General features: G+C 41.6%; 8 protein-coding genes, 2 long non-coding RNA genes and 1 pseudogene across 24 annotated transcripts; 7 read left to right on the top strand and 4 right to left on the bottom strand.

Moving 5' to 3' along the window:
* The first annotated feature begins 7,908 nt into the window (after positions 1-7,908).
* tfap2b (transcription factor AP-2 beta) lies at positions 7,909-18,756 on the top strand. 6 transcript variants are annotated; one of them, XM_076084158.1, is made up of 8 exons: positions 7,909-7,956; positions 10,192-10,644; positions 12,036-12,090; positions 12,427-12,458; positions 13,141-13,343; positions 13,691-13,809; positions 14,774-14,915; positions 18,468-18,756. In XM_076084158.1, exons 1-8 carry the CDS (start codon positions 7,909-7,911, stop codon positions 18,754-18,756), a joined length of 1,341 nt encoding a protein of 446 aa, XP_075940273.1. The 6 variants fall into 6 exon arrangements, with proteins under 6 accessions (XP_075940273.1, XP_075940275.1, XP_075940276.1 ...); XM_076084162.1 differs by lacking the exon at positions 7,909-7,956 and adding an exon at positions 9,850-9,876; XM_076084160.1 differs by lacking the exon at positions 12,427-12,458 and having other exon boundaries at positions 12,036-12,091; positions 13,113-13,343.
* A 50,516-nt stretch (positions 18,757-69,272) lies between these two features.
* Positions 69,273-72,957, bottom strand: LOC142941676 (uncharacterized). 5 transcript variants are annotated; one of them, XR_012951523.1, is made up of 4 exons: positions 71,635-72,957; positions 70,820-71,494; positions 70,655-70,701; positions 69,273-70,400 (listed from the first exon to the last, which is right to left on the bottom strand). It is a non-coding gene; the product is annotated as an uncharacterized LOC142941676 (long non-coding RNA). The 5 variants fall into 5 exon arrangements; XR_012951524.1 differs by having other exon boundaries at positions 70,820-70,937; positions 71,195-72,956; XR_012951525.1 differs by having other exon boundaries at positions 70,655-70,698; positions 70,820-70,937; positions 71,195-72,953.
* map3k5 (mitogen-activated protein kinase kinase kinase 5) lies at positions 71,833-134,193 on the top strand. Its single transcript, XM_076083689.1, has 30 exons — positions 71,833-72,742; positions 87,036-87,175; positions 89,530-89,553; positions 95,045-95,238; positions 98,077-98,245; positions 99,773-99,879; positions 107,246-107,416; positions 108,898-109,010; positions 110,168-110,327; positions 111,185-111,338; positions 111,499-111,606; positions 112,321-112,373; positions 114,229-114,324; positions 115,436-115,517; positions 116,676-116,809; positions 119,449-119,576; positions 120,097-120,233; positions 121,323-121,428; positions 123,252-123,409; positions 125,004-125,181; positions 126,101-126,118; positions 126,676-126,853; positions 127,737-127,905; positions 128,017-128,202; positions 129,190-129,295; positions 129,863-130,106; positions 130,240-130,352; positions 131,054-131,175; positions 131,411-131,487; positions 132,799-134,193. Exons 1-30 carry the CDS (start codon positions 72,319-72,321, stop codon positions 132,857-132,859), a joined length of 4,110 nt encoding a protein of 1,369 aa, XP_075939804.1. The 5' UTR covers positions 71,833-72,318; the 3' UTR covers positions 132,860-134,193.
* A 4,038-nt stretch (positions 134,194-138,231) lies between these two features.
* Positions 138,232-144,546, top strand: lrp11 (low density lipoprotein receptor-related protein 11). The gene is made up of 9 exons (XM_076083738.1): positions 138,232-139,286; positions 140,199-140,356; positions 141,302-141,443; positions 141,668-141,793; positions 141,900-142,085; positions 142,985-143,152; positions 143,258-143,314; positions 143,405-143,497; positions 143,588-144,546. Exons 1-9 carry the CDS (start codon positions 138,722-138,724, stop codon positions 143,740-143,742), a joined length of 1,650 nt encoding a protein of 549 aa, XP_075939853.1. The 5' UTR covers positions 138,232-138,721; the 3' UTR covers positions 143,743-144,546.
* Positions 144,547-145,040: 494 nt separating this feature from the next.
* Positions 145,041-150,959, bottom strand: pcmt (protein-L-isoaspartate (D-aspartate) O-methyltransferase). Of its 2 annotated transcripts, none has more exons than XR_012951530.1 (8): positions 150,802-150,959; positions 148,488-148,592; positions 148,364-148,395; positions 148,160-148,264; positions 147,891-148,011; positions 146,902-146,987; positions 146,460-146,697; positions 145,041-145,979 (listed from the first exon to the last, which is right to left on the bottom strand). XR_012951530.1 is itself a non-coding variant. In XM_076083740.1 (8 exons), exons 1-8 carry the CDS (start codon positions 150,854-150,856, stop codon positions 145,967-145,969), a joined length of 687 nt encoding a protein of 228 aa, XP_075939855.1. In that variant the 5' UTR covers positions 150,857-150,959; the 3' UTR covers positions 145,041-145,966. The 2 variants fall into 2 exon arrangements, 1 of the variants encoding a protein (XP_075939855.1); XM_076083740.1 differs by having other exon boundaries at positions 146,528-146,697.
* nup43 (nucleoporin 43) lies at positions 150,403-155,419 on the top strand. The gene is made up of 8 exons (XM_076083739.1): positions 150,403-152,006; positions 152,387-152,509; positions 152,728-152,805; positions 153,412-153,574; positions 153,724-153,859; positions 153,957-154,108; positions 154,225-154,341; positions 155,020-155,419. Exons 1-8 carry the CDS (start codon positions 151,887-151,889, stop codon positions 155,247-155,249), a joined length of 1,119 nt encoding a protein of 372 aa, XP_075939854.1. The 5' UTR covers positions 150,403-151,886; the 3' UTR covers positions 155,250-155,419.
* An 858-nt stretch (positions 155,420-156,277) lies between these two features.
* lats1 (large tumor suppressor kinase 1) lies at positions 156,278-164,550 on the top strand. Of its 5 annotated transcripts, XM_076083735.1 has the most exons (9): positions 156,281-156,443; positions 156,865-156,936; positions 157,038-157,471; positions 157,836-157,956; positions 158,576-160,005; positions 160,539-161,121; positions 161,933-162,115; positions 162,226-162,332; positions 162,410-164,550. In XM_076083735.1, the coding sequence occupies exons 3-9, from the start codon at positions 157,124-157,126 to the stop codon at positions 162,920-162,922; spliced, it is 3,285 nt and encodes a 1,094-aa protein (XP_075939850.1). In that variant the 5' UTR covers positions 156,281-156,443; positions 156,865-156,936; positions 157,038-157,123; the 3' UTR covers positions 162,923-164,550. The 5 variants fall into 5 exon arrangements, 4 of the variants coding, with proteins under 4 accessions (XP_075939852.1, XP_075939850.1, XP_075939849.1 ...); XM_076083734.1 differs by lacking the exon at positions 156,865-156,936; XM_076083736.1 differs by lacking the exon at positions 156,865-156,936 and having other exon boundaries at positions 157,839-157,956.
* Positions 164,551-166,250: 1,700 nt separating this feature from the next.
* On the bottom strand, positions 166,251-180,061 carry rab10 (RAB10, member RAS oncogene family). Its single transcript, XM_076083742.1, has 6 exons — positions 179,350-180,061; positions 174,587-174,647; positions 171,273-171,411; positions 169,109-169,198; positions 167,619-167,720; positions 166,251-167,371 (listed from the first exon to the last, which is right to left on the bottom strand). The coding sequence occupies exons 1-6, from the start codon at positions 179,474-179,476 to the stop codon at positions 167,285-167,287; spliced, it is 606 nt and encodes a 201-aa protein (XP_075939857.1). The 5' UTR covers positions 179,477-180,061; the 3' UTR covers positions 166,251-167,284.
* A 5,576-nt stretch (positions 180,062-185,637) lies between these two features.
* Positions 185,638-210,827, top strand: kif3ca (kinesin family member 3Ca). The gene is made up of 8 exons (XM_076083793.1): positions 185,638-187,527; positions 201,004-201,105; positions 202,012-202,134; positions 204,184-204,302; positions 205,043-205,159; positions 205,505-205,616; positions 207,031-207,176; positions 208,093-210,827. Exons 1-8 carry the CDS (start codon positions 186,112-186,114, stop codon positions 208,178-208,180), a joined length of 2,223 nt encoding a protein of 740 aa, XP_075939908.1. The 5' UTR covers positions 185,638-186,111; the 3' UTR covers positions 208,181-210,827.
* LOC142941753 (uncharacterized) lies at positions 192,582-194,539 on the top strand. Its single transcript, XR_012951535.1, has 2 exons — positions 192,582-192,641; positions 192,871-194,539. It is a non-coding gene; the product is annotated as an uncharacterized LOC142941753 (long non-coding RNA).
* A 3,668-nt stretch (positions 210,828-214,495) lies between the features above and the next one.
* Positions 214,496-217,791, bottom strand: LOC142941749 (toll-like receptor 5; annotated as a pseudogene).
* Between the last annotated feature and the right edge of the window lie 2,920 nt (positions 217,792-220,711).

Below are 220,711 nucleotides of genomic sequence, written 5' to 3' on the forward strand. Positions count from 1 at the left end.
GTATGTGTGTGTGTGTGTGTGTGAGTGAGTGTGTGTGTGTGTTTATCTGCGTGTGTCATGACAAGGAGAAGCCTCGCCATGGAGACGGATGTGACTCATCCAAGACTTTTATTTGTTTATTTATTGATTCTGAAAACAGGAAGTAAACATGGACACGCTGACATCACAGTTTTCCAGGACAGGGGTGGTATCTGCCGATACAACATAACACACATCACACACACATTTCAAGGGCTTTGGGCAATTTGATCTCAATCCAGCTAATTCAGGTATGAATTTTCTGCAACAAACACAAATATGAAACAAGAAATGATTAAGAGTAATCTCTGTCATTGCCACGCAAAGTTCTAGTTTTGTTTAAATTCTCAGTCGACTAAATTTCAATGATCTCACTTTCCAAACATCTTCAATAGATCAAATTACAAAGACCCTGACCCAAGCCCTTGTACACACACACACACACACACACACACACACACACACACACACCTGTTCCCGAGAGAGCACTTGAACCCCCCTTCCCCCAAGCAGACGTATTTTAATATTTACACCGTACAATCAGTGCCATAGCAACCAGTGTGTTTACCATGTGGGATGTGAGACTGACACCACTGCCTGGGCTAGGCTGTGGTCTGTGAATGTGTGAGTGTGTGTGTCTGTGTGTGGAAGAGAGAGAGAGAGAGAGAGAGAGAGAGAGAGAGAGAGAGAGAGAGAAGGGGTCCACCTCAGCCATTTTGTAAAAGGTGACTTTGCGGTTGCCGTCGTTAACTCATCCCTGTGCATGTCTATCTTTGTACACTCCCCAGATCGCAAGTTTAGCCGACACAAGTTCTCTGAGTCGCCCATGAACATTTGTAAAGATATATATAAATATTTAAATTACTTTTCTTGTAGGCTTTCAACTATATATATGTTAAATCCCTACCTTCTAACAATGCTGGTGTTCAATAAAGACAGTTGCTACGTGTTCTACTATTTACTCTGGTTTTATGATGTGCTACACACACACACACGACACACACACACACACACACACACAAACCATGTGTAAACATACAGAAGGTGGCAAAAAGAGCAAGCAGAGACTCAAAAGAGGCAGTACAGATCAAAGCTAGCGAGTGTGAATCATCCATATGAGTTCACAGTCTTCAAATTATAAAAAAGTCAGAGTTCCTCTCTAATGTTGTGAAAAAAGGCTATACCTGCAGAATAGTTCAAAAGCCTCCTTTGTGTGCGCCGGCATCTGTGTGTTTTCTTCCAGTTTGAGCGACTTCTGTCAGGTTTTCTGCTTGTGAAAAAAAAAAAAAAATGTAATGATAAAACAGAGAGAGCAGCAGCTGCCTGCTGGCGTCTCCATCCGGGCTCTGTGGGTTCTGTTTACTCTTTATTATTCTAGTCATTTAAAAGGAGGTCACGTTCACTGCATAACACCACAATACATAATCAGACAGGATGCATTTACAGTGACGCCTGCGCCGGTTTGTCAGCCTGAATCAATGCAAGTCGGAGCCCCAGGTGGAGAAGTAATAGCTGTAGAGACGGGGATATAAAGGGCGGAGGTGACATGGGTGCAGAATGCCAGTGCATTCCCACTCTATGCTGTTATTGTCTGGGCTGGTTTTTGACAGATGGTGTTATCTCACACACACACACACACACACACACACACGCAGTCAATGTTTTACGACGCTGGGACAAAGCTGCACCATTGATAATGCATTTCAAAATGGCAAAAAGAATGCATGATGGCAAAATGGTAATTAACAGGGGTTTAGTTTTTTGTTTCTACAGCAATGTATTATTGCACAAGAGTACAACTACCTGCAGTGCATCTTTTAATACACTCTGAACAATGCTTCCAACCAATGTAATAAAAAAACACAAGGGATCAAAGCAAAGCTGCAACAGTTAAAACCACTTTATTTTCCAACTTGGTGTTTCTTTATCACATTCAGGTTCTTCTACAAGGAGCAGAGGAGCGGCCTCTCGTCGTTTTACTCATTGGAACATTTTCATCCAAAATCATCTCTTAAAATCAAACGTATCATCTTAATATCCGACACCTATTGCTCCTGAGCTCGGTGCAGGTCTGGAAACACTTCGTGAAGCCACATTGAAGAAAATGGAGCCAGGAGGTTGACCGAAATGTCTACAGTCTGTAACGACAGGAAGTCCAATACGATGTGAACTTTTTTGGGGCTATACGAAAGGAAATGTTGAGTTGAGTTCTGGGCTTTTTGTCTGGCAGTTGCTAAGCTACAGAATGATATACACGTAGGCAGATCCTATTTTGCGTTTGTTTATAAAAACGACACGCTTTAATCACACTTTAGTCTCGGCTGCTGAGAGGAGAACTTCAATCGGTGGCTGATGTGGAAGATTCAGCCTCATATATAATCAAACTCATGTATCGCTGTGAGTGAAGATGTAACAGAGTGATGTGTGTGAAGCAAAGCAGCTCTCTAAATTGGCTCTTTGATGGTTGCTGCATCTCACTGGAGGGAACCAGCAACAACAAATAAGCGTGAACATACATACTGTGTACACCCACCCACCCACACACACACACACACACACACACAGACAGGGCTGCACATATGCAAACATACCACTCAGAGAAAGTAACTTAATCACACTTTTGTTTGTCATTACTGGATGATAAACATGTAATCCTTGTGAAAGACGTCTCTGTTGACCCCGGCATCAAAATAATAAGCAGCTTGATCAAAACGAGCTGGAAAATGAAATCGATGCATCGCCTGCGCTTGAGTTTCTGTAAATTGACAAACGGACAAGAATGAATCAGAAGTTTGACATCAGCCGCGCATAATGTGACGGGGCGGTCGATGCATTATTCACACATGGGCTATTGATTGGATCACAATGCGGCGCTCTGTTATCACTGCGTTAACAGTGCAACGTTCTCCTATTCAGCCTTCAGTGTGCAATGTTTGTGATGGATCTAATTAAATGTTTGCATCATTATAGTGCAGTGCTGATGTTCTCTTCACGTGGAAGTAAGTTTCAACATCCAGAACACACTAAAGCTAGAAAATGCACATCTTCAACCCAGAGATGCACGCAACGAATTCTGCCATTTGTGTAGAAGTGAATTGAACAGTCTGAGGCCTCAGAGGGACTATAGCTCCTGCTGACTGAGCCCCACGGTCACGAACACCAAACTCTGCCAACTTCTAAGCCCCGTCTCTCCAGTCTCTCTCCTCTGAAGCTGTAACCCTCCTTCTCCCCTGCTTCTCTGCTAAAACCTCTTCCTCCTCTGTCCTGATCCCCGTTCAGTCCCAGGAACATTCAAGGCCTTCTTCTGCTCAGCTGCCGTCCCGACTGTCCCCATCACTCCCCGTCAACCCACACATCCACATGAGCTACTACTACTACTACTACAGCTGAAACAGGAACACCCTATTCTCCCTTTAGTGATTAGCAACCTCTGCTGCTTCCATCTGTTGGATCCTGAGAAAGAATTGGATGTGGAAGCCACAGTTATATTTAATGCTGATGGAGTTTGGTGGAGGCATTGGTGTGAATACAAGACTTGTCTCAGGCTTTAAAGACGCAACGCTGCTATTTTGTTGTTGAATGCACAGTTAAGACTCTTAAAACACTCAACAGTCTGCCGACGTTGACACACTGATTAAAAACCTGTCTATTGTGTTTCCCTCTGTCGTATTGGAGGAAGTCTGTAAATGTCTACTAGCCAGCCCTTTTCACAGCAAGCATTTTTGACTCGGAGGAAAAGGAAAAGCACAGGTGTTACTAATTACATTAACGATGGTTCTGTTCTGTTCAAATAAGCCTGGTTAAAGAGCCAGCATGCACAACAGCAGGACCCTGAAACGGAAGTCAGCCAAATGGAAGTCAGCCATCGTTTATTTTATTATTTACACCTGTGGTCTTCCTGCTGTGACGTGTCAAATTGTCTGCTGTGAAAAAAAGGCCTATTTTAAATTTCAACATTTTTTTTATTTTATCATTTTATACAAATATTTTCTGCTGAATTTTCTTTGAGTCATCCCATTACCCATTACTCTCAATAAAAGATTTTGGTGAAACTATTCCAAACTATCAAATCAATGCTGAGCTCGGGTCTCCACGTCCTTGGCTTTCATCTCTCTTTTTTTTCCCGTGGTGTTCTAGTGCGACCTAGTGGTCACCAGCCAGAACTGCAGCTGCATAACTCCAGCACACAGCGTGACACCGTTTCGACTGGATAGGGTTAGAAATAGGATCCTGATGAACATATAGGAGGAATTAACATCCTAAGATGTTAACAAATTTGTAACAAAAGGTGCATTAATAAATGCAGGTTTGCATAAAACCCACATGAGCTTAAAATACATCACAAACACATAAAAACCAGAACCAAATGCTGCATGTATTACTTCAAACAATAAAAAACGGTCAGAAAATGAAGACATTAAAGTAATTATACTTACAATCTAAATTTCTACAATCCAATTGCATAAATCATTGGCAAAATAAGTGATTTTAATACAGAACAAATCAGACTAAACCCTCCATTGCTTCCCAGTTAAGACAGTAACGTAGCAAACTTCAACATAAACTGACCAGCCATTCCAATTTCCTCTACATTGAAAAGTTGCAGAGTTTTGTCGACCCACAAGGAGCAGGATCATGAAGATGTGCACTAAAAAAATCAATTTAGAATTTGTAAAAATCTTTAGTGTTTAATAATTTAGTGTGAGTAATTTTCCCATCACAGATTACTCTACTGTTTTCCAGCCTTGTATTCATTCATGTTACCTTGCACACTAATTTTTTCCTGTACAATGAAAGCCTATATTGTGTCGCACTGGGTAAATCGAATGGAATTGCATGAAAGTGAATGTCGGCGTTATGGCATAAAGAGTGTCTTGTTGCACTTGACCCTGAGCAACAGCAAAGAACTGGACAGGTGAGATCAAAAATACAACAACACTCGGAAAAGGGTGGTTGTATTTTTGAAAAGCCAGTCAAAGTGGAAAAAATAAAAAATGAATGTGTGTCTTTTGTAGTGATGGCTGCAAACAAAAGGCAGGGAGCCGATAGAGCGGTATTAGTGTGACACGTGTGTGTAATGTATGCTGATACATCGTGTGTCAAAGCCCTGCAGGACAACAACCACAACCACGCCTCCAGACTTCCAGACTGTCAGGACATCTGTCATCGCTGACAGTCATATGCCCTGCCATGTGTGTGTGTGTGTGTGTGTGTGTGTGTGTGTGTGTGTGTGTGTGTGTGTGTGTGTGTGTGTGTGTGTGTGACAGAAAGACAGAGAGAGAAAAAGGATGGGTGGATCTTTTGGCAGCGGGTCATTCCAGAGAACATGGGAACAGCCGTGCTTCTTAAACATTCATGTCTGGTATCCTCAGTGGCACTTTTTGTTTTTGTTGTCAAAGGAGCTGAACCACGGCAGCCATGTCAGATAAAACAAGTGTGCAGACAGTATAAGAGCACGGAAACGTGTATGAGACTCTGTTCAGACTTTCAAACCTTATTTTGCCACCTGAGCTGGCGCAGCTCATTCTCAAGAACTACAAAACCAAATATGTAATTCCTGACATCCTGTCATTTTCTGGTCTAGTCCAGTTTGACTCAAGTGCGCTGACACACACACACACACACACACACCCTCACACAAATGTGAATTCCCTCCTTAAAAGGTCTATTCTTTTTACTGTAAATATCATGAATAACATTGACTTTACAGTGCCTTTTCTTTCATTTAAAACTACTTAATTAAAATAAGAGGGTTTTACCCTTTTAATCAACTTTGCTGAGGCCTTTTGAGGAACAATGGGACAAGATGACAATCATTTCACAGAATACTGGCAGTTCTGATGGATGTATGCATGTCTGCTCTTATGACACTAGGGGGAGCAGTTTACACACACTTGGATAAAGTCTCACAGGGAAGAATTGGGGGGTGGTTGTATGGGAGAACTTAAGTAGGACAGAATGTGTTTGTTTCTTTTTTTAAGTCAATTTAACTGTGACACTGTGTGCTGTTTATTTCCTGTTGTGTGAGACTGAGGAGAGGGTACAAGTGCAGCAGGTCAAAGGAATCCAGTCGTTATGGAACCAACAACCCTGGTCAATGTGATGGTACACTTCATTAAGAAAGTAGGTAAATCACAGAAAGATTCTTAAGCATTGAAACAAACTGGGGCTGAATTATTAGGGAAAAAAATATGTATGACTCAGATTTGTCCAGCTTTGTTGTCCTTGTCCCAGGCCGTTATTTTTACTTCTGTGTTGAGTGAGATGCAAAAATTAAATTCAGGTTAAATTCCTTCTATGTGCATACTTGGCCAATAAAGCTGCTTCTGATAAGAATTAAAGTCTATCTCATGGAGTACAAACTCTATATGATAAATGTGTGATAAAAGTGATGTCATGTTATATAACTGGACGATAACAAAATTGTATTGCCACAAAGATATTGACAACATCCCTATTTTGCACATTTTTTTCAGCATCTCTGACAACATATATTTTAAAATAATTTAATTCAATTTTTATGATTTAGTGGAATAAACAGGTGTTTAAATTATTTGGATTTCCAATGTGTTCATAAATATCATAGCATATTAATATTGCCTTAATACAATATTCACAATATGATGCAATGTGATGTGATGACAAACCAGTGATATGTTTTGATGCTGAACCCTCACATTCAACCAAGCATTGGCTAATGGCTTGTGGTTGTTCCTCCATATAGCACAGCTGGCCTGTATAACATAAACAGTGTAAGATATTTTCGTCAACAGAGCAGTGTTGGTTGGTATACTGTGATCACACTCACATAAGTCCATAGGTGTATACTGAAATCCCACCATTCTGTAATATTACTCCAACTACTGTTTTGGTTAACAATTCCTAACTTGGCACCCTTTACCAAAGTCCTGCTGTAATGTAGTAGTAGTAGTATCATGCAAGACAAGTGAACAATCTGAGCACATTCCTTATCATAACAATGCAAGCAAATACACACACAGATGACAAATCAAAAGGAAAAACATAAACAGATGAGCAGAAAAAAAGAAAGCACAGACTTTCACAGAAGGCACAAGGGAGTCACTGAACGCTGTTCATCCCTCCGGTAAAAATAAACAGAATTAAATCTATATGCCGAGGAGGATTGAAGCTGTTTTTTGAAGGCTTGTGGTGGCCCAATGCTTTTATTATTGGTTTGGTTCATGGATAACATTATATATAACCTGTTTATATTATACAACATTGGCAGGAATATGTTTTGTTGTCTTTGGGGTTCACAGAGTCCACCAGCCTTTATCGATGTCTGACATTAAGAAGTAGAAGATAGGAACTATATCATTGATATATTTGTTTGCTTTAATTGGTCACCTGTGTAGAAATAATGCTGATGTCCCATCACTGTAGCAACTGTAATGACTATACATTCACTTGCAGTCTTTGCTTCCCCTTGTTCAGAAAACAAAAATCTGACATTGTGAGAAGAATTTGCCAAACCTTTTGGAATCACAGTGAACTTAAGTCACCCTTCTCTATATGTTTTACCATAGTGTACAACGGCCTCCACGAAAGGGTTTTGCTAACTGGTTGTGCTTTTATTTTGGAAATTTCCGAGACACACGATACATAAAACATGTGTTCTTTGTATCTATTTGCTGCTGTCAGCCCGCCCTATAGCTCTTCTTAACAGTACTGGAAGTCTTCACAGGGGTTCCCCATTCACAAAGCCTGGCTGACTTTACAGAGGGCGGGGGGAGGAAGAGAGGAAGGGAGAGAGCGAGGGAGAGAGAGAGGGAGAGAGAGAGAGAGAGAGAGAGAGAGAGAGCGAGGGAGAGTTGAGACATCCCTTCCTCACTTGGCTGCATTCGGTTTACCGACACCGGAGAAGCGACCATGCTGTGGAAACTAGTTGAGAATGTCAAGTATGAAGATATTTATGAGGTAACGTTGCCGTCCATGTGTTTGTGGTCTTCCGGACTTATTAGAGATGCCGCTTTTGGGGAGTAATGAAGTGTTGAGTTAAGTGGTGTTCAGGAGGCTCTAGGCCTGTTATTCTGTGATGTGGTGACTGAATATGAATTGGAGGACATTGCGCTGTACATCACAAGATATTTCACTCGTTTACGCTCGAATGTTTCAAAGTGTTTGTTATATATTTGTGTTGTGTTTTCGGCTGTGGTCGGGTCCACTCGCGTTTCAGATCATAAGGTAAACGGGGAGGAAAAAATGACAGTGGATATAGACGATTTTTTATTTCACCTTTTCCAGAATGTACACATATGGCATATATCTTGAATATGGCATTACGTCTTTTGTGCAAAATTATGTTCAAAAGTAACATAAAACTTTAATTAAAAATATATATATTTTAGCTCCATACATATCTCTATAATGATATTTAGAAAAAGACCAGTGATGTTGCAAAAAAAATAGTCGAATTACAAATGAATATTTGAAAATACAGCAAAAGAAGAAGAAAATAAGTGAGAACCGCTGGGTCAGAGGAGGAGGGTGGTGATGTGTCGGAAGTATGTAAATCGTTTGGCTGTCATCCCAGAACAATCATTTTTACAAAAACGAGCGAGGAGAAGGGGAGAAATACCGCCGCGCGCGGGGGTGAAACACTGCTCCGGCTCGCGCTGAATGGGGGCTCGAGCACAAAGCCAATGAAGAAAAGGCAGCTCGCGAGGCCCCTCGGCTCAGCCCGGTGGGAAACCCTCGTCTCGTGCCGCACATGGCTTTTCTCCCACGGCGCGAGGGAGGGGGAGGCAATAATGTTGTTAAACAAGTCATCCAAGAGAGGCGAAGAGGGACCACTATAGTCTACGATATAAAGTTTAATCGCTTCTTTTGACTCGTGACACAGTTCACGCGAACCCCCTTTGCTCCCCGCGGTGTCTCGGGTGGGTTTTTCAGCAGGCCAATAATAGGCAGCTGCAACACTTCATGAGCCACCATTTAGTCAGTGTGTAATCTTCAGTGTGCCAGTGTTATTGCAAGGCTGAAGTTTAGCTCAAATATATTTTGGTGACACCGTAATAGGATGTGTTCAATCTTGGTGTCCGTGCGTAAAAGTAAACTGCTTGACTTTGGTGGAAGCCTTCTCCACAACGTCTTGCATTGGCACGAGGCTGAGTGTGCCCTTGACCCTGGTGGGAAAAGAGTGACCCGATGAGCTTTACATGACCCCATGTTCATATTGTTATCCACCACATTGACTTATGTTGGGTTTTAGTATGTTTGCGCAGAAACGGTTTGCGCAAAAGTGTCTCCAAGAATGAGTGTCTTCCTTGCGTCAGATTTTGCCGAAGAGCCCCAAAGTGAGCTTTTTTTGGTGATGGGGAATTCCTCACTGGTCTGGTCACCTTGTTCTCTTTCTCCTGCGAGAGAGAGAGAGAGAGAGAGAGAGAGAGAGAGAGAGAGAGAGAGAGAGAGAGAGAGAGAGAGAGAGAGAGAGATAGAGAGAGTGTCCTCTCTCTATCTCCTGCTGTTCGCGCGTCGTTTCGGCTCTCCACGGAATTTCAACGTCACTCACGGTTACGCGAGAGGCTTCACGCTCCATGTGCCGCCAGTCCCCTGCCTGGCGCACATTAATATTCCTGTAAGTCTCAGTCATGAATAACAATTACACCGTATACCGGGGGTAGAGGCGGACGCTCTCGGTGCTCACACTCAGAGCGGCGGCAGCTCCGGGCGGAAGAAGGTTCATCATGGAGCTGTAGACCAGGCCGCGCCTGCAGATACGAACGTGCTGCTTTTACCTGGAATTAGTTTTGGCTATCTCGGGCCAACACTATCTTTACCATACTGCTGATACCAACAGAGGGTTTACAAATGTTAGTTCACTCCTACTCCACTGCGGTGAGTTTCCTTTCCTCACAATGTATATCAGAATTTGTTTGCGCAAATGGTGAAGCCGTAGACATTGCTTGGAGGTTTTCGTTCTGGGTCATTTTCAATCAGGCTATAACCTTTTTTTCTTCCAGGCTCCTCTAAGGCATTGGACCTCCTGAACAAAACAAAACAGTTAGGCTACTTTGGCTACATCACCAGGGGCAATACACTAATAAATGCACCGTGGTCCTATACAGGCCTCCGTGTGTTTTTATTTCGTTAAAATGTGATTCCAATAGCAAGGAGTTGATTTGTTCTATTCTTCTCTGCACCCTCTTCAAGGACCGGCATGACGGTGTCTCGAGCCACAGCTCGCGCTTGTCCCAGCTGGGCTCGGTATCGCATGCGGGACCCTACTCCAGCGCGCCGCCGCTGTCTCATGCGCCATCCTCGGACTTCCAGCCTCCGTACTTTCCGCCACCATACCAGCCGCTCGCTCACTACCAGAGCCAGGACCCGTACTCCCACGTCAGCGATCCGTATTCCCTGAACTCCCTGCACCAGAGCCAGCAGAGCGCATGGGGGGCGCGGCAGCGGCAGGACGCCGGGGAGCGGATGGACAGCTCGGCTCTGCTGGCGCAACCGCGTGTCTCGCTGCCTCAGCTGTCCGGGCTGGACCCACGGCGGGACTACGGTGTGCGGCGGCCAGACGTGCTGCTGCACTCCGCTCACCCGGGACTGGAATCCGGTATGGGCGACGGACTACTGGGGCTGCACGGTATGGAGGATATTCAGGTGAGTCAAAGATCACAGCTGAGATTTAAGTGAGTTAAGGTGCATGTAGCACATTTTCCTGCTCCAGTTATGATGTTGTTTTCTTAAATGTATTTATTTTAAATATTGAGATCACTTTATCCGAGAAAGGTAAACAGTCTGTTGGACAAAATGGGGAATATGGCACTGCAATTCTATTCAAATGTATTGTGTTTAATCTCAGATATAAAAGGCGATTAATTAATTGTAATTATAAATGTAACAATTTACAGTAAAGCACTTTTATGTTTGACTAAAACGAACATGTTTACTCCAGGTATATAAAACATTTTCCATGTAAGTTTTGAAAAACCACAACGAAATTAAAATAAAAGGATAAATGACGAAAATGACAAATAGAATGAGAAAAATTGCAGTGTAAGAAACGGATTGGTAATATCTGACAGTAGTCTTCTTCATTGTCTCCTTGCCTTTTAGAGTTAAGGTCAGTGAACTCACAGCAGCTCCCTCAGGGCTGGACTCTCACAGCAGCTGTAGCCTGAACACAAATGGCCCAAAGCTAAACAAACTGTCTTCAGAGAGCTCAGACATCTTCTTTGATGAGAGGATGCTGATATGTGGAATAATTCACTTATCCATAATTGCTGCATGGAGCTCAAATGTTGCTTCAAAGAATTCAAGTTCACCTCCCTTCACTGACATAATGGTTAATTAAAACAGCAAATCCTGGAGAAGATGTTGCAATATTTGATCAACTTTGATAATAAAATAGCCTTTGTGTTTTTTTACCTTTCTAAAAAAATGTATTTTATGAATAATTATGGTTTACTCTATTTATTATTATTATTTTTCAAATTTGTATTACTACTATTATTATTATTATTATGATACACATGCTAATTGTATTGTTGTGATTGAATTCATAGAATTCGAAGGCTGTCATTTTTGTTTTGTTTTTTGCTGCCATGTACAAAAAAGAGCTGGTGAAATAGATTTTATAGTCAGCTGTGTGGGATTTCATCTTCCCCTCGTTTCCCCTCAGGGCACAACCATCACGAATTGTTAGCCATTTAACCTCCACATTAGATTCTCATTTCTGGCTTTCCTTATTTGTGTCATACATTTATTAACCCCATTTAAATTCTTTCTCTGTTTTTTACGAGCGTGAAACAACAGCAGGGTCTATTCAATGAGGCATTTATTGAGATTGATTAATGGGGCTTTCCATTTGTGAGAGTAGATTCTTCTAGCCTATATGAGTCTCAACTCAGACCTGAAATGAATCCTGCAGGATTTTGTAAAAAAAAAAAAAATAAAGTTTCACATGCTCTTTATGGGTTATTATTACTGTGTGGATCTGCTTGTTTAAAGCAGAATATAATGATTTGTATTATTTATCTTGCTTTTAACAGACCATTGACGACACCAACGGAACGAACATCCTGGATCAATCAGTAATTAAGAAAGGTAACACTCTCTCTCTCACACACACACACACACACACACACACACACACACGTCTGTCTGTCTTCTCAGTGGCACTGCCCTCATATATTGTTGCTTTACTCCTTGTTATATAATGTATTTTTATAAATTATGATATGATTATATTATTATTTATATGTAAAAAAAAAAAAAAAGGCACGACTTGGATCTAAACTGGACCCTATACGCGAGACATCTCCATGGTTTGGTTCTGTTAAAGGTCGCTCCCCGGTCCAAGCAGGCGCACATTGTTTTTCGGGTGTCCGGGATGAGGAGTTCGAGGCCGGGTTAACGATCCCGGTATATTGACTACAGCAGGCAGTGTGTCGCTGACAGGCTGCCATGCTCCCGCCCTGATGATGTGCGGTGATTTAGTTACGGGATGTTGAGTGACTGAGCTCCCCGCGGGGCATTTAAGCCGCTGATGTAATAAATGGCACCGCTCACGGAGATCTCGTGAGCTCGTTTAGAGCTAATCTGCGGTATTATCCCCCGTGGAGCCATCAAAAAAAAACTCACACTGGCCCCTACGCATGCATGCACGGGACTAGCTGGCTTTTTTCTTTTCTTTTCTTTTTTTTTCTTACGCCATTAGCGCGAGCATTAACACGCGGGATGAAGCAGCATCCAGTGCTGCTGGTGGGAATTAAACCGGCCGTGGAGAAAAGACTGGGAGGTGGTTAATGCGATTGCGAGAGCGCGAGCCAATCAACAATCGATAATATTGTAATGAGAATGTCGCGCGACATTAAATAACAACAAATGCCCGGCGCGTGCAGCGCTTCATTAGGCCAGGGCCGCCCTCAGAGCGCGCGTGGTGTTATACGTTGAAGTAAAGTTTGACAGAAGAGATTTAAAACTTAAGTGGATGCAGGCACTTGTGTATATATATATATATATATATATATATATATATATATATATATATATATATATATATATACATATATAATAAAACAAAGCGTGTTATGTAAGAGAAGCACTCACATCGCATCTCTGACCTTCCCTCTTTCAGTTCCCATGCCACACAAGAACATGGGCTCTCTGATGCTCGGCAAGGACGGGCTGATGGGCGGAATCACCGTGAACATAAACGAGGTGTTCTGCTCGGTACCGGGCCGCCTGTCGCTGCTCAGCTCCACCTCCAAGTACAAAGTGACCGTAGGGGAGGTGCAGAGGAGGCTGTCCCCGCCCGAGTGCCTCAACGCCTCCTTGTTGGGGGGCGTGTTGAGAAGGTAGGACTTCCGCCTCGGAGCATGCTGACGCAGGAATAACTCTCTGGGTGTATGAAAAAGCTTGTGGCCCTGGGATCTATTAATTAAATCCTGAGCTGTGTGAAAAAGGCCCTTTGTATCTGTGCCATTTACCTCACATAGATTCTACTTAACATTACAATCTCTGGAGACAAACTGGAGCACAGGTTGACGCCTGAAGTTCAAACTCTGAAGCGAATGTTGGCAAGTTATTAATATAATAACTGTGAGAGGATTGTTGTAGTATAATGCATTTTTTAAAATTCTAAATATACATGCCTACTTTTTTAATATGCAATGTACATTAATTCGTTTTCCTTTTTCTACAGAGCAAAGTCCAAAAACGGTGGGAAATGTCTGAGAGAAAAGCTGGAGAAGATTGGACTCAATTTACCTGCTGGAAGACGCAAAGCTGCCAATGTCACATTACTAACATCTCTTGTAGAAGGTGATTGATGTGCTGTTTTTTATTTTTAACTCCATAAATATAGAAACTGCAGGAATATACTCTTTACCCGGATATAGACTAATTGGGGAAGTTGTGGCTCTAAAAACCAAAAATGTTCTCCACTCAATATGACAATAACAATAAGCACAGCTATACTGCAAAGGTCACAACCAACAAATGACAATGACCCTGTATTCATAAAGTGACTGCTATAATATCAGGAAAATAAATACTCAATGTTGAAGAGTGGAGAGAGGAGGACTAGGGTTATTAGATTTAATAAAATGGTTAATTAATTGATTAAAGGCTACAGGTTGGGCCTAGCCGGTTGTATGGCAGCAATTTGGCTATTTTCAATGTAGGCCTTGTTTCTCACACATGTAGCCCACTATAATATTCCTCATAATCTGGTGATTTCAATTAAGACAACCAGGTAATATATATAGGGAGACTTATTTCTTTCTAAATTTTAAAATGTATAGTTCAATTATTGGTATTCACACCCAGGATTTGCTCATCTGCTCAGAAAGTCATGAAGCTACTTCAAGCATGCTAACTTATCAGACATTTCAATTTTGGGATTTGTTTTTTACTACATCTAAATTTGTGTGTTATGGTCACCCTTGCCTCAAAAGCGTCATCATTTTTAAAAGAAATTGACGAACTAGCTAATAAGCACCTGTCTTTAATTTTCACAATTAAATACAGGGATAAATGTACCACTTTCTTTTGTTTTTGCGCTACCTGAGAGGACGGCAGCGGAGGGGAAATAGTGCGTAAAGGGTTAACGCTTCCGTTGGAACAGCTATTTGCATATACAGAAAATAAGCGGATCAAAGCACATTAATTAGTTCTTTATAAAAACAGACACAAATAAACACGTGTAAGGGTTTTGTGAAGCGGGGTTATTGTTTGTCTGCGCCACATTTCCATCGACTCTAACCGCTCCTGTGCCGTCCCCAAGGTGAAGCGGTCCACCTGGCCCGGGATTTCGGTTACATCTGCGAGACGGAGTTCCCCACCAAAGCCGTGAGCGAGTACCTCAACCGGCAGCACGCGGACCCCAACGAGATGCACACGCGGAAAAACATGCTGCTGGCGACGAAGTGAGTTTGATGGACCGTTTGATTGGATTCTGCCCCCTTATAATCTTTATAGGATGTTGTCTGTCATAGAATATATAATACACGTCTGCAGAGAGATACCGGTGGTAATGACATTATACCCCACGAGTAGCAATAATTGAAATGAGCAATATAGAGATTTAGACATGTTCAACCAGAGCACAGCATCATGGGGAATAAAAAGTCAGAGCCCTGATACGTTATGTCTGTCAGCACAGAGGAGCAAAGTGCTTGGTAACAACAAAAACATCCAGTCCAGCTCAAGATACTTCCACTTCAGACTGTCCTAATGCAGCAGATGTTCTCCCATTTAAATGTCCCAAAGATGCACATCAGTACATTCATGGCTCAGTATCTCCCTGTTGAGACAAGGTTTACAGTTCCAGGGTGCCATGTGGAAACATTTCGTCGCTGTTGAATTGAATTACATAACTGCCACACACACACACACACACACAAACACACACACACACACACACACACACACACACACACACACACACACACACACACACACACACACACACACACACACACACAGGGTGAAACACAGGACATTCGTCTTCTGTTAGTTACATTTCTGATAAATGAAATTATTGTGAAATGAAATCCTCCCATTTTCCCGGGGCCTCTGTGGCTCCTCTTTAAGAACCCTGAGGGGGGCAAACCTCTCCTATATCCTCTGCTCTGTACTCTCTAGCACACACAGTCCATTTTGCCACACTGAACATGGCATTGACATTTAAAAAGGGAGAGTGAGATTTTCTTAACGAAACACATCTGACTCGATATGGATCTAACCTGTAATGTAAATGGCTGATTGGAAAATTGGCCCACTTAAAAACGAGGGCAGTTAAATTCAATCCAACCGTTTAAGAAATGAGCAGGAATCCGCATTAAAAGTCATGAATGGTATAGTGACTAAACAAAAGTGGCAAGGCATTCATTTTCACCACCTGAATAACCTTTAGCTCAAGAATACATGAACCTTATTTGAAGCGGGACACTTTAATGTGGCCTGTATCAGCTCACAGACATTATTAAATACCAGCTCTGAGGATGCTAGTGTATGCTTGACCTCTGCTTCTGCTCTTAGAAGCGATCCATTTTACCGGTTCTCCTCGTAAAGTTACTTATATTAATCCATTTTTATGGCCGTTAAACTGTGGAATTGAATCCAGGATCTTCTGATTACTTTTTAGCAAGCGAGCAACATAGATTTTCTTGAAAGGAACCAGGGCAAGGAGAGGTGATGTGGATTTATAAATGCGGATTAAATCACAGAATTACTTTGGACTATTTTTACTAAGACCAAAAAGAAGAAGAAAAAAGCCATTTGCCAATTAATGTGCGGTCCTGTTCCATGTCCATTTATTCCCCTGAATGAGTTTTCTAGATGAAAAGGTTGCAAGCAGAGCTGCAAACTATCTGACAAAGATCCCTTCAGGAAGCTTGTATTTTTAGCTTGCATAAACAGTGCTGTCTGCTGGCCTGCACTGCATAAACCATCTGCCTGTGTGTGTGTGTGTGTGTGTGTGTGTGTGTGTGTGTGTCTGTATGTGCATCCCAATGTACTCAGTATGTACGGTGTGTTTGGTGGTGGATGTTTGATGCTCAGATTCAAACCTGTTCCAATACTGTGTGTCGGTGCTGCCTCTTAGAAATTCATTATTTAGCAGTGAAGTGTTTCAAGTCGTCAGAAAACAACAGCGAGAGCCTTGAGTGTAGCCCGCGGTGGCGGCTTCTCCTCTCTACTCCCCTAACCCCAGCTGGGCTCGGCCTGCGCAGCCTGTCACTCATTTGCTGGAGCTCTGCCCTTAGGCCGCACACAGGGTGTGTGTCTATGTGTGTGTGTGTGTGTGTGTGTGTGTGTGTGCATGTGGGCGTGCAAGTACAAATTTGAGAGAGAGGTCTCTTGAATATGTAATGTGGGGCCTAAAACCAGAGCAGGATTTTGCTGAAATTTAACAAGGAGAACAAGGTGAAGACGTGGTTTTACCGTTTCATTTTTCCCATGTGAAGAATGAAGATCCACTCGATGACCTCTCGTCTCAAATTACATATATTAGCAGTTAGAGATCGGCTCTTAAGGTGGAGGCCTCAAACCAACAACATTCCTGCTCTAAAATGAGTTCAGTTTTACTTCAGTTTCCAGAAATCACTGGCTAGTGTTTTCGTACAATGTTATGTGCTAATTATTGGCTTTTCGTATTTCTGGGAGCATTTAAAGTATTGTGGTACGGTATTTTTTGTCATTCTTGAGGAAATTTGTCCAACATGAATGGTATGATGTTATATTGAGTCAGTGTTTCAGGTTGAGAGGGTGTCCAGTGGAGTCAGGAAGAGAAACACTTGTCCAAAGCATCAACAATAAAACATATGTCAGGCCTTCAGAATAAAAGATAAAGCTTTGTATTAGATTTTCACAAAAGAAAGGTATAAACTTCCTGCAGAAGACATGTTTTATGGGGAAGTAAAAACTCTGTGCTTTTAAATGAGAGAACTCCTGCTCTCTCGGTGCTGCCACTGTCCAGGTAACAGCATACAGTAGCAGCTGATTTCACTGACATATTTTTGGAAATCACATTACTTCAACAAAAGGGGGAAAGAAGGTTTGCTCCACTGTGTTGCAAAAGTAGTTTCTTAAATCTTCATAGTTACACAGCATACAAGAATACAGTTCTGGGTGAATCCCTTCTGTCGTTTCTTTGTCCCCCCACTAAACTACTGCGACCATCATTTTACAGGAGCTGTGCGCATTAAGCACTTTTTGGTTTGCACAATTGGTAGCCAACACGACACAATTTCCAATCCTAACACACTGTAACACTACTGACACCACAATTGTTTTTTTGAATCTGCTCTTCGAGTTGTTTTTCCACAAGACATGAAGTCCTAAAATAAAAATAAATAGGAGAGATACACCAAATGCAGTGTTGAGTGAATGTGCTTCTTTTTCCTCAGTGCAGTTAAAGCATTAAAGAAGTGTGAGATCTGTACCTGCTCTGCTGTCAGATTTTCTTTGATAGATTCTATTCAGTTTCAGGTATTATTGCAGGAACATCTGCTGCTAATGCAACTAAAACTAATATTACTCACTGTCTTACTTCGTTTTACCACAGAGGCATCTCAAAGGTGTTGCCGGTGGTTGATTTGGGTGCATTTCCTGAGTGTTTAAGTTGGGCAGAGCTTGCACAAGCTGAATACTGTTTTGCTGACTGGGTCCGTATTGATAGTGATTTTAGTACTAAATGAATATTGGTTACTTATTGTACTCTGATACAATCACAAATGCTTCTTTTTTTTCTGCAGTGAAGCTGCAAGTTAAACAGTTATTAGTTTTCAGGGAATTTGCTGATGACATTTAAAATCAGTAGAAAAGATCTTTGGAATGTTTGGAAAACACTAAAATGACAGATACTGAACACTGCCATCGAATGTCGACCAGCAGTGGCATTACTATTTTGGGGAAACCCTAAGACGAGGCATGACTTCCCTCCTGACGTCTTGTGTCTTCTCCCCCCCCCCCCGCAGACAGCTGTGTAAGGAGTTCACAGACATGCTGGCCCAGGATAGGACTCCCCTGGGCAACTCCAGGCCCAGCCCCATCCTGGAGCCCGGCATCCAGAGCTGCCTCTCCCACTTCTCCTTCATCACGCACGGCTTCGGCTCGCCCGCCATCTGCGCCGCGCTCACCACCCTCCAGAACTACCTCACCGAGGCTCTCAAAGGACTCGACAAGATGTTTCTCAACAACCCTCCCAACAACCGGCACGGGGACGGCGGCAACAAGGCCGACAAAGAGGAGAAGCAGCGGAAATGAAGCTGGGGAGGTCGACGACGGAGAGCCAAACGGGAGGCAGACACACAGACAGAGGCGTCAACACCGTTAACTTCTAGCTTTACACCACTGCCACTGACCTGCCACACACAGGGCTGAGGTGGAGGAGGAGGAGGAGGAGGAGGAATGCTTGGTGGAGAGGAGAAAAAGGAAGAGGAAGACACCTGTGGGCCAGTGTCAGAGAGCACAGAGGGATGTTTCATCTGTGTTACGTTCTTTTCATTCCCCTGAGGACATGATGGTTACTGTGTTACATCCATTACGCTCCCCCTGCCTGCATCCTGTGAGACTGAGATGCTGTGAGCAGCCAACAAACAACATTGTGTGTGTGTGTGTGTGTGTGTGTGTGTGTGCCTGAGTGTGTCTGTGTGTGTGTGTCTGTGTGTGTGTGTGTGTGTGTGTGTATGTGCTTGTGTTTGTCCTCACGCAGAAAAAGCATTGTGGGTATGAAGATTGGGTGATGAGCATTCTATCTGTGAAACAGGTTTGTCTGGTGACTTAACAAGGAGGGAGGGTGTTAATTTATGTGTGTACATATTTATTTATATTAATTTAAATGGATGGTTGTGTAAATAGGTGCACCAGCTATTTTGGAGTAGCCCTATTTATCTGTGATTTGACCTTTTGTGAGCCGGCGGGGGTGCAGGACTCATCCAGTGTTTTTTTTCTGTTCTTCTAGAGCTGTTGTCATGGTGCTGATGATGGGTAGACATGCTTCTAATTGTCCAGTGATTTCATTTCTATCACATTGATAATAAACCATGTGTTTTATTATGTGAGGTGTGCAGCCTGCGCCTTTTCTCCGCCAGAGTCCCACTACGGTTAGGGGGTCAGACTAAAACATGGTATTCATTGGCTGATCTGGGGGATTAAAAAGGAAATGCAACTTTCTGAATGACTGAAATTGGAGTTCAACCTTAAGACTGATGGTTTTATTGATTGTGATATTCAATGTAGCGGTTCAAATTCACAGGCCGGGCATTGTCATTCTGATTTAAATGAAATGTGAGTTCGAGTTTTAACAACCGCTGTCTGTTCATCACAACATAAATGTCTTACTGGTTTAGGTACCAGTGTAAAAAAAAACATTAAAAAAAACATTAAGATTTAATAAATGGGCCAACAGCAGCATTGAAGAAAACCATAAAATTTAATTTCACTTTTCATTTTGACTAATTATTCATTACAGGAGACGGTGCATTTCAATCCATAACAAAAGCAAAATTAAGAATTAGTATTTACTATATTCATTATTAAAATCAACTCAGCATAACCATACGCCTTAAATAGATAACAATCCCTTAATAATAAGCCCTCAATCTTCCCAAATGGAGGAAATTATCTGGAAGCTGTAAAAAATGTCTTTGATTCCAATGTATGTAACCCCACCAGCAAACACAGAATTGGAGTCACATTGATACACTGAATAGAACTAATTCAGAGTCGTTAACGTTATTTGAAAAGGCTTGTTTACCTTAATAATGTTTGCAAGAACAAGAGTAAAACAACCCTCATGATGTTCGGAGTATTTTCCATGTTTAATAAAGCAAAATGCTTTAGTTATAAGACTTCACCATGCACAATTGTTTGTGGGGTAAAAAATGGCTAAATGGTCCTTTAAATTGACCTATTTTTTGTAAATGATGACATGGAGATTTAAGATATAACCTAACACAATTGTTAACGAATTTATGTCATATAGTCCAAGATTCAAATTCAAAGTAATACGAATAAAAGTAAGAATAATGTTTTCATATTTTGCTTTGTGCGGTTTAAATATCAGTAGTCTGGACTCTATATTGCAAAGCCTCTGAAATGAACGCACGCACGCAAACACTCTCACTCACACAACACACGCGCACACACACACACACACACACACACACACACACACACACACCATGATGGATTCTGCCTTATTCCAGGGAGATAATTGGCTGTATTTTCTGGCCAGCGAGGCCCTCGTTTCAGAGAGGCTTCCGCGTGCGCGCAGGGGGAATAGAATCGTGCCTCGCGGGCCCGCTTCTGCGGTGGGGAGCTACCGCCGGTGTGCTAATGACGGGAGAGCGCGAGAGACACACAGATACAAAGTAGAGAGAGACGGAGAAAGAAAGCTAATGAGAAAAAGAGAGACGGAGAGAAAGAAAATAGCGAGCTTGAGAGGAGGAGAGAGAGAGAGGGGAAGAGTGTCCCGCGGGCTCAGTGTGACCCGTGGAGTGGAACGCCGCGTGACGCAGGTGCAGAGTTCAGCACCCGCATGTCCGCGAGCGATTCTCGCTCAACAAAGACAGGAAGCTGCTGAGCATCAGTGGTTACAACAACGACAGGTTGGCTGGAACTATAAACAAACAAGCCAAAGAAAACAAAACAGCAAACACGGAAGAGAAACACGACGTTTTAACTAATGAACCGAGGCAGCCTCCCTTCATCAAGAGGACGAGTGTCGATTTTAAACTTTACAAAGGCACTCAATGTAAAACTACAGAACGGAATTGTAATGTTAGTTTATACTTGTGTTGGCTTAATTGACTGAAATGTGTCAATGACTTCTTAAAACATATGTTAAAGACACGAATATATACAAAGCTCTTCTTGTTTAGGAATCCCAAACAAAATATTTAGCTAATACACACCCAAAAACCTGTAGCCTGTAGGTCTCAGTGTCATTGAGCTGCAGTGAAAATATTTATATATATGAATAAATAAACTCATAAGGACAAAATCACCAGAGGGCTAACAATTTAACAATTGTTAGTGGTGCACTGATCCATGCTGGGTGATAAGAACAATTATGGACGGGGTGTGGAAGACTCTAGTATTGCCATCTAAAAAGGGTCAGAACAAAATAGCTAATCATGAAATCACAGTAAAGCTCAATAAAATGATAATAATCTATATTTTAGTATTAGATTTAAAAAGTAAATTAATCAATGGGAAAAATCCCCCCCTTCTGAACTAATGCAGTGAACCTAGCGGTGGATGTTTTGGTTGCCTTGCTGCAAAAACAATTTCCTCTTGTTGGACAATAATGATCTTATGTGAACTGAACTGAATTAACAGGCCGAAAGGTGTCTCTTCGGACTGTTCACTTGTTCGTGAACAATTTTTTCTCTCCTCAAACTAGAACCCAAACAAATAACTAAAATCGGTTGTGCAGGTCTTGTTCCTTTTGCCAACAAGGTTATGTTTTGAGCCTCAGGACTCTTGAAAATGCTTCATTGTCAAGTCAAGACTCCAACAACTTCATGTTGTTGACAAATGAGTCCAAGAACATGTAAATATCATAAATTAGAGTAATATTATTATATACAGGCTATCAACAATTTACTTTAATTGGAAGGCTAATGAGAAGTTTACCAATTTATTTTCAAAAAGTCAAAAATATTGCAAGTACGGCTTGGAATATGCAGAGAAATATAAAAAAAAAATTTGTTGTAAACAAAAAAAATTGGAAATATCTATTATATATCTTATATATTTAATGTTGACTTTAGGCTAATAGGTCTATTTGTGTAGTGCAGGTAACAGTTAAAGTGCAGAGCTTTTAAAAGGTTGTCATTGTGCTGAGTCTACAACACACAGTCACACAACACATACTGTAACTGAATGGAATTTGCTGGAGGATTTAGATTTTTTCAAACATGATTTGTCTTATTTGCAACATGCAGTAAGGCTTTACTGATATTTAGTCATAAAAAATATTCTTCAAAGACAAGTCAAGCTGGTGGTACATTTAACCAGCTCATGATAATAATAAGACCCTATTCAGAGTTAACTTGTGCTTTATAGATTCAGTTTTCTAAATAGTTGTTTGCACCTGAAGTCAATGGAGATGTTTACAAAACCTTAGCATTGAGCAGTTGCATTCTCAAAGTTGCGTGTAATGTTTCTACCCCCGGAAGGATGTGTACAATAATATGAAAACTTACAAACTTGGAGCTTGTCAATGCGTTGCAAAGGTTCCAGAAATCAATGCAAGCTACAGGAAGTTCCAAACCTCATCTAAAACTATACGGAAAACAAAAACAAACCTTATGTGTGGGTAACACTGCTCAGGAATGCTTCAATGCTTCATCTGCTCACCTCACAAAATCCTGCAAACTTTCATTTGAACAAATACAAGTCAATATGAACACAGAAAGTTCAAACTGATAATATAAAATTCCAGGCTAACACATGTCACTTGAGCTTTCTGACGCAATTATCCAAAGAGAAACCAAACGTCTGGTGCAGGGTCAGCAGAAAAGGTGAGGGCGGGTTCGGCCCCTGGAGGACCCACTGCTATAGACCGTAACGGTGAGCCATGATGGAATACCTTTGGATTATTACAGGTGTGCCTTTTAAAGTGGTATGACGTTATTTCCTCTTTTTTTGGGGGGTTTACATAACTCGTGCAAAATGTCTGCACTGCTCTGCAATGACCAAAGTTTGAGTTTTTGTGGGTCCAACGTGGCTACACGCTGATCACGCTAAAACACATCACTTCCTGTGCACCATGCAGGGGAAGATACCAGTGTTGGTTCAGGAGCTGGATATGATGTGAACCGCTCGTGTTTGATGAATTGGGCGATCATGGGAAGCAAATTTTACTTTTATGAAAGCGTCACAGGCTGTTACTTTAATGAGAGGACCGGTGGAAGGTAATCCGTTGATGAACATGGACTGAGCTTATGAACACATTGGTAATATTTGATCTACGCAGTATGAGAGCAGCACTGACAGTCTTTGCTATATGCAGTTATGTCTGCATCTCTGTCAGTCTGTCTGTCCTCTTGCCAGGAAGTGAGAGAGCAGGCCCCCATCAGCAAAGCCCCTCAGCGTTCTGTCACGCAATGGGCTGTAAAAATGCTTATCCAACACACACACGCACGCACGCACGCACACACACGCACACTCTCACACACACACACACACACACACACACACACAGGTTATCCAGCATGCAGACAGCAGAGTGCCGGTCGGGAGTAATTCCAGCTCGGGGCACTGTGCTCCAGGCAAGGCAGGCGCGTGCTGGATATTTCATTATTCATTAATTTACTGTTTAACAAATCCTGTCATTACTGAGCCTGAGCCGAGTTCACACACACACACACACACACACACACACACATAGACACATACGCACACACACACACAAAACACACACTCGCAGCAGCGGGTGTCAGGCGTGGCAAATCGGCCTGTTTGATCCCGGCCTTCTCAACAAACGGGGAGAGAGCCATGAATAATAAGAAACGCGAAGCCTCGCCGGAACGAGGGAGCGTGACACTGTCTCACAAAAAGCCCTTTAGCATGGAGCAAAGCTCCGCCGGGGCCTCACCGAGGGCCCAGGGTTCATTATATGAAAAGACAAAACAAACAGTTGGCACAACCATGATCGATGTGAAAGGCAAAGCTCCCACACACACACACACACAAAAGGCGAGCGGGAATCAGTCATGTTTGACAAAAGACGCCGCACAGTTTCCCCTCTGCACATGGAGGAGTCTAGCATGGCTGCTGTTTACTATTTTCACTCCCGAGTCCACTAATGGGATCAGGATTAAAGCTGTGAATATGTGTTTTTGGCTCATCCATCCCCTGGTGTTTGGCTCAAATCCCTACAAAAACAAAGGGGTAATACTTGAGTTTCCCATAAAACAGTTGAATATACAGAGCGATGAACTCAGACACGAGAATAATGACTTATGCTTTCCCTTTTCAGTAGTTCACTTAATTAATTAACAGAGGAAGCCTCGAGGCTACAAATATTCATTATTTCACAGGAAGAAAAACATGTATCATAAATATTATAATGATATATTTGTGTTTTACAAATACATTTTATTCTAAATCACTCTGTAGCCAAACCCCAGCATGTCAGACCTCATGGTTTGTGGCTGGAGAATGTGGAGAAAGGTGACCAGAGACCTGCAGTAACGCAAATGGTTAAAGCCTCCGAGTCGTGGCGCTGAGTGCTACAGAGGAAGAATAAAGCCGGCGTTCCGTGGAGAAACGACTCTCCTTCTTGATCCGCTGGCCCTCAAGTATGTCGCGGTCTGTGGGTGGCCACGGACTTGATGTCATTAACATGTGACATATGTAGAGCTGACCGGGAGTGGCTGGAGGCCGGTGTTTGTCTCCGCCTGTGTTCTTGTGTCTATACAGGGCCAGGCAGGCTGAGTCTGGGCTTTGTCAGCAGTCGAGCAGCCGAGCCACTGTCTGCTGCCGTTGATAGTGAGCACGTTTATCAGTATGCATGACGGACAGTGTGCATGAATGTGTGTTCGCTGGTAGCTTAGGGCAGGAGGAGGAGGCACGTGTGTGTGTGTGTGTGTGTGTGTGTGTGGGTCTTGGATGTTGATGTGTGGGCAGGGACACGGGCAGTCCGGGTCCCTTAAGGTTGGACTGAAGACGCTGAGTTGAAGTGACACAGCTGCTGCTGCTGCTGCTGCTGCTGATGCTGATGCTGAGGCTGAGGCGAGGCCGCCTCTCCAGGCGGGTCAAGGTTGCACAGAGGAGAATACACTTCTGCCACATGGCGTCTCGCGCTCACTTACACACTGAGACACCCGCGTACAATCTCAGGAATACAAAGCAATGCTCTCTTAGCCACCAAGGTCAAAAACGTCTAGTTGCGTGCTCCTGCTATAAGGAGATCTCCATGTGTTTGTACGCTGCATCTTAACAGGTTATAGTCTGCCTTCTTAAGATGTCTAAAGTGTGCAAATAATTTGAATATTGCCATGTTATCAACTCAGTGTTGACTGATGCTTCCTGATGCCTTGCTGTTATCGTGTGGCCTCTTACTTGGCTTTTGCATCTGCTCAGATTTGTTTGGCATTTTTGGATAATACGCTTATTTGTGTTCTTGCCAAGAGCTACTTGAGAAGATCCATACCACACTTATATTTGTCCGTAAAATATGACGCTACAGACAGGAGAGGGTTAGCTTAACATAAAGACTGGAAACAAGTGGAAACAGCTAGCCTAGGTAAAAGTGTCACACCGATAGATCAGATCAGCAAACTGCTCACATGCAGAGGATTCTATGTTTTCACTGCAACCAAAACACAATCGTAGACTTAACTGGTGCGCCAGTGCAGAGGCGTCTGAAATAACAGCTCCCACAAAGTTTCTACACATCGTCATTTTGTGACCTAACATCTTGCTCGAACTTTTTTTCACAGTTATATAATATCGTATTGTGATGTAGTGCTTGTTAGGGTTGACCTTGGAATTCAACGCCTCTTACACTCCACCACGGGTATGAAATCAGCTGCTAGTGATTAGCTGGAAAGAAAACAGGGATATGAGGGAACACCGGCAGAAGTTCGATCTCAATCCAAAGAGACAAATCAATGCAGGTATCAGCTACAGAGAAGGCGTGCATGAGAAATGATTGGTGGAAGGCTGGGGTTTTTGAAGATTACTATGTGTACACCACCACTACTGAACTCTGCTTGTGTCTGCGTGCATTATTAACTCACCCGTTTACTCAACTCCCAACAAACACACACACACACACACACACATATATCTACACGGCCCTTTGAGAGTCAGTTGTTATTAGCTGTGTTTATTGTTGAAGGCGTGCTTGGGTCATACCACTTACAGACACACAAAGACCTGTGAATGGGAAGAGGCATGTCACAGTGGGAGGTCAGACATGAGACAAGAGCATCGATTGCAGACGTAAATTTCAAGTCAGAGGAGAGACAAACACTTTGGCCAAAGCAGATACATTTTCAAAGTGGGTCAATCCAGAGGCAACTAATGATGCTATTAGCGTTAATCAAAAGTATTTGTTTGCCTCTTTTCAGTGAGCATTTTTAGCTGCACTTCATTGCTTGACCCTGTTGTAGCATTAAATCCTACCGGTGTCATCAATTGATTTACATTCAATAGCGACATTTGCACAGATCTTCTTAATCCTTCTTTTTAGACAACAGAAACTGAGTGCAAAGCAGTCATTGGAAACTGTGTGGGAAAGGTCAGGCACTTTCAAAAAAAGCTATGTGGCAGGTGATTGGATGAACCATCTGTCAACCATACTCGTACCGAAGAGTGTCGGGAGAAGAGCAAAAATAACTTTTCCATCGAGAAAAGCTTTCAGTTTCGTTATTTTCACCAAACAATCTTCTCAAAGCATCACAGCTTGCACATGGCATGTTGTATTCTTCATCTACTCTCGTTTGCTATACGGGACAGGGACGGAAAGTGTCTGAGTATGTGTACAATTTACAGCATTAGTTCTCTCAGAATCTCTTTCATATCCAAGCATTTTGGTATTTTTTGAGAAATATCCCCAATCAAATTGATATCTAATTGGAAATTGAATTGATTCTGGAAATCAGTGGCGATACCCACCACTACTCCACTGACCTTAGGGTCAAAGACTGCAGCAGATCCTTACATTGTGCTCTAGAAGGAAGCCTCTAATCTGCTGAAAATAAAAGAGTCAAAGTCTTTGGTAGAATTGTAATGCTAGTATTAAGTATTATTATCGGCATCAGCAAGTATTCAAATGTAAGTACTTGTACTTGGTCTGATGTTGTTGCATCTCTAATCTAAGTCTGCCCGGTCTCTTTGTTGCCTTCCGAATTGTCCTGGCTGCTTGGACCCCTGTATACCTGCTTGCAGATCTAGTTATGTCAAAATTAACTTTGTGTTCTAATTTCAGGCAACAGGCAAAACACCATCCTAATGCGTGTGTATCTGTTAAATGTGAATGCATTGCAAACACAACAGGTGTGATCAAAGATAAAATGAGGGAGGATGATGATGTGTTTTCAGAAGAGGATGATGAGGGAGATAACAGACAAACCGTATTATCTGTTTGTTACAGGTATAATAGAAATTCGGCTTTAGCTCACAGACTGTGTGAGACAGTGAGGGAGGGAGGGGGAGAGATAGAGAGAGAGAAATGTCCTCAGGGCGATAGAGGTCTCTGTTCAGTGTCTGAACAAAATGCCTAGTCTGAGTGAGCAAGGCCATGAACTAACCTCCACCCCTACAGCATCCAGCCCGCCCTCATAACACCTCCAACACTCCGCATGTATGACGTATATGTAGGGCAGTTTGTTTGAATACATATTTAATCAAGAATACTAGCAACCACTCTGTTTAAGCAGAAGGTTTTATTATTATTATGAATATAAATATTGACAATACTTTTTTTTTCAAAAGTAAAACAAGAACAGGATTTACTTATAAAGAATATTTTTGAAAGCGGGAAATCTATTTTTTACGATTACAACTTGCACCTCAAAGAAGAAGAAAATCGATGTTAAGTGCACTTAACATCCATTTTGTTCATGAAAAACTCTTCCGCGTTGTCTAAAAACATGGGACAAATCATTATGTTTACTCACAAGCTAATAGTGAAAAAGTTGAGATCTAATATAGGATTTGAAGTCCTGTGGAGTTGACAGCAGGTCAGTGAGGTTTAAAGGAATAGTACAACGTTTTTGGAACGTTGGATGAGAAGATTGATACCACTCTGTATACCAAATATGAAGCTTGAGTCAGTAACAGGTTAGCAAGCAATCAATGCAATGCACGGAGCTCTACAATGGTAAAAGATTTGAGTGCTGTTAGGAATGTCACGATACCAGAAATGTATAACTTGATACTAATCCCAGTACAATTCTACAATTTTCAAAACTAATTTGATGCCATATGGCAGAAAACATAAACAAAACAATAAATCTCATGTACTTCAACATACACTCTTTTATTACCGTTTGCATACAGGTTATGTTTAGAGGTTAAAAAAAAAATCAAAATTGACACATATGAACACATCATGATAACGTTAGAGTTCACTTTTGCCGAAAACTCATTTTTACTGAATTGAGCCTGAACGCGCCTGTTCATTTTAGTTGATCGAGCTAACAGCTAATGTTAACCAGCTCTGGTCTTGCTGAGTTTAACATTGATGTGTTGTTAACGATGTCGCAATATCAGGGAAAACATAGTGTGCATCCCCTGGACGTGTCGAAGTGAGGCGTCCCAAACACATTCTCTATCATCGTCAGGACGACATTGGTTACTGTAGAAAAACACGTTTTTTTAACGTTGGCATCGACTTGCTACCGAAGTAGCAGTTCTCGTGACATCCCTATCTGCAGTTCACTTTCGCTCAACAAACAATTGAAAGTGTTCTGGAAGCAATCGGCCTGTTAGGAACAGTGACACATTCTAAACGGGCGCTGCAGTAGTAAAAAAAAAAAGACAATCAAGATGTGGCGGTCAATGTTGAAATCTTGGCGAGCCGCTACAAATAAATGAATGTATAGGAAACACTGGGAACGTAAATTCTGGATGGAGATCTGTTCAGCTGCTTAAGTCCCAAAAATACAAATTTGACTTTGGAAAACCCATATCAGTTGAACCAACTGTGTGTCTGTGAGTGAGTGTGTACGAGAAAGGGACAAGGAGACAAAGGGGACGCTGTAGTGGCCGGTGGGCTGCTTAGTTTGAACGTCAGCAGCAGGGCTTTTCTTGATGCTGAACCAAGAGGACAGGAGGAGGCCCGACCATGACGCTCATCACATCTGAAGCCCCCATCTGTACTGGTGTCTCCCCACCAGTCAACTAGCCAACACACACACACACACACACACCAACACACATGGCTCTAATGTCTTCTGACAGTGCTCACATTCAGTTAGGCCCCACAGTGCTTGTGCATGTCACTGACCATAAACAAAGCATACACTCCTCTACAGGAGACACACCATAGGACACGGGGCGTGGATACCCGAGAAATACCACAAGACAGGGGTGTGGGGAGTGTGTGTTGCAGAAAGTGTGTGAGATGCCTTTGATGGGTGCATATATGAGAAGCTTCTAGGGAAGGAGAACAGATGCCTGCAGGTCATGTCATATCTCGGACATTAGGGCAAAGTGTAGGCTCTATGATTTCTGCGATGTGGAAAACACGGAGGGAATCGCGGCCTTTGTTGATAAACAAAAATCAGCTGTCAAACGTGGAATATCGTGGAATTTGCTAAAGTGACTAACAGGGTCGCCTGTTAGCCATCCAAAAGGATGGATTGTGTTTTTTAACTGTATTGAATCACTCACAGAATTCAGAAAACTGTAAACGGAAAACACGGAATATGGAAAAAATAGAAAATAGATTTCTATGGATTTGTTTGGGTGCTGGATGAAGCCAAATCATCACCTTAACCTGCATTTCTGTTTGTTTGGTCGTGGTTTGTTTTCCAGTACAAATATATATAAATAAAATAAACAAAAATAAATAAACACAGAAATTCCCTTAATAGACCACCAGATTAAAGGTTAAAATATAAGTTCATAAATATTCTTATAATTATAAACCATGGCTGATTTGGAGGCTCTGTAGAAATGTAAGGTACCAAAGACATCCCTTATTTCCATGAGAAAGAAAACAGGAGAATGCCAAACACTAGTTCCAATGTTCCCACATATTTATTCAGCCATTTCGCATCCCGAGATCTTCATCAGATATGTGTTCGCCGTTGTAATTATGCAGCTAGATACAATTTCTCATGTAGATAATGTGCATCTCTCCTCTAGTTCAAAAGTTATGAAAAAAACGATTTTCATCCTGTTCAGAACAAAATATTGACACACACACACACACACACACTCCCCTGGAGTCGTTTCTCATATTTTTAGCAACTGTCAAAAATTATTACTTTAGGTTTTGCTGTTGTGTTTTGGGTAGATGCGCTTCCAGTGTGGGTCCCTGGAGAAAAAGTTTGAATCCCACTGTGCCAGCTCTTTGGCTGCTGGCTGCTTAGCGAATGGAAACGCAGTCAGACGTTCCCACCAGAGAAACTGTGCTGTTTACAGACTGTTTTAAAGCGATTCGACTTCTACTAAGCGATACACGGCGGAGTGTGACAGGAAAGACGGCAGAGAGCGAAGACGGCGTAAACAAAAGATCCAAGGGGATGTGAACCAACAGCATCATGTCGGTGACACGTACCCTTAGATCAATTATTCAGACCAACAAGTCCTCACACCTCAACGACAGAGTATATCAATTTGTCATTGCGTTCTAAGACGCACCTGTAGTTAACTTACGGTAAAGTTTAGGCAACTAAGACGACTTGGTTATGGTTTCGGAGAGATCACCTTCATCATTTATAGAAGCAAACAATGACTGTGGAGACGGGACGCAAAACCCCGGGCTGTGTTGTAAACAACACTGAAAATAGCACTGTGTCAGAGCACTCGCATACAGGGCTTCACGGGTCTGGTGAGAAGATGAAGGAGGATCCAGGACGTCCCGTTTAAGTGATGCATCATTAACCTTCAAGGCTTACAGGGCTGCCATGATTAGTCGGCGTAATCAATGACAGTTGCGCTGAAAATGCATCAATATTGAAATCAACAAATGTTTTTATAAAAGCAGTTTATGATATTAATAATAATGAAAATGACACTAAACTTTATTAACAAATCACTTTTCAAAACAAAGTTGCAAAGTGCTTTATATGGTTAAACCAAGATTAAAACATTTCAGGAGTCAGAGGGCTTACATTTATAAAGTCTTTCTTGAAAAGATCATTTTTAAAGCAAAGAAATGATTATACTTGCACGGAGCACCACATCCTTTCTGCAGCAACAGTGCACTCCCATTTTGATGTCAGATGTCCACTCCATGGCTTATATCAGTGTGAAAAGGGAAACAAAAATGGGCCTTAGATAACCGAGACAATTCTTGGACTCATTGCGGCACTGTTTCAAAACTGCTCTACCTCACATGAAATGTGTGGTAACATCCTGCAGCACTAATGGAGGAGATACTTTTCTAGTGGCTACCACTACAGCTGGTTTTAGGTTACTTTACCACTCAGTGTGCACACACACACACACACACACACACACACACACACACACACACACACACACACTCGCACACACAACTAACAGATTGGGCATGATTGGCAGCTCTGACCTGAATGTGCACATGGCCCTTCACCCCCCCCCCCCCCCCCCCAAGCTACAAACAAGCAAGCAAGCATGCAAAGATGCACAAACGCACACACACAGCTATACACAATGATGCACATATATTCTTGCATGTAAGCATTCATATGCCCAATAGAGAATTACAGGAATGAGTCCCTAAAATCCAAAAATGAGGTTAGAATTTTTGCACTTCTGGTTCCTTCCTCTCAATGTTTTTGATTAGATGCCTGGAATGAGGTCTGTGGTTAACACGAGCTTAAGCAGTTTTAACGTTTTCTTCAACGACATGAAATGTGTCTGTAAATACCCCACTCTTATTGGGAATAATTGACAACAAGTCTCCAGACTAACTTTTTTCACCGCTCCAAAAAGCCAGTGTAAACTGTCAAATATTCTAAATGTTATCTTCTTACACTGTAATTGTCATCTGTACTGGTTTATTGCATAAAAACAGACAATTCAAATGATTAGTGAAGTAATGATTGTATTTTTATTTAACTATTTGCTTTGATTAAAAAATAATCTTGGCATTAGTGGTTTTAATAATGTATTAAAAGCTGCTTAGCGAGCCAATACAACCTCCGTCATCGTTAGCTGTGAGCTCTGTTATAAGCAGGACTGTCCTCGGGAGAGACACCGAGCTGTTGGCAGACGAGCCGGTCACTGAGCTTTATGTCTTCCTTCCTCAATGCTGAAGATCTTCCCACACACGCTGTGACATTGCTCCATGTGCTGCTGTGTTGCGACTAAATTCAATCGTAAGTATAAAAAGTAAAGTTAACATTAAAAGCACTCTTTTTGTGTCGATTTGAATCGGTCCCTGTGGACCAAAGTGGTCGTGCTTTAGAAAACCTTCATCAAATGATGAAATAGTGCATTTGTTGGGGACTATTTTCAGGTGTGGATGTATACACATTTTGGTGCTTATGGCGAGTAATAGTCTAAATAAACTGCAGTGTGTGTGTGTGTGTGTGTCTTCATTGTAATGAAGGAGCATGTCACCCAGTTATTTGTTGACGATTTAAAGAAAGCATAATCAGACAGATCCTTTATTCACGTTTACATACTGCATATGGCCACGCCACATCAGGGTTGAGGATTGTTGTTTCCTCACGGCTCTTCCCTAAATGACCCACAGGCGAGTCACAGTGAATGTTAACAAGAGGGATACCAGCCGCTTCCAGCACTGAGCCTCAAGTCGCCCGCTGGAGCCAACAGTGGGCGAAAATTCATCCCTGCTCATGTAATCATTCTGACTTCAGTGTGGTAGATCTGAGGGGTTGTTCTTATGACCTGCAGGGCTTCAGAGGAACTACAGTAGCTTGTTAGGATCATGTGAACTGGAGGGATGAGGAAGTATTTTTATTTTTTTGTAATAAGTTCTTTCCAATAGAGAGAATATCTGCTCTGTCCTTGATGACTTTATGGTTAAACTTCAGCTTCAAGTTTCAAGAAAATGCTTGAATATCTTCTTTTTTTTTTTAAATGAGCACTTTTATTACCACATACAAATTTAGGGGATTTGAAGGGGAGCAGATGCAAACATTCACACTGTGTAACCCTGTTATGTTTGGCAAAAGCTGAGAAAATTACTGCCTCATTATCCTGAAATTACTTTTTAATTTGAATGAATTGACTTAGGCATAAAAATATTACATACCATGTTGCGACTGTGTCACGCAAAGCAGTGATAAAGTGTAATAAAGCAGAAGTGCCCTATTTCGAAGTTTTAAAAAAACTGTTTAGTGTGGGTCTGCAAGCACACGCACACACACGCACACACGCACACACACACACTTTGCACACTCTGATAGCAAAGGCGGAGCAGAGAGTAGCAAAGCAGAAAGCGAGAGGAGGGCTCACCATCTTCTGCGTTAAGCCTGGCTGACTAATTCTTGCTGCTAATTTGCGTTTGGTTAATTAACTAATTACTGAGGATGTCTGAGGGCGAGGCTGTCTGTCAGCCTGTATCAGTAATTATTTTCATCGTTTTAATTAGACTCACACACTCCTAGACTCAATTTCTCCCCTCCTGCCACACACCCGCACACATTCTAGAATAAGTAAACAGCCTTGACAACAGTATGGAGACCCTCTGACGTCTATATCTGGTCCGCTGATGTTTAAGATATGAGTTTAAAGATAATTTACATTTACAACATTATTTAGAAAGAGGAGGTTTTTTTTTTACTGACTTGCTGTTAGGATGTTATCAATATCATTAATACACTTCAGGGACCTCCCACTGGAGAGGGACAGTTTTAGGTTTATCCCACATCATTGCCTCGCTGTGTGGTGCAGTTTACTTTAGGTTTAAAGGAATAGTTCGGCATTTGGGGAAATACGTTTATTTGCTTTCTTGCAGAGAGTTTGATGAGGAGATTGATACCACTCTCACAGTGTTTGTTCATTCAATAGGAAACCAATAGCCAGTTAGCTTAGCATAAAGACTTGAAACAGGGGGAAACAGCTAGCCTGGCTCTGTCAGAACCTTCACCTGTAAAGCTCACTAATAAACACGTTGTATATTATTTGTTTAATCCGTACAAAAATATCTAAAAATAACAACTTGCGGTGTTACAGGGGGTTATGTCTGGGACTATTTTTTATCTGGGTGGAGGGATTTCCTGGAGTCTTGTTGTACTGTAAGGTGATATTACCAAACAAATATGAGAATGGCATCAGTCTTCACATCTCATTTTTGTTAAGAAAGAAAATAAGCGTATTTTCCAAAATGTAGAACTATTCCTTCAAATTGTTGGTTTTGATGATACTAAAAAAAACTGCTCACGTTCTCAAAGTTATCTTAGCACAGTTTCAGAGAGATATTAGAAAAAAAGAACGCAAGTTGCTGCACAGCATGCTCCTTAAGTTAGAGGTGAGAGGTGAAATATGATCCAGGAAGTCGAGTTTGAGTGATACATTCTTTGGTTTGAAGGTTTATCAGGCAGCACAACATTTTATAGTCCCCGCCGAGAACGCCTCGTCTTGGCAAGTCTTTTTCAAATTTGACAGCTGGCTCTGATGTCTCCGTAGTAGTTAAACATGAATTCTAATTTGTTTTGGTTGTATCTAACGAGCAGTCTTTGGTCTAAGATTCTATTATTTGTTCTGAGGTGGTGAGGTCAGCAAGTAAGCTGCTGTTCCAATTGCAGAATGACCGCTCTGCGTCCTCCCGTCCTTGCGAAGTTGGACTCCCGAGCTGAACTTGCCAAGTCCAAACTCCAGAGTACACAAGTACGTACTTGGCGTATTTGGTATTGAGAAAGGCCCGTAGTGGGGCTAAATAGGCCTAGTAGGCAAAAGGTTAATGTCCGTCTGACCACAGCCTAAGGAGAATTTGAGTTTCCTGTTATGGTCTCAATGTCGTTTCACTAATAGTCCTCCGATCTACATGACAAAAGGTCATAGGTGTTTCTGATCTGCAACCTCAAGCACGGTGAAAGATCATGGTTCATATACCAACATCACTTCTACCATTGCAACAGAATGAGCTCATAGGTGGTTTTATGAGATTGAACAAACAATAAGGGCCGTCACTTCGTCTGTTTCAGAGGCTTTTCCAACCTGATAGGAATCACGCCGTGGGGGAAACAGGGGCGCAGGGTTTCCTATCATTTAAAGATCTGTGGAATAGAAAAAACAGTGCTTGTAGTTAAAGCACATGTGCAGAAATCTAGCTGTAAAAAAGATTATACATCCTAACTGAGCGATATAGAATATGAATAATAATGTAAAATCCTGAAAAAATAAGTCTTTGAGAGGATATTCTTTCCTGTAAAGCTCTAACTTTGCTCATTGCTTTGCTGTTCAAATTTAATTGATTCCTTTTCTTTAAGGTATTTTTTGAGGCTTCAATGCCAGAATAAGATGCCTCATCAGCTTTCTGTCGGGTCAGACCCAGGCATGGAGAGAGAGAGAGAGAGAGAGAGAGAGAGAGAGAGAGAGAGAGAGAGAGAGAGTTGTAAATAGTGAGCAGATCTCTGGCAGAGCGGCCGCACAGCAGATTTCATACCAAGAAGCCAACTTTAGTAAACAGGCAGAACTAATGAGGACACTGAACACACACACACACACACACGCACACACACATGCAGACATCCACACCCACATCCACACACACAACTTAGTGTCTGAGCATTTGGAGGCCCCGAGGCCCCGGGGCCAGAGCAGCCCAGATACCTGATGGGAGCAGGGACATCAAAGCTGCAGGATTAGAGAGAGGAGAGAGGAGAGAGCGCCGCAGGGAGGAAATGCTAACTTATTATCCGCTTCCCAGCTAATCCTGTTATCTACAGAATATAGCTGTGTTTAACCCCCCTACACACCTCCCTCCGACAACACACACACACACACACACAAGGTGTACACACACAGAATTCAGTGTTTCTGGGGTTCGACAGCCTCCCAGAGCGCCCCCTGGTTCTACAATGAACCCCCAAAAGCCATCTGGTTATGTATCTTAGTTTAAGATGATACGTGCAGTTGAACCTTCACCACATGTTCAAGTCCCAGTCCTCCTCTTAGATCCTTCGTTAGTTAGGCCAATAATGTCGTCCTGAAGACCACTTGAGTTTTGGGGGGCACTCAGGTGATGTAACGCGCCCTCAGGCAGACATATTGGAGGTCCACAAATCAGGGTTGCCCCCAGGCTAAGTGCGGCGCCCAAGCTGAATATGACTTAGTTGCCCCAATCCACTTTAATTTGTGCTCCAACATTCACAAACCAGATTCAATACAGAATTCTCCTTTTGAAAAAGTCACCATTTACCTAAAATGCTGATTCCAAATAACTGAAAATCTTTTAAATTTGAAAAGAATTGAAAGAAATGGAAGTTGCTTGCCTGATAAAAGTAGAACACGTGAAACAAATCTAATGTGGATTCATGTTTGACAGATATTAGGTCGGACTGATCACATATTGTCACAGACTCCTTGACTGTGGTCAAACACTGACAATAAGAAATGTACATGGTTGGAGATGCTCTCCAAACCCTTTCAGACAGGTCGACCAGCTTGCTGGTTGACAGTGTATTGATGTCCAATTTCATCCCTTGAGAGATGTATTAATGCTCACTTTGTCTACTTCTTAAAAGAAATTGTCTCGCACACAAACAGCGAGTTGTGACTGCTTCACAGAGGCGTTGTAGTCTCACATTTTATAAAAACAGGATACAGATTATGATGTTTACAGCTTTGTTTACCTTGTAATTCATACTTAATGAAAGTGCCATGAATGTTAATCTGTACCAATGAATGCTTTTCATTTGAAAATGCTAAAGTCGTTTCACCTGCACTGAAATAACAGAAATGGTTCATTTCTGGGGGCTTTGTGTCTTACGACTGATGAAAGGGTTAAAATGACAGGCTTACTTGTTCTTGTCATCAGTTGCCAGGCTGGCTAGTAGTGTTGCAACGGATCCTAAAACTCACAGATCGTGTCACAGATCGGATCACCACAAAAGTAAAAAACGGAGCAAATATAACTGTTAGAGATCCCTGATCACGTTTTGTTGCCGCCAATACAAAATTGCCGATCATCGATGATCCATATTGGCAGATACAGATCCCTTTGTTGTTTGATTGTAGCAGCTGGTCTACCAGGCTCCATCCGTCCCAAAAATTATTTCAACCACTTCGACAGTCAGTGTAAACCATCAACAATTCTAAATGTTATCCGTTTACGTTGTTATAGTCATCTATAGTGGGTTTTTTCTTCATAAATGCACAATTTAAATGATTAGGAAATAAAATACTGTATTTTAATTGATTAATACAAATCTTGTCATAAGTAGTTTTAATGCTGTATTATAAGCTGCTTAGAGCTCGGGTAAACATGTTATAATTCATCTCTAATATCTATTTACGTTGTTGTAAAACATTCCTTCAAACAACTGGAGTTATTCAAGTTTCTCACCAACATTACATTTTACGAGATTACATGTGAACACATCATGATAACGTTATAATTTACCTTCACCCAATACTCATTTTCACTGAACGCATCATAATGTAACCAAACGGAGCCTTCCTTCGTTGGCGTGGTGCTGCCATCGTTACAGTTCTCCTCCTGTTGATTTAAACACAGATTGGTTCTTTACAATGTAACATTATCAGAGATTGGCGACAAGAAAAAGCATAAATGTCCTGATGGCATATTTTACTGAACGATCGTCATTTATTTCACACTGTGACGGTTAACCTTAAACTGTGTAATTACTCCGTGGTCCACATGCGTGCTGTACCGTGATGGATGATCCGTACGGGTCAAGGGTCGACAGTGGGCCGTTACACTGCTAGTTAAAACTATTTAAATTACCTTAAACTATATTTTTTGATTGACCCTAATGGTGGTCATTAAATATAAGTCAAATATCTGTCAAATGTAGTTTTAGATCCTTGTCTTTGTCAGATCTTTGCTTTTTTGGGGGGCCTACTACTAGCTTTCATGTATTTGCAATATACAGAATGGACTTTATTTAAGTATAAATGCTGTAGGCAGATACCAATATTAAAGGACCAATATTGCTAATGCTACTAATGCTGAAGAGGAGGAATATCAATTGATTCATTGTTTCATATGTAATTGATACTTTGATTCATTAGACAATGTATTCATGAATTGAAGACTTTTATTCATTCCTAAAGAACTACATGAAACGTACACCTGTTTTACAAGGTTTAAGTTGCACTCTGTTCACTCATCACATATCTGCATTCAGTAGCTCTACAGAGACAGTTTACACTTTAGCGTTCACATATGTCAGACTTTTGGATAATGGGCAAGAAATTCATTATATTTCTGACAGCATGTAGGCAGCATATGGACCGCTAATCCTCCCCGATTAAGCTGCAATAAATTGTGCTATGACAGATGATAAGCTGGCAAACAAACCAACTTTTGATCGTGGATCTTTACCGGCGTCAATGTTAGCCAATCACGAAATGCAAATATAACACAACAAAATCTTATTGTACGACCCCGACGCGGCCGCATGAAGGCAAAGGTGTAACGCTGAATTGTCCTGCACATTCATTTACTGTTTACTTCGAGGCATAATTAGCTCGTTTTCCTTTCTGACCATAACACCTGTAAAATAAAATTAGGAATAACAAAAGAGAGCGGAGGGGGAAGTTGAAAGAGAACATTCCTTGCATGTAATGTTTGTGTGAACAGAAGTGGTAAAAGAATGTGGTGCGCTAATACATGTAGATGAAGTGAAATTGTCATTAGGCTAATCAGCACTAAACTAATTGGGAGTCATGGACCCTCCTATCTGCTAATTCTAACCCTAAACCCCAGCCCATATCTGCAAGCAAATAGAGGAAGAGAGAGAGGAAGAAAAGTGGAGGGAAAGAGCTGAAAATGAGAGTGAGGTAAGAAGAGGAAGAGAGAGATGAAGCCTAATTAAGAGTGCTGGGATTTATGCAAATGAGACGGTGCTGATATGGTAATCAGAGCCTGCAGGGCCGTAACAGGCTGTGTGTGTGCGTGTGAATGCGTGTGTGTGTGTGTGTGTATCTAAGAGGCTGACAGCTGGCTGTGAGGAAGGTCAGAGCCAATCAGGCTCTTACTCTAATGCACACTGCCCTCTGGCCACTCTACCATCTCACTGTGCTCGCTCTCTCTCTTTCTTGGTGTCTCTCTACCCCTCGCTGTTATCCTAACCCTTTCCACTCATTCCCTCTCTCCCTCTCTTTTTCTTTACATTTCACTGGTTGCCTGTCTCGATGCATCTTGACGCCGCACACAAACTCGCACACAACAATTGTTTTCACACATTTACTGACAATTGGACCTTAACACACATTTGCCACTTCTATCCCGCCTCATTCTATGTGATGAATATGTATGTATGTGTTATTAGACACGTTATCATTAAGTTATGGTCTTTTTAAGACAATATTCTGTCTTTGGGTTTCCCCGACTACAGCTGTCACTTTGTCAAAAAAATGTGGTTTGAACAAATCTGAAATCAAATACATAATTACTTCAAATTAATTTGCATGCAAACCAGGCCTCATCGTTACTTACTCATTGTCATTACTTACGCCAAAGACATTCTTTGTCACTTACCACTCATACGATTTCGGTGACATGTCGATTAGTTGATGTAACCGATAGATCTGTAAAACTGAGTTTCGCTACAAATAAAATACAAAAAAAATCACACTAAAGCACCACTTTAAGTCTTGTGATTACCAGAAATGTGTTCATTCATTTCTTGGAAATCATTCAGCATGAAAAAAAGCATAAAAAACGACTAATCGACTAAAGAAATCGTAGGCATCCCCAGATGGTTTCGTGTCACAATGAACAGCTCAGCACAGCTCGCTAGTCTTCTTCATTTTGGCTTATTACTTTTTGAATATAAAGTGGCAGCCCTAATCAGCATGATATTGATACTGCGACCACTAAAAATCATCTGTGTGTGGGCTGTATAGATCAACGGCTCCATGCTTCCACTTCAGCAACTATTGCAATGGCTGATGCTCGGCCAATAGCATTGCAGGAAAGCTACTAAAGAAAGAAAGCCAAGTGATGAGTAGACTTGCTAACTGTGGCTGTTTTTATATAGAGAAGAGGTAGAATTTAGAGTTAGCTACCTAGAGTATGATGAAGATGGTAAAAAAGAGGAGAATTTCCACAGTTAAAAAAAAAAGCGCTGTTGAAATTGTTCCAAATAAACTAAGCTAACTAGATTAGCAATATTCATGTGATGACCTCTTTGTTTCACTGTGAATGCCAAATGATCTAATACATGATAAAAAAGACCTTCCAGACCTCTGAATTACTGCAGACATCTCAATTTATTCAGCGATCCAAATAGGTGCCTGGTGTTGTTACCATCGTCATCTTCCTACATAGCTAGCTAGCTACATCTATGAAATATAGCGACAGAAAATAGCCACAAAAATGGCGACAAGCGTGGATGAGAAAAGTAGGGGTTTCACTGTGGCTTTAAATTAGCTAGTGATAGGGTGACCATGTTTTAAAACCCCCAAACCAAGACGTTCATGAATGTGTGCACCTCGGGTGTAATTTCAGTGCTCTGCACACCTATGGAGTATATTACCACCAGTAAAATGTAACGAAAGGATTGCATTGGTGTAATAGAACATATTTATCAATCGTCGTATAGCTTTTAAAACTAAACACAAGGTGTTTCACAGTGTGAGCAGGCTTCCGGCTCAACGGTCCCAGTCTCTGCCAGCTATTACATATTGCTATCTTGCCGTCTTTAATACGATCTTTTATGTCAGCATTTCCACCGTGCGCTACCGAAAAAATGTGAGCTACCCCTGCAAGCGTGTGCAGAACAAAGCATTTTGTTGCCGGGTACTTCACGAAGCCTTCCTGGAGCTCTTTATGTAGAAAGGACCGACTTTCGGCGTGACAGGCTCAGTTAGAAAGAGCTGCAAGCGTCATAGCAACAGCCTTTGACGAAGACACATTGAGTGATTGAGTCGCAAATCTGTGTTTAATTCAGACGGGTGGTGCAGTGTTTTTATATCGGGTTAGGTGATAACGACTGGGACAGAACATGATCAATGTCTATGTAAGTATGGAAAACTGAAAGCCTCTAATACTTTCATTATTATTTTAGTAAATAATGTAATGAAAACCGGGACAGGTTGGTAGTGACGGACATTTTAGTTTTACAGATATTTTTCAGTACACGCGGAAGTGATACTACGAAATAAAATAACCCTCACACCTCCCAACAAGAAAGATGATAATGGGAACACTATGTCAGACTGAAAGAATGACATTAAACTGAATGGCAATTTGTTCTGTTCATCAGGCTTACCTGGGCGCATGGATGACTTTGAAAGTGTCATCACTTAACAGGTGGGTCTATTTAAAGAACAACCTCTTCAGTACTGTGACTTTAAAGCAGATCCCTCCCTCAGCAGTCAGTCTCTTCAGATGACAGTGTACTGTAGGATTTCTGGACCTCACAAGTGGAATGAAACGCGGGGCTTCTTGATAATTGTTAAATGCATATGTGCACGAACACACACACACACACACACACACACACACATAAACGCAACCCAGGGCCATGTGGCCATATCAACACATCTGAGTGTAATCCAGTTAACAGAGTATCCCAAATGACTAAATTAATCAGAGAAATACTATCTGGTCCATCTCTCTGTGCTGCTTTGATGTGCGCACACACACACACACACACACAAAAACACACACATGCTCGTGTCGTGTACACACACACACACACACACACAAAGATACACATATAGAGGAGGAATTAGTGTGGAACATTGGACGAACTGAGAAATTACTTTACCTGCTCTGATAATAAGGCCTCAAACCCACGGAGGGGCCTGTGAGATACTATCATGAAACCGGCATCCCCGGGGGCATGGAAACACACACACACACACACACACACACACACTGCTGTATACATGGGAGTGAGAGAGATCAAAAAGATGCATTGATTCCCGACTCCAGATGGAATACAATAGATCATAACAGGGGTTCTGTTGCACCTGTGAAGCACACGTCTTCAACAGTGACATCACTCCTAATTGACGATTTTGCTTTGTAGATAGAGTGGAGGATATTGTGCTTCTAACAGAGCTCTGACTTCCTTATCCTCTTTCCTCCAGATGCTGCAGCTGCCAACGGCAGAACAAAGGTGTCTTGATTCTGCCACGTATAGTTTTGTAATGTTGGAAAGACAGAAACATGCTGCGATAATAATAATATGACATTTTATTGCATGCTGTAATTAACGTATGATAATAATTAACGTAGTAATGATAATGAATCAGCAGTAAATAACAAACATGGATTTCTTTATCTCTCGTACAAAATGTAGGCAGATTTTATGTCACCAACCAGTACATGGATGGGACTTATACTTTTAATTACATGAAAGAGTTCCAGTGTCCTGGTGGTGAAAAGGAGAATCTCAGTTTCACATGCTTTGAACGTTGCTTCAGAGGTGGTTCCCATCTTGCCAGTGAGCATTTCTGGTACCTACAGTATCACTGTGTAGCATATCTTTTTTTTTGGTTTTCCTGCATTGATTAAAAAGGAGCATGTTAGCAGAACCAGGCGGCTTTGAGCTAAACCAATGCTCACGAGCAGAACCCTCCATTAAAATAATGAAAGCAATAAAAGCAACAACAACAACAACAATAATAAAACCTTTGGAAAACATTTCATAAACCATCAGCAGCCAATTAGAGGAGCCGGCACAGGCTGTGCTGTGCTTTGTGTGTGTGTGTGTGTGTGTGTGTATATGTGTGTGTGTGTGTGTGTGTGTGTGTGTTGGGTATTAGAGCGTTACAGCGCCCAGCCCGGCTGTGCCCTGCAGGCCCGACCTTCTAATCATTATCTGTCTGTCTTATTACGCTCCAAACCGGGCCACTCTTAAATAAAATATGCAAAGGTTTCTTAAATGATGACCCGAGGCTGCGCGCGCCGCCGCTGCTCTACATGCTGTTAATCTGAGAAATGCAAATTCCCTTCATCTCGCACTCGCCTTTATTAACTTTTTTGAATTTAAAATTCCACGAACAATGAGTTCTGTCAGCTTCTGAAATGATATTTTCTCTCCTCTTTTTATGTGCGCACGGAAGCGAGTTTAGAGCATGAAATTACCAGGGGAAATATGAGCGGTTTCATCTCTCCCGCACAATTTAATTGGCTGCTTTGCAATTATTAGTTTTTGCTGCTAAAGTTTTTTTTTTTTTACTTTACTGTTTCCTTAAAGTGGCAGCTCACAACAGTGTTTTATTTTTCAATGTGTACATGTGTGTGTGTGTGTGTGTGTGTGTGTGTGTGTGTGTGTGTGTGTGTGTGTGTGTGTGTGTGTGTGTGTGTGTGTGTGTGCGCCTGCAATTCCACCGCCAACCGTTAGTCGGCTGCTCTGATTGGATGGCTGATTTCATGTCATTTGCACAGTGATTTGATATTCAGATTTCAAATTCAGTGATGTTGTGAGAGGATCAGGAAAACTCTTTGGCAGATGAAAATCCGATGTATACATACATAGATAGGATACTCCACTTTATGATGCACAACATGTTTTACATCATCCGTCTTTTCCTGAATTCAATAAAATACATTTTGTCGTTCTTGACCTGCAGATTTCACACACAGAAGGATGTTTAATCCTCACTTTTTTTTTTATTATGCACCTCTCTTCTCCTTCCTGTTCTGTGTCCATATGTTCTCCATAACATTATTCGCCCTGCCTCTATCCCTCTGTCATTCACCTTTCTCCCGTCTCTTTCTTCCTCTCACAGGATCAAACGCAGCTCCAGGTGAGCGGGAGCTTCTGACTTAACTTCTTCAGACTGTCAGAGCAATGTCTTGATTTGTTCATCGCTTGGTTTGTTCATATTATAAACCTTTTGTGGTGGGTTGTGTTGAATTCCACTGAAATGTATTGCTCTTCTGTAAGGGGCTAAGGCAGACGTAGCGTAATGCTACAGCATTTTAAAACCATGAGGCTATGATTCGGTTCATGGACGCTTTAGCAAAGTTTGTCTACCATTTCCTACTTTCCTTCTGTCAACCATGACAGCTTTTCCTAAACTTAACCAAGTGACTTTTGTGCCTGTGCATGTGATGTGTAGCAATCACTCAATCTTAGAGTTGCACTGAATTCCGTATGGAGCTCCTTTAAACTTGCATTAACTGATTATTTAGTTCACTTGGGGGCAGCGCAACAAGCCGTAAAAACAACACTGACGTATCGACTAAAGTAAGCTGCCTATTTAAACATCCAGCAAACACACAGGCAGCCTTATCATTCATTTGTCATCATGATTTTGGACAGTTTTAGGCCTGTTTTAGCTCTCTTTTGGTCTCCACCAACTCCTGAGGGCATCTTCGCTTCAGCGGCTAAATGCTACATTATGTTCACCAGCTAGTCGTTAACTTTGTCCGTCTGCTGAGCAGGTATACGTGTACAACAGGTTTACTAAACAACTGACTCTTGGAAACGAGGTAGATAAAAGCAATGAGAGTGAATCAAAACAATATTTATAATGTGGCCAAAAAAACAAAACAATCTGAAAGACATTTAAAAAAAAAAAACATAGAGCTGAGAGAAACTGTAGAGCTGGTGATTATTCGGTGTTCATGTATCTGTACGTCACAGGCGACTTCTCTCACATCATGTACAATAATAATTTGATCTGTGTTGATGTAAAAAATATTGATCAGTGCATCTTCAACCCACAACAAAGGCAGTAAAGAAAACGACAACGGGCTTTGGAGAAACAATTTGTGAATCAGTCTCATTTCCAAACTTAAACATTGTGACAATGTTCCTGTGAGTGGCATAGAAATGTCAGGATAATATGTGTCCATAAAATATGTCAAATGAAACATTTAATTTGCCCTAAAAATAGCATTGTCTTTCTCGCTCATCCTATCCTCCACCTCACACCGTCTTCTTCCTCTCCATCTCCTCCTCTGGTCTCTTCCCCCCTGCTTGGCAGCTGAGAGTAATGGACGAGGTTATGAGTGTGTGGAGGCTTCAATTGCTTCACAGGAATAATGACTCTGAACTAATGTTGATTAGAAAGAAATAAGACGCAAATATAACGAGGGCTCGCGCCTCATTCCCCTTAATCACCGTCCTTATTTACCTCTCTGCCAGAGTGCTCGATCTCAGCTCAGCTTCAAGGAAGGAGCCAGGATGGGATCAGGAACAAGAAAACCACGGGAAATATGTAAAATAGTACGTTGGAAAATATATAATTTATAATATAACATATATTTGTGTAATATTTATTTTAGCCAGATGAGATCAAGCATATTCTGTCAGCTGTTTTTATCAAATCCTATGTCCTAAAAATGAGCGGCGTCTGGTTTTTGATCAGTTTTTTGGGGTTAGCATTTTTGGTGAAAGTGTTTTTAAATTTCCTCTTTGGTGCCAATGAAGGACTTAGACTGGTAGGAAGTGATTTTTACATCTAACCCTGACAATTATCAAATTATCAAATTTAAGAAAGCTCCTCCAGAGCCACACTAGATATTATTTTGTCAGGTGTGGAGCTAGAGCTAGCAGACAATTAGCTTAGCTTAGCTTAGCGTAAGGACTGGAAGCAGGAGGAAAAAGCTGGCCTGGCTAGTAAGAGATTTCTAAGATTTTCTAAAGAGACCGCAAATGAGTGTTAAACAAAAATGTTAGATGTGTAACGTACATAATGCTGCAGCCCACGTGGACTTAGAAGACCTACAAATATATATATTGTTGCAAAGGGGACACATTTTTCACATGACATTGTCCCCTGTCCCATGCTCTACAAATAAAATCAGTCTCACAAAAGGTTGCCTTCTTAAAACACAGTTCTTGTTTCTAATCATTCAAATCATTAAAAGGTGTAACACTTAAATCATCACTTTGTTTAAGTGTGCATATCCACTGTACTGCACTACATACAGGATAACCAGGTGACACTACTATCAGTTGCTTTTTGTGTTTTTGTCAGTGCCTTGTGGTCTGAGTAATACTACCCCATACATGGCTTTATGATCTTGAAATTTTGGCGATTCAAATGGAGTAACAGAGAGAGAGGATTTATTTACATGTGAGATTTTGCTGCTCTCACCACTTGTGGTTATCGTCATACCATTGAAAATGAGAGATTTGTTTTCTAAGAATACGACGCAAATTCCAGGTTAAGTAAAAGGGTCGAAGGGTTAATTGTGTTGTTTGATTTCAATTCTCTGAATCACAAACCCAGAGTTTTAGCTAATTGAGTTCAAGATAAAACAGCAGCATTCATATCAACTACCCCTGAGTGATAGAAGGAGAAGATGATGAACATTGTTTTAAAACAAGCCCTGAACTTAAACTCCGAGCACTGTACAGTTCAGTCTCTCTCCATGTTCCCAAAAGACGTGTAAACAAAGCCCACACCTCCTCTGTACCGAGTTGTAGTTTCACTCTACGAACATCGTTTCATTCTCCCTGTAACACCCCCACAATTACAGCATTTCTCCGCTCTCATCAAACTCTTTCTATTGTCCTTGGCGCACAACTGCTGTACTTCAAAGTACTTTTACCACCACCACCACCCTCCTCCTCCTCCTCCTCCTCCTCTTTCTTCCCCACAATGCATTTAGTTTTGCCGTCAGTGTTCGGTTAAAGAACTTCCACGCTGCTTTCAGACATGCAGAAGATGCTGACGCTGTTTCGTTGCAGCAACACAAAGCAATGCTTTGTTTTCAAATACAGTAGAGAGAGGATAAATATGATTTTAAGCATAATTATGCTACATTTTAGAAATCTTAAAATCATCTGTGAACAATCAACGGTGGCAATGTTGCAGATGTCGCCACGGAAACAAATTAACGAGCTGGTGGGGAGGATGCGTGCGTCTGTGATGGATTGTTGTGATGCCGGTTGGAGGAGCAATTGATTAGGCCCGCCGGATCATTGCCAGCAGCGCAGTGCATTGTGGGTGATGGGGGGTGGGGGTATTGGGGTGCACATTGACGCCTGCACACAAACACACAGATTTATCTATCCTGTGATATTGTTGGTATTGAATAATTCAATGATTTTATCAGCCCCAACCACAACAAATGACTTAATTATGCTAATCTGAGCCAGAAACTCACAGAGAGAGGTGTGTGTGTGTGTGTGTGTGTGTGTGTGTGTGTGTGTGTGTGTGAGTGTGAGTGTGTGTGTGTGAGTGTGTGTGTGTGTGTGTGTGTGTCTGCAGGATTGACAGGAGCCTACAGCTTCAGCACCGAAACGCTGATCTGGAATTTCACATCCTTATCCCGAAAGCCCTAGGACACACACGCACATGTACACACACACACGTGCACACACACACACACATGCACACTGCCCGAAGAGCCACCGGGCGATTAGCACTACTCTACCTAGAGTCTTTTGATTTGCATAGCAAGTCAGATGGAATTCATATCAGTGTGCAGCAAGTGCGACACACACACACACACACACAGGGCGTGTGGAAAGTGAACACAAAGCAGTTGTGAGTGCGTCGCTGGCTCCTCAGTGACGTTATAATTCAGTATGATGGACTGTCTGTGTCTGCAGTGTATCACCCAGGGCATCACACACACACACACACACACACCTGTGGTCGACACACAGTGACAACATGAAGATGAACACCAGTTTTTAACAGCATTGCATCTTTCTCAGACGGCCCACATCGGTGATAGAGAGCTGAAGTCGGGTCATTGTGAGGAAAGTTCAGTCGCTTGTTTTGAAACTCAACACAGATACCAATTACTTGAATCAGCTGTTGCCAATAGCTGATATTGGCTCCCCTAAAAGGCCTTTAGATCATCAGAGCTCTAAATAACTCCACGGAAACCCAAGTTAGTTTGTGTTTAACTTTACGGGACGAAGTGACTCACCTGTCAGTCGAACAGCAGATAAAATCTGTACTTATGGACAGGTTTTTTATCTTTACAGGGGTCGTTTTGTCCCCAGTACTGTGTGTTTGCTTATTTGTCGGTTTGTTAGCAGGACAAAATCATCATTATAGATCACAATGTAATCTGGTGGTTAGCTGCTGCTGGTCAAGCAACAAGTGACTTGTTTTGAGTCTAGGAGAGGAGGAAGTATTGTAGACTTGGGATTTTTTTTGCAACTTTCAGTGCAAAAAAAAACACTGCGAAAGGAGTTTGTCACCTCTCTGACTTCTGGAGCTGGATTTTTCATCTGAACTAAGCCCCCAGGAAGAGCATTGGGCTTTGAAGCCAATTTTCGTAGTGGCCAAACCGTGGAATTACAATTTCCAGGTCCGTCACGTGATGCCATTTGGCCCAAAAGGACTTTTTCCCCTTCGACTTACATTGTGAAATAGACGTCTGTAGCGGAATATATTTTTTAAGTAAATCAACACCCAAGTATGAACACACAAATAGCCCCTTTTAAATCATTAGGTCCCAAAAGTTTTAAAATGCTCCAATTGCCGAATCCAGAGTTATTTTTCTCCCTCCGCTCATGCCAGCGAGCCGTAGCTGAGCGGCTGGGAGGCGGGGTTAAAGGAAGCGCTAGTGCGCTTGCTCTATGGGCCTATAGATGTGGATGATCCGGGTAATTTTATACCTGGCAGTCGAGCCATTTTGGCTTCATGCGCCACTGAACAACTTTTAATGTGAATGAACTGTGTTCTACCTCCAACGCTGTAGTTGTCTCTATAGACCCATGCCTGAACAGCAGTAAGTCTCTTAATGTCCATCTGTGAAGGTCTCCAAACTCCAAACACTGTGGTATCCGCATCGATGTCCATTTCTCAAACACTTTTGTATTTTTTTTCTCATGAACTGCTGTAGTTAACTTTAATTAAAAAATATATATCTTCTTGTTGATGACCTTAGGTGTCTTCCTACGCACCTGACGACCTACAGGTGTGCAAAAGGTTGAGAAATGAGAAACAAACGTGAAGGTTGTATTGTTCTCCTGTCAAAGTTCCAGCGTTCCCTCAGTCCAGTACATCGTATAGCAGCACAGCCTAGACACAAACATTACATTTGATGGAGGCCATGAACAGTTTTATGGAAAACAGCTGTGTTGAATCTGTTCCAGCCCCCTTTTCTCTTTTTTTTTCACCTCATGAATGAAATTTCCCATGTTGCACTGCTCCAGGCTCTGGCACATAGGAGGTAAAGCGCTCTCTGTCTTTCTCTCTTTGTTTAATGCCTTCAAACACCTTATTGCCGTTCGTCAATTACTGACACACATTTTGGCAACAAACACAGCATTAATTGAAACATTTAATTAGCATTAAAACCAGTAGTAATTAACACCTTTTCTCCAGCGCTCTCTGAGCCGGGCTCAAATTCTATTAAGGCTCTAAGCAGCTCACCATTTCCCTGCTCTGCACTGACTTTTCGTAGCATCCACAGATGTGTGTGTGTGTGGGTGGGTGTGTGTGTGTGTGTGTGTGTGTGTTTATGTGTGTGCACACTCAGGGCCCCAGGTAAGGAGCCTCCGTGAGGAGTCGAGCACCAAGGCCAGGCCTGCTGGGTGCCCAGGGGAGAAGAAGAAGAAAGGCGGTTGAGGAGGGAGGCGAAGGCGAAGTGAGAAGAAGAAAGAAAAAAATGAGGGAGCAGGTCAAGATGGGAGGGAGGGGAGTGCATGGAAGAGGGATGAGAGAGAAATAAGGTGGGAGGCAAAGGAAAGGCATGAATGAGGGAGGGAGGAGAGAGGGAGCGACAGAAGGATTAAAAGGAGGAGGGGGAGGGCTGGTGAGCGAGTGAAGAAGAGGAGGGGCGTGTGAAAAGACAGCGAGAAAGAAATGAAGCAGAGCGTTTGAACACATACACACCATGAGGATTAACCAACAATCGTGTGTGTGTGTGTGTGTGTGTGCGCGCAAGTGTTTTACATACAGTTTGTGTTTGCACATACTTGTGTGTGTGTTCTGGTGTGTGTGAGGCCTACTTGGAGCCAAAGCAGGGGCCTGGATTAGTTGCGTTTGCCAGGGCTGGGGGGCAGGATTAGCAGGCCGGGCTGCTGTCTGACGCCGCTCTGCCACCACTAATGGCATTATTAATAGGCAGCTAAAAAATTCATTAAAAAATCTATTAAAAATAAATGTGTTTTACATAAGACTTTGCCCCAGGTAGAAGGAAGGCAGGAGGGAGAGAAAAAGGGGGAGAAACAGAATGGGCGATTGTTAGCTTTGAGGTCAGCTGAATATCACAGTTCAGCCTCAGCAAAGAGAGGTAAACACACCAGCACACGTCTGAGTGGAGACATGCTGGATGTGGGATAAAGAGGCTAAACCAACACGACCGGCATCTCCGCTCCGCTCACACACACGTCTGCGGAGCTGACGTCGAACGTCCACGAGACTCAAAGTGCACGTTAAACACACGTCTGCAGCAGCTGCTGCTCGCCGTCAGTGTTCCTGTCAAATGCTCAGACAACAGATTGTGGGGGGAAAAGTGAGAAAATAAAATGTTTTCAGTCCACTGGAAATGTAACAACGCCAATACAAGCCTGAAACATAGACTAATGTCCAAGCTGACCATTTACACTTCTATATAAATAAAAGAGTTTTGGCTGGGTTGATTAAAGGGAGAAAATTATGTTTACAATTTACTTCTATCTACTTCTTAAGAAAGACTAAAAGCAGCTTCTTTATTTTTTTTAAACCTACAAATTTATTTATATTATTGCTATTCAAATAAACGATTGGCACGCTGAGCTCACATTCACACACTGTGGTGCTCCAAAAATATTGTCTGTATCAACGTATTTAAACTGATTAGCCTCCTCTTATGAGTGAAATGGTCAGGGGTTATTATCTGAGAGGGAGAGACGAGGGGGAGGAGGTTAAAGGTGAGGAGGTTCTGCTTTGTGTGCGCCCTGGGGACATTTAACCAAATCAGATTAACAACAATAGCTGTGTCTAAACACACACACACACAGATCTAAAAGAGTAGGCATAGGGGCCAGTTAACACATCACAGCTGCCGGGTTAAAACGGTTATCTTTGCATTGTACTTTTTTTTTCAGGAATTGTTTTTAATTCCATGGTGCACGTTGGATTCAATTTTCTAAAACTGTACGAACATTGCCCTTTTTTGGTTGGACATTCTTCATCAGGGAAATGGCCAACATGACAAAGAAGAAGGTAGAGGCATAAATAAATAAATATACACTCAATACATTTCGACAGATGGCGACAGCATTGGCGAACTCTTTACAACCTCTTCCCCCACTTCAAGAGATTGGCACACAACCACACTTGACACGCACATGTTGCATGAAAAAGGCAAGGACAACACAGCGTAAATCATGAGAAACAGCACAAGTGATGTGTTTCCTTATAGCAATCGGTTCGAGCACGAGTTTCCCTAAAACAGTGGGAGGAGCACCAGCGTAGGGAGTGATGAGTGCTGTTATAATCCGCTACCTGCTTTAGCCTGCTTCCAGGCCTCTGAATCACCACCCATACATCAGATTTGTCAGTCTGGTTGTTGTTCTCATTGACGGCTTGTTCTCCAGTTGGAAAAATAACTCAATCAATGTCCAATCAGAGATTTGTCAGAGACCTGTGCAAGAGCAACAGAAATGGCAGCAAGCATTGCGAGATGAGCACCATCTTGCAAAAACATATTACAATGTTACAAACACCAACTACTCTTAGCAACCACTACTGCAGCTTTGGTAACAACTGAAAATGACTGCGGAGGATAACCAGCCTCATTATATGAAATCAGAACCTAAATTTGTCTGATGTTAGTTGAGAGGTTTCTGAAGCTGGATATTTTTACTGATCCATGACACGAAATCTCAGAGATTTTGCGCTACTTTGGGCTAGAATTGCACTTGGCCTCACATCATCCATCAAATGCTTGTTGGGTAGATATCACGAGGTGATTAAGAATATGTCGGCAAAGGGAATCTGAATCGGAGTCGGAAAAAAAGTCAAACGCAACTTACCGAATTTGTGCGAGGAAGGGCAGAAAGTAAGAGGCAGGAAGGAGCACCTCCCGCTGTGCCGAGAAAAAGACAGCAAAAAGTCAGCAACATTCACACTCAAAGCAAACATCAAACATCATCAAACACACAGAATGAGACACTTTGATCTGCCTGGCTCCACAGGAAGCCAGCATCTTTAGAAAATCCTCCAAATGTAAATTAATTTACTACAGAAAGAGATCCCGAGGCACTGGTGTGCAACCGAACAGCAGACATCAGAGGGTTAAACCCAAACTCTGCAGCTCAGCCCACAGAGACGGTTCAGCCCTGCTGACTTTATCTTAACTCTGAGCCATGCATGTTGGTCCCCCCCCCCCCCCCACCCCACCCCACACAGCCAAACCAACACGCATGACAACATTTCACATTACTCCTCGGTGAGTCTCCAAACACACGGGGAATCTGTCTGCTGTCTCAGCTAATCATTACTGGCATCGGAGGAAACACTGTTTGTCTACAGCGGGCCTCGTTTACAGCCCTTTTCTGAGCGCTAAATTGGATGAGAATTCAGGAAGACTTGTTCTGCAGCCTTTTAGCCGACGCCATCTCGTAGTGTTGTATTTCACGATAAGTGTTCAAACAAAGGATTTTGATAGCCATGAAAGAAAAGGCCTCCATTGAGCATGAAACAGAAATTACCAGTTGGGCCACCAGGCAGGCATGCTATTATTTGATGGCACGCTATGCACTGTGCGCACACGTCTTTCCATTTATTGGAGGGTGGTAACCAACAGTACGCCTATATTCATTGATTTTTTTGTTTTTTTATTCAGGCCACTTTGGGGCAGCAGGAAAAGCTGATAAGTTAGCAAACATTTCCTTATCCACACATTCAGAAGACATTAGCATTCATTTGGAATCCAAATGGAAACCTTCATTGGTTGAGCTTTAATACTCCTTCCCCTTCTGTTTTCTACGACCCTAGCTCATCTGCTTTCTAAGTTTTGTTTTAATTAGTTAAAAAGATGTGTTTAGTTTATTATTTACTGTAGTTATGTTGTTACTACTACATGTTAACCACAGGTCATTGTGCGTTTCTGCAAGCGTACGAGGGTGAACATGTTGTATCAGAAACATCATCGTTTAAAGTTGGCAGAAAAGTACAATGCCAACATTTTTCTGGCCACTGGGTTGTACTACACGAAACAGCAATATAATGATATTTAAAAAAGAAAAAACAGGGATGAAATGGCTGGAAACAAGAGGAGGCAACAGATCAGAGCAGAGTTACAGACAAAACAGCATCACTTCACGTCACATCACCTCCAGCATGCTGAGGAATGCTCGGCATGTCGTCTAAACATCCTTCAGGTCACGGTCAGGTGTGAGCTTATCCTCTGCTGACTGACATGCTTGTCTTTGCCCTGTCAGTGTAGAATAGCTGGTAAATGTGAGAGCAGGACTCTGTCTCTCTCTCCTATACCTCTCCTTCACACCGAAAGACACGCCGCGGCCCCTCGCTCCCTCCAACCTGCCTCGAGGTCCTATAATCTTTTTACAATGTGTTGAAACAGAGCAATAAATCTGTTAGCTTACAATCTAATTTCCCTGGCCTTTTCCAGAAATCCTCATAAACTTTTGGCGCCCCCATTAACGGCCCTATTGAATCAGAGCGCTTAATCTGCTTCCAGGTGAGGGGTCAGAAAATGAATGCTTTGAGATCCATCACGCTGACGGGAGCAGAGAAAACTGGGCGAGGGAGAGCGCTGGGGAAAAGGGCAGCATCTCTTCCTCATAGGTCAATAGCAGCCAAGAGAGTCAGTCATTCACTTTCTCCCTCAGCGACGCTCTCATTTTCCATTTAATATGGACATCCAATTAATGTGAGCACGTCTGGGGCGGCTCGGATCCCCGTGAATTATGGCCCATCATCCCCCTAGTTATGGCGGGAGGAGAAGAGAGGAAGAGAGGAGAGAAAGAGAGGAGAGTAGGTAAGGAGATGAGGAAAGGAATGTAATCAAGGATACGAGGAGTGGAAAAGAATAAAACAGAAGGAGGAGAGGAAAGGAGGAAAGGACATGAGGAAAGAAGAATTATAAGGAGAGGAAGTTTAAGAAGTTTAATGAGCTTAAAAGAAATAAAGAACAGAAGAGAGGAAATGATGGAAAAGTGAGAAAGAGGGAAAAGTAAATGAGGGTGGAAAAGAAAAACAAGACGAGAGGAGAGGAGAGGAGAGCCTTTCCAGAATTAGAGATAATCGATTGGTTGTTGGGGCAGCAATGGCTACCTCTGATTGGCTGCTAGGAGGAAGGGCCAGATTAGATTTTAAAGTCGAGCGACAGACACCTGAGCTGTGTGTGTGCATGCATGTGTGTGTGTGTGTGCTTGCTTGCGTGTGTGCGTGTGTGTCCAAACAGCATTACACCAGGGCCTGTGATATTAAACCTGGACAGCAGCACCTTATTGTCGCAGCAACACGGATTTATCATTGTACCTCATTATCCAATTAACACCATGTGGACCTGCGGCTAAACACACACACGGACACACGCACACACTGGACTTTCCTCTGTGTGTGTGTGTGTATGTGTGTGTTTTAATATGTGGGTTTCAACAAAACTTTTAGCTCTGCTGCCAGCTGCAAATACATTAAACTTTCCCTTTTTGAAATTCATGACACAGAAACAAGACTCCAGGTCATTAGCAGGCAGGGCTTAAGTTTTGTGCTCACTAGTCACTGTGACTAGTCAAAGTAGACTTTGAAAGAGACTAGCCAATCAGCATTTTCACAAACCACAATTTTTGTTGTTGGGAAATTACGTTTTAGTTGACTATGGTGTGCTCGAACTATTGTAAATTTACAACCCTTTTTAAAGATAAATGACGACTGTAAACACCCAGATCAAGACATAATAAGTGTAACACTAGTCCTCACATATTCAGCTCTGATAAGGTTGTGTGTACCACACCGCAGTGTTGTAGCAGACCAGCCATCTTCGCCCGTTTAGTCACAATGCTGCCAGTGTGACGAATGTCAATTTCATTTTCTTTTATGGATTCAACTTTTAAATTGTTTGTTCCAACCACAAAAATGACCTCCTTCACAATTTCCCTGTCGTACATCCAATAATCGGTGCAGTATATGATTTTCTTGGCTGGATACATTTTTCTTTTTTTTTCTTTCTCTACACTTTGTTTTCAGTTTCATCATCAGGTTTTCTGTCCTGTGTTGCCTTCCCTCTGGGTTTCGTTATACACCTGTTATGTGCCGCCACATCGTAGCGGATACATCTCCACACGTGCATCTTGTTCAGGTTGTCGGTCACTGGCGCCCACGGAAATAAGTCTAACGCGAATGGACCGATAATGAGCAAACAGTGTGTGCGGGAAGAGCTCATGGGAGTTGAAGGATCGTAGAGTCAGCAATGATTTTATTATTTCAGATGCATTTTAAGAGACTACAATAGAATACATGTTTATAATATGAGACGCCGCAGCCAAATTCTACTAATTCTACGGCGGGTGCTAAAGTCTAGCCCAATTATTTTAAAGCTTTAGAGCTCCAAACAGTATTACAGTATTCCACTGATTGTATTCAAGAGGCCTGCAAACACAAATTCTCACACTCAACGCACACATCCGGTCCTCATAGCCGCTTGGCACGCAGGGCTCAAAGTGGACGGATTGAAACCGTAAGTGGTGAACAGAGAATGAAAAGAAAACAAACTAATAAAGAGCATATCAAAACATGGGTCACACTGTATTTCCCCAGATTTGGAAAGGTTTCAAACTAAATGAAAAAAATGTGCTTTTCATTAAATGCTAATATCTGAGAGGAGCTCTGCAGACTCTCTAGCTGATTGCGTCTCTGCTCACAAATAGATATGTCCCTGACTTTGGTTGAAAATACAAGAGTTATTGCAAGGATACACACAGTATCCCAGCGTAGAGCCCTCTAAATCCTGATGTCAGATGTTTTATTATTAAAACTCTGAAGCATTCGGCCCCACTCTTTGCGGTTCTCGGAGGCTCAAAAAGTGAGAGAAAGAGAGCGATAGGAAAGGCTGGAGTCATTCACAATGCCGGATACAACAGACACACATCTTAACTGATCAACTAAACACCAATGGATATGAGCTCTCAACAGACTGCTGTGAAAAGACAATCCCAAACAAAAATGAAATGCATCTCTTGAAGTCCGTTACACTTTACACTTTATTCCATGAGAGGCAGACAGGAAATAAGAAAAGAGAAGGGGATGAGTTCCCAGACATTCCTCACATTGCTGCAATGTGGTATGCATTTTGCATCACCACCGCCTTGCACATCATTTTCAAGATTGCAGAACATCCAGCTGTAAGAAGAATAATCCAGCCGGTTGGATGTTAGTGTCCTTGTGGTAAGTAGTACAGATTAGATCTATATTACATTATATCCATCACTGTCACTGTGGAAATTCTGAATGGTAAGTGCTCAAGTGGAAACAGCTTTAAAGATATGACCCTTTTACAGCAAACGCTATCAAGAATGTGCACGTGCATGGTGGCAGCGGAGGCAACGTTTTGCCCCAGCCAGCCAGAGGAGCGAGCTTAAAATATTCAATTAAAACAGCATCAAAATGTCTGGTTGTTGCATGTTTGGTTGTCAGAATCGATATTCCAACAGCGGACTTGAATTCAGACAGGATTAGTTTAAGAGCAACAGGTGTTTCAGTTTAACGAGTGGCCGTGTTAACTGGGGACACGATAGCCGTAGATAATAAACACAGATTAGTACGTATTTCAAATTGATTGAAGGCTTTGACAAGGACGCCTACATGTTCCCGTGTCCGTCACGATGAACAACATCACACGCCTTCGGTTAACACGGTCACTCGTAACACCGAAACACGGCAGCGTCTGTGGCTGCAAGCTATTTAATGTGTTGACTGCCACTGGACTGAGGACACAAATACTAAATGTTTGTGTTTTTAGCAACTTTTTCAAAACATAATACACTCTGAGTCTCTGACTCTACGTCCTGCTATTTAATGTTCTGTACATGACCACAGATAATGTAATTGTCAGCATTAGTGACTTGGATGCTCGTAATTTCTTGCGGGTGTGACGTTACCCGCTAGGTTTCTCCTCTAAATAGTATCTGGCCAGTAAATATTGGGCAACTTACTAATGTATTCTACACACTCACCAATAGTACAGAGATCGGCAAGTCGGTCACCATTTGTCAAAGTCAACTTGTTTAGGTTGCATTCACGATATTTCACAGCCGGACAAGCCTTTGCACTCCGCCGTACTTTTGCCAAACTTATAAAAACGCATCAGTGAGCCACACCGTTCCTTCATTATCATAGGCATAGGCACCCGGTGTGACTCAATCTGCCATACGTGTTAAATACTCACCAGAGGACTAGATGTGTATTGATCCACGGCTGAAAATAGACCCAAACAAATACACTATTCACTCCTGTTTGAGTAACCTTTTTCTGTGCCCAGTGAAGACATTATTGAGCCATTTTCTTTAACATTTAGCATTTAACAGCAATTCAAAAAACCTTCCTGTGCTTTATTTAAACACGACATCGCAGTAGAGCTTGTCGGACAAAATTGCGTGGATCCAGGTCAACCTGCAGGGTACGAGATGTAGTTCAGCAATGTGAAAGACTCCTGGGAGATAGCTGTGGCCGTAAATCTGAACGCTCATAAGTGGTCTCCTCGCTGTCCTCCATGTTCTTGCTCGGGTTTTCTCCCACAGACTGAAAACATACAGTTTTGGTTGACTTGTGACTCTGAACTGCCCCTAGGTGTGAACGTGAGTGTGAATGGTTGTCTCTCTGTGGATGTGTCAGCCCTGTGATGAACTGGCGACCTGTCCGTGGTGTATGCCGCCTCTCACCAAACGTCTACTAGGATCGGCCTCAGTCTCCCAAAGGATAAGCGGGTATAGCTAATGGATGGGTTGGATCTTTATTCAGGCTTAACTGCTTCAGAGAGCTGCGTTCAGGATGTGTAAAACCTATCTCAGCTTGTAATTCTTTGCATCATTAGACTATGGCTGTGGTCGAAAAGTCTTTTCTGCTGAAGAAGGTTCCTAACTGAGTGAAGTATCCAGAAGTATCGAAGTGGCCGCCATGATAAGAGCTGTTCAAATTCTCTAACCGCTTCTTTTCTTATCTCCTTTCGCGTATAGGGAATAAGGAAATAAGATAATGCCGCCGCACAGCGCTCCATTGGGCCGTCAAAACAAACAAACGATATGCCTATCTTGCACAGATTGAACAATTATTTTCATACAGTCATCTACTAATGGGATTCATGTCGATAAATATGAGTGGACAGTGACAACCATTTCGGTCACTGAAGGGGCTCTTTAAATAACGTGCATTATAGATGTTATCTATAGATGTTATCAGAAATGACTGGGCGAAGTGCAAGATGTGCTAATGTTACCATGCCAGAACCACGTTAGTAACGTTCGTGGTTGCATCATAATTACGTAATAGGGAAAGTGGAGTCGGATTCACTGAGCACCGCTGTTGTCTTTTCCTAAATCCTTGTGAATCCTTCTTCACATCTTTCCTTGACCTCATGACGTTTTCCATCGAGGTCAAGGAGAAGTGGCTAGGAAAAGATGTGAGGAGGTAGTTTTTTGACTTTTCAACCGTAGCCTATATTTTAAAGCTGTTTCTCTTACATACCTGTACTCCCTACAACAACGCCGGCAAATACAAAGTCATGTCTTCCTCAAGGGAAAGGAAGAAGTGCAGTTTCAATCAACTGCACTGTAGATATTCAAGGAACCACAACACTGTGTAAAATCCTCCAACTCAAGTGATTTCATACTTGTCTTTTGTTGTCTCATGTTCATTTGCAATCAAAGGTTACGTGATAAAAGTCAGGCCAGCTATGAGCCATGTCCATACTTTTGATACATTTAAAGTTCTGATTGTTACTCTCGAAAAGGTGATTAAAAAGAAGAAGAAAAGATAATTAAATCACATTAAAAATAAGTTTTTCTGTGCATAATGATTGCTGAAGAATTCTGGCCTTGGAGGAAGCTGGATGGGACTACAGTTGAGACTGTTGAGCGTGTGTGTATGTGTGTGTGTGTGTGTGTGTGTGTGTGTGTGTGTGTGTGTGTGTGTGTGTGTGTGTGTGTGTGTGTGTGTGTGTGTGTGTTGACAGTGTGGTTCTGCACGGCATCGTAGCAGTGTTTTTAAAGGCCTAATGTTTCCTGACATCTCACAGTTTAAGTATCATAGAGGCAGAATGATCGCCCCTGGCTAGCGGGAAAGAGACTGCCTGAGGCCTTTCGCTCTGGGCAAGAGTGTGTGTGCGTGAGTGTGTAAGTCAGTTTGTGTGTGTGTGTGTGTGTGTGTGTGTGTGTGTGTGTGTGTGTGTGTGTGTGGTGAAACAGCCTTTCAACATGCAATATTCTCTGTGTCATCAGCTTGAACAGCTAAACAGGGTGTTCAAGGGAGAGGGGAGGATGAAGACAGGAGGAGGGAGGGTAAAAAAAAGAGAGAGAGACGAAGATGGAGGGAGAAAGCTCTCACGGCCAACACACAGCATTGCAGCGCCGGACTCCTCTTTTAATGAAGGAGGAAATGAAGACGAGGGATGAAGGAAGAAGAAGAAAGAGGAGGGAAATCCTTGTGTTAAGTCGACTCTTATTATCTTATTATACTTCCCTCTCTTTTCCCCTCACACTGTCTTTCTTCCAGTGTGTGTGTGTGTGCTGTGATCTCCATTAGGAGAGAGAGAGAGAGAGAGAGAGAGAGAGAGAGAGAGATGCAGTGTTAAAAACCCAGTTTGTTGTAGTTCCTAAAAAAATCAAGAGGATTTATAATATTCCATGCTAAATTATTCAAGTGTTTAAGGCTCAGAAGTTTGAGCAAATTGCTGCTTATTTCTGCCTTTCTTCCTGTTTTAAGTGCAGAAGGCAGAGTGGTAACGATGTTCACCGCCGGGCCTGAAGCGAGCTACTGTGGGCCTGGACTTGAGGTCTGATCTCGTCTTATTAGCACTCCTGTATTCCATTTTAACGTTCTTAAAGGGTTAAGATCTCCAGCTCCGATAAACAGGCAATTAACACCAGACCAAAGTGTTGCTCTACAGATTATCACAATGCAATTAGTGCTAAAGAAAAATAAGGCTCTTTGGTATTCTAAATGTCAATGTAGGTAAAAGCTGACAGTGTGGCTAATGGAAACACAAAGCAATACCTTACAGATGTGTTATTAGGACACAGCTGCAGTGTTTTTTTGGCCTGTAGCTGCTCGCGTACGGCAGAAAGTGAGAGAGGAATAAGGAGGGTCGGGGTACAGTAGTGTATAATGGTGTCTAGTGTGAGTCCACACAACAGATGAAGTCATTTCACACTCGTCTGTGAATGAAATGAGAGCCTGGCGATACCATCTCCCCTCGCGCCCGCTCTCTGCCAGCAGAGCTTTTGATCTTCCCGAGCGGCGCTGAAATGATCTTCTGTCCGAGTTTTCTTTTTTTCTTCTTCTTTTTTTTTCTTTTTTTTTTTACAGCGAATCAGTGCCGGACAATTCTCTCCCTCTGTCTCCATTTTCTGTCTCGTTCTGAAAAAGCAGCCGAGCCAATAGTTCAAAGCTGGAGCCCAGATGAGATGAGCACCACTCGCGTGGAATTACATTAAGGCCTGACTGTCCCATGTGCCGGCACGCAAGACATCAGAAAGAGAAGGGAATATTTTTCATGTCTTGAAGATGACCATATAAAGGGCTGAGAGAGTGTTCCTGCAACACCCAAATCACTGTGGCATTAAGCCGCATCCTCGTCGACTGTACTGTGATCAGGTGGAGCAAAAACAAATCTAGGCAGGTGATCAGAGACCACATTAACATAAGAGAGCAGAAGACATCTGTTTCCACTGCACACACAGCAACAACAGCAACAGAAGAGAGTCAAATAAAAAGGCACCAGAGAAGGTTTTAATAGACGCATTTACTGTGAGTGCATCTGCATATCTGTATAAATTTGATTCTGCTTTGAGCAGGATCAGCTGAACGTGTCCAATCAAAACTCCTTAAGCAGCTGCTGGAGTGTTTCTGCAGTCAGAGTACAGCCAGTGACCGTACGGATGTTAGCATTAGCTAGCTAGCCGTATGTATCGTTGCATCTGTGTGTGTGGAGTGTGACACCTCAAACTCTGATTGATCTCTGATCTCTCCTTTCTTTCTTGTCGCCGCAATTTCATGAATTGGAGTCATAAAGCCTCGGTGGTTGACCAGATTTTTTGTTGTTGAAACATTATTAACTCTGCCTCGATTCGGACCACACATGCAAACTGACGCTCCCTGACGTATCTCATTTTAAGTTAATTTGGCAACTTGCTAGCATGCGGTCATTATTCACACAGTGTGTTTCTGGCCACCTGATGAATGTGAGTCCAATATTCACTCCGCTTCAAGCTCTGTTTTGGTCTCCACCAACTCCTGAGGGAAACATCTCTTCAGCTGCTAAATGCTCCCACTGTGTTCGCTGGCTAGCCACTAGCTGTGTCTGTCTGCATTTCTTTTGTGCTGAGCAAAGCAGGTAACGTAGAGTGGGATTTGAAAATCTGCTTTATGGCGACTGGGTTTTACTGTCATTGCGCTGCAACATTTCTATTGGTTATGATAAGATGAAGCCACATGGCTGAAAATAAGTCTAACCTGGCAAACTGCCGAAAGAAAGTGAGTACACTCAACATATTTCCTGATGAAGTTTCATTGCAGGAAAAGTGTAAACTGTAATAGATGTTAAGACAGTAGGGACTACAACTTATCCATCCACTTTTCTTTTCTGTTGTCACAGAGGTTGGTTAACCTGAAGGTTTGTTTAAAATCTGTATGATCATCTGACAGTTTGTTGCACCTGTTGAACTTGTTTTTTAGATCTGTGATTGTAATGAGGACCAAAACTACAACCTAATATAACCGAAGAACACAAACCGTAATCAACCGTATTCTCGTTCAATTTAGGGGTTAGTGAGTCAATGTAAAGTTCTAACGAGGAGGAAGAGAATTAACCAACACACTCACACACACACACACAGAAATACACACTTCCTATGTTCACATGGAGTGAAAGCAACACGCAGGGAGGGAGAGTTGAGCCATGAATCATGACTATTATCATTAGGTTAAGCACCAACCAACCCCAAAGGCAGTGAAAGCCTCTGTGGAGAAACGGCACTCTAAATGAGCCTGATTATTATTATTGTCCTCCAAATGAGAGTGATTAGTATTGATGTCTAAATGAGCGCTGAGGTTATTATTGCCCCCGATTATTATTATTATTATTATTTTTGTGGCGGCGTTATGAGAAGCGGTGCAGCCTCGCTCATCTCTCTGCTTCATTCACTTTTAATTCCACAGGCTGCCTCTTTTACCGACAGCAGTGCCACATGGCCGCTGTGTGACACACACACACACACACACAAATCTAATAAGAACATACAGAACAGTCACACTCACATGTTTACACACTGGTGTTGCATTCATATAGACACACATATACATATCCTCATACAGATCGAGTCTTAGACACTTTTATTGATGCGTATACACACACGTGTGCTCCGAAATACCCGCTCTGACCTGGAGGGATGCACGCGGCGAAGCGGCGACGTCTGATGGAGCAGATGGAGGCAATACCTGAAACAGAATAAATAAATCATCATTACATCTGGATGGAAAACAGATCTGAGGGACCAGCTGAAAAGAACGCCGCCGCATATGTTAATTCAGTTAACATGATGGACGTGAGGGGCCCGTCATCCCCATTGGAGCTAATTGTTGCAGCTAATGTGGGAGTAAACATGGCTGCTTTGGTCCATTTCAGTTCTGGAAATGTGTTGTTCTAGTTTATTGTTCTAAAAACGTTTTAAAGATGAGTACAACCTTCCAAATGTTGAACATTTTTCTGCTTTTGATTCATTCTTGAAGGTGAATTTGGAGTTCGGAATTTTGTTTAGAGTTTAGATCACAATTAGGCCTGTCTGTGTGAACGGAAGTGTGTTTGTCTGTGTTTGTGTGTAACGTGTGTGTGTGTGTGTGTCAGGACAGCTGTCAGATTACTTCGCTGATTGGCCAATATGACAGGCATCAAAAAGCGCCGTGGGAGGAGAAGGAGGGAGGCGGGCTACCCAGCTGTCAATCACTGCCAGTCACAAGTCCAGCTCAGCCAACAAAGCATCACCTGGGCTCCGACACACACACACACACACACACCACCTTTTGAAGCCCACATGTACAAACATAATCCATAAATCTCCATGCATACATCCCGACGTACACAATACCACATTCACACATAAGAAAAAAAAAGCCACCGACTCCATATCATCGTCACACGCACACACCAGTCGTCAGTCTTCACACAGACAGGCATTCAGTTTGACAGAGTAATTATGACGTCCTACTCTGAAGGGGCCCTGGGCTGAAAGGTGAGAGTTATCGATCCCGCACAGGAGGAAATTTATCAATGTCCAAACGCTCAGCTCTGACAGGAACCCAATCCACTTAGAGCGCAATGTTCAAACTGTTCAGGGCCGGCTCAGAAAACACACCTCTGCTCGGTTCAGAGGAGGAGCTGCAGGTTGGGATGAAGGCCCGGTGATGGGTCGGAGAGGTCGGAGGGTAACGTCCGATCTGTTATACAAGACTTACTTTGTGGTTGTTTTTACCCTCCAAATTAAAGGACAAAATAAGTTGTTTGTCCCTGTCTGATCTGACACCACCATTAATTTGCCTGTGGCTTCCAAAACAGTTACAAATCAGTTCTGAACAATACATCTGTTTCATGATGAGACAACGCTGTCGTGTTTAGGTTTGGCCACAGAAACAGCTTGGTTAGGTTTAGGGAAAGATCGTGATTGGGGTTAAAATATGTACTTAAGATCAATCGTAGCCATACATCCGTGTTACAGTTACAGTCTTTTTCTTATGAAAACTACGCCCTCTCAAGTGTGTCCACTGCTAACTCAAAACCTATGTCTACTTAGATTACTCTCAGTGCAGGATTACTTCCATTGAAGAACACCTGGTTCTTTGTCTCATTTTTGATGGATTGCTCCTTGTAATGTTTTAGATTTCTTTTCCTTTCTTTAAGGTTGGAAGTCTCGATACTGTTCACTACATAAATATCTGATTGATATGGATGAAGAAACTGCATAGGAAACTAGAATGACTGTAGAATTTTGATATGTTTTAGGGACTGTTCATGAATATGTTGTTGCCCAATCAAAGTGTCCTCCAGTTAATGGGGCTATTAGTCTATAATATCGCCTATTAGGGGCTATACTGAACTGTTTGGGTGATTATTCAGAGACATAAATCATAACACAAATCCAAAAATGTTATAGCCACACTAAAACACAAAATGCATCACAAACAGCAGCTAAAAAATTGGTTCGGTTTCAACACTGGGTCACAAAAACTCCCTGAATCTGTTGTGTCCCATTTGTACAGTCCAGGTCCTAATAATCAAATATACTATAAAACCTACATTAACACAAATCTATGCAAGAGAGTGTAGTTTTGTCATGGATTTGTCAAACTGTTCCTGTTGTACAACCTCCCCTCATTGTGTTCAGAAAGTGGACTTTCTTCTTATGCCATGTAAATTACCAAGGGAGTGATGTTAATGTAATTACATAAAACACAGATTCAATTTCTATTTTCATTTAATGCATTTAAAATCACTTGTTTGCTCCCTGTGTTTTCCTCTCTCACAGCCTGAGCTCCGGCTCTGCTGTATCTGGTGTTGCGCTGAAAGCTTGTGTCAAAATATTTAAACTGTTTTCAGAAACTCACTGCACTCGTGTTGGTCGGAGTCGGTAGCATTTATCTTTGACTGACAGATCAAGGCATTAGAGTGTGGCTTACCGCAGCTTGAGAAGCAGTGATTTCGATATCAAGCTTGTAGCAGACTGGAATTCCTACGACGGGAAAACTCTCTCTGATTTTAAACCAGGGACACGCACTGTACCTCACAGAAACACATGACCTGGAGTTTCAGTTAAAAGTATGACATAAATGTAAATATGACAAGATTCTCTGTGGATGAGAACAAGAACTTCCACAGGTTTTTAGAAATGTTTTGGTGGTATTGTGGCATTTGATCCCATAAGAGAACACCTAAATCACATTCACATTTATGTTAATGTCAATGCCTTAAACTCAAGCCGCACAACATTTAAAACTTGCTGTAATAGCATAGTTTATGTCTGTGATATATGAAATAATACATCACAAGCTTTAAGCCAGCTGAGCTGTGAACTATAAAAAAACGGACAGAAAGGGTTGAAGAGCATTAACTGAATGTTTTAGACTGCAGAGGTTGCAGCTGTAAAGGTGGAAAGACGGCATGGTGAGAGTACATGGAGGTATAGTAGGTTAGGGAGTGTGATGACATACAATACACGTGGAAAAAAACGTAGGAACTCTAGTTTTCTAAATGCTAACAAACCTCCAAATGCTGAAAGTCTCTTATCTGCTGATGAAGATCATGTGCTGTGATCTTCATCAGCGTCTATGTCTCAGAATACAGGTGGTAATGTGGATACATGTAGTAAATCCCAGGGACTTATTTTCAGCTTTTTGCACGTAGCAAAAGAGCTTTATTGAGCTATTACAGTGACTCGCGGTAAAGTAATCAACACCATTAAATCAATGTCAAAATGTAGCATCGGTAGTTTTTTCGGTGTCTTCTTTGCATCATGCTGAAGATGAGGATTTTACAGTGATTTTATTTGGTGTACTTATTTGCATGCAGATAAGAGTTGGCGTATTTTCACTCCACATCAGAAAGCGTTCAAAAAGGGGCTTTTTTTTATTTCCTTGAAACCATTTTAGCAATTTTCTGGATCATAAAGAAACAGATCGTTCCCTCCATTTATAGTAGTTTGGTCAATATTTCTGTCAGAAGACTGCTTTCAAAATGAGATGAGAAAGGCCCCTCGACTGAAACGTCAGCGAAAAAGTACAGTGAAAAATACATCCATTAGGGAGTGTGTGTGTGTGTGTGTGTGAGTGTGTGTGTGTGTGTGTGTGTGTGTGTGTGTGTGTGTGTGAGAGAGCACTCTTTACAAAGTTTTGATCCTATGCACCACAAGGGTGCACACATAGTGCTCTTTGTATGTGTGTGTTGTTTGTCTTCCCGCTCATCAACTCCACCATCATACTAACCGAGCACCTGTGGACATCTGCCTACAGCCCGAGGCGATGTCCGCACCTTCATTTTTCTCAGACAATGAGTGGAATCATTTCCCCCTCACACAGACCTCTCCATCATTATTGACGCGGAATTATTGATCAGGACCCCGGCCGGTAAATTACAACCTATTAGTCAAACTCTTTTCCCCCCAGTTTTGAAAAGACCAAAGAGCGAGCGGTTTGATGGAGTGAGATTATGGAGAAGCTCTGCCATCTGCGGGGGGCGGTTTACGTTGCTGACTGCCGTTCTGTATTCGGGGAAAAATTCCTGTTTTTCTCCCGTTGAGGAGATTTAATAGGTGAATGCAGATTAAACAGCAGACAAACGCGCACTCACCCGGCCCATTCCTCAAGGTGCCACTGCCACAGAATCAACATTAGTTCAAGGAAGCCGAGGTTCCAGGTGAAATCTACAACATTGAAGTTAGAGAGCACACAAGCTGCCTCGCTTAATTTTTCTCCTTTATTTTTTTTTTTGATGTTTTGCCCAAGGCCTATCCTACTAAAGAGAAGTAATTTGGCTTATCTTATCCCAGAGACCTAGCAGCTGCTTTTTATTCTTTTTTGTGAGGTCTTTTTTCTCATTTAGTCCAACAAAGATTGTCCTCATAGATTGACCTTCTCTGTGCCTGCAGGCCGTTGCCCTCATGCCAGTAACTAGATAACACACTCTATCAGAGATTTGAGAAAATCATTGGGAAAGCAGTGGGGCTGATAGTGGCATCAATCCTAACCTGACACCAGGCTGGGTCAACCATTTATCTCTCCACACCGCCTCTGGTCACAACAGCGGCCATCTTGCTCTGCTACATCCTTCTTTAATAACCTTGGCCACGTCTCTTTGCAGACTGAGAGGATAAGGCGCCACGGCACTCCTAGCGCCTCGCCTGATCGCCGGTGTTTTTTTTGTTTGGATTTTGCCCGTGCAAATCACATTCAAACACCATGTGTGTTTCAGATCAACAAGATTCTCAGATAAAGCAAACACACGCGCACACACAAGATGTGTCTAACAAGAGGGCCAAAGCGCACAAACTCGTTAGCGTAGGAGTTAATGGTGACTCCACTGTCATTAATTCCCCATGGTGTTTGACTTAAATGCTTCTATATTGGTGGAGTGAGAGATTCCCAGAGGCCTCCTAGTGCTGAGATCATTGTTTTTCACTTACTAACAATGAACTTATGATCAGAGCGCTGCGAGGCTTTTAAAAAATACCCCGCAGGATCATTACAGGCCCTGTGTGTGTTTGTGTGTGTGTGTGTGTGTGTGTGTGTGCATGTGTGTGTGTGTGTGATGCCAATGAGGCCGGCAGAGCAGCAGTGTGTCCAGGGCTCATCTCGGTGCTCTGTGGCGCAGCCAGGATGAGAGGGGAGGTTAAATGGGGCGTCATCAATCTCAATGAAGTGCAATTATTTTCTCACTTATTAATCATTGCAGGCTAATAGCTAGTGGCAAAGCCGGGCGCGCCATTTGTCAAACTTAGCAGATTTCTGTAATTTTGTTTCCCCGTTTCCCTCTAATGTTTGTGTAGACTTTGGCAGATATCTATGGAGGGCTGCAATAAGTCTGTGCCTCCAAGTATCTATCTCCTACCTGCACGGCAGAACTAACCGAACTTCTTGCTGTTTCTCCGTGTGAGTGATTCCCTCCATTTCAGAGCTGAGTGACTATTTCATGGTCTGTGGCAGAGCAGAATGGAAAGCTTTATTTGCTGGGTGCAGCATGGACGGCCTATTGGTGGTTAACTACACTGAAACCCGAACAAACTTCACCCATTGTGCAATACTGTTGGTTGTTTGCATGTAATTCTGCTATATACGATGTTCATGCATTTACATTTTATGAGACACTGTAAACATTCTGAAGGAAGAACCAAAACGTTTTCTAGACTGAGCAGCAGCACTGCTATTTGGCACCTGGCATTCATAAGAAAGGTAATTATGTGCACTTAAATCAAACAAGAGCCAGTTGGAACAATTCCTAATTAGGTCGTAGTGATGTCACAGTGTACTGACCACACCCTGGAGTACACCTCTACATCAGTTCAACTGCTGTAACGTTTCTCTTTAAAACACAAATGAACTTTTTTATATTAACAATGATTGTGTGATACACAGAAAATGAGCGTCCGACTGCAGTTCACTGGAGCATTTTAGCATCTTTCAGCTCATTGTTTTGGTTAAATTGCCCAAAGTTTTACTGCTTTTAACACCAAACGGTAAACGGAGAAAATTAGGAGTTCGCTTTTGAACATTCGGCAACTAAAGAGCCACGTGTTTCCTCAGGAGTTGGTAGAGACCAAAAAAAGGATAAAAGCAGAGTGAATACATTCACCAGGTGGCCAGAAAAACTTTAAATGAATCTTAATGTCGCTCTGTGTTTGCTTCATGTGTAATTAAACAACTGCTTACTAACATAATCTTTATCTTCCACCCATAGTTAGCGGCACAGGCCACGGAACTTTAAGCTTGGTGATTGGAAGTTTCTTGCCAAAATGCACCTTGGGAGTTGAAGTTATCTACCACAAAGATGTTATGTACACAAGCTTGTAACCTTTTTTAAATTTTCATCAAAGAACCAGATATTATCTTAAACTGTCTCAATATTTTGTACTTATGATTTAACATTGTGACAATTGAGCAAACTTGATCTGGTGAGCAAGGAATTATCAGTGGTCTAATGTACATTTACTCAAGTAAAGTACAAGTATGATACAACACACTACTTGGAAATTTCCATTTTATGCTACTTATACATCTTCATGACTACATTTGTGAGGCAGATATTGTACTTTTAATGGTGCCACAGTACATGTATCTGCAAGCTAGTTAAATAGATTCTTGTCAATCCAACTAAAAAAATGACTTAAAATGAAAGAAAATCTAAAATAGTCTCTCACAAATAGGTTGGAGTGGTTTACCTATTTATTTATTTTGCTAGTTACTCCATAGATTAATATTTTACATACAAACTGTATTATGATCAGCTTATAAACCACGATACATTGTTAAAGAATAAACTACCAACAGCATGGAAAAATAGTTTCAAAATACAATGCATCTGTGAAAAATATAGTATAATATATTATAAAAAATAACACTGACAGTGGACAGTCAGCATAACAAGTACATGTTGCTTTGAAAACTTGGCATACTTCTTTGGAACTCTCGACTTATACTTGTAAATGAATATCTTTAAATTGTATAGAGAGTTCTACTTTGTGTAGATAATTCTAATTATTATAGGATCTGGATACGTCCTCCACCACTGGTAATTATGGCCAAAATAATCTTTAAAAAATTACGCTATAATTCAAGTGTATAGGTCACTGCAAACGCCTTGTCAGTAGTCTTTGTATTCTGTAATACCTTTTAATATGAAAAAGCTTCAGGAGAAACTCTTCCTGCCTGCAGCCAGAAACTTCCTGGGGCTGGACTGCAGGATGCGGAGGCTCAGCAGCTCAGAGGCTCTGTGGCTCTGTGTGCCAGATGTGTCACGCAGGGTTGGCTGGAAGAGGCAAGACGACTTGTAGTGTCTATAGTCGTCGTTTTCCCTGTTCCCCTGTTTGGTTTTCCTGATGTTTTCATATCTTAATTGTTTCTTATTAATGCAGTGAAGTCAGAAATGTTCACCAGCAGCATTTTTCCATTAGTATATGCTCACGTCAGACAGATGTGTCTCTGTGTGAATGAGCAAGGCTGCATGATGTGAATACAATTTAGATTTTCATATAAAAATGTAAATATTAATTGTATTCAGCGATGTGTAATTTGACTCGCAATAATGTGACCTCAGCGTTCACAGCACTTGATTTGAGTGCCAATAAGAAGAAGACAAAGTGATGCATAAACAGTTTGGGTGGGATCATCTGTAATTTGCCCACAGCTACACGATGAAGAGCAGACAGATGTGTTTAAAGGCAGTGAAATAACACAGCCCTGTGGATGTGTCTGGTTTGGCATCCTTCTCATCCAGAGCTGTCGGTGCTGGGTGAAAACTCGTGGATGAATGTGTGGTCCATGAGGGACATCTAGTGGCAAACAAAGGGAAAAACACATTCTGTCATTATGCATTCAATCTATTAGTATTTATTTTACTATTATTATTCTTTCTCCGAAGGTTGAAATTGCTTTAAAACACTACCCTGATGCTAAAGCTGTCACACTTTCACATATATTAACTCCATTTGCCTTTGATATTTGAGTTAACATTTGTCAATTAAAGCAACAAAGACTAAAAATAATAATAATCAACCTACAATATTGAATTAAAAGTCAGTCTCACCAACACATTTGTAGATTCCACTGTAGCACACTCATGTTGAAGACCTGCTTTAACATGAATAATTAATATGAATGTTGTCCGTTATATACACTTGCACCATTATGTATTGCAGCTGTATACAGTATAGTGGACACTAATTGTCAATAATAATAATAAAGTACCTACTGCAGGTATCTGCTGCTTGCATCTATGTCAAAGAGTTTTGAAGACCGTCTCCTCGTGATGAAAAGTCAGGTGAAAGTCCATCACTTTAACTCTGAGTGGTCGAACACTGGCCTCCTCTCTTGAAGTTCGGACAAACAGTTGTGAAATAGTTTGAGCTATTGAATCCGAGAAGTAGTAAAGTGGCTTTTCTCAAGAATCCATAATCAACAGTCCCCCTCTTATTGAACTATTCAACAAGCAGAGGGAACCACGTACCTCATCTAAATCCATCCATACATACCCGCTGTATATTCTAAATGTGATGTTTGTTACAAGACAATAAAAATTGTTCTTTTCTCCTGTGGACCAAGAGTAGCCTTCTCCTCATGTACTGACCTGTAATGTCAAGTCTTTACCACGGGAGGGCCCCCTTGTGTCAGCAGAGAAAGGGACCACCAGGCCGCAACAGGTGACAAAGAATTGATACAGAAGATCGTTTCGAGATGAATTAATGAGACTTAATGCAATATTTGTCAAAGCTGCGTTGCTTTTGCAGACTGCATGGACGATGACGTTTCACATCTGAATGATGATCATTGCCCAAATGTACCTTGTAATCTGGTTGGATCACAAGATGAATGGACGAAACAACGCAATTAGTTTGCAACATAAATGAAATGCTTCCAGCTCACAGCCCTGATAAAAAAAAAAAAAAGATGAATGTTAGATAAAGAGACGTTTTCTCCTTTCGACTCTCTCATACATTTCACGGTGTTTATCACATCAGCTGATCAATTGGTGATTTAACTATTTCCAATTTTGACGAATTAGCATACACATCAATCGTGTCGATTTCGGGCAAACTGCTCCTTTCTCCTGAAAGCGCACCACTCCACACATATGGTCTTTCGTGTGTGCCCGCCCTGCTCCGCCGGGCTCCGACTGTTGTCTCTCCGCCCAGTGCGTGAGCCTGGAAGATAACAGTGGAAACTGGGCAGGGTCTCGCCTGCACATATGAAAGCAGCCTCTGTGTGCGCGCGCGCAGTGTGCACTTTCTCTTACGAGAGCTGACACGCCGCCGCGAGCCTTTAACTGCGCTTAACTTCGTTTCGGTGTGACACCGCGGATACCGACGGTGTTGTTCAACTTTGGGAAGTATGTGGGTCTTGTTGTGAGAGCCGAGCAGGAATGCGCGACATTTGGCTGGTTTTAGTTTCTTCTTTTCTCTTCTCGGACCAGTGTCGTGACTTCGGACAAACCTGCGGGCGTGTAACAGCGTTAACTGGGTGTTGCATGTGAGCGGTGCACTCAACAGTAAACATGCAGCATGATGTGTAGTGGCGCCGCTGCCTCTGACAGACCGTTCGCCTGCGTCGAAGCGGAGTAGCTTGCACGTCTCGCCTGTGCGGAGGCTCCATGGGCCACCGCCGTGCGTAACGCTGGCTCTCCATGGAGGACTGGCGGAGAAGCCGTTCATCGCAACCCACTCTTTGAGACAGCGAGACGTGACCCGTGATACCATGATGAGTCAAGACCAGGACGGGATATCCTTACCGGTGCCCTGCTTCGGAGTTTGTCCCAGCAGGGAGAGCATCCGCAGCGAAAGCAGCAGCAGCGGCGGTGGTGGCGGCGTCTCCGGTGTCCCCGCAGCCGGGGCTTTCTGGCATGACTCGGTGGTCTGCAGCGAGGGGCTCGGCCCGACCCCGGTGGGCGATCCGATGGACGGCGGGGGCTTGCTCTCCGCGGGGAAGTCGTGCAAAAGCAGGCCGGTGACGGTGGCCTATGTGGTGAACGGAGAGGCGAGCCAGCAGAACAACGCCGAGAGCATGGCCCTGCAGTGCCTGAAGGACGCCTGCGAGACGGCGGGCAGCAAGCTGGAGACTCTGAACTTTGGCAAACTGGACTTTGGGGAGACCACGGTGCTGGATAGCTTCTACAATGCAGGTGAGTGAAGAAAGAAAAGTTGCAAAACTGCCAACTCATCGTAGGTGTAGTAAATGTTGATCCTAAATGCTGCCTGTTGGGATTTGTATCCATATTTAAAATGCATCGCATCTGCTCTCCACTGTAAGCATTAGGGTATAAGGTCAACAGTCCCTAGTGAGAGTCAGTCACCCCTGAAGTGTCATTACCTCACAAGGATGCTCGCCTCTCTTTCAAACTAGTCTCAGGGGTCAAAGGTCACGCCTTTGCTGTATCACCTCTTTTCTGGGGGAACCGCTTGCCTGCAGGACAGGTTGCTCTGAGCTCCTTTAAAGGCAACACACAGCTCTGCGTGTCAGGGCTTGAGGCTGCAGCCTTCATGTCCCAGTTATTTCCACACTGTGCTGAACAAAGCTGGAACTCATTGAGCGACAGAACATTATTGGGGTTGTTTTGATTTACTCCACAAATGTGGTGATTGCTCTAGTTCCCCTCCACGCGTAGTTTCCTCCTTCCATTGTGCACCTCCAGTATCGTGCCGGAGTGTCATGGGCTGAGCCATGAGGCTGGACTTTCCACTGGAATCTACGAGCAGAGAGACAAACTTGAACCCTCTGACTGAAGGCACTTTCCCCTTCTCTTATTCATGTTGTGCGTGTAGTCGTTGGCTCCTAATGCCACTGGAAATGTTCAGTTGTATTAAAAACACTGAACAAAAACTCTTTTGGAAAGCACACCTTCCAGGGATTGTGGTCCAATAAGAAGCAGCTGTAATGTACGGGATGTACAGGGCTGGTCGGAGTGTTGAGGAGCCAGGGACTGCAGCCAGTGTTTGCATTTCACTCGCATGCTGTATTTGGGATCAGGATTTGTTCAGCAGGTGTTGCAGAAATAGACGTGGCTAGTCCAGATGCAAGACTGGTACCAGGAAGCACAATGCCTTTTTAAATAAGAAGGAATGCAATGAGACCAATGGGTTTCATCAAACTGATAGGGTCATTGAATCAAACTCTATGTAGCAACTTAATAAGGAGCCTTAATACAACTCAAAATGTTACTAGAAAACAAACCTGATACAGACTTACCTGAGAAGACTATTATCCAACACACAGCTGCCACAACCTGGCAACCCAAAGTGTGTTATTATAAGTGGCTTATAACGGGTCTATAAAGTGGAACTATTAAGTGCAACCTAAAAATGTAACAACCAAATGTAGCTTAAACAATTTGTCAATTCATCCGGTAGTATTTGTTTGATGATCAGTTATTCATTTCACTCCCCTTTCAGCTTCTCAAATCTACAGATTTTCAGTTTTCTTAATATTTTTTGGTTTAAGGACTGTTTGCTGCACAGAACATGTAACATGAAGATGTCCAGTTGCGTCAGAGAAATTGTATTGAAACACTATAGGAATGGAGAAGCTGACAGCAAAGGTGGTGAAGACTTTAACTCCCATGATCCTACACTTCTAGCGCTACATCTCCAAACTCCACCTTGTGTTATTGCTTTGATTGCAACATGAAATTACATACTGTGCGTTTAATGCGTTTTGATGAGAAACTTATTTACAAGTTGTCGGAAAATACTGTGAATATAGAGAAAAAAAACAAATTCAAAATTCCTTAAAATACATTAGAATAATTAGAATATAGGCTTATTGATACAAAACTAAAATACAGTTACACTTTTGTCATACAAATTATGAACAAAACGTTTTTATTTTACCCACATTGAACCATCAGAGTCCTTCATAATTCTGTGACACCAGGCAGATCTATGGTTTCAGGCTTGTTGCTGGTCATAACATCACGTTATTAGTTGTGCAAACACACCCAGCTCTCTCTTCCTTTTGTTTTTTATGTGGTTGTCTCCCTCTGAACTACTGTGGAATTTTCCCATAAATTCACATGGGAGGGCAGAGGCATTTTCCCAGAATCAGTCTGCTCTATCTGTTCCAACACACACTGCTTCATCCTCTTCCTGCACGAGTGTGTACCAGAGATGAAGGCCAGACAACAACAACCTTTAAACAATGAGCTCAGAGCCCGACTGAAACTATGTCCATTTGGAACGATGATTTGCCAGATTCAAATAGAAGCTGCTCCCGACTGTCCTTAAATGTCCTCCTCACATGATACCGTGGACAAAGAGGACATTTGGCTGAGAGTTGGCAGAGGCTGATTGTCAAGCCTGCGGGCCACAGTTCTCAGGAAATGGTAGGAAAGAATGTAGATGCAAAATGTTTGCCAACAATGACTAACCCTTTGTTATCATGGGGGGGGGGGGGTTTTGTTCCTTACAGCCCAGTTATTGATCACAGATTCTGCTCCTGGGGGTCATTGATCAGGTGGAGTGTGAACTTGTGTCTAAGTGTGTTTCACTCAGAGCTTGATCACGTTATTGACTGAGACCCGTCAATAGTGATGTGGTTTAAAAAAAAAAAAAAACACATCAAAAGTAGAGGACAGTTCATGCTCTGGTTTAAAACCATGAAAAGAAGAGAATCATCAGCAAAAAAGTGTACATTTGGTTAACAGGAGGCCTTCAAATTCAGATTATTTATTATTATTAATGAATCTCCTATTTATCGGTTTTTATTGCCAAATGTCAGTCACAATATTCCAGAGCCCAGCATGACGTCTTCTAATGTCTTTGTCCCAACAACAGTCCAAAGCACAAACATGATCAATTTAAAATGATATAAACCAAAGAAGATGACTAAATTCTCATATTTGAGACACTGGAATGATTGAATCTTTGGCGTTAATGCTTTCTAAATGATTTAGTAGGCAACTCATTGTCTGCACATCGACTAATTGACTAATTGTTTCAGCACGAACGCATAAAAAGAAATGCAGTATGTTAGCAGTGACAGTCATTGACTCGCATCATGTGTCTGCACGGCTTTCTGTCCCTCTTAGGCCTCCTGTAGGAATGCAAGCATGTTGTGTAGTGTCAGCGACAGTCTGACGGTGATAATCAGTGAATCAACTTCTCTTCATCCACCTGCGGATAATTCAGTTTAGCTGCATGTTTCCAGTACTCGCAAAGTGGGTTTAAACAAAATAAAAATAAAATGTTTTGTGGGTCCTAAAACGTGGGTTGACTCCTCTGTCTGGCCTGATTCACTGTGAGTCAGCCTATAACTGCAGAACCCCAAAGCTAACCTTTTGTTGAGCATTGACCACACGCATTCACCGAGTCAGCAAAGTGCATGATGCCTTAGTGCGATTTAAAAAAAAAAAAAAAAAAAAAAAAAATGCATCAGTCTGCTTCTGTTAAACTGGCCTGATGTCATTGTGAAGTGCAGGGGGAGAAGCTGAATCATCGTCCACCTCTTTAAGTTTTGTCGAGCAGTTCAAAGGTCTGTTTGGGTTGGAGTACAAGTGAGCCAATCGTCAGCCTTTGTAGGGGGCAATAGAATAATGGTGGTGATGTAATCTAATGGCGCCAGTCCCAGAATCCCAAAATGTTGTGTCCAAACAAATATGGCAACAAATGTAGCTGTAGATGTTGCAGCAATCACAACCACACTGTGTATATTGAAGGTATTTGTCCAGAGGTGTTTTTTGCTGTTTTATTTTTGGGGGGTTAGTTAAATGAATTGGCCCGCCTGGTACTTGAGACAAAGAGTCAGCAGCATTCAGAGAATATAAGAGATCTTCTTCCTTTGATCACATTGATGGAGGATTGAGTAAGATAAGCTGAGAGGTTTTTGATTTGATTGATGACTGTGTGACTCGTACATTGACGTACTAAAGCGGTTCGGTGGCTTGCTCAATATCTTCACATTACTTTGATCGACATGATGACATAATGACAATCTACAATGCACGTTGTCATCATGATAGAACATCCAGCCAAAGCAACAACTCATTTCTTCTTTTTCCTGAAATATGAAAAAAAAAAAAAATCCCTGATGAGATGGTTGCTAATGCTTTTGATTTTTGATAGCCACCGCAACAAATGCTGGTGTGCTGTTCTCGGTGCGATAAAAGCACGGAGCTCCTTCACTTCCCTGAAGAAGGTCCTGGGATAGACCCAAACAGGGCCGTGTTGTAAACTTGCACAGCAGGTCAGGTCCTACTATGTTCAGTGTCAACACCGCAGGGCGTCGGCTGACAGCTTCTTCTTAAGAGCGTCTCGGGGTTCACCGGCGTAAGATTGTACACTCAGCTTCCCGAATGGGAGGCGGCTCTGCTCTGAAATCCCGTCAACTGAGCTGGCCCTCCGCTAAGTTGTTTATCCTCCCTCCTGTTTACTTTGTATGCTTGGCTGCTCGTCAGAGGTGAGAGAGCACAAGGTCAGAGGGATTCAGCCCACGGGCCACTCACTGGCGTCTGGAGAGGAAAAGCGACCTCACCTCGTTGGTAGAGGTGTAGACTGCTGGCACAAGTTGTTGTCATGCCGATATTTCTCAACAGGAAGTGTAGTCGGCTTGTTCTTCTTTCATTGCTGTTGTGAAATCCACATTACAATTGAAGCCTGACGGCGATAAAACACTCAGTCATATCGCATCAGGGTTGTTTTGCTTTGTCATCTTTGTATGCGCTGCAGACCAATAGCAATAATCTCAATATGCAGTATTTCACCATTAAACAGACTGCTAAGACTGTAAGTGCAGTATAAACCCCAGAGTAAATCTCTTCAGTGCTCCTCGGACAAATGACAGGAGGTGGGGAGGCGGTGTGTTAAAGCTGCCTTTCAGGTCTTAGCGGGAGTTCATTTCAGGTGAGAGGCAGCAGGAGCGTGCACCCGGCGTCTTTAGAAGGCAGTGGAGGGTGAGAGAGTGGCTCGTATATCAGCACTATGATAAGGAGCCAGGAAGCAGTCAGTGCCTCTACCTACACCCAAATATCAGAGGGACTAGTCTGTTGTGTGGGAAGCATATCTGGAACGGTATCGTGCAGTGATATGTGCAAGATGAGGAACATTTAAGTACAATCGCTTTGATTTAAAGGGGAAAAAGTTAGATAATAGAGCTGAAAGCCTATCACCGAGCCTCGCGCAAGAGCCACTTGTGTGAACGAGTTTGTGCGAGTGATTTAGAAGAACTTGCCGCAATCACCAATTTTCTCTGTATTATTGGGGCGTTAATTATGCTAATTTACAATTTTCATGACCGCACGCTCATTTAGACGGAGGTGGTACCAGCCCACCATACAAAAAGAAAAATTGAAAGTTAAGATAAGAATACGAAAACGTTCTGCGTGAGGCGGACTCTTTCTGAGGTAGAACAACTGTTACTAGGTTGTTTTCTCCTCCCACATGCATGTAATCCACTGTTCTCAGTCACTCAGAGACTCTACAGCATCTAGTAACAAGATTTGTAACCAGGCTCCGGTTCACAGAGGTGGTGTTACTCATCAGTACTCTCTTGTCACGTACGCAGCTTTGGGCTGGTTTGTTTCACTGTTTGGATTCTGCAAATGCACCGCAAAGGTCACAGAGTGAAGCTGATGCAAAACGGTGTTTTTATTTAATCAAACTAAAACATGGGTGGTTGTGGGAAGGAGGCAAAAGGTGTTCCGAATTTGACTATACAAACTACGAGTTGAAGGCGTTTTCTTAAGGTTCTCTGTCAGCAGCAGACTTTCCTTGTGGTTTTCTTCTCATACTTAGTTACTCTACTGTCGGCTGCCAACAAGCAAGAGTCGAGGGATCACAAAAGTCACATTGTCTGGGAAAAGTGCTTCAAAACCTCAGCAGGCATTTGCAACAGTTCTAGGAATCAAAAATACTAAGAAATCCTGTGAGGAGATCTTTATCAGCTGGTGTGTGTGATGTGTCTGCTGTTTCGGATGCAAAACGCTCAGCGCTGCTTTATTTCAATGCAACATTTTGCAAACAGGCACAGCAGTACCTCAATCGTATCATGTGAGGTAATCGAGATAAGGAAACATTGTTTAAATACAAATCCCTCTTGTTTCAGCGAATTCTGCAAATGAAGGCGGCAAGTCGGGGCAACATCAGCACAAGTTTCTCGCAGCGCGTTTGTCAGCCGCGGATGAATTCACATTCTGTTCTCAGCTCTTTCCCCCCTTGGGGCCATGGCACTGCAGTTTGTAAAATATCTCAGTGTGTGTGTGAAAAGGCAACAAAGTGGAGCAGAGGTAAAAAAAAAAAAAAGGGGGAAAAAAGTCTGCCAGGAGAGCATTGCAACTGGAGGGTCTCATTTCCTGCATCGAGGTGTTTTCAGGGTCTTTCATTTCAAGCACACTTGTGTCTAGAAATAGAGGGAGCATTAATCTCTCTGCAGGGCAGGGCATCTGAACGACAGAATAACCATTGTCTGGTATTTCACATACTATCCTCTGGGAGTAGAGACATATTTGTAAACAGAAGCGCTCAGTTAAAAGACTTGTATGCTGCTTTTCTTCCAATCCCAGGGTTGTGCCTCCACTGGCTGTTTAACACCATGTAGCTCAACCTGGTTTGGAATTTATTCTAGATGTTATCTCAAGATATTAGTTTTGTTCCAGGCCTACCTGAATGCATTTTTAGTCCGAGTTTATATTTGTTTGCTACCATTTCTTCTGTGTAGTTTTAAATGCGCCACCTTGTTTTTACCTGAAATTGTTGTAACACTAGTTTCTGTTGACATTTCCAGAGCAGGTTGGCAAAATGCCTCATCTTGAAAAGGTTAGCAGGAATCTGATAGTGTGTGTCTGACATTCCTGCTTTCCCAGGAAATGTAAAAGCCGTTACCCTGCAGAGCTGTTTCTTAGGAACAAGTCTCAGATCTCATGTCTTTTAGAGCAAGTCACAAGTATTTACAAGCAAACTGAAGTCATGGCGCAACACTCTCTGTTGCAGTCTTTTAGCAGGTCAACGCTCAATATTTGAATGCTTCAAGTCAACTCTCAAATTCTTATAATGGTGACATAAATCCAAGTCCAACTCAAAGGTTACCCTGGTTACTTTTGTCACCGCTGGTGGCACTATGGAGCTATATTTTGTTTATCGGGACCCTGTTGAGTTTATATCTCACGCTCTACCTGCACGGTCCTGGGTGGATGCAGCTGACATGACACGGGGGGGGGGAGGGGATATATATACTGATTTACTGTGTCAGTAACAGACCGAGGAACATGGCAGTATGCCAGCAAAAAGCAGGAATTTACATGTAAAAAAAACGCTTTTCAAATGTTTTATGAGGACTGAAAAGCATTCAACGTGTTGGTAAAGCTTTAAGGATACACGCAATGCATTTTGATGAGAAGCGCTGACTGTAAACATAGCTGTGGTTCTTTACAAGACAACTCCACAGGGTAACCTTTTTAGTCTGTCTTGAGTCCAAGTGTCCGCGTGTCGCTGCGACCTTACAGCAGTGAGACATCATCCGTGGCACGAGTACAAGAAGCAATAGCGGTGCAGCTGCCACGACGCACGGGAACACAACGACCATCTTCTGCCGTTTCTGGAAATTTGGCAGAGAATTTGAACGTTCTACACCAGAAGGTTCCTTTTTCTTTTTGTTTTCTAAGGGGAGGAAAAGGAGTTCTCGGGTGGGGGAAATGATTTCCAGTGGAGCTTGGAGACAGTAATTACACTGTCTGTTTTTGTCCTCCGTGTGGGCCGAGCTTCAGGGAAATCCACCCGCTGCACTCGGCTCCACTAACACGAGCCTCGTTCCCTCCTTTCCCTTTTAACGATAAGGGGAAAAAACTCTGATGGGTTTCACTCACATCTGTTCCAGTTGTTTCCTCGCCGAGTCTCCATGGTTACATCTTTTGTGTAGTCGTTGCAGTATGTAAGGGATTGTGACACGTGCTTCATTTACTCACGTTACTGTACCTGTCCTTACATGCTCTGAGTCAAACACAATTAAACTGCAGGACATCACAGCTGGCTGAGTGACCAATGTAAACAGTGCTGTCGGAGACTTTTAGTATTAATTGCAAACATTTAGTCCTGCTCTTACCCTGCAATGGAAACGGATTGTTTAAAATATGCTGTGGTCCTGTGTGAGTGGTGGACTATTGTTACACTGAAGGAAAAATGAATTACAAGCAATGCCACTCAAGCTTCGACTGCCGTGTCATTACATCTGCAACTTGGTGGTATTGTTAGTTTCAAATAGTTTCTTAGTTCTAGTACTTAGTGGACTTAGTAGGTTTTGCAGACAATACTTTTTTACATTATTTAAACGTTACGTTTTCATCAGGCAAGACTAATCAAAACCAGTGAGTCCTAAATACATCTGTGATAACATATTCTAAACTAAAGGTGTAGAGGTTAGAATATATGATCACAGAAGTGTGGATGGTGAACGCAGTTCTCAGTGTTGTTTAAAGCTGAAGGCTGTCGGGGAGCGACTGCTTACATTTCTCAAACAGCCCACACCCATTAAAATATATTTCCTCGTGTCCAAATGTATGCTCTCCGTTTGGCTCCGAGAAAGACACTTTTGAGATAATCCATATCCACTTGAACTGCTGCGATTACAATATTGAGCAGATCCCCCTCCTCCAAAAAAAAAAAAAAAAAAAAAAGTATGTGTGGAGGCACTCTGGGGACGGCTGAGAAGAATCTAATAATAAGAGGAGCCCGGAGACACCAGAACAATTCATGCAGCTCTCCAAACGCCCTTTGCATGCCTCCCTCCTCCTCCGCTGGGCCTGAGGAACCTGCAGCGGCAGGCCGAGAGCTGCTGGAAGCCAAATAGTGTGCAGGAGTATTGAATTATTCTCCTCCTCTGCTTTGTGCAGTATAGGCGATTGAATCAATTTTAGTTTTGGTCAACAGTGGCGGGTCCAACCGTAGGAGGTGTAGCAGGATTATCGGGGCATCGCTATGCATGTGTTGGTCTTCCCCCCCAATGTGTCTTATCCCTCCCTGGTATAGATTGTTTTTTTTATTGGTACTCATATCAGGTGATTGTGATGAATGCAGCAGCTGAAGTGAGCACATGTGATCAGGTGACGGGGGGCCTGTTAAAAGGGTGTCTGGGTGACTCAAGTTTCTCCTCTACCGGCTTTACGCATCCTTCTGTCAACACTATGTTGGCAGGTCTGCTGTTACACTGGCAGGCCCTCATCTCTGCTGTGGAATCGGTAAACAGTCACAAACATCTGAGCGCTCTCTCCAGAAAACATTCTGATGCTCTGCTGTTGGGGGGGAAAAAAGGCAAAATCATAGTCACTGTCTGTGTGACATTTACCATTTCTGTGCTGTTTTTTTTCTCTTCTCCTTGAATTCAAGATTATTGTCGTTGATGTGGAGGGAAACTTAGCGTGACACTGTTGGCGGAACAGAAAACACATTTTGATTATACCGTGTCATTGCTAGACAAGTGTGACATTTGAGTGAGTTCCAACATGTCTACAGTGCCTTGAATTGTAAAGCATTTCCTCCTTTGGTTTGTTTAGTCAAATGTATAGGATCATGTTCTCAGTGCTAACAAATGCATTGCAGTTTATTAGGACTGAGCGTAATATGAACTTTTGAACGTTTGTTCTATGAGTAGATAAATATTTAACTAGGGCTGCAAATAACAATTATTTTCATTACTGATTAATCCATTGTTTTTCTTTCGAGATTAATCATTTTAAAACACCAGAAAATACTAACGAAAAATGCCCACCACAGTTTCCCAAACCCAGTTACCCAAAGGTAACAATTGTATTGAAATTCTTGTGTTTTTTTGGACCAGCAGTCCAAAACACAGCACACAGCACACAAAGTACAGCTGAGGCTGATGGGATTGGGAATTAAAGCGGCCATTCAATTATTCCTTTCAACCTTGACAAGGGCAGCGCAGAACAGACCCACTCCTTCTGTTCTTACCTTTCAAAATAAAAGCCCAGGACATGTACACTGTTATATACAACAGTTTACCTCAGACAGAGTGCCAGGTGCTGCTCTGGTTCAATAGTTTGTGCTAGTTGGTCTTCTGCCTGCACGGATCTATTCAAACCTTTTATCGTCAAAGTGTCACAAATCACTGGCGGTACAAACATTTTTTGACGCAAAATATTCCATGGCGAGTATCGGGTTTATAAAGGCCTCTTACTGTAGTTCACAGCTAATCTCTATGTTTGGGCTCAGATAAGATAAGAGCTAGCTGCTCGCTCTACTACTGCTGCTAGGATTTAAAGTAAAATCTGTCTTTGTAGTGAAAGCCGAACATCCTGTCGGGGAAATGACGGATGAAAGTGGTTCCGTATGACTACCACTGTATTCAGCTTTGTGTTAACGTCGGGGATGTGTTCATACTTTCCCGGTTTTATACTATTATAGTTCAGTACGTTTGCATCCAGCCTCAAACACACACTCCTCACTGACGATATCATACGCCACTAGCCAAGTGTTCTCAGCTCTCAGGGGGCTTTGTTATGAGAACAAAGCACTTATGAGAACTAATTGCTCCTTGCGAGTCTCCCGGCAGAACAAGACTCACTTGTGTCATGCGCCTTTTTTTTTTTTCTTCTTCTTTTTTTCCTACGTGCACAGAGCTGTGTTTCTTATTCATCACTAATATTAGCCCTGCCCTATACGACAGCAAACATTGGCTCAGACGCATTCCTGTAAAGCAGGTGAGGATTCCAAGAAGAGCAATGCAAAATGAATCCACCCAAGTCATCGCTGCATTTCAAAAAGAAAACACGGCTGCAACCCTTTTATTTTTCCGTCAGCTGTGTGTTACACTGCAGCCTTTAAATGGCCTGTTTGCATTCAAATATCGCTGAGATGTAATATTGATGGGGTCTCCCGCCAGCAGAGAAATGAGACAAGCTTATCTTTTATTCATCAGTCAACCCCACACTGTCTGAATGTTGACATTCAGCAACTTCGGTGCATAAAGTAAGAGCACTGAGGGAGCTAAACAGCCTTTTATTCTGTGTTCACTCAGATTTATTTATGGTGCACAGAGTATTTCTCTACTTTTAAGTCCACTGAACTCCAATGAAATAATCCGCGTAATGACACAGGAGATGTCTGAACATCCAATGAATGCCGCGCGTGCTCGTGGAGACACCATTCATATTCAATCATTAAATGCGTCATAGATATGGAAGTAACAAGTGGTTGTTAAGTAGGGATCAGTGAGTGAGGATTAAGGTGTACTTTCCCCTCTCCGCCTTATACGTCAGAAAGTGAAACCTAACATGCACTCAATCACAGAGCAGGCGTCCTGATGTGAAGATGCTGGCCGCTCATCCGGAGAGCGAGAACCCTCTTGGTATTCTGCATCACTGCACGGAGCCGCAGAGCTTGAAATCCCTGACATCCTGTCCTGTGCCTATAAAAAGAAAAAAGTGAGGCTGTTCTCTAAAGCTTGTGTGGAGGGAGGGGTTGATGACGAGAACCTTTTTGAAGGCCAGCAACAAGTACATGCTTCCCGGATGAATTTGCATGTGCTGATGATGAGTGCGGGGAGCTGCGTGGCCCCTCATCACTGACGAAAGCCCTCCACGGCTGCAAAGAGCCAGCCTCTGATAGGCTGCTCTCTGCAGTGTCGTGTTGGCATGCGGACACGGAGCCGCTGAATTACAGTAGCTGTTTAATTGTTTACCGTGTATAGTTATGAGCGTTCACGTGGTCGCTTTGAGTAACTCGTTCTGATGGTCTTGGTAGTATTATAGGAGCTTTGCCTGCATGTTGTGATCTGCCCTTTTTACGCTCAGAGTCTGTTTTTAAAGCTGCATTGATACATTTTGTTTTGGAAAGGTAACTCTTGAGGGATTTATCTGGCTCTTTAGTTGCTAAATGCTCCTCTATGTTGACGTTGTCTGTTTTTTGGCACTGGGGAGATGGTGTACAGTGTTTGTGTTTTTGTTTCTTTCTGAACACAGCTGCTTGTGTGACCTGTAGTGATCCTAACAACAGCAGCGAGACTGAATAAATCAATATTGGTGAGGACAATTGTTGATAGGACCATGTTCCTACCGTCCATATGCAAACCTGCATCCTTAATTATTGCCTCAAGTCTTAATGGATGCAAGATGCATTATTGTCCGTCCAATGTCAGGAGCGCCTTGAATTGCATCCGGTACAAACATCCACTTGGACTCCAGGATGAACTGGTTACACTTTGTTGGTCAAAGGTCAAAGTCACTCTGACCTCACAGGCCACGACTCAGGAATAATTATGCTAATTATGACAATTTCACACAAATTGGCGTAAGCATACAACGGCGATGTGGTAATTGTCGTTTTGTTTTGTTCTGAAATATTTTATTATTCTGATCAAAAACTGAAATCTTGAATGCTTTCAGTTTCAAGTCAAGTAGAGTCAAGCCTCCGTTTTAATAAGTCAGGATTCAAAGCAGTCAAGTTATTCTCACGCCCTCATTTTTGTGACTTAAATTGTGACTTTTTTAAGATGGTCTAAGGGTAGAGTGTGTTTCATGTTGTAAAGATTGTAAATTTGACCTGACTGATTCAGAAATACTGTTAACTGTATGTTGGTTAACCATCCAGCATCTGTTGTATTTCGAAAAGAAGCTTCAATGACGATGGCAAACTTTGCTCTATTTTTCACTTGTCATGCTTCCATCTTGTTTTATTGTTTTACTGTAATTCAGCGGCTCCGTGTCCGCATGCCAACACAACACTGCAACCTTAACCTGATAACACCTGATTATGATTCTCCTGTTCAAAACTACCAAAGGGAATCGGAGACTCTTGCATATTGTGCCTTTTTTGTCCCATTGACTCCAGATGACTGACTGAATATGTCAGTGCTTCTCTCCGGTGGTTGTCCACCAGCTCCAGCCTATAGCTTGAAACAACACCTCAGGGGTAAAAAGATTAAGTCGGGCTGGTTCAGAGGTTCTCTGTTCTTTAGCTCCATGTCATTTGTTTGTTGACACAAGGAGGTAGACAGAAGTGGAAACAGATGAAAAACCAGGCCGCGGCGTTATCTCTGTGAGCTCGTCTTGTCGTTACTGCAGTGCAGCCACCAGGCTGATGTGTTTTTGTTGTTATCAGTGCCTCAGGGACAGCGTGTACCACCTCACTTCATGTGTGGGCCTCCATAACAGTCAAGCTCATGCCTTTTAAATGCAAGAATTGAGGGATGTTACGCTTTTGGCAGGGTCACATGGCATTTGTACGTTCTGGTTCAGTTCGACAGCATGCTTATGAATGAGCTCGTTGGCAAGGCAGTGCTCTGTTATGCTAGTGTAAGCACTTGGTTCAAGGCTGGGAACTCTCCGCCCCCTCACCAGAAGCTATTGTCCCTGCCGGGTTGAGTGACACATTGCAATATTTACTCCCATTGACCTATTGATCCAGATCACATGCCTGGGTCCAGCTGGAGTCGCTGTGGTGTTGAGTGTATTTGTATTCGTAGAATGGAGATGAAAAGGACGAGTCAGACCACCTTCCGTCAAACCTGTTTTTCAAGAGCAGGCTTCTGAATTGGCTCCACTTGGTCCTCTTGACACCAGAATCTATAGCTGACAGCAGACTGCTCTGAGCTATACAGCCTGTAACAATCTGTAGAGTGAAATACCGACACACACACACTCATGATGTGGCTTTATACGTATCTGTCCATTAACCTTTGACCTCAGAGCTGGGTCTCTCTCTCCCACAACGATACAGAGCAGTCGATGTTGGCTTAAATGAAAGCCTGGTGTCAAGTGTTCGTCACGTCTAGCTCCGATATGATGCAGGTTTTACATGTATTATTTAGGTGATTAATTGATTTAATTTACCGATTTCTGCATTATTTAGTCCGTCAGTTAATTAAAATTGTCTGTTTGAAATGTATTTTTTTTCCTTCTGTCTACTAACCAATTAATTGAAAAAAATAGTTTCCGCATTATTACACTGATTGTTCAGGAGGAGCACTGAAGTAGCGGTGACTCACTTTATACCTGAGCTCATTCTAAGATGGATCGCTAAAAGCCGATCTCTTACTGAAGCAACGACACTGTTTACTTTTCCATTTGTCCACACACAAAAAAATGTGTTGCTCTTGCATTGGTCTTGATGTCGTGACCCTCGGGTTAGGTAAGAGCTTCGAGAGAGCTATATCAGGCTAATATTTAGCAATTATTGGCATGGAAATGGCCAAATTTAACGAAAGCAGCCCCAAGTATACACTTTAAGGCGTGTAAGGCTTTTGCTCTTGGGTTACATCTCAATTCCGCAGCATACAATAGTATTTTAGACAATATTGTGCTTCCGTTTTAGTGGTCAAAACCAGAAGAGTGGTTTTCGAGTGAGATGTTCCAACAGTCACATGTGTGTGTAAATACTTTTGTGTACATATAGGTACAGCTACAAAAGTGTTAACCATTTGATGACCTCTTTAAATGAAATCAGAGGGCTACACTGACACCTGTCTCTTACCACCAGACATAGCTGTGGTGGAGATGACGGATGCCTTCCGCCAGCCCTCGCTCTTCTACCACCTGGGAGTCCGAGAGAGCTTCAGCATGGCCAACAACATCATCCTGTACTGCGACACCAACTCCGACTCCCTCCACTCTCTGCAGGTACAGTCAGCCGTCGACGCAAAAAACCGAATACAGGACAAACCCGCCAAGCAGTCGCTGCGGTTCACAAAGGTGGTGATTGAAGGCTATATTTAGGAGGAGGCAGGGGATTGAGAGAAATGAGATTTGGTGGCAGCAGCAGCTCATGAATGTGTCAATAATTTGATGGGAGGAAATGTATTTATGATCCATTTGGAAGCCAGTGATTGCGACTCATTTAGTCGAAAATGAGCAGAAAATTCAGGTGAAAGTAGAATTTATGGGAAAAGACTGTTTTCTGTTCATCAATTAGTGATCAACCACTTTTTAAAATGGTAATTTTCTGCAGTCTTTATATGTTGTTTTGCAATTCAGTGGTGTGTCTTTAGGTGGTACTTTTTAATCTCCACCAAGGAGGTTTTGATTTCAGTCCTGATTGTATGAACGCTGAAACATTTCAAAGCATATTACAGTTACAGATTTCAATAATGTTTGGTGGGAAGTTAAGTCATGGCCCAAAAAACAGGTGTAGCAGGCATTGGTCTCGGTTTTGAAGGATTACTCATCACTGAAAGACCTTTTCGTACTGCACTTGCAGATAGAAAATTCAATTTCTAAACATGTTCATTTTTTAACACATTTACGGCATTGGTGGAGGTGCTCAGCCGTGGCGATGATCATTACTCATGTTATCAAGTTCTTTTAGTGGAGGTGGGCTGCGTCCTTCTCTAATGAAGACCACCTCCGCTAACTTCATAAAAGATGACGCACTGTTATGAAATAAACCACAACCGTCAGAGGCACTGCTCTGTTATAGCAATCTCTAAAGGAGAGTAACACATCTTTAGTCATATCAAAATGTCAGATTGTTCGCACCCAGACAAATTTTGGCTGAGTCAAAACATATGGCAGCAGTGTGACTCTCGTAGCTCCTGTGTGGCAGACAAGATGTAGTTCACACTGTCTGAGGCCAAAGCTGAGCATATTTTAAACCTCCTGCTGTAGGCGACTTGTGGCAGAGGAACACTGAAGCCTTTATTGTAGGTATTTAGTGCAGTGAGAGGAGTCTTATGGCGACCGCAATCCAGTGCCAGCAACCTCACTGTGCAGTCAACATGTAGTACTGTACAGCCTTCAGTGGAGATTAACATGACATTATAAACCGAATGCACAGTCTCTGCTCTATTATTTCAGTATTTTATGTTGGTCAAATTGCTTCAGATGGCCTGCCCGAATGCAGACTGGTACCTAACAGGAGTTCCTGTGGTCTGCTGTGGTACCCGACCGCCTCAGTAGGCTGGCTGCTCTCCACCCTGCCTGAAAAGACCACTTTTCTCTGGTGGTTTCCTCTTAACTCTATCAGGCTGCTAAATTGTTTCAATGGGTGCGGTTTAAACGTCAGGAGATATCTTTAAATACTGGCGCTCTTTCTTTTTTTTAAAAATACATTAAGGCCTACAAAGGCCTTTTTGTACACAGTGTACCCGTTCTGGTCATGCTTCTTTCTCAATGAATTTAAGGCATGCAAACTTGTCAACTGTTGGGCGAAATTCGCTTTTATGTGCAACTGATTCAGCGGCGAGAATGACAATATAACAAGTGTCTGATTAAGTTAGTTAAGGTAGTAATGTTTTTAAGGTTGTTCCTCTACGGTTTATTTTGGACTTGCAGTCATGACAAATTGCACGCTTTAAGTCCTCTTATCTCATGCTGAAGAACTTCCACACAGACAAAGTGTGGTTGTGACGTTGATGTCTGTGCCGCTGTGTTCCAAAGCAAAACTATCATGTGGCACGTGTGTGTAAATATGATACTGATCGGGCGGTCAACGCTCGTTGCCAATCAGCTGAAGTGTTGCCGATTGCCAATCAGTTTCCATTGGCAGCCGATTGATCGGTGGATCTCTACTGGCAATCTCTCTAACCCTATAGTTAGTTCATTTCAAATACAGGTTAAAGCCTGCAAGGATTGTTTAAAGACGGGTAAAATGGATGCATTTCAGTGGCCGAATATCTGACTTTCTGCCAGACATAAGACCTCAGTATGCCTCAAACCAACTACATCAGTTTTCTTTATTGTAAACAATCCTCATAAAACATTTGCAAAACTTACATTGCTACATACAGCTTGTGGTCTCTGTTTTTATTTGTGTATGCCTACACTTTGTGCATTAAGGGCGCCAACTGTTACTACATAATGTGTGTTATAGTGTCACAGCTTTTAACCAGAAACAGATATCATCAAGCGGCCAAACTTCCAAAAAGCCAGTCATTTTAATAAATGCTATTGTCACAATTATGATGTCTGAATTTCAGTGGAACTCAGAGAAATTTTCTTGTGGAAATTCTAATTGTATTTTTATCTTTTTCTTTCAGGAGATAATTTGCCACAAGAACACTGTAAGTACACAAAGCAATCTTCTTTTGCCCCCCGCCTTTGCCTTTCACACATTAATCACACATGGCTCACACATCACACATCCTTTGTGCTGCAAAGAATATGTTTCTTTACAACGTGCAGGCAGCACAGTGTCTAACATCTTATGTTTATCTCCTTGGTGTGATAAAGGTTTTCTCTTTTGCAACCCACTGTTATTCAGACGCTGTGATAAATGTTTCACAGAATGTAAAACGACAACATCGCTTCCATATCAATGTTTTTCTCTTACGGCAGCTGTTGTAGGAGCTATAGTGACTGCATGGGCTTGATCTTCATAAAAAGGCTCCAGCGTTTTGAAAATTTCACTTGCAAAAACTGCAGCATTCAAATGAGGTGCTGCATTAAAGCTAAGGAAATCCTGTTCTTTTCTGACTAACGTCATGTCGTTCCTAACAATCTCCTGTCAATCTCAAGGTAGCCACGCCCTAAAGCGTACCCTGCTTTATCGTCTATTTTGCTCTAAATGGGACTATAATTTACTAAATGAACATCAGGCTGTATTGAAGAAAACTAGTGACTGAGATTAGGGATGGACGATGCAGGCTGATACTGAGTACTGATCCGATACCAGTGTTTAATTAATTAAACTTGAATTAAAATTTAAAATATGGTATGCCTCACTGTGTGGGAGTGACGGGGATCATTCTTTGATGTGTAAGGAAACATCAGGCTTGATTTAGCCCTTGCTTTCCTAACTTTGTAAAACAAAATGTAACAAAGAAATATATAGATACAAATTTACTGAATTGGTATTTATCAAAATAATGATATCCGTTCCCAAATCGGCCTATTGTCTCCGATTGCCAATACAGCTGTTTGACGGACCGATATCCGATATTATTATCTGTATCGGTGCATCTCTAATGATACCATAAACTCATGTTTACAATGTTTACTAAGGTATTAAATCAAGAAGTAGGGTCATTTTCTCATAGACGTCTATACAATCAGACTTCTTTTTGAAACCAGAGGAGTCGCCCCCTGATGGCCATGTGAAAGAATGCAAGTTTAAGGCACTTACGCATTGACTTCACTTTTCAGACCCGGAGTCTGTCGCCTGGTAAAGATTAATTCAAAAATAATCCCTCTCAATCATCACTTTTGACCCACTAGAAGTGTGTGGTGGTGTCTGTATTTCACAGAGAATTTGCCTTCTGCCTGTATTTTCTCTTTTCCTCTTATTTTGCTGTATTCGGGACGTCTATGGGCGTTACCCCCAGCCAATAACAGCACGATGGGTGTGTATCCCGTTCAACTCGTCAAATACTGCCACTTCGTCACGGTCTTCTACTCCTGATAGCTGCACAGAACCACAAGGCACTCTTTAACGTCTGTATTGTTACATCGCTGTGTGTTTTCATTTGCTTTAGTGTTTCCCCTCTCCTCTCTCCCTCCCCCCCTGCTGTGTGCTGACTGCCGCTATTGGTGTCCGTTTGACCAAGAGCAGGGGTGGGGCCACACACGGAGCCGAAAGGCGTGCGCTTCGGCTGCATTCATTCAAAATCCGGCAACGCTGCATCGGTTGTGCGGAGATGTAATAATTATTTCTTTTGGCAGTTTAAATCATAAAATGTAATTTGTTTCCCCAAACCCGAGGGGATGTCATCAGATTGCAGTCCACATCTCAAAATAACTTAATTTACAGTGATGGAAAACAGAGAAAAGCAGCCAATCCTCTCATTTGAGAAGCTGGTAGTAACAAATAATTTACATCTCTGCTTGACAGATACCGTATCAGATTAATTTAATCATCAACATTTTTGTTGATTGATTTTCTGTTACTTTTTGAGCATTCGACTAATTGAGCTCTAGAACCAATTATGAGACAGAATCTGGAGTCCACGTTCAGGGCTGAGATGAAAGGCTTAGCTGTCCTAAGTGGCTTTTTAGAGAGGAAGGAGGTAGCGCTGCGCTGCATGAAACGCACTGATCCCTGACACTGACTGGTACCGTGTGAGGAGAGCTGATTATCACTCAGAGAGAGTGAACTCACTGTTCTCACCTATGTGCACTCACTGTCTCTGTTCTCTCTCTGTCTTGCTCATATTAGGGCTCTTCAATGCCCTTTACTCTGGTGCATGTGCTCTGAGCTCGCCCTCTGTGCTGGTGATAGTGCACTTCAAGTGTAATAACAGCACATTTTTTTACATTTTACATCCCTTTGGAGGTATTGTAGCAGATTTTTCTGCATGTGTCATGATTAACAATAGTTGTAACTCAGTTCTAATCAACTTTTATTCCCATGGAAGCACTTAAACCTTTATTTATCATATTCATACGCGACAGCAAACCTCCTCTCTGGTAACATCAGCACCTGCCTCCTGCAAGACACAACTCAAAGCATGACATTTCAGCCTGCTGTAGTCTCTGAAGTTAAACATTTCATTCAAACTTTACATTTAACCCTTAAAATTAGAACCCTCATCTTTTCTGTGAGCAACCTCATATGTAGACACTTATTTATAAGCTAGAGAGTAGGCAGTACAGGTACAGGAAACTACGAAAATGCCAGTCATCCTAAACCCTGCTCCACTTTGTTACTGTTGCAAGGTCTTGCACATTCATCTCATGTCTACATAGATGATGTAGTGCTAAAAGACCTCCAGGGCAAAACAGTCACCCTCCTCAGTTGATGATCCGTGTATAAGAGATGTAAATACTTTGTACCATTGTAGCCTACTTCTGTTGCAGGGTAACGCTGGTTAGCCATATTATTATAGTGCAGTATTCCAGATGAAGATGTAATTTAAATGTTATCAAATGCATACTAAACATACTTAGAAAGCATCACAGAGGTTAGATTTGGCCTATGTTGTTTTCAGTAGTAAGTCACTTTTGCAAGAGAAAAAGACAAAAGTTTGGAAAACTTAACACTATCCAACAAGTTTGGCTGTTGTTGGCTGCAGTTTAAAGTTCCCTATTCCAGATGAGCAAGACACAAATACTCTCAACTGATATAGTCGCATCTTTGTACCCATGGACCTGAACAGAAACTTTTCAAATTTCTAACCTGTAATCCCACCGAGTAATGTAAACATAGCACAAAAAGTAAGAAAATTTGTGTTTGGTAGATTATTTTTTTGTTGTAACAATGCTTCTTGGCAACAAATCTTATACCGTTGGAAAGCCTGTTTATTTCCGTTTTAAATGGTGCCACATTTGTAAGGAACATACATTTGTGGGATGAGCAGCAGAGCTGAGTATGTGGGTTGCGCCCATAAAGAATTGGCCAAATCTTCTCTCTGTTTATCCTCTGCTGTTACAAAAGCATGTGTTGCTAATTGCATTTAACTACCATGATTGTGGAAATCCAGGTAATTCCCCTCTGTTGGTGTATATCCAATACAAACTCTGGGAGCTTTAGGCCTGGATGGAGGTGACCATGAGCGGTTACTTCCTCAATGGGTTAATGACTGTCGGAGCCGACATGTATATTAACGGCTCACATCAATTTGTGGTCGGCTCTTTGTGTGTCTCTGTGAAGGTGAGTGAGTAAGCGTGCAGCTCCAATCCTCCTGTTACTGCAAATGGACAGATGGACCATCAGCGAGGCTAACGCACCAGATGACTCACTCTCAGTCACATTCCCAGTGACAGCCAGTGCTGTCACATGTGTTTCACTCGGCAACTGACAGACTTGAATACCTGTAAGCGACTCGCGGCGGTTAGCTTCGATTGACCTGCAGCAGCTCTGAAATAAGCATCGGCCCGTGAAAACAAACCTGTCATGTGATCCCCATGACAGCATGGACCACACAGAGGAGCTAAACATAGCGGATTTTCCGCTTTTCATGATTTTGCAACCTGTCTGGTGACACCTAACAGAAAAGGGGGTCACAGGTTTATTGATGAAAGGCATGCACCGCCACTGCAGCAGCCGCTGATGTCATGAACGGCTGTTGCCCTGGAGGAAGTAGTTATCTGCGGATGGCTTTCATTGCTTCAAACGCCGCACCTTCCTTTCAGTTCCTTTTCTTTCCGTTGGCAGCGAGAGCAGCAGCAGTGTGTTTTCTCAAAGAGGCTGCATGAAAAGCTAAAACCATGACAGAATATTAAAGTCGTCAGGATGCAGCTGGGTAGCAGCCCAACCGCCTTCAGACGCTCTCATGTTGTGTTTCACCACACATCTGACATTCTGGGAATAGCTCTCCTTGAAAATGCCTCGGCTGTTTCTTGAGGATGTCGAAAGTGGATTTCCTGCCTCTCTCTCTCTGTCTCTCTTTCTCTCTGTGCTGCAAACACCACATCCACGTGTTTCCTCCTTGTTTATTCAGCAGTGTAAGGCCACCGCAACAGAAGCGTCACGACCGCTGCTGGAGAATAATGTCAAATTAAAACAAATACAGACACAGGATACAGAAAATCTTCCTCCAGACAAAACACAGATGTCAAGAATTGGAGCTAAGTAAATAAAGAACACGTTTAGTGCAAGTACAACTGCAGCTAAAACTGAAACAGACATGAAACAAAATTGCTCCTGCATGCCGCAGCTGCAGCAAAAAAACAGGTTAGAGATTTGTGCTAGGTGAGCAGCAAAGACTTCTGGTTCTGCTTGATTTTCATGAGCACTAAATGGAATTAGAAAGTGCACGGCTGTAATTGTTTGTGGTTGCAAGAAAGCAGCTCCCGATGGGACTGTCGGCACTGATGCAGATCTCTGCTCCCGGCTGCTGCCTGTGTAGACTGGTTCAGTGAAGACAACGCAACACAAAGACTATTGTCTGCGAGGACAGATCAGAGCCGAACGCTCGTATTGTTACCTGAAACTGTCTCAAACAGGGGAAACAGTGCAGACTTCCTCCAGGCAATCTGCTTCCTCCCCGTAAAATGTAATGTTTTACTGTAATCGGTTGTAAAGAGCCTTTGTTAAATAGATGAGGTCATATTTGAATGAAGGTTTGTATTTACTGTAAATGCACGCGTTGTACTGTAAGGACACTTTTTTTAACTGCTTTTACGATACATTATACTCTTAAGTTTGGTTATTAATAGGACAAGAATGGACTTTTGAATTTTAAGCCAACACGGACGAGAAGTCCAATAAGTGCTTGAGAAAATGGAAATTAAAAGTTCTATGACAACGGGCAATTCCAGCTGCAGAGGAAGTTGGTGTGATGTGATCAAAAGTTGCAGAAGAGCTGGTAAATGGACCTTGTGGTTAGACTGTCAAGACAACTCAAAATGTATCGTAGTGTCAACATACTATGTCTATGGAAGACGTGAAGATTCAAATACAGATGTTATATAAAGATACTGATTGTAGTTTTATCCTTTTTGGGTCACATTAAATCTAATTATCTTTTGGTTTCTCCAAATAATACACACACATTTGGCTAAAATATTGCTGATGCCTCCTTCACACCAAACCCACAATGTTATTCAAAAAGAGTCCTCTGATGCTTACATATGCCATTAGCTAATTCCCCAAAACTTTGTCTCTTGCAACAACAGACGTGCTCCGCCAACTACACCTTCATCCCGTACATGGTGACGCCCCACAACAAGGTGTACTGCTGTGAGGGCAGCCTGATGAAGGGCCTGACGGAGCTGATGCAGCCCAGCTTTGAGATGCTGCTGGGGCCCATCTGCATGCCACTGCTCGACCGCTTCATCCAGGTGCTCAAAGTGTCACAGGCAAACTCACAGTAAGTATACTGAAGACCTGACGGCGGTTGGACCGGGCGAAAGACTACACAGTCATAATTACCATCCCGCTTCAAAAATACTATTGATGCTGTCCATCATCATGACCAAAAGATGCTACATGAACAAGGATGCTAAACAATATGAATAGCCTGTTGTTGAAGGCGGTGCTGCTCTACAAAGGCAGAGACCGGTTACTACACGAGCAGTGAAATTGAGAAACAGTTTTAAGTTTTCAAGCTATCTTGAAACGGGTGTAAAAGGTTGTAATGCCTTAATTTTATGCATGTTTAGGCAGATTACAAAGCTACATATAGACCTAAAAGAATAGATACTGCCTTTGTGTAATCTTCAGCATAAAACGCAGTATCTATCTACAAACACAATGTACATGTATCTCTGCTTTGCCAATAGTAATATAGTAATATATTGAAATCAATAACAAATAAATCAACAATTTAATACCCTGAAATATGTGATTTAAAGGTTACTTGGTCACGCCAAATCACATAAATTCCAAAAGCCAAGAAGGTAGTTAGCATTACTGCTATTCTGCTGAGCTAGTGTTAGCAGGAGTTAAGCTAGCTGGGTTTGTTGCCCATTATGATTGAGCTACTGTCTTAAATAGCGACGTGGAATAACATACTGAATTGTGTTGGTTCACTGTGTTATGTTGGTCACTGATCACAGTGGTAACGTTGGCTTTACCTAAGGATAGCTAGCGATATCTCACCTGCTTAAGCTAAGTTAGCTGTCTCGTTTTCGTGTTACAATTTCACATGCTGTTTTTGAGGAAGTTGTACATTTCTACGCCATAAAATTCACTTTTGACCAAATACACAGTGGTTACTGCATTCTGGCTTTGAAGGGCTGAATATGATTAGGTTATTTCCCTGAGAACCTGAAAATGATAATGAACATGAATTTTCAGGTACCGTAAACTGTTGAAGGAAACACTTTAGTATTTAGAGCAAAGCAATGTGATTGAGGATGAGGAAGCAAAAGAAAACAATGTAACTATTTTCAGCTATGTCTGCTAACAAGAAGTTCCTCTGAAGGAAATGTACTGTAATAAGGGCCATATGAGGTTATATGGTAAAACAATGTTCAACTGGTTTCATTGTATAAATGCAATCTGAGGTGTCTGTACATTCAGATCGTGTTCATATTTGAGTCGCACTGTGACCGTTTCTCTTTTTGTTTTATTATCCCACTCCTACTATTTTCACTTGCTGTAATTATTTTTCATGTAGTGCATCCCTCAACCTTGACTTGCGTGGTTGTGATCTACTTTTTTAAACATTTTACACCACCTCAGTTGCTGGGGTAATATTTAAGGCTTTCCTGCCAACAGGCGATGCAGCAGCCAGTTGGCTCTCGCTCGGCTCCAGGAATAGTGACTCAGGTTTTTACAGGCACAAAAGAAAAATCATGCGCTTTGATAAAGCTTCTGTCTCCTGGAGACCAGCATGCATGAAGTTAAAACCATTGAGCAAAGCAGACGCGTTTTCAGCTCAGCAATCACAGGTATCAGAGTAGAATGAATTCTGTACATTGTGTGAAGGAGCATGACTGCTATTTATAATAAACTATCGAGTATAGATTTAATTTAGTCTGTTATGGCACTGAGACATGTGCTACCTTTACATGTCTTTACTGTTTGCTGATGCCATGTATTTGGCTGACATTGGCCTTTTTAAAGGTCAATGTTGCCTTGGTCTAATATAATGGAGGTTTCATTTTAAGCTTATTTAATTTTAGTCAGCTCAATCACATGGAACAAATTTATTCTGGTAACAAAGTGAGTCATTATTTGGCTTTCACTCCCCGCAAGGATACACATGACAGAAAAGAGTGGGGAGAGATAATAATCTGCAGCAGATGATCAATGTTACATGGATCTTTGGAAAATTGTTGATACTAGTGCCGAGTTTTACCACCAATACCAAAACTCTGTTTTCAATGGTTGATTTTAAAGGATATACGGTTTTCTCTCCCACTCGGCGTACACAAACAGAGGCACGCACCTGTATTAACGGGACTATTCAGCAGCAATCTAACATCCCCATAAATTACATTAATCTAACCACAAAAACAGAAATTAATTTATTATCATTTTTCTATGGTGAGGTAATCATAAAATATGACATTTCAAAATCATTTAAAAACCTAATTTGATGAAAGCCATGTGTATTCGTGAATGAAGATCCAACAAATGGCCCTTTTGAAAAGCCGCATTACATGCTGTAAACTTACATTAAAAGGGTTTCTACTCATCATTTGCGGTGTATTCAAAAATATCAAAGAGCATATGAGAAGAGAGTATCCAGTTTTGTGTTTGTAAATAACGCTGCTTTCAGTTCATTGTCTGAATTTAATGCTTTCCTCCACAAAGTGCAGTGAAACTAATATCAGGAGTTATCTGCAGGTTTATGATGCCCCGCCTCAGCCGATCACAATAATGATCCATGAAAATGATCCATGAAAATATATTTAGTAAAATTATTGTTTCAAATGACTTTACTGGAAGTGGAAATATTTAAACACATTCATGAAATAATTCCTCTGAAAAACTCATTTAAGACGAGCGGAAAGTAGCTCCTCTCTCTAGAGAGCGATCTGAAATTATGGAAAGCAGGAAATTAATTCAAACACTGAACATGTTAGACTTGCCCCTCAAGGAGATATAAACTATCTAATTTGGTTAGTATGGTTTACAGAAAGGCCGAAAATTACACATTGAACTCACTTTGAATAATGGAAACTGGAGTGGTTTTTAGATGTATTTCTTAATCATAACTCATAAACTCCTCTCTCCTACGTATCTTCTTGTCTCACAGCCAGTATTTCCGAGAGACGATCCTGAATGAGATCCGAAAGGCTCGGGAGCTGTACACTGGCATGGAGCTGACTGCCGAGCTGAGCCGCATCCAACAGCGCCTGGACAACGTGGAGTGCCTTTCGGTCGACATCGTCATCAACCTGCTGCTGACATACAGGGACATCCAGGTACACCTGCTCTGTGTAGCCTCTCTAAACATCAGCATGTTGTTGTCATGTGTCAAATGAAGTCTGCTGCCTCAGGATAATTTAACAATTTGGATAATTAGTGGAGACAGTTGGTAGTTGTTGCTTCCTGTTGTTTAACTGAAGATAATAGGCACATAGGGAGAGAATTTTATTAATTTGAAGGCAAAGCAAAGCTTCTTCTTGTTCTGTGCCATAAAGCAATCCTGCCTTTGTGCTGTAGAACAATCCCTTAGTTTTCCTGCCACCGTAGAGACAGCCCATTGCTCTATAGAGGATCAAAGAGACGTCTTTACATCAGAGGGTTCTTATAGTTAAAACCCCCACAAAAAGAATAGAGGAAAACATGCAAATGCCCAAGAAATGAGGACACAGTCCTTGTTAATAAGTCTCTAAATTGAATAAAGGTCCACAACTAACGATTACTTTCTCTATTGACGATTCTGTTATTTATTTTCATGATGAATCTGTTAATTATTGGGCTTCTAAAATGTCACAGATAAACAAAATAGTTGCTGATTGATCAATTTAAAATCTTTATCAGACTTTCGGAGGCTAACATTAACATCACAAAATGTCTAAAGATTGTGTTTACATGCAAATTGTTGCTCAATTTCAATCTGCATTAAAAAAAAAAGTCACTGAACCAATCAGGATGCACCGCTCATCAACGGATTGAAACCTTGCCATAACCCTGATTTTCCACCCTGAGAGCACGACTCTTTAGAGAAGGACATGCAAAAACGTCCAGCCCAGCAACCCAAAAAGTTTCTAGGATAAACTATGAAGGTATATCAGACATCCATCTAACACCCCAGATGCACCTCTTAAGTTCCAACAAATTGCCAACTAAGTACAGATGATCTGTGACTGCTGCTCGTGTCCCTGACCTTGGCAGAGGAAGGCACTGTACGAACCTACTGTACAAGCTAGAGAGAGGTGACTGCCTCAGCATCAATCTGTCAACGTCATCCCTTTTACGAGTGCCGCTTCCTCAAACGGGGGCCATCGCGGACCGCCTGTGGAGAGCTCCAGGCGAAGCTTTTGGTCTGCCCGTATTAAATCTGCCGCTCTTTCCGCTCTTTGGTGTCTGCATTGCGATGGCACTCGCCGGCCAAATCGTCCCACTCACCATATAGGCAGCGCTCGGCCTCATGAATCATTCATTAGAACAACAAGCATTGAGGACGTGCTGAATTATTCAACATGCTTTGGGTACAGTGACTATTTAGGCAAGTAGTAGCAGCAACAAAAATATGATGAAGGGGCCTCTCAACTATTGAAGTGCTTCTGGTGTTAAGCAGCCAGTTGGGAATCAGACAGAGTGAATGAAAAGACATCAGAAACTCTCCCTCCGGCCTCAAAGCAGCTCAATACCTTCATGAGTTGCAGCGTGTGTTTGGAGGACATTTGGTGCAGAGATACTTGGACAACAGTCCCACAATGCTTAGCAATCAGTAGGAAATGGGACAGGAAAGCTCACCAGTGTGCTCCTCACTTATCGTCCAGGATTATGAGTCCATCGTGAAGCTGGTGGAGACTCTGGAGAAGCTGCCGACCTTTGACCCCATGGCCCATCCACATGTGAAGTTCCACTACGCCTTTGCACTGAATCGGTAAGATACACCTGGTGACACTAACGCTGCACATGGAGACACACTCTGATACACTTGATGCACACATTCAGTTTGACAGCTTTTTATGTATTTATTTATTTATTGGGGATATTTTGGTTTGGGTGGAAGTGCTTTGATTTTGTGTCTCTTGACATGTGAACGTTGTAGTGTGACTTATTGACAATAAAGCTAAAAAAAAGAGACTTTTTGATGAGCGTACTCGGGTGACATCAACACGTATAAGTGAGGGAATTCTCACTGCCGTCTTTAGGACATCCCTAAGCTCTTCTGTCCATCTTCTCAGTTCTTCACAGTCATTTTTATGCTTTTGCACAGCCTAGTTACTTTGTATTTTTAGATGTTGTGTATATGTATTTATTAATGTGTTTATTACCAGAATTTCACATTGTTTTTAAGCTTAAAGCCTTTGATTGCTTTGGCTTTGTGTATTATATGTTGACCAGAGTGGCAAGCTGCTGCTGACAATTGTCCTTGTAGGAGTAAATTAAGTTAAATAGACTTGATTCAATTATTTGTCATAGTCATGGAAAATGCTTTCTGGTTGGTCAGTTGAAACAGCACAGACACACCTTTAAACAAAGATCGGTCCACAGTTAGAACCTCCGTTCTATATTTCAATCAGGAGAGACAAGTAAATGATTAGTAGTTAACATTTGTTATGACAGATGAGTCGCTCAAGAGTTACGCGGAAATTGTTTGGCGCTTGAACTCGACAAGGAGATTTGTGATCGCGTTGTGATTGAGGAGTCCAGACACTGGTGGTGGTGGCTGGAGGTTCTGCTGGAGCTGCTGATGGAGTACTGCATCTGTGAAGATGGATGGTGCTGGGGAGGAGGAGGGTCGCATGAAACAGCAGCAGGAAGCTGGAGGCGGGGATGCGGCACATTTAAGAGGAGACAGCGGCAAGCTGATAGGCTAACGAAGAGGGTGTGACTCTGCGCTATTAGCCGGGAACGGCCAGCTGTTGAACAGCTGATGGAGTCTATGACTCTGCCAGTGACAGCCGGAATAGAGAATGTGCTGCTAGTTAGGGAGCAGTATGAGAGAAAAGCATACGAGCATGAGCGTGCAGGGATAGTCTTCCTGTCTGAACTTGTGCTAGCGCTTCATTTGTACACAGGGTACATTAAACTGCAGGTTACCACAGAAAGAAAACTTTCCAACAAATAGCTCTTGCTGAAACTGCCCTGACCATGAGTTCAACTACTACTTTGCTGTACCGAACTGTACCAAACAAAGATGTAAGACTTCAACACTGATTGCCTTTTAGATCTAGTTCAAAATATGTTGGCGCCTTTGACCGACCCTTAAGCGTTCAGCTAAAATCTTTACCTATGTAATATATTTATCTTTTTTTTAATGTCTTTTTAAATGGTTTCTAATGAGTTAATACAATTTTTTATGTTTTCTGATGTATTTGTAAAGCACTTTTAATTGGCTTAGGTTTAAAATGTGCTTTCAATGTTTTCACAGCAATATGAAATAGATATAAGAAAGGGAATTATGAGGTGTTTAGTTCCTAACACATAAGTAGCTCTAAAAAGCTAATGCCATGTTTTTGTTTTGTTTTTAACCAAAGCAAGTATTTGATAAAAAACACAACAAAGTAATTCATAATCATGTGAATTGTGTGTTTTTAAACAAATAACCACTTTACATGGCAATAACGAAGTAAAAGCATTTATAATTTTTGACGGTGTACACTGACATCAGGACGGTTGACATTATTTTTCGGGACGGCGGTGAATGAAGTTGGTCTGGACCCTTTCGATAAACAATAGTTCTTCGAAAGAAAATCGTCATGCATAATAATCCAAATCGTGAGGTCAGACTTCGAAAAAAGTAGGAATCGGCCAAGAAAATTGCATTCAGTGAATCTCTGATTGTGGATTAAGATTTGAACACAATCCATCTTGTAGTCCCATTTGTATGTACTCCTAACACAATGATACACTATGAGATGTCAGAAAACTTCTTCTTCATCTCCGCCTGGTCCTGTTATTTCCAAGTATCAAGACAGCGCATGGTCTATTGCCTACATATACATTTATCAACCAACCAGTTAATCTTGGGTTTATACGTTTGTTTTTGAGAGGGTTTCATAAGCAGCAGTGGTGAGAGAATTTTCCTCAAAGCTCCAGTTAAATATAAAAAAAAAAAAAATGTTGAAGTTACAAGCAGCAACAAATTCAGTGATATTATTAGTAGCATGTGTGCTGCTACTTTGCTCAGGAAAAAGACAGATGTACACAGGGAGGTTTTGACTGCCTGTTTCTCACCAGCTGCCTTTCTTGTAAACTTCCTGCGGTTTTCGTGGTGCGACGGCCTCAAACGGCAATAACGCATGCTGTTCTTTAATTTGGCAGCAATTGGAAAATGCTTCTGCAGGGCGCCGAGATGTGTTTTCGCTCTTACTGTCTGGCAGATTACCAGGATGTGATACTGTGTTTACGCGCTCCAGTGATTGTCAGACAGATTCATGTGATAAGTGTTAATGACAGAAGACACTCCCTCAGTTTAGTTGAGAACAGGACGCGATGAGTCGAGACAAACAGCTGTGGGAGGTCTCTACTGTGCCAGCTTACCTATTCATTACAGTACGATTAGGCACTATAACTACAATAGCGCTGACATGCGATTGTTGTGCAATGTGTTCTGATGATTTTTTTTTTTTAACAATCTTAATTTTGCCCACCTATGATTTGATTAGTTTGATGTTTTTTTTTGATGCACTGTAATACTTTTAAAAATTATTTATAATTAATACTAGTTGTCAGGATAAAATCTAAATGAATGCATTATATCTTTTGGAATCCACAGAAATGCATGCAATATTATTGCTTCCATATTCTGGGTCTGAGAAGGCAATATGACAATATACCTTGGGGTGATATTAATTCCTCTTAGCAATAAAAGATTTCTAAAGATGTTTTCATATCATGTATGCCATAGTAAACTACTATATATCCTTTATTAGACAAACAGACAATTCCATTTGGTTGTTTTGTTCAGTTTCTCCATTGGTTTTCCAGAATAAGCACTTATTTATATTAGTAGGGAAAAATATATTGAAATATTGTAAGCGCTGTCCTATCTTTTCTCTGCCTCTGACCCACTTAGATGCCCTTATTATAACCTCCGTTGCCATAGTAAAAAAACGTGTGGCATTATTTAAGATTTTTTTTATCCATGTTGCCCTCTTCTAGTGGGCAGTTTAGTGTTCCCCTTTTCCATCTTAAAAAGTGTGTAATTTTTGACATTTAACCGGTGAAATAATGATATTGAGGATTTTAATTTTATCTTTATATAACCAGATAAGTCAATTAATAACCAGTTCTCATTTTAAATGACGACTTGGCCAAAAAGGCAGCAACAGGAAGCACGTCATAATAAACGATGAAACATGGAAACATTTCAATCGTACAAAAATAACAACATCATAATGTGTAACATATATATAAAAGACAAACGGTGTTCCTGGTGAAGCAAACTCAGAAACAGTTGCAGTGATCACAGACTATTGTTTGTAATGAGTTATTGGAGGAGGGTAACGGAATGAGGGTGTGGAGTTTTAGCTTCTTTTGCAACTTCCAGTCGCTTGCAGCAGCAAACTGGAACGAGAAACGGCCGAAGGCGGTGCAGACTCGTGGAATGACTATGTTTATGAAATTGCTAGAGCGTAAATTGTGGTTACTGTTGAAGATGAGTAGAGAGCGGCGACAGGTGGGGGTTCTACCAATGACAGTTTTACAGATAACTGATACCAGTGGATTAATCTGCATCTATGGAGTGATGGCCAGTTGACTAGAGAGCACAGGCTGCAGTGATGAGTGTTGAAAGGAGCACCGGTGACAGAATGGTACATGACATCCAGTTTATTGAGAAGATTGTTTTGGAGGCGGACCTGTAGATTACGTCACCATAGTCTAAGGATTGAATACAAAATGACTGATGTGTCACAGCAGTCTTCAAAAAGCCGCTCCTGTCATAAGTTAATGGTACGTTGTAAGAGACTGCACAATAGAGTGATGGGATAGAAAAATCGTTCTCTTTTGAGTTCCGAACCAGAAGACATTTTCCGCTTCAAGTGGACTTTTATAAATCATCAGTTCCCAGTCCCGACCCAGCAGCGTGCAGCCCTCACCGAGCCCTGAGATTATCAATAGTGCGCCTTAACAAACGCGTGATGAGCGGTCTTAAGTTGGTGCTCTGCCTCTAATTGAATCTCTCAGGTTGAAGTATGTGTGCGTGTGGACTAATTGGCTTCAGCCTCATGTCTGCAGCAGGGCGGCCCCGGGGCGTGTGAGCGCTGCCGGGCTCCTGACAGCAGCGAGGGAAGAATCTGCTCCATCCAAATACCAGTCAGCACTCTGGGGAGAAGAAAGGGAGAAATAGCTCCATGCATTAGGAGAGAGAGCGGGGGTCTCGTCTCCCCGAGCGCTCTTCCCCTCTGGACGGTCTCCATGGCAATAGCTGTCAGCTCATATGTTTTATTTAGCTTTCACGCTCTGGAGAGGAGCCACGTTTTGTTTGCATCACACGTTGGTGCCTGTGTGTGTGAGACTTCGTCCTCGCAACGCCACGCATTTCTTTCTGAAGTCTGTGTTTTGACACGTTCATTAACTCGAGAACAAAGCCTTTGTCGAAATTTCATCCCCCGAGAACAAAAATTTGCCCTCACGGAATAGAGATTGTGAAGCACTTTGCTGCTTAAATTAACATAATAATGAGGATATTCCTGAAGATATAAGGGACCTTAGTTGATATAAATACCCTACGTGTTATATAATAAAACAAGTATGAAGACAAGCATGTACAAATGTGGTAATCATCTTAAGTAATGCTCTCCTTATCCTAACCGATTAATATATCATGGCCATCAAGGATTGATGCATAGCGGCTCATCTCATTGCTGTGGTGCCTCTGCGCTGCAATACAGAGTTCCCCTGTGATTTAAATAGCAGGTCCAGTAATGTGACATGTTCTGTTGATTACACTCTAGTTAGTTTAGCTGTCGTTTTCAGGGTAATATTTCAGGCTTGAGTTTTGACTCGGACACGGACTTCACAGCCATTGTGGTCCACTGCAGGAAAGCCTCTCAACCTCAGCCTCAAGTCACTTATTTAAACACCTGTTTTGCTCAGATCAACGATAGTCTCGGCCTCATGGTTTCCTGGTTCTTGGAGTTCTGACAAGTGCTTGGACCAGGTTTTAGCTGTGTCCAGATTTAGTTGTGTTTTAGTTTTATTAGTAGACTACTAATCCATTGTGACTCCCCGATATATATCCATTACGATATTCCCTGTCTTGTATTTGCTCCCTTCTAAATGTCTTTCATTCATTACAGTCCAGTTAAAGTGTCTGGACGGTACGGTGTGCTGTTTGGTAGATTGAACATGTTGTTCGAAGCCATTGATTGGACCCTCGTTGATATATAAATGAGGAACATTATAAACACCTCAGAGTCTAGCGCAGTACGAGTCAATGGGCGCTAAGACCAAAAAACAGCCTCCAAAAGGACCATAAAGTTGAATCAACGTCGTTTCAACAAAACTGAACATTATAGCCTTCATTCAGGTGAGATTTATTGCATCTTGTAATTCACTTAGTTAGGTGTACCTCATAAACTGACAGCTGGGTGAGTCAGCCCATTTTATTTATTGAAAATGGCGAGAGAGAAAATAAATAGATTGTGAGTCAATCAAATTTAACAATAACAATTAATTTGATGTATTGGTTTTGTTTATTGTCCAACCCTGTTGCTCATGCTACACTCCCAGCTCTGTTTTGTTTTTTCTAATACTGCAGAAGCATTAATCACATCTTTCCTGCACACTGAGGGATCAGAACAGGAAATATAAAAGCTTTCATGGAAACAAAACATTCATGTATTTCAATTAATGAACACCTCGAGAGCTTGCAGTTCATTTTTTAGATTGGTTTTTCATTGTAGAGCCTCCATTATTTCAGGTTAGTTATAACAGAACCATCCGCACCTGAATGATCCACTGGAGGCTCACAGTACTAAATACAAGTGGAGATTCTGTGAGTGAACCCAGTGACCTCTGTAATTTAAGTCGGGCTCTGAATGGCCGCCTCTGTGCCGGGTGTCACTTCCCTACAACAATGGTTGTGCAACTCTTCTCTAGCTACAAACACACACATACATAATTATGTGCTCACACGTACTCCACGCACACACATACGCCCTGCTGCTATTGCTAATTTTGATTGATTTGATTGTTCAAAGGGTCTTGTGCACTATATACACTGTATAGGCCTACACGTAATTATGTTATACAAATTGTATTCTTTATGCCATCATGCAGTATTTTAATGCTTTATCTCTGTGATTTTGTATGTTATATTTTATTTTCTTCAAAAAGAAACCCCCTGATTTTACACATGAAAGTGTGTTCACGGGTCTTGTGGAGTCATATTGCCTAAATTTGTATAAAGCCTGTTGTGGCTTCATGGAATCTGATATTTGATTCTAGTGTCGGTCCGGGCTGAACACTACAAGTTAGAAAATGAAACAACTCTGGGGGGTGTGGACTGAGAAAGAAGTGAGTTTACTCATCTCTCCTTGAAGCTAGCGGCTTGAGGCTACATTAGCCCCCTAAACCTCCTGTAGGCAGTTGCATTGTGGGTAATGTAGGAGCCAGGTTTTGACAAGGAAGAAGAATGTGCGGAATAAAAAGACAACATCTCTGGTTCTGTTGCATCGATTTGAAACCTTTTTTTTAACTTGATATAGGAGTGAAATGCTGAATCAGAGGAGAACTCTTTTAAGGTATCCTGTCCCCGTATTCTGGTGTCGGAAAGAAGAATTCTTGAATGCATAAGACTAAATCTAAATTTGGGTCATGAGCAAATTATGCCAAATAGGGATGTACTCGTATATTAAGTGTTTGGGAGTAGTATTGGTTGACGTTTGTGCTCTAAATGGGGGAAGGCGTGCCACCTGTTACTCCCTTCATGATTTGTGGAAAGTGCTTATATGTCCTAACCCAAAAATAGAAAGCAATGTTAAATGGTGAAGTGTTTAAACCAGCCCTTTGAAATGTAATTGATGATCTTTAGAAAATTAGCCTATTGTCATATTTATATGGTGTAAATACAACTAATGTCACCTTTTAAATACTGAGAGTAATCCACCATTTACCAGTGAACTTCCATAAATTTGAAGGACTTGCAAGAGAAATATAAAAAATAAAAAAAGGAATGGCTTCAATTGATGTAGCAGAGGTTAAGATGTCCTGACACCCAAGTGTTTTTTGCTTCATTGCTACACACTCCGTTTACATCCTCCCTGACTTTGCATGTTGTGTGTTTGTGAGTGTAGGAGGAACCTGCCGGGCGACAGACAGAAGGCTCTGGACATAATGCTGCCGCTGGTGGAGGGCGAGGAGCAGGTAGCCTCGGACATCTACTGCCTGGTGGGACGGATCTACAAGGACATGTTCCTGGAGTCCCACTTCACTGACACACCGAGCAGAGACAGCGGCATACAATGGTGAGAGAGGATGTCAGGGGGCTCCTCCGGACGCTGAGTCACATATATTATATTGCTAGCAGAAATGTTTCGAAGGGCAAGACGCATGATAGATGTCTCACTGGATCGTCGCACCACAGGATTGAGAGTTTACTGTGAATGGTGCTGTGAATAACAGACTATGATAGCTGTTATCATGAAGGTAAAACCCTTTGTCAAGTCAGGAGAGACACCAAGAAGAAAAACCAAGAGCATTTAAGAGTTACGCTGACAAAGATAGCTATGATTAAAGTCATATGGTGTTAAAAGGTCTGCCTTGCGTCCGCAGTACGGGCTCCAAGAGGAAATGGTGATATGGTAATATTTCCGTGGCTCCTACTGCCAATCAAGCCTCATTTGGAAGATCTTGTGTCTGGAATAAATAGTACGGGTGCAACGTTTCCCTTTTCTAACAGCCTTAATCCCTTTTCACTAAAAGTGGATGCCTCGTTTGAAGGTTTTTCTTGCTAATGCACCGCTCCACAATACTGACGACAGTGCAGCTCTTATTGATTTCTTAAAAAGGAAGAACATCGTCGGGTAACAGAAGATGTCAACATACAAACACTGTTGCTTCAAAGATCAATGTAGGTATTACACTGAGAAGTGTTGAAAGATAATGATCAATACATCAAGCTTCTATAAAGGGAATACATTTTCTTATCATTTCTTTTTTTAGATTCTATCATTAAAATGAATGCTCATATTAGATGCGTCAGTCAATCGAGCAAGTTGTTCATACATTTACTGTCTGTATAGAAGTCCTTTAAAGGTGCTAATGTCCTGTGTTTTTTGGAGAGTGATTTTAAGTTCAGTCCAGATCTAAACCTTGTTCAGACCTTGTGATAATGACGCTGGATGTTCACAGAATGAGCGCTGTGAACTTGCAGGATGTGCTTGTTGCTAATGAGTCAGCAGAGAGTGAGATGTATGTGGAGGGTTTCCAGCACCTTGTTGAATCCGGGAAGGCTGTTCTGATTCAAATCAAGGTGTTACTTGGTACTATCTTGTGAGTATGTTGTTCATTTGTCAGTCATTTTGAGGATATGATATACGACGGAAGTTAATAACAGAGCAGAAATATTAAAAGGAGGATGCTGGTTGCCTTTATCTGGCAATTGCTCTCAGTCGATTGAAGAAGCTGCCTGCGTTATCGAGCTCCCATCTGGCTATTTTTCTCAGTTCCATGTCACAAATTGGCAGAGGCTCCTAATGGCATTCACACCCCTTCCCTCAGCACAACAGATTGCTCATTAAACAAATGAGAATTCCGAGGGTTCTCTCAGTGGCGGTTTGCTGTTCTGTGGTCCCAACTCAATATGGTTGTGATTGTTTTTGTAACTTGGAGTGTCTCAGGAGGCCGGGGAGCCCAATGAAGCCATCCGTTATCTCCGACGTGCAAGGGTTTGGAATGACGCATTTATTATTATATATTGAAGTCATTTCTTTTATTCTGCGATCAGGTTTAAAAAGGGCTTTGAGTCGGAGCCAACACTACACTCTGGGATCAACTATGCTGTTCTACTCCTGGCAGCCGGACACCAGTTTGACACATCTTTTGAACTTCGCAAAGTGGGTGAGTGGATGCGACATTGGATATCTCTCTTTGCTCTGCAACAGCAGATATTTGAAAAAGGTAGAAAATTAGCTGAGGAAAGTTTCTATTTTATGATTTGTATCTGCAGGTTAAAGCTGCACTTGTGAATATTTTTATACAGGCAAAAAATATTTTGTTATCACTCTACGGAGTGTTTTAATGTCTTTCAGCTCATAGTTTTGCGTTTTAAGGATCGCAACTTCACCGTTACGGCTCAGTCTCGACACTCTCATCAACCCAACTGAAACAGGCTGCCTGCTGCTGCCTGTGTTAGCTGACCCGTTGCTATTTTCGTATGCATATTCGGCAGACACATTAGCATACATTTGTAGCTGTGTTTCTGTCTGCCTGACAAATGTCCAGTATTCAATATTGCTTTGATTTGGTCTCCAACAACTAAGGGGGTAAATGCGTGGCTATTAAGTAGCTACCAGATCAACTATGTTCCATAAACTGTGTAGTTTGTTGCTGGGATAGGTAGCATAGAATTGTGTTTTAGAGCTGAAAGATCTGTCTGCTGCAGCTGAACACTGTGCTATGAGAGCTGTTAGAGTGAACAATGAACTGAAAGACTCTATAAAGCTCCACAGAACTGAGGGGAACTGCAGAGTTTGATGATAATACTCTGCGTGCATCACTACCTGCAACCTCTGTCCTATTACACTTAGTCATTTGATCCAGTGTATTATAAACAATATTGATTATTGCTGCTTTGATGAAGAAAGTTTAGATCATACGTATAGTGGCTTTCTTCCTGTTGAGCCCTTGTTCCCAATCCCATGGGTCTGCTCTGGAATCTGAGACTCGGAGGAGCACAGGAATGTGGGAAACGGAGCAAGTAGTCCTGGGAATCAGCCTGCAGCTCCCTAAATTAGCCCCACCCTGAGTCCCTCTGGACCCTGCTCTCCCCCTACACTAATCCCCGTGACCCCCACCTGCCTCTCCAAATGGCTGGTTACTGCAGCAGGAAGTGTAGCAGCAGAAACCAAAACCATTACTACAATTATATATAAACATATACAATAAACATGTTTTGAGCACTTTCTTACAGTCTCCCCTCAGCTGTCTTGTCCTTTTTCAAGGGGAGTGCAAAAATGATCTCCCTATTGTATTAAATACTCTTTCCTGTTTTCCAGGAGTGAAGCTGAGCAGCCTGTTGGGGAAAAAAGGCAGCCTGGACAAGCTGCAGACCTACTGGGACGTGGGCTTCTTCCTGGGCGCCAGCATCCTGGCCTGCGACAACACCAGGGTCATCCAGGCCTCAGAGAAACTCTTCAAACTCAGAGCCCCCATCTGGTGAGAACGCGGCGGATAAGCCGCTCACAGATTAGCATGCCGAAAAAAAACACATTTTAGACATCCGCATCCATCGTCGACGGCGCTAGTGTCAACGTGATCGGAAACTGTGTAGCTCAGCTTTCCCTTGAAACCACAGTGGCATCTGTGGCCATCGTGCAAGCTTTACATGGATTTTGATGAATATATCAGCCTGGTGTGTTTGTGAAGAGTTTAAAATGTATTACAACGCAAATCAACAGAAAACACAGCTTGGAACAGGCAGCTTGACAAGATTACTACTATGAAAAACGGCTTCTTCTTAGTTAGCCATGGCCAGCACCTTTTTATTAACTTTAAACAAAAAAAAACTTTAACCTAACCTGCCAGTGTGGAGGTCTTGGTGTGCATTCATGGCAAAATGGGAAAAATAAAGTCCAAAATCAACCTTTAATCCTTCAACATTTTTATGTGACTGTATCAGTTGTACAACATGTGGAGGAGTGGAGGAGTACAGTAAACAGTCTGCAGCTCCTTTTTTTTGCAGTGCTTAAGAGCCTGCTGTTCTTTGTTTGTGTCTGTGCTGTGAAAAGTCTTTAAGTTGACATTAATGTCATAAAGAGAAATGAGTCCCAGCATGGAAACTCATCATATGGTATTGTTTGTTTCTGTGATCCTTCTTGATCTATGCTCATGGGTTTAAAAACAATATAATACAAATGCAAGTTATCTGCCAGTAAGTTATTTTCTTTGCAGATGTTTTCCTGATGATAAATGGGACGTCAGTTAAGTTTTGTGTGACTCTGACATTTGGTTCCATATTTTTCTGGGCTCATTCATTGTTTTTTCTTTTATTCTCTCTCTCTGGTTGGTTTCAGGTATCTGTGCTCACTGGTGGAGACCATCTTGATCTACCAACAGTTTAAGAAACCTGGCGTGGAGCAGCCGGCCCCCAAGCAGGAGCTGGTGGACTTCTGGATGGACTTTCTGGTGGAGGCCACCAAGAAAGACGTCTCCTCTGTCCGATTTCCTGTAGGTGACTTTAGCTCAAATGCAGCTCTCACAAAGTGTGTCTCAGGTTTAATATGCATATTAAAGCAAGCAAACACAAACAACAAAAGACTATGCATGCTCAGCAAACTTTAATTGGTTAAATAAAGGGAATCGTACAACATGTCTATCTCTTTTCCAGGTGTTGATATTAGAACCCACTAAAGTGTACCAGCCTTCGTATTTGTCCATAAACAAAGACGTGGATGACAATACGGTGTCTATCTGGCATGTTGCTCCTGATGACAAGGTGGGTGTTCAACATTTATATCATCCAGCAACTCTGACAGTCAAATTTTTGCAATTTTTTGGGGGCAAATATACATGAAAGCAGATATAAAAGGCTATCAGTTAACTCTGACTACTTTGAAAGTTTAATTATTATCATACCGCCCACAGAAAATGCTTGTTTCTGATTGGCTGGCATGCATTGCTTCACCACATACATGCTCTGTATCATGCTGAAAGTAACAGAAACAATACTGATGCATCATATAATTGCTTAAACTAATTAATAAGTTAATCAAAGATACTAATCACGTTTGCCAACAGAAGATAACAGATGGAGGATGATGTTAGTTTTTCTGTTTTGTTATCACTGCGATAATGGGCTCTTGTTTGTTATCATGAAGACCTTTGCGTCTGCTTAGTGATTGATTTATTGTAGTACATTATTGCTTACCTACAAGGCAGCACGTAAATAAAAGTGGTTGCTCATCATAAATTGATCCTGTTCAACCTGCTACATCAACTACACTGACTTCATGTTTTCATTTTATGCATGTGCTGTAGCCAATGTAATAATAAAATGCTAATGTCTATTGTATTACTCTAAGGTCAATCAACATATTTTAGATAATGATACTATTCTCATGCTGAAATCAATCTGTTACGTTCAGTCGGCGTATTGATTGATATAACCTCTCACAGGAGCTGATGTTATTTGTTTTGATCTCTCCTAAAGCAAAAGGGGATCCACGAGTGGAACTTCAGCGCCACATCAGTACGAGGTGTCAGGTCAGTGTCTGCTGCCTTTAATGACACACTGATATCACAGCTGAGTGATGTGACAACGACCTCGCGCCTGTCTCCAGAGGGGGATCGGTTTAAATTTAGGTTGGAGGAAAAGTGTTTGGCTCCACTCCGTATCCAAAAGTTACCAGACAAATGTATTGAGTAATTCCTGCTGTTGAGAGGGATTTCACGATTATTTTAAACCTATACCGCCATTGTGTTTGTGTTGTGTTTTCTCATCGCTCAAGTGTGTCAACATTGGCATGTATCAATTGCAAAAATATCTTTTTTTAAATTAAGGGATCACCAAAGTTATTGCAATGAATCCTCTGGGAACCATGAATGTCTGTACCAAATGTTTAAATGTTCTGACAATACAACGAATAGTTGTTGAGATATGTTAGTCTGGACCAAAGTGGGGGATCAACAACATGGCTACAAATATTCCAACTAAAGTCCAACTCGAGTAATGTTTTCATTAAAGGGACAGTGTCTGGAATTTGGTTGCATCTAGTGGTGAGGTTGCAGATTGCAACCGACTGAACACCCCTCCGCTCACTCCTCTCTTCCCAAGACTGCGGTAACGTGAGCGCATGGGTGCAAAACCTGGGCCAGAGGCCATCCTTACTGAAACAACAATACTTTAGGAGCAACAGAAGTCAGATGGTGGATGGCTGTACCACGGTTTTGCACTCTGTGGCTCACATTACCGCAGTTTCACTAGCATGTCAGAGAGCTGCAGGTAACGTAGTAACGCTAAAGGCTCTCTCTAGAGCCAGTGTTTAGTTAGTTCTTAGTTTTAGCTGATTATAGACTAATAATAATAAACATAATTAAATATCATATTCCATTTCTGCTAATGGATCCCCTGAAATGCTACATACTGGCCCTTTAATGTGAAACTAATGTCTATAATGTTTGAATATAGAACTAACATTGTTCCAAGATATAAATATATATCTGTATCAGTATATATAATATACCAAATTAAAATAAGTGTTGAATGCTAGATTTAACAATAGAAAAAATAAAATACAAACAAATATCTGGATCTGTTGCTAACTGTAACTATAAAGATCGTGGTTAGGGCCCAACATGTATGTTCAGAGTTATCTAAGCATGCACAAAATGTTATAAAAAGCATTTTATTAAATGCATGCAAAGTGCAGATTTGAGTGCTCCATTAATAACACAGACAGTCTACCATGGACAGTTTTCATGATGTCTCTCTCTCTGCGTCTCCTTTTCCACGGTCCTCAAAGGAATTCAGCGTCAGATCAGTGGAGGGCTCTGCTCACATGTTGCTAGGGAACGACTCATTCTCTGTGCCCACTCAGCCTGCAGACAGTCAGCAGGACACAATAGCTCTGTGCACAGCAATACGACCACACACACGCACACGCAGTCTCTTCGTAGTCCGAATAGGCAGTTCTGGCCTTGGCAGGCGTACAAAAAATTGGAACACGGGCTCATACGAGCGGATACATGTGTCCTTTTAGCTGTTGAATGGAAGCTCTCCATCTTTTGTGCAGAAATTCTGCATCATTTTATTGGACAATCTGCAAAACAAGTTTTGTGTTTGTTCCAGATGTTGTCCAGAAACAAACTCTCAAACTCATAACACTGCATATTTACTGAGTCTATCGTTGTATTGTTATTACATCCTGCATGTGTCACAAGTACTGGGGTTTATATTTTGATAGAGTGGCCATCCACATGTAGTGACAAACGATCTTTTATTTCATAGCCAGAGATTTTATGGCTGATGTCACAAGTCCAGTGAAAGGCTTCATTCATTCATGTCATGTCTGCTCTCATGGGATAGTCGTCGAACTAACTGTGATCCGTCTCTCCTCAGCATCTCCAAGTTTGACGAGCGCAGTGCCTTCCTCTACGTGCTCCACAATGCAGAGGACTTCCAGATCTACTTCTGTACAGAGATGCACTGTAAAAGGTCTGTTCTCCGTCTCTGCTGAATGCTCAAATATACTGTAAGTCAGATGTCACTGTAGCCCTTTCTAGTAATGCAGTCATAATTGAATGGCTTTATTAATGGTTAAGCTTTATAGATCAGTTATAAGCCATTTATTAGAACAACCTTTGGGTTGCCAGGTTGTGAAAAATCTCTATGGCTACTTATCTTCAGGAAAATAACCGCAGAGGATCAGGACCAAAATACATTTGTCAACAACGTATTAAGCATTTATTAAAGGCACAATGAGTAGGAATTTCCTGAAGAAAAAAAACAATGTATAGACCACCCACTGCAGTGAGTTAAGCTCTTCTTAACTCAGCAGTTCAGGCGCTCCTGTCAGCTCTAAAGTCAGGTGGGAAGTATCGCGCCTCTGCGTCGCCACAAGCGCACCTTGTTTCATTTCGACACCATCGTGTTCCTCGCTAGCACTGAGTGTTCAGACTTGTGACTCTCACAGTGAGTCATGCCGGCTGTTGTTGTGATGCTACACTCCTTTTTAATTCTGAGGAAGAAGCAATGGCGGTGGGAAGGGGGAGGGGTGAGGAGAGGGAGGAGGGGAGAAATAGGTGATGGAGAAAGGAAGAGATCCTGTCGGATTGTGCATGTGCATGATTGGCATGTGCGCATGCATGAGCACACGTGTATCACAGAACACCAGCAGGCCTGCCGTGTGCGACAGCGTGACGAGACAACGTGCTCGTTGAACAGCTTGTGTTCAGTGAGAGCGGCAGAGGTCGTATGTATGTATCTGTGTGGGAGGTGTGCATGCAAACATACTGTAACCCTTTGTGGATGAGACCACCAGCAACAGTAAATACTGCCACTTAATCACAATATGTACTCATTGAATGTCAGACAACATGTGCAAATTCTACAATAAACAGAGAAATGTTGTTCAAGAACGTGAACACTATGAATCCTCCAGCTTTTCACCTGGTGTCCCTACAACCACACAGTCAAAGAGCTCAAAATCAGTACTCATTTACTCGTTTATTTAGAATCCAGTGTCTAAATACTCATAGACTCCACTGTTTATTTCTATGTTGAGTATGATCTCTACTTTTGCATTGACGAAGCTTTTCTTTGGCAGATTCTGCGATCTGGTCAACAGCATAGCAGAGGAGGCCTGGAAAGGTCCAGAGGAGGGAGACTGTGACAGCGACGCTTTAGAGGTGAGAGGACTGAAGACTAGATTCACTTCTATGTTGGCTCAGATAGTAGCCCTGTAAACTTTGATTATATTTATATAAATATTTTTGTAGCCATAAAGTGCATCAAAAAAGTCCTTCCTATAGTTTACTTACTGGTGCACCTGCACTAGAGCCAGAGGTATATTTCAAACAAATATGATTTTTGGCCCACAGTTCCTTTTTTCTGTCCATATATTTAATGTAATAAAGCCTTAAATGAAGAGGCAGTAAAGCCTCATACACAACAAAGCTTCAGCAAAAATACATAACCTTCACTAATTATACAGTACTTTTCACTGCATGTGTGCCATGAAACGATTTACCCGTTTGTTTTTGTACGTTGTTTTCTTACATCCTGTTGTGCTTCTGCAGTGCACTTTGCCTACTTTTTATATGTCACAGGAAATATGATGTTATTGTGGTGTTTCCATCAAAAAGAATTGAATGGCTGACTGAAAGAACAAATGAATTGACCACAAAACCGTCTTTGACAGCTAATTAGCTTTGGGCACGCTCCTTTTTAGTGCCAGCTAACCGGCTATTTTTCATGCTTCCATCAAAAGACAAAGAAAGGAAGAATTTCAATAATGTATTTCCCTCGCTTTTCATAACATAATGTCTTAACAATATTCTGTTTTTAGCTTGTATGAACTCAGGATTTGAATCTAGCTTTTTTTAAATTCAGTTCATCACAATTTGCATTATAATAACTGGATTGCAGCTGCAGACCCTGAGAACATGAACAGTAACCTTGCTTGTGTGCTTTGTATGCTTTGACAGTACAGAGCAGGCACCTGCCTCTGGAAAAGAACAGCTAATTACCTCATAACGCTGCCGCACCCTTTTCTTGACTACCTGGCTTGGCACAGATCAAATGTCGAACAGGTTTCGCTCAGGAACTCGTTCTGTATCTGTGTTTGATGCAACATAAGCATCTCTGAGCTGCAATTCACTGTTGGTTTGTCTTTAGCCTTAACATCAACTGTCTTTTTAACACAATCTTCACTCGCTATAAAGTTCACTATATAGTGAGTGATGTCGGACACAGCTGATAAGGTAACTCTCCTACAGGCACAGTGATGAGAAATGATCCGGTCTTTATAGTGACTGTTGCATGTTTGTCGCCCTTTGTCTCCACAGTACGACTACGAGTACGATGAGCATGGAGACAGGGTGGTTCTGGGAAAAGGCACATTTGGTGTGGTGTACGCGGGCCGAGACCTCAGCAACCAGGTTCGACTGGCCATCAAAGAAATACCAGAGAGAGACAGCAGGTGAGTCTGGCCAGGGATTTCTCTGGGAAAGGTCTCCATGTTCTCTTGTATTTGTTCTCTGAAGGTTTCACACTCTTGTTACCACAGAATAATAACATTTGTAAGGACTCTGTGAAATTCCAGTGACATAATGAAATCGCGCTCATGTAAAGTATGTATAGTCATGTGATTTACTTGCAGGTACAAGCACAATTTTTTTGCCTCGCTAGTAGTCAGTCAGTCTTTTAGTAAGACTTTACAAGGATATTCGTGGTCCCCTGAGGACAAATTTGAATGTTTACTGTCTCTGTAATCCTTCATCTGACACCGCAAATAGGTCAAAGTTTTCCCTCAATCAGTGTTTTGGTCCATGACAAGTTATCTATTGTGTTTAACAAACATGTTCCTATCTTCATAAGATAAATTCTTCAAATTCTGAATTGTTTATATTCCTGTTTGACAGCACGTGGCAGCTACGGATGGTTATATAATGTGAAACCAGTGGCAGAAATATGTATTGCGTCACCCACATGCTCGAGTCTAAACAACATGGGGAATCTCTCCTGGAAACATTGTTTCATGGTGCTACTAGTCCTCTAAACTACCCAGGTTACCTTTAAGTTATCTGTAAATATTCAAGGTCCCCAGAGGATGGATCCTAGTATTTTTGGTGACCCACAGACCAAAATGCCATATTTGCACACAAGCTGTTTCCTAATCTAATTAGCAGATTGACATGGAATTCATGTTCAGAAGAGGATAAACGAAGGATGCTAATTTAGAAGTGTTTGTCTCACCAACTCTTTTTAACTGAACATTAATTGTTAACAGACTAAAATGCACTTTGCAATTGTTTGTTACCCATTAGAGAAATTACCAACACAACAAATGTTCCTTTTTTCATGTCAGCAGACCGTTTGTAAACTGCTTTTTATTCAGAAATTGCAATATGTCGACATGAATGGGGCTAGTCTGTTGACTATAACCCGCAGTCAACAGACTAGCTCGGAGAAGCACGTCTGATTGCCCGTCAGTCCATCAGGAGGATTCATATTCAGTGAGAGGGAGTTGTCTCTCATATAAGAGTCCACCTTATAGCCTATTCTTCTTTAACTATGCAACTTTTTTACATTTTTAAGAATGTAGAATTTTTAATAATATATATATTTTTAACTCTTTTTTTTTTAATTATGTTGATCTGATTAATCAGTCAAAATTCGTATTGTCTGCTAAAGGTGAAATGGTTAATCAGCATCCTGAAGACAAACTCTTTAGATCTGAAGCCACCCTCAGGACATACTTTTATTTATTATCCTCTGCAGAGATTAAATTACAGCGTTTATTTAAACAGGTGTCTGAGTTGTCAATGCCTCTTTTCAGCTCTGCTGTTAAGCATCATTAATAAAAGTGCTGCTTTTCTCTGACTGAGGGTGTGACGCGCAGATCAGCAGTGTTCCCCGGTGGTTTACGGCTTTCAGCGTTCTGGTATCCACTTGAGTGACTGGTTAGTGCAGAGCTGTGGAGGCAACCTCCCAATGTCTCTGCTTAAAGCGCCTGTCTACTCATAGCTCTATACTCATCTCGAACTCTCGCATACTGGATGATTGCACTGCCACACTTTGTTCCACTAATCACTTCAGCAAGTCAGCGGGGCGCTCTGCTGCAAAGAATGTGGAGGATTTCGTAAATAATTCAGAAGTGGATTGAAATCTCAAGACAGGCAGAGAGAGAGGGAGAGAGAGAGAGAGAGAGAGAGGGTGTGATTCATGCAGAGAGCAGAATGTGAAAAGAAATTGCTGGTAGGCATGTTTTCAGTGTACCGATATTCCTTTTGTTCTGGTTAGATATCAGGATCGCAGTTTTTCTGCTTTATACTTTTTGCTTTTGGCATCTGAGCTTTATCCATCCCGTTTACCTGTCACCTCAAGGAAAAGACACAGAGACAACGACATCTCAATAAGTCTTCTTTCTCTACTGCGTAATGCACACTAAGACCATCAATCAATTCATTGTCAGGTTGAGATAGTTAAGGATTCATTTTCATCTAGGTTAGTGCTGAATAAATCAGTTGATCAACAGAAAAATGTACCTGCAACAATTTTGATCATTAAATTATCATTTCAGTCATTGTATAAGCACAAAAAACACCAGGGACCTTTGGAACAAGGCCGTTCGATTTAACCTTGAAAGTATCTAGTTATTGATTGATCATGAAAATAAATTGTTGGTTGCTGATAACTTCATTTAGATTTTTGTTTTCTATTAGCTATTAAAGTTAAATACTTAATCATCAAAATTTGTAATCTAAATAAAGTCATGTAATTTCAGTACTTTTTACATTTTCATTTTGAGGGGTATAACGTCACTTCAGTAACTTCACTATACACTAAAATGGGTGGAACAATTATTGAATGAAATCAGATTTTTTAATACATCTTCAACTAAATCTGTGACCTTTGAACTTCAACCAACAGGAAACCTCCAAAATCCCACAAAAGGGGAGATAAAGAACCGCTAACATCTGTATCTGTAGGCACAAAATATAGAAAAAGAATACCGTTTATTATTGAGTGTTCAGTAAACTCTACAGTATTGAACCATCTTCACTACCTTTCCAACCACAAACACAACACTGTAACATAATGTTTTTTTTAATACAGGTACTCTCAGCCGCTCCACGAGGAGATCTCTCTTCACAAGCACTTAAAGCACAAGAACATCGTCCAGTACCTCGGGTCCATCAGCGAGAACGGCTTCATAAAGATCTTCATGGAGCAGGTGCCTGGAGGTGAGACCTGCTGTTTCTGTTATGTTCTTATAAAGAGGAACTGAAAGATGGAATAGTTTCAAGCAAGAGATGCACACTATTGAAAGCATGAAATGAAAGGACAGGATGCTCATCAGGCTGCATATTCTCAAGTATCATGTTAAAGAAATTCTTCAAGTGGCTGTTCTTGCTTATCTTTTATTTGTTTTTCTTTTATTCTCTATTCTTACCTGAATAATGATAGATTTTACCAAAAATAATACATCTGCACTGAACTAAATTGTCTGAGAACAGATTTCCACAGTTCCAAAAAAGTCGAGCAACAACCAAAGAATTACCTGAAACATCTTGTGAAACATTTTTTATCCAAAAGAACAACATTTACACTCATCACTGAAACTGTTTCATAAATAAATGCATTGAAAGTGGAGTTTGTACGTGATTTAACAGAAGAATTGAGGACTTATCAGAACTGTTGTGCTGATCACAGGTCAGAATGGGTGTGTTGATTATTGCTGCTCTTTGTCCCGTGGCCTCCAAGGGAGTCTGTCGGCACTGCTGAGGTCCAAATGGGGCCCTCTGAAAAACAACGAGCACACCATCGGTTTCTACACGCGGCAGATCTTGGAGGGACTCAAATACCTGCACGACAACCAGATAGCACACAGAGACATCAAGGTGACCAAACAGAAGAAGACACTATTGTGCAATTAATGTAATAATTAGTTTATCATCTTTGTTGCATCTTTGGCTTCTTGGAGGCTTATTTTCACAAAGGAATCATTTAGAAAATTAAGAAAAACATAGTTGCGCTTAAGCCACATTCAAATGTATTATTAGTTGTTTACATTTTGCGAGGATGGTGACCAAGGCTGCATGTTGAGGCTTCTTTCAGGAACCAGTTAGTTAGTTGGTTAGTTAGTTAGTTAGTTAGTTAGTTAGTTAGTTAGTTAAGGAGAATATAGTGCACCACCTACAGAAACCTGAGCTTTGTCAACAAGAAATCCAGAGGGAAAGATGTCAGTGCTCTCCAGATGCCACACTGTTTGATTGACAGGTTTTGGCTCTGCAGTAACATCAGAGAACTTGTGTCACTTCAGCGAATGCAAACAGAAAAATAAAGTTGTAAAGGGAGCTCCCCAGTGGGCAGTTCCTCTCAGGGAATCCCCAGAACAGTTTGGTCTGAAAAGGCCTAATGACGTTGAAAGTAAACTGATTTAAAATGTGTACTTGTTAAACCCTTCACTGTTTGTTTGTGCTCTGTAAACTCGTTCCCTGTGACAGTCTAGGAACGCTACATTTGCTTTGGTGTGAATGCATTCCAGGAGCGTCCCAGCTGCTCGCAGCATTTTCGCATTTTCTTTCGACCTCTTCAACTACAACAGTTATCCTGCCATCCCTATTTTACTTATGTAACCCCCCCCCCCCCCCCCCCCCCCTCGCTGTTTTATCTCAGTTATGACAAACCAACACTGATAACACTTCCATCACATACAGTCATTAAGGTCAGCAGCCTCTTCCCCCATGCGTCCACCTGATTCGACGACACGGTCATATAAGCATCATTAGCTTCCCGTAAATGTTAATCTCTTTGTTTTGGCTGGGATGTCGGCCTCCTCCACCCACGCAGCCTGTTCGTTGTAACCTGCTCTTTGTCACTTTTCAAGGATTTGCAATCAGCACCTCACATAATCTCGATGGCATCATGGGATTTCAGGGAGGCGAATGGGTGCATCTGTTCTCACGGATGTCTTTTTCAATCCGCAGGGCGACAATGTTCTCATCAACACTTACAGCGGTGTTCTGAAGATATCAGATTTTGGCACATCCAAGAGGTTGGCTGGGATCAACCCCTGCACTGAGACTTTCACAGGTACGCTCTGACCCCATTACTTCTTGCTCACACAAACCCTGGAGAATGCCTTAAGATGTCTGTTCTCTAATAAATCCCCATTTCCTTGAACCAACAAGGAAATAAAGTTTGCTCAGTAGTGGCCATGAATAACGCTGAGCAGTGAGGTAACCCCACACCGCTAATACTTGTCTTTCAGAGCGGTAATCCGGTCTCCGCTCTTTGACCAGTAAGTGATATCACTGAGAATAGCTGGCTGTTGCTGTTCACTTTGGCACAAGTCTGCAGGCAGGTTTGCGCCCGTGTGATGTCGACACCACGGCAGCCAATTGCGGCTCAGTTTAACCTCTTAGATAAGAGCATCTGGCAGCTGATTGGAACAGACAGGGACTTACCCTGAATGGTGGAGCGCTTTCAGGAAACTGGGCTACTCCTTTTTATAAACCAGGTCGGCTATAAATGCGTCCCCGCCTGTTTTTAGCTCCGTACACGAGCTCCTAAAAGCAGCAAACATCGCCCAGCAGGCTATTATTAGAACAAAAGAGTCCTTTCAGTGGGGAGCTGAAAATGCTACTTTGGACTGAGCTGTGATTAACTGATGACACACAGAGAGAGAGGCTCTTTGCTGTTGCTCATAGACCATAAGCCCTGGTTAAAAGCTCATGTAACTTGATTGGTCATTTGCAAGAATTGTGTCTTCACCTCAGGACAGAGGCAACTTATAATTAGATTTACTGCAAGCTATTCTTGGCACTTACATCAGGGTCTGTCATTTGCTGTTGAGGTCACCTTCACCACTTTTGTGTATGAAACATTTTGTGGCCTTGAAAATGTATTCAAGACACGATCCTGAGCAGATAACTGCAATGCCTATTTGATCTTTAGTTTTATACATGGAGATGTTAAAATGCAAACAAAGAGCCAAAGGGTATGTATTTCGCCAGAAGCAGACACTTTTGCTTCTGCTGTTGACACTTGTAGACTCGTATGCATGAAATCAACATTAGTTTGCTCTTCCTGCACATTGCTGAAAAGGTCACAGTCTGTGATTTATTCAATTATTTACTTATTTATTAGTTCCATTTGTCGGTTATTTGATCAAAAGCAGCAGCAAGGTCGGAATTGGATCATATAAATCATAAGAATCATAACAGATGACACCTAAACACGACCGTAAAGCAGTAGTTCGACGTTTTTGGAAGCAACACTAATTTGCTTTCTTGTTGAGAGTTAAATGAGATGATTGTTCCTCGCTGAAGTTTGTCTGCTCGTTACGAAGCTGCAGCCAGTTGCTTTATCTTAGCATAGAGAGACTGGAAATGGGGGAAACAGCTAATCTGGCTGATTGCAGTTTCAAGGAATACTTTGACATTTTGGGTAATATGATTATTTGCTTGATTGCCGAGAGATAGAAGAAAAGATCAATATCACTCTCTTTTTTTGTCCAGCTGGTACCAACCTGGTGCCAGGAGGCTATTAGCTTAGAGAGCTTTTTAAAATCCGTACCGAGACTGAAATGAAGTCGTCAATTCGTCACCTCTTACAAAGGGTTATGAACTACTTCTTAGCCAAGAGCAGTTGCCAGGAACCCAGTAGAGACTCCAGGGACTTATCGGGTTCAGCGACCGGAGCCTCAGCAAGAAAGTAAATAAATATTTCTCAAAAATGGGAAGCATGAGAGATCGGAAAGTGACAACAATTAATTAATAAAACCAACACATCCAGATCCAAATCAAGCAACTAATTATAAAATGTCTTTTTAGCCATCCCTGCTCAAGCTCTGACACCCCACCCAGCATATACACCATGACTGAATATCTATGTATTTCTGCTTGTTTGTCCAGGCACACTGCAGTACATGGCTCCGGAAATCATTGACACGGGTCCTCGAGGATATGGCAAGCCAGCGGACATCTGGTCTCTGGGCTGCACCATCATAGAGATGGCAACTGGGAAACCACCTTTCTATGAACTGGGAGAGCCGCAGGCTGCAATGTTCAAGGTGAGAGACGGTGCCGAAAACGAACCCCATCATCCCAGCAGGTGCTGTGTTTAATCTTAGAAGGCTGCTGAACATCTGTTTCTGTAGTGACATCTTCCATACGGTGCCCATGAAGCTGATACTTGCTCCCTTGATAAACATCATATATTATATAGTATATCCCACCTTTTTTTTAAGATCAAGTTAACTTTAAGCTTACCACCAGTTTGTTCAGGTTAAATACGACTGTAATCAAATTACATTTTCAGTGATTTAAAGGAGAGACGAAAGTAAAAAATGTTGCTTGTTAGAAAAATACACTACCTTTTGACACTATGCCATCTTCATTAAAATGTGACCTACACCAACAGTACATCAGTATCTTTAAGTATCTGTTTTTATTGCCTTCTTAAAGACACTATTTGTGACAATTAGCTTTTATCAGCCCTCAAACTGACTGTTCGACTGATGCATTGAAAATGATGCAAACCTACTGTACATGGAAGCTACTAGCAGATGAACTGTTGTGCAAGTCTTCTTCTACCAGCCTACCAACCCTTTAAAGCCCACTGTGTTTCGTTCATTAATTACTGAATGCTCACTGAGAGCAAAATTCATTAGAAAAACATCACCGAGTGAAATAACCAACATGTTTGGGGTCTGCACTTCTCAGTTCCTCTTTATATGGAAACAAAAACCAGTGAGTCAGCCCTTTGTGCACTTGCATTGTGTTGCCACCTGCGTGCTGTTACGTGATCCAGCTCAGTAGAAACCCCAAATATTGTCTATGTGCGAACATTTGTTTGAACACAAACAAACACGTGTAGCTCATTAAGAGGAACAATCACACGCTCCCGCATGTTTGGTTTTGTTCCAGTTTCTGTGTGCACTTGTCTTTGTTTGAAACCTTTTACTTGCTCAGTTTACCCATGTGTATTTGCTCTGGATGGAAATGTAAAGCGCTCCAGACTAATGAAATATTGTTCTCAGCCATGTGGAGGCCATTAGCGACAGTAAAGATGTTTAAGTGGTTGTCTGGAACGCATTATAGCACTCCTGTCAAAGCTGTGAATCATGGCATTTTCCATAAGATGTGATTTAATTAAAGGGCTGTGAAGTCGAACACAGGAGGGGTGTGTTGCTCTGCTGAATACACCTCATAGTACAACAACACAACATTAAAGCAGAAGCTGAGATAACATCACATTCTCTGGACAAGGATCAGAGTCACATCTTTATCTATAGAAAGATCTTGTGTTGTGTGTGTGGACTTTGCATGGTGTGTAGAGTTGTCCCAAATAGTAAAACAGTCCTCATATACTCTTCACTCATCCTTGTGGAATGTATCAAGGGAGGGGCATCTCCCTGCTAGTCTTAAATCAACATTCCTCAACAGCAACAACAGGAATTTCTAGGGTTCTTGTTGTCCTGAAGCACAGTCTCAAAGTTCACTGGGTAAACACTCGCTGCACATTTAAGATGTCTCCTTAAATCAAATACTTTACCCCAAGAGCAGGACATCCTAGAGAGCTTTTCAGAGCTTTCAGTTTGTTTTTGTTTTTATTTTGAACTTCTTTACATCTGTCTGAACTGGACATGTGTCCTTTGTCTGCAGGTGGGCATGTTTAAGATCCACCCAGAGATCCCAGATTCCATGTCGCTGGAGGCCAAAGCCTTCATCCTGCGCTGCTTCGAGCCAGACCCGGACCGCCGTGCCACCGCCCTCGACCTGCTCACCGACGAGTTCCTCACCGTCACCAGCCGCAAGAAGAAGAGCAAGAGCAGCTTCACAGGTGGGCTCACTTCCGTTTAGGTCCACATGGGTTGATGAAAACACAAATAAACTGCAGTTTAACCTCTCTCAGTATCAGTGGAGCAATAAAAGGTTGAACAAGCCAAATACAAACGAGAGAAGGAAAAATGTGAAAGGAGTAGTTTTACATTTTTGGGAACATGCTTATTTGGTTCTAAGAGACTATTTACAGCATAAAGATACAGGGGGAAACAGCTAGTCACACTATTCAAAGGTAACAAAATCCAATCGCTAGCATCTCTAAAGCCCTCTAATTAAGACAATATAGCGTATCTATTTAATGCCTACAATAACCAAACAAATAACAAAAACAAAGGGGCTATGGGACTACTTCTTGGCCGGGAGCAGTGACTTCACCAAACATCTTCACGCTGATGACAAGACTCCAGGCGGACACTCCTCCTGGCCAAGAAACAGTAGTGTTGAACCTTTTGATATAGTCAAGCAAGATGTTTCCACTGGCTCCAGTTGTTATGCTAAGCTAAGCTAACCATGTACTGGCTCCAGCTTTATATTTAACAAAAAGACATGAGGGTGGCATTGATCTTTTCATCAAACTCTCTGGAAGAAAAACTGTTTTATTTCCTAAAACGTTGCACTATTCCTTGAACAGACTTGGCTAATTAAACACTAAAAATCATTTTTTTTAAAAGAAGGCAGCTTCCTTTCATAAACACTGCAACTGACCATCAAAAGATTGAGAAGCGTTGGGTTGGGCTTCCACCCCGCAGCAGTGATGCTATCATGTGCCCTGGCACCAGAGCAAAACAGATTAAAAGCTCTCTGTGTACTTGGAAATGTTATTCTGCCAGTCTTACATGGAAATAATTTGTTCTCAGTTAAATGCTGACGCATATTTCATGTTTGTTTTTGTTTTTGTTTTTTTCTTCCCACCATAGCTCTGTCACCGGGGACTGGTGAGTTACTTTGCTCTCTACACTTCTTCTTCTTTCAGACATATTTACCACTAGAGGGACTACTTTATGATCTGGAAGTCAGTTGTGCCGAGTCATCTGCCTTGCTTTACCAGAGAGTATCTAGGCTACAGTTTTCTTTTTTTTTCTGCCTGTGGCTACCTGCCTGGCACGACTCTGCCCTTTTCTCAAAATAGACATTGCACAACATGACTTCATTCCTAATGTTTGAATGTCGCAGTGTCTATACCCACTGTTTCATTATTTACACACAATGGCTGGTCATTTGCAGCCGGATACATCAGACGTGACTGTTCTCCCCAAATGTGATGGTCGAGTATTATCTGATTTCTTTAAAAGGAAGCCAATCTTCCATCAGCACTTTGAATAATTTCTCCTTCTTGAATGCCGTCTTTGTTACGGAAGAACAGCTCCGACCTGCTGAGTGGTTCAGACAACAGTCTCCTTCTGTGCCGCACAAAGCAAAACCTCAGATTATTAGTGCACAAATGGTGCAACGGGCACTTTTAAGGTTCCTTGTTGTTCGTCGTGTCCTCCAGAGTACCTCCGCAGCATCTCCCTGCCGGTGCCGGTGGTGGTGGAGGACACCAGCAGCAGCAGCGAGTACGGCTCCGTCTCCCCTGACAACGACCTCAACGCCAACCCCTTCATCTTCAAGCCCAGCGTGAAGTGCTACAGCGAGAGAGATGTCAAGGCGCCCAGGTCCCTCTTCCTCAGGTAGGATGAGTGCTTTGTCAAAGTAAATGGGGTCATGATGGTCTTTTATAAATGATCATTTACAGTAATTTCACTTCACCACAGACTCTCGTAATGTTTTCTTATAGATCGTAGAATAGATGAATACTAAGCTGATTGCCTATGAAGCCCTTTTAGCGGAATTGATTCTAATGATAACACTCTTTAGTGCCCAATGATGTTATAAATGTGATCTTATTTTAATCTCATTTGGGGCAATTGTGGGTATTAAAATAATCAAGTTTAATCAAATAATAATATAATGTAAAGGTTGGTATCAGATGTCAAAACAACAACATTGGATGAACCTCATACCTTTGAATCGAAGGATAGGAAGACCATCATGGTCAGATTTGAACATGATCAATTATGTTCAAGCAATCAATCAATCTGTTTATTGTCACGAAAGGGCAATTGGTTGCCCGGCCGTGAAACAGAAACAAAAAGCAAACAAATGCATGATAGAAATGGGTAAAAACAGAGTACACAATTTACAATATAAAATCATTTCTTCACAGGGTTTAATTTAAAGATGTGTTAGACACACACACACACACACACAGACGGCACAGACAAATGTTTTTTCTTTAAATTTATCTATAATTAGCAGGGAAAAAAATATCAAAGAAACAATGATTTTAATAAGATGGATCACCTGTTATCTGTTAGAATTTAGGAAGCTTGTTGCACTTTTCCTGCATCCAAATTAAGGCTAAGGCATACATTTCACATGTATTCGTACATGTGATATGAGCTTTACATGCACATTTGTTTCCGAACTGTTCCAGTTCTATTGTAATTGAAAAATGAAAATAAATGTAGTTATAGTTCAATGAAAGCCAAAATCTTTTTCTTTTCTACTCAGCATTCCAGTGGAGAACTTCGAGGACCACAGCGCGCCTCCGTCTCCCGATGAGAAGGATTCAGGCTTCTTCATGCTTCGGAAGGACAGCGAGAGACGAGCCACACTGCACCACATCCTGACGGAGGACCGGGACAAGGTGGTGGCCAACCTGATGGAGGCCCTCACACAGGTTGGTTATGGAAGGCACCAGTCAGTCAGCAGACAAATGGACACTATCTCATGCACACTTCAAATGTTCCTATCATGGCCTCTAACCCCGTCTTTCATTTTTCCCCTGCAGGGCTCTGAGCAAATGAAGCTGAAGCCTCAGCACATCTCCACCCTCGTGGTCAGCCTGGGTGACTTTGTTCGCATGGCGGACCGAAAAATCATCGCCAACACGTTGTCTCAACTCAAGCTGGAGCTGGACTTTGAAAGCACCGCCATCAGTCAGCTGCAGGTCGTGCTGTTCAGCTTCCAGGACGCTGTAGGTATCATCCAGATCAATGATTGTATAGAGGGTCCAGAAGGAATTCTACATCTTGCATTTCATATAATGAATCAAACCCAACATACCCAACATCTTTACTAAAATACTATTCGGTTTTTGACTAATTATCCTCGGCTTATCTGAGAATCAAGTTTCAAATTACAGCAGTAAAAAGCTGTTACTTTCAGGCTTTAGTTGTTGCTGAAATTCTCCTCACACGCTGCTCATTTTCTTGTGTAACACGTGACTTCCTGTCTTATCATCCATCCCCCTATTTGTAGGCAGAGCCGCTCCCAGCCTTCTTCATAAACCATGTGCTCTGAACACTTCAGTGTAATTGTCATTTTACATGAGCTGCGGAAAGCGGCAGGCTGCCATGTTGCTGCTCGCCCTGCACAGAGATCAGACAGATAACTGTGAAATACTTATAACCTTTTAGTGAGGCGATAAAAGGGGGAATGTGTCAGGAGTAATTGCACATTCTGTGAAAAAGGACTGTTCTGCTTTTCCCCTTTAGAAATGCAGTTATGCAGATGAAATGGCACAAGAGAAAGTGGTTGTTTTCATATTTGTAAGGGGTGTGTTGCGTAATCCTGCAGAAAGATGATGCTCTGATGCCTCCTGTTGGTCATCAGTGCAAACTATTTACAGTAAAGCAGCTGGTTGGTTGGCAGTGCATTGATTCAAAGTACAATAATTAAGACTGAATTAACTTAAAATACCAGCAAACATGATATGATTCTTTTAAAGGCCCCTGAGTGCAGGATGAGTCATCTAACATTCGAAACGGTTTTAGACAGGGATTTGATGGGGACTTGGATGTAGAAATACTTTGATACAGATTTTTGGCATATAACAAGAGATAAATCAACAATCGCCACAGGGACTCTGGATTAAAACTGGGAAAACGTAAATATACCGACAATATGAAATGTCTTCAGTCTAACAATACAGCACTTTAACTATAATGCTTTACGTCTTCAGGTAAACAAAGTCCTACGAAACCACAACATCAAGCCTCACTGGATGTTCGCTCTGGACAACATCATTCGCAAAGCTGTGCAGACCGCCATCACCATCTTGGTGCCAGGTAACATCATCAGTGTCCCGAGCAGAGCACCTCTAAATACGTTATCAGCGGTCTGTCAGAGAAGCACTGCCTGCCCGATAACTAGAGGAGCTGTGGTGGGAGTTTCCCCCTGGATGCTACAGTAATTACAGCTCTCTGCTGAACGACAGACATCTGGGAGGCTGGGGGATTTTCTGTGATGACAACTGAAACACTGACGTCAACCACATGAGCACAGTGGAGAAGCATCCGGTTTTAAGAAGCCCGCTCAACAGGAGAACTAGTAGCAGCTGTAAAGCTTGGCTGACGTGCAGCTCAGTCTGGCAGTTTGTGTGTTTTTGCAGGAGCTTACACAATGAGATGTGATCATGAGAATGAAACCAAACAATAAATCTCAGCAGCCATAAATCGACTGTTAGATTGAGTCAGAAAAGTGTAACGTTAACTTACTACTACTACTTACTTAACTACGATTAAATCATAATTATACATACCTGTGTGTCTGGAATTTGATCTCTTCCAGTTCCTATAACATGATGCGTAATCATCCAGTAAATCATCAAAGTATTGTCTTGTGTCGGTGTTCAGAGCTGAGCCCTCACTTCAGCCTGGCCTCGGAAAGCGACCCAGCCGAGCAGGACGACGTTGACAACGACGCCGAGCCGGGGAGGAACTCCACCCACCAGGGCCGGGCGCCTACCGTCGCCACTCACGACGACACCGTGGCCACCTCGGGAATCAGCACGCTCAGCTCCACCGTCTCACACGAGTCCCACAATGCACAGCGCTCTGTCAGCATGGAGCTGGGCCGGATGAAGCTGGAGACCAACAGGTAGTCGAGAACATTTACTGTGATTTTGTCGGCAAAATGGCTTTCATTTCTGTGAGCTTTCATGTATTTTTATTAGTCATTTCATTCATTCAACTGATGTTGTGTTTCCTCCCTCCGACTTGTTTGACACCAGGCTGATGGAGCAGCTGGTGGAGAAGGAGAGAGAGTACCAGGCCATCCTGCAACAAGTGCTGGGGGAGAGAGAGCAGGAGATCAGACTACTGAGGCTGCGATCTGAGCCCGCAGGTCTGGACTTCAATCTGATTTACCTTTTCACACTTTTGACTGTTTGCAACACTAGCACCACTTCTGCTTCTACTGCCAGTCTGCCTTTACATTTCACAAGCAGCTGTGGCTCATTGAGGCTGATCTGTAGGAAATACATCATCACAGAAAAAGTGCGGAGAAATCTCATCACCTACTGGAGGTGCAAATTGTGTGAATTCCAGAATGAAAACATCTATTACACATGATGTGCATCCTGCTTGTGATGATATTGCTTCATCTTGAAGCGATTATCTTGATCCTTTTTAGATGGACAAACTCCTAGTGCAAACATTGTATAGTTCTTTTCAGAGGTACCGTCTTGCTGCACATCTGCCAGCAACATGTACAAATACATTTGTGATACGTTTGTAGAACTCACCTGCAAAGTGTTATTTACCGTAAATTGCATTGCACAGCTAGAAAATCAGCTGTATGTGGGCAAAGAATGAGATATGGGTTAGTTACAGTACAAATGAACAACAATAACATACCTGGTGCTGGTATACGGGCTGACTAGTGTTGCTATATAAGGCGGCTTTGAAGTTGGAGCATATAATAAGTAAGATATCCTCATCATTTGGTTATTTTGACGCTGCATTACGCCGTTGTTTTCCAATGCAAATGTTGCATGAATGGGTCCGGTGTGTCTAAAGCAGTCTGTTCCCTATATCCTCTGGCAGACGTCCCCTCATCATCAGGTGTCCCCGAGGGACAGAGGAGTCCGCCTGCAGAGAGACGTGAAGACTCCGAGATGACCAGCTGGCTCAGGCTTTACGGCGCTGACCAGGACTCCATAGACAGCGTGAGTCCCTTCTTCTACTCTGGAGCTGCACCTTGTCTGTTGTATAAAGCTTTTTTTAAGCAATGTTACTGAGCGGTTTGAAACAATGACATAAAAGATGGTATAAAGCGTTGTGCAGTTACAAAGAACAGAAGGGAACCTAAAGAGCTACGTCTTCTTGAATCTCGCGTAACTGTTTAGTACAGAAGCGCTGTTTGTACCCTGCACCCTCATTTCATGCATTATGTTCCTCCAGATACTGAACGAGGAGTACACGTTGAACAACATCCTCCACGATGTAACAAGAGACGATCTGAAGAGTTTAAGACTGAGGTAGTTTTTTTTATTTGTGTCCGTTCACAGTTTCACTTCTGTATTCACTAAAAAAAACACGCTGAAACTCACATGTAAATAGCAATGCAGCTTTCCAAATACCAGAAACAGTCGTGAAGCTGAGACAACTCTTTGTTGCATAATTCTTTCTGTAGGTTTGCACCGGGCAACTCGGCACTGTAGTGAGTCATAGTGGCAGCTTCATTTCTCAGAAATCCTATGAAGGTGTCCATAGTTTAAACATGTTTATTAGCTAGCTACTACTACTACAGTTTTCATCTCCTTTTTATATTTCTCTCATTTGTAGCTGTGTATCACATAAGAGTGAAACATTTCAAAAACAATTATTGATGAAGCGATCACTGCATGTGTCGGATTTGTACATTTTTGCATGTGGCGCCCCCCCGTGGTAGTATAAAAAACGACAACATTTTCTATCTGCAGATTTTGAAAACTCTTAAAAAGCTATGGATTCACTTTCCTCAAAACACGCCTTAGAAAGTATTTAAAAAGTTGTATATTTTTTTATCTTGCCTGCTGTAGGAAGTAATATTTTCTTATAATATGTTTTTGTATCCGGTTGTGGGCTGCCGGGAGATATCATTAATTTACAAGTTATAAGTGAGACTGTTGCAACAGTGAATTGTATGAACAGGAGGCTGTTAAATCTGTATTTGTCGAGACCTATTACAGTAATACAGATAGTCACTACTGTTGACTACAGTAGCAAGGCAGCTCGAACCTAAATGAACTTAAATTAATTTGTTTTAAATACATAAATACATTTTCTGCTGCTTATCCGGGCCAGTTTGCATTAATTTCATTAATTATATCATCATCATAATAATTATATAGGAATTATTGTTGTACACTGCGGGGGAAGTACTGAAAGGAATGTGATTTAAATAATACTATTATCGTATCATCTACTGCTTTCATACATTGGCCAATTTGACTGTGAAGCAGGTATGAATTACATTCTTTGTGGTATTAAAAAGGTCTTAAAAAGTCTTAAATTGAACTCCGTAGTTGCCAATGGAACCCTGTTCTCTGTACTTTGTAAAAACCTTGCTTCATTAATTGACAGATAATGATGTTGTGCACATACATGTACAGTCAGAGAAGTGCTTTCTGACTCTCAGGCCAAGAGAAACTAAAATGCATTAGAAAATGATATAATGGGTAATTATAGACAGCAAATAATATTGAAAAGCTCAGTTATAGGACATATATGAGTGTCATTTCTGTTGGTTAAAGCAGTAGCATACTGCACATTGTATGTTGTAACCTCTTTTCTCTGTCTCCTGTCAGAGGCGGGATCCTGTGTAAACTATGGAAGGCCATCACAGACTACAGGCAGAAGCCAACCTGAGGCCTTAAGTGGCGAGAACCACTCGGAAAAGCCCGGACCTTTGTCCCAACAACTCCAGTATTCTCCTCTTTACCTCAGTATTTATAAGAGCAAGACTTTTAGGAGAAGAACCTGTGATTGCTGTGTGCACAGAGCAGCTTTCCACTCACACATGACACTCTTGGACCGGTCTTGTCAGAGTATTTTCATAATTTTCTGGCGGGGGGAAAAAAGGTCCTTTTGAAAGCAACAATTACTGAGAAGTGCCACTAGTTTTGCTATGCCTGATGGACATTACACAGCTTTTTGTTACAAGTGCGTTAAAAATGACAATTGGTGAGAAATATTGAAAACTGTCAAAACATGTTTCTCCTGTCTTTACAAGATGTAATGTTTACAAAACTGGGGACTGACCGTTTTCTAATACAAGCCTGAGATACAAAATACTACATTCAAAATCATCTGTACTAATGTTTTTATCATCGGCATCTTATCACTACTTTATTTAAATGTCTTTTTAATTTAATTGCTATGGTAATCTGAAGGACGTCCATGCATGCCCTGTTTTTGTTTTTTGGTATTTTATCCATACTGAGACTTATTTAAATAGTTTTTCTCACATTCCCTTTTATAATACGAATCTACATTTTTATTTTTCATAAACGTGTAAATATTGTGTTACAGAATTATATGTGAACGACATGTATGTGCTTTTAAAACGCATTGATAAACATAGTTAAATCTCCATGAGTCTATAATGAACACGTGAAAAATGAATTGTATAGTATTGTATTTTCTAGTATCACAAATCATAGGATATATAATATTCAGTAAGTAATTTATATTACATTAAATCATTTACTCTGTTTTCTTTTTTTTTTGTACAGACAAAATTGTGCTTACCTTGCTTGTCTTGATATGATCATCAATCAGATGTAATGGAAAAATGTCCTATGAAAAAGCCTTGACCTTTTTTATTTTAAAAATATGATGTCAGAAATGGGGAACATAATCATGAGCAGTGTGTGTCAGTTTTGTTTCATATCTAAAATGATTCAAGATTTTTGTGTCCTATTAAAAAAAAAAAAAAAATCTTGAAACTGTGAAAGACATGTTAGAAATGTTTTTATTGTAACAATAGGCTGGTAAATGCAATGGTTTCTCTTTACTCATGTAGAAAAGTTACATATATATATTGACAATTGTCAAATGTTTTTTAGTCATTTTAAGTTATATTTCCATTTTAAAGCCATATATTAGCATAATGGTTTTATTAAATAAAAGCTGTAGTGGTTGTCTTGTCAAAAGTAACGCTCAATAAACTGACTAACAAAGATGTATAGTCACAAAATTCAGTAAGATTTCATAAGAAATATTGTAGCTTTTACATTTTAACTTGAGTAAGCTCATAGGCACAGAGTGATTCAACTGTTAAAATCAAGTTTTAATATAGATACAGGCAGACAAGAGCCTCAAAATATTACAATAAAACAAAACTATTGAAAAGCTAGAGTAATGAAAATGTCTCCCTGTTGTGTTGTTGCTGTTCAAATGAAAGTATAGTGTGCCCGTTTCTAAAGGCAAACACCTGTGGAAAGGTGGAGAGAGGGAGGTAAACAGAGCTGCAGGTGTGTCCTCTCGCCATATTTATCCATCACTGTGACGTCACTGGTTTCTGCTGAGCAGCCAAACGGTCTCGCGGCCGTCTTCCCCCTCACCATGAACTGCGGTCAAGTCAGCAGACACTCAGATCTCCATGGTCAACTCAGCAGACACTTAAATTGTAGTGCACCTATACGCTGAAACTTACGGTAAACGCAACCAAACGGCACAGGACGGGAGCGAGCGAAAGATTTTGCAAAGTTAGCGGAAAGATTAACGTGAAAACTTCCGGTTTTCTACAGACGAACATCCGGTTTTCAAAATAAGATGCCAACAAAGTATACATATTGCATAATGAAATTAGATTAAATGAATTATATTCACATTAAGTATAAAACATGCTACCTGCATCTCCTGAGTTAAAGGGAAAATACACCTAAATTGTGCGTAAAGTGTCTATTCTTTGATTTGAGGGTTGCTGGAAGTTAATAATACCTGACTGACGGTCAATTAAGACATTTTGCTACAAAAATATTTTTCTCAATAAGTCCAGACAATGACTGACATGTATGTGTTGAGGACATCGTTGACTCCACCCATACTGAATATTAGACATTTTTACTGTCCCAATTAGGAAATATTTCAAATTAAAACTCATACATTTGAATCGAGAAAATATCTAATAAATGGATATTTGAAGTGTAATAAAAAGTTTTTTCTCAATAAGTCCAGACAATGACTGATATACATGTGTTGAGGACGTCGTTGACTCCACCCAAACTGAATATTAGACATTTTTACTGTCCCAATTAAGAGATATTTCAAATTAAAACTCATACATTTGAACCGAGAAAAAGTATAATAAATGAATATTTGAGGTGCTATAAAAACTATTTTCTCAATAAGTCCAGACAATGACTGATATGTATGTGTTGAGGACATCGTTGACTCCACCCATACTGAATATTAGACATTTTTACTGTCCCAATTAAGAGATATTTCAAATTAAAACTCATACATTTGAATCGAGAAAATATCTAATAAATGGATATTTGAAGTGTAATAAAAACAGTTTTCTCAATAAGTCCAGACAATGACTGATATACATGTGTTGAGGACGTCGTTGACTCCACCCATACTGAAAATTAGACATTTTTACTGTCCCAATTAAGAGATATTTCAAATTAAAACTCATACATTTGTACCAAGAAACGGGTACATTTCTGAATATTTGAGGTGCTATAAAAAGGGTTTTCTTAATAATTCCAGATAATGACTGATGCATATCTGTTCAAGACATCGTTGACTCCACCCATACTGAAAATTAAACAATTTTACTGTACCAATTAAGAGATATTTAAAAGTAAATGTCATACATTTGTACCGAGGAACAGGTAATTTCTGAATATTTGAAGTGTTATAAAAAGTATTCCCTCAACAATGAGTGTTTAGGCTATGGCTTACAGCTAATAAAAACCCCAAATTCTGTATCTCAGAAAATTAGATATTACATAAGACCGATTAAAAAAAGGATTTTTAATACAGAAATGTTGGCCTACTGAAAAGTATGTCCATGTACAGTATGCAGTATGCACTCAATACTTGGTCGAGGCTCCTTTTGCATGAATTACTGCATCAATGCGGCGTGGCACGGAGGCGATGAGACTGGCACTGCTGAGGTGTTATGGAAGCCCAGGTTGCTTTGATAGCGGCCTTCAGCTCGTCTGCATTGTTGGGTCTGATGTCTCTCATCTTCCTCTTGACAATACCCCATAGATTCTCTCTGAGGTTTAGGTCAGGCGAGTTTGCTGGCCAATCAAGCACAGTGATACCGTGGTCATTAAACCATGTATTGGTGCTTTTGGCAGTGTGGGCAGGTGCCAAGTCCTGCTGGAAAATGAAATCAGCATCTCCATAAAGCTTGTCAGCAGAGGGAAGCATGAAGTGCTTTAAAATGTCCTGGTAGAAGGCTGCACTGACTTTGGACTTGATAAAACACAGTGGACCAACACCAGCAGATGACATGGCACCCCAAACCATCACTGACTGTGGAAACTTCACACTGGACCTCAAGCAACGTGGATTGTGTGCCTCTCCACTCTGCCTCCAGACTCTGGACCTTGATTTCCAAATTAAATGCAAAATTGACTTTCATCTGAAAAGAGGACTTTGGACCACTGAGCAACAGTCCAGTCCTTTTTCTCCTTAGTCCAGGTAACTTAGCTCAGGCAACTTAGCCCAGGTAAGACACTTCTTACGTCTCTGGTTCAGGAGTAGCTTGACACAAGGAATGCGACAGTTGTAGCCCATGTCCTGGATACGTCTGTGTGTGGTGGCTCTTGAAGCACTGACTCCAGCCGCAGTTCACTCCTTGTGATTCTCAACCAAATTCTTGAATGACCTAAACCTCAGAGAGAATCTATGGGGTATTGTCAAGAGGAAGATGAGAGACATCAGACCCAACAATGCAGATGAGCTGAAGGCCCCTATCAAAGCAACCTGGGCTTCCATAACACCTCAGCAGGGCCACAGTCTCATCGCCTCCGTGCCACGCCGCATTGATGCAGTAATTCATGCAAAAGGTGCCCCGACCAAGTATTGAGTGCATACTTTATACTGTACATAGACATACTTTTCAGTAGGCCAACATTTCTGTAATAAAAAAACTTTTTTAAATTGGTCTTATGTAATATTCAAATTTTCTGCGATACAGAATTTGGGGTTTTTATTAGCTGAAAGCCATAATCATCAACATTAAAAGAAATAAACACTCGAAATATATCACCTTGTGTGTATATTTTCTCAATTCAAATGTATGATTTTTAATTTGAAATATCTCTTAATTGGGACAGTAAAAATGTCTAATATTCAGTATGGGTGGAGTCAACGACGTCCTCAACACATACATGTCAGTCATTGTCTGGACTTATTGAGAAAAAACTTTTTATTACACTTCAAATATCCATTTATTAGATATTTTCTCGATTCAAATGTATGAGTTTTAATTTGAAATATCTCTTAATTGGGACAGTAAAAATGTCTAATATTCAGTATGGGTGGAGTCAACGATGTCCTCAACACATACATGTCAGTCATTGTCTGGACTTATTGAGAAAACTGTTTTTATTACACTTCAAACATCCATTTATTAGATATATTCTCGATTCAAATGTATGAGTTTTACTTTGAAATATCTCTTAATTGGGACAGTAAAAATGTCTAATATTCAGTATGGGTGGAGTCAACGACGTCCTCAACACATGTATATTAGTCATTGTCTGGACTTATTGAGAAAAAACTTTTTATTACACTTCAAATATCCATATATTATACTTTTTCTCGGTTCAAATGTATGAGTTTTAATTTGAAATATCTCTTAATTGGGACAGTAAAAATGTCTAATTTTCAGTCTGGGTGGAGTCAACGACGTCCTCAACACATACATATCAGTCATTGTCTGGACTTATTGAGAAAACTGTTTTTATTACACTTCAAACATCCATTTATTAGATATTTTCTCGATTCAAATGTATGAGTTTTAATTTGAAATATTTCCTAATTGGGACAGTAAAAATGTCTAATATTCAGTATGGGTGGAGTCAACGATGTCCTCAACACATACATGTCAGTCATTGTCTGGACTTATTGAGAAAAATATTTTTGTAGCAAAATGTCTTAATTGACCGTCAGTCAGGTATTATTAACTTCCAGCAACCCTCAAATCAAAGAATAGACACTTTACGCACAATTTAGGTGTATTTTCCCTTTAACTCAGGAGATGCAGGTAGCATGTTTTATACTTAATGTGAATATAATTCATTTAATCTAATTTCATTATGCAATATGTATACTTTGTTGGCATCTTATTTTGAAAACCGGATGTTCGTCTGTAGAAAACCGGAAGTTTTCACGTTAATCTTTCCGCTAACTTTGCAAAATCTTTCGCTCGCTCCCGTCCTGTGCCGTTTGGTTGCGTTTACCGTAAGTTTCAGCGTATAGGTGCACTACAATTTAAGTGTCTGCTGAGTTGACCACGGAGATCTGAGTGTCTGCTGACTTGACCGCAGTCACCATGACAACTACAGATTTCTAGCATCGTCAGAGGACAAACGGTTCGCTGCTCCGCTCGTGATTTAGAGACGATTACTCTGTAAAATACCGTGTTTTAAGTGAGTATTACGGGGATATAGTTCATGTAGGAAGGCCGTTTTTTCTCCCTGTGTGGTTGCGTCGGAGGCCAGCCGGAGGCAGAAGAGGGGAGACGCCGTTTAACAGAACAACATGGCTCTCTTTCAGCATCCCCGGCTGCTGCTGCTCGCTTGTGTCGTGCTGCTGAACGCAGTCCGACGTATCGACACCCGATCCTTGCCCATATCGGATCTGAAATCCAAAATATCGAGCGTGGAGGAGCTCTTGGAGGAATTCCGCAAGCAGCTCCAGCAGGACCAGACGTACCGGGCGGGCGATGCGCTGGACTCGTGCGTGGGCGACTTCAACGCCGTCGGGGAGCGCATCATCCGGACCAAGGCCTCCATCGAGCAAGGGGCCACCTTCCTGTTGGCCCCGGACCGGGTGTACACCTGGAGGGACTGTCTGCACGCCTGCTGCTCCCAGCCACACTGCACCGTGGCGGTGGTGCAGCAGGACCTGAGGCAGCCCGGGGACAGCCTCAGCTGCTACCTGTTCAACTGCACCTACAGGAGCAAAAATGTCTGCAGCTTCGCCCCGCAGCAGGGCTTCACCGCGTACAGCCGGACAGCCAACACCACGCAGGGACAACTCCCTGTTTCATCCAGCGGGGCAGCCAGGGGGCCCGGGGCAGGACATGTTGAGGACGATACACAAGGTGGGGGGGATGACAACAACAACAACCTGAATATAAGTATTGGTCCATATGATTGATAATGATTTAGATGTTGTTGTGCATGCATGGATAGCCTGTTTGTGTTGATATTAAAATCCTGCAGGGCCATTTTTTACAATTATCCTGGATAGATAATAAGTTAGTATTAGTTATGGACAACCAATCAATATGCTTACCCTTCTAGATGACATACCCATGGTTTATTCATTAAAGCTTAAATGATAGTCTTTAATGTTTCATCTTCAACTAAAACACTGCTGATTAAATTAAAATATATAACGGAGGAAGGAGCACAATATAAAGGTTTTTTTTTGACTTAACATTGCAGATTTTATAGAAACATGACTTATAATGTAGGAAACAAAGCATTACGTAATGATTTGTAATGTGGTTCTTTGTTTTCTAGGAATGGTATAATGTATCATAGGACGGTTTAAGCAATATTTACTCTGATGTATCTATAGAACAGAAATTAGCCCTCCAAAGTGGGTTATCTAACTTTATAGTACTAAAGAAAACGTGTCTGCAGTCTCAGTTTATTCTCTCTAGTATGTAAGATAATCAAATTGCATAGAACAGCCACTAGCAACTGCTTAATCTTGATAAAGCCGGCAGGCTGGGTTAATGATTTGCAACATTATATAAGGACACTGAGACCAGCAGCAGGTGTTTTTATGGCAATAGTTATCTTATTTATTGACTTACTAGTGATACTGAGCTGATTTGTCAGCTGATTAATTACCATTTAAGTAAAGTAAAAATACCAACTATTATCTTATTCAGCTTTTTCTAACATGAGGTTTTGGTGCTAACAAAAGAGTAAAATTGAAATAAAGTAGCCGTGTAGTACACATCCTCTATATTATCTTTTTTTTTTCCTGTGTGATGTTCCAGATGTGGATGAGCCTCCTCGCAGCGACGCCGGACAGGATGTGGTGATCCAGCTGCCCACAGACTGGGCCGTCCTGGACGGACGGGACAGCGTGGACGACCATGGGATCGACCACTATGAATGGACCCTCGTCAAGGGGGACACGGCCATCAATATGAAGGTCAGTGCACGTCAGTGCACAAGACATCTTGGTATTAAATGTTTGTATACAGGTTAATTTCGGCGCATCCATTTGAGTAATGAAAGCCTGAGAACACACACTGGAGGAAACACAGAGTGAATTAAGAAAAGATACAGGGGTTGCTCTATTGTTCTCTCTTCTCTCAGGGGATCAGCTGATTCTAACATTTTAATTTGCAGTATGAATAGTCACTAATCGCTCTGGCAGACACCAGTGTCAAATTGCTTGTTTGAATAAGTCAACAGGGCGGCTTGTGTCCAGAGCTCCATAATACCTTGCTGTATCAACAGAGATAAGAGTTTATCCCAGCCTGCTCCAAGGACATCAGCCATGTTGGAGCCTGCCCGCTGTTCACAGCCATAGAGGCAACATGAGGAGTGTCTAATACAATGTGTCCTATATACTTAAGTAATTGAGATGTTGTTTTTTGGAAAGACATGTTGCTGCTGAAGTTTTCAAGAAGGAGTGAGCGATAGGAACATATAAACCTTCATATTTTTGTCCGCTGTAGATTGTATCCATCTCTTTAGCACCACAAGGAGTATTAGGTCGTTTTGAGCAATGATGTAAATATATAAGCAGGGCTGTTTTACAGCAGTATTTGATTTTTTTATAAATGTGATGAAGTACTATTTTCAGGTATTTATTTTGCACCTCAATTGTATTTTTTTAATAGATTAAGAATCACAAACAAAAATCTTTTCACACTGTCTTGGCACAAAAATAAAATATCTGCACGACTACAGATTAGTAGGTGCTTATAAGAGGGCAAATGTGTATTTTTATGGTGTTATGCAGTTATCTAAATGAAAAAAATGTATATTTTTCTCAAACAAATACTGTTTTAAAAAGTGTAGCCTACACTAACTTCAATCTGTGCACATGTGATTAATTAAAACCTGATCATTTCTGTATGTGTTGAAGGCGACTCATCCAGGGCTGCTGAAGATCAGCGGACTCCAGAAGGGAGTCTACACCTTCCAGATGACCGTCACTGACACAGTGGGCCAGAAAAGCTCCGACAACGTCTCTGTTACTGTGCTGGCACCAAAACACCAAGCAGAAGGTGAAGTGTTCAACAAAACATGTATTGTGTGTGTGTGTGTGTGTGTGTGTGTGTGCAAAAAATATTGCTGCTCAGCCAGTTTAAATGGCAGCACTGATGATGCTACAGCATTAAAGAATATATGTAGTACTTTCAACATTTTCTAATCATTAAGAGCTGGGTTTATGTGGTCCCAGTTTAAGACTGTTACAAGATGTATAACTGTAACTTTGTTGTGCCCACAGTTTGTACAGGTCTCTGTTCAAAGTACCAGTTCAAGTGTGATGACGGCTGCTGTATTGACATCACGTACGCCTGTGATGGGAAGCAACACTGTCCAGACCGCTCCGATGAAATCTTCTGCCCAGCCTGTAAGAAACCCTTGTTGTTTTGTAATGGTGAACATCTCATGTAGTCTCTTGTATTGTAAGGATCAGTTCAAGGAATTCAAGAACTTCATTAACTAGTTTTTTTTAGTTGACAGCAACAGGAAGTCAGTGACCCACCCTGCCGATCTGCCTCAGCCAGAGGAGGCAGAAGAGGATGGCTCCATGCTCCAGACTGGGCCCAGAAAGAGCATTGAGAACATCATACCGCCTCAGGACAGGAGCAACGCCGCTCTTCCACAAAGTCCCAGTCAACAGGAGGCTTCAGCCAGTCAAGGTAAAGGTTGTGTTCATGTTGAACACCTTAAAAAAAAGTGTGTGATACAAAACAGAGTGCTCGTTCCAAATACAGGGTCGGGTGGCAATCTACAAGCATCACAATATGATCCTCCATCGCTGAGTCGTTAGTGCGGTACCCGTTTGTAAAGAGGCAGAGAGAGAGTTTTTAGTGCGTGTCTGGACATAGAAGCAGATGGAGGCCCTGTAGGCAGCCGTTGAGTCACAGCACTCAGCTCAAAAGGGCTGGCAAAGCCACAGGGACACTCAGCATTCCCTGGGAAAGCAGCTCTTTGCCAGCGTCTTCTCCGAGGGCTGGAACAAAGCCCCTCTGTCCGCTCCGCCATCTGATCCCTGGATCAGGCTGAGACTGACCAAAAAAGGGCTTCTCCCCCTCCGTCGGTATTTTACGGCAGGTAGTACATTCTCAGGAGTCTTTTCTTCATTTCACGAATGCTCAGTCTGACGTCTAAAAGCTCGTCTAGCTAAGATGATACCTCGTTGTTTAGGAGAAAGAGAGGACAAGTCAAGAGAAATGGCGTCAAAAATACTTTGACATTTGCTCTTGGTTGGTTGTGCGTATTGTTGTTGATGGGAATACGTCGACTCTCCTCAGGCTGCAACTTCACTTTCCCTGTCTATGATCAATAAAGTTTATCTTATCTCAACTTAAATCTGCATTAATTAACTGGACATTTAGAGGCAACAAGCTGTAAACAACTTCCCCTCTTTCATGTGAGATATTTAAGTTTATTATGTATTAAAAAAAAACACTTACTGGTGCAATTTGTTGACAAAGTAATTAGTTTCTCATTAGCCACATCTTGTGCCCTCCATGTGAGGAGAAAATAGTTCAAAGTTGATGAGTGGTGTATTGTGCCTGACTCTCTCTCTCTGTAGATCCATGTGCTGCGTCTCCGGTTGTGGGACCCTGTAAAGGCACCTTCCCGCGCTGGTACTATGACCAAAATGCGGGAGAATGCAAACACTTCCTGTATGGCGGTTGCCAGGGCAACCATAACAACTTCCTCCAGGAAACTGACTGTGTCAGTGAATGTATACAAAAGAGTGAGAATCTGCTTCTTGTCAATTTATTTTTTCAATCTAATACACATTGAACACATAAAACAACTGTAATTCTTTTTCTTTTGTTTTCATGGAAACATCTTTTAGGTCCAGCTTTCAAACCAGCAACTGTGGCTCCTCCAATCACCAAACAGACTGAGATAGGTAAAGCCAGAGCGCATTTCAATACAACTTTATTGACATACCAGTAAGTGTTTCCAAATCTAAATTGTTAATGTGCCTTTTTCTTGGAAGCTGCCCCAAAAGTATCCCAGAGCCAGGCAGAGAGCAGCGTCCCCGTCTCCAAACCGTTTCCCGTGATAGGAGGGCATCCAGTACCAGAATCAGGTATAGTTTGAGTTTGTATGTACCTCCTGTTCTTGTTTTATGTGTCATGTTCTTCCTAATTGTCTACATGGCCTCTCTTTCCCCCTGAAGGTGCAATCCTTCCTCTGGCTCTCGGCATAATCATCACCGCTCTGCTGCTGCTCATGATCGGCTGTCGTCTCAGACTCGTTGGACACAAGCTGAAGAAAGCTCGACCCCTCACCACAGAGGAGTCCGATTACCTCATCAACGGCATGTACCTGTAGCCAATCAGCCGGGGTCTGAGATCTGAGAAAGAGAAACACGGCCGTCGTCGCAACACAGCCTGAGCCGGAACGTTTTGAATTTGCACGCTGTGTTTCTTGCAGCCCAGTGTCTGTAATTTGTCCTCATGTCAGGTTGGAAACACCCCAACACGTTGCTGTCATGAACGTTTGTGAACATCGCCACACTGAACCCCTCTGACTGCTAAAACCGCTGCAGATGCTGCCTTTAAAGCCATTGACACACATTTAGACGCTTGTTAATTCACATTTATGTTGTGTGATTTTGAATCCACGATGGATGAATCGACATTTGATAATGAAATACTGCTGTCTGCATTGCCCCAATGACTTCTGGGATACATACAGTACAAGAGGCTATTTTGTGCCCTTGATTGAAATTCCTAAAACACAGGTTACTTTGATATTAAACATTATTTGCACAAAAATATGCTGTATTTTTTGCCACTGGGTGGCACTAATGTGGCATGCCTGTGCTGCACATGTTACTTGAGTTAACTGGTCTGAAGGGCAGAAACACATTGGAGTGCCTGTTATAGTGCACTTTTTTTGACTGATTAGGAATCGGCAACAAATTATTCTTTAAGTTCCTCAGAATCATACAAAGCCATAGTACATTATATTGGTCAAATTCTATCTCTGTCTAAATTGTGTCGCATATTTTTTGTTATTAACCAAACTTATGTGGAGTATCTACTATATTTGCGCACATGTATTCCCTCTCAGTGCTGTCTTTCATGTGAGATATTAAAGTGTGTTAAAAATAAAAATAAAACACTGGCGCGATCTGTTGACTGAGTAATTTACAACAATGCAACACTTTATCTTTTCCCACATGTTCAGCACATAATTAAATTACCATTGAAGCCTTTATTAGCTGTTTGTATATTTTACAGATTGAGGGGTTTACAATTACACACAAACTACATGTAGTGTTTATTCCAAGACGAGACTTATATTAGTGTAAAAATGGTGCAATTAGGCTGTCATATATGGGAAAAATTTAAAAGAAAATTAAATGTAGAAATCATTTAAGATCAGCAGAGCATCCATTACCCTTGATAAATAAAGGTTAGATAAATAATTAAAATACAAACTATTTTTGGTGGCTGGTCATAAATGTCTTTGGGGGGATGTGGTTGTGGCTAAACAATCGGGACTCCTGACCTCAGTATTTCTAACATACTTTATACAGATTACTACGACTTTATAACTAAATATATAATCAAACGCTATGTTGCATCCTGCACACAAAGGATTAAACAACAAAAAGGCAGACAAAAACATAAGCATCTCTTTATTTTCATGTGCCATTCCAGAAACTGTGACAGCCAAATAGCATCCGTCATCCAAAACAAAATGTGCTTTTCGATTTAAAGAAAACAGACATTCATTTGCTTTACATTGTTGAAGTTTATTTTGGCAAAGCAGTGACTATCCCATTTAGTAACAGTCGCCAGAAGAGCCTGCGTTTAATCGTTGATGGAAAACCAGCGGCAGGAAGCGGAAAGCACAGCCCTGTATGTGCACGTGCATCGGTGTTGTTAGCGCTCGGCTCTCTTTGGAGTATGTTCGGTGTGATCCAATGCGTTGCTTATTCTATGTGTAGAATGACGTAAGAGTGCTGCACATCAAACGGGTTGTGTGGGTCAGCCATTGTGTTGCCTGTGTGTGTTCCTAATACTGCTGGCAGCTCATATGTTAGCAGAGAAGTCTACGGTTAGATGTCTCACACACACACACACACACACACACACACACACACACACACACACACACACACTAGGTGAGTTATCTAAAGGATCCAGGCTTTCCTCGTCGTTGTACCGTGTTCCTCCTACATTCAGCTTTGATGCTGCTGAAATGTAACACTGTAAAAACTGCTGATTGCATTTAAAATGGTAAAACCACCAAAAAAAATAAAAAATCAAACCCTAAAATCCAGCAGTTAAAAAGTATACACAACCAAAAGGATGCAGGCCTGAACAAAAAACAAAATGTCCCTCCAATATTTCTGTGCGGAGCTTCAAGCAGTCTTTCTTCCCAGCGCCTCTGGCGGTCAACAATGACACTCTAGTCCATCGTTAGACTTAAACAAAAAGAGCATGTTTTGTTACGCTTTGAACAAAATGCCATGGGCTGTTTGACCCCATCCAAGTTCTCTCCAGGTTCAAACTTAAAGGTGGATTATGGACCGTCTTCCTCTTCAGAGTTCATCCCTGTGACAAACAGAAGTCAAACGTTAGCAAAAGGCAGACAAAGAAGAGCGGCATGCCAGAAACAACCATGCAAACACAAAGTCAAGAGTTCCAATCACATGCAAAATGCAGTTATCGTTTTATTTTTGTCTACATCTCACAGAAGATCAAACAGAATAGTGGCGGAGTTTGGTTTTAGTGGGTGATGAGCAGCCAAATCAACAAAGTGGTCATGCTCTGGAAAACCAAGCATATGACTTCACGCTGCAGCTATTTCAGTTTCTCTCGTGTTTGGGTACCAAAACGACTATGGTTTCAAATTGCATTAGTCAAGCAGGTTTTGTTGAACCAATTTGGAACCGTGGAGTTAAAAAAATCCTTCGATGGAGGAAACGTGCAGCTTAGTTGGTATGGTATGGAAGAAGCAAAAAATGTCAGAACAAGCAGCAAAATGCAGCCCCATTCCTGATCCGTTGCCTGCTCCATGCCACACCATTTCACCTTTTTGCCAATGTGAGAAGGAGAGAGTGAGAGGAGGAGGGGTGGGGGGAGAAAGAAGTCACTTCCACCTGGACCACTGCTTGTCTTTGTCTGTTAAAGGCACATAAATCACTCCCATCAAGGGCTTCATTTTGGTGCTGCCGTCCTCCAACTTGTCGTACTGCTCCAGCATCTGGTTCCCTCCCGCCGGGCCAACGGGCAGAATCAGCCGACCGCCGGGCTTCAGCTGGTCCAGAAGCTGAGGGACAAAACAAGGTACATGCAGTGAGTCAACAGCACGATGATACAAAAGGACTGAACCAACATGTGCATTTCAAAAAAAAGAAATTCCAGGATTAAGAATTCCATCCTTTTTGAAACAAGATGTGTGTGCATTAGTTTTTCTGCACTGGTATTGATTTGTTGCTTTGAATTGTTTAGTTGCAAGTATTCAGAGACTCACCGCTTGGGGGACATTGGGTGCTGCTGCGCCAACATGGATGGCGTCATAAGGTGCTTCCTCAGTGTGGCCCATCCGCCCGTCTCCCACTGAAAGACACACACACACGCAAAGTCATCCTGTTTCAAAGATATAAAGCTGGATGATAATATCTTCACTCAATACGTGGAATCTGTATCAGTAATGTGGCAATATGTTTGAGGGTGGAATCTCGTTTATTTTGCAAAGTACATGAACACATCTGGAGACTTCTAAATCTACAACTGAAGTCTTAAAATAGCTTAATCTGATATCAGCCAAAAAAAAACAACAAAGCAGCTTTCTGTTGTTACTTTCAGACTCCAAAGTGTTTGTGTTTTGTTTGACGTGTAGGCGCAATAAGCTGTAGACTCAGCCCACAACTTTTCAGGCTTCATAAACTCCTTCATGTTGTTTTTCTTATTTTCTCTTTTGCGTGGAGTTATTGCCTTTTTATAGTTAGTTTATTGAAACTTTGTGTAAATACTGACAGATTAAAATTCAAAAAAGTAACAACAGTGTGTTTAGCGGCACCCAGCAGATGTTTGGTAGTTTTACACAAGTAATAACCGACAGTGGAAAAAAATAGTTTTAGTTTTTTTGTTGGCTGGTTAAATTGAGGGGAAAAATACTGGACCCATAGAAATAAAAATATTTCTATAACTATAACTGGACCGAAAGTAAAAGTTTGCCCAACCACACTCTTTTGCCTGTTTGTATCAGCACTGCCACCCTCCTGCAGAGCAATTGAAAGCAGGCACTCACTGCTCAATTATTTAGCACTGCATGACCGCTCTACTCTACTGAGTTACTGTATGTTTGGTTGCCCACTAAAAGAGGAGACAGACAGGACTAAGAAGCATTACACTGTGGCTTGTCTAAAAAAAATTTAAAAAAAGTACAGACAGCTGACATTTTTACAACTCCGATAAGTTCCAGAAAAAGACAAAAACCTTTCATCAAAGACATCTTACCTAATAGCGTGACTCTGCCCGATGTTATCAAGCTGGGGTCATCTTTCTTCACATTAGTTACAGACTCATCTACCAGCTCTTTGATGTGATCAATTCCTATAACTTTCCCTTTCGCTCCAACCTGTAACGCACGAAGGGGACGGCACAACATTAGACACGTTTCCTCTCGTTGTACGCCGATTGGTTGACACGCCAATTAAAATCAGCTCAAATCAGTCAGAATGGCACCGAAGACAAATGGTCTGTGTTTACCGTCACGTGTGGCTCACCATTCGTGCGAAGCAGACGGACAGGATTCCACTGCCGGAGCCGACGTCCAAAGCTTTGGCTCCCTCGTACAGCTGCTCGTGTAGAAGCTCCAGGGCGTAGGCGTGCTGGGTGGAGGGGAGGCAAGCTTTACAAAAAAAAACTGTTCACACTTTGTGATTCACAGGAGGCAGAAAAACTGACTGAGAGTGTTTTTGAAGTCATACCATGTGTGGGGCGCTGATGGTTGCTTGATAGCCTTTTGGTTAAAGAGAGATTTTGTTAGTTCAGACCCGTATTGAGAGTCCAGACTGTGCGGCGATGCGCGAATGATGACGTGAGCAGACGTACCTATTGACTGCGGCGAGTCCATGTACGGATTACACCGAGAGAAGTGGGCTCGGTCTGTGGCCAGCATGACTTCATAGACCTTGTCGGACTTAATAATTCCATTTTCTGGGGATGCAAAAGAGTTTGTGTCACTGTGTGTTATGGAAACGAGAACGAGTACAAACACCAGCTAGGAATATATTACATCATCTTGCAGCAGATGCAAATGGTAATTCATAGAATTAAGGCATTACACAACCAATTACTACAGTTAGTGGTTCCTTCAGGGTTGTGCCATACGACAACATTTGCAGTGAGGATTGCTATATATGCCTTTATAACTCTGTCTATTAGACCATTGGGGGCAGGACTGCTTTATGGCAACATTTTGTGACACTGTGAGGATGATGATTCACTGAATTCACCAAAAACAGACATTCCTGTCTGGCTTTCAAACCTTTTCAACAATTTCTCATTTGATTTTCCAGAAAATGTATTATATCTCAATATGTATCGATGTCGTGATAGAGGACTTTATCCATATCTGGGAGAACAGTGGAAACTACTGAGACAAAGTATGAAATATCTGAGAAAATGTGGGACTAAATGAAGTACACAGGGAGGAAGTTCACAGCAAAGTGTTAAAGTTGATGGACGTGCGGTGGAAGAAATTTAAAAAGCTCCCTAAAGAAGTGTTCGTGTCTTCAGAATGAACCCTCATAACAGGTTCCTGTAGCTGGTGCCAAAGGCAGGAAAAGCCAACGACAGCCGGCGCTGCTCTCATTACCGCCTCCGTTCGCCATCAGAGATACAGTATGTCACGCTTTAGGATACATTACAAATAAACCATGCACGCTGCTACAGGGACACCTACTAGTGATTTCGGGAAATTAAAATAAACCCAGACTTCAAGCTAACCCCTTGTCTGCATCACCCCTTGGTGACGCAGACAAACTTCATGTTGTTTCTAGGCTTTAACACGAAGTATTCATTTTAGATAGAGACGCGTCTAATTTTCCACCAACACAAAAGTGGGTGCAAGGTTTGAAAACAAATGCAACTGGGTGAACTACTACTGCTTTCAGTCATGAGCACTGGTCACTGGACACAAACAATTTAAAAGAAAAGTTGTGAATTAGCATGCATCCTGAGTGTGACCTGCTTAAATCCAGTTTATGCAAACTCTGTGTCCAGCGAAGTGTTCAATCAGAGGGAGCAGAAAATCAAAGTAATGACTAAGTTACAAAGTAAAGAGCAAATAGAATAAGAATATCTACATATATATATATATATATATATATATATATATATACTTTACTTGTGGATTTCCAGCATGACACAGCTTTATATACCGACGAGCTGGTTTCAACTTCCTTATCTTTTTTATTTCACCATGCATGACAACAACATATGGTCAATAATAAACTGACACATTGAATCATATCTGGCAAGAAAGATAAAGAAAGGAAAAAGTGCAAATTATGCTTTTTGCTTTCGTTGAAAAGCAAACGCAGCATGACTGACCACAAAATCTGGTGCAATGCTCTGCGGACTGCACAGAATATAAATAGCCCTGGTAGACACTTTATATTGAACCTGGACTTACACTTTGGTCTGAAGATGTCATCAACATGAATATAATTTTGCTATCTGCAAGTTATCATGTCTGATCAAAGCTTGTATGTTGATAAAGTGGCACTCATTCACTGATATCCCCTCTTAACCGCCCAATGCACTATCATCTGACTGCAGAATGTAACACTGATGGTCATAGTGGACTTGGCACCGGATAGCACACAGTTACTGTTCTGTTTTTTTTTTTGCAGAGCAGCAACTGACTGCCATGCTGCCATTTTCAATCACCTTCCAACAAAGGCAATGTAGAAACTAGCCTCACATCCACAGTTGTCCGTGTCAGTCATGTGAAAGGAACGACACAGAGATAGTAGCCGTCAATGAATGTGGGCAGGGCACTTTGCAGCGCTGCTATCGCTTGCTACAACGTCCCAAATGACGCACATAGAGCTAGTAAGCTAAGATAGCCTAACACAAAGCTGAAGCTTCAGAAATAATCTGTAATTGGTGTGTTTTTATTGTTAGTTATTTTTTTCCCTGCAGCGACGGCAGGCATGCATGGCGCAAACGTGGTTTGGGAAAGGGGTGTGGAGAGAGAGAGAGGTAACGCGAGGTCAACAACATAGCTTAGCACCCAGCTAGCTAACGTTACGCTCCTCCTGGGTTGAAAGCTCAAGCCTAAAAACTACACCGATTCCGGGCGACCTGTCTGCAAAGGCGTCGGTGCTGCAGCCATAAGAGAAAAAGCATGAGGACTTACTGCGGAGGTTGTTAACAAGCTCTGCGTGGCTGGCTCCTCCAGATTTCCAGGCCATTATTAAACACACTTTGCGGAGTAAGTATACAGCAGCCGTCAGTGCCGCGCCTGCGCCAACTGTTCTCCCGAGGAAGCTGACAACCTCTAGGGCGGACGGGGGAGCGGTGGAGACGTCACGAGACATTCAAAATTAACGAACACGCCCCCTGATACAAAACAGTGACATTTATTTTTTAATCAAATATTTAATCTTTGACTTTAATGTAAGCCTCGGCTAAAATTTAAACACAGGGAAAAAGCTACATCGCTCACTCAGAGAGTGTATAATCAGATTTGCCGCAGTAACATGGACGGTGGCCGATAGGTGGAGTGCGACACCTGTTAAAGTATTTTATTTATTTATATATTTATTTTAGAGCACAAAGAAAATATGCAAAAAATAGATTCATACAAAAAAGGATATTTTTTCTATTTTATATATACTGTATATATGAAATCAAGATATTTTTTTATGAAGTAACAAAAGGGAAAAACAGACGAAGAGCACAAAAAGCCGAGCAGATATAGTTGTACACTTTCTTTAGTCTTTCTATTCATATCTAATATATATTTCAGTGATTTAAGTAGTTGGAAAAATAAGTATATATGAACATGATGAAACAGCGGGAACAGCCTTTACACTTACAATTATGAATATGATATTTACCCAAAATAATCACAAGATTGAAATGTTTGCATCCAAGTTGTCCATAAAATAAATACCATTGAAATTAAATGACAGTTTTCCAACCAACTATGAACATCAGACCAAAACAAATTAACGTATAAACATTTAGAAAATAAATGGTCAATGGTTTCAGCTTCTGAGGAACAAAAATACAAGGATCCACTTCAAAAAGACCTCAATATGATCCCACACTGAACCTGTGAATAACTCTGCGAAAAATCGCATGATTTGATAGTTTGACCTTGTTAAGCCACCGTAGTTACGTACAAAGTAGCAGGCGGGCACATTTCGGTTTGTCTCATGAATGCTAAGCTAACACCAGCAATCTTTGACTTCATTTACGGTGTTAGAAACTGTCTCTATGGAGAATATAAATGCGAAGTACGTTTCCCAGAAGATCAGTAAAACCAGATGGAGACTAGTATCGCAGTCGTCTTTGCAGCAACCAGATATCTTTGCGACTGGCTCGTGGGATAACGAGGTTGGAAAATTGTCACTTTACGTTAACAATAATGAGATTGACAAACGTCCTAGAATAATCTGGCAATTTTAGGTGGTTTTGCTAATTGACGTGCTTACGCATATTGTAAATGTCAAAAGGACTCAAGACATATTGTGAATTGTAAGGTGTAATTTCTGCGTACAAACAGTGCATGAAGACATGTTATATTATTAGCTTGAGGGAAGTGTTTAATTAATTAGTCACGTTATTTACTACTAAGCTATAAAGGCTGGCTATGTTAAATGGCTAATTAGTGACGTAAGACATTATGGGTCGTGTTCTGCTTTACTTCACATTGACAGCAATAAAAACGAGTTAAAATTGGACTTAAATAATGGAAAGATGTGTGTCTATTACAGGTTAACAAGATTTCCTTTTGGTCCATTGGGAATCATGGAAGTTCTGACATGGACGATGGCTTTGAAGGAGACCCACAGCTTCTATGTGAATACAAGCATGATGGAGATGTTCTGGACCTTCAAGTAAGACACTGGTGGGAAAACGATAAAAGGGATTTGTCGCTGTCATTGTATTTTTTGTTTTTACAGAGAACAACACAATACGTTACGTTGTTGTACCAAGAAAACAGGATCACACTCGTTAATGTAACATCTGTATTGATTTAAGACAGGATATACCAAATGTTACATTCCTACTTATAATGCGACCAACTTGTAAACTTTATTGATTTTTCTTTCAGTTTTTGGACCAAGACAGAATTGTCACAACGTCGTCAACTGGAGCAGTCACCATCTTTCGCCACCACCAAAACAGTCAGGTACACACTGATCTCTTATTCTATCATCATATTATTATTATGATATTTTCACTCTATGCTTCACTTGGCACACATCATGGCGTTCCTGATATCATTTCACAAACTGAGGATTTTATACTCAAAATGAAAACATGTTGGAAATATAAACACTGACGCAATTTGGTAATTAGGGATGGTGCATCTTTAAAGTCATTATTGTGCAAGACAAGAATATGTTATGTTAACAAACATGGGGAACTTTAACTCTAACTAGATAAACATTTGACCTGGCTCTTAACCCTGATCTTAGCAAGGAATAACTAGGGGGTAGACTTGCCTAGCTTGACGTTTATATTGTTTTTCTGAGGTCATCTGCCCATTGTGAAAGTCTGTAAGCATTAGAGATCAATATGTCTTCAAGGTATGTTATTGATGACTTTATAAACCCTTATTTAACATGACTAAAGTCACATCAACAGACTAAGGAATGGCTACACAAATATGTTGCAGTTCAAGGAAGTGAATGTCGGATTAAGCGCTTTACTGGATATAAAGCATACTTGTGGTTTGGTAAAGATTCAGAATGAGCTACAGTATGTCCTCTCTCTCTCTCTCTCTTGACTGCAGACAATATCAGTTTCTCAGTGCTGGCCGAGAGCACATCATTACCCTTGTGACAACGCTCCCTGTACCGGTGTTGTGTGCAGCAGTCCTGAGATCGTTACAGTTGGTGAAGATGGCAAAATCATCATCTTCAGAGCCGACCAGGAGGGAGTGATTCGAGTCATAGGTGAGATTGAGATTAAGCTGCTGTAGTCAGACCATCATGTCACGTTAAAATACAACACCGAATTACAATTCTTAACATATGATGGCATCTCCGGGCCATGTGAGGAACAGAGAATAATGTGACTAATGTGTTTGTTTTTTATTGGACAGAGAATGCAGACAGCAGCACGATTCATGCGGTGACCTACCTAAGGACAACAGAGATTTTGACGGTGAACTCCATCGGCCAACTCAAGCTGTGGGACTTCAGACAACAGAGCAACGCACCATCCCAGATTCTCTCCTTGTAAGATCTCCTCAGTTGCTACCAATAAAAAAACAAAATTGAGATCTCTAGATTTAGATTTTTATAAGCAGTTATGATATGTTTGTTTTCCTTTCAGGTCCGGGGATAGAGTCCCTCTGCACTGCGTTGACAGACATCCGAACCAACAGCACATTGTTGCCACTGGAGGGCAGGACGGCATGCTCTGTGTCTGGGATGTGCGACAAGGCAGCACACCCTTCTCAATCATGGAGGCACACTCTGCTGAAAGTAAGATTTTACTGTGGGCAGAAATGTACAAGTTAATTCTGACGTGGTTGTATATTATATTTCACTTTTGCAATAACTTCTGCTTTGTTTTATTTACGTCTTTCTTTGGTTTTCAGTGTGGGAAGTCCACTTCCACCCAACCAACCCAGATCATCTGTTCACATGCTCAGAGGATGGTTCACTGCTTCACTGGGAGACTTCCACACATTCAGACATGCCCTCCTTCTTACAAGGCAAGTCAAACTGTTCTGTCTGCTATTCAGTCCAAAGAAAAAACTGTGATGTGCTGCCAAGAAACGGCATTTTAAAATGCAACGTAAAAGACACATTTTACTATCATTGGCCAACAATGTTCACCTGATATGGAATGTAAATATTATAAAGGTGAGTGAAAAAGATGTGGGCTTGTCCGTTCACAGTGAAGGCTGTTGGGGAAAAGGTGCAAAAAAGATAATATTCTTCTAACATGATGATCAGTTGTTTTTATTAAGTAGCACATAGTGTCGTTAAACTTGTGTTGGATGTTTAATTATTACAATGGCAAAAGACAGGTTTAAATGTTGTAGTTTAAATAGGTATATGTGTTTTTGTCTGTTTTAAAGGATTGACATCATTTTAGAAATTGAGGGGTAGAATGTAAATAAGAACATTCACTAAAGTACTGTACATTTTAATTGAGTATTTCCATCTTAATTTCTGTCAACAGTAACCTCTGGCCTCCTAAAGCACTCAACAGATTGTATCTGAAAATAGCTTCATCAAGAGTTGACAATATTGCAGCACAATCCTATAGAAATCTTAATCACATCATTTTATATCTTTTGGTTTTCAGAGCAATCACAAACAACTGAGTCGCAGCCTAAGGAAGCTACCCACCAAAGAAATAATAGGTTTTTATCATTGTTTTCCAGGTGGCAGGAACAACAGCATGACATCTCGCAGTGCGATGGCCCCGGCTGGAGGGAACCAGTCTCTCATCAACGCCTGGCTCAGCGGAGACTCCAGTAAAGGCCGTCTGGAGACGACCCACATGCTGCCCAGCCAGACGCTGTCTGTCAACAGTTTGGATGTACTTGGACAATGTCTCGTCTGTGGGACTGACGGAGAAGCCATTTTTGTCAATAGACAGGTCCCAGTTTAAAAGAGTTGTTACTGTGCAGGACAAGATGTGGATGAACATCTGTTTGTTTGTCATCAATGGTTCAAGGGTTTTGTAGATAATTCCAAGCAGTGTGTTTCAATGATACAACTTTTGTATGGATTTCATTTCAAACTGTTTTGAATAAGTAAATAAAAGCAAATATCTCATGAGCCCAGTGATGTATTTTGTAGTAAAAAGTAGAAATACACGGTAGATCATGCTTAGATTTAGATTTTACGCATTATCTTGTCACATGGGATGCAACACCACCACCCTTAAATCCTTAAGTCCCTTTGTTGTCTTTTTTAATACTGTAGTTGCAGTTACTGTATACCTGCATCTTTCACATTAACCTGTCAAATACTGTTGTCACAATCACATTTAGTTCAAATTACCTCAGCTGAACTTAAAACATTCAATTTTTACTTTACCAGTGGTGTCCAGGAGCTACATGTGAATAGATGGTCGAGAGGTGAAGTGAACAAAAGTTTCATCCGGCTAACTTGTGTGAAGTTTCACTAATAATTTTCCCAGTACTACTTCTGGTATTTCATTTAGAATTAAAAGTCCTAAGATGATTTGAAAGGGCGGTTTTGTGTGCATTCCCGATAATTAGCACTGAGAACTGAGATGATCCTGTTTTTAAATTGAAATTAAACAAAAATATTCCTTACAGATTTGGAGGTTTTCTGAGAAATGTATTTCTCAGAAAATTTACTTGCATGCGTTCTTTATTTATTTATTAGAGATCTCCGCTAACTAATGTGTTTTACTGTGGCATTATTTCTTTTTGAGGATGTGCACATTTACCATGTGTTATATTTTATTTTCTATGTGATTTACATGATCTTCCGTTGTTTCTTATTTTTATTTTTATTTTACAATTACATTTTTAATGTATGTTATGGTCAAAATGTTCGAGTTTCTGAATATGTCTTTGTAAAGTTGCAGGATTGACATAGTTCCTACAACTATCCTCAGGAGTCCTCGTTTTATTGTGAAATGTACAATAACCGGAAGTGTGCGTTCCTGTTGTGCTTGTCATTCAGACATCCCAGGAATTCAACAAGGCAGGGCCAGCCAGCTCGGCATAACAAGGACACTTTTGAGTTGAAATCACGTCATTGACGCCGTGAAAGGTCACGGAAACATCGTTTGTTGTCAAAATAGAAGAAGCGGCCCCCACAGACACTAGTAAGTCGTTGGACATGGCTCACTAACGGTTGCTAGTTGCGTTAGCTAGCAGCTAGCGCAACCTGTTGTTGAGCTAGCCTAGCAGAAATGGATGCACACAGGCCGCTGCTGCGTCGTTTGATGTCATGCAAAGGGAAATTGTGAGAAGACCAGCTCATTGGTGTCTATACGTTGGAGACATTTTGGGGGAATATGACAAACAACATACACATTTAATTGTACAACACTTGAGAGAGAATTAGCGTTAAAGTAGCGCTCTGTTAGCCTGAGCTGCTAACGACGCTAGCAAGTGGTTCTCTTTGTGAAGGAATAACGTACTTTTTCTTCTGACGCACTCTCTCTTTCTCTACCGTAACGCTTTAAACAACGAGATTATTTCATAGTGAAATGGTAAAGCACTGAAACCAAACTTTTTTTTCAGCTCTTGGTTCATATGAGTTACCACATTTGGCAGACTGCCTCATAAGAATCCTCACATAGCTAATTTGTATCTGTAAGTATCGGCTAATGAATACTTTCCACATGTTTGCCGAACCTGTTCGGTAACATAACACATGTTCATGACGCATTTGTAACTTACATTTCTGTCATCAGCATGCAGATGTGAAGTCAGACACTTGCTACCCTGGACCGAGTGACATCCTCTTCATCCCCTTCGTCGTCGTCATACATGCTCTTACATGAAGAGAGGGGAGAAACCCGAAGGATACAGACAGATGAGACCCAAGACATTTCCCACCAGTAACTACAGCGGCAACAGCCAACACATGCTGCAGGAAATACGGAACAGCCTGCGCAATTTGTCCAAACCCTCAGAGCCTCCTAAAGTGGACAATGGAGGTGCTGGGAAATTGCCTCCCGAGGACCCGAGGCAACAAGGGCGCAGCACTAACGGCAAAAACCCCCACCACAAGGCCCTGCAAGAGATCCGCAAATCCCTGCTGCCTTTTGCCAACGAGACCAGTACTTCAGGCTCTGAGGGGAACCAACACATGTCGCTGGAGCTCCCCTGTGCTGGGTTTGAGGAGGTGAGATGAGGTGTTTTCATGTTGGTTTGTTTGTCACAGAGACGGGTTTGTTTTTTTGTTCAAGGATTGTGGAGGAATCTCATTCTTAACATGACTCTGTAATAGAGAATGAACCCTGGCTGCACTTTGTTTACCTGGGAATTATTAGAAGAATGAAAAGTATGCAAAGTGGAATGATGAGCTTGTGCAGGTGACAATACAAAAGTATCGCATGATTTTTGGAAGACTGAAGAGACGCAGAACAACAGCAAAAAATAATAAATATAATCATAAATTTATTTACAGTTCAATTGCATCGTGTCATGCTTCGATTACCCAAATGCTAAATGTTAATTGTCCTTTTTTTTTTTTCTGCCCTTTTAAGCAGAGTAACAGTCGCAGTATGGGGGCTGTTATAGACTACATGGGTAAGGTGAGCTACCAGGACTCGGTGTGGGAACAGATGGCTGTTGCCAACCCCAACACTACAGGTCTGAAAGCCCCAGGTACGTCGCTGTCCACTGGGACTAAATGCTGGGTTTCCTCTTTCATTTTCCATCCAGGCGTGTTCATCCAATCTGAATATCCAATCTGGAATCTTGATTTGTTAAATAAATGACAATACATGCTGACAAAATGAGTCATTGCATCACACAATGGAAGACGTTGACTGGAAATTAGGTTTATGTTGTGATTCGTAATGGCAGTAATGGTACGTTCAAGAAAAGACGTTTTGAATACTATTCTGCACCTTTTTTATTGAAAAAAAAACAAAGGAAAAGAGTTCTTACGACAAGCCATGTTCTACAGCTTTGATCCTCCTTTTACATTTGTACGCTATTGTTCCTATTGAGTTTAATAACATTGTACATACCAAGTTAATTACTGAGTCTTGGGATCAAGCCTCTGGGGTGAGGGATCACACCGTTCCTGTGTGTTCATGCTTATATAGGAATTTTATATATTTTACACAGACAAATGGGAAAAACAACGTAGTTTGACCCGTTTGTTTTAGGTTCAGTTTTAGATGGACTTTGATTTGAACTATTCGGTTACAATAATGCGGTACTACGAGTAATGACTTTCTTTTCATCCCTTCACCTCCGTTGTTCTTTGTGTCTGTAGGATCTTCTCACATCCAACAGGCCGTGCTGAGGAGGCCGAGCTGGAAAGGCTCGAAGGAGTCTTTGGTGCCTCGACACGGTCCGCTCATGGTGGATGGGATGATGTACCGCTCCGACAGCCCCGGACCTCCTCCTGCCTTCCCACAGGGTCACCCTGCTAACGGCCAGAGGGCCAATCCTCCACTGCCGCCCCAGGTGCGCAGCGTCACGCCTCCACCAAACCGCGGTGCCATGCCTCCTGCTCCGTCCTGGGACAGCAACCCGTCAACCAAGCGCTACTCTGGCAACATGGATTACCTTTTGCCGCGCATCTCTCCGGTACCCCAGGGGGCCTGGGCTGATGGGTACCAGTCGTCTGCGCCTCAAAACCAGCGTGGGATCAGCCCAGTCCCCGTGGGCCACCAGCCCATCATAATGCAAAGCTCTGGGGGGAATAAGTTCACCTTCCCCTCCAGCTGGTCTCAGAATGGCTCCCCTCAGCCAGACTACATGGCAGGGGGCAGCAGACAGCCTCCTCCTCCTCCTTACCCGGTTAACCAGAGCAGCCGGCACAGTCCCACTGACCAGCAGATGCAGTCCGGAGGACCCGCATCCTCTCCCTCTTACATCAACGGTGGAAATATCCCTCAGTCCATGATGGTTCCCAGCCGGAACAGTCACAACCTCGACATCTACAACATGGGTCCTCCTCAGTCCTGGTCCCAGGCTCCTCTGAACCCCTCCCAGTCTTCTTCTGGCAACCAGGACCTGTCCCCGTCATGGCAGCACAACATAGTGCGCTCTAATTCCTTCAACAACCACCAGCTGAACAGCAGACAGGTCCACCTATCCAGCTCCCAGCCCTCTGCCACCACAGTCACCGCCATCACCCAGGCTCCCATCCTGCAGCCGGTCAAAAGCATACGTGTCCAGAAACCCGAGTTGCACACCGCTGTTGCTCCCACTCACCCTCCATGGATGCAGCAGCCCGCGCCATCTCCAGCTGCACCTGCTTACCCAGAACCCCCAGCACCCGTACCTCAGATCCCCGTTGTTGCAGAAGCCCCCAGCTACCAGGGGCCCCCTCCGCCCTATCCTAAGCATCTCCTCCAACAGCAAGCGGCACCCGGCCCCCCTGCCTACGATCTAGGGGCCAATAAACTCGGCACGGGCAGAGAGGAGCCCGCCGAAGAGGATAGTGGGGACGGCTCCCGAGACAAGACGGCGGAGAGCGCTGCAGCGACGGAGAAGGAGAATAAGCAAATCACGACATCGCCGGTTCCTGTCCGCCGCAACACGAAAGACGAAGAGCCGAGAGGGGAGTCCGGACGAATCGCACTTTATTCGCCCCAGGCCTTCAAGTTCTTCATGGAGCAACACGTGGAGAATATCCTGAAGAACCATCAGCAGAGGATTCGGAGGAGGAAGCAGCTGGAAAGTGAGATGCAAAGGGTGAGAATGTCAACAACCCTGGTCGCATCATTCTCTCAATGAATTGATGTAGATTTTTCTTCCACCCTTTCCAAACTGTATCCGTCTCTGAGATTGTGTCTTTTCATGCTGTTCTGTTTTTTTCTGAGCGGGTCTTCCTCTTCTTCTCTCTCCTTGCTGTCACTAACAGCTGACCTAAAAAGGTAAACGGTTTCTCTGCTGTTCTGTGACACAGAATAGTCCTCATACGTCAAGTAAGCTGTTGTTGAAAGCCTGGTCTTTGTATTTGAAATGTGCTGTATGCAGCATGTTGGAAACGCATGTCACTCCATCGCACTCATCATGTCACTGCTCATGCATCTTTGTTGTGGACTAAAGTGATTAACTCATGAGGAAAATACAGCACGTTTGCTCTTACAGATCATTTTAAATGTCTTTTGCACTGGTTTCCCTCTGTGTCTTCAGTTGATTCCCTTGATGCCAGTTTAGATCTAACTACAACTTTTTGAGATTATTTGGTCCATTAAATCACCCTTTTTCTGTCCTGCGCTCAGGTGGGTTTGTCTTCAGAAGCTCAGGAGCAGATGCGTATGATGCTGTGCCAGAAAGAGTCTAACTACATCCGGCTAAAGCGAGCCAAGATGGACAAATCCATGTTCAAGAGAATCAAGACCCTCGGCATCGGAGCCTTCGGCGAGGTGTGCTTGGCCAGAAAAGAGGACACGGGAGCGCTGTACGCCATGAAGACGCTCCGCAAGAAGGACGTGCTGCTGAGGAACCAGGTGGCCCACGTCAAGGCCGAGCGGGACATCCTGGCCGAGGCGGACAACGAGTGGGTGGTGCGTCTCTACTACTCTTTCCAAGACAAAGACAACCTGTACTTTGTCATGGAGTACATTCCCGGAGGGGACATGATGAGCCTCCTCATCCGGCTCGGCATCTTCAAAGAAGAGCTGGCCCAGTTCTACATCGCGGAGCTCACCTGTGCCGTGGAGAGCGTCCACAAGATGGGCTTCATCCACCGGGACATCAAGCCCGACAACATCCTCATAGACCGAGACGGACACATAAAGCTGACCGACTTCGGCCTCTGCACCGGCTTCCGCTGGACGCATGACTCCAAGTATTACCAGAGTGGTGGGTTTCACTTTTTAAATATCGGCTTATGTCTACAGAAGAGCCTGGGTTATGATGGTCTACCCAGTACAGTGGCTCCTGTGCTAAATTCAGCATTTCCTCAACATTGTATTCATTAGGTCCAAAAAATATTCTTTAGTAATTGTTGTATAATATGTCAGAAAATGGTTAAATATGCGACTTCTTCATAATACTTGTCTTGTCCCAACAACAGTTCAAAACCCCCAAATATTAAGTTTACTATCGTAGAAGGATAAGAACTAAATACTATATACATTTGAGTATGGGACCAGTGAATTTGGGGAGGTCTTGCTGAAAAAATTATCAAATTTGCAGATACATTTTCTGTCTATTGATATTCTCCAAACATGACGTAGATCGATGGACCAGAAACCAATTATTAACCATAGACAGTGTCTATTTAAATGATGTTTATAGATGCTTTATTAAGTATTTAACTGGGTATATAATTGCACATATCTGGTCCATCTATGTAATGTTTATAGATTCTTCACAAGCAATTCCTTAAAGGTCTACAAATTATTTGGTAATCATTAACGAATACTTAATATAGTATTTCAAATATTATAGCGTGTTAACTAAATATTAGTAAACACTATTGATATAAATATCAAGTTCATTTTACCATAAATTTACCATTTAATGATCATGGTTGTTATAAATTGTTGCCTGTAATTGCTAAACGCAAAGACTAAATATAAAACTGTTTAGATGTACACCTTCTACCTTCATCCAGGTGTCTGCATAGTGAGAGAAGTCATGTGTGTTGTTCTGTGTGGACTCTTCTCAGGCGACCACGTGAGGCAGGACAGCATGGACTTCAGTAAGGAGTGGGAGGACCCAACCAACTGCCGCTGTACAGACCGCCTGAAGCCTCTGGAGAGGAGGAAGGCCCGGCAGCACCAGCGCTGCCTGGCTCATTCACTGGTCGGGACGCCCAACTACATAGCCCCTGAAGTGCTGCTCCGGACAGGTACAGTGGACCACGGCTAGAGTTGGTACTGTGGGATTTACACTTTAGAATCCAGCAGAGAGATGTTGTTCCAGTGTGGTTGACGTATAAATGACTTTAATGTCCTCCAGGATACACCCAGCTCTGTGATTGGTGGAGTGTCGGCGTCATCTTGTATGAAATGGTCGTTGGACAGCCGCCCTTCTTAGCGACCACGCCCCTGGAGACACAGATGAAGGTATGTGAAGCGCCCGCAGTGAAACGCAACGCTGACGGCGCTGTTTTCTTATTGTCGCCTCTGCCTCTGAATACCAGGTGATCAACTGGAAGAGCATGCTGCACATTCCCCCGCCCGCCAAGCTCAGCCCCGAGGCGTCGGATCTCATCGTTAAGCTGTGCCGCAGCCCCGAAGACCGCCTGGGCAAGAACGGCACGGACGAAATCAAAGCCCACCCTTTCTTCAAGGACATCGACTTCTCCAGCGACCTGCGGCAGCAGGCGGCGCCGTACGTCCCCACCATCGCTCACTCCACGGACACCTCCAACTTCGACCCCGTGGACCCGGAGAAAATGTGGAGCAGCGACAGCGACGGCAAGGACAACCTCAACGACACGCTCAACGGCTGGTTCCGCAACGGCAAGCACCCCGAGCACGCCTTCTACGAGTTCACCTTCCGCCGCTTCTTCGACGACAACGGCCATCCCTACAGCTGCCCCAAGCCCATCGAGTACGAGGGCTACGACGGGGACGAGGCGGACTCCGAGGGCCCGGTGAAGGAGGCCGCCGCTAGCTCAGCCCCTCAGGGCCGGGACCTGGTCTACGTGTAGCACTGGAGGGTGTGTGTGTGTGTGTGTGTGAGAGTGTGTGAGAGAGAGAGAGAAGGGTAATACAACGGTACAGCGTTTAAATCCTTGCACATAGGAAAGTATGTTTTTAGGAGCAGCCAGAACACTCTGTAGCACATTTGATCAAAGCTGTTAGTTCACACTACAAGTTCAAGGACTCGTCAGGGGCATTCTGGGAAAACACGCTTATTTACTTTCTTGGCCAGTTAGATCGATACGATGTATGAAGCTGCAGTGAGCTTTATAAGGCTCTGGTAGATTTATTTTATTTATTTTTGACCTTTTGGACGGAGACGGTCTACTTGTTTCCCCTGCTTCCAGTCTTAAAGGTAAGGTAGCCTAACCAGCTGATGGCACCAGTTTCATATTTACCATAAAGAAATGAGAGAGGTATCCATTGTCTCGTCTAAGAGGGCAATTAAGTGAGTTTTCCCTAAATGTTGCTATTAATATTGGTATAAACTGTACGGTGTTTGCTGCCTGAGGAACAGAAAGCTGAAAATAATCAGGGTGCTCTTTTTAAAAGACTTATCGCAGACTCCCCTTTAAGCCTTAATTTATTTAAGCAGATTGTACCTGGTGACGCTAGTGTAGATGCTGTTTGAGTGTGGGATTTTATTATTTTCATGAAATTACATCTAGTGGTTAAAACTGTCTTAATTTATATCTTAATGTCCGTTGCAATGGGGATTTAGTTTTGTCTCATAGAAGTGTTGCAGGGATAAGTTGCTCTAATTATTCGTTGCTGTGCCTTTTTGCGATTATTTTTTTTTTTTATCTTTCACCAAATATAAAGAGGGTTAATAATCAGACTTTAGAGTAGCATCACCTGATTGAACTACAGTAGGTTTTTTTTGTTTTATTTTTCTAATTTATACTTAAAATGTATTTATAAATGAAGTTGCATACAGTTGATGTAAATATGTTTCCTGCCCTGTCAGCTGATTGTTTCCTTAGGGCAGGCCCTCTGTAGTGTCCACTGCTGCTGCACTCTGTTAGTGTTTCCTCACAAAGTACAAACACTGACTCGCAGCGCTCTGAATAGATTCTTCACGCTCGTCTCTCAACCAAAGCACTAAATAGGTTTTCACTGTTTCTGTTACAAATACTCACGTTTAGAAGATAATGATCACAAGACTGTGAAATTAGTATTTGTGGAGTTATTACACTAGCAGCCAGAAATGCCTTGCTTTTAGGCACCTAACCACTTCACCCTATAGTACTCTACATGGTGTTGAGGATTCCTGAGAGTATTGAAACTCATTTCCTGTAAAGTAATCTTCTTATTTACCGTTTTTAAGAATCACTACAGCTGACTGTCATGTGTTGATTCATGTCTCTGTACTGGTTTTATTATTTTTAGCTGGACTGATGGACTGACTGAGCTTCCATCACATATCGAGATGATTTTGTGAGCCGCTGTACTTCTTCTTTGTGTTTAGGAAAAGATCTCTGAATGTAGTTCTGGACTTAATGGTGACCACTGGCACTCTGCACTGGTTTTGTGAGAGTTTTTTTTTTTTTTTTGTACGTTGTTGCTCTGGGAGGTTTGGTACGAGGAGGGGGGGGGGATAAATAAAGAATGTAAAGAACAAAACGTGTTACTGGCACACTGACCATGTTGTGTTGTTATTGGTATCTTAACAGACGACTGGACTGGTGGTATAAATAAGGGCTGCAACTAATAACGTTCATTATCAATTATTCTGCCACCACGATGACGCAAAGATGACGTCTTTACATTTTAGTTTTTGCAACTTTTTGACACGCTATATTATGACCATTTTATGACTGTATAAAATATTGAAAAATGTCATAGTACAGCATGCTGAAAATAGTAAAAAAACAAATCGGTGTAAAATGTTGAGAAAACTCATAGTATTGTATGTCGAAATTAGTTATGAAAACATTGTATAAAGATATCGAAAAAAGATGTCAAGTCATAAAAACTGACAGTATAGTAGGTCGAAAAAAGTCAGTGATAGCATAGGATGTTTAAAAGAGGTAGAAAAGTAATTGTATAGCGTGTTAAATGTAGTAAAAGTCAACATTTTGAAAAAAATAATATTGCATGTTATTTGCATGTATAAGTCATGAAAACGTCATAGTATAGCATGTCGACAATAGTAAAAATATCCTAGTATAAAATGTTATACTAGGATATTTTTACTACTTTTATCAACATTTTATATTATGACTTCACTTTTTTGACATGTAATACTATTTTGCAACTTTTGACATAAATTTGTCGACGTGCTATACTATGACCTTTTTTACAACCTTTGTAGACACGTTTACCATGACTTAACATATTCTATGACTTGAGTTATCGTAATATATTTCCTACTATTTTATGACTTTCTTTGACATACCATAATGTAATTTCTTTTACTTCTCTTCTGACAATAGAGACCTTTGATAAACAGCAATACAACTTCCCATGTCCCATTCACAAAGGCCCTGCTGTACATATAATACATATATATTTGTATGTACTAATGTTGAGATGTTTTCTCCAGCCTGAGTAGCCCCTTTATTTCTGTTGAAAACTGCAACAATGGAATAAGACACCAGTCAAGTAAAGCAATGCACCTGCTTTTCATTGCTCACCAAAAAAACACCATTTGTCTTGCCTGCATTATATAAGGGTAAAGATAGGAAATATTTGAATGTCATATTTTTACTCTTTTAATCCATCTGTTCTGTTCTACTCATTTTAATTTGAGTTTAAACAGGATTATCTGAAAACATTTTATACTGGTATTTAAGTGGTTTGACCCTAATTGCATAAATGGACTTTACTCAATTCTCACCATATAAAAAAAACTTGCAATTCCTTATATTCCATCATGTGACCGAGTGAAGTTTAAGTCTGACTGAAGGCTGTTCATCTAGTGAGGAGACATTTACTGATATTCCCCGTTGCTGCCAGCCTCACAAGACACCTTGCGTAACTAAACAAAAAAGAAATTCAGTCCAATTATCCGGCTGGCTGAGCAAAGTTATTAATGATTAATGACATCAACACTGACCGCATTCCACTGATGTCAGCCTGTAACAGGGTCTTGTGATCGTGCAGCTCATTGCCATCGCTTACTGGGACACCAATATGTATCAGAGCCATCATTAGTGTCATTAAATACACTTTGATACGTCTAAATGTCTCCTGTGAAATAGATATATATATATATATATATATGTTATATATATATACACTCAGGACGTTTGAGAGTACTTTGTAGATGTCAAAGATTTCTAGAACTGACTTGAGTAGACAACATCAAATGAAACATCATTGAGGACAAACAAGTTAACTTAAACAAGCTTATTTTTAATGGATCTGCAAAACTGTTTGAATTTCCAAAGAGAACTTCTGTCCCTCCCGCCCACAGTTACCCCGTGCAGAACGTTACACAATGTTACAGAACGACTCCAACCCAAAGAAATCTGCATGCAGGAGAGAAAAAAAACAAAGAAAAAAAAAACAACCCAAATAGGGGAAAAGAAATAAAAGTAAAGTAAATCATACAGATAAAAATAAAACATCAATAAACAGGACAAACTGTATAATGCCGTTCTCTTGGCCGGAGGAGAAATTCAAACCTTCTGCTTCAGTTTTGGCATCCTCATGATAGGAGCCCCAACTGACAGAGTATTAAACAGTAATTTCATTGGGTGGATGTGGCTCCGCCCACCACACAGCCCCGCCCCTGTCTTCCATATAAGGCACAGGACAAAATAAACCCCCACATACAAAAGGAGCTAGCCACGCATCTGTCACTTGGTAAATTGTAAATGACCAAATACTGTTAGACAACAGAAACCCCACTAAGTGTACAAAATGTTAATCCTACATTTGTCCTTTTTTTTTTGTTTGATTTTCATTTTATTTTGATTTCCTCTGACTGAAGGTGAGTGCTGTGGGTGGGGGTGTGGTTAAGGGTCGGTGGGGGTGTGGTTAAGGGTGGTTGAAGGAGTCCAACCAGGTGAGCTCAGGCAAAGGAAATATTAATAATATGAGCTTGTCTTTTCACGCTTTTTTACTTCTGCTTTTTTTTTTTTTAACAACTTTTAAAATAAAAGACAAGAAACGTGACTGGATTTCTCTTTTTATCAGAAATAAAAATGATGATCAGATGGAGGAATATGGTGGAGGAGGGGGATTAGACGAGTGAAGTAGTTTATTGTTTTATTCTGATAAAGAGACAGACAGAGTGTCAGTGTGCAAGAAAACTCATGAGACATATTAGAGAGCGAGAGAGTTAGAGTTAGCAGTTAGAGAGAGAGAGAGAGAATATGTGTGTGTGTGTGTGCGCGTTAGTATGCGTGTAACCGAGGAGTTGTTCAACTGCAGCACTTGCTCTTCCAGCCTGTGACTCCGCCTCCGCTGCTGATGTCGACGTTTTCACTGTTGGGCTCTTTTACAGGCGTCTGTCGAATAAAACACACGAAGGACACATCTTATTAAATACATTATTCTGGTGTGTGTCTGAGTGGACTTAGAAAACATACAATTTATTTACAATTTTACATTGACTAGATTTTATTGACTTGATAAACAAAAGTACCCTCCAATGAGTGAAGCTATTAATGGCCTTTATAAAAGCCTTTGTGTTGTTTCCGTTGTAGTGAAATGTAACGCACAAACACTGTCAGAGACTGCCGAGCACACACGCACCTTTCTGAGGATGTCTTCTGCTAACGTGAGGAAAGCCTTCTCGATGCTGACGTTGGCCTTAGCACTCGTCTCAAAAAACCTAATGCCGTGCTCCCTCGCAATCTGTGGAGAAGAGAGTCACAAAGATGAGGGGGGGGGGGGGGGGGGGGGGGGGGGGGGCAGCAGTTTAGGAAGGTTCAGTCCAGAAATAAAGTGTGCAGAACAGAGATCAGGTATCGCACACACACACTTCCATTCTAGTCCGGTGTGTGTGTGTGTGTGTGTGTGTGTGTGTGAACAGATCTGTATCTGATGTTGCTAAATCTGCAGACTGACTCGTCACTGCTAGTTTGCGTTGGCACAATGAGCCGGAGCTCTTGAACACTCGCACGTTATCGCTGATTAGATCGCCTCCTCGAGGACACGCAACATGTACAGCTGAGTGACGTCACCTCGATCACCGCCGCCCAAAAGAGGAAATAAGCAAACATGAATCCTGGTGATCCCATTTCGTGTGTTTTGATACGTGAACATTTTGGGGTAAAGCGGTACCGTTGCCACTGAACTGCTAGGTGACTATTTAGATTTTGTATGACTGAAGTCTACCTCCGGGCTTTGTTTCAATAAGGTACAAATATGTGTCAAGAAAGTGAATTTGTCCCCATATTGTAATGTCTACTGACCACCAGCAGCTCAAACGGACTGAGCTACAGCCCACATACAGCATCACCCATGGTGGCCTTGATCTTTCTACTATAGTGTAGACGTGCGTCGTTATTCAGACAAACTTTAAAGCGAGTGGCAAGATTGTGTGAGAACATGAGAGGGTGTCTGAGGTTCACCCATGTCTTGCATGCCAGGTCTGCAATTTCTCTGGAGACTCAAATATAATCTCATATTCATTAAAAAACACACATTTAGAGTAAGATAACGAACACCTTTAATATGAGTTACAGTTAAAAAATATGTCAGTGTTACGTGTCCCGTTGTTACAAAGCCTCTGGTGTTGTTGGCTTGCTCAAGGGCACCTCAATAGTAATTGTTAAGACAGTAGAGAGACTCACATTTCTCAGCTCTGATCCTCTGAGCTCCTCTAGATATTCTCTGACCTTTACGCTACAGCAGCTGCATTTTCCAATTCAATGTATAAATAACTTCCGTGTGTACCTGCAATATGGGACGCTACCAAAACACGTTTCATCACCAAGTCTACATATTCCCCTTCTTCTTTTCTATTCGTTTTAGAGGGCTTGTGTGCAAAGACACTGTTGTTTGAGTAGTTGTCGTCACAAGTTGTTCACAGTACACAAAATAAGCCTTCATGGCATGCAAAGACAAACAGCAGGTTACTGCACCGTCTACAAGGAGGCACCGTTTAGTGGTCACTGAGCCGACACTTTACGGTATTCAGGGGAGGTTTTCTAGATTCATGTCTATGTGCCGTCGGCGAAGTAACAGGACAACTCATCGAAACGCAGAACCGTGATTACGACTGGATTGCACCATCTCACCTGCTCCCCCTTGGCTTTTGGTACGACCCTCTTGTCCTCCATGTCACACTTGTTGCCTAGCAGCATCCTCTCAACGTCCTCATTTGCGTGCTGATAAAGTAAAAAGAAGAAAAAGTAGATTATTTTTGTTATCTGGGACTTCACCCTCACAACACATGATCCCACAAGCCAAGCGATCAATCGACTCAATGAAACACACACAACCAGCGCAGGACGCACGAGCTATTGAATAGTTACTATCATGATGAGGCCTTCGGTCTAGAAAATGTAACATAAATAGTGAAAACTGCCCCATTAATGTAGAATGACAAAATTTAAAAAATGGGAAAATTGGGGCATTTGTGTTTGTAAAGATTATTTAAATGACTTTTTAAAATAGATTTTCTGTCAATCACCCAATTGATTCATGGACTTATTGTTTAAGCTCTAATCATTTTTAAATTAATAAAAATGAACTCTGGCGAGATCGATTGATCTCATTTTTTAAAAATGTTTGTCTATTAAATATCAGGAAAAATGCTTCAAAAGATCGAGGTAATGTATTCAAATGTCTTGTTTTGCCAAACCAACAGCCTAAAACCCAAAGATGCTCCGTTCACTAACGTGTGTGACAGAAGACCGGCATCAAACCCTCGCATTTGATCAAATAAATACGACTTAGATGATTATTCAATTATCAAAATAGCTGCAGATTAAATTTCCGTTGATCAAATAATCAATGAATTGACTACTCTCTGCAGCCCTAACATAAGATGAAAGCACTCTTTGGTTGAAGGGGTCACAACTTATACACAAGCGTGCAGGAGACGTGGCACTAGATATCTCTTTGTTTTAAGGGACTGCCTCCCAACAAACAGGTTGGAAACCACGGATCCAGACTGTATTCAGATTACTGTTGAAGGGTTCTCTAAACCCTCCGTGTAGCCAACATCTAGCCGCCACACAAGAGCGAGGCCGAGTTCTTAGTGAGCAGGAAATGCTCGGTGTTTCCTTTCCTTGACCGGACTCAAAGCTCCTAAACAGCGAGGGTGAGAACGTTCCAGACAGGAACCGTGCCCGGCGGTCTCACACCTTCATACTTATCACCCAGGACCACTGGAGAGAGATAATATACCAGCTATGGGTTGTAACAGTCACAGTAATTAACGCGACGTCTTTGATCTGGCACGGATCCCACAAGATTACTCACATAATAGAATAATCAGTGCGGAGATTAAAAGTAAGATAGTACACACAAAGACCCTTTTCACCAAACAATGAGAGTAATTATAAAGAAAACTGCTGACTTTTATATGCCGAGCTCGACTGGCAGATGCGTGGACAGGAAGTCCAGTACTTGATTACAATTATGAGGTACTTGTGCTTTACTTGAGCATTTCCATTTTTTGTAACGAAATACTATTATTCCACTCCGTCAAGTTCATACCGTGTACTTCCTATAACTTTAATAACTTCCACCCCTACTTTGTCCGGAGTTAAACTTCTGCTTCTGTGGCACAATAAGTAATTTGAGTTCAGGAAGTACAATAGTTGCTTGGGTGTAGTGTAAGTTAAGTGAGTTTATTATGTTTCCTATGTGTTAATGAGGAGGAAGTGTTCATTTTAGTTAAAATGTGGGGTACAGTGTTATTTATCGCCAGATACATTTGTAGGCAGTAGATCCAGTGGATCGCCAGTAGGTGGCAGTGTTGCGACATCAGCAGTGTCTGTGACAGAGAGCCAGAGGGAAGTCTCGCGTGAATACGCGAGAACATGAGAATCTCTGAACAGGATAGAAGAAGAAAGTGCTGAGAAGCGACTGCATACCTAAACGTATATATTATATCTTTGTATTTTACAGAACCATTTTCATTAAATGTGTAGCACCAGATTGAGTCTGTGTGACGTCATTCTGTGCACCGCTACACTTCCATTAATATTCACACAGTGTAACAGAACAGCCCCTCGGTCTCTCACAATGAGCCGGATGGAAGCAGACATCTCCTCAGCTGATCGGCTAGTTAGCAACGTTGGCTGCATTCCCGAGCATTTAAGTCCCTTTGTCATTATGCTAAAGCTATAGTTAAAAAAAGAGTGCTAACACAAAACACCCTGTGAACATCTCTGATGCAACATGATGCTATGGACTCACTGTGGAGAGTGAGTGTGTGTGTGTGTGTATTACCTCGTCAATGTTGCGCAGCCACTTGCTGATGTTTTCGAAGCTCTTGGCGTTGGTGATGTCGTAGACCAGCATGATGCCCATGGCTCCTCTGTAGTAGGAGGTGGTGATGGTGTGGAACCGTTCCTGGCCCGCTGTGTCCCTACACACACAAAGAAACACACCGCTGTTATTGGCTTGTGTTCCCCATTTTGTTTGTATAAATTCAAACGATAATCGGTCCCGTAAGTCATATTTAACTGCATCATGGCAACAAAAAAAAGGACCCAAAATATATGTAGATTGTTTGCTTTCCATGAGTGCAAAACACAACACATAGTACCATAAATGTTGACATTTTAGCTTGAGCCAGCAAATAGCTGGAATAATAGCAGTATTATCATATAATACTATTTAGAACAGTTTAGAGGTGTCTCAGTGAAACGGGAGTTAAGATTTATCCGACTGCTCGCGTTAATTCTTCAAGAAGTAGACGTGTGCAGTAAAACAGAACAATGTGGGAGAAGAGAATCGAAATCGAATCAATCGGCAGACACATTAGCTCATTACATTAGTGTGTGATCTCTACCTGGCCTGCTTAGTGCTTCCTCCGCTCAACTATGATACATGTGATACATGATCACATCTTTACTGGTTCAGGCTAAAGAGCGAAGATTAAATCCAGACGAAATGTGCTTGGACAGGAAGAGGAGAAGAGGACAGAGAAGATTCTTTTACTTCATGATCTAGATTATATACAGGCACGTGTCACAGAGGCTTCAGAGATATGTACAGCCTTTAATATATATATATATATATATATATAAATAATATAACTTTTACAAGTAAATTTACTGAAGTACAATACTGATGCTCCTCTCTACTCCACTACATTTCAGAGGTCAACATTGTACTTTTTAATGAATGTATTTAGAATGAATACCCAACAGTATTTAGCTCTATTACAGCCAGCTACAACATTAAAACATCAATAATAATCATCTAATAGTATAACTTAGAATAATGTAACAACTAAAGAGCCCATTTGACTGCTCAGTGAGTACTTTTACTTTTATATATTAAGTACATTTTCCTGACTATATACTTAAATACATACTTTTAATTAAGTAAGATGTTGAATGCAGGACTTTTACTTCACAAAGTGTTGTTTTGTTGTTAAATAGTGGCGTCACTACTTTTCCACCACCGGTGTTAATCAATGACATTGGCTCAGTCTCTCTCCGCACTTTCACCATCGGTCAGAACCTCGCATTGTTTAATTAGTCTCAAACCACACACGTGAAGCCCAGGCGCACGCACGTGAAGCCCAGGCGCACGCACGTGATACGAGCGGGGCCGCATCCTCGTGACGGAGCGTCTCTGATGAGCGTTCACGGGTCGGTGACGAGAGCTGTGATTGCTTATAATTACCTCTCGCTGTGAAAACATCTCCTTCAAACGACTATTTATTAAAGTTTCAAACCAAAACTACATTTTACAGGATTGTACGGTAACTAAAGGGAACCTCTGTACGTCATTGCTGCCAAATTTACCAGCTCTCATCCTGCTGCTGATTTCAACATGTGTTGTTAAAAATGTAGCATTATGAAGAAAGCATTTAGCTTATCTCCAGATTTTGACGATGTAGAAACTGTAATTAAACCGCGGTTCACATGAATCGCTGGTCATTTTCTATATCCAAAATGCTGCCACGCTGCCGATTTAAGGCACTTTTTAGGCAGATACAAGGCTAGCATGTCCCTTCCTTGTCATTTTTCACACACACGTGTTACGTGACTCACACAAGCGGCGATTTCACCGCACAAACAAACAACATGTCTTGCTAGACTTGTTTTCACAAGGAAACAATACAGGGCTCGTGACACCGTGGCTTCTTCAATTTTTACGGTTATGAAACTACGTAATGGCGTTAACAAACCAGGGTTATGGCAAAACCGGTTAATCCCAGCATCCCTACAATGTTGTTCGACCGTTTTTTTAAATTTTCCGTTTACTTTAACGGCCATGTATGAGGGAGAAAATGGCTCCACATAGCACTACAGACTGTTAGTCAGTGAATCGTTGCCCGACACCAGCAGCTACGGACTGCAATGACAGCCCTGCAGCAGACCTCCCGATGGACTGATGAACATTTCCTGTTCCAGCATATTTCTGGGCTTGAGGGAGGTTTGTCAAACAGATGTTCCACTATGATATAACAGGAGAGGCTGACGTGAAAGACGATTCTCGCATCGTTAGTGGATTTTTCGGCCCAGTACTCCTGTAAACACAATACCCTGACCTGGGTATGAAGTAGGCCTGCGCGACATGAGGGAAATCTATATTGCGCACAGGATATGACTCGCAATAAATAAATAAATATCAAAGTGTGCATATTAGTTGTACATCTATGTCAGTGTTGTTGTCGTTAGATTCAGTACTGGATTAGAATTTAATACTTTAAATATAACTAGGAAAGTCATGGTATGAAGTCAGTATCTTACTGGGAATAAATCTAAAATGAGTAAAGTTGAGACAGAATGAAGAGCACAGACATCAGTCGGTGTCTGATGTCCTCTGATGTGAATCACTGCCTGCAGGGGGAGGAGCTGCTTTGTCTCAGCTAGCAGCTAGGTTTGCAAGAATTTGTTCAATTTTAAGATAAGTGGGACACGAAGCTAAACAGACAGCTTATGTTTCAGCTTGTATAGCCACAGGTTATGTTGCATCTATACTTTATGAAGGTAATGAAATAATAACACGGAGGCTCTGTAGTCTGCACCAAGACGGCAACGACGTTATTACTCCGACAACAGCAGTGCGTCACCGCTTCACCCGTCACAATAAATCCTCGGACACAGACACTGGAACACTGCTGTCGAAAGGGAACTCAAAGTCAGTCAACAAAATAACGTACACTCGTTTGTAACTATTCGCCATTAGCCGAGCTAGCGAGCTGCGCTTGTGGGAACAAAGCGGCGGTGGATAAGAGACTGCGGCTCCGCTTTACGAACGTCTATATCAGGTCTATTATAAATGATTGGCTTTATACTTGCGAAGCTTTTTAATTGCACTTACTTAAGAGTAACGAGCGTAGTTGCGTACCGTGGCCTATCTGATCTGCGGGAGAGGCTTCAGCGTGATAACGAATGCTACGGCCTTTAGCCGCGGGGCCTGTTTAATACCGGGTTTAGGTATCCATCCCTAAATAAAATGATGATTTTTCGTATTCATTGAGCTTCAGGCAGTGTTTTCCTTCATGTTTATCGTGCATGCACATATCACGATGACAACACATTTTACCAGTCAGCACTAGTATACAAACTGTATTGACTCACCAGATCTGTAGTTTGATCTTCTTTCCTTGTAATTCAACAGTTTTGATCTTGAAGTCTATTCCTGTAGAAAAAAAGAGAAACACATATCAGCAAACGCAGCCACCAAAAATATATGAACAACTAGCACATGGAGCCCTGACAATGGGAGCCAGAGATGAATAACGTGCGTTTCCATCGGAGAGACAATAACATTAGCTCTTCCCCTATTTTGCGAGATCATGCCCAGACTTTGAGCCCATCAACGCACAGCTGGGGAGATCAGCAGCTGGATAACAAATCAGGTTACTGAGAGAAGTCAGGTGACCACAGGGAAACCCAGAACGTGTTTAGATACTGTGCCATAACCTTCTGTCGTGTAAAACCTATGCTTAAAAGCAGCTGGCTAGAAAGATTATATTATACATATTTCCAGTGTATTAGTATTTATTTTTAGTTGGAGCATTTTGGACTCATGCTGCATGAGAGGACAAGCTGTGGTGGGAAAGCACATCGTTTTTCCTATGAAACTGAATTCTTTCAGTTTCCCTTTAGTTTGGACTTTGGATTTAATTATCTTTCGATATGAGGACGCTCCACTGCATGTTCTTTCGGGAGGTTGGCTGCCATCACGTCTTTCTTGGCCAACTGTCTCATATTCTATCCTACTTATTATCATTTTTAATCTGTATTCTATCTTGACTCGTAAAAAAAAAAATAAATCTATCTGAAACAGGCAATTAATTAAAAGTACTGACAACTACCCCGGTGGCTGCTTTTCTCTGTTTCATATCAACGTCAACTGGAAATCTTTGTTTATTAGAGAGTCGGTAACACAACACAGGTTTGGTGAAGACGTCACCGAGAAACTGATGTGCATTTATCAGTGAATTTGAGTATTTTTTAAATACAGGACAAAGAAAAGCAGCAAATCATCCCTCTAGATAAACTGGAGCCACGAAACGTTTGCTTGAAAAGTGACTCAATAGATCAATAATCAACAGATCACTCAATAATGAAAACAAGCATTATTTGCAGTCACTACCAGCTTCTAGTTGCAGCTAAAGAGTATAAATCACAAGGTGCAAAAGTGAAATGTACACAAACAATTCTAATGATTTATTGTTACGTTTATAATATTTAGTAAGGTTTAAGAGATGATCATCTGTGTCATAATCATGAAACCCAAGAGGAGGCCAATTGCAAAGGGGGCGATTCATGAACGTTTACGGTTTTCTGACTTTTCCAGTTAAATAGTGAGCTTTCAAGTTCAGCTCTGGTCAGACATTGTGGTTGGTTTAAAAAGTCCCAAGAAACAGCTGTGCTCTAGGTGGAGCAGGGCCACAGAATAATGAAGGAACTGGCTGCCAATGTGTGACTCACTAAATAACATGCACTCCCCAGAGAGAGGGAGGGGGGGGACAGAAAGATGTAGTTGGACAGGAACAAAAAGAGAGATAGAGGAGAGGAAGATTCCTGCAAATAAGACTTACTAAGCCCAGTCTACGTTGACATGTCTTAAAAACATTCAATAGAATCAATTAATTATATAAAACGGTAAAAGGTGTGTTTTCTTGACTACTATGACTGAAAGTTGTGTTCTTAAAAATCAAGCTCAGCCGGGATCGACCCAATATTAAATGTCTTCCTCCGAGCGAGAAGTTAGTTTGTTTTCCCCTGGTGAGGTGCACTCGCATGAAATCAAGAAAATATGTGCATTGTGCAATCACACGTTAACCCGATCGCTGGAAAACGGGCACACTCCAACACGAGAGGAGGACACTTGAATTGGACATCGTTAACAGAAAGTATGTGGTTTACGGTCAGTTCTCTTTTAAGCAAACCCAGGGGAACCATTCCTTCACCAACAAGGAATTCCACTGCAGCCATCACCAGTTTCAATGCAAAATTCATGACGCGTTGTGGAAATTTCAGATGGCAACATCATGCATATTCGGTCCTCTTAATATGCATAACCTCAAACATACAAGGAGGAAGAGAGAGAAAGATTGGGAATGAGGATGAGTGAGGGGGGGGGGTTTCCAGTGGGGGTATTTTGAGAAGCAGCTGTGCATCCGTGTCTCCAAAGGTATGAGCACTGTGTCAGAAGATGACCACACTCCTGTTTCATATGTCCTGTTCTGCTGCTTCTTCACAAAGTCCTGTTCCTGCCAAGACTTTACACTTTTGACATCTTGGGCTGTACCCGATTTCTGTGTCGGGCCTTTTCTAAAAAGCTAAGGGGTAGAATCTTTGCAAACTTTGGACTGTACATTTTGTACTTTCTGCACTACAGCGCTATGAAGCAATGACTTAAGTAGTTTGTTGCGTCCACTGGACTTATAGTAGGGTCTGCCAAAACATTAGCAACCATCGCAGCCCCAAAAAGTACCGGGCAGAAAGACAAACCCACTAATTATAAAGCAAGCAAAGCAAAAGTACATCACCATCGCGCACCAAGCAGCAGAATAATGGATGATGAAAATGATCGTATTACATCAAGACACAGTAAGCTGATCAAAGATCATTTGACTGAAAGGCAGAACATCAAGTACTGAAAATACTTTTTTACAAAAGTAGAACCAACAAGCAATGTCTAAAAATCTATTGTTACAAATCTGAGCTCCCTGATCACTACAGGTCTGATTGTATGGTGTGCTGAGAGGTTATGTTGTCCATATTCTTAACTTTTGATCAGGTTGCAGGCTGCTTTGTTTTGAATACAGATGTAGAACAAAGACAAGTTGAGACAGACGCTCATGACTGTGTTGTAGCTTGTAAAGGGCACAGCTCTCGAAGGGAAAACTTTTTACTAAACATCCTGACATGAGCACAGTTATGCTGGTTTGTGATTCCTTGTCAGTATCTCTCAGGTCTTGCGGAGAAGTTACAGCACTATGATTGTCCCCGTTTCTTGTCATGTTGATACTTTCAAATGACTTGTAAACAAAAGATTTTGGATACATTAGAGGAGAAACAAAGCATGTAATATGGATCCTATATTTAAATGTCATCCTTGATGTGAAACAGGTTATTTTTAAGCTTATTCCTAAATTTTGCTTCAGGGTATGTTGAATATGCTGAGTTGTTCTCGCACGTAAGGGAAAAAGCACCTGCAGTTACTGCAAACACTTACAGGCATTGATCTACTCGACATACTAATCAACTTCGCAGTTAAAGCAACGCTGCATGGAGCAAAGGTCACTGCTGGTCTTTGACTGCAACTGACCATCACACACAGCCTCCTCTTAAACTGGCTGAACTCTCATATGGTAGCAGACTACGACTACATTTTGAGAGCGTAATACAAGACAACCACTATAGGCTGAGACAGAGCAAAACAAAACCGTAAACAAACAGATGTGACAGCCAGCTTTGCAACAGAGTGATTGTTCATTGCTGAACCTCAACAAATGTAATCCAGACTGGAAGGCACTGGGAACACTGTCGCCCCATTATGGTTGTGTGTTCTTAGACATACAGCCAAGTTGTCAACACTTGAAGTTGCAAAAAAGCGTGGCTTGAAATTAAAGCTAAAATGAAGAGATCAAGGATATAATGACAGTGCATTGCAAACAATCAGCTTCATGTGGTTATGCAAAGCACATAATGTTAGATTATTACTCAGCTCTGATCTTGGGCAACAGGAGTAAATGGAGCCATGCAGGGATTTGACATAGTTTGACACTTGACTCATGTGAGCGTGATGTTGGACGCATGCGTAGAAGACCGAGAGGGGGGGGGGGGCTGTTGATGCCACCATGATGAATTGTTTATGGTCGTCTTTGGAGTGGTCATGGAAATTACAAGTACATTTACTGAAGTAGTCAGGTACTTCTATTTCACTATTTTTTTAAGTAGCAGTTTTTGCAACTTTATTTTTCTACTGTACAACAATTCAGAGGGAATTATTTTACTTTATACTCTCTACTTAAATTACTCGCCAACTAGAGACACTAGTAGGTTCATGGCAGATTCAGATTTTACATTAAAATCATATGATTTAATAAAACTTTGTTTACACATTGATGTAGCAGTAACGACAGTATATGATAATCTGAAACCAAGACATCTTCAGTAGTCGGTACTTTCCTTTCGACACTTCAAGTTAATTTCACTAATAAAACTTGAGTAGTTTAACAGGACTTTAATATGTAATTAAATGTTTGTATTATGATATTGCTTATTTTACTTCAGTAAAATAACTGATTACCTAATAAATGCTAATGAAGTGGCATCCATCATTCTGAACAAAGATTAATTACCTTTAATGTATAATTCATTACATGGACAAATGCACATAGTTATGAACGTTTATATTGAAAAGTAAACACTTCTCAGTTACAGGGGGAGATTGTGTTTAAGTACTTTGTAATAGCAGCACGGCCCTGTACCGACACCCGGTGCTAGCCTCGTTAGCTCACTAGCCACTGGGTCAAGTGCCATGACAGCAACCTAATGATGCCACCGAAACCGGTTTTACTTCGCCATTGCTAACGGGCTGAACTAAAATAACAACCAAGTGTGATATTAAAGCTGCTGTCATTTTGAAACACGGGTGACTGTGGTTCAAGCTAAGAGCTCATATAAAGTGGCACAAGTAACGCTAGCTGTCCAGGAGAGGCCTGGAGATAAGCTAACGTGCTGCTAGCATACCGGCTAACCTAATAACGCTGTGTCCTGCCGACCCTTTACAGCTGCAGGAGAAAGTCAGGCGAGTCTCCACAGCTGTTAGAAATCAGACACACCTGTACCAACACATCATCCGGTATATGTAGTCTTCTTACCTATGGTGGAAATGAAGGTGGTGTTGAAGGCGTCGTCAGAGAAGCGGAACAGTACACAGGTCTTCCCCACGCCCGAGTCTCCGATCAGAAGCAGCTTGAACAGCAAGTCGTACGTCTTCTTCGCCATTGAAGAACAGCTTGTGTTGACCCAGACAAGTTACAAAAAAGAAAAAAAAAACGGATAACCTAGCACGCCTGTGTGGAGTCTAAAGCCAGCTCCTTTGACGAAACTGCCCCGCTTCTCTTGACTGTGAAACAGTTCACAATCTGGGATTTGTTGATTAGCTTGGCAAGCTAGTTGGCTAAATACCTCCCAAATAACGTGCCCGTGGACGTGTCCGAGAAGTTCAATTTCCCAAGCCCGACTGTTTCCCCCCCTTACAGCATGAGAAAATAAAGCAAAAAATAGGATCTCCTCCCGTGTGATTCCTCTTTTCCACTCTCTTTTCTCCCACACAGTCGGGACAAAATGGCTCCTCTCTCTCGACTCACTCTTTCTTCAAAACTAACGGCGAGCTAATTCAAATTCTCAGCACGCCCCGTCATTCCACAGCCCTGCCACACGCGGGACAAGGAAGAATTAGAAAAATATCTCAACGTTGAAGTCTGTTGAATTCACAGTCTTTTCGGAGTTATTTCGCCTTTTTTTCTGGAGAGATTACAACCGAAATATAGACGACCGCCGTCGCCTTCGAATGGGAGCCTCCACGGCGACACCCTAGGCCCACAGACACGCCTTTCTCCCGCCCCTTCTGTCAAAACCCACGCCTCTGATTGGCCGACTCCGCTGTCATTTATTTGAATACTCAATTATGATTGGCTACACTCGCACACATCGAGGGGTAAAAAAGGCGTATTTTAGATTGACAGAAAGGGCAAACGTTACTGCGTAAATTGGTCGGACATTTAGGCTCAATGCTCCCATCACATCACGGTATAAAAACGCATCTAATGATCCAATATGGCGACCAGTTTCTTGCGGATCTTTCATAGCCGGATGTCTGTTTCAGTTTTCATGGCAAGCTGGCATTTGATGCGGTGACTATCCCAGCTGTGAGTCAGGCAAAGTGATGTCATATATAAGTACTTGTGTGCTTGTTACGGGCGTTTCCCACATCCTCTGCCCTGTGAACTGTGAGGACATGTATCCTCTAAAGTCCTTTAATAACTGGAAACACACCGAGAGAGTATGCATGCACACAGCATTAATGTGGGCTCTTTGTGTGTGTGTTTGTGAGAGTGTGTGACTCTTTCCTTCTTCCGCTTGTCAGAGTTCGACTCTCAGACACTCCTTAGGAATGTTGAGTATGCCCTGCTTTCTACTGCCGAGTACAGACTTGCCACAAAAGTAAAGAAGAAAGACGGACATAAAGTACGAGAAAGACCGATGTGAAGAAGGGGGGGGGAACTAAAGCAATACAGAAAGAAAGATATAATGAATTTAAATGAATAACGACATAATGATAGGTAGAAAGAAATAGGAGTAAGTCAGAGAAAAGGAAAGAATACAGCGACCAGTTCTGTGCTGCAGTGTCTTGTTAACATGCCATTAGGGGGCAACAGAGTAATTTAAAGACATAGTCAGCAGTTCACTAACTATCAACAATTGTCAATAAGTGAAATATCACGAATGACGTGTACATGCAGATCCGTGGGGAAATCAGGAAGATCTTCTTCATCCTCTGGGAACCATGAATGTCTGTACAATACCACATTAATCATCTAAAGTTTTCATTGAAAAGTTCAGAGCCACACCGACAACATGACCAAAAAGAGAAAGAAGATGCAGCCAATAACAGAAACCAGCCCATGCAAAGCCTGAAACAGATGTTACAGAGGTTTAAAATGTGATACACAGCAGAAGTTTGCATGTGAGCTCACCGATTTTCTTTGGGCAGAACCATGAAATGTAATTGGCTTAATGAAGAACATCTTAATGTTAGCCCATATTTTTTTTGTTGTATTTTTTTGCTCAGCAATCTTTGTTATTTCAATAAATCATGTCTAAACACAAAAATCCTCCCAGGTCAGGATGCATTCCTGTATTCTGCTGCATGGGGCCCCAGGGTTCCTCTCTCACTCCCACAAACATCCAGAGACTACCGCTCACAGCTCTGCAGTCACTGTACTGGCTGTGATAGTTATGTACATTTTAGGAGGAATTCTGGTTTCACATGTACCCGTTTGATAGCGAAACCAGATGGCGTCATGGTTTTGTTCTTACTTGAGCATTTATGCCTTCAATCAACAGTGGATGTTGAAAGGTGCCAGGAAAAAAGGGGGAGAGAAGGAGACCAACACTGAGCATAGTTCAGGTCATATTTATGTTAATCACTCGGCCACCAGGACGCCCCAACTGCATTGTGTGTTTAGCTCAGCTCTGTATCATCCCTGTTAGATAAAACAGATAAACAAATAAATAAATTAAGCAGTAGCTCAGTCCGTAGGGACTTTACTTGGGAACTGGGGGTAGCTGATTCAAGTCCAGCACCGACCGGGTATGGAGTGTAGACTGCTAGACTGGGGGACAATGTCAGTGGGATGGCCTGTTGTATGTAAAACTCCAGTTCTCATTCCTGGGCATCAAAAACTCACGGCCTCCTCGGCTTCAGGCCCAGGCTGACAGCATGTAGCGGACCATGTTTCCCAGCTGTGAAGAAGACAGGCTGATATGGTTGGCTGCACTTGGCCTGCAGCTCTTGCCCCCTTCTCCTGCCAGCCATATTATTCCGGCTGCAAGAATATTTGGGCTGCCCACAAAGTTCCTGTTTGTCTTGTGTTCACTGACCTGCAATCAAAGTAAACAGACAAACTCCCCCGACTCTGTCACATGAAAAAAATGTACAGGGACACATACTCAGACAAGTCACGAAAACAAACTTCATCTACCCTCATGAGGACTCCAGGGCGGTGGCCGTAGATGGAAGCACGAATGACGAGAAGTAACCAAGAAGTGGTGCATTCGCTCTGAAAGGAGGACGTTTTAAAAGAAAGAACTCGAAAACAGCATCAGCACCTTGGACAGAGACACATCCCTTTGTTTGTGGAGGACAGGCGTACCCAGCAGCTGCAGGTTCTTTCCCTTGGCCAGCCTTTCCCTGTGTATCATGACAAAGATGTAATACCACACCCTGCTGAGCTTACAGAGGGCATTCTCCAGCTGCTTTGTGTTAGTGCAGCGGCCCTATGGGAAACTTTGGTAATCACTCTTACGATAGGTAATTTCCCAAGACATTTCAGGGACATTTAGTCAGTCATTTGATTTCCAAAGCATAATTTTATAAAAGGGAAATGCTATGTGAGAAATGTTGGTGGTTTTAATGGGAATCACCCAGAAACCCCCTCAGTGTCTCCTCTTAGGTTACACCTGCAACAGTCATGTTTGCTCTCATGGATCTCCTGGGGTACATCCCAAGTCTCTTAATTGCATCCCCGTTTCCCTCACTTGGGTCCTTTCCTTGCGTCTTAGTCCCTCCCACCAGGGATGCATGGAGGAAACCATGCGAGGAGAGAGGAACGAGGAAATATGTTTTAAGAGACATGAGACGTCCTTTCCTCAGTTGCGTCACGTGAAGCGACGTCTGTTTCTGATGACGGAGGATCAGCTGATCACAGCTGATCAGCTGTCAGTCGGCTTTAACAGCTGGAGAGACTTTTGATAAGTTTGTGTCTGTTCACATGATCACTGTACTTAATAATAGTAACTAATACAAATTACTAATAAAGACACACAGTTATCACCACTGTAGAGGTGTTTCTCTCTGTAGTCTGTTAACAAACTGTGTCCTGTGTTCTGTTTATAAGCGCAGGATCGATTTCTACCGGCGGAATGCGATCGTCTTATTTATGAATTATTTGCGTCTGTACGTTTTGAAATTCAGATTATGGCGTCATTATTAAATAACCCAGAATATGATTATTGTTTCTCTTAAATGATAAAACTCATCAAACCCGACAATCAGGAATGAACAGCCTCACGTGACTGAATGAAATGATGATAAATGATGTAAAAAGTGTTTCGTCTCTCCAGCTCTCTCTCTCTCTCTCTCTCTCTCTCTCTCTCTCTCTCTCTCTCTCTCTCTCTATATATATATATATATATATATGTGTGTGTTTCGTCTCTCCAGTTCCCTCTGACTTTAATTGTTTCCATAATAAAAGTTCAGATCATGAAAACACAAATCTTTCAAATAAATGAAGAAAGTTGTTTGTGGTCCTTTTGTTGTTCAGTCTACAATGAACATTTATTTAAACCAGATGTTGAATCAGAAAACGAATCAAATATAAAGCTTGAGTTTAATCTGTGATCTGTCTTCACTGTTTACGTGTTGAAAAAAATCGCATCAGTCCGATCGGCTGCAGCGTCCAATCACATGACAGATGAACAATGAGGGGGCGTGTCGGCCGTTAAAACACTTCCTGGAAGTCTGTTCTCGTGAGTCCTCGCTCATGGCTATTCGGAGATCCCTCCTCTCTCCTCGATCCTCTCTCCTCAGAGCTAAATAAGAGCTTTGGGACGGCCGTCAATATGGCGGCGCAGAACAACTTCCGGTTCAAGCGAGGATCGAGGAGCGAGGAAATGACAATTAAGAGACTTGGGATGTACCCATGGCCTCCTTCAGTGACTTCGACTGCCTGCAGGTCATAGTGTATTCCAAACTTATTTCACCAGGTGGTGCTATTGTGTTATGAATAAACTGTTAAAAAAAGCCTTGTAATGATTAATTTTGTATTTGGTCCCCTTGTCCTCAATTTGTGCCGCTTTGGGAGCCCAGTTGTATGAGAACTATTGGGAAACAAGTTCCAAAATCGGACTGGTGATAAAAGAGCCACTTGCTGTTTCAATTTCTTACTAGATTTATACTTAAAGTTTCCTGGAAATCAACATTTGAAAAGTTAAGTCAAGATGTTATATGTTTTTCAGGACAACAGGGCGGACATTCAGTGGAAGATATGGCGTTTGGAGCCATGCTCTTAAAAACACGTTTTAAATACAATTCACTGGGTCCAACTAGGAATCAGGGGTAAAGTTACAGCAGTTTGGAGATGTATATTGTAATGCTGATTAATGGGCTCATACAATAACAAACAGGGATCTAGTGGACTAAACTTACCTTAACAGAATAAGTCACCTTTTTGTGTCTGACATCGAATCTTTGACATATTGTCAGATCAAACATGTGATGAAACGGATGTGTGAGGTTAGTCTTTTATAGTACAAACCGATTCATTGTTATTTGAAAATGAACTATTCGTTGATTGTATTGGTGTTGTTTTTGATTCCTTCCTTACCTTGAGCTACTACACTAAAAGAACAGGCAATACTCAGTTGAAGACAAATTCAGATCCAATACAGGATTAAAACCCAAATAGAAAATTTTAAGAAAACAAACAAAAGAAAAAAGTGGAAAGAATAATATTTCAATATAATATCTTGCTATTAAACAGAAAATCCACCCTATAATAGAACTGATGTAGTTTTATTTGTGTTCTAGCTAAATTATTATAATCTCAAAACTATCTCCCTGAGATAGGTTTTGGAGAGATTTTTAGATATTAAATGAAAATTACTTTTATTTGATTGCAGACCAAGAGTTTGCCCATATCCAGTAAAAACAAAGGGCTGTCAGAATGATATTCATTATGTATGAAGGAGCTCCAGGTTTGTCTGTATCATCAGAGTGCCTTTTCTCTCTGCAGTTCATCTGAATTAGACTTTTCACTTAAATGCAGTTTTGTTTCATTATATCACCTGGTTATTGTAAATATCATGGGCTAACAGTAGCTTATGATGCATTATGAAGACCATTACAATTAAACTAATAGTTTGTCTCTTTTAATTATGAGAAGGATATGTGATATATGATAGAATCTGAATTGTAAGTCGCTTTGGATAAAAGCGTCTGCTAAATGACTGTAATGTAATGTAATGTAAAAGGATTCTGGAAATTATACAGAGACAAAATATAGTATATAGAGGCCGTAAAATATTGTTTAAACTATAGCATTTTCCCAAAGTTTCCAGAGATACTTAATTAATATGTATTCAAAGGGAACATTTGCATTTTTTTCAAGACACCCATACGAAAAAAAATATAATGTTTTATCTAACTACACTTCATTTCCCATGATCCTTTGTTCCACTCCGCAGTGATGTGGGGTGTGGTATTTGAATGACTGTGTGTGTGTCTCTGTGTGTGTGTGTGTTGCGTACAGTCGGGAAGCTCCGTTTCTCCGCACAGACCGAGAGCCACAAGCACACCTCGGAGCATCAGTGAGCGGCGGGCAGGAGGATGCGGGACGGCGGCGTGTAGCGGATCTACCAGGACCATATGAGTGGGATATCTGAATATGTTGTTATAGTCGGCTTTGCTGAATTTTTTTTTCCCACCGAGTGAATCTGGACGTGGATCTGCAATGGAGCGTCGATCCAACGCGTGAAAGCTGATGACCGTCTGTGTATCTGTGAGCTAATATTACAGACAATAAGGAAAGGGAATTAGCCATTAGACTAGTGGCATGTTCCATGAATTGTGTTGGAGGTTAAAGGAGTCTGTGTTATTTGGCACTGTAGCTATTTTATTCATGATATGATCCAGAACCATACTGAATTTGTCATTAATGATTTTCAAAAAATCAATGGTTTCACTATTCACAGGCAGACAGGAGGTCTGATTAAAGGCATCATTGCCAGCCTGTTTTGAGTTAGCTGATATAGATTGTCCTTTTGTTGCATACAACAACAAAAAACAGAAGCCTGTCATGTCAAAAAATAAGAGTAGTGAGTCAGTGAAGGTGGTAGTTCGATGCCGTCCTTTGAACCGGAAGGAGGAGTCCAATGGGCCCGCGGGGTGCATCGTGCAGATGGACCTGCGGCTCGGACAGGTGATCCTCCGAAACCCTCGAGCACCAGCCAGCGAGCCTCAAAAAACATTCACCTTCGATGCAGTTTATGATGCAAACTCCAAACAGGGAGACCTGTACGACGAGAGCGTGCGGCCGCTGATAGATTCGGTGCTCGCAGGGTTCAATGGTACCATATTTGCGTACGGACAAACAGGAACTGGGAAGACGTACACCATGCAGGGGGCGTGGATGGACCCAGAGAAACGGGGTGTGATCCCCAACGCTTTCGACCACATCTTCACGCACATATCCCGCTCGCAGTCCGATAAGCAGTACCTGGTGCGGGCGTCCTACCTCGAGATCTACCTGGAGGAGGTTCTGGATCTCCTCGATCCCAACCACGGCAACGCCAGAGCCCTGGAGCTCCGGGAGAGTCCAGAGTCTGGGGTGTATGTGCGCGACCTCACATCGTGCGTCTGCAAGAGCATCAAGGAGATCGAGGAGGTGATGAACGTGGGCAACCAGGCGAGGGCTGTCGCGGCCACAGACATGAACGAGCACTCGTCTCGGTCCCACGCCCTGTTCCTGATCACAGTGGAGTGCAGCCAGCCCGGACCTGACGGGAGGAAACACATCCGGGTCGGACGCCTCAACCTGGTGGATCTGGCTGGCAGCGAGCGCCAGGCCAAGACAGGCGTCCAGGGAGAGCGCCTGAAAGAGGCCGCCAAGATCAACCTGTCCTTGTCAGCCCTGGGGAACGTGATCTCAGCATTGGCCGACGGGCGCAGCGGCCACGTGCCGTACCGGGACTCTAAACTGACTCGGCTGTTGCAGGACTCTTTGGGTGGGAATGCAAAGACCGTCATGGTCGCCACCTTAGGCCCGGCCCCCCAGCACTACGACGAGACCCTCACCACCCTCCGCTACGCCAACCGGGCCAAGAACATCCAGAACCAGCCAAGAGTCAACGAAGATCCCAAGGATGCTCTACTGCGCGAGTTCCAGATGGAGATCGCTCGCCTCAGGGCCCAGCTCAACCACAGGAAGTGGAGGACCAAACAGAAGAAGGAGCAGGTGGACGGCGAGGGCTGGGAGAGAGACGGGGATGAAGAGACGGAGGGTGAGGAGGACGAGGAGGAAGGGGTGGAGAAGGACGCGGAGGAGTACGTGAAGCTGGAGGAGCAGCGGTTGGAGAGGGAAAAACAGGACATCAGAGAAGATCAATTCATGTTGGCTGAGGAGAAGCAGAGGCTCCTGGGAGAGAAGGAGAAGATGATGGGAGTTCTGAGGAAGGAGCAAGAAGCCACTGAGCAACTGACCGCCAAGTACAAGGTGAGAGCTCGACCCTGTGAGTCAGTAGCTTCATACATTCATTCTTGACAATCATAGACAAAAGATAAACATGCAGAGATACACGTGTCATGAAAACACAGAATAGGGTAAAACAACCAACAAGACCCATAATGCTCTGCTCAGTTTTTAAATGGAATCCACTCATGGTTTCATCTTTCTCCCTCTCTTTCTCTCTTTTACACACACACACACACACGCACGCACACACACACACACACGCACACTAACCAGGAAGTCAGATTAAGGACATGTGGTCCTTGGGATTATCAAGTGTGATAATCTGATGAGCTGTTATTAAGGGACATTACAACACAAAGAGCTTCATATCCAATTACATCTCAGTGTGTGTGTGTGTGTGTGTGTGTGTGTGTGTGTGTGTGTGTGTGTGTGTGTGTGTGTGAAACACATCAGGTATTAGTGGTAAATAAACTCTCTACATTAAAGGGGCCCTCCAGCTATTGAGTAATGTACTTCCACAAAGCTTGGAGACAGATGAAAACAACACAATGGTCAAAATATATGCAGCAGAGGCTGTGATATCCCAACCTTTGTTCCTTAGTATGGATCCAGCCCTTCAAAAACTAATTTCCTACATTTCCCATATGATTTTCCCAATTATGTGATTATATTGTTTACATTTCACCTGGTTGAATATCACTTTTTGCTATCTATATACATAATCCAAAGAGAGCCAAACTTGCTTTGTGGCCCCTGGCAGTTATTGGGTGCAAACTATTTAAGAACAACTAATCTCTACGTTAAAACTAGTTTGTGAGGTGCAGCCTGGTTTCATTTATTGATGCTAAATCTCCACTTTAACTTGATATGATGACAAACGGATGATGCAACTGAATCCAGCACCAGTGGTTCCAACGACTGGCAGTGTTTTTGTACTATGTGCTTCTCTTTCCCCACTGTCTGGTCGGATGTCTCATACGTCCAGACGGGAACTGGTGACCAATGTAGCTTAAAATGGCAATTCTCTCTTTGCCCGACGTGCAGCAATCAAAGACTGAGTCGGAGCTGCATTAATTACTTGCTCTGATTCATTGGCTACATCCAGTCAATAAGTCAGCCATGCAGAATGACTTAGTGACGACAGTCCACAATACTGTAAAATGTAAAATCTGAGATTTGTTTCGAAACACATTGTACATTATAGAAAAATAATTTTATTAATCTTGAAATGACAGTGAACTATATAGTACTCAACTGTGGAGTTAGACCGTTAAACTGTTTTTCACCATTTTTGTGTTCAGGATATTATGGGCAGGGCTGAAATCATAGCTCGATGACGCACTGGAGCCATCCTTAATATAACACATCGCCTAATATAACAACTACAGCACATACATGTATCATCAGTGGTTCTGCTGCTCAATCGCCATGTTACAACACTAACTTACCACAGCCCAATTACTTGTTTCACTATCACAATGTTATCAATTAGGTCAGATAGCATTTTGAAAGTCTTTTTTTTTATCTTTACCCTGACTTTAAATATTGGAGTCTGTATCAAAGCCCTACAGTAAACTATAACTATAGAGCTGTGTTTACGCTCTGTAGTCTATGCCTCATCTTTAATATGGGGCACCTCTTCATTCTGAGTGAAGGTATGAGGTCTGGGAAAGTCCCATGAGACAGAGCTAATGTATATCCTGATGCAATGCCCTTCACACCGAGTGCTTTCATATACGTTTTCTGCATCTCATATTTCTTCCCGTCACGTTGTCCTCCAAAGTGCCTCGGGGCTAATGCTGTTTTGTGCTAAATCATGTGAAATCATCTGCGATCACACTGCACAGTTCAGTGGGTCTTTGTGGCTGTATTTTTTGTTTAATGCTGACTGTGAGGCTGCTGTCAGTGCTAAGAATCAGCAAAAGCCCCCCCCCCCTCTCGAGGAGGAAGATGATTAAGGACAACTGGTATTTCCTGCCTGTGATGCATCTGAAGGAAAGCCTGCATATGGTCAAAAGAATGTTTTTCATGAAAGGAACAAGTTCACTTGTTTATTCTAAGACGCAAATCTGATGGTTGTGGTGTTCATGAGATTTGTTGACAGTAAGAAAAATACATAATATCCCCAATGTTGTCCAAAAAAAAGAGGCACACCGTTGCACTAGGTGACATGTTCCTTCATTATCATGAACACTCACTGTAGTTTACTTTATGTCATCACAGATAGCATTTTCTTCAAAGATTTACACCTTCAGTAAGAACGAATAGGGCTTGAGGTGGAGTGCCACAGCTGATGGATGGAGATGAACTAACACGTTGCTTGTTTTGATGTTTTCAAAGCATTTGGTGACAATACTTAAAGAAAAAAAAAAATAGAATACTATTACCCTTTAAAGAGAAAAGGCTTTTTTTATGTGTACACTGGGGGGGATAAAACTGAATCTAGGCATATGTCACATGTTTTGGTTACAGGTCAGTTCACTATGACTGAATGTGGACAAAGATCCCTTTATATCCATTTAAAGTCTTTAGCTCAGTCCTGGTGTCACTGTTCATGCTCAGAAAGTTTCTTTTTAAATCCCACCTATTACTCTTAAAACATCTTTTCTATGTCTGAGAGGAATTCTGGGTATTTTCTTAATTTTTAAGTCAATGGATAACTGGTCAAGTGTTAACATGACGTCATATGTTCCTATATTATACACTATAGTCAATAATACATCATCCTTCATCATTTACCTGCCTTATTACTCATGAAGTTGTGATCCTGAAACATTTCCATTCTAATCAATAAGCCCCGGCTCTGCCTCCCTCTGATTGGCTGAGAGCGATATTTGGCAACCAATCACATTGTGTGGCCTGAGGGTTCCATTTTTCTCTCTGCTCTGATAACCAATGACAGACAGGTTGCTCAGGGAGACAGCTTGAGAGAGAACGCTAGCGAGCAAGTGTGTGTGTGTGTGTGTGTGTGTCTGGCTGGAGACATGAGCTCAGAAATAACCAATTATAGATACAATCATTAAAACCCTTCTCCCTTTTCCTCCCTCTCTCTCACCCACACCCACACAACACATGTAAGTGGGTCAGGAAACAGCCTTGTGAAGCTGTGTTGGGTCAGCTGGTGTTTCTGCAGGGTGCCGTTAGCTCGCTGGCCTTCAAGGTGCTGCTCTCCATCTGTGGATTGTGTGTTGTAATGTTGCTGCAACTGTTGTCCAGCTGTTGTCTGCTCTGCTGGAGGTGCCACCAGGTTTGATTTACAAGTGGTGGTGGAAGTAGATGTATTGAGATCCTTTACTTAAGTAAAAGAACGCATACTACACTGTAAACATACTTACAAATCTTACAGCATGTAGTAATCAGGAGAATTTGCAGAAGTATATTTTTTTATAATTTATTAGTCTGATGATTATTTTCTCCCATTAATCGACTGATTGGTTTGGGAAAATTGTGAAAAAATTGAGAGATGCCGTCACAATTTTCCGTGTTCCGTACATTTCAGCAACATCACAATATCTCTCTTGAGTCGATGTTTTAGCACCTTTGCACTCCAGTTTTAGTTCTGTTAACTTTGGCATCTTTTGACCTAACACATAAATAAGTTAAGTCTATCTCTTAGTAGTGTTTGTGTTGTTATGAAACAGTCAGCTATGAGCAGTCACCGTTGAGAGCTGCAGCTTCTCATAAGGAGGCTGCTGTGTCCGACCCTCCAGTGGACTATTCTTAGACCCACTTTTCTGGGTCAAAACTGTAACGTCTCACTTCTTCTTACTGTCTCTTCTTTAAGTATCTGTGGTCCTTTAAGAAGAATGTCTAAAACAATATTTAGGCTATCTGAACTGTGACCCTGAAACATGCTTATATTTTGCTACTTACATCCCAGTTATGTAACTGGGACAGTGTGGCTTCTACTGTCCGAAGACGTCGCAATATATATACACGCCGATGTTACTATTTACATTCACACACTGATGGCAGACACCTACCATCAGACTATTTACATTCACACACTGATGGTGTGACAAGTTGGAAAACATGCACTTTTATAAGTTAAGGAAAATAGTAATTTCATGGTCTATTGTGTTGAATGTAATGTGATTGAGAGGATCATTCATAGATAACTTTACGATTTACTGAAACCACGAGTTAAAACTCATCACACATGAATACGTGGGTGAAATAATAAGATTGTGTTTTCTTGCATCGTTTGCTTTGTTCTGAATTGTGTAGTTTGAGATATGTAGGCCAAATCCCAATGTCCCCCCTTACGGACTCACGGACTTCGCGGGAGCGCGCCTCAAAGTCCGTGAGTCCGTAAGGGTTTAGAGTTTAGGGATGTCCCACTGTCACATCATCGAGTGTTTGAGGGCTCTCTCGCAGACATTCTGAGCCCTTTATGAACCCTTTCCGTAAGTCAGCATGGTATGCTGACTTAGCCTAAGGGAATTACCCACAAATCATTGCAATGTGACGTTAAACACGGGGTAGCCAGTGGACGCATGGAGACGTAAAAAAAAAAGGCAAACAAAGAGGATGGCTCAGGTGTGTTCAGCCTGTCATATTAAATGTACTCAGAAACATTAAGGGTTAAAGATGGAACAAAAAATAAACATGAAATCAGAGGATATTTATTTATTTATTCATCAAATATCAGATTTTGTCATTGAAGCTGTTTTGACAAAAACTAGTAAATAGATTATAAAATCACCTCTCATCTTGTGAGGAAAGAGTCTGAAGACGTTCAAATCAGGGAGTACAAAGTATAATATAAATACCCACAATTATACATCTTATTTCTTGTCATTTTCATGGTCAGGTGATATGTTGCAGTAAAGTGCTGTCCCATTCCTATTTACACCATCTCAAGCCCTCACAGTCTCTCACACTCAACCACTTACCAGGTGACGTCAGTAAGTCCTTGAGGGTTCAGGGTTTGAGGGTTTAGGGGGGACATTGGGATTTGGCCGTAGTGTTAAACTGTGATCTACATAGTGGTCTTGATCTTGAGTCTGAGATCGATTGCTTTGGTCTCCACCCATATATCTCGGGGAAACCGCGATCTTTTCCTCATTGCAGTAAAGTTCTTGCTGAGGAAAAACATCATTTCACTCTCGTGATTATTTATCCCCCTTTTGCAGGTATGTTGTGGATTTTAAACAGCGTTAACATGTCTGTATGTATCTGCTAACATGTCATACGTTTTAAGAAAATAGACACCTGCCATCAGACTATTCACATTCACACACTGATGGCAGACACCTGCCATCAGACTATTCACAGTCACACACTGATGGCAGACACCTACCTATCGGTACGGAGTGAACAGTCGAACAGGGAACCTGTACCACTTGTTCCTTTTCTTTTCAGCGGCCTTTCTCTGCAGATCCTCCAGCTTGGTCTTCACAGCGAGGAGGTTCTTGGTCACCAACTCCTGCTGTTTCTTCTGCAGCGTCTGCTTGAGCTTGAGCTTCTCCCTCACTCGGGCCGACTTTTCCTCCTGCCACTCTCGAAAACCCTCAAAATACTGCTCGGCATTCCTCAGTGCAGCCGCAAAGTGGTCGACTTCCTCTTTCTGATGGTTGAGCAGAGCCACAGAGGAGGCTCTGATCTCCTGCAGCAGGGAGGCTTTCTCCTGCTCCCACTGGAGACGGTCGGCCATGAACTGATTCATCTCTTTTTTTATGGATCGCCCACTGGGCCAGAAACGTGCTTCTGGACTTTTCCAGCTCTTCCAGGTGGTAAATCTTGACCTTCTGCCTTTCATCAAGTTGAGTCTTCAGCTCCTCCTCGGTCTCCTTCAGAGCATTCTGGAGTTTTTGATTCTCCATCTTCTGCTGGTTTAGTTGACCCACACATGAGGCTTTGGTCTCCTGCTCCCACTGGAGACGGCTGGCCATGAACTGATTCATCTCTTTTTTTATGGATCGCCCACTGGGCCAGAAACGTGCTTCTGGACTTTTCCAGCTCTTCCAGGTGGTAAATCTTGACCTTCTGCCTTTCATCAAGTTGAGTCTTCAGCTCCTCCTCGGTCTCCTTCAGAGCATTCTGGAGTTTTTGATTCTCCATCTTCTGCTGGTTTAGTTGACCCACACATGAGGCTTTGGTCTCCTCCAGCTGGGCCTCCACAGCAAGGAGGTCCGCCTGAAGGGTTGAGACAAGGGTTGAGTCAAGTTGAGTCTTCAGCTCCTCCTCGGTCTCAGTCGGATCGGCCGTGAATTTAAATTGATCCCATACCATTCTCAGGGTAGCGGTGACTTTTTCGACTACATTGGAGGACCTTCCCACAGCCTTCTCAGCCTCTTTCTGTTTTAGAAGAGCCTCCATCTCACTTATCTTCTGATTTGCGGCACTGAGCTGAGCTGAGTTACCAGTGAGATGATTATTTCAGTCTACTTTTAGCATCATAGGTTGTTAATAATAATAATAATAAAGTTAATTTTTGTGAAGTTCAAGTATGAATACCACAATGTACAAATACAAGTAAAAGTCCTGCATTTGAAATCTTGCATACAGGCTGTGTAAAAGTGGGTGTAATTCCTAAACGGTCATTGTGATTTTTTAGTTTTATCCATTGAATTAAAGTTGAAAGTCTACACTTCAACCACATATTGACTGATTCGTTTCAAATCCATTGGAGTTGTGTAAATAAGCAAAATCAGAAAGATTGTGTCCAAATACTTATGGCCCTGACTGCACCCACATTTTCAGAGGCTTGTGGTGTTAAAAAATTTGAGCTCCAGAGCAATATACAAAACTGGTACCGTCTGCTTTCTTTGGGAAATTAGTTCTCTGTCTGTCTCTCTCTCTCTTTCTCCGAAATCTCTCTCTCTCACACACACCCGCTTGTCATTTAATAACCTCTGTGTATGTGTGTCAAACATTATGATTCTGTCTCCTCTCCCCCTCTCTTGCCCACCCAGTCCCACTCTTTCAAAAATAAAAGCCCCTTGGAGTAACTGTATCTTAACATTAAGCTCAGAATTAGCTTAGTTGTTCTTGTATTTTTGTTCTATTAAAATGTGTACACTGCACTCTGGTCCTGCCTTGTATGAATTTGTGGTTACTTGTCAGCCCAAGTGGTTACTTGTAAGTGGGTTGGGTGTAGTTATGCATGATACATTGATAATACATTTTAAAAAACATTCTTTCAGTCATTCATTGATTCATTTCCTGTTGCGATGGTAATTAAAAAGGCAATACAACTATTGTATTCTCTACATGTCTCTCACAGTGAAACACACAGAGGATGTGGTTTACCTTGAAAATACATGCTTAGTTACTACCGGCAATATCGGCGTGTATACTGTATATATTGCGACGTCTTCGGGCAGTAGCAGCCACACTGTTAAAATTTCCTGCGAAATTTTTTAGTTTAAGTTAATTTCCTCTACGTGTCATTTATTACAGAGGTTAATTATTTAAGCAGTTTAACTTTCCGTCAACCTGCTTTATCTATGCCTTGTTCCCAGGAATAAGCACAGTAAAAATAGCTCAATTTCATTCATTTTAATTTAAAAGCCTGAATTTTACTGGTTAAAAAATGTCGCTACAAATACTTGCAAATGTTGATCAAATCGTAGATCTAATTCATGGTGTAGCCGGAATTATATTAGCAGCTCTAAAGCGTGTGAATCTAACAAACTGAGACTGAAAGTAAAAAAAGTCCTCCATGGCAAGCTGCCCAGATAAAGTCTGTGTGAGGGAAACACTCATTTCTTTTGTAAAAAGCCAAACATAGATGTTGCACCGTCAGGCTTTACAGCAAACAGAAGGAGGGTAACTCGGCCTGGAGCAGTAAGACAATTCAATCTTTCAGCCGAAAAACAATTATATTACTAATGTGTGTACTGTTTTTGCCATGAATGCATCTTCCAGTCTTTGCTGTCTTTTGTCATTGGAGGAAATTGCATTAAGGGGTTTCTGCATCCTGCAAACTGAAGTTCCAATCAGAATGCATGGTCAGCAACAATGAAAGTAACACACACAAACTCACACATGCATGCATGCACGTACACACTGTGCGTACATATCAGCTTTCAACAATAGACAGTAGACGTCCATTTAAGCCTGCTGAATGTATTTTACACACACACACACGCATCACATCATGGATAGAATGACTGTTTCCTGTTCATAGAGCTGACTTCCTGTGTAATTAGAGGAGGAAAAAGTCTGGACACAGAGAGGAAGGCCTTTGTGGGTGTGTGTACATATGTGTGAGTGTGCGTTTGTGTGTGTTTGTGTGTGTGTTTGCTAATGAACAGAGAGAGCTCATCACTGCTCTCCATCTTTCAGCATGGAAGCCACAATCACTGAATTATAGATGAATCAACTGTGTGTGTGTGTGTGTGTGTGAGTGTGAGTGTTCATGAACTGAGCATCCAGTCATGTGATCAGTGGAGAAAGCAGAGCCATATCATAAACAATACGAGGAGACAAACAAACGCACAGTAAAAAATAAAATATTAAATGATGTGTTAAACTTATAAGAAAATGACGGATGAGGGATGTAATATTTTGCTCATTTGCATCGTCGCGTCTTTCTTCAAATACAGTGCATCTTGAAATTAAGTCATTAGAATGAAACTGGCATATGCACCTCAAAATAGTACTCTAGCTGTAGCTACAAAGCTAATTTGACTAAACAACATAATAATAAGTCATATTACAAAGGACTTAGGATGAAATGGTGTTTCTCAGGTTCATCTGGATTAATTCTTGTTTTACAGTCACTTACTGGACCTCCCTCGTATGTTTGGTGGATGCAGGAGATGACTGACAGTGAGTGAATGGTAATACGATTTTAGGATTTAAGTTGTGGCTCCTGAAATGTTTTTAGCATCGACCGGTATTGATGAAGCAGAATGAAACAGATTCTCAAAGACAACCTGACATTTGTTCTCTTTTTTTGTTTTCTACGTCTGTCTTTCATGCTCACTGTCTTTTTAGATTCCCCTCTCTTCTGCTTTCACGTCTCTGTCTCTTCCCAGCAAGCTTCCTGTCTCTCTGCTGCACACACGACAGCGGTTGTCGTCACATTGTATTTATAACCCGGTCGCTCCCAGCAGGCCCCTGGCCTCACTGTGATTGGCTGGCTGATGCGCTTAAGCCTGCTCAATATGCAACACTTCCCATTCTCTTCACTTTTCCCATCAGGAAATGGATCAGTCACAGCCAAAAGAGTCTGAGCACGAGTTTATGGGCAGATTATACATACGCTCACAAATATGCAGGCTGGCACACACACATGCACTCACAAGCTCCGGGAAAAGTGTGATGCGTTTATAAATGCTTCAGTCTGCGGACCTCCTCGCAGGCTTCCATCAACAATCAAGGACGACACAAGAAACATTGAAGCCTAATGGCCATGTTCACAAACCATAAAACCAGTAAAACTACATACGACACTGGAGTGGGAACGCATTCTTAATTAGTCAAAGTAGCTGTGAATTTACAGAGATTACCTTTGCGGCCGCGTCGACAATGATTGGCTTGTTGGTCGGTGATAATCTCAACCTAATCACCTCCTTTTTCTGACTCCTTCAAAATCACACTGATAACCAGGCAACCAACGTATTTGTAAAGACAATAAAAGTAGAAAAAGAAGTAGAAAACAACACATTGTGCTGTTCAATGGCGACATACAGTCAAAGTTAAACTAGGCAGAGGTGTGTTGCTCACACTGTATGGATCAGTTGAGATACAGACAAAATAGTCCGTCTGTTCTGCAACGAAATTCAGTCTTTTATCACAGTAGTCTCAGTCAAGACAACACTTTTAGCCCTAGCATGTAAAATTATATTATAGTATTATTAAAACAAGCTCACAACTTTAGAAGTGCTGCGAGACAGTTAACCAAAAGTTTATGCATGTCACAAATCCGCCGAACAAGAACAGACAGATCATTGATCGTTCAGACAATTAGAATCAGGTCAGCCAGAAATTCAGCCCAATCTAAAACATATTAAATGTTTTAACAGAGAATGTCACATCTAGAATTTATTTTTCCAGATTTATCCACAGCGCTGACTACAGTGTTGGAGAGCACCTCCTGCACCAGCCTGGTCTCACCCCCAGGGCATCAAATACCGACGCTTTTGGGCAGTGGCCCTTGGCGTCTTGCTACCGACGCACAAAGCGCCCTTTAGCGTCTGCATGAGACGCACCAGGCTTTCAACTAACTCCAATGTAAACCCAACCACGTCATTAGTATTGAGAGCGACGACGTCTGCTAAGGGCGGGAGGCTGAATGGGACCAACAAACACAGGACATTTACTCAGGGGACCAGTGTTCGTGTCCCGTGTGGAACCAAAAGTTAAGTGATCTGTACACATTTTATGTCATGTGATGCTACGTCACTGAGTCACGTGACATTACGTCCGTAGTAAAAGTTACGTAACAAGCATACTTATTTTGCTCTAACCGAGTAGTTTTGTTGCCTAAACCTAACTGCAACCGCTTCACAATGTCCACCACGGTCAAACCGTCTGCGTCAAGATACTAAGCCGGGGCCTTCTGTGACGTGTAAATATGAGATCATGTTGCCTGCTCAGACGAGGAGATGATTGCGTTGCCGTATGGTAGACCATGCCGAGAGTTTAAATCTATCAAAAGCACCGACACACATTGTAAGACATTACATCTGCTTCATTGATCGAGCATATGAGAAACCATGCAGGACTAAATCTGAGCCTGCCGAGGTCTGAGAAGTAGATACAGGAAGGTTTCTAATGACATTATGAAGAAACTGAAGCTCTACTGTGACCTTAAGAGATCATCAGACATCCTGACTGCATCTCTTTGTGTCTGTCTGTGTGTGTGTGTGTGTGTGTGTGTGTGTGTGTGTGTGTGTGTGTGTGTGTGTGTGTGTGTGTGTGTGAGATACACTGAAACATCAATCTGCATGGATGCCTGGAAACAGAATGATGACTCGAATGAGAAGTGACTCGTCCCTCATGTGACTGAAGGTGATTTGGACTCGTCACAGTAATTGCTCCTCCTCCTGCTCCCCCTTCTCATCCTCCTCCTCCTCCTCCTCCTCCTCCTCTCTTGTCTTCTTTTCATCTTCACCTCTGTGACAGCTGCTTTACCTTAACATTAAAAACATGATTCCTATAGTGTCATGGGAACCTGTGACGCCATGACTGCCGTGAATAAGTTAATTTCTTTCTAGACTGTGAGCTCAAATGTGATATGAAGTCAAAGCAGGATTACATTTGAGATTGAAAATTCGTTTATGACCTTTATGACAAAATAATCTCACCACATGGTGCATTTAATGGCTGTTTAGAGCTTCCAATCACACTACGTGATCTTTCTCAGCAGGTGGAGTTTGTCATTGAAATATAAAAGTTTCAATTTTTCTGAGCACTTAAAGCAACAAGGTCCATGTAGTAGTTGTTCTGTAGACCACATTTTAAAATGTAAAATTGTGTGATTGCGTGTGTTGAAATTGAACGACTCAAGCTGTAGTTTTGTGCAAAAGCAAGTGGCTATAGTTGAAATTCTACGTTATTGTTTGTGTTGTTTTAACTACACTTTTTTATCAGCTTAATAACAATGGCATGCATTCTTCAGATAAAACGATTATTTTTTTGGTAATGTGGCATCATCGTCCTGCAGCTATTAGAGCACTACGTGAACAAGGAATGACGGACATTATAAGAAAGTCTTTGTTTCAAGTTCAGAAAAAGAGAGAGAGCACTCCTGTGGCAAAAGTGCACTTTGTTTTCTTGTATGAACTCAATGCTAGCGGGGGATCTGTACAGTGTAGCAAAACATTGCTTGATTTTAATTGGATGTTGCCGCATTTGTAAATTGGTATAATTAGTTTTTTGACATACTTCCATGAACCCAGTGAGACTCAAAGTGGATTCTGCTATCTTTTACTGCAGTTAAAACATGAATAGGCATTCTTCTTCACTATAATGGCATGATGTATGTGCCTGGTGAGGCATTGAGCTGTCCATTTAAGTCATAAAAGCCTTGACGTAAAGGATTTATCCAACCAGCCTATCAGGGAGGAAGAGACCAGGGATGCATGAGAGTGAAAACCTGTGACATGAATAAGCCCTTTAATGAAGCTGAATGAATATGACAAAACACAAAGAGCAGCAAACCAGGCAGTCTCTCTCACACACACACACACACACACACACACACACACACACACACACACACACACACACACACACACACACACACACAAAACACAAAAGACAGCTCGAAACAAAGAATCTTTCTGTAAAGACCTGCTGCAGATGCATCCTCTCTGAAGGACTCCACTGTACTCTTTGCATGAATCTGGGGTTTTTGTGTGTGTGTGTGTGTGTGTGTGTGTGTGTGTGTGTGTGTGTGCTAGTAATAAAGAACGTATAGGCTGCACACAGCTGACACACACTGTCTTTTTGTATAAAGTCCCGAGACTGGAATGTGGCCAATACAAAATGGCCGTGGCCCCTGTTTGCCCTCTTTGGGCCCCATGTTTCTCTCTTCCCCCTCCTTTTTTTCCTTCTTCTTCTCTTCTTCCTCTATTCGGTTTCTTGTTGCTCACAATTTTTTCTTCTCTATGTTCATTTTAGATTTCTGTCGTCAGGACATGCAGTGTGTGTGATCATATGTGTTTGATTCCCCTGCAAGACAGATTGCATCACCGTGACCTCAGGCCTTTAATCTCCACGATAACCAAAGGCGCTGTAACCAGAGGCATGAAACGATAATGATTCTTCTTCAGATAACACACACATGTTTAATCAAATCTGCAGCTTAGATTTTATTTTTTTAAAGGTAGAAATTACAACTAGAAGTCAGGGAAAGCAAACCTCACAAAGGCTTCACAGACTCTTACTTGTTGGTTTAATCCTCTCGACATTATTAAGATGAATCTGTAGCTCTATACAACAACAATAGTGGTATACACGTGCCTGAGGATGGCGCTAAACGAAAGGTTAAGAGATCACTAATGTTATTATAATTCGTCCTGATGGAAACATGAATGTCTGTGCTAAATGTCGTGGCAATCCATCCCATTGCTGGTGGCGCTATAGTTGAAAAGTCAGTAGATCCCTAAAGTCAGTGGGAATCATCCTCTGAGGAACATGAATGTCTCCACAATACGTCACGGCTATCCATCTAATAGCTGTCGAGATATTTCAGTCTGGACCGACGTGGTCATCAGACACTTTTGAACGTGATTCATGTCTGAGGTGCTACAACGTTTTAAGCCGAGCTCAGCTTGTTGTGGAATGGTGTCATCGTGGATGTTAAGCTGCCCACTTCCAGCTCCGCCCGCCTCGTCAGCACAATGTCTGCACGACTGCAGCTCCAACACACACATTAACACTCACAGAGACTTAACTGTTAGGTGTCCAAATGAACTTAGCTTGACCTCAAGAGAGACACTCCATCCATGTCTTTGAAGATGATGTAGCTGCTACAAGGACACAGTACAGGTTCTTCTTCCTAAATATAAATCCACGTATCCATTTTGCTTTTCTCAGGCGATGGAGAGCAAGCTGCTGGTTGGTGGGAAGAACATCATTGATCACACTAACGAGCAGCAGAAGATGCTGGAGGGGAAAAGGCACGAGATTGCTGAGCAGGTAAAACTGTTTGTTTGTATAGATAAGACAAATAATTCATATTTTTTACATGGCAACAAACTGCATTTTACTGGATACTGCAGAAAAATAATGATTAGTGGAACCGTGAATGAATGAGGATGTTTTTTCGCTTGTTTTTGTTTTTTGCTTCCGGTCTGTTAAAAATGAGTATAATGTTGAGAATATCTGCCAATATCAAGCAAGTTCTGCAGGGGGCAACTAGAAGTCTATGAGAAAACGACCCTAATTCACACTTGATTTATTCCCTCAGTAGAGATTGTAAACATGAGTTTATGGTCTCAATCACTAGTTTCAAGTATTCTTCAATGCAGCATGATGTTCATTTAGTAAATGATGGTCCATTTAGAGTCAAATAGACCATAAAGCAGAGTATGCTTTAGGGCGGGCTTACTGTGATTGACAGGTCGCTGCCGCTACCAGAGCCGTATACGCCCTCCTCCACATTCCAAATATGATAACTTCGTTTCATTGGCTGCGAAAAAAACAACATGGCGACAGCGAAATCGCCGAACTCGAGGCTTCAAAACGATAATCCACAAACCAATGGGTGACGTCACAATGACTACGTCCACTTCTTATATACAGTCTATGAAATCAAGTGGTATTTATTTTTACTATATTTTTGTATTTTGTTCCGTTTATTGTAATACAGCTTTAAAACCCATCCTTAGGTTCTAAGGCTGTTTTTAAATGAGTAATTATTTTAAATACTTTTAAGTAAAGAAATGCATTCAATTGCTTGAATATAATATATTGTTTGATGTTTGTGGAGTTTGTGTGGAAAGGTGTTAAAACTTTGGAGTGAAGGTTAACCTGTTTAACACGATGGGGAAAACAATGCAACCGCAAACAGCAGAAAGGAGACATTTTAATAAATGCTTTCAGACGCGCAGCGAGAGGGAGATACAGCAGCAGATGTTGGTCCGGGACGACGAGACGGTGGAGCTGAGAGAGACTTTCACTTCACTGCAACAGGAGGTGGAGGCCAAGACCAAGAAACTCAAGAAGGTGCTCAGATACTTTATGTACATCTATGTATTAAATTCAGAAAAGGATCGTGTACACAAATTCTCATACACGCTCATTTATACATGCAGCAAGTGCACACACTTTTATAAACAGAAGACACAGATCCACCTTCCTTCTTTTTTTTCCTAATATCAGTATATCCCTCTTTACCCCTCTTGACCCCTGACCCCTGACCTGGATCCTAATGGCCCCCTGCTTTGGACACATGGTCCGTTCGGACACACACTTTACTCTCAGTACCTCAAGGTTCGTCCTGCCGTCCCCTCCTCTTTGCTGGACCCCTCCCCATCCCTCTGTCATTCCCTATCTTGGGCCTCTTCACGCTTCTCATGCTAACCTTCTCAATCTGTTTGCCCTTCCTTGATAAATTGCTCAGGGTCTGCCAATAAATCCCTCAGTGCAAACCCTCAAACAACACTCCCAACCTTGTGAACCCTTCACCCCGCTCTACTCGCCTCCCAATTCGTTGCACGGCCAGCAGGACTAACCCCAAACAACCCGTTGTGTGTGTGTGTGTGTGTGTGTGTGTGTGTGTGTGTGTGTGTGTGTGTGTGTGTGTGTGTGTGGATGACAATGTGATTAATGATCCTGTGATGATCTTTGCTCTGATGCCCTAACGTGTGCCATTTACCCTTCTCTCACTGCATGGTGCCGTCTCTCTGAGGAAAAGAAGGAGGATAAAGATTAGATTTATCTCAGAGCTCAGAGGGTTCCTGTTACTGCTGAACGTTTTGCAGTTGGAGAGCGGTGGTTGATGATAGTCATGGAGTCCTTCTTAAGCCGCGCTTGGACTTTAAATGCACTCTTCAGAGCTTTTTGACCACTAGTAGTGCTGTAGAGTTGTGTTTCTATGAGCGTTAATACACCAACAAAGGCAGTAACGAAGAAGACTAGCAAACATGGATGTAAACAAATGAGTAATTTGTAATATGTAATAAACAAGTAATTTGCTTTGCAAATGTTTTACAAGGAAGGAAATACGAGAAATATAAATTCGACACGTTTTCTATTTTACAAAGTGAATGAAAGAATGTAAACACACTTACTGTGTGGAATATAATTACATCACAACAAGGCCTGAATACGTGGCGATCAGGGGTTCCAAATGTGTCCAAAGGGATCTGTTTAAGTCCACCAATCAGAAATGGAGACTGTCTCTCTTAGAGCTCACTCTGGTTGTCATTTACAGCGGAAAATCCTCTCTCACTCTTCGTAGTCGTGAATAAAATACGTTTTTCAGTTTGAATAATGAATACTACTGAACATTGTAGGATTTTGAAATTTATAATTGTTCGTGGAGCTACTTTAAAGATTTTAGAGACCCCCCCAAAATGTAGCTGTTGATGCTCTCAGGGGGTCTGAAGTGTCAATCAAGGGGTCCCAGACACCCAACACGCTATTATTATATACTAAGAGAAGTCTGAATCCAAGAAAAGCGTCAGCCAAGACATCTTTATTTCATCAGAGGTATATTTCTCTAATCATGTCCTTGCACACTGGATTGTTTTCCATGGGCCACAGTGTTGTTTTCAAAAATTCCAATTTCAATCTATTTTTATCAACAAATCCAATTTTTCAAATGCCAAAAAACAAGCTGCCACCACACAAAGTGAGTGACCAGCTGCTGCTCACTGATCAGATTCTCCCTCAAAGGTGAAACGTTACCTTAAACTGCAGCATCATCTTTTTTTAAAGGCTAACTACAGTCAGGATTAGCCTACTAGTTTTAAAGCCTGTGCAGTCAAAGCATGAACAGTGTGGAAGCTCAGGAGCACAGCGGGAGAGAGGGAGGACTGAGTGGAGAGAGGGAGGGCTGAGAGGAGAGAGGGAGGGCTGCAGCGCTGCAGCGCTCCGATTGGATGCCCTTCTCTCCAGACACCAGTGCCTCCAGTGCTGTTGCTACGGGCAACCAAGCTAGAGTTCATCAGCGACTCCGCTGTACTGGGCGACATCTCTCCTCCTCACCCTCTCCGTTTGTCTCTCTCTCTCTCTCTCTCTCTCTCTCTCTCTCTCTCTCTCTCCTTCTAGTTGTACGCCAAGCTCCAGTGCATCAAAGCGGAGATCCAGGACGTGAACGACGAGCACGTGAGGAGCCGACAGGAGCTGGAACAGACTCAGAACGAGCTCACCAGAGAGCTCAAGTTCAAGTGAGTCGAAAAAACAAACGTGCAGAGGAGTCGGCAGAATCAGCAGATATGCCGAGATGGTTCAGCAGACGCGTCAGATAGAGATGTCATGAGTCCAAACACAGAGACATGCTGACAGATGTTGAGACGGATGAACGTCAATATGAATTTCTGCAACATTAGCATTTAGGTTTTGCAAACTTGATATAATTTGCGTACGTAAGTAGTAAAGTAAAATAAATAGAAAAACGTGAACTGCATGTTTTTTCTCACATGTTTCTTGTTTGTTACTATTGTGAAAATGTTTGTTAGACTTTGCCCAGCTTAACTTTTTAGACACAAAAGGAGAGGAAGCTGGAGAGGAAAATATGCTTCTTCATATTTTGATATTGGCTGATGTGTTGACCAATGAGCATCACCTGCTAGTGGGCCTTCAGACCAAAAGCAATCCTGTAATACAGCAATGCAAGGGGCCGACGGCTCCAGTGTGTTTGACATGTATGGTAATGAAGGCGGAATGATCCATATCAACATGTCACATACGTCTGGATTACGTGTATCAACCTGATTGATCTACTGTGACTTGGACTGTACCTCAGTTGTACATCGCTCAAACAAATAAATGTTGATTATCATAGAGTAAAACAATTATTCTATACATTTAGAAGAATAGATGAAACAGTCCATAGAGACGAAACATAAAGAGCGTATTATTAAACTCTACAGACAATGTAAACCCTCTGTGTGTCCTGCACATGCAGGTATCTGATCATAGAGAACTTCATCCCCCCAGAGGAGAAGAATAAGATCATGAACAGACTGACCTTTGATCCAGAAGAGGATCAGTGGAAGTTTCAGCCTCTTGTTCGTGCTGAAAGGTCAGTGTGAGTTTGAGACGTTGGGATGTTATTCCCATCGGGGCCATCAGGTGGAAATAATGGACTCAAGAATGTGTTTAATTTCAGTCATGGTTCATGATCTTTTTGACCTTCCTGCTCTCCCTGTCACTCGCTCTTCTTCTCTTGAGTCTTTCCTGTCACCCTCCACTGCTATTCAAACAAAAGAAGCCCTTTAAACAGACAGTTAAAGTGCTGATGTGGTGTCATCCACAACTGGAGAGAAAGCTGCGCCATATCTCTTTTGTATAGAGCGTCACGAAAAGGCATTTTGGCCTTTTTGACATTGATTTATCATTGATGGCCCCCGTCTCTCCCCCTATTCAGTAAATCCTCATCGCAGATGAAGAAAAGGCCGGCGTCTGCAGTCGGTTACAAACGACCAATCAGCCAGTACGCCAGGGTTGCCATAGCGATGGGAGCTCACTCCAGATACAGGGTAAGTGTGTGTGTGTGTGTGCGTGTGTGTGTGTGTGTGTGGTTGTGTAGTGTTCTCATGATGAAACTGACTGGATAAATAAAACATTTCTGATATTAAAAAAGCCAGGACAGTCAGAGATTACTAACACAGCTGATGTGCTAATGAGATGAATTAAAGGAATAGTCCACCAAATATCTAGTTTTTTAATTATGAAAACATTTCCCCCTGTAGGTTTGAAAGGGTAAAATCTTTAGGGGGTTAGGGAGGGATTTGTGGCGTACTTTAATTATTTCCCTTTTTCATCTTTAAGGGTATAATGACATTGTGGTTGAATTGCTGGATGAATAAAATAATTGTTGCATCTTTACGTAGTGTGCAGCTAATCTTAATAATAAAACATGTCTGAACTAAATTGAAAAATATTCCTTAATACTAAGAAAAATGGGAATTAGGGGGAGACACCTCAGGTGAATGGGGTAAAAAACATGTAACTAATAGATATCACCATGAAACTCCCACAGTTGATTACTTACATTATAACAATTCGTTTAGTTTTCTGAAATTGTATTTTTAAATATATTCAAATGAGGCATCTGAACATTGGATAAAGCCGGGTCATAAATTCTTATTTCATATTGTTGACATTATTAGAGTCAAAGGTTTTTACAGAGGGAACTTTGGATATCTCTATTTATCACTCCATAAATCAGAAAATACTGTCAAGCCAGTCAATTTTCACCATGTTTTTAGGAATGCAATGTTGTATACATCAGGTTATGAATGATACATGAACAAACTCCTCTGTAAAAACATTCAGAATATAGATTGGAATGAAACTGGAAAGTTTGCTGTATGTAAGTGCTTCTAAAGTCGATATTTCTGGGGAAAAAACATTTCAAGAAAACAGCCTTTCAAGATATGTATGTGAAACTCTACAAATTGTATATGTTTTCTGTCCACTAGTCTGAAACAAGACATGTTATGGAAGCAAATTAGCCCAACATCTCCAAATTGATCAGTGCATGAAATGTTTTTGCCTCCTGTCTACCTACTAATTGTCATTACTAACTAATCTAAGTTAGTAATGATAGTTTGTTTAGTGTTTTTTAAGCACAAAGTGATGTTCGGAAAATAAAAGACAATGATTGGACATACGCAGCATGTGGAAACCGATAATCAATTATTCAACATATTCATCTGTAGAAAATGGAGCGAGAGGAGCCAGCACAGAAAAAGCTTGATCCCCTTAATATTTAACCTGAACAGAAGGGATTAAAAAATCCCCTTTTAAACCCTGAAACCAGAGCTTGCAAAGCCTTGTATGTGATAGTGAGATTATTCCTAAAAGAGATTTGCAGCCAGCTCACTTTGTGTGTGCGTGTGTGTGCGTGTGTGTGCGTGTGCGTGTGCGTTTGCGTGTGTGCGTGTGCAGGCTGAGAACATCATGTTTCTGGAGCTCGACATGACTCCTCCAAACTCCGCCTCACTGGATCGCTCGGCGGAGTCAGAGCCGAACCAAAGTCACTCTCTGGACAACTCGCCCACCAAGGACAGAAGCGTCCGCAAGTCTCGCTCCTGGTGAGACCAGATGTTATCCTGATGTCACCTTCTAGCATTGGCTTCTCACACATACTGTACTGCTGCATATGTTGGCAAGATAAATGCTTTTTTTTGTCTTTATTAAGTTTGGTATATTTGTGTATTTTAATTGTCTTTGTTCTTTCATGTTTCACGTCATGTTTGAACTTTACTGTTCAACTGTGAAATATCAGGCTCCAGTATATATCTTCAACACAGATCTTTAATGATCACATTTGAGAGATCTTTGCCAAAAAGGGTTTTTGTATAAAAGGCAGAGACAATATTATTTAATAATATCTCAGCCAATAAGTAGCAAGAAATTGCAGAACAACAAAGCCAAAGATATATTTTAAGATTTATTTGTCCACTGTAAAATGTCCCACTCAGTATATATCCTGATCACAATCATTTCAAAATGCTAATTTAAGGGTTCCTTATCAATGTGTGTATGTGAAAAGATTGATGTCGGCCAATATATTGTTATCAGTTTTTGTTTACCCTGATTAATTGATAAAGAATAAAGCCTATAGTATAATATATTATATATATAAATATATAAATAGATACTTTTTACTCTCAAAAATCAATATTCACTTTGGAATTGGACAATTTTTTAAATGAAATATCTCCACTATTAATTATAGTATCTATTTATACAAATAAGACTTTGTGTATGTGGAAAACCTGCTTTTACTGGCCTGTATGTAACTAGTGTAAATGGTTTAGAGTCAATGCGTCTCTAAATGGGATTATTCAGGATTAGCCACACCCTCTTTAGGCACTCCTAATCTGATGGTTTATCTCTCATTTGCTCAGCAGCCTGTGATCTCAATGTTGCTGATTAATCTTATTAACCTGTGTCTAAATCGTATGTGAAGGCAGAGATTATATCGTTTTTTTGTTTTTTTTGCAGGTGCCAGACCCCAAAATCCATCACTTCCTCCTCTTCTAATGTCTCCCTGGCAGCATGTCACACCGCCACACCTATGACGGCGCAGTGAAGCTTTAGTGAAGAGGATTTCTTTCTTTTTTTAAATTGTTATTTATTTTATTCCTCCACTTCCTCTTCCTTCTTTTCCTCTTCCTGTTTTGGCCAGTGAGCCTCTTAAACATTTCTACAACTGGGACACAAACACAAACCTCCACCTGTGCTGAGTCCTAAGAGGTAATAAACTAAAGTAGGAAGTGATCTACAGGACAGGAAACTAAATGGCCTGATGAACCTCAGAAACTCTATAAAACACAACTTCCTGCTGCTCTACGGATGTAAAGACCCACCAGATCCCCTTCCACCTTTGCATGAGCCTCGGATCACCTTTTTAAAACAGCTGGCTGCAGTGCTGTACTGCCCAGACTGTGTGTGTGTGTGTGTGTGTGTGTGTGTGTGTGTGTGTGTGTGTGTGTGTGTGTGTGTGTGTGTGTGTGTGTGTGTGTGTGTGTACAGGGCTGTATGATTGCCTCTTTGTGTGTCTTAATTGTGATCGATTCAGATCTGAAAGCTCACAAACTGCTTGAATCCCCTGTAAGATACCAGTGTACATATTTCAAAGGGGAGACAGTTGGATGAGAAATGATGTAACATATGATGTGAGCTGTTGTTGATCAGATGAGGTGCTCTGAAACCTGAATGATGACCTTCATCACGCCTGTTGTCTCTCATTATTCCTCTTTGTGTCCTTCACAGTTTCTGATTTAAAAGCAAAGCCTCAAAATAATCTCATTAAAATGAAATTGGTTTAATTCATACCAGGTCACCAGGACACAAATGTAAGTCTTTTAGCTATGTATCCAAGCTTTATTAAACTATTTAATAACGACACTACAGTACAAGTTTAGTGTGAAAGTTCATCCTTGGCCGTGGAAACAGTTTCACAAAAAAAAAACCTCAAGGTCCACTTACTGGCTTTTTCTGGAGCTGGATTAGATCTATCTAATGAGGAAGACCATAAAATGTGGTTAGAAAATGGGGAAAAAAGCTAATTAGTAGAGTATTTTTGTTTGTTTGTTAAAACATCTAACTATGTAGGTCACTAGTTTTCTTCGTCCCTAGTCTGTCCTCTGATTGGGGACCAGCTAAACAATAGAGAAACAAAAACACCTTTTCTCTGAATGATGATCCGTTCATCTGATATCAGTCAACTATACTTGTATGAGGATGAAGAAGACGAAGACCTTCACTCCCACAGCAGCAGCTTTAAACATTCAGGTTGGACACGCAGCACAGCAGGTATCGCATATACTGTCACACCTGCTCAGAGCTTGGCTGGTTTGTTGTTTGGACAGCAGTCTTCAGTCAGGTGTGTCCAGTTCACTGTCACTGGGTTCTTTACTTGCTGGAGGTCAAGAGCAGCAGACAGTGGAGGGGGGGGGGGGTCAGTCAGACTAATTATCACTGTATTATTGATGCTACAGATCCAGTTGCAGCTGAACCCCCCCAGATAGATGTGAGGGAGCACAACGCAGTCATTTACCAGTGTATAGAAACAACGTTTATTACCAATCTGTTTTGTTTTTTAACCATTCTTTTTTTAACAAAACTTGATACATGACGTTGGTGACACTTAATGTGCAAATATGTTCCGTGACCCAAATATGAAGCCATGCCATTGATATCTGATAATGTGTCAGAAAAATGTGCTTGTGGAAATTCACAGAAGTATATTGAGATGTCCGTGCTGGAGCATTTTAAAGGTATATGCGACATTTACTGCAGCTTGCTCGTTCCAGGGCCGAAAACAGGGATGAATACTAATTAATAATTGATCTAGGAAATGAAATGAAAAGAAAAATGTCAATCACAAGTTCCCCGAGCACGAGGTGACATTTTAAAAATGCTTGTTTTGTCCAACCAACTGTCAAAAGCCTTAAAGATTTTGATATAAAACAGAGAAAAGCAACAATTCTGCCTGTTTGAGAAGATAGAGCAAGAAGATGTTTCACATTTTGAATTAAAAAATTGTTTCATAATCGTTAAGCAAATACAGTAGTCTACTAAAATAATCCATCGGTAAGATAAACAAAATGGGAAAATCACTTTCTGTGGTACACATTGCAGTTGCTGTTTTCGGTGAATTTTAAATGTGTGCTAACCTACTTCCTTCACTGTCTCAGCCGTTTACAGATGCACACTGAGGATTTTATGTGTTTAGTCATCAGTTTCTGGGTCCATAATTGACCCAGTTTGTGACTCTAAATGTTCTGAGGCTTTATGAAAATGTGTCTAATGGAGGTTAAAATACATGCATACGAGGGTACCTTTAATGAAGTGAGAGATTCGCCACAAATGGAAGTGATTTACTGTGAGTTGATATACATTATCTATGTATGGAAGAATATATTGTAGATGCCAGGGTGCTGTTCTTCAGAGGAAGATATCAAGATATTAATATTCATATATAATATGTTTATTTGTCCAGTGTGTAATGCAGCATCTGCCTCAAAATATCCACGGCTCACTATTTACATTTTAGGGAAGACAGTGATACAAGGATGAACATGATCTGCCTGATAATATTTAGAAAACCTGGCTGTTTTCATGTCTATGTTGCCTCTACGTTTTGCTCATTTATAAACATTTGGTCATATTAGTCAGTAAAACCATTCATGTACGTTTCCCGTCTATGTGAGGGCTGTAAAATATTGTATAAATGTGTCTGTGTGACGGCGGTGGGGGTGGGGGAGGATGCCGATGGAAGAGGGGGGGAGGGATGCAGGGATCCAAAGACAATCAGGAAGTGACTGTGGAGGCGGTGGATACTGAGCCTGTTTCCATGGTAACCTGCCAGTGAAGGATGTTGTGATGGGGAATGGAGGGGGGGTTGTGTATCTATGTGTATGTAACATGGTGGTCCAGTGGAGCTGAGCTCATTTCTGGCTGACAAAAAAGGAACAAAAATTCGAATAAAGACGTCACAGGATCAGATGTTTCAATATCTCTAATCGACAGCAACGTATTTATTTCATGTCGTTCTGTGTGTGAGAGTTTACCCTCAAGAGCAATGATATTTAATTTAATTCTGTTTGATTAGGATTCCTGTTAGCGCCATTGGAGCAGAAGCTTTCCTCCCGTGGTCCACATTACATGCAACATTTATGATGCAATCCAAAATACACTCAATCAAAACATGCGGCAACTATGCAACACACCAACGGGCTCCAAACCATGACATCTTACAGTAAGTTCAATGAAATAATCATAGCTATTATGTTATATTTTGTTAGACTAAAGCTGAAACTAAGGGTTATTTTCATTATTGATTAACTTAATTTTTATCCATGCTAACGTCAGAGATCCAAGGGTGGAGTTGTTCCACCACTTTGGTCCAGACTGTTGGATGGATTGACAAGATTTTATTTCTTTTTTATCATCCATGTTCCCCAGAGGATGAATCCCACTGACTTGTAGTTCTTTGGTTTCCATATAGCGCCACTATACGAGGTAGACATTTGTAGTTTTTACAAGACATGGATCGCTGCATGAATTTAAATAACTTCCCTCTAGCGCCATCATGAGGGCAGCATGGCTGCAGACTCTCAGTCTTGTTTAAATTATTTTGTATTACCATGTTCTAATTTGAGAGGTAGCTAAACATATGCTAATAAATCATGTATCAACTCAATTCATTTCCTAATTAATAAACCATCCAATTTTTTCAGGACTGTTTGAAGAAGTTCTAGCTTCCACATAGTATGTTGAAATTAAAAAATATATATGAAACACCATGAAAACAAACGTAACGACAAATGTAACGACGGGTAAGTGAATTCATCATTGCTGCTCACTCTTCAGTCTTTGAATGTGGTTTTGTTCTGTTATATAGAATTTTTTTATGACTTTAGCATATTAAAAAAATTGTATACTGATGGTTTATGATAGTAAAACATTGATGTAGTTGATATTTTACTTTCAGCCTGTTCATTATCAGTGTCCACTGGTTGGGTGTTTTAAGGTAAGGGTGCAAAATAGGTTATTTAAATATAACATTTATATACAGCCAGTCAGTCAGTTTATTTAAATTAATATAGAAATATAATGCCAGGCAGTCAGTTAGTAATCAGATATTTTACCAGTTAGTCTGACACACACAATAACAGATTAGTAATCAGGTTTTGGATGAACACACTCAAGTCTGTGATTTACGAGCGTTCTCAGACACACACACACACACACACACACACACACACACACACACACACACACATAGACACACACACACACACACACACATATGAATACATAAATTCACCAATGCAATCTGAGTCTGATCAGCAGTTGACTTACAGGCGTAACAGAGGTCTCTTCTTCTTCTTCTTCTTCTTCTTCTTCTTCTTCTTCTTCTTCTTCTTCTTCTTCTTCTTCTTCTTCTTCACCCTCCAGCCTGTTGACATTTAATATTTCATGAGCAGAGAGCAGCTTTATTAGGACACATTTTTAATTCATTCATACAGATGATAAAAAGCATTCAGCATTACATGAGACCTGTTAACATTTACCAGTACAATTATGAAACAACATCATTAATCACAGTACAGAATCCAGCTTTGGATATTACATAAAAGAAGCTTGTGAGTTGTTATTGTTCCAAAAACACCTCACAGACATTGAACAGCAATGACCTCATTCCCTATCTACAGTAACTCCCACTGATCCTATTTATCCGGTTTATAACGGACCATTTATTACATTTTTATGAATTCATGAATCCCTATTTTTCTCTCATTTATCAGAGGCTATCGAACTGAATGCTGCATTGCTGCACATTGATCCCAACTGGGAAAAGTTAGTTTGGTATTATTTTATAGTAGCCATTTAGTGGAAGAGCAGCATTGAGACAAACTGTGAGTAATTACTAACTGGGCTGGTGCTGCCCTCTGCTGCAAGAGGAGGAAACATCCTCACTATGCAGCTTCTGTTCCACCTCAAGGCTTATTGTCATCCATAAAAAATACAGTAAATATCTAATGGACAGAAAACATTTTCTTAAACACACGTTGAATTGCCAGTTTTGTATGTTTATGAACATTGGACAGAAAAAGAGATGCAGCACTAAGATGCAATGTAAACGTACTCAGTTTTGAACAAATCAATCACTTAATGTCACCATTGTTGCCTCTGAAGTCATACAGATTAATTTCTGTGGTTGTTGTGGGTATGAGAAGCAATGAACACAGTATTTTTCATGCTCTGTACCTGATAACAACCAATTTGTTTACAATTGGTGTTAAATGCTTAAGATCCTATTCATTGTACAGGTTTAACATTAACTCAGGCTGATGCTAACTGGGGCAGAAGAAATCTGATTCAGGCCACACAAAGTGAAAATGTTGTACAGTGAGACACAGCTGTAGTGTCAGATTAAGTCCGTCACCATACATTTAATGCCGACTTTGCAAGGTAAATTATGCATGAATGCTCGTCTGCTGGTACAGTCAGAGTGGGAGGGTTACATTCTAGATAGATCTACAAAATAAAGCTGGTGACAAACTGGAGAAAGCCCTAAATAAAGGAGTGAAACATGAAACACAAAAAATGGGGACGTTTCCATAAATCACACAATTTGCAACCTTCAGATCTCAACCCAGTTGAACACCTGAGTGTTTTTCCAGCACTAAGCCAACTCTCAGTGCCCCCTCCCAAGGTCTTAAGCCCTGAACCCTCAGGGGCTTAACTGTGTGAGAGGCTGCAAGGGCTTGGAACGTCATAAATACTAATGGGACACATATCACATTACCTTGATGACACCAGAACATTCTGTGTAAAACTGTGGGTTTTTCCTTTCTGTTTCTTTACTGCCTGATTTACTCTTGCCTTGTGAGATGAGAGGTAATTGTCAAATAATCGTATTCACTATTATTATTCGCTATATGAATATTCTCTATTTCTGTCGAAGCAGCTTCAATAAGCCAAACTAAAAGAAATGGTTGATAAATAAACCAGGTGTGTGATATAGTCTGTGGTTGCACTCCTCTGATTACATTTTTATGATGTTTCCGTGTCAATTTAAAATGCCAGGCCGAACGCCAACGTGCCCTCCTCTTTATTTACCTTTTTTTCTTTTCTTTACGCCTCCTGGTAACCCCATGTTTAACGTCACAGTGCTATGAATTGTTGGTAATTGCCTTAGGCAAACGCTGCGTTCCAAATCACATACTTTTTACTTTTACTTTTAGTAAACACTGCAGCTGCCCTTACAAAGTATCTTGTTGCATGCAGTATGAATTAAATGGGGGACATACAACCACCTCATAACGTTGCACCTTGAACTTTGCACTTTGATTTGACTTTATTGTTTGTTTTTTCATCTTGCTGTTCCTCAGAGAATGTTTGATGCTCACATTTAAATACAGTGATTTAGTGATCAGTCATGCAGAGGAAACTGATAGCTTCAAAACTACATTATTAATTGATATCATAGTCACAGCAGATACAGTTATACATTTATTTCATTTATTATTCCACTTAATTAAACAATGGAAAGTACAATTGTATTATATTGTCTGAAAATGAATTACATTCACATTTTCCTTCACAAATTTTAAGTTCTTTCAGAGATTTCATTATCAGGCACTTTTTTACAAATTCAGATCATACAGAGATTCAACAGATCAACATTACGTGGCCCTTGTGTTTAATTCCTGACGATTCGCTGGTTGTCCCCCTGAGTGGTCAAACATATTTGTTCACTTTTAGTTTACTGCGTTGCGGTCCGAGCAGAGAAATCTAACAGAGGAACATTATAGAGACCAGAAGGAAATTCACATCTGAGCTCCTCAACAGGACTGAGAAGGGTCACGTTGGTCTTGTTCAGCCACGTCAGGAAGCTCTTCAGGTTTGAATCGCAGTGGAATCGGTTCATCTTCAGGTCGAGGAAGCTCAGAGAGCGAAAAGCGTCGGGGTCGGGGGAGGCTACGAAGTTGTTGGAGAGGTTGAGTGCTTTGAGACTTTTTGGTAACACATCAGGCCGGAGATAGGTCAGGCTGTTGGACGAGAGATCCATCTCCACCACTGAGGTGAGGCCCTTGAAAAGGCCCTGAGAAAGAGACTGCAGCGCATTGAAGCTCAAGTTCAAAACAATCACATGTCCAAGATTGTCAAACAGATTCAGGCACCTCCCCTGAGACAACAGGGACTGCAAGGAGCTGCCGTGAAGATCCAGAGTTCGGACATCATTCACACCGACTGCTGAAACTCGTCCACTGAGCGAGCACCATCTGATTCTGTTTCCTCCATAGAAGAGATGCTGGAGGCGTTTCAGTCGAGTCAAAAGCATGGTAACGTCCCCCAGGTTTGTCAATCTGTTGTCCTGAATGTCCAGCTGCATGACATTACTGGCAAAGCGTGCGAGACTGCTCACTGACGACGGCATCAGCTTATTGTCATTCAACAGCAGATAATCTAAGCTCGGGAGAGACGCGGCGAAGCCAAGGTCTTGCAAAGAGTTTCCTGTCAGATATAATGCTTTTAATTGTGGGAGTCCACTAAATGAGCCAGAACCCAGAGCGCCAATGTGATTGGAGGACAAGTCCAATACTCTCAGGTTTGTCAGAGAAGCAAAAGTGTAAGAATGGATTTCCCCCAGCAGGTTGTGTGACAGGTTGACCATTTTTAAATGTCCCTGAAGCCCTTCAAAGGCATGTCTGTGTATCTGATTCACTCTGTTTTGGGAAACGTCAATGATTGCGACTTCTTTCAGCGGACTGAAAACCCCCTGTTGCAACGCAAATATCCTGTTCTTAGACAGATCCAAAGTGCGGACTGAGCTGTCATTTAGGCCTACGAACGTGTCGCGGTCTGGATCGGGAAGATTGTTGAATGAAAATCCTTTACCCATGTGTCCTGACAGTTTGAGATGGGAGATCTTAGTCCCCTTAATGGCTGTGAAGAACTGCTCGGACTTACCCACACTAAACCCGTTGTAGGACATGTCGAGTGTCTCAAAGGACATTCCCCTGAAAGGATTCCCACATTCCTGCCAGTCAAAATGTTCATTAAACATGGCCTTCAGGTGAACAGAGTCCAAGTTCAGGACCTTGAAGTTCTTTCCTTGAAAACCAACCAGATCAGACTCACATATTTTGTCAATTTGGTTCAGCTTGAGATTCAAAACTTTCAAATTAGTCATGTTTGTAAAGAACATTGAGGGCTGGAGTCTTGTTATCTTGTTACCAAAGAGGTCAAGAGACTCTAAGGAGGACAGTGGCTCCAGATAGTTCTCCTTCAGTATGGACTCTTGAAGCGAACAGTAATCCAAGTGGAGATTCTGCAAACCGGACAGTCCGGCGAAAGCCTGCGGCTCCAGTTGAAGGCCGACGTTGAAGCCGAGCACCAGCCTCCTCAGGAGTCTTTGCCCGCTGAAGGCGTTGTTCCTGATCACAAGAGGCACATACTGTCGTCCAAGGTCCAGCTCCCGCAGCTCCTCCAGGCCCGACAGGGAGGTGGAGTTGATCTCACGGATGTGGTTCATCTCCAGGTACAGGTGGGTGATGTGAGGAGGGAGAGGAGGAACCCAGCGGAGGTTCTGGGAGCCACAGTTGGCTACAGAGCCCATAATGAGGCACGATGGGAAACACCCCGGCACCTGAAAGAGAACATTTTAAAAAACACAAGTGGTTTGTTATTATATTTAGCTGGAGAGCACTTACCACTTAATGCTTACATTTAATTACAGATTATTTTGTGCTATATATTTATCTTTTTTTATTGTTTTCTAATTTAAAGAACTTTCAAAACAAAGAAATTAACAAAGACCCATATTTGTAAATAGCTTAAGCAGGAACTCAAGTTTCAATATCTATTTATAGACAATTTCAAAAACGCTTGTGCCTTTGATTGATGAATTCATCTTTTTTTAAATGTATTACTCATTACTGGTCTGCAACTGAACTGAAACAATTTAAACTTTTGTTTGTCTCATGCAGATAGAAAGATACAGAAAACAAACTTTTGTTAAAATAAACAAACAACGCAGATACATAACTTTGTTTCCATTCATTGATTATATATCAAGTCCGAATAATTCACAAAAGCAATACATTTTCTAACATATAATAACTTCCTGTTGATCGTCGCCTTTTCTAATGGAAGACTTAATCACATCTATCTACAGCCACTTGCTTTCGTCTGTTTTTCATACAGTTTTGATGTAATAGTGTCCTTTTGTATACAATCCTAGAAAATAAATAATCTTTTCTACTTTATTTAACTCAAAAATACTTTATTTTTTATTTTTATTATTTATTAATTTTTCTGCACTGCCAAACATTGTAAATTGCACATTAAATTTGTTTTGTGTTTAAGTGCTATACATATAAACTTACTGTATCTTCAAATTGTAGGCTAAAATCTTTTCACAGAGTTTCAGTATGAATACAGTATCATTTTAATATCCATTTCTGTTATTACTTACCTGTAGGAAGACCGAGACGACAACCACCTGAAGACTCAGCGTCCACATCTTCACACGGCTTGAAAGAAAATATGCAATTCTTGATATTTGATGAAATAATGCACCAGTCTGCTGCAATGTGAAAATCAAAGATCCATTCTGCAGAGATTTCTGTTGGCAGCGTTTTTATCTGTGAGTGTTTGCACCACTTGTGTCGAACACTGCATTGATTGTGCAATGTAAACATGACGCTGGACGGGGTTTCTCTTTTCTTTCCAGAGTTACATGAGGAAGGGAAGTACGCTTGCATGTTTGCAGTCCTTTGTTGCTATGTGCTGGATGTTTTGTTGCTGTGTTTTCAGGTTAGGATGCCTTGTTTTTCAAAAAATGTGATGTTGCCAGGTTTGTGTTGTGTAAATTTGGCATGAATCTTGATTTTTGTTGCCAACATTATATACTTGAATAGATGTTTTAAAATGTAAATAATGTGGATTTTAATGGAGTTCTTATGTCCTGTGACGTATTGGAGACTTCTAACAAAAGTGTAGTTTTACAATAAATACTAAAACAATTAAATACTTTGTCATGAAAATGTTCACTTATGTCTACAGTATAAGCTGCTTTATCATTAGCCTTTAAAACACGATTTCTGTCAGTCACAAAAAAAATTGAATTACCATATACATGTGGGAAACATGTTCGTAATGTTTTTGATGTTGTATGAACATGTTTATGTGTATGATTGGGATTTGGGTGTGTGGAGACTCATTGGGTGATGTTGCACTATAAATATACTAAAGTTGAAGTTTAAGCTTCTAAATTTAAAATTCAGAGTCTATATATTGCCTCCGCATGGCTCTCAACACGGAGACGGCCGAGCTGGATGCTAACGGTGCTAACCGTGCCAGCAGTGCAAACAACAGCAACAGTGCTGAGAGAGCTAACAGTGCGTACCTGAGGGGTTACGAATCCTGCACGGTGAAGAAATGACCCGCCCACTCTGCCTCTGAATGGCTAGTACTGGTTGCCTTCGATGGTTGGATTTTTTAGGTTTGGGCATGAGTAGTGAGATTGGTTAGGGTTAGGATAAGAATATCAGGGAAGGGCCAATCAGAGGGAGAGCAGGACAGGTCATACCTTCGCTATATTGCTGTTTTATTAATGCTCTGAATGTCAAATCAAGCATCTTTAATTGATGTTGGCAAATGGAAACACAATTGTTATTCCTTATTTATGTTTTGACAAAACACAAGTAAATAAGATTGAGAATGTATCTGTTGTACATGGATACATTTGCTGATATTTTCACGAGAGGTTTTTTACTTACTATTCTCTATCTTCTATTCTATTTCTGATTATTCTATTATTCATTAATATGTTACTAGATGCTTCTCTGACTTTAAAAGAGTGGCTGCAGTGCGCAAGATGTACAGCATTTTTTAAATGGTCTACTGTACTCCTGTATAGATGTTAATGCAACTTAAGAAATAACCACGTACTGAACATATTTGTACACAGACAGATTTGAGGGAAATCTGTTTTAGTCATGTCTGATTTTGGTTAATATTTCCTCTCGTGCAACGAATGAGTACATTATTTCAATGAGTTGCATATTTTTTTGAACGAATTGCATATTTTTCCGCAGTTTCCTAAAAAGCCTCTTCCTCTTTTAGAAATCAGGGCGTTCAAGGACTTCCCACATGTTGAATAATTATCTTTTTCTGTTGCAGCCTTCTAGTCAAAAACAGTAGATGTATCTCACTGTGATGAGTAGTTATAGCTTTAAGGTTGTCAACTATTCTGTTTTGGAAACCGTCGAGCCAGTTAATGTCCAAATTAGGAAGCCTGCATATATGACGGTTGATGTTTCATATTCATTGTATTGTTAAAAACCTCTGCAGAGTACAGCGGTGTGTGTGGTTCACTCACACAGGGCTGGTGAATTTCACAACCTCTGGAGAATGAAGGTTGGTCAAATACAATATAGAGAGAAAGAGTGACAGTCGGTGACTAACAATACTGTTACCGCTTCTTCCTTTAGGAATAGAGTGCAACTATTGCTTACTTTTATTTTAGGAATAACACGGTTACAAAAAAACATTTGACTCAGCAGTCGCAGGATGTAAGAAGATTTACTCAAGTTAGTGCAATTTTGTGGTGTTTTTACTTCACTTGAAAGTTTCCATTTTATTCTTTTTTTTAAAGGCAAATATTATACTTTTTACTTTTCTACATGTATATCTTTTTGCACATCAGCAAAAATGAAACACAACCATCGGGGCCCAACAGCAAATTTGTTGCTCAGGTCCCCCCTGACAGGTTAATCCAGCCATGAAGCCACTGGAGTAAAAAGTGCAATTTCTAGTGTTGGACTTAGAATTTTTGCTCAAGGAAAAAAAGCAACATAGTGTAAAAATACTCCAGCATTCAAACTTGTTTTGCCTTCAGTAAAAGTATAAAAGTATTAAAAAGATTAAACACTAAACATTAAAACACAAAAGTAAAAGTAGGCAACTCATTATGCAGAATAGCCAATTTCAGAATAATATACGTGTTATATTATTGAGTTAATAAGTGATGCATTTACGTGTACATCACTTTAGGGATGTTCATGTTGCTTTAATGTAACTAAAGGTAGAGCCTTTAAAAACTGCCGGGTGTCTTGTGAATTTCAATACAGTCTTATATTTATCCCTAATAAAACATCAGAATGCATTTGTTTAATATGTTGTAATATTGGTCTGAATCAGCTAAATAACTGTAACTAAATGTATCAAATAATTGTGGTGGAGAATAAAGTACAGGCATACTTTATTTCCCTCTGAATTGTAGCTTTTTGGAGTAGAAGTGTCATGGAGAAATTCAAAAACTAAAGTAAGTACCTCAGCATTGTACTTAAGTAGGGTACTTGACTAAATAGGCTACTAAGATACTTTCAACACTATATTTTTCCAAGTAAATAAAGTACAAGTATGTCAAGACTATTTTTATATATACTGTATAAATAGCCTAGGCAGCTTCCACCACTGGACTCAGTCAAATACATCCACAAATTGTACTTATTTCGACTATAAAAGTACTTGAGTAGCCAAAATGTATGCATACTTTCCAACTTAACCAGCTTTAACGGCAGTTGAAATATGCATA

This window comes from Anarhichas minor, unplaced genomic scaffold (assembly GCF_050575085.1).
Source record: "Anarhichas minor isolate MPS153535 unplaced genomic scaffold, ASM5057508v1 ptg000136l, whole genome shotgun sequence".
Lineage (NCBI taxonomy): Eukaryota > Metazoa > Chordata > Actinopteri > Perciformes > Anarhichadidae > Anarhichas > Anarhichas minor.

Coding starts and splice junctions, on each gene's coding strand:
- tfap2b (XM_076084158.1), top strand. CDS start 7,909: ATGCTGTGGAAACTAGTTGAGAATGTCAAGTATGAAGATATTTATGAG. Junction 10,645..12,035: donor ACGGTATGGAGGATATTCAG/GTGAGTCAAAGA, acceptor TGCTTTTAACAG/ACCATTGACGACACCAACGG. Junction 13,810..14,773: donor ACTAACATCTCTTGTAGAAG/GTGATTGATGTG, acceptor GCCGTCCCCAAG/GTGAAGCGGTCCACCTGGCC.
- map3k5 (XM_076083689.1), top strand. CDS start 72,319: ATGATGAGTCAAGACCAGGACGGGATATCCTTACCGGTGCCCTGCTTC. Junction 112,374..114,228: donor ACATCAGTACGAGGTGTCAG/GTCAGTGTCTGC, acceptor GTCTCTCCTCAG/CATCTCCAAGTTTGACGAGC. Junction 131,488..132,798: donor CTGAAGAGTTTAAGACTGAG/GTAGTTTTTTTT, acceptor GTCTCCTGTCAG/AGGCGGGATCCTGTGTAAAC.
- lrp11 (XM_076083738.1), top strand. CDS start 138,722: ATGGCTCTCTTTCAGCATCCCCGGCTGCTGCTGCTCGCTTGTGTCGTG. Junction 139,287..140,198: donor TGTTGAGGACGATACACAAG/GTGGGGGGGATG, acceptor GTGATGTTCCAG/ATGTGGATGAGCCTCCTCGC. Junction 141,444..141,667: donor ACCAAAACACCAAGCAGAAG/GTGAAGTGTTCA, acceptor TTGTGCCCACAG/TTTGTACAGGTCTCTGTTCA.
- pcmt (XM_076083740.1), bottom strand. CDS start 150,856: ATGGCCTGGAAATCTGGAGGAGCCAGCCACGCAGAGCTTGTTAACAAC. Junction 148,012..148,159: donor CCGTCTGCTTCGCACGAATG/GTGAGCCACACG, acceptor CGTGCGTTACAG/GTTGGAGCGAAAGGGAAAGT. Junction 146,988..147,890: donor GGGCAGAGTCACGCTATTAG/GTAAGATGTCTT, acceptor TGTGTCTTTCAG/TGGGAGACGGGCGGATGGGC.
- nup43 (XM_076083739.1), top strand. CDS start 151,887: ATGGAGAATATAAATGCGAAGTACGTTTCCCAGAAGATCAGTAAAACC. Junction 152,806..153,411: donor GCCACCACCAAAACAGTCAG/GTACACACTGAT, acceptor TCTTGACTGCAG/ACAATATCAGTTTCTCAGTG. Junction 154,109..154,224: donor GGAGGCACACTCTGCTGAAA/GTAAGATTTTAC, acceptor TTTGGTTTTCAG/TGTGGGAAGTCCACTTCCAC.
- lats1 (XM_076083735.1), top strand. CDS start 157,124: ATGAAGAGAGGGGAGAAACCCGAAGGATACAGACAGATGAGACCCAAG. Junction 161,122..161,932: donor CTCCAAGTATTACCAGAGTG/GTGGGTTTCACT, acceptor GACTCTTCTCAG/GCGACCACGTGAGGCAGGAC. Junction 162,116..162,225: donor TGAAGTGCTGCTCCGGACAG/GTACAGTGGACC, acceptor AATGTCCTCCAG/GATACACCCAGCTCTGTGAT.
- rab10 (XM_076083742.1), bottom strand. CDS start 179,476: ATGGCGAAGAAGACGTACGACTTGCTGTTCAAGCTGCTTCTGATCGGA. Junction 174,648..179,349: donor CACCTTCATTTCCACCATAG/GTAAGAAGACTA, acceptor TTTTTTCTACAG/GAATAGACTTCAAGATCAAA. Junction 171,412..174,586: donor AAGATCAAACTACAGATCTG/GTGAGTCAATAC, acceptor TTGTGTGTGTAG/GGACACAGCGGGCCAGGAAC.
- kif3ca (XM_076083793.1), top strand. CDS start 186,112: ATGTCAAAAAATAAGAGTAGTGAGTCAGTGAAGGTGGTAGTTCGATGC. Junction 205,160..205,504: donor CCTCTTGTTCGTGCTGAAAG/GTCAGTGTGAGT, acceptor CCCCCTATTCAG/TAAATCCTCATCGCAGATGA. Junction 207,177..208,092: donor GTCCGCAAGTCTCGCTCCTG/GTGAGACCAGAT, acceptor TTTTTTTTGCAG/GTGCCAGACCCCAAAATCCA.